Genomic DNA, 247,300 nt, shown 5'->3' with positions numbered 1-247,300 from the left:
GGCAGGGTGGTGGTGGAGAAGGGGGGCCCAAGTTTGGGTAACAGCCCAGGGCCCATGGTCTTCTTAATCCGCCACTGGGTGGACCCTCAGGATCATCTCCTCTGGTGGGCCCAAAAGGAGCAGAAATTACCTGAAATTGGATTTACATGTGGATTTTGCAGCAGATTTCACGATGGTTTTGTAAGGCCCCATTCACATGCAATGTACTGCACTTTGTTATGCGCACCGTGTGAATGTGACACCTGCTGGGAAATTGTCTAGTTGTCTTATATCACAACCTGTGTGTGGGAAGTGTCACCTCTGGATGTACACAAGACCTTTGTGTGTGTAGACCACTTAGTAGGTAGTGAGAATAAGCGAAATGGTCAACGATTCCATTGTTTGGCGTCCTTGTGAACTGTCTTCTATTGTCATGTGAAATGGCCATTGTGGGGACACGTACAATTCATTGCTTTCTGACAGAACAATTATACCCTTAAAAATATTAATAAATGACGGAATGATTATAAAACAGAAGCAAGAATATGGGGAACAAAAACAAGGGGATACTGTGAGTTGTTAGAACGTACTGCCCATCCACGTGGAAATGCTTGCAGATGCCTGGACTCTACCAGCAGGGGTTAAAGTCACTCATATGCATTACATGGCAATAGGAAGTTCTGACACCACAAAGCTAATGATCTTCAATTGAAAAAACCTTTTATAAAAATGCACACATGATAGCCCACGTCCATGTCCATGATGGCTGGGAGTGGGACTTCAGTAAAATAGCTCCAAGGCTGGCTTATTTTGGGGTACATACAGGCAGGGGCATACCATAGAGGCTCCCCATGTGGCTGGTATGTGGTCCCGGTCGCGAGGGGGCCTAGGCCCAGGTGCTACGTGACCTCTTCACCACTATGTACGCCCCTGCATAATATTTAGTGGCTGTACCAGGTGGACGACCTGTTTGGACTTTGCTATGGGACCTCAGTGTGTGGCCCTGACCATCTCTCATAGAGTGACTTTATACCAAGTCGGATACAGCTTCATGTTCTAAGGACTCTTCTTGTCCTATTACTGCATGCGGTGCTTTTTATTCCTGTGTAAGGCAGTAGACCCTGTTCTCCTGTGTCTGGGTCTACAACAGCCATTTTTAGTAGCTATGGAGTCATAATTCTGTCACTGAGTCACTGAGGCTTCACAGAAATGCATAGTCCCTGCACTTTGCCCCACCCCTTCCCCTTTCATGCTTGGTTTTACACTCAATATTGCTCTGGTCTGATCTATGTTTTTGCTGAAGAGTATAGAAATAATTCAAACAATATATCCAGGAATTTGTAGGCGCGATAGAATATAGAAGGCTATGATCAAGTGTGCTGCAGAGGAGCATCGTATCTGTTTACCCTCTGCCCCGGAGAACGACCTCAGTTCCTAGGCATGTAGTGATACCTGAAATACTGGCTGAACTGGTCTGGACATGGACAGACTAATGGATCACAAAGGATGTGGTGGTGACTGGGTGAGTCACCTACTCATTCCCTTCTGATCCAAAAAAACCCATAAATGTTTTCCACTCAGAAATGCAGGACTTACCCATGTTTCTTCCTACTCTCTTTTTTTCCTCATCCTATAAAACACTTAGGCCTGATTAACATGAGCGCTGCGCATCTCGGACGTGAAAAACTGAAGTTTTTCACGTCCGAGGTGCATCCGTGCTCAGCGCTGCGGGATGCGTGATAAGAACGGACATGTCCTATTTTCGCACGGACCCTTCACACGGTCCGTTGAAACAACGGCTGTGTGAACGACCACATTGAATTACATAGGTCCGTGGGACGGCCGCTGTTTCAACGGCCATCCCACGGACATTTAACACGTTCGTGTGAATTAGGCCTTAGGGTATGTTCACACGCAGTGGTTTCAGGCATATTTCGGGGCGTTCACGCCTCGAAAATGCCTGAAAAAACGGAAGATGAACTCCTACAAACATCTGTCCATTGAAATCAATGGGAAAAACAGCCGCTGTTTTAAGAAACGCCGCTGTTTTAAAAAACGGAGCATAAAAAGATTAAAAAGACGCTCCGTAAAAAGAAGTTTATGTCACTTCTTGAGGCGTTTTTTGGAGCTGATTTTACATTGAACACTATGAAAAATGCCTCAAAAAACGCCTCAAAAGAAGCTCCAAATTTAAGGCTATGTTCACACGGAGTTTTTTTGCAGGCGGAATTTTTGCCTCAAAACTCCGTTTGGAAATTTGAGGCAGATTTTCCTCTCCCTGCTCGCCGATTTTCGCAGCGTGTTTTGCTTTTTTTTTTCGCCCGCGGGCATAAAACGCCGTGAGATACGCTTTCTCTGCGAGGCATTTGAGGGCCGTTTTTGACGAGTTTTGCGGCGCGGTTTCCGCGTCAAAAAACTCGTAAAAAAACTCAGTGTGAACATAGCCAAGAAGCTTCATTTTCAGCTTCAAAAACGCCTGAAAATCAGAGGCTGTATTCTCTGAAAACAGCTCTGTAATTTTCAACTGTTTTTGACTCAGCGTGTGAACATACCCTAAGGGTATGTTCACACGGCCAAATTTCAGACGTATACGAGGCGTATTATGCCTCGTTTTACGTCTGAAAATATGGCTACAATACGTCGGCAAACATCTGCCCATTCATTTGAATGGGTTTGCCGACGTACTGTGCAGACGACCTGTTATTTACGCGTCGTCGTTTGACAGCTGTCAAACGACGACTCGTAAAAATACAGCCTCGTCAAAAGAAGTGCAGGACACTTCTTTCAGACGTTTTTGGAGCTGTTTTCTCATAGACTCCAATGAAAACAGCTCCAAAAACGAGTTGGTAAAAAAATGAGTTGGTAAAAATGCGAGTTGGTAAAAAACGTCTGAAAAGCAGGGTCTGTTTTCCCTTGAAAACAGCTCTGGATTTTCAGACGTTTTGGTTGACTACGTGTGAACATACCCTTAGGGTATGTTCACACGGCCAAATTTCAGACGTATACGAGGCGTATTATGCCTCGTTTTACGTCTGAAAATACGGCTCCAATACGTCGGCAAACATCTGCCCATTCATGTGAATGGGTTTGCCGACGTACTGTGCAGACGACCTGTTATTTACGCGTCGTCGTTTGACAGCTGTCAAACGACGACGCGTAAAAATACAGCCTCGTCAAAAGAAGTGCAGGACACTTCTTTGGACGTTTTTGGAGCTGTTTTCTCATAGACTCCAATGCAAATAGCTCCAAAAACGGATGTAAAAAACGCCGCGAAAACGGCGCGAAAAATGCGAGTTGGTAAAAAAACGTCTGAAAAGCAGGGTCTGTTTTCCCTTGAAAACAGCTCTGGATTTTCAGACGTTTTGGTTGACTACGTGTGCACATACCCTTAGGCCTCAGGCACACGACGTGTTTTTACTGCGGTTTTCGATGCCGTTTCTGCCTGTGAAGTTTTTACAGGTGAGACTTGTGAAATAAATGTTTCACCTGTAAAAACCGCATGGGCAAAAATCACATCACAAACAGCGTCAATTAGCAGTAAAACCGCATGCATTTTTGCTGCGATTCTTAATGCATTATTTACTGCGCGACTAAAACGCACCTCTATCACAATGTCTGAATACACCCTTAGGACTCATTCACACTTCCGTAGATCGGATCCATAAAATTTCCTTTTTTTTTTTTCATGGAAAATGGTTTTATTAACATTTCCGTTTTTTTTGTGTGCTTTTCTGCGCATTACATATTTATTATATACATTATAATTGAAAAGAGAATGATTTGTATGGTGCAAATGTATTTGATCCGTATTTTCATACGCATGTGAATGAGCCCTTAGGCTACATGCACACGACGGTTGTTTTAGTCACTGTGCTATCCGTTTTTTTATGATCCCATGCACACTACTGTGTCTTTCACAGATCCGTGTGGGGGCCGTGGGATCGGGCCACAACACTCAGAGCAGGTCTTATTCCTGTCCGTGTTTGCGGCTCGGTCTCATCCATTCAAGTCAAACCTATGGAACATACAGAACGGATGCCGGGGGGCACACTGACCGCAAAAATCGGACAACGGATCCTTTGTTTACGGGCCGCAAAATACAATTTGTCGTGCACTGCATGTGACTGATTTACAAAAAAATGCTACCACTCTGCAGAAAAATTGCGATGGACTATGCCAGGGACAGCCTCGGAGTGGGAAATATGGCACATGCAACACAGTAGTAGTTTCTAAGAATCCCCCCACCAAAAAAAAAAAAAGACCCGTTGTATCTCAGGAGCTGTACTTTAATCCCCTAACGTCACGCACCATGTTGAGGAATATAGCGCATGCATCCGAATTGGATACCGTTACTCCGCTCGGCAGTGCGCCATTTTTAGTAAATATGCTTGGAGCAAGTTTCATTCAGAAAATGCAATCAATCAGCTCCACTAATGATAATCAGCACTACAACCGTCTTATTAGATTCATTTACTTTATTTGACTTTACCCGGCAAAGGAAATCGCAAGCACTTGGCATGAGTGGGTAGTATAGTATATGCAGAGCTGGCATTTCTGTGTGCCCAGTGGAAACCGGTGATTGTACCTGAGACACAACAATGAAACCAAGACTGAAGGGGCGATACTGCTGGAACCAGAGGTGTGGACAAGTAATTTAAGGGGAGGAGGAGGCCGACACCAGATCCTCATTACCATCCCACCTCACTATCAGCTCAGAGGAGCCATATAGTCACAGCCTGACTGAGCTCGTGGGATCTGGCATATGTCCTGACTCATAACTACATGGCAGCGCCATCCAACCTCAACTGTGCCAATGGTGAGTGCAAGTACAGACCCTTATTCGCTATAGCAAAGGGTTCTGATTCATATCAGTATTATGTGTATATTGTATCCAGGGTCTCTCCATATGTTACCTCTTGACTATATTGGGGAGCTCGCTGGACACTGACCACGTTGTATTATCTGATGTTGCTGAATGAAATCCGAGGTCTTCTTGGGCTCTGTCTATGAGGGTGGTACCCCCCCATCACCTGGATATTTTCATTGTGGAATATTTTTGCTATAGGATTACATTGTAATGTTTTGTGTGACTGCACGAGTCTGTTGTGTTTTTTGTGGCCCTTTTGATGGTGTTTTTTACTGTGACCAGATATTCCATTAAAGTCTATTGTGAAATGTTAACATTCACTACATACAACTGTGTTTTAGTTCGTGGTGTGTGTTTTTTGTTTTGTTTTTTCAGATTGCCTATTGGAATTTGTATATAGCAAAAAAGTAGATCAGTTCCTAGAAATGTTATAGATCGTGGCCATAATTTTGGCTACTAGGGTTGTGCTATTTGACATCGCCTGTGTTTTGGGGTGCATTCAGTTATTGAGGTGCGGTAATTGTGTGTTTTATAGCAATTTTCTTCTTGGTTTTTCTTTTTTTCTGTAACCGCATAGATAAAGGCACCAAATTGTGGTAAAATCAATGCAGTTTTTGGATGCGCTTTTGACAGCACCTTGCCGCAATGTCTGAATACATCCTAAGGCCACATTCACATGAGCGTGACAGATTTACGTGTGTAAATCTGCCCGGTTGCGTTGCGTTATGCATCAGTGTGCTTTGCATGTGGCGTGCGTTTTTCGTGCACTTGCTTTGTGTTTTTTGTTTTTTTTTTAATGTAATTGATGCGTAAAACACGGACGAGAATCATGCTCGTGTGAATGAGTCCTAAGTGTGTTTTATACTTTGCAATTCTCCACTACAATTTAATATATGAACACTCGTCATGGCAATAATCCCTGCCCATATAAATATCATATTAGTTAAGGGGAAATTGACGACCATAAAAAAATTCCCTAACTGTCACCGATCATTATTAACCCCCCCCCCCCCCTATTTTAGTGAAATATGAAAAAATGTGTAAACGTCTGCTCAAATATGACTGGACGTTGGTCTGATGGGGGTCCTAACTTGTAATGTGGAGGCCTGGAGGGAGGTTACTGCTCTACGTGTTTGGATTGTGCGGTTATCCGCTGGGAGTGATGACGTCTCTGGATCGGGCAGTTTGGTCACAGAGAAGTTGCTGGGTGGGTTACCTTTGCTGGAAGTGTTTGGGATCTAATTGTCTCTGCCACTAGTAACCTGATCCTGGATGTATCCTGATCTACGGGCTGCAGCTGGTTTTGTTCTGGTTGAATAGATTCTGTGATTGTTTGTTTCTTTTTCCTTTGCGCTTTTTGAAACTTTTACCCCCCCCCCCCCCTCTTCCCTTACCCCGAATGGAAAATATATAAAGCTATTCCTGAGGTTTCTTATACTTGTCTATGGGTTTATACGTGTCTATGGGACTCCACTCCATACAAATGATACCCTTGGTCGGGCTAGACACTTGGACTCCAATAATGTAAGATAACAGTGCCAACCACTGGGCCACAGATGTTTTTAGAGTCCATCCATCCCAGTAGGGAACACTACACTCGGGCTGAAATGGCTGATAACAGAGTGCAATAGACCTGTGCAGGACATGGCTTTGTGTTCCTTACAGGGGACCTGAGGCTGCTGACTGGTGGTGTGTATACTCCAGAATATATAATAATATAACTGCTGTTTTTCCCTACAGGAACACTGGTCACAATAACCTGTCCTTCACGCCGGGTGATCTGTCAGATTTTAGGGGAAGTTGACTTGTCAGTCTCCATTTACCAGAACCTGACCCTAGATGCAGGTTGGTCCTCTACAGCACAGTCCAATCATGATTTCCTCATTGGATTGGCACTGGCAATGTTCTCCAGCATCCTCATTGGGAGCAGTGTAATTCTGAAAAAGAAAGGTCTTCTTCATCTGTCGGAGCAAGGACTTACGCGTGCAGGTATAGAAATCATGTAGGATGGATAAAATGAGGGGGAAAAAACCAACACCCTACTGTTTTGTGTCTTCAGCTGCTGAGCTGACTGATGTGTCCTCATGGTTACAGACTACAAACAAACCCTGTAGTCTGATCCTGGACTTGTAGTCCCTTGTATCTTGCCAACCTACCAATACTGTATTTGCCAATTTTGTCATTTGCATATTTATTTACTTTTTTGGGGGGAAAAAAGGGAGCGTGTATTTCAAGTTTACCCAGAGGCATAACTTGAGGCTCCAGGTTTTGCACTGGGGCCCAGTACTAGAACCCCCTCTTTACCATTGCTACGCCCCTGGGTCAGACTGTGTGGGTAGATCTGCCCATGAGGAGGAAGTTTTCCATTGTTAGGATTCAGGACAAAGTTTGCTCATTCCAGTAGTTAATTCTAAAATCTAAAGAATTTGTTAAACTAAAAGGTCCAGCATTCCGTGTTTCATCATTAAATTTAAGTGGTTTTCCCATCAGAGACATTTATGACATATTGACAGGATATGCCATGTATGTCAGATATGTGCTGGTCCCAGAGGTGAGACCCGCACCTATCTCTAGAACAGGCCCCCTAAACCCTGTTCTACCGCTCTGTGTTGTGGCTGAATCGTGTGATTTCCAACCATGAATTACGGAAACAGCGTAGCACGCTGAGATAGGCTGTATTCTTTAATTCATGGTCGGAAATCACACTATTCAGCCACAACACAGATGCCTCTGATGGGGAAAACCCCTTTTAATCTTTTATTTCTAAAATGTTGGGTTTTTCTCAGTCACTGTCTAAATAAACAAATATTTACACCACCGCACCATTGTCTTTATTTTCAAGGGGGGAGGGCATCTGTCAAATTCCACTGTAAAAAAACAATCCTATATTTAAATTTTTTTTTTCTCCATTTTATTCTAGGTGCTGGTGGACACGGCTACTTGAAAGACTGGTTGTGGTGGGCTGGACTTTTAACGAGTAAGCTACCCACTTGAAATGCCCTTGTAGGGAATTGTGATTTAATGCTCGAAGGTTCCCATGCTCAGGACGTTCCTCTATTGGCCAGAAAGAGAGCAGCGACAATAAGGCCTCATTTACACGAGCGTGTGCGTTTTGCGCGCGCAAAAAACGCAGCGTTTTGCGTGCGCAAAAGGCACTTGACAGCTCCGTGTGTCATCCGTGTATGATGCGCGGCTGCGTGATTTTCGCGCAGCCGCCATCATAGAGATGAGGCTAGCCGACGTCAGTCACTGTCCATGGTGCTGAAAGAGTTAACTGATCGGCAGTAACTCTTTCAGCACCCTCGACAGTGCATTCCGATCACCATATCGAGTAACCTGTTTAAAAAAAAAAGAGGTTCGTACTTACCGAGAACTTCCTGGCCGTTGCCTTGGTGACGCGCCTCTCGACATCTGGCCCCACCTCCCTGGATGACGCGGCAGTCCATGTGACCGCTGCAGCCTGTGCTTGGCTTGTGATTGGCTGCAGCTGTCACTTGGACTGAATTGTCATCCCGGGAGGTCAGACTGGAGGAAGAAGCCGGGAGTTATCGGTAAGTCAGAACTTTTTTTTTTTTTTTACACGTTCACGTATATTGAAATCGGAAGTCACTGTCCAGGGTGCTGAACCAGTTTAACTCTTTCAGCACCCTGCACAGTGACTGTCTCCTGCCGGGTTCGGCCAAAATGAGTTCGGCCGAACCCGGTAAAGTTCGGTTCGGTCATCTGTAAGACACTCCGTTCGGATGTTTGTAAACAGAAAAGCACGTGGTGCTTTTCTGTTTACATTCAGTTTGACAGCTCTTGCGCGAATCACGCAGTTCGCACGGAAGTGCTTCCGTGCGACCTTCGTGGTTTTCACGCACCCATTGACTTCAATGGGTGCGTGATGCGCGAAAAACGCAGATTTATAGAACATGTCGTGAGTTGTTTTTTTTTCAGCGCACTCACGCTGAGCAAAACTCACGAACTGTCTGCATGCCCCCATAGAGTAATATAGGTGCGTACGACACACGTGAAAAGCACGCGCGTATATTACGCTCGTGTAAATGAGGCCTAAGAGTGTCTTGCTCTGAAGAACCCGCCAGTCTGTGCATTGCAAGGATAGCCCATTGATTTAAATGGGCACCATGTAATGCTTTATTTCTCCAGCAGTGGTGCCGCTAATGAGTTCCCCTACAGCTTACAACTGGTCGCTGGGAGTCTCAGCAGGTGCACACACTGATCTGCTTCACGTCGGGGTACTCTTCTAACAATAGGGCATTGTGCAAAAAATGCCTTGGGGGAAAAAAAAATTATGCCCCCAATCCCAAATATCTGGAGCTTGTTTACTGGAGTGAATTTACCCTAATAATGAGTGGTATTCATGTTTGGGTGCATCTAAAATTTGGTACGTAAAGGGTCTTCTTCCCAGTGCATTTTCAGACATGAAACTATCGGAGACCATTTTCGATACATGCTTTTTCACCACTTAGATCTGTTAACTCCTAGTGGTTATAAGTGGTATTGCAGGGATGATGTTTATTTTAATGTAATGGTTGGAAGCTGTTCAATTTTTATTTTTAATTTTTTTTGCAGTGGGAGGTGGAGAAGCTGCCAACTTTGCTGCATATGCTTTTGCTCCAGCCACGATTGTTACACCACTTGGGGCCCTCAGTGTCCTGATAAGGTAATGTCACTTCAATGTATGACTACATACATACCCACTAAGTGTCTCAAATTAAGTATAGTCAACAACTCTGCTTCTCCTGCAATATCCTCATTGAGCCCAATCTATGGAATTTCCAGATTTTTCTAAATCCTCATACACTGTGCTGGTTGAATATTAAAGGGTAACTAAACGTTCAACAAACTTCTGACCTGACCTAGTGACAGGTCAGAAGTTTTGATTGTTGGGGGTCCAAGCACGGAGACCCCCACCAATCGCTAAAATGAAGCTGCATAAGTGCTCGTGTGAGCGCTCAGCTACTTCGTTTTCTATAGAGCCCGTACACCGATACATTGATTTCCGGAAAAAGCCAAACAGAAACTGAGCGGCTGAGCGCTCACACGAGCACTTCTGCCTCTTCATTTTAGCGATTGGTGGGGGTCTCAGTGCTCGGACCCCCACCAATCAAAACTTCTGATATGTCGGGGGTTTGAATCTTTAGTTACCCTTTTAAGATTGAGACAAAAACCGTCTTGCCCTCTTCCCAAAAAAAAAAAATCCATGAAATTTTTCTATTCTTCTGTAGTGCCGTGATGTCCTCCTATCTCTTGGGTGAAAGACTGAACCTCTTGGGGAAGTTGGGGTGTGCGCTCAGTGTGTTGGGGAGCACCGTACTGGTAATACACTCCCCAGAAGAACAAGAAGTGACTACATTAGAAGAGATGACCTCAAAACTTAAAGACCCAGGTATGAGGAGCATTCAACAGGACAAAATGGCAGGCGGTAATAGACTAATATATTCTTAGGGTAGTACTTTGGGCACACGACTGGGATCCATAGATCCCAAATATTCCACCGGACATCTCAATGAAGTCGTATACACAAAGTGGTACACTTGAAATGAATTCTTATTTTTATTTTAATGGTATATATATATCTCCTAAATAAATCCATATAGTGAACCAATACTCTGCCTAAATAACAGGACTTCTACGATGCACAAGTAACAGTGTTCAGATCCTTGGTTCCCAATCCAAGTTCTCAACCATCCTGAGGAGGATGGTGCAGAATCCAAGGGCGTTTGCCCCTATTTATGCAGGCCCTGGTTGGCACTCATGGCTTGTTTAATGTTTTGGCTCCTATAAATATCTGCTATTGTACTACAAGGCACATATATATATATATATTATTTTATTTTTCCTTCTGCTGTAGGACAAGTAATTTTGCTTTCGCCCACGAGTGTTTGACCTTTTCTCTGGATCAAAAAGTTGGGTCTGTGATTAGTTGAACATTTCCACCTAAGTAGTAGTTTGCGATTTCTGTATTAGAATGCATCTATAAGGAACTATTTTGACTAACAATCTTTGTAAATTGTCTTGTATCTGTTTGCTTCCACTATAGTAATCTTTGGCCACCTTTAACCCTTAGGTTTCATTGTCTACATCAGTGTGCTATTCATCTGCTGCTTGGTCCTGATCTTCGTTCTCTCACCTCGTTATGGCCAAGCAAACATCCTCGTCTACCTGGCAATATGTTCTCTTTTGGGTGCCTTCTCTGTGTCTACTGTGAAAGGCTTGGGCATTGCTGTGAAGGGTCTTCTCTCAGGTCTACCAGTTGTCCAACATCCTCTTCCATGGGTCCTTATCCCGGTCTTGATAATCTCAGTGGTTACGCAGGTGAACTACCTCAACAAATCCCTAGACGTGTTTAATACTTCCCTGGTCTTCCCGATCTACTACGTCTTATTCACCACTGTGGTGCTCACTACATCCCTCATCCTCTTTAAGGAATGGGTGTCTATGTCTCCATTTGATGGTGTAGGGGCAGTTTGTGGATTCCTGATCATCATCCTAGGTGTCTTCATGCTCCATGCCTTTAATAACATTGACATAAGTCTGGAAAGTATTCGGCAACAACTACGTTGTATGGCTCCTGTTCCTACCCAACAACCAACCAAAAAGGAAGACAAGATCACCTTAATAGACAACATGGAGATGGAACACACTAGTAATATTCCCAAAGTGTTTCTTATATACACCTAAAGCAGACTGTGCGCGCTGTATCTTTTTGGAATAGCTGACTCGATGTTCTTATAAAACAATTGGATTGACTCTTCAGCCAAATTGTGATACCTACTACCTCCAAGAAGATCATTCCTGTTCAGCAACCTCATAGGACTTGAGATGGGGTTTGTCCCCATAGACTACATTTCATAGAGAAGTCAAGGTCCACGTTTTCCTCCCGGATTATATTTGGACCTAGTCGTCGCAGTCTGAGTATTAGATGGTTATAGTCTGTGTTCTGTCACAATGATGTCCAAAAACCTTTATTTTTTTTTGTTTCCTTACATTTTTGGATGTCACCTTTGCCAGATAGTAGTAATATTTATATTTTGTACATGACCTCTTCTGTTTATAGACAAGGATGCATCAAATGAGGCCGGAACTCTATATTGCGTTTTTTCGTTTTGCCTGCGTTTCTAGAAGTGTTATGGATTTTGTACATGTTTTAGTAGTGTTTTTTTTTTTTTTTTGCTACATCTGTCTTTTTAAATGAAATTTTAATAAGTTATAAAGTTATTTTGCAATCAAATCTCTGGAAACTTAATGTATATAAAATAATTTAAAAAAAAAGTTCAGAGCACAGGGACAACTGTGCACTGGAAATGTGTAAGGACAAATAACCCCCAAACTGAGTGTGGACAGGACTTCTGTCTGGTCCTTTTTGTTTTCTGTCCTGGTAAGGGTGGACCAAAAAAATAAAAAAAATAAATAAATAAATATATATATATATACACACAGTGAAGGAAATAGGTATTTGATCCCTTGCTGATTTTGTAAGTTTGCCCACTGTCAAAGCCATGAACAGTCTAGAATTTTTAGGCTAGGTTAATTTTACCAGTGAGAGATTATATATATAAAAAAAAAACGAAAATCACATTGTCAAAATTATATTTATAAGTATTTGATCCCTTTGGCAAACAAGACTTAATACTTGGTGGCAAAACCCTTGTTGGCAAGCACAGCAGTCAGACGTTTTTTTGTAGTTGATGATGAGGTTTGCACACATGTTAGATGGAATTTTGGCCCACTCCTCTTTGCAGATCATATGTAAATCCTTAAGATTTCGAGGCTGTCGCTTGGCAACTCGGATCTTCAGCTCCCTCCATAAGTTTTCGATGGGATTAAGGTCTGGAGACTGGCTAGGCCACTCCATGACCTTAATGTGCTTCTTTTTGAGCCACTCCTTTGTTGCCTTGGCTGTATGTTTCGGGTCATTGTCGTGCTGGAAGACCCAGCCACGAGCCATTTTTAATGTCCTGGTGGAGGGAAGGAGGTTGTCACTCAGGATTTGATGGTACATGGCTCCATCCATTCTCCCATTGATGCGGTGAAGTAGTCCTGTGCCCTTAGCAGAGAAACACACCCAAAACATAATGTTTCCACCTCCATGCTTGACAGTGGGGATGGTGTTCTTTGGGTCATAGGCAGCATTTCTCTTCCTCCAAACACGGCGAGTTGAGTTAATGCCAAAGCGCTCAATTTTAGTCTCATCTGACCACAGCACCTTCTCCCAATCACTCTCAGAATCATCCAGATGTTCATTTTCAAACTTCAGACGGGCCTGTACATGTGCCTTCTTGAGCAGGGGGACCTTGCGGGCACTGCAGGATTTTAATCCATTACGGCGTAATGTGTTACCAATGGTTTTCTTGGTGACTGTGGTCCCAGCTGCCTTGAGATCATTAACAAGTTCTCCCCGTGTAGTTTTCGGCTGAGCTCTCACCTTCCTCAGGATCAAGGATACCCCACGAGGTGAGATTTTGCATGGAGCCCCAGATCGATGTCGATTGACAGTCATTTTGTATGTCTTCCATTTTCTTACTATTGCACCAACAGTTGTCTCCTTCTCACCCAGCGTCTTACTTATGGTTTTGTAGCCCATTCCAGCCTTGTGCAGGTCTATGATCTTGTCCCTGACATCCTTAGAAAGCTCTTTGGTCTTGCCCATGTTGTAGAGGTTAGAGTCAGACTGATTAATTGAGTCTGTGGACAGGAGTCTTTTATACAGGTGACCATGTAAGACAGCTGTCTTTAATGCAGGCACCAAGTTGATTTGGAGCGTGTAACTGGTCCGGAGGAGGCTGAACTCTTAATGGTTGGTAGGGGATCAAATACTTATTTCTCTGTGCACAATGCAAATAAATATATATCATTTTGACTATGTGATTTTTCTTTTTTTTTTTTTTATATATAATTATCTCTCACTGGTAAAATTAACCTAGCCTAAAAATTCTAGACTGTTCATGTCTTTGACAGTGGGCAAACTTACAAAATCAGCAAGGGATCAAATACTTATTTCCTTCACTGTATATAATCTATATCCCGCCAGTCCAGGACATTATTCCCCTACAGTGACCCTATGTCTGCATGTGCGGTTTGTATTAGTGAGATTGTCCCCTAGAAGCTGCGCAAATTCTGTCATGTGACATTGGATGGATAATTATTTTTTTTCCAGAATGAAAACCCTGATATGAAATTCAATGCATATCGAGGTAAAGCATGTAATATGGCCACATAGTCTTGCTGTATTAGGCTGGGTTCACACGACCTATTTTCAGACGTAAACGAGGCGTATTATGCCTCGTTTTACGTCTGAAAATAGGGCTACAATACGTCGGCAAACATCTGCCCATTCATTTGAATGGGTTTGCTGACGTACTGTGCAGACGACCTGTCATTTACGTGTCGTCGTTTGACAGCTGTCAAACGACGACGCGTAAAAATACAGCCTTGTCAGAAGTGCAGGACACTTCTTTGGACGTTTTTGGAGCTGTTTTCTCATAGACTCCAATGAAAACAGCTCCAAAAACGGACGTGAAAAACGCGAGTTGCTCAAAAAACATCTGAAAAGCAGGGTCTGTTTTCCCTTGAAAACAGCTCTGTATTTTCAGACGTTTTTGGTCACTACGTGTGCACATACCCTAACGGCTTTGTATGACTCCACACTTCTAGAGCCCTAATACAGCCATGTGCATGAGCCCAAAACGTGAAGTTGTACATTCATATTACTTTCCTGTGGCGGGCCCAGGTACCCGCTAATCAGCTGTTTGCTGGGAGATCACAAAACATGGCCAGAAACTCCAAGGGTATGTGCGCACGTTAACAACCATTACGGCTGAAATTACGGAGCTGTTTTCAGGAGAAAACGGCTCCGTGATTTCAGACGTAATTGCTCCTCCTCGCATTTTGCGAGGCGTCATTGACGGCTGTAATTTAGAGCTGTTCTTCATTGAATTCAATGAAAAACGGCTCAAATTACGGCCAAAGAAGTGTCCTGCACTTTGACGAGGCAGTCATTTTACGCGTCGTCGTTTCACAGCTGTCAAACGACGACACGTAAATGACAGTACGTCGGCAAACCCATTCAAATGAATGGGCAGATGTTTGCCGACTTACTGTAGCCGTAGTTTCAGGCGTAAATCGAGGCATAATACGCCTCGTTTACGCCTGAAAATAGGTCGTGTGAACCCAGCTATTAAAAATAATAATAATTACAACTCCCAGCATGCCATGAGAGTTGTAGTTTTGTTGCCACTGAACCAGCAAGGAAAGAAGAATCCTAGAATAAATATGGCTGGCTGTACAGGGGCCTTAAAGGACCACTGGCAGAAATGGGGACCGGTCACAGAAGCAGAATTCTAAACTAAGCCCAGCGGGGGACCGTGGAACCGCACTTAGTGTTGCCATAACCGTATGATACAACAAAATAGAAACAAAAAAGCTGAACTCCAGAAGATGGTGAAGTCACAGATTTATTCACCCATGTTTAAAAAGAACCATCTTGCAAACATAAATCTGTGACTTCACTTCATCTGCGGGATTGGTGTGTACTTGGTCAAATACCTACAGTTCTAACTTTAACCTCTCAAGGACGCAGCCTAGTTTGGCCCTTAAGGCTCAGAGCCCATTTTTCAAATCTGACCTATTTCACTTTATGTGGTAACTTCTGAATGCTTAAACCTTTCCAAGGGATTCTGAGATTGTTTTCGTGTGAGACATTGGGCTTTATGTTAGTGGTAAAATTTGGTCGTCATATTCAGTGTTTATTTGTGAAAAATAGCTAAATTTTTGAGAAAATTTGGAAAAAATAGCACTTTTCTGAATTTTAAATGCATCTGCTTGTAAGACCGATAATAATACCACACAAAATAGTTACTAGTTCACGCTTCCCATGTCTACTATAGGTTGGTGTCGTTTTTTGAACGTTTTATTTTTCTAGGATGTTACAAGGCTTAGAACATAAGCAGCGATTTCTCACATTTGAAGAAAATTTCAAAAGCCTTTTCAGTTCTGAAGTTGCTTTGATGGACCTATATATAAGAAACACCCATTAAACACCATTTTAAAAACTAGACCCCTCACAGTATTCAAAACAGCATTTAGAAAGTTTCTTAACCCTTTGTGTTTCACAGGAATTTAAAGCAAATAGAGGTGGCATTTACAAATTAAATTTTTATATGCAGAAAGTATTTGTTTTATCTGTAAAACCGGTTTTACCAGAGAAATGCAGCTCTTGCCCAGATTCTACAGTTTTTAGAAATATCCCACATGTGGTCCTAGTGCGGTAATGGACAAACACCGGCCTCAGAAGCAAAGGATCACCTAGTGGATTTTGAGGCCTCCTTTTGATTGTTATATTTTAGGCACCATGTCAGGTTTGAAGAGGTCTTGTGGGGCCAAAACAGTGGAAATCCCCCAAAAGTGACCCATTTGGCAAATTACACCCCTCAAGGAATTTATCAAGGGCTAGTGAGCATTTAGACCTCTCAGGTATTTTTTTTTTTTTTTTGGCTGCATTTTGTGGAATTATGCTGTGAAATTGAAAATCACATTTTTCTGATAATGTGCACATATTTACAAGGAATAAAGGTGAAAAAGCCCCCTGACATTTGAAATGCAATTTCTCCAGATTTACAGCAATACCCCATATGGGGCAAACTTCTGGTTGGACAAACAGCAGAGCTCAAAAGGCAGGAGCGCTATTTGGCATGTATATCTCGCTGGATTGGTTTACTAGTACTGGGGAAACCCCTTAAAAATGACCCTATTTTGGAATCTAGACCCCTTGAGGAATTCATTGTAGTTCTCATGGGATGCATGTCACTCTTTGATTAGTTTTTGTTCTATTTTTTTTTTTTTTAAATGGCCGTGGGGACTAAAAAAAAAAACAAAAAAAAACGATTGCATTTTTTATTTTTTACAGCGTTCACCGTGCGCTATAAATGACATTCCTATTCTTCTGCAGGGTTATACAATTACGGCGATACCATATGTTTATAGTGGTTTTTTTTTTTTTTATGTCTTACGGCGTTTGCACAATAAAATACTTAAAAAAAAAAAAGTGAATTTACTTTTTGTGTTGCCATATTCTAAGAGCCAGAACTTATTTTTAAATCAAGAATGCTGTGTGAGGACTTTTTTTCTGCGTAATGAACTGTAGGCTCGATCAGTACCGGTTTGGGGTACATGTGACTGAGCTCTTTTGTCCATTTTTTTTTTTTTTTTGGGAGGAGACGCGACAAACAAACTGATTCTGGTATGGTTTATCTTTTACGGCATTCACTGCGCGGGATAAATAAACGGTATACTTCTGTTAGTCAGGCCGTTACGATACCAACTACATCCAGTCTTCTTTATTTTTTTTAACAAAGGACTGATCAGGGAAAAAAGGGGGATTTTTACTTTACTACTTTAAAATGTATTTCTATAGTGTTTTTGTTTTTTTTAGTCTCACTAGGGGACTTGGAGGCCCTGATCGCTATTCTAATACACTGCAGTGCAAGGGTATGTGCACACACACTAATTACGTCCGTAATTGACGGACGTATTTCGGCCGCAAGTACCGGACCGAACACAGTGCAGGGAGCCGGGCTCCTAGCATCATACTTATGTACGATGCTAGGAGTCCCTGCCTCGCTGCAGGACAACTGTCCCGTACTGTAATCATGTTTTCAGTACGGGACAGTTGTCCTGAAGCGAGGCAGGGACTGCTAGCATCGTACATAAGTATGATGCTAGGAGCCCGGCTCCCTGCACTGTGTTCGGTCCGGTACTTGCGGCCGAAATACGTCCGTCAATTACGGACGTAATTCGTGTGTGTGCACATACCCTAATAGAGCTGTCAGCTACTCACTGACAGCAAGCATAATGAGTCCTGCTGCTGTCAGAACCGACTAGGCTGCCGTAGATGACAGCCTTCTGGTTGCCATAGCAACCATCGGCACGTGCAATCATGTCACAGGACATCAATGGCGTTAACTACTAAGAAGCTGCGATCCCTATTGAAACCAGCTTAAGGGGTTAATTGGCAGGGACCATTGCAATCAGTCCCTGGGGAAGGAGCTACAGCAACTACTGTACGAGACAGCAGTTGTCACAGCTCCTCTGTGCATGGGGTGGGGGGCTGGAATGGCGGTTCCTCCCGTGACGTACTATTATGTCACTTCCGTCATGATGAGCGCATCGTTCGTGCTTAGTACGTCAAGGAGCGGGAGGGGGTTAATGGCAGATCACACTGTATAGCCACACCATGTCAGCCAGACTCACCTGTGATGGCACCTGAGTGCAGAAAGCTTTCCTGCATTTGGGGTGTTGATATGGAAACCTGTGATGCCACAATGACATCACAGGCTTCCAACTGTTAGGCTGGGTCCACACGACCTATTGTCAGACGTAATGGAGGCGTTTTACGCCTGAAAAGACGGCTCAAACATCTGCCCATTGCTTTTAATGGGTTTGCCGATGTACTGTGCCGACGACCTGTCATTTTACGCGTCGCTGTCAAAAGACGACGCGTAAAATTACATCCTCATCAAAAGAAGTGCAGGACATTTCTTGGGACGTAATTGGAGCCGTTTTCTCATAGACTCCAATGAAAACAGCTCCAAAAACGGCCGCGAAAAACGTGAGTTGCTCAAAAAACGTCTGAAAATCAGGGTCTGTTTTCCCTTGAAAACAGCTCCGTATTTTCAGAAGTTTTTGGCTCAGCGTGTGAACATACCCTAACATGGAGAGAGGAGGATGAAGGCAAGACATGATCAGTCTTCCCAATATTTCTCTATATGCAGATCGCTGCCAATTGACAGACAAATGACCAGCAGCCATTAGATAACTATTATATATAATCTGCATACAGAGGCATTCTGAATAAGTGTTCAAAAAAAGTTCAATCTGAAAAAAATTAACAATTAAAATGCTATTCCCCCCACCCTATAGTCAGGAACATCCCCTATGACAGACCAAAATATTTTTTTTGTACACCAATACTGTTCACAGATCCCATAAACCAGTAACGGTGGGGGACAAGCTGGAATTAATATGGGGACTTTTTGTCTGGGTTGGTAAAGCAATGATGTATGTTTGGTAAAGTACACATATTTGGTATTGCTATACACAGGAGAGGGAGGGGATAATATTCCGCTATTAAGTTTTTTTTTGTTAACTTAATTATAGAATTTAAGGGAAAAAAAAAAAAAGGAAGTTAGCATTTTTGCCCATATCAAACAAAGTTCCCAGTTGCTTTGGTACAGTATACAAATATTTACCCCCTAGGCCACGTGCATATTTCCTGTGGCAAATCCGCAGCGTAATACAGTACCAGCGAAGTACAGAAATCCCAAGTATCTCATCTACACGTTGCAGAATTTTAACCCTTCATTTCATCAGTGTTGTGGATTTTAAAATTCGCAGCAAGTCAATTTATCTTGAGTTTCCGCCTCAGAATTTTATATGACAAGTTTATTTAAAAAGCACCAACATATGCAGTAAATAATCTGCACCCATTTCCGCATCAAAATGCAAAAAATAAATAAATCACACACTGCGGTTTTGCCACGGTTTAACCATGCATCAATATAAGACTCCCGAAACCTCCGATGATCGACTGAAGGGGCCGAAACGTTCGTCGCTGCAGCCTCTCTCCAGCTTACAAGAGGCGTCGTACACTTCCAAAGCAGCTGCGCCTGGAATTGCAGTACCGGTCCCATTCAAGTGAGTGGGATTGAGCTGCAATCCCAGGCACTGCCACTATGGAAGTGAACAGCGCTGTGCCTGGTAAACACTGAAGAGTCCGCGGCGTTCATCAGCTTATCATGGGGGTGTCAGGAGTCGGATCTTATATTGATAACCTATCCTAAAGGATCAATATAAAAGTCCTGGAAAACACCTTGTCTTTTGTGAGCGCTGTGTAAACAAGGCCTGAGTATTATCCAGTATTAGGGAAGAGAAGAAAAAAAAAAAAAAAGTTATTCATTTTTCTCTCCACTTGTCTATGGGCAGTGCCTGGTTTTACAACTCATTCCAATTCAAGCTAATGTGGCGGAGCTGCAATACCAGACAAGCAATGGATAAGGATTTTTTTCTAATTTAGGAGAAACCCCTATGACAAGTGCCTGTTTAGCAGTGTCTGTGAAGGGGCACAGGTCTAACTAGAGCCTTGTGAGCAGAACCGCTCTGGAAGTTTCCATTATACTCTTTTTTTCTGTTCCACTCCTGGTTTTGGTTATAGAATACTGATGCAAAATACACAAGTGTGAATGAGGCCTAATTGTTAGACATGGAATAGTATTTCCAAAACCAGAAGGAATGTCTCTCCTTCCGCGCTCCTCCGGCATCCTTTCATTTGTAGGGGGGATACCGGGGTACACAGCCCCTTGCCAAGCTGTCTGAAGTAAAAAGGAAATAAATGTAGAAGAAACTATTTTAAAACATTTTATTAACAACGGTTTAAAAATATATTAAACAAACAAAAACATTCGACTTCCTTAAATAGTTTATAAAATTAAAACAGCGGTCTAAAAAACAGATCTTTGGTCTATACTCCTTACGTGAAATAATGATTCAGGATCCGGCAGACCAAACCGTTCAGCTTTTACTAGAGAGAACATCTGGATGATCCTCCCAAAACGTGTCACTGATGACATCACAGTGTAGGATGACCGGCTGGTTCCGCACTCGACACACCTCCACTTCTCTCTCCTCTGCCTCGTTTGGCAACTTTATTACTTTCTTGCTAATTTCATTGACCTAAACATTAAATTCATGAAAGCACCGACTTAAAAGAGCATTTAGCAAAAATTATATATTCAGCCACCGTTCGTTCGAAAGTGGGTGACAACCAATATGGCCGTCATTACAACGCCAAAGGGCTGTCATCGACTTGTGCGAGGATGCTTGTCCAGCACTATATACATATTCTGCTCTATAGCCCCCCTTTAAATCACTGGTTATTGGTGAATTATGGCTCCGTTCATATCAGGGTAAGGCCACTGTTCGCTCACAGCTACGGATCCAAAAAGACCCCATTGACTTTACCGGGATCCCTCAGGATTCTGATCTCTGTGATGGCAAAAATAGTGCTGCAGAATGTGCTATTCTTGCTGTAAAATTGACAGAAACCTTGACGAACCCCCAGATGCGAGTGGGAACAAAGCCTCAGGATTAAGGCCTCATGCACATGAACGTGTTTTTGCGTCCACAATAGGGCTGGGCAATTCATCGAAAAAAAAATAAGCAAAGTCGAAATTCAGCGCAATTAAAATCGACGTCATCTTGCGAATTTTATTTGTATCAATTATTTTTTGTCCAAGTTTAAACTGTACCTGCATCTTCAGGACGCCGATACAGTTGAATCCAATGGTAGAGCAGGGGACCGTAATGTATCGGACGCGAAGCAGTGATGTCATCACGCCTGTCTGCACAGAGCTACACAGATCAGAGGGATCTCCTCCACTCGTCATCGGAACAGGGTTAGGGGAGTATATATATATTATTAATTTTATCAGGCACTATTGGGCGCAGCTATGGGGGACTTTATGGGCAGCTATGGGGGCATTATACTTTGTGGAGGGCAACTATAGGGGCATTATACGGTGCGGATGCAGTGTCAGGGGTATACCACATAGTAATATACAAGAGGCTCAGGGGATAAATATTAATTAAATGGCGTAGTATACAAATAGGGGGCGTGGCATGCAAAAGGTGTGTGGCCTAAACAATCGTTATCGAGGTTACATGTTCAATTAATCGTGACTTTGATTTAGGTGATAATAGCCCAGCAGAAGTCCACAATTCACCTGCAAATCTATGGGCTCAAGGACACGACCGTGGCTTCCACAGTCCGTGCATTGGCCGTAAACCCAGATCGCAAAAAGATAGGACAAGCCATGTTTGCACGGTCCGTGAATTGCGGGCGGCCCGCCATTGACACCCTGCAGCCATCCGTGCTGCAATCACGGGCCGTGCACACTGCTACAGTCTCGTGCATGAGGCCTAAATATAACATTTTGTCAAAAACACCTCTAAAGCCACTAACAATTTCCTCCACTTGTCAGCTCAGCCTGCCCGTCCCACTTCTATGCCAGCCATGATCTTACCTTATTCCATATAACGATGGAGCCTTTTCTGTACATGACAGGCTCATTGTTGTAGTTGATGTTGAACTCCGAAAACAATATTTCATTCTTCTCTCCAGCAAGTGTGCCCTATGGGGAGTATAAAGAGTCAGTAAGTGACGAGGCTGCGGCCCTCCAGTCAGCGCCACGTTCCCTTCATCGTTTATCAGGCACAGTGCTGTACATTTTGTAGTGGCTGTGCCTGGTACTGCAGTTCAGTCCCATCCAAGTGAATGAGAATGAGCTACAATACCACACACGACGACTACCAAATGTACAGTGCTGTGCCTGGTAAACAATTAAAAGGATGCAACGCTCGTAACAGCCCTTCATTCGAATGATCGTGGGGGGGGGGGGCGGGAGGCGGGAGCCGGACCCCCACACATTTGATATTGATGGGTTATCCAAGGGGTTCGCAACCGTCGGCACTCCAGCTGTTGTGAAACTACAACTCCCAGCATGCCCTGACAGTCAAAGGCTTTATTATTTTTCAGGCCAAAGGCTGTCAGGGCGTGCTAGGAATTGTAGTTTCACAGCAGCTGGAGTGCCGAAGGTTACTGACCCCTGGCCGATTCTAAAAATAAGCCATCAATATTAAAACTCCTGACAAGAGAGCCGATTAGAAATAGAGGGGTTAATATGGATGTTTAAAGGGAATCTTCTGCTTGGAGAGGACGGACTGAGGAAGAGTAGATATTATTATGCGGTTACTGTGAAGACTATTTTCTTCTATTGTCTCAAACTTGAATTGATTTAAAAAATATCAAAGTCCCGGAGAGCCCCTTACAAGGGATTTTCCGAGATCAATTAAAATTAACGGACTGCTGAAAATATCCAAAACCAACAAAGGAACCTATGCACACCTGATCACCCGGCTGTCGCTTCAGTGATCCCCTGCACTCTTCATTTACCTAGCTGCAGCGGTTAGGTGTCTATGTCCCACCTGACCGCTGCAGCCAATCACGTAGTGTATACGGGCACGTCAATGCTGCAGCGATGATAACAGAGCGCCGAGGACTGCTGGAACAGCAGCGGGATTATCAGGCGGGTATAGATACTTTCGTTAGTTTTGGCCATTTCCTGCAGTAGGTTAATTTTATGGGATTTCAGAAAACCCCTTTTAGTTAAATTTTAGAAGTCACATAATATCTGCAATATGTTATACCCTATGAGGGAATCGAAGACGCTTACCTTTAGCCTGTCCTGAGCTTGTGCCGGGGTCAGCCCTCCCTTCTGTACTAGAGTCCAAAACACTGTGTTGTACAAGTTGTTGATGTGACCTGCGAAAATAGAACAGGAATCAATCTCAAAAGAAATGCACTTTTATTCAGGAGACGTTGAGTTTCAATTGGTCAATTGTGTGAGTAAAGCAGCAGCCGATCTGTCAGATGTATTATAGGTTTTAATGACCAGGACACAAAAATTGTACAGAATACGTGTCCTGACAATATATATAGTGTACTGTAACATACCAGAGTCCGGTCGTAGGTCTGTATATGATTATGTTGCATTCAAAAACACTCCAATGTTTATGCCTGATTTAGAATCCTACTTGGTGTTTTTTGAGTCTGTAGGTGGCGCCGTCATCAATTATAAAGAAATTCAGTCTTTTCTATAAAAGTCATCTTTCCAGTAATACAAGCCAGAGGTATATATTATATACATAGATAACCCCACTGCCCCTCTGGCTTTCCTCGGCGCTCTACGTTTTCATAACTGCAGTGATGGCGTGTCCATATACCCTACGTGACCGACCACCACAGCCAATCACAGGCCAGGGGGTATATATTATAGTATTTCCTGAACAATCCTTCACACAGGGTTAGACTTTTCAATAAAATTATAGCTTTGCAGTAAGTAATTCAGAGTCGGTGAAGCTCGCCATAAACACAAGTTAGATGTTGTCCGATCATTATTTCTGCCACGCTACTATAAACATGCAAGCTTGGGCAAGCGTGCATGTTTATAGGGAGATGGAAAGAAGCCGCTGCCTAACCCTCTGGCAGCCGCTTATCTACATTGAGAACAAAATGATTGGGCGTGTTACAATCCAACATGCTCAATCTCTTCCCTCCCAAACATCTGCCGACAGGGGAAAGTCGGGGGCCCCCATAGACTTGTATGGAGATTGGAAGAAATTATTAAAGGGTAACAAAACTTTTGACATGTCCGAAGTTTTGAACAGTGGGGGTTCGAGCACTGAGACCCCCACCGATCGTTAAAAGGAAGCGGCAGAAGCGCTCGGGTGAATGCTGTGCCGCTTGGTCTCTGATTGGCTTTACTTGGAAAGCCGTGCGAGAGGTGTACGGACTCCGACTTTATATTGAGCCCATGCACCACTCCGGGGAAAGCCGATCAGAAACGAAGCGCCACAGCACTCACCCAAGTGCTTCTGGCGCTTTATTTTAGTAATTGGTGGGAGTCTCAGTGCTCGGACCCCCACCGATCAAAGCTTCTGACATGTCAAAAGTTTTTTAACGGTTTAGTTACCCTTTACACTGTCTTGAATTAATGTAATCTTCGGACACGTCCTCATGGCTCTATCACATCAATCATTAGGTGACACTTTACTGAACCCTTACAGTCTGCCTGTCTCCAGCTGAGGTAATCCTTGAGGTTTTGCACGCTGGGATACAGCACAACTCTTCCATCGAATCCTGGAGGATGTATGATCAGCTGATCCGGAAAGAATTCATTCCAATAGAAGACGTAACTGGAGGCAAACTGTGAGACCACGTGCGTCATAAACTTGCTTACAAACGGAAAGAGAAGAAAAAAAATACATGGATCACTATGCTGCGAGACATTACTACCGTACTTGTCATCTGATACGTCATCAACGTTTGTGGGGGTCCTGCCACTGACCCCACTAACAGCTAGAACAAGGTGGCAGCAGTGCTAGAAAAGCGCCATATGTCTTCAGCTCCCGTGGGGGTCAGACCACCATGCCAAAACTTTGATGGCATATCCCAGCCATATACCACCAATGTTTTAGTGAGATAATCCTTTAAAAGGGGTCGTCCAGTCATAAGAAATTGATGGCCTATTCTCAAGATCGGTGGGGGTCCAACTGCGGGCGCTCTATAATCAGCTGTTATGAAGGGGCCGTGGCACTCGTATTAGCGCTGCTTTCCCTTCATTCCTTATATGCAGTGTAATGAAGGGGAAGCAGCGCTCACACAAGCGCTGCCGCCCCTTCATATAGCTGATCGGCGGGGGTGCCGGGAGTTGGACCACCACCGATCAGATTTTGATGGCCTATCATGCAGATATGCCATCAATTTCTTAGGATTGGAGAGCCCCTTTAATCCTTTACCAGGGCACACAGATGTCACAGAGGAAGGGATTCTGATTGGGCCTTTGCCTATAGCGTCTTCCACAGCAGATGATAAAATCTGGAGACATTAGGATTTCACTGACCTTGCCCGCCTCTTGTACCAATTTGATTTCTTGTGGAAGATAAAACTGTATTCATCACTTTGCCCATATGCCATGCAGATTTCTTTAATTTCGTCCATCACATTCTTGGCGCAGTGGTTCATGAGCAGCAGAGCCCGGGGATCATTGGGTTTGGTGAACTTGTGCTGCTCAGAGAACCTGTTTAAAGAAAGATTGAAGTAGAGATGAGAAAACGTGAAGAATATTTAAGCGTTTAAGGGCTCATTCAGACCAGCAAGAATCTCGTCCGTGTGCTGTGCGGTGAAAAAAAAATGCACGTCATGGACCCGTTGATTTCAATGGGGCCGTTCACACATGCAGGAGTTTTCACGCACCTAGTCGCACATTGAAGTCAATGGGTGTGTGAAAACCACGGACTGCACACGGACGACATCCGCGTGATGTCCGTGTTTTACGCATCAATTGCATTGAAAAAAAAAGTGCTTGCAAGTGCGTGAAAAACACATAACACATGCAAAGCACACGGCTGCAAAGCGCAACGTACACGGACAGATTTACGCGCGTAAATTGGTCAGGCTCGTGTGATTGGAGCCTTATTATGGAAGTCCATGTGAGGGAAACATTGAGGGGTCAGCAGGGAATCCTCAATTTTACCGCGACTCACAAACAACCAAATGTCACATTGGAGCGCTTGCCTTAGACATATTCTGACAGGTCACACTTGTCAGAAGTTGCATCGGTGGGGGGGGGGGCGGTGATCTGTAACACACATGTAGTCCCATTGCATGTAGAAGACCTCGGACTACATACTTGGGAGAGCACCATATAAAATGCTACTTAAATCCTCTGTGCTCCATTGTGTAATGTCACATAGTCATATCGCTCAATGGCTGCTGCAAGCCACTGATCGCACTGAAGCACGGGAAAAGTCATAGAAAATATCTAGAATTATTTTTCTTTCAATGTTTTCTCTGAATTTATGACAGATATCGCAGAATATATTGCTACTCCTACAAAGTTGCTGACATAATAGCGTTGCGCGCCACTTGAGATCCATAAGTGGCATTAAGGGACGCAGGTCACATGGTACAAGTTGCCACATATCCTGAAACTAATAATACAGAAATGACTTCTTTCACCCATTACTGCCTGTATTATAACTCATAGGGATATGATGATGATGATAGCTGTATATTATATTACTATATAGGATAACTGCACTGATGATAATAAACCCCCCCCCCCCCCTGAATACTGATATCAGGTCACGTGACCTCACCTGTGGAAGTTCCTGCCGTCCACTCTCACCACCACCCAGCAGTTCGGTAGACAAGCGTCCTGCACCTCGAAATCTCTCACGTACTCAAACTTGCTCTTTGCCATCTCCCTCCTCAACTGACGATGACCCAGCGACCGCGAATAATTCAACAGAGTCAATCCACACTTCAGCATTACCGGAAGCGGAAGTAACGTTAGCTGCACAGCGGCGTCTCTATGGTAACGGCGCATGGCACGCTCTATGCTTTGGAACAAAGTAGTGATCACGTGACGTAGTATTCACATAATCTTACACATGTACTATAAGAAAACTGGGGACATGTCATCAAAGGAATGTGATAATTATGTATGATAGTCATTGTATCAGGGGTTTACTACAGAATACGATAGACAGACAGACAGACAGACAGACAGATAGATAGATAGATATGAGATAGATAGATAGATATGAGATAGATAGATAGATATGAGATAGATAGATAGATATGAGATAGATAGATAGATAGATAGATAGATAGATAGATAGATAGATAGATAGATAGATAGATAGATAGATAGATAGATAGATATGAGATAGATAGATATGAGATAGATAGATAGATAGATAGATAGATAGATAGATATGCAAAAACATCAAAATAGCATTTCCATAAAATAATATACATAATTGGTTTAAACACCTTGAGAGAAGAGGACAAATCACTGAACTTTTCTAAAGCCCTGAATGTAGATCTGCTGGTGACTTCCAGCTTCTGGTGATGTGACAGATAAACACTGTTCAGCCATAACAGTAAGTGCAAGTTCACGCTTAGGCCCTGTTCACACAGAGGTTTTTTTTGCAGGCGCTGCTAAAAACACTTTCTCTGCCTCCAATTTATGTCAATGGGAGTTCAGAGAGAGAAATGCCCGAAAAAAGGGCATGCCGCCTTCTCTTTTCCCCAAGTGTTTTTTTCCGCTCGCGGGAAAAAACGCCTTCGCCTCCCATTATCAATAGGAGGCGATTTTGGCAGTTTTTTGGGTTTCCGCAGCAAAGAACTCAGCGTGAACAGTACCTCATCGACCAAGAGACGTCCAGAAACAGCGCTGATGTGCGTTTTTGGTTTTGCAGGTAAAGAGCAGTTTACCATATGGCCATTAACATTCAACTAGAAAACCAGGCTGATTTGTGGTAAAACTGGACAGAATCAGGTCCCAGAGCGGAGTCGGCGCCCAAAGTACAATACAGAGAGGACCCAGTACAGCAGAGACGGTGACTGGAGCAGAGGAGTAGTGTGGGGAGGTGAGTCTGTTCTGAAGCCTGAATGTAGTGGCACTATCTACACATGGACGATTCCCTGTCCAGCGGTAGTCTCTGTCCAGGGTGCTGAAAGAGTTAAAGGGCTGCACTGATCGGCAGTAACTCTTTCAGCACCCTGGACAGTGAGTACAGCTGGACAGGGAATAGCATGTGAGGCACTCACAATATCGTGTACACAGTGTGAACGGGATTCAGTGAAACACGGAAGTGTACAGTACACGGAGTACACACGAGAAGCTCCCTGTTCCGTATGTATTATATTAGTGGGTGGAAGTATTCCTTGGGAGGGTGCATTTTACTGTAGGCTGTAAATGGGTTTCTGATAATTTAGGATTTACAAAAGGATGACATTTTAATATATTTTTTCACTGATGGTTTAAGATCACTCACAACACATCTGAGATAAACACAAAGATTGGTGGAGATAGATTCTAATATTATATCACACAGACTTAGAAGAAATAAGAGTTTAATAACAACACAGGCAATAAGATAACACTGATATAACATAGACCCTGTCAACTCGGGTATCCATGGTAACGAAATCCCGAGTGAACGAGGAGCGCCGGCTGCGTAGACTTACTTAGCCACGCCCAGTTTCTCTTTACGAGCCAATAACAACCCGGGCGCTCACCGGCTTGATCTCGAGTGGGAGTGGGCAGTCCAGTAGCTGGCGTGGCCAGCTCACGTATTTGACTCGTCCCTCAAACTATTGGGTGGCAGTGATGATAGACTTCTACAAGAGCCAATAGCAATGCTAGGTTGCGAGGGGGCGTGCTTATCTCGCATAATTGAATGATACTAAAAACGTTATGGTGAGGAGGGCATAGCAGACGGTAATGGAGGGGCGGCCGTGTGAGGAAGTGCAGTTTGTTGCCACATGGAAGCAGCGAAACAGAGATAAAAAGCAGATCAGATGTGATCAAGTCTTCACTAAAACCAGTATGTCAAAAGATTTTACAAAGCAACTGTCAAACCAGCCGAATGGGTGGGCAGCAAGCCAGGTAGATCAGAACATTGCCTATGAGGGCAGTACCTGGGGGGCTTCATGGGAAACCAATGACCCAGTGTCCTGTCCTAATGGAATAAACACAAAGACCATCTCTGCTGTTAAAGGTGTCTGGGGAGTCCAATGCCAGACAGCAGTTAATACTGACACAGAGATCTGGTCACCTACAAGCCACAATAGAGAAAAATTTGAAAACATTAAAGATGAGGATGAGATGATCCGGAGCAGAAACATTCACTTTTCTACTATGAAAACAGAAGACCAGGAACCGAACTTTACTGAAGACATCGTCCAAAAAGCCATGGACTCTTGTCACCTACAGACTGAGAAGATCCCTCAAACCCAAGACTTAGATCTCACTGTTGCTCTTCCTGAGGACTTGAAACTTCCCGAGACTTTCCACGCTCTTCCTCCTGACACACAAATTCACTTTCAACTTTTCCCATATTCTGGGGGTGCATCTGCTCAGGTGGAACCATTAGTGAAGCTTGAGACCACACATGTTCCCTTCAATCTTCTTCCTTCAGAGGCAGGTAAGACCACCCACCGGGTCACACGTGGTGCAGGTCTGAAGAAGATCTGACGAAGTTTCGACCTGTATGAAAAGACAGAAAGAGAAAAATCCCTTTGGCACTTCAGCTGTTGTGAAACTACAACTTCCAGCATGCCTTGACTACCAAAGGCTTTATTATTCCAGTCAAGGCATGCTGGGAATTGTAGTTTTTACAACAGCTGGAGTGCCGAAGGTTACCTTATGGAGATGATTTTCCAAGATTTTAGAACTATTAGCATAGGTGATACCAATCCACATGAACGTGTTTTTCGTTGTGTCAATGGCCATGAAGTGTATAATCAACGGAGCAATTAAATCTCTTTATTTAATCAATTCTTAAGCAACAATATTACCTTGTATGTTTCCCATTAGTAAGGCAGCCCAATCCTCTCACACAGCTTACCCTTTACATAGTTGTGCCAAGGATTCCACAGCCAGCACCCTTACCGATCAGCTGATTGAAGGGTTTACGTCTTCATAGTTTACCAGGCACAGTGCCGTACATTAGGTAGTGGCTGTGCTTGGTATTGCAGCACACCCCCCTTCACTTGAATGGGACTGAGTTGGAAAGATCTGCAGTACCATTTCCGAATGTAGGGAGCTGTGCCTGGTAAACGATGAAGAGGTCACGACACTCGCTGATGCTTCAATGAGCTGATCGATTGGGGTGCCGGCACCCATCTGGTACTGTTGACCTATTCTAAGGACAGGTCATCAATATCAAACACCCGAAAACCCCTTTTAAAGAGGATCTGTCCGCCCCCCTGGCATGTTTGTTTTAGTTAATGTAATCCCCATGAAATCACATTGCCGAAGCATCTTTTCTTAGAACTCTTTACTGTGCAATTCCTCTGTTATTCTGCATGTAAATGTATAACTAAATTAACAACTGGGTGTTACCATTCCCCTTATCAAAGGGGTGTGCCCCCACACAGTCTCACTCTGACATCACTGATTGGACAGTGTCAGACTGTGTAGGGACACACCCCCAACTGGTACCACCCAGTTGTCAATTTATTCATACATTTCTAGGAGGTATAACAGAGGAACGGCACAATGCAGAGTTCTAGGAAAAGATGCTCCAAATTTGTTTTTGCCTTTTTGGGGATTGCAAGGATTCTCTTTAAGCTGGCCGAACACAAAATTAATCTACAGACGGCTGAGCACTGTCCGTCTGTCCCCATACGCAACATGACTAGTCCTTTATTCCTCTATGAGATAAACTGATTCTTATTGGTGGATTATTTCCTCTCCCTATTAAAATATCCATGTACAATTAGCCAATCAGTTGCTTATGGGGGAATCAGGAGACATAGCTGACGGCTCATGCGTATGACCAACTGTTGGGCTCACGGCATGCGGCTCCTGATCTGTTGGCAGTTACAGATAATAGCGAGCGCCAATCTTACAAAGTATATTCTAATAATACTGAAACTCGCCACCAATGTCCATCTCGGGTCCGTTAACACAAGGCTAAAAACCATATCACCGGCACTTGGCTCATGGGGCAGGATCATATAATAGGACTTGACGTTACAGTCAGCGCTAGTGGCGGCTACAGACAGTCCGAATTTTAGCATTTCATTCTATAGCGGTGTGAAGAGAAGCTGAGGATTTGGAGCTCTGTATCAGACAAACCGAGCGCTGACCCTACAAAGATATATTAGGAAATTATTCACCACAGAACCTAGTCCTAAACACAAAAAGATGTTCCCATAGTTTGAAGTACACTTTAAAGGCGTTTTCCCATCAGGGACATTTATGACATATCCACAGGATATGTCATAAATGTCAGATAGATGCCGGTCTCACCTCTGGGACCCCCACCTTTCTCTAGAACGGGGCCCCCTAAACCCTGTAATACCGTTCTGTGTTGCGGCTGAAGCATGTGATTTCTAACCATGAAGCTACGCTACGCCGAGCTACGCCGTTTCCGTAAATCATGGTTGGGAATCACACGATTCAGCCACAACACAAAGTGGTAGAACAGGGTTAGGGGGCCCCGATCTACAGAAAGGTGCGGGTCCCAGAGATGAAACCTGCATCCATCTGACATTTATGACAAATCCTGTGGACACAGTCACAGTCGATAGGGGGAGAGTATGGAGCGGGCTTATGAGATGAGACTGCTCCATACTCAGCGGTTGTCGGCTGTATGATACAGGCAACACTTTACAGTAACGGCTGGGAATCGGAGATAACTCCGATCGATCCTGGCCGATTATCCACTTAGATGCCAATATCTACCATGGGATCTAAGCCGTTATAAAGAGGGGGAAACCCACTCTGTCACTCTGCCAGCCCCCCACCCGCGACGCGATCATGTGGTGCCAATAGTTGTCATGGCAGCCAGGGGCCTAATAAAGGCCCCCATGTCTGCCATTTCTGGTCCTATTAAGTCCTTAAAATTACAATGCACTGCATTTCATAGGTATTTCAGTGTACTGTACCAGTGATCAAATGATCGCTTGTTCAAGTCCCCAAGGGGGACTACAAAAAGAGTAAAAAATAGCAAAACACAATTGGTATCGCCATGTCCATAAAAGTCTGAACTATTACAATTGAACATTATTTAACCCGCAGGATGAACGCCGTATAAAAATAAAACTCATTAGAATTTCTGTTTTTGTTCCCCAAAATTTTTTATAAAAAGGGACCCAAAAATGGTACCAGAATAAAAGTGAATTTCTCAGTTTCCCAGTACATTATATGGTACATTAAATAGTGTCATTAAAAGCTACAACCCCTTATACAGCTATGTTGACGGAAAACTAAAAAAGTTATGGCTTTTGGAAGGTGGAGTGGAAAAAACAAAAATAAGAAACTGAAAATCGCCTGTGGCGGCAAGGGGTTAATGGTGGCCATACACATTAGATAACGGTCGGATGACAGTTATTCCTCCCAACTCCCCCGTGAGCATGTACGCTTGGTCCGGCAGAGCGTGCAAATTTATGTCAGTGGAGGTAATAAGGTGCTGTCGGACAACTCTGGCAGCGGCTTATTCCCCCCCCCCCCCCCCCCGACATCTGCCAGAAATATCCGAGCCGGGTATTAGATTGATGGCCAATCCCTGTCATACCCCCAAAAATCCTGTGATCTGGTTCTCCAGTCCCTATGGCCGGTATAGACCTGGTCGCATAGCTTCCGTGAACATTCACTTTATACCCATTAGCCACTTAAGAAAATTACTGGTGTTAATCTTCATGTTCTAGGTATAGGGACCAAAGCTCTACAGTGTTATGTGCCCAATCAAACAGCTACCCATATCTCAGCTTCCTGAACACCTGTCAGTGGGGGGAAGTGAAACATAGGGGTTAACTTCAGTCAAATCGGAATTCCTTAGGTTTTGCATTTAGGTGGGCTGTAAAGGGGTTCCATGTTTATTTTATGTCTGGCGACCCACTTGCCATAAGTAACCTAAGTAAGTATAGGGTCCCTTTAATTATTGGAAAATAACGTATTTGTGAGCTGAACATTTGCCATTATATTGCAGGAATACCCTATAAACCCTTTGGTTTTGACAAATATGGTCACATTAAACGGCCAATGAATGCTTTCATGGTATGGGCAAGAATTCATCGTCCAGCACTGGCGAGAGCCAACCCTAAAGCCAGTAACGCAGACATCAGCGTCCAGTTAGGTGTGGAATGGAATAAAATGACTGAAGAGGAGAAGAAACCGTATTATGACGAAGCCCAGAAACTGAAAGTGCAGCACAGGGAAACGTTCCCAGGTACCCGGTTAATGGCATTGTCCCGTAAAATAATTGTAGCTCTAGTCATTCCGTCAAAAATGCCAGACCTTTGACGGAAACCTAATAGACCAGTCTTTAAGGGAAGACGGATGGAAGGGGATATGACCGCAGGATCCGACTACCAAGGGTTTATTTGTAGTCTGTAAACATGGAGACACATAGGTCTGCATAGGAGCTGTAGACACAAAACCAAAGGAGATTTTCAATCAAGACCAATTATATTTTTTTTGAGATGCAATAAGCAATAAAAAAAAAATTGGTTGCAAGATGTACATACCCTTTACCCCATGTTTAGACGTGATCGAAATTTTCTGCCACGGTTTTCGCCGTAAAATAGTGACGAATTTCCCACACATGAGGATGTTGTTGCGGATTTCACCCTCTGCATTTGAAAGCACACCCTAAAATCCGCACATATGTTTTTGCACCATGTTTGAATGGGGTTTTGTAAAACGCCATTCAATAGTATTGAATTATACTTTATTAGGCTATGCAAGGTTATACCACCAATCTCCGATCGGCAAGGATCTGACCACTGTGAAACCCGCTGATTGCTGAAAGATGGGGCAACGGCACTAGGAAGGCATCATGCCACTTTTTTCTCCTGTCGGCTCCTCTTGGCTTTTGCAGGCGGTCGTATGGACGGCCATTGTAGTCAATAGTCAGTCAAGATTTTGTAACATATTCAATATAGTTTCCTAAAGCTGCTTATACAATCGAAATAAAGTGCATGGCACCTGTCCAATCAGTCATACGTCAGATCGTTTGTAGAAACGATCCCCCCCAAAAAACATGCCAGGCATGCATGAGCTAACTAAAGTACGTTCAGACGTGCCTGGCCAACAATGCCATACACATACCATTGCCGACAATGAAGAGCCAAAACAAATTTTACAAGGACCTTTTCGTACAACGTGATGATTGTGATTGCTCTTTCTCACCACTAGGGGCAGAATTAGTTGAAGTTGGCCACTGGCTGTTTTTTTTTAATCTAGTGTGTATAGACGCCATGACAGTTCAAAAGATGTCAAGTTAATTATATCTTATTGTTTAGTGCGGTAGGTGTGATGATAATCTAGGATAAGTCGGTCTGTGGTCACCTTCACCACTAGCTTTTTACGCACTGTAACCTTTCATTTCGTTGTATATTTTAGGTTGGGTATATCAGCCACGACCAGGGAAATTTAAGAAACCTCTGCCCAATGCCGGTGATAGCTATCCTGTGGTCCCTTATAAACCACCTACCTACACCTTCACGATGCCGCCACGCACTTATACTACAGGTAACAAATAGCCATAGAGAATTCACCTCCCAGTATGCTGAGATGCTCCACTTCAGTTTATTTTTGGAAAAATCTGATTAATAAGGCAGGCTGAGATGGATGATGGTGGCTTTCTCTTCCTTTCCGACAGCAAAGTGCCAATCCAGCACATAGATAGCTGAGTCAATTGACAAACCTTTAGACCCTAAATGAGATGGGGGTAAAAAAGAAAAAATTCTAATGGCCTTAAATGCTATAAAACTTTTGGATCTCACTGAGGGGTATGTCCCTTTAAGTTAGAATTTTAGTGAAGACTCTTTAGTATTTTCCAAACTACTGTGTTCCTTCATCCAACACAATTGTAAGAACCTGTCTACCCCTTTTTAGTACATTACTAGTATTAGGGTACGTCCACACAAAGCGGATTTGCTGCGGAAAATTTAAACAGGAAATCCACTGACAGTCGCAAAACAATCTGCGGTGGCAAATCTGCACCAAATCGTCTTAAACCCCCCCATAACCTCCCGTGGTAACGCGCTCCTGGTCCGCCACAATTCTCTGAACGCCCGGACTCCAGTAATGACGTGTCGTCACATGTGACCTCTGTAGCCTGAGATTGCAATGTCACCACTAGAGACCGGGTGTACAGAGACCAATGGGGAACGGGAGCGCAAGGGAAGATGAGAGTTTTTTTTATTTTAAACTATCAGGACTTGCGTATTTTGCTGCGGATCTGCAGGTAATCTGCCGCAAAATCCACAGTACTTGGAATTGCTTGCGGGTTTCATCTTCCCCATTGATATGTGGGCAAATTTCCGCAACATGTGGAAGAGATTTGTTCAAATTTCTTCCTCTTCGCTGCTACTGTATTCCACTGCAGATTTTATGTCAAAGTCGCTACGTAAATCTTATTTATGATTGTCGGTAATGTTTTTGTTTTTTTTTTGTCTTTGAAGGTGAAGAAGCTTCTACATTGCCAACTTCTGCCAACCACTCTGTATCTACCCCACCCAGCACTGTGATCCCTCCAGAGAGGACAACATATTTTCCGCAAATCCCTCTACAGATGATAATCCCAGAAAAAAGTCAAGCTCTACCACAGTCCAGTTCAGATTATGTCCCGTCTTCAGATCAGTCGTCATTGGGATCACTAGAGACACCTTTCACGCCTGAGCTGCATTACCCCAATGACTACAACAGGCTACCTGCCTTTGGGCCACCACCTGGTATTCTGGCATGTCCTCCTGTTTATTCGGGCTTCTTCGGATTTCCTCCACAATTCGCTTTCCGACAACCTTTGTTCCTGCCTGGACCACATTTTTTCCCATCTCGGTAAGCGGATAATCACTGAGCAGTATGATGTCTTATCTGAACAGTTACTTGAGTCATTCAATGAATGGATTCATCGAAACGTGTTGTCTCATCAAGACCTTAGGGCATGGGAAATCATAGAGGGGGGTTCCCTGCTAGGGATTCCCTCTATGAGTCAGAGTGGGGAGCCCCCAAGTAAGAACGGCTTCCCCTATGGCAGATCCTGCCCATATATATTACATGATCGGCCATTCATTTGAATGGCTGGCATTTTATACTACATTTTTCCCTGTGGTCGCTGCCACGTGGATTAGAAGAAGGTCGTAATTCACACCACGTTGGGGGAACTAGTGCTGGTCATAGGACCTTCTACAATTCCACATAGAATAGATGGCTAGTTGTCTCACTAGGGCTATGTCCGCACTTGCGTTATGCTGAGTTCACATCAACGTGGCGAATTACGTTTTTCTTTGCCGTCCTAGGAGCCGAAAAACTGAATTCAAGCTGGAATTCATCCGTCACATGACAGATACCAACAGCGCCAAAAATATCCCATTGACTTATAATGGGCTGCGTCAGGTTCCGTCATGGTGTTTGTCGTTTTGCCGTAAAATATTGCGCTGCATGCTGTGCTATTTTTTCCCATGACAGAATCTGTGACACAGCCTAACAACGCAGATGTGAACGGAGCCTAAGTTCTTTTCCTGGAGAAAGGTAGAAAAAACACAAAGCGCACAATAGTGCGTGACACTGTGATTTTACACGTGTGAACAAGGTTCTAAATACGCTCACCTGGTGGGGTTATGCTGGGAGCATAACATCCAGTGTAACAAATTCCACTTAGGTAGCCTCCACGGTAGATTGGTGGCAGGATCAGCTTGCAGCATAGGACCCGGTTTGAGAACTTGAAGTACAAAGTCTCAATAATGAATGAAGGAATAAAAGCAAAAAAGCCAAAAAAACGGGTGTCTTCTATGCGCTATTGATCAATAGGATCTTCCAAAGGACGTGTATTCCAAGTTCCTCAAGGATAACGGTATAGTCGGTGTTGAAAGGATTTATTGATACAAGAAGATATAAAAGCACAACTGTTTAACAATGAACAGTTTCGAAACCGGACCGGTTTCTTCCTCAGGTAGTATGTAAATGAAAGGGTGGGGTGTCGGTTAAATAACCAAGTGAAAGGTCAATTAAAAACAAGAACTACCGGGTCAGATACACAAATAAAAACACCAACTCAAATTACATATCAGAGTGTACATATGATTACAATCAAAGTAAAAAAATATAAAATATATGATATATATGAACTATGTACAAATGTCCAATGAAAGATGATTCATTTCTGTGTGTTATGCTTGGAATATGTCCAGCTGTTGAAAACATCCTGTATTAAACGGGATTGAACGTATACATATATACCAAAAAAATGCACATATATAATTGTATTATTTTAAAATGTATATATTATAAATAAGTTTAAAATTTAATAGGGTTAAAAGGGTATTTATAAAAAGAAGAATGATTTAAAAAGGGGAAAGCTTAAAACATAGCTTCCTTTCTGACTATTTTAGAGTCTATGTTAGTTCATTTCCTGAATATAATTGTCCTAAAGAAAACTCGGGCTACAGGTGGAGTACCATTCTAGTAATCGTTATTTCTGGACGTAATATTAAAGATAGATTCTCCTTTTGCTCATTTTATTCAGTTTGTCTATTTTGCTATACAAATTCGTAAATACCAAACTAAGATAGTTTTTGTGCAGATTCTATATTGGTACATATATATATATATATTTTTATAAATGATGTGCGAATAACTATACTATTTTCGTCAAAAGTTATAATAGTGCCAGTTTTATCATTGTACTGGTCTTGGTGTTACTCACAAATGATCAAAGTTTGGTGGTTTTGATTTTTAATGTCAAACAAATTATTTCTTTCGATACGATATTTACCACTTGTTGAGGAACTTCGTATATGTATACACATATATAATTACATATAGCGAATTTCCCATTTATTTCCATATAATGGGATTCATCTAAAGTAAATTCGTTATATTCGTTATATATTTGGAATACACGTCCTTTGGAAGATCCTATTGATCAATAGCGCATAGAAGACACCCGTTTTTTTTGGCTTTTTTGCTTTTATTCCTAAGTTCTTTTCCTGTCAGTTTTCCGTCGCTGTTTTAAGGTCAGAACTCATAGCATGCTGGTGACGATAACCAGATAGCTGACAGAAACCTGATTATAAGGTCTTGTTCACATCTGCGTCGGAGGCTCTTAGCGTCGCATATTCCGTAAAAAATGTGAAAAAAGAGCGCAGTATGCTGCGCCATTTTTTCTAGTAAAATGATAGACACCATGACGGACGCCATTAAAGTCAAATCTGTCACAGCATTGAATTCCGTTTTTTCTGTTCCCATGACCAAAAAAGAAAAACTTAATTCTTTAATCAATGGGAGAAAAATAATTCTAACAGATCCATCAAATAGATCATAAGTGATCATGACAGATCATAACGTCACGTCCATCATGTATCCTGTAAAAACCGAAAACATGCCGCCAGTGTCAACATCATCATCAGCGGAGGCAGGAAAATCTGTCGTTTTAACGGGAAGAATAGTGCCGCATAGTGTTCTATTCTTCCCATCAAATATGACGAAATCTCTAATGGAGGCTCCACGCAGATGTGAACAGAGCCTTACAGGAGATGTATAAGGGTCTATTCACATAATGTGGCTAAATCGTGTTTTTTTGCCGCGGTTTTCACGAAGTCGCACCGTGTAAATATACGGTGAAGGTTTCAGCCACACTGATGTATAATTACACAGATTACATTTTACGTTGGAGCCGCACTGGTGTCTCCTCTGAGATAAACCAGCTGAGCGGTGAGTTCTGTGTAAAGGAAGGCGGGGGCGCAGTCATATGACGATTTGGAGCAATTTCTTATTATCGTTGAAGACTTTGAAGTGATAAGCAAAAACCTCAGCCGAGAAAGAGAAGGAGGGACAGTCGGGGTGATTTCAGGTCTCTGAGACAAGACGTCTGACCGTTTTATGACAATTATGGAGAAAGTAGTTATCATCTGTCTAAGGCCTAGATGATTATATGACCTAGACCCTCCCCATTATATAAAGGGGTCCTGGCACTAATTTGTTAAGCCCTGATAATTCTAGTTAATCTAACTAGGATATATATTCCCATCTAAGACATTTATGGCATCTCCATAAATGTCTGATAGATGTCGGTCCCAGCTCTGGGACCTGTACCTATCTTGAGAACGGGGTTGTCCCGATCCCCGCCCTGCCCGGTGGTGTGGCCGCTGCATCCAGACGGAGAATCAATGGAGAGGTGGCCGCGGGCTTGTCAGTTTCTGTAACTCCCATTAAAATCAAACAAGAGATGCACACAAGCAAGGCCATCTTTTCTTTGACTTGCCAGGTGGGACGGAGGTCTGGCAACACCCGTTCTCGGGATAGGTGCCGCATCTATCATACCCGTGGATATGCCATAAATGTCTTAGATGGGAAGAACATTTTAAAGATATACATAAATACGGTTGGCCCTATCATCTCAGTGATGTATATAAGTAGATAGAAAGGATATTGTTGGGCTATATACTTAATGATTCCTTTAGGTAGAGCCCTAGGCGTATGAGGAGCATCTCAAAGAATGAAGGCTGCTCCAAATGCAATTAATGGATTAAAGGACCTGTGCAAGATGAGCAAAATGGGAATGTTTTTTTCCCCCAAAAAACATCAGCACTTTTATCCATGTGATGTGTATAGTATTGCAGATATTCAAGTGAACGAGCCGCAATACCATTCACAGCCCATGGACAAAAGTGGCGCTGTTTCTGAAGAAAAAAACAGACCCTTCTTAAATTTTTGGACAATTTTTTTTTAAATAAAGAAGCGTCCTCTAAAAGCAGATTACTATTCTACTAATTTTGTAGGTGTGTTTTTAAGACCAGGCCCGAATTTTAGGGTGTGCGACTTCTTGTGGTTGCACAGCAGACAATAAAGTGCACTGATTAGAGAGACGACTACGCACACGCGACTTCTACGGAAATCAATGGGCGCTATGATACCCTATGGCACACTTGAGATAAAAGTTGTCAGAACCCGCTGTTTTCATCGGATTAGCCCACAATCTCATGTGTACGTGGGCCTCCTGACTGTCCCCCGTCGGCATATTTTTGGGTGAGGAAGGATCAGACCTGTTGGATTTCAACGTGCCCGATCCTTTCTTTCCTTTCCCCATTGAAATAAACGGCGCGCCCGGGCATACAAGTTTATAATGGAGTCAGGACAAATAGTGGTCGGCCGATTGCTCGTATCTCAAGAGCCGATCCGGCGCAACAGGCTCGATTCCTTTATTTTGACATAAAAAAGTGAGTCATCCGAATAACCTATGAAGATTACAATAGATAATAGTCACTACGATGGTGGATACTCCAATTCTTCATACTTAACACTCTTCCGTCTTATTCTTCACAGCATTTGTCCCTTCAACACGTCTTTTGCCCGTGGAGACTTTACCGCACAGTTGCCAGATTACCAGAGGTATTACGAGAACCAGATCCACCAGCATGAGCCCATGTTTTCGGCTTTTAGCAGAGATTATCCCTGCCATGCGTACAGTGATGAGCGGCTAGGAAGTGAAGACTCTTGCAGCTGTCACAGCATGGAAGAAAACTCTTTCTATATAGAACCCGATGAGGATTTATCAAGTGTGGAACCAATGGACATCGGACATGTGACTTCAGCCGAACATTCCGCACAGAGTGAAGATGTTAATGTCACCGACATCGAAGATGAGTCTGAAACAAAACTTCTAAGACATCTGTAGACTAAAGGACGAAAAGTTTCTGGATTGCAGCAATAAACATGTAATTTACTATAGTGTGTAGATTCCAAGAATGTCCGCCTTTTATCATTGTGTTGTTTTTTGGTCCAATATTCTCTGCCGATTCATTTCTTAATATTTTTACATTGGTCGGAGCTCAGTTTTTTTTTGATACAGAGCTCCAAATCTTCTGCATAGTCATAAAGTAAAATAATTTAATTCTAAACGCCTGCGGCTGCCACTAGAGGGAGCTTATTGCATACTGTTTTATTATTGTATTCCCTCACCTTGCCGCGGTCCAGTGGCGTGTCCCGCTGCCGTAATCAGTCTTTCGGCAGGGTTGTCAGAGATGTCTGGAGGTGGATGCGCAGAGCACAAGGCGGCCCGACCTTTTACAGCGCTAGTCGCTCTATTTAAATCTCCTACTACTTGACTTCAGGGTTAGTTATTAGTGTTTGTTTCCTAACCTGGTTTTGTTAACCTGAACTTCATTGTTGTGACCGGTCTTTGTCCTTGACTACCCCCTTGGTTAACTCCTGTACCGCAAACTTGGCTCTTCTAGATTACCGTTGCCCTAACTCTGCTTCACTACCACTCAGCTAGCACTGCTACATCCCCCTTACCAAATTCCGGAATGTCTGATTTACCTGTTACATTTCAGAACTGTACCAAGTACCCATCTCTGCTACATCATCGTTACCGAAACCTAGACTGTCTGACTACCCTCCTGAATACTGGGACTGTACTACATATCCAAGTCTGCTACATCATCGTTAACGAACATTGGATTGTCTGACTACCCTCCTGACCTCTGGGGCTGTACCGCATACCCATCTTTACTACATCACCATTACCGATCCCTGAATTGTCTGACTACCCTCCTGAACTCCAGGACGGTACCACGTACTTAACACTGCTATATCACCGTTGCTTATCCGTTATTTTATAAGTTCTTCTCTTCCCTGGAAGTTGTTATTGAACTGTTACCCTTGGCTACCGTATCGCCAACCCCCCTATCATTTGTCTGGCTCCCCTTTCGCTGACGTTATCCAGGGAATAAACTATCCAGGCTAGCTCGAGGCATCAATGTCGTGGGAAAGGGGGGGAGCTGTTGGTGTATTGTGCCATCTGGTTTGTTCTTTCTCTGAGTATCGTATGAACCAGACTGTAACATATTCAATGTGTAAAAGTATTCAGTAAGCTCAGTGGCTCCCTCTAGTGGTGGCAGCAGGCAGAATTTTATAATTTAACTCGATTGGTATGCAAGGGATTTAGAGCTTTGTATTAAAATAAATGCAGCTCCATCCGCTATAAAGATATATCAAGAACTGACTGCCACGGTCATTGCTAGTAAATAAAAGGGTGTTGTGCTCTGAATTAAGTGGCAGGGAGAACCTCCAAAATATCTACCTACAGAACTTATTGAAACATTTTGGGAGTGCGAGACCATCCTAAACTTTCAGTTCCTTTTTGGGTTTGGGCTTTGAGGTAATGGGGTGTATTCACATGTTGCGGTTATATAGAGGTTTTTGCTATGATTTTACAAAAATGATGTGGCTCGGTGGTGCCCCCTGTCTGTGAAGCAGCTGATCTCGATTATTGTTCACTGGTAATGACACATGACCGCCCCTATACTTAGTGCTTGGCAGCTGTGTCTGGTTCCTATTGCGAGCAGCTGTCAGTGGTTCACCCAGGAGGACTAGAAATAGCGTCCGGCAGAAATGTTTTTGATGAAAAGAATGTTACGCTGTTCATCATGATGCCAGAGAAGAAAGTCGACTGTCATAAATCCGTGAAGGTCTCATCACAGGACTATACTTGGCGTTATTTTAATATAATTGGGTGTGTACACCCCATTACAGATAATGGAGATGATTCTCTGTATCGCTTGTTTACTACAATGAATAATTATACAAACCTACACATATAGCCCTCATTGGCAAGTCCACGAAGCCTATACAAAGGGCCTATACACTGAGCCAACACACGGAGCCTATACACCGAGTCTATACACGGGGCCTATACACCGAGCCTATACACGGGGCCTATACACCGAGCCTATACACGGGGCCTATACACTGAGCCTATACACCGAGCCTATACACCGAGTCTATACACGGGGCCTATACACTGAGCCTATACACCGAGTCTATACACGGGCCCATACACCGAGCCTATACACGGGGCCTATACACCGAGCCTATACACGGGGCCTATACACTGAGCCTATACACCGAGCCTATACACCGAGTCTATACACGGGGCCTATACACTGAGCCTATACACCGAGTCTATACACGGGCCCATACACCGAGCCTATACACGGGGCCTATACACGGGGCCTATACACGGGGCCTATACACTGAGCCTATACACCGAGCCTATACACCGAGCCTATACACGGGGCCTATACACCGAGCCTATACACGGAGTAGACACGCGGAGCCTTTAAACAGAGCATATACACGGAGCCTATACGGCGGCACATGACGTTTCTGCAGTATGGAGCTGCAGGCATGCTGTGTGCTGACCTACGGTGCTTCTATGCAGCAGCGTATTCTTCCCTGCAAGCAATGTTCACAGATGACAGATTTACGTTGCAGAAAATAGCTGTGGCGGAAATCCTCAAAAAGTCTACACCAGAAGCAGCGCCACACCTGTCCACGGGTTGTGTCTAGTATTGCAGCTCAGCTCTATAGAAGTGAAAGAATCTGTGTGCCTTCTTTCACTTCCATGTAGCTGAGCTGCAATATTAGACACAACCCGTGGACAGGTGTGGCGCTGCTTCTGGAAGAAAGCATTTATGTTTTTCCAATCCTATAAAACCTATTCAAAGTGAGCATCTGCCTCTTGACGCCACATCACCACATATAAGAGGTGGGACCTGCATCTATCAAACATTTATGATATATTCTGTGGCTATGCCATAAATGTCCAAAATGGGAATATCCCTTTAAGAAATTACATCATTATTACAGTCTTTGGACTTACTAGATATAAAAAGAAACAAAGTGGACATTCACTTTCAATCCCCATTTGCTATCACATTTTTGAACCCGCACAGCCACCGTACACACCTCATTTTAATCTTCCACTAGTATTCTGGCTCTGCAGCTGCCGTCACACGGACTTGTTTTGACTTGTTAGTATAAAACTATTTGGAAAAATGGACCCAGATAAATCCTTACATTCCTGTCATAGATGATTACATTGTATGTGGGGGTCATTAAGCCGGCAGATTGTGAACAACATATGCTGCAGACAGGTGTGTGTACCTTTAAAAAGTGAGACAGCTGTCTCATAGAACAAGCATAGCTGCACCAAATGTATAAAACCAATTAAATGCAAAACATTTTTAACAATTTCACTGCCAGTGCACATGTTGCTATTCTGCGCCAATGATGCCAGAGACATCCGGGGCTAAAGGTGTGTTGGTAGACTAAACTTGTGGTCTACCACCAGGTGGAGCTATAACATGGACCCTATTGTACAAGAAATCCCGTTGAGGCATGATCATGATAAGCTGTTCTCTATGGTGTGCCAATCGGACATGTAAATAGTTATTGGGTGTCCTGATCGACATCTGATCACTATTTCAGGTTCCCTGCTGATGGACACAACAAAATTGTTGAAAAAGTCTGCAGGTCTAGGAATATTTGGGTTTATATTGCGTTTTAGTTAAAGATAACCCAACAAAAAACGCGTTATTACCGCAACATGTGAATAGGCCCTTAGACAGAAACTCCACTATTAATTACAGTCATCCCATGTATAATCTAACATCTTTGTAATATATATTCATAAACTTTTTGTAGTTTTTACTTACCTTTACAGTTACTTTTAACAGTATATAAAAAATTAATCTCCTGTTGGTAACTGGAAACTGTCAGCAATCTGCTGCAGACAGATCTGTTAGGGCATGGCCCCACGTGGCGTATTTCTTCCGCAACTGTCCGCATCAATGCCGCACAGAATCTGCGTTGCAGATTCTGTTGCGGATCTGCCCAAAATGTGCAGTAAATTGATGCGGACTAGCCGTTGCGTATTGAGGTGAAAGTACTTTCCCTAGTGAAAGTAAAAGAATTTCATACTTACCGGCCGTTGTCTTGGTGACGCGTCCCTCTTTCGGCATCCAGCCCGACCTCCCTTGGATGACGCGGCAGTCCATGTGACCGCTGCAGCCTGTGATTGGCCTGTGATTGGCTGCAGCCGTCACTTAGACTGAAACGTCATCCCGGGAGGCCGGACTGGACGAAGAAGCAGGGAGTTCTCGGTAAGTATGAACTTCTTTTTTTTTACAGGTTGCTGTATATTGGGATCGGTAGTCACTGTCCAGGGTGCAGAAACAGTTACTGCCGATCGCTTAACTCTTTCAGCACCCTGGACAGTGACTATTTACTGACGTCGCTTAGTAATGCTCCCATAATTACGGGTGCACACACATAGTCACCCGTAATTACGGGAGCCCCATTGACTTCCTCAGTCTGGCTGTAGACCTAGAAATACACATAGGTCCAGCCAGAATGAAGAAATGTCATGTTAAAAAACCAATACGCTCCGCAGCACACATAACATCTACATTACATCTGCGGACTTCATTGCGGAATTTAGAATCTCCATTGAAGTCAATGTAGAACTTCCGCAATGAGTCCGCAACCAGTCCGCCACACGTCCGCAACATCCATTGTATGCTGCGGACACCAAATTCCGCACCGCAGCCTATGCTCCGCAGCGGAATTTTCCGCATCGTCTAAACGAACACTACTAAAAAGCAGTGGAAGGCAATGGAGAAACGGGTCCGCTGCGGATTAACGCTGCGGAGTGTCCGCTGCGGAATTCCAGAGCAATTCCGCCACGTGGGGCTTTGCCCTTAGAGTCTGTTCACACTGCAGTTCGCAGTGTACGTCAGAGCTATATGTCAGGAGGATATAGTGACTTTACCTATGCTACTGAATAGGCATATATAACCCCAGCACACACAGAGGTACACAAGAGATCCAGATGCAAACAAATTTAAGTTTTATTGCAACAAAAGTTGGTAAAGTTGAGGACACACAGGGAAGATCCGGCGGACATCCCATACCAGTGATATCTACGAACAGCGACCGTGACAAAGGCCGAGGTTCGGCCGAAACGTCTTTACCAAGTCGCTTACTACCTCAACTTTACCAACTTTTGTTGCAATAAAACTTAAATTTGTTTGCATCTGGATCTCTTGTGTACCTCTGTGTGTGCTGGGGTTCTATATTTCCAATATTGTGGGATTCTCGTCCCTACCTTACTAGCACCACGCCAATAGATTGAGGAGTGCATCCCAATATCTATTTTTGATTACTGAATAGGCATACACGGTCCTAAGTTGCCCTTTGACCACATGCACGCGATGCGTATTACGTGCAGATTTGCCACGCGGATTTCCTGCAGTATACAGTACAATACAGTACTAGCAAAGTGAATGAGATTTCAAGTAATCTCATCTACACGTTGCAGGAATTTTTTTGCATGTAAATTGACCGGCGTTGCGCACTATAGGAATTTTACTGTATTAGGAATTTCTAGGTTCTTATCAAACCCCTTCTAGAAACATTTAATTAAAGGCTATGTAAAACTTTGAAAGGCAAACCTTTTTTTTAATAAAAAGGTTTCAGTGTGTTTTGTGTAACTTTGTAAATACTTTTTATTCAAAATTATTTTTAACTTTTTTAGATACAGCTGCTTTGTATTCTCTATACGGAGCAGCTGTATCTAGCGCCTTTCACTGAATCCGTCAGTCCCGCCAACCTGACGACCTGATTACTGGTGGATCCTGCGAGTCAGTGACATGCAGGACCCGCCGACACTGAACCCGTCAGGTCCGCGGGACTGACGGATTCAGTGAGTAGCGCTAGATACAGCTGCTCTGTATAGAGAATACAGAGCAGCTGTATCTAAAAAAGTAAAAATAATTTTTAATATAAAGTATTTCAAGAGTTACACAAAACGCACTAATAAAACCTTTTTTATTAAAAACAAAAAGTTTGCCTTTCAAAGGTTTACATAGCCTTTAACTTTATCAGAAAAACAATCCCACATAAAAAAAAATTTAAAGTTTGGAAATTCAAAATATGTACAACCTTCCCCCCTTATATCAAATTTTTCAAGACTCCCTTTTTTACTGGCCCCAAAGTTCCTATTGCCTGCAAGCCATAGATGCCCCCCTGTTATACCTGGTAGCGCCTCTTCACTCTGGCTTATAGGGGATGTCCTGAGACAGGGACCCCCACCCTATGATGTCATGACATAATAGGGCCTATAGATAGGGGTTGTCTAGACTGCACATATACCCCTATTAATTGTCACAAATGCCCCCATAAAATACCTGCAACAAGTGTCTCATCTTGAAGGACTTCCCGTCTCAGATATTTATGGCACATCTGCAGGATATCTTCCCTGTTCCAAACGAGGTGGCCGGCAGCTTGCTTGACTCTTTCCATAAGGCGAAATTCAGAAGAACGTGTGCGTTTTGCGCGCGCAAAAAACGCAGTGTTTTTTTGCGCGTTGCAGTTCCGTGTGTCATCAGTGTTTGGTGCGTGGCTGCGTAATTTTCACGCATATGCCATCCTTATGACACGCGGTTTTGATGTTTAGGAAATAAAATGAAGGAGGTGGTTTTATTTTTCCTTCATTTCTTGATCTACAGTTGCGCGAATCACACGCAGCACACGGAAGTGCGTCCGTGTGCTGCGCGTGATTTTCACGCACCCATTGACTTCAATGGGTGCGTGATGCGCGAAAAACGCTCAAGTATAGGACATGTCGTGAGTTTTACGCAGCGGACACACGCTGCGGGAAAAACATGGAATGTCTGAATGTCCCCATTCACTAACATAGGTCCGTGCGACGCGCGTGATTATCACGAGCGTATCACGGACGTGAACTACGCTCGTGTAAATAAGCCTATAAATAACTCCCATAAATGTGAATGGAGGGGGCCGTGTACATAAGCTACCAACGTATACGCTAAACGTTTCCATTGTCGGATGGAGGCCAAAAGAGCTTCCTTTTGGCCTCCATTTGGCCAGTATATTGCAAAAACAAGGGATGGAATCGTGTAGTAGACTACGATTTTTTTTTAACATGGGAGCCCATGGGTGACGGATGCCATTGTATGGCATACATCACAGGCATCTGTTAAATGGATACATCATGAGCTTTTCAATATCTTTTCATGACATATACTGTACGTTAAATGGATAACATTGTAGCCTATGGGTGACGGATATCGCTGTAACCTATAAGCTATAATGGGATACGTTAAACGGATATGTCATGAAAAGGGTCATAAGACGTTCATGATGTATACGTGAAACAGATACCATAGTCTATGGGTGATGGGTGCCACTGCTAGGCATCCATTACAGCCTTCATTTAACGTAGAGGTCGCGAGTTTTCCTGGCGTTTATCTCAAGCATAGACCAAAAAAGGTCATGTGAGCATAGACTCACCTGGGGGAATCAAGCTCTGGGGGTTTCAGACAGAGCCATAGCTAGGCTTTCCGTCCACCCGGGCAGGGCCGCCATCAGGAATTTCTGGGTCCCATACAGCCAAAGAGTCTGGGCCCCCCTCCATAACCAAGGGTTGGGCAACGGCAAGTGGTGCACTCACGTTTGTATGTTAATTGATTTTCGTACTGATGTGAATAACAATGAATGAAACCATGGTTTAGGTGCCCTGGATTTTGTTAAATTCAGACAAAACATATCCCACTGTATAGCATACAGTGGGATACGTCGCCCGGGGAATGGCCCTGGGGAAACTTCTGAAGTCACTGTCCATAAATAGACAGTGAGGTTAGTAGGTTTCCCAGGGCTGAAGTACCCGGGCAGAGCTTCTACTAGAGCTCTGCCCAGGGACTCCGGTGCTGATAGATAGATAGATAGATAGATAGATAGATAGATAGATAGATAGATAGATAGATAGATAGATGGATAGATAGGAGATAGATAGATAGATAGATAGATAGATAGATAGATAGATAGATAGATAGATAGATAGATAGATAGATAGATAGAAATTAAAAAAAAAAAAAAAAGGGGGGGGGTTATTATTACTATTATTGTTCTCCCTCTCCTGACAGCCTGCCAGGAGAGGGAGAAGTTACAGCAGGTCTACGGGGGAAGGGGCCGGGAGGGGGGCCATGAGGGGGGATTCAAGAGGTGGGTCACAGGAGGGAGCAGTAAGGGGGGGGGGGGGGCCTTTTTTCAGCCATGTGGCTGGACCCCTGATGGCAGTACCACTACTACAGCCCTGATGGCTGCCCTGCACCCGGGGCAAAGGTTTAGCTTGTTACAACCATCCCTGTATCTAAATATCCCGGCCAAGGCAAAGTGGCTTATTGTCACCCCTCCAGGAACATCCAGCACCTGCCTTTGTAGCCCCCTCTCATTATGGCTCTGGTACCAGAGATGGGTCAGACATTTATGGCATACATGTCTGAGATAGGATTACCCTTTTAAGTGGCTACCACAGAGGCCCCCATAAATTGCCTGCTACAAATGCCCCATTTAAAGAAGATCTGTCACCTTTCCTGACGTCTGTTTTAGTAAATAATTGTTTTTCCAATGAAATAACATTGCTAGAGAATCTTCTCTTAGAAAGCTGCGTTGTGCAGTTCCTCTGTTATTCTTCCTAGAAATGTCTGAATACATTGACAACTGGGTGTTACCATTCCCCTAGTGTGTGTCCCTGCACAATCTCACTCTGTCAGCAATGATTGGACTTTGTCAGTCCGTGTAGTGACACCCCCCAACTGGTAACACCCAGTTGTCAATTTACTCATACATTTGCAGGAGGAATAGCAGAGGAATGGTACAATGTAGAGTTTTAATAAAAGATGCTTCAGAATTGCTATTTTATGGGGAATACAAGTATTTGCTAAAACAGACATGTCGGGAGAACTAACAATTCCTCTTTAAAGGATTGTCCTTTCTGGGCAACCCCTGTTTATATTAGGCCACATGTACTTTATAAAGAGAGGTCCCATTGGGACCCCTCCTCTATGAACCAGAGCAGATTGCCACCAGAAAGAGCAGCCCCCTCTGGCGGACTTGGCGTGACCTTAGTGCCATGTAATACTAGCAGCGGCTGCACGACCATGTGGCGCCACAATTTAGAGAAGCCGCATCCACAGTAATCAGCTGATCGCCAGGGCGAGCCTTCAGTTTTTTTTTCTTTTTTTTTTTTTTTTTTTCTTTTTAATGTTTAAGTAATTAAAACATAAAAATTGTATAGAAGACGAAAAAGAGACTTTTGCTGGGACAGACAGAAGACATCCATTATAAGTACAGTTTGAGGATCAGGATTCCCCCCATGTACTATAATAAAGGATGTAATGAATGAATATGATGGAGACCATTGAGGGTGATTCCGGGTGATACACTGATGGGGGAACCAAAACAAAAACCATGCACAGAGTGGAGGAGGGGGCTCCCTGTTATCTGGTACTTCCCCTGCATGTCCTCCTCTTGGCCTCTATACAAATCCAGTGCTGCATTAATCCTCCCAGCGCCGTCATCACAGCCGTATATATATAGAGCGGCATCCCGCACACTGCACAGTCCGGGGGACACTGATCCGGGAGGGCGCAGCGCAGGGCGGCTCCGGGCAGCGCGGGTGGTGACATGCTCTGGGGCTGCATGTGGACTCGGGTAGAAGCCGGGGGTCCCGCGGATGGAGGACGGAGCTGCCTGGCCCGGGGGGACCCGTGTGTGGATGGGGATCTGGATGGTGATGATGCTGGGAACACCTGCGCCGACCGCCGGGACAGCAGCAGCAGCAGCAGCAGCAGCAGGCGAGTGCACGGAGCTCACACTTAGAATCACTGCATATATATATATATATATATATACTGACTGCTGTGTATATATGTATAGTGGTGTGTGCCATGCACGAGTTACTATAGTATCTTATGTGTCTTGTGAGTCTTATATTACTACGTGTGTGTATATATATATGACTTACCCATTAAAATTATTTTAAATACCTAAAAGAAAGTAGACAAAATATATATTTATATGACTTCTATTGGGTATATAATTAACTCATAGATAATAGATGAGAGATACTCATGAAACTATTATCTATCTATCTATCTATCTATCTATCTATCTATCTATCTATCTATCTATCTATCTATCTATCTATCTATCTATCTATCTATCTATCTATCTATCTATCCTCTCTCTCTCTCTCCCCCTTCTCTCTCCCTTCTCTCTCTCTCTTCTCTCTCTCTCTTCTCTCTCTTCTCTCTCTCTTCTCTCTCTCTCTTCTCTCTCTCTCGCTCTTCTCTCTCTCTCTCTTCTCTCTCTCTCTTCTCTCTCTCTCTTCTCTCTCTCTTCTCTCTCTCTTCTCTCTCTCCCTTCTCTCTCTCCCTTCTCTCTCCCTTCTCTCTCTTCTCTCTCTTCTCTCTCTATCTCTCTCTCTCTCTCCTCTCTCTTCTCTCTCTCTCTCTTCTCTCTCTTCTCTCTCTCTCCCTTCTCTCTCTCCCTTCTCTCTCTCCCTTCTCTCTCTTCTCTCTCTTCTCTCTCTTCTCTCTCTCTCTCTGTTATAATTTCATTGAATCAATTTCCTATCTATTTATTTCCTTAACTTTTGAAGCTCTGCCAACAAAAATAACAATATTTGTGACATTTGTCTGTGTTGTACATTTATTCATTATTTTTCCAGGACTGATTGGCAGGACTGATTTTTCCTGGACTGATTGGCAGGACCTGTACAGCAGGTTTAGGCAGTTGTGTGTCCGACATTTTTTTTTTGCAAATAATTAGCGCAAAGACACGATACATAATTAAATGTTTATTGCTTAGCTAAACCAACTCTTTGTTTTAGAAAAATTCAGCTCCTATAAGCGCTGTCACCCAGCTTCCCCAAACCCCAGAATAGCAGATCTTCCTAGTTATACCCCCTTCTTCTATATTGCTGCACAGTAGGCAGATATGCCGTTCAGGAGTCTAGGAAAGCTGGGTGACTACTCCAGGGGACTGTAATGTTGAAATGTAGTCCCAGACACAGATTTAGGCCCCATGCACACTGCCGTAATTTTGATCCGCAATTACGGGCCGTAATTATGCATCAAAGTACGGACGGACCCATTCATTTCTGTTGCCCTTGCACACCTTCCCATATATTTACGGGAAGGTGTCCGGGCCGTAGAAACGACTGGCAAAAATTAGGACATGTCCTATTTTTTTATTTTATAGACCGTGCTGCCTTACTTTATAATGGGAGCACGGCCCGCAATTGCGGTTGACTGTCTGCGACCGGCCGTGCCTGTAATCACCGGCCGTAATCATGGGCACGGTCGTGTGCAGGGGGCCCTAACTAAGAAATGGCTGCACTCGAGCACTTCTATTTTCCTATTTTACGTTTTTTTTTGTTTCAAAAGGTGGAAAGTTCTTTAAATCCATTTATACTGGATGTCTACATATCTTATATACTTGCTGTAGACGGGCGGTGTGTACTCATACTGTGCAATGTATGTTGGACGTGTCATGTTTATATAGTGCAGTATATATAGCCTACTATATATAGACGAGTGGTGGGGAATTTATAGATCCGGGTGATGAGGGTGGGTGGATTCTTGGCACAGGCCGGACTTGTCACTTACTGGTATTCACTAATCATCTCCTATCATGAGGTGATTTTTGAAGATATTTTCAGAGGACTGTGTCGCCTCCTTTAGCGTCAGTCACATTCTGGAAAGGCAGAATAAATGTGCCGGTCATTTTGTGAGGGGAAATATCCCTGTAGAGTAGATCAACCATCACATTTTAATTAAATGTACAAAAAAAAATTGTTAAATTCCCCACGTATGGCCTGACATTTTGGACAGATCTGGTAGGAGAGGATACCGCACATGCCCATTGCCCTCTCCAATGAAGTATGGCAGTTATGGATATGGCCGAGCTGGTGACTCTATAAAGTTGGCCCTACACTTTAGATAGCTGTAGCCCAATCTGTTGCTCGGCTGACCGCTAATCCTCCCGTCCTCTCTATACACATGCATACTCGGCGTGGCCGATTGTCCATGTGTTTTCAATTGGGAGAAGGGAATAAGACACTGCAGACCACTGGCAGCGGCTTATCTCCTTACAAACACAAGGATCGGGCATGTTGAAATCCAACCGCCCGATCCTTATCTCTCTCAACATCTGTAGTCCGGGGAGAGACATCATCTGCCGTCCAAAATCGGCGGGCTTGGCAGCCATTCATCTATTATGTATATTATGTGTACGGACTTCAAAAGAGACAGCCGCAGGCATGCATGGAACTTGGATCTCAAGTTTCCTTAAAGGTGTTGGTCCCAGAGGTGAGCAGTGTACACACTCCCCATATAAATTGCGACAGCCAGGGGCGAACTAGAAGATGCTGAATCCCATAGCAAGCTTTTGATAGGGCCCTCTAGTAAATTTTGGAGCCCTCTTAAATGTTTCTACCTTCGTATAGGTTTCCAGGTCATAAATACCTACTTAAAGAGTCATTGAATTAAAAAAGATATATAGATAAGTAAATATGATAGGCCCTGGGGTACATGCCCCTTATGCCCTCCCTGTAATCCGGTGCTGTGTATGGCCACCTTAAAGGGGAATTCCATGTATCATAGAAATAGAAGAAAATATTCCCAAAATGAAGCGGCGGTGGTGTGCTGTAAAATGTCCAAACCGTATCTACTGAGGGTTCAGTCACCTGCAAAATAACTCATTAAATATCAGTTGTATTATGAGCAATGTGTCAGATATTTGGAGTAGCGGAAATCTCTGAGGAGTGTCAAAGGGTGGAAAGTACTTTACATAGAACCACAATCACATCCTGAGGGGATTAAGCAGGTGATGGAACCTGTCATGTTTCTAGGAAGATATATTACAGTACATTTCCAATGCTCGACTGCTGATCCATTCATATTTCTCCTCACCTCGGTCTTGCAGTGAGAGGGAACGGGGGCTCGGGATGGCCGTTCTAGTGATTGTGGGGATCCCAGCGGCGGGGTCCCCAGTGATCAGACACTTATCACCTATTTTGTGTATAGGTGATAAATGTCTATTGTGGAAATACCCCTTCAAAGGGACAAGACCTGAACATAAACTGAAGGCTGCCATTATTTTTTGGGATTATTTTTTTTCTACAAAGGGAATAATTTCTTATTTTATCCAGTTATGGTGAATATCGTTGCGTCCAAAGCTAGGGTAATGTTTAGCCATTGATGTGAGGTAACCAAACTCTAGTAGTCTGATAGTCTAATGGCGGCAAAATGCCTGCCACCACTATGTATATCCATCTCAACATGGCAACCCTGCCCTGGGTCAGTAATGTGTTGTCCTATCTCCCAACTTTTCCACAGGTCAAAGGGAAATTGTTCCTGTGTCACGTTAGAGGGTAAATATTTGGATATTAGTTTTCCTCAGATGTCACAAAAGGTTTGTTTGTTTAAGACATAGATTTTTTCTTCATCTGACAGGCAATTCAGTAAAATTCCTTCCCCCATATCTCCAGTTCTGCGTAAGGCCTGGTTCACATCTGCATTGGAGGCTTCTTTAGGGGACTCCGTGACAGATCCGACCGGTACCGGAAAAATAGCGTAGCAACCTGGCTACCCTAAATGGGTTTTCCGATTGGCTACATGGAAAAAATGCAATCAAATAATAAAAGATCCATTACTCACCTGATGAATTCCTCAGTGTTCCAGCGTCGCTGCTCCGGCGGTTCTCGCCGGTCTTCTTTTTCTGTTCCACTGCAATGACGTGCCCACGTGGTTATACTAGGGGACCGTTGGAGCGGCGGCGCAGGAATGGTGAGGGATTCATCAGGTGAGTAATAAATCATGTATTATATTATGGCATTTACCCCCCTTGGACAATCAGAAAACCCCTTTAAGGTAGCCAGTTCATTGTGCCACCTTTACATTATATTGCAGTGAGCGATTAGCCATCTATTGTTTTATTTCTTTTCATATTTCCTGTTACTGAATCTCATTTTTACATTTTCCGTTCCAGGAATAAGTCATCAGCCCTCTCATCTTGAGAAGATTTGGTCTCATTCTGAAGTGATAAGCCCACGCTGGTTGACGCCCAATGGTCTACAAAATAAACTCAGAAACAAAGTGAGTGGATTGTGTGCAAATGGCATTGACCTCTGTGATTCAATCCGAGAATATTGCAATGACGTGCCTATAAGGGCGGATTTACACGAACGTGATTTGCGTCCGTGCAACCCGCGTGAACTTCATGCGGGTCGCATGGACCTATGCAAGTCTATGGGGCAGTGCACACTGTCCGTGATTTTTGCGCAGCGTGAGTCCGCTGCGTAAAACTCACGACAGGTTCTATATTTCTGCGTTTTTTGCGCATCACGCACCCATTGAAGTCAATGGCACCCATTGACTTCAATGGGTGCGTGATGCGCAAAAAACGCAGAAATATAGAACCTGTCGTGAGAAAAGCACGTAGTGCTTTTCTGTTTACATTCATTTTTTTACTGCTGTTGCGCGAATAACGTGCGTCCCACGGAAGTGCTTCCGTGTGGTGCGCGTGATTTTCACGCACCGCACCACATGGAAGCACTTCCGTGGGACGCACGTTATTCGCACAACAGCAGTAAAAAAATGAATGTAAACAGAAAAGCACTACGTGCTTTTCTGTTTACAAACATCCAAGCGGAGTGTCATTAACTCCTTAACGCCGAAGGACGGATATATCCGTCCTCAGCAGCTGCTAGTTCGCGCAGGAGGACGGATATATCCGTCCTGTGATGGCGCGGGTACTGAGACTGTACCCACGCGATCAGCGGCAGGAGCACGGCTGTTATACACAGCCTGGCTCCTGCTGCAACTGCCGGAATCGAAGCGCGCGCCGATTCCGGCAGTTTAACCCATTAAATGCCGCTGTCAATAGTGACAGCGGCATTTAATGTGTTTGACAGAGGGGGGAGCTCCCTCTGTCACCCGATCGGCGCCCCCGCAAACAAATCGCGGGTCGCCGTCGGGTTTCCATGACAGCCGGGGGTCTAACAAAGACCCCCAGGTCTGCCTTCAGCATCTGCTTGTTAGGCGATGCCAGAGGCATGACCTAACAGGTTGCCTGTCAGTTTTACACTGACAGGCAATAATGCTTTGGTATACTAAGTATACCAAAGCATTATATATGCGATCGGCACATCGCATAGTGAAGACCCCTGGTGGGACTAAAAAAAAAAATGTAAATCCGTTAAATAAAGTTTGTGAAAAAAAAATAAAAAATAATTACAGTCAAAGTCAAATAAAACTACTTTTTTGGCCCAAAAAGTGGTTTTATTTAGTAAAACGGTCAAAACAAATCACACATACACATATATGGTATCCCCGCGTTCGTAACAACTTGACCAATAAAATGAACATATTAATTAAACCGCCGGATGAACGGCGTCCAAAGAAAACGCAAAAAACAACGTCAAAATTCTCTGTTTTCTCCCATTCCCCCCATAAAAAATAAAATAAAAGTTAATCTATAAGTCCTATGTACCCCAAAATAGTACTAATAAAAACGACACATTGGCCCGCAAAAATCAAGCCCACGTACGGCCACATCGACGGAAAAATAAAAACGTTACGGCTCTTGGAATGCGGCGATGCAAAAACAAGTAATTTTTTTCTAAAAGGGTTTTTATTGTGCAAACGTAGGAAAACATATAAAACCTTTACATATTTGGTATCCCCGTAATCGTGCCGACCCACAGAATAAAGTTAACATGTTATTTACGCTGCATAGTAAACGGCGTAAACTTATAACGTGAAAATCAATGCTGGAATAGCTGCTTATTTTCAATTCTCTCCTAAAATAAAGTTAATAAAAGTTAATCAATATGTTATAAGCATCTAAAAATGGTCCAATTACAAAATACATCTCGTCCCGCAAAAAACAAGCCCTTATACGGCTATATAGACGGAATAAAAAAAGAGTTACGACTCTTGGAATGCGACCGTGAAAAAACAAAAAATAATCCTTGGTCATTAACGTGCAAAATGGCCCGGTCATTAAGGGGTTAATGATGGCGGCTGCGTGAAAAGCACGCAGCCGCGCACCATATGAGCATGACACACGGAGCTGTTAAGTGCCTTTTGCGCGCGCAAAACGCACACGCTCGTGTAAATCCGCCCTTAGGCTAAGTTCACATCTCGCTTTTAGGGCTGATTCAGACGAACGTGGCGTTTTTGCGCACGCAAAACACGCGGCATTTTGCCTGCGCAAAAGCCACTTACCTGCTCCGTGAGGCAGCAGCATATGATGCGCAGCTGCGTGGTTTTCGCGCAGCCGCCATAATTATGACACGCCATTTGGATGTTTGTAAACAGAAAAGCACGTGGTGCTTTTCTGTTTACATTCATCCTTTTGACAGCTGTTGCGCGAAACAGGCAGTTCGCACGGAAGTGCTTCCGTGCGACCTGCGTGGTTTTCACGCACCCATTGACTTCAATGGGTGCGTGATGCGCGAAATACGCCGAGATATTGAACGTGTCGCGCTTTTTACGCAGTGGACAAACGCTGCGCAAAAAGCACGGAATGTCTGAACTGCCCCATAGACTTCTATTGGTCCATGCGTGCCGCGTGAAAACCACGCGACCTGCACGGACTCACGTTCTTGTGAATCCGCCCTTAATGTATGTCTGACGTGCAGGTTTTGACATGAAAAAACAGTATCAAAACGTGTACATTGATTTCTATGGTCAGGACGGATGCCCTAAGGGCATGACCACACGTGGCGGAATTTCACTTAAATTCCGCTGCGGACACTCCGCAGCGTTAATCCGCAGCGGAGCCGTTTGTCCATTGACTTACACTTTAATTTAGCAGTGTTCGTTTAGACGAGGCGTAAAATTCCGCTGCGGAGCATAGGCTGCGGAGCGGAATTTGGTGTCCGCAGCATGCTCTGTCTGTTGCGGAGCAGTGGCGGACTCATGGCGGAATTTCTCCATTGACTTCAATGGAGATTCAAAGTTCCGCAATGAAGTCCGCAGCTGTCATGCACATGTTTTGTGTGCTGCGGATACGTCTTGCTTTTTTAACTTGACATTTCTTCATTCTGGCTGGACCTATGTATTTCTAGGTCTACAGCCAGACTGAGGAAGTCAATGGGGCTCCCGTAACGACGGGAGCGTTGCTAGGAGACGTCAGTAAATAGTCACTGTCCAGGGTGCTGAAAGAGTTAAGCGATCGGCAGTAACTGTTTCTGCACCCTGGACAGTGACTACCGATCCCAATATACATGTATCTGTAAAAAAAAATGAAGTTCGTACTTACCGAGAACTCCCTGCTTCTGTCTCCAGTCCGGCCTCCCAGGATGACGTTTCAGTGTAAGTGACGGCTGCAGCCAATCACAGGCCAAGCACAGGCTGCAGCGGTCACATGGACTGGCGCGTCATCCAGGGAGGTCGGGCTGGATGCCGAAAGAGGGACGCGTCACCCACCAAGACAACGGCCGGTAAGTATGAAATTCTTTTACTTTCACTAGGGAAAGTGCTGTCCCTTCTCTCTATCCTGCACTGATAATAGGGAGAAGGGAAGCACTTTTCCCGCAGTCCGCAGCAGCTAGTCCGCATCAATTTACTGCACATTTTGTGCAGATCCGCAGCCGTAATCCGCAACCCGGATTAGGTGCGGCATTGATGCGGACAGTTGCGGAGGAAATCCGCCACGTGTGGTCATGCCCTAATGGTGTAGTTTGTGCATACGTTTTGCGTTCTTACATTCTAACCTTTTTTTTTTCCATGTCCTGAAAAGCGTAGTTTACTACGCTTTTCAGTACTTTTCCAAAATGTATACCACGCGTATACATTTTTATTTGTATTAAAGTCAATAGCGTATGCAATCTTAAACCCTACGTTTGCATACGTAAGACGTATACGTTTTTCTCACTATATATGGGAAATCTTGACTTTACAAAATTAGATTTAGCTCAAGAACAAAAAAAGTATACGTTTTTTAGGAGAATGGACGCAAACGTATAAAAACGTATACGACGTATACTACAGGAACGTAAGCGTATGTTACAAATGCATAGGTTTTTGTAACTTTAAAAACTTACACCTCGTCGTATACCACAAACGTGTGCACAAAACAAGATGTGAACTGAGCCTAACCCGGCATCTGATAATCCAGGACTTCCAATAATCTAGCACAGAACTGCATAGGGTAACTAAACTTTTAAAAAACTTTTGACAACAAGCGGCAGAAGCGCCCGGGTGAGCGCTGTGCCGCTTCATTTCTGATCGCCTTTTCTTGGAAATTGAGCGGTGTACAGGCTCAATACAAGACCAGGTCAAGAAGATTTAAAGTCATAGTGGCATATTTTATGTTAGCATTTTATTTTGTGCATCCTCAAGGTTTTCTACTGCACCTTTAATACTGGATTAAATGAATTTTACTTTATCTCCTGTCCCACAGATTCCTTTCTTTAGGTTTTAAATGGCTATACCAGGCCAGCAACCATTGTAGCCAAAGATCTAGCATAGTTTACTGATCATAACCATATTTAATTTTAAAAATAATATTCCTTACCATATAAATTCTATTTTTCATCTATCCTCCCAGTATAAAATAACTGGTTCTACTGGGATGCAACCGATGATACTGTTCATCCTAATCCTCCTGGTTCATGAACACAATGCCAGAACGACAGATCGGCTGACACACAGTTGGGGAGTGGGAGGAATATGACTACATAACAAGTCAGATTCGCAAATATTTTTTTTCCAGTATCCGACATATGCAGAAGTGATGGTGATGGCTGAAGGGAGGAAGATGACTCTAACTCTAAAGAAAAACGAGTGAGTATGAAATCAAGTCATGAATAAAAATTCTAAAAATCTTAGAATATAGAAAATATAGCAATTTTTTTTTTTGCCTGCTCTATATACATAAAGTGTGGGGGCGGAGATTTAAAGGGCTTGTTCACTTTTGGCACCTGCAAGGGTTTTCCCATCTTGGCCAATTATGACATATCCACAGGATATGCCATAAAAGTCTGATAGATGCGGGTCCCACATCTGGGAGCCGCACCTATCTCTAGAACGGGGCCCCCAAAACCCTGTTCTAGTTCACTCGGCTCCGCTGTCTCTCGGCCACTTCCTGGTTAGGTGGTTGGGAGTTACGGAAACAGCCGAGTGCTCGCCGAGCTACGCTGTTTCCGGCACGCCCGACCACCTAACCAGGAAGTGGCCGGGAGCCAGCAGAGCGGAGTAAGCTAGAACGGGGTTTAGGGGGCCCTGTTCTAGAGATAGGTGCGGTTCCCAGATGTGGGACCCGCATCTATCTGACTTTTATGGCATATCCTGTGGATATGCCATAATTGTCCAAGATGTGAAAACCCCTTTAAGGCTCTCACTGCTGGAGAATTAAGGAAATGAAGCATTTCCATCTCCAGAAAGAGCCTCTATTGATAACAGAAGGGGCTTCCTTTGGGGAACCCTCCCCCTATCAACCATGGGTGCCTTAGTAGGATGTTGGGAGGAGTTGTCCAAGGAGGACCCAGAAAGAATATACATGCACGAGGGATGATGGGGCAATTGCTCATAGGCCTCTACCATCCTGCTCCATCATTTCTATATCTTCCTCTGTAGGTTGTATCATATTTACATTGTGATGCTGGCTGTGTGGTATTTTTATATTGGATGGCACTATTATTTTATATATTATGTGGGCAACGTATGGGACTATTATGTCAGCACTGTATGGTGGTATTATTTACGAACATTATGACAAAAAATTTTGGCTAGGATTTACCAGCTCCAGTATTAATGCTCCAGTATTAATTCTCTACATGGCCCCAGTGCTATGTCTATAAATATAGGCAGAAAATTGAAATTCACTCAGATTGTACGTCTTCGATGTGCAGTAAATGAATGCAATGCTTTGCAGCTAGACATTGCAGCATCCATAAAGCATCCAATAGTGATGTCAGAAGTCATTTTTCACATCTTGTTCCTTTAAGTGTCAACGGCCGCCAATCACTGATAGAGATGTCTTTAGATCTTAAGAGCTTCCTGTCTCCTGTCATGAAAGTGAAATAACGGACTCAGTCTTTTATGCCAGAGGACGCCAGAGAAAATCTCAGATCAATTTATAGAAAGCAACAAAAGGGCAATTGCAAATAAAAATCAAAGCTGAGATGTAGAACACGGTGACTCATATTTATCTATGTAGGCCAGATATAACTTCCTGCAGTCTTCTCCTGCCTCCATCTCAAAGCATCGGGGAAGGGGGAGGGGGGATGAATTGGGGAACGTACAGATAGAAAATTCCAGATTTTTCTTTTTAAAATGGAGAAATGTTAAATTTTGACTTGTGGTCCTGCGCTATGTGACTGCGGCGGTCGGATGCTATCCGCAGCAGTGATGTATTGTCCGGAGGGGGACAACAGTGACCGTTACCAGAGAATTTGTAGAGTCGTTTAAACTAGATTTTTTGGGAGGGTCAGAAAACCCCTTTACTAATGTCCTACAGAAAGGGCGTTTTTTGTAGCGGCCCTCCATTCGGGTTAATTGAGGGAACTGCCTTTGCCTTGACGCACATACGCGCTAATAGGATTGGTCGGACAACCCCTTTAATAAATAATTATGAGGAGCATTGGTGTCCTGTGGCAAACTTGGGTTCACTATGGAAACACAAAGTTAGCTTTTTACGGTCAGCGGGTCAACTCTTTGTCTGAGCGCAGCTGTCAGGAGTCCCAGCCTCTTTGTTTTAGCAATCGTCTAGAACCGGTGGCGGTCCTGCAGTGCAATCACCACCGACTACACATTTATAGCATATCCTTTAAATAGGCCATCAATTTATGTGGTGTGAAAAGCCGAACAGATTGCTGATCTTGGTAATTGCTTTCCTATAAAACTGTGAACATAAAGTGAATCTCCAACTTCTAACACCATGTTGTTTTTAGGTCATAAATTCTATAGTGATTAATTTTGTAATATATCTTTATGGCAGTCAGAGCTCCGTTTAACTGATACAAAGCTTCAAGTTCCCTCCAAAGACATCATTTGGGCTGCATACTGGTTTATTATTGAGATGAATGTAGACACTGTATGCAAAAAGTTCCTAAGCTCCCTCTAGTGGTGGCTACGGGATGTTATCTTTTAAAACCATGTCTATGCAAGAGAATTGTTGCTCTGTATCAGAAAACCAAAACTCTGACTGCAATAATTCTATAATAAGAAATTAATGAATGTTACACCTATTTAGATAAAAAAAAAAAAAAAATGGAGTTCAAGGGTGGAAATTCATTTAAGCCGACAGCTATTGCCCCACACACGACCGTAAGTGTTTTTACTGTCCGTAAATATGGTACGGATGCACTTATGGAGATGTCCGCAATTGCGGAAGCGCCCGTACACTTTTATGGGGGACTCCGGGCCGCAATTGCGGACAGGAATAGGACGTGTTCTATATTTTGAAGATAATTTCTATGTCCTGGACACACATCCGTAAGTATACGGAAAGGTGTATGTGGCCTATAGAAATGAATGGGTCCACAATATCATCCGTAATTACCTGATCTGTAATTACGGATAAAGACTACGGTCGTGTGTATGGGGCCTCACTCCAACATCTGCTGTTGCGCGCAGCCGGGAGGCACCCATACACATTAGATTGTCGGCTGGTCCCGCTGTTTATCTTGTGTATGGCCGGCTTGTAGGGACAAGGGGAAGTGCATTCTTTAGGAGGTGCTTGGAAATGAGTAAAATAAGAGATACGCTCCATTCATGAAAATCCACAGCTCTTCCGCTCACACTCCCCATTGTTAAATGATCGCAAATCATGGTAATCTTATGCCGGCTGCAAGATGTGACCTTAAGAGCCATTTACTGCCCTTGTCTGGTGTGAATGATGAGATCATCTCAGTGACATCACATGGAGTATGTGTGCTGGACCCGTCTCACACTGATCTCATTGTGTGATAGATCTTGCAAAGGCTTTTAGCCAGAATATTCCCCTGTGACATCCATCATGCTTTTAGCTTAATGAAACCTGTAGCTGAGCCTCCCCCCCCTCCTTTCTGCGGAGGAGAGGAAGGGGACGGCGGCCTGCTTTATGACAATCTCTAATGACATTATCTTTCTCAGGCTTCCGAGACGAGAGTCTGGAAGGAAAAAAATTATGAATGAGTAAGCTAAACGGCACAAGGAAAACTGATTATTCAGAACTTACGTTGGGCGCCAACGTTAAAGACAATCTATCAACATGACATATTATATTAATATAAACTGTGCAATATGCATTAATTGATCTAGGACGGTCACTAGAAATTTCTTGCATAGTTGCTAATTGTCCATCAAATCAGGTAGACATGTGAGGCGTAAATTAAAGGAGCTCGTCCTTTTTGTACAAACCCTTTTTATATTGCAGGTCCCCTTCATACATGCTCATAGCAAGAGTCTCACATTTGGGATTCCCTGCAATCATAGGACATAGGATTTCAACGAGCACCCTCCGAGGACTATGCTGCATGCATCTCTGGACTAATAAAGGGGGCCTGGCCTGGGGGAACCACTATTGATTAACATGCCATATAAGTATTTTTTGTAGCTGATGCGGCAGGAGACAGTGGGACCAGGGTTAGACTGGGGCACAAGAGAATCCACTAATATGGCAATGGGGCCCTGCCACTATAGCACCCATTTGGTACAGCAGATGACCTAAAGCTGACTTGGATTTATAATTTTTTGGGGGTTAATTCACAGATAACCTATTGGTCAGAACTGATGATTCAAGTCCGGTGTTTGATCGTGCTAGATCACAGTGTGAATGTGTACGTGCTGTTTCATGTTTCAGATTATAAAATATCCAACAATGTTGGATTTCTTGCAATGGCATTTGTGTGACAATTGGAGACTAGATCACAATGGATTTTCATCCTCTGAATGTAAACAATGAATGATTCTGCGTACTGACAGCAAGCAGAGATCTTTAAAATAGTTATATTAAATTGCATAGCTTTTCATTATACGATTAAGCCTTTATTTGAATAAGACTGGACCAACCCTTTAATGAAATTTTCCTGAAATGTTTGCACGAACTGGAAATCTAATATTGTGAATGGGGAGGTAGCATGAACGGTTGTGCGCGGTCCCATGAGAGTCATCTGCTTTCTGTATATCTCTTGGGACAAGGCTGCCATGGCAGCAGAGAAAGCTTCTTGCTTTTGTCAATGTCATAGATGCTAAATGCAAAAGCTTTAAGGTTTTTTTTCCAGCAGGGGTGTATATTTTCCTGAGTGCCCGGGGGCACTGACTGGCTGCTCTGCCAGGGTATGTAGATACAGGACTAGTGAACTGAATCTGAAGGAACGCCTAAGGGTATGTTCACACGAGGGCGTCCGTTTCGGCTGAAATTACGGGGATGTTTCAGCCTGAAAACATCCCCGTAATTTCAGCCGTATCGGCATGTGCAGGCGCTTGAACGCCGCGTCCATTACGGCCGTAATTAGCGCTGCTATTCATTGGAGTCAATGAATAACGGCTCAAATTACGGCCAAAGAAGTGACAGGTCACTTCTTTGACGCGGGCGTCTATTTACGCGCCGTCTTTTGACAGCGGCGCGTAAATTACGCCTCGTGTGAACAGACAAACGTCTGCCCATTGCTTTCAATGGGCAGATGTTTGTCAACGCTATTGAGGCACTATTTTCAGACGTAATTCGGGGCAAAAACGCCCGAATTACGTCCGTAAATAGGCCGTGTGAACATACCCTTACTACCACTCTGTTTTCCGATAATTGTAAAAGCCCCTTTTTCGTGTACCCCGTTCGTCATCTTGCGTGCCTGCAGCGACTGGCCATGGTGATGGTGAGCTAAGGGTATGTTCACACGCTAGACTAAAGACGTCTGAAAATACAGAGCTGTTTTCAAGGGAAAATAGCTCCTGATTTTCAGACGTTTTTTAAGGCACTGGCGATTTTCGCTGCGTTTTTGGAGCTGTTTTCTATAGAGTCAATGATAAACTGCTCCAAAAACGCAGTTTTTCCCATTGAAATCAATGGGCATATGTTTGGATGCGTTCTGCTTCCGATTTTTCGGCCGTGTGAACATACCCTAACAGTAAAACGGCCCATGTTACCAACCGCTACCAATCACAACACAGCTTTCATTTTTCTTAGAGCAGGTAAAGAACTGAAAGCTGCTCTGTGATTGGTTGCTATGAAAAACATGAGTTTGTTTCCCTATTGTTGATCACTCATAAGGGTATGTTCACACGCAGTGACCAAAAACGTCTGAAATGATTTTCAGACGTTTTTATAGCAACTCGCGATTTTTGCGGCGTAATTTACGGCCGTTATTGGAGCTGTTTTTCAATGGAGTCAATGAGAAAAGGCTCCAAAAATGTCCCAAGAAGTGACATGCACTTTTTTTTCGCGGGCGTCTTTTTACGCGCCGTATTTTGTCAGCGACGCGTAAAATTACACCTCGTGGCAACAGAACACCGTAAAACCCCTTTCAATGGGCAGATGTTTGTAGGCGTAATGGAGGAGTTTTTTCAGGCGTAATTTGAGGCGTAAAACGCCCGAATTACGTCTGAAAACGGTGTGTGTGAACATACCCCTAAAAGTTAATAGATCTGTAATAAATTCCTGTCGTATAGTCATAAAGTGAGACTGCTGTACTCGTCATTATCTATTCTAGTAATAAGCTTTGACCTCTATTAATTCATTGTGTTTAGGTCGCATAACAGGATGACATCAACTTTGGTTTATTGCGGCTGTGGTCAGAGTGGCCAACCATCCCCCAACCAAGATTTATTACAGTAACTAATACTTCCTTGAATCCACATTTAACACATTCATCACCAAGGGCTTACAAGGTCAAGTCTTTCCATTAGTGCAATTGATAAAGTATCTTCATTTATCGCAATGTGCTGACTAATCGTTTGTAAAAAGAATCCACTTTAATATTTCTACAAATATGTTTTGCTATCGTCAGCAAATGTAACTCAGCATCTTCGGGACACGTTACGTTATCGTTGCTTTTTTAGCTTTATTTGACACCATTTTTCCGACTATATGTTAATGTAGAAAAATCAGTTGTCACGTGGAAACCATCAGCAAGCAGGTTAATGATAATGTGCATACCCAGGACAGCCCCACTCTGTCTAGTTGTGCAGTTATGAGACGGAAGCGCAAGATAAATTGACATGGTGCAGATTTTAAAACACACCACAGGTCAATTTACGGACAAAAAAATTCTGCACCGCGTCGATGAAATAACTTAAAATCTCATTTACTTTGCTGGTACTGTATTACGCTGCGGATTTGCATAAGACCGTGTGGCCTAAGAGCTTGGAATATGATCTATTCTTTTGTGCTAGCAGTTTTTATATGTGTAGTCATTTGAATGGGGCTGAGATGCAATACCAGATACCACCTATGGACGAAAGTGGCGCTGTTTCTAAAAGAAAGCAGCCAGGTTTTTCTAATCTTCTACATCCCCTTTAACATGTTTCGGTCCATCCTCCCCCATACTTAGGGAGACATGGGGTTGAGGTGAGGTGATTTTTTGGGGGGCATTTTATTAGACTGAAGATCTGTTTTGGTATCACTTCCTCTGTTTGCAGGCAATTAAGCGATTTAAAATAAAACCATAATCTGCATTACGTTGAAAATGGAATAAGGATTAGCCTGGATTAAGGATTAACTCTTTGTTTTCATCCCCAGGCAACTCATCCACATGAATTACAGACAGATCCATTACAGCTCCAGTGACATTCCTATTGTACATAAACCCAACATGACGGTAGGAGCCTTTTCCTTACTTTCAGCCCTCACTATATTGCTCTGGTTTTTACACCCCCCCCCCTCCGAATCCGATTGCCCCAATTTTAGTGAAATGCACTAAAGCAATTTGGAGGTGAAATTTCATATCGGAATTGTATTCTATATAGCAAAATAAAACGTGATGACATTTTATGGGACGGGTGAATACATACAATGCGAAACAAAAGCCATGTTCACACTTTGCTTTCCATTTTTTTTTTCCCCAGTATATTTTGATATAGAGGAAAATTGTCGATCTTTCTATTTTCCATTTGGTGTTCATATACATCACAACACATCCTCTTATCATCTGTCACTCCCAGATAACCCACAAATCCACTTCCTATTTGTGGGTCTGGGAGGTTCGTTTTCCTGTTTCCTATAGAAATGAAAATGGACCAAAAACAGGTTGTTATCCATTATTATCCGCGAATTCCAATGCTCCATCCAAAAAAAATTACAACTGGAGTTTCCTATTGTAGTCACTCATTAGGGGTTCATCCAGATGCTGTTTTCCAAGCAGTAACTCAAATATGTTTGGGTTTTTGCTTAGCAACGTTGGACGTGGCATGAAGGATATTCATGGGTGGTACAGCCATATTTCCATGGCGTTGTGTTGATAGGCACATGTTACACCTATTTACTGAAGGCGTTGGTAGTATGTATTGATTGACAACACCTGCACACTCTAGAGTCGGAGTGGGTGCAAGAATTTAAAAAGTTAAGTAGACATTGCATTACTTATCTGGTACAGATCCTGAGCTACAGCCTGCAATATATTCCAGAGCTGCATTCACAATTCTGCTGGTTGCTATTGGAAACAGTTAACAAGCTGAGTTTGTATAATGCAGCACAGACAGTACTACACCGCATTCCAAATTATTATGCAAATGTTATTTTTCGCTGATTTTCCTAAATAGTCGATGCAACAGACAGTCAGTATAAGGGTATGTTCACACGGCCAAATTTCAGACGTATACGAGGCGTATTATGCCTCGTTTTACGTCTGAAAATACGGCTCCAATACGTCGGCAAACATCTGCCCATTCATTTGAATGGGTTTGCCGACGTACTGTGCAGACGACCTGTTATTTACGCATCGTCGTTTGACAGCTGTCAAACGACGACGCGTAAAAATACAGCCTCGTCAAAAGAAGTGCAGGACACTTCTTTGGACGTTTTTGGAGCTGTTTTCTCATAGACTCCAATTAAAACAGCTCCAAAAACGGACGTAAAAAACGCCGCGAAAACGGCGCGAAAAACGCCGCGAAAAATGCGAGTTGGTCAAAAAACGTCTGAAAAGCAGGGTCTGTTTTCCCTTGAAAACAGCTCTGGATTTTCAGACGTTTTTTTTGACTACGTGTGAACATACCCTAATCTTCCAGCCATCAACCGTATATAACCGAGTATAATGCAAATTTTATTGAACAAATCTCCTAATGATAACAGATTTTTTTTTCGAAGTAAAATACTCAAAATGCTTCACATTATTATGCACAACAGAGATCAAAACATTTTAAAGGTTGTAAAGAGAACTAAAATGGTAATTTGTTGAATTTGCAGCATCAGGAGGTCATATTTACAGAAATCAAAAGCTCTTTCAATCAAAAAAGCTTAACAGGCCAAGTTACATGTTAACATAGGACGCCTTCTCTGATATCACCTTCACAATTCTTGCATCCATTGAATTTGTGAGTATTTGGACAGTTTCTTCTTGAATATCTTTGCAGGATGTCAGAATAGCCTACCAGAGCTTCTGTTTTGATGTGAACTGCCTCCCACCCTCATAGATATTTTGCTTGAGGATGCTCCGAAGGTTCTCATTAGGGTTGAGGTCAGGGGAACATGGGGGCCACACCATGAGTTTCTCTCCTTTTATGCCCATAGCAGACAATGACACAGAGGTATTCTTTGCAGCATGAGATGGTGCATTGTCATGCATGAAGATAATTTTGCTACGGAAGGCACGGTTCTTCTTTTTGTACCACGGAAGAAAGTGGTCAGTCATAAACTCGACATACTTTGCAGAGGTCATTTTCACACCGTCAGGGACCCTAAAGGGGCCTACCAGCTCTCTCCCCATGATTCCAGCCCAAAACATGGCTCCGCCACCTCCTTGCTGACGTCGCAGCCTTGTTGGGACATGGTGGCCATTCACCAACCATCCACTACTCCATCCATCTGGACCATCCAGGGTTGCACGGCACTCATCAGTAAACAACACGGTTTGAAAATTAGTCTTCATGTATTTCTGAGCCCACTGCAACCGTTTCTGCTTGTGAGCATTGTTTAGGGGTGGCCGAATAATAGCTTTATGCACACGTGCAAATCTCTGGAGGATCCTACACCTTGAGGTTCGCGGGACTCCAGAGGCACCAGCGGCTTCAAATACCTGTTTGCTGCTTTGCAATGGCATTTTAGCAGCTGCTTTCCTAATCCTATTAATTTGTCTGGCAGAAACCTTCCTTATTATGCCTTTATCTGAACGAAATCGTCTGTGCTCTGAATCAGCCACAAATCTTTTCACAGTACGATGATCACGCTTAAGTTTTCTTGAAATATCCAATGTTTTCATACCTTGTCCAAGGTATTGCACTATTTCACGCTTTTCGGCAGCAGAGAGATCCTTTTTCTTTCCCATATTGCTTGAAACCTGTGGCCTGCTTAATAATGTGGAACGTCCTTCTTAAGTAGTTTTCCTTTGATTGGGCACACCTGGCAAACTAATTATCACAGGTGTCTGAGATTGATTACAATGATCCAAAGAGCCCTAAGGGTATGTGCACACACACTAATTACGTCCGTAATTGACGGACGTATTTCGGCCGCAAGTACCAGACCGAACACAGTGCAGGGAGCCGGGCTCCTAGCATCATACATACTTATGCACGATGCTAGGAGTCCCTGCCTCGCTGCAGGACAACTGTCCCGTACTGAAAACATGATTACAGTACGGGACAGTTGTCCTGCAGCGAGGCAGGGACTCCTAGCATCGTACATAAGTATGATGCTAGGAGCCCGGCTCCCTGCACTGTGTTCGGTCCGGGACTTGCGGCCGAAATACGTCCGTCAATTACGGACGTAATTAGTGTGTGTGCACATACCCCAAGACACAATACCATCCATGAGTTTAATTGAAAAACTAATAATTACATATTTATGACACTTAAATCCAATGTGCATAATAATTTGGAACACGGTGTAGATATATATCTCAGAAGCCTCTGGGCCCTCTTCCAATAGTAATCCTGCATCAATACCACGACCCTTATGAAAACCAATATATAAAGTTATCCTAATATAAATGTATACTATCAAACACGGATCTCAACCTGTACAGTAATCCTCTTCAAATTGAACTACATCATGTGTATAGAAATATAGAACAGAAACTATAGGACAAGGTCCAAAGTATGAGTATAATTCACTCCTAACCCTAAGGCTATGTTCACACACTCATTTCAAGGGAAAACAGCCTCTGACTTTCAGCCGTTTTTTATGCATCAGGCGTTTTTTGATGCGGTTTTGTTACGTCCGTTTTTGGAGCTGTTTTTCTATTGAGACAATGAAAAACGGCTCCAAAAACGGCTCAAGAAGTGACATTTTACGGGGAGTTTTTTTACGCGCTGTTTTTACAAATGATCGCCGTCGGAACGAAACGCCGTTTTTCTCATTGAAATCAATGGGCAGATGTTTGGAGCCGTTCAGCCTCCGTATTTTTAGCTGTTTTTCGGGGCGTTTATGGCCCTGAAAAACGGCTGAAAATAGGCAGTGTGAACATACCCTAAGGGCCATGTGCCCTGAGGGTCACCTATAGGCACGTGAATCAAATCCAGCTGAGTGCGGCAGTTACTTTTTCCTACATTTTACAGTTCTTGGTATTTTACAAAACGCAAATATCCAGATCAAACTGTGCAGACACTTAGGCCGGATTCACACGAGCGTGTGCGTTTTGCGCGCGCAAAAAATGTGGCGTTTTGCGCTCACAAAAGGCACTTAACAGCTCCGTGTGTCATCACCATATGATGCACGGCTACGTGATTTTCGCGCAGCCGCCATCATTATGACACTCCGTTTGTATGTTTGCACGTGGTGCTTTTCTGTTTTCATTCATAGTTTTGACTGCTGTTGCGCGAATCACGCTTGTCCCACGGAAGTGCTTCCATGTGCTGCGTGTGATTTTCACGCACCCATTGACTTCAATGGGTGCGTGATGCGCGCACAACGCACAAATATAGGACATGTCGTGAGTTTCACGCAGCGGACATACGCTGCGTGAAAATCACGGACTGTCTGAACGGCCCCATAGACTAACATAGGTCCGTGCGAGGCGTGTGAAAATCACGCGCGTCGCACGGACGTATTACACGTTCGTGTAAATCCGCCCTTAACTAGCAAGAAATGTGGGTAGTTTTCAGCTCTGAAGCCTATAGATTTGTTAATGCAGCTCTAGTATATTACAAGCTGTCACTCAGTATCAGTACATAATAAGTAATGCAATGTATTTACAAAGTTTCTCAACTTTTCATGTAGATTAATTCTATGTAAACTGTAACTGGTGTATGAACATAATATTTGCTACAGAGTCAGAAAGTCTAAAAAAAATAAAATATGAATTGTGAGCATCGCTGTTTATGGCTTCACGTCCACGTGTCCTGGTAATGGCGGTGTTTACTTCCCTGCGTCTGTTCACCCTGCACGAACCACATTCTCATCCTGTGAGAGCAATTATTTCGTTTTTGGATAATTCATCACCAGCAGCCGCTCTCCTTCTGGTCTACATCAAAACATGGCGGTTTGTCATCTCGCTCGCAGGACGTCCTGTATTATGTGCGGTTTCTTCAGTCCATACTGCAAGCTTTGTATATATTTCTGCTGTTGTTATGCTATTTCCTACCTCAAATAAACTCTGGCTCCATTTCGGTTTGACCTGTAATCCCCTTCTCTGTTTCCTGACACACTTCTGCGGGTGCCCGGGGCTGAGCGATATTGCTAAGTAGGTCAGGAGTGAAAAGTCATTGCCGTTCGCTCTGGGCTCTTACAATGGGACACCATATTTATTTATAGAAAATCAAATATTCGCCGTCACATGATAGGCGCCGAGGTTGGAGAAGGACAGATGTCCAGACATTCAGCATATAATACAGATGTTCTCTATTAGATTACCAAAGTTGTTTTTCTTAAGCGAAGTGTCGCATCAGCAGGATTAGTAAAAAGCTTTACCGCATTAGCATCTGTATAATATTCCAACTCCACTCAAATACTCCCCCCCCCCCCACATATCGTTTCCAGGAAGCTTAGATAGGAGGCGCTGTTTGTGTGCTGTCTATGACATGGAAGGAGCGCTGTGAATTTATTTCATTCAAGAGCTCAGCTCCTGAGATGTCTATTTTGTAAATACTTGTATTCCCTATAAGTTCACATATCTGGAGCATCTTTTCTTAGAACTATGTGTTCCTCTGTTATTCCTCTTATAAATTTATGAATAAATTGACAACTGGGTGTTACCATTCCTCTTGTCAAAGGGTTGTGTCCTACACAGTCTGAGACAGTGAGTACTGATTGGACATTGTCAGTTTGTGTAGGGACACACCCCCAACAGGTAACACCCATTTTTTAATTTATTCATACATTTGTAGGAGGAATAATAGAGGAACGGTATAACACTAAAAAAAATATGGTCCAGAATTGTTGTTTTATAGGGAATAAAAGTATTTACTATTACTGGCATGTCAGGAGAGGGGACAGATGCTCTTTAAAGGGATATTTCGGTTTCACAAATAAATGTTATTCTTATTGTAATTTTTTACAATTATCCAATATACTTTCTGTATGAATGCCTCAAGATCTCTGCTTGCAGTCATTCAATAGAAACCTTCATTGTTTACCTTCAGTGGATAAAAGTCTGTCCTGCTCATGTGATGATCACACAGGTGCCTCGGCATCACAGAGACCCTCAAAGTAGCTCCACAGTGTGCAGACCCCATAAAACAGGCAAATATAACTAATGTGGGGGTCATATTGGTCAAAGCTCCAAATAAAACTTGTAGTGTGACACAAGGTGGGATATTGTAGTCAAAGGGGTTGTCTGGTTTAGAAAAACCCATTTCAAATGAGGGAATTCTGTGTTAATAGAGGGGGATGAGGGTTCCCGTTCAGGCCTCACATTTATCAGCCAGTGTGAAGAATGGATACAAAGAGCGTTTATTGCCCTAGAGGACACAGCATGTCTATGCACTGCACTAACAGCTCATTGATTTAGAGGCGTCGCTATTTAGGGTCAGAGATATAAGTCATACTCGGGCCCTAGTGTCTGAGGGGCCCCAAAGGCCCCTCTGCCATATAAGAAGACACCAGAATTATAAATGGCACAAAATAGCTGGAAAGCCCTTTTACAGATTTTGCATTGGGCCAAGGTTCTTCAAGTTACTTCTCTAAATTGATTTAAATGAGAACGATGTAATATGTTATTTCCCCTGCAGGGGCGCTGCAGGAGAATTGAATACTTGTAGCTTTGAGAGTACATCGGGGAAGGTGGAACTGGCAACTTTCATTAAAATGTATAGAACCCCTTTAACATGTACATTGTAATTTGTTGTCTATACCAAGGCAGGGTGTTTATACCTCATCCTATTATTTATGTTTGATCGCAGGAAGATTTTATGATGTTTGTGGATATCATGTAAATCCATGCAAAGCTTGTTATCCTGCAGAATATCCATTTACAACCCCCCGGATATCCAGGATTCTGTGCTTAACCCCGTTAGTCTTAAATTATTGAATGGAGGAAGCTTTTTGCCATTGAAAAGGTTAATTTTTCCTGGTAAAATGTTGTTAATGTGATCCCTGCCATGATTTACCGAATACTGTTTCATGACTGTTGTGTATTGATCGCTAATAGATATCCTCTAATGAATTGGCTTCCCAGGAAGAGGAATATAGACCGTGACTTGTATAAGATAAATCAGTAATAAATTCCACAACTGATCATAGTAAAAAAAAAGATAGTCAACACCAAATAATCCTAAATGGCGGCAGTGTTGTAGGATCAGACACTTTCATCTCAGTTTATCTGCAATGTGATTGTACAAAGAAGTGCGAAAGGCTTTCATTACTGACGGAGACCCTGTTGGTATTGGGAAAATTTTAGTCTTTTCATGTCTCTCCGAGTGGCGATCGGCCTCTGGGAAAATTTCAAATTAGTACAATTATGTCTTTGTCTTACGTCTTCGCCCTCAGTTGTATTATATCAGCCACATGTAGAACGCAACTTTGGCCGGAAAGGGTTAAATATTATATGGTGAGATCATCAAACCCAGTTACCCATGAAGTTGGGATTGGGGATAAGCAAAGGCGGAAACGAGGAGCGATCTATAAGAATGTTTGAGTGAAAGACACCACTGTCCATTGTATCATTTATAATGTCGGATTGTCTCCCGTATTATAGGGGTTCTCCGGGACAATATGGATATAGCAGCAATTATGGAGTTGTAGACGTCCTCTAATGTCTCAATATAGTAACTGTAATGACTTCCGGGACCGTGCTTGCGGGGGAGAATGGTGGTTAGTCTATGTATATAAATTTTCAGGGATATGTACATAGGGAACTACAGATGGGGCCAATTTATGGACAAAAATATTTGGACCTAAAGAGGACCAGTCAGTTCTCATGAAATGTCTGTTAGGGCGGGTTCACACATGGCGGAATTTCACTTAAATTCCGCTGCGGACACTCCGCAGCGTTAATCCGCAGCGGAGCCGTTTCTCCATTGACTTTCACTTTAATTTAGCAGTGTTCGTTTACACGATGCGTACAATTCCGCTGCGGAGCATAGGCTGCGGAGCGGAATTTGGTGTCCGCAGCATGCTCTGTCTGTTGCGGAGCAGTGGCGGACTGGTTGCGGACTCATGGCGGAATTTCTCCATTGACTTCAATGGAGAGTCAAAATTCCGCAATGAAGTCCGCAGATCTTATGTGTGCTGCGGAGCGTATTGTTTTTACTACCATGACATTTCTTCATTCTGGCTGGACCTATGTATTTCTAGGTCTACAGCCAGACTGAGGAAGTCAATGGGGCTCCCGTAATGACGGGAGCGTTGCTAGGAGACGTCTGTAAATAGTCACTGTCCAGGGTGCTGAAAGAGTTACGCGATCGGCAGTAACTGTTTCTGCACCCGGGACAGTGACTACCGATCTCAATATACATGTATCTGTAAAAAAAAATATAAGTTCATACTTACCGAGAACTCCCTGCGTCTGTCTCCAGTCCGGCCTCCCAGGATGACGTTTCAGTGTAAGTGACGGCTGCAGCCAATCACAGGCCAAGCACAGGCTGCAGCGGTCACATGGACTGGAGCGTCATCCAGGGAGGTCGGGCCGGATGCCGAAAGAGGGACGCGTCACCAAGACAACGGGCGGTAAGTATGAATTTCTTTGACTTTCACTAGGGAAAGTGCTGTCCCTTCTCTCTATCCTGCACTGAATAGGGAGAAGAGAAGCACTTTTCCTGCAGTCCGCAGCGGCCAGTCCGCATCAATTTTCTGCACATTTTGTGCAGATCCGCTGCAGAATCTGCAACGCAGATTCTGTGCGGCATTGATGCGGACAGTTGCGGAGGAATTCCGCCATGTGTGGTCATGCCCTTATAGTAAATAATCCCCCTAAAATAACAGTTCTGGAGCATCTTTTCTTAGAATTCTGCATGGTGTTGCTCCTCTATTATTCCTCCTGGAAACGTATGAGTAAATTGACAACTGAGTGTTTCCATTCCCCTTGTCAATTGAGTGTCCCTACACAATATAAGGCTAGATTCACCCGAGCGTGGGGAAACTCGGACGTGAAAAATTTCACGTCGGATTTGCCCTCATGCGGGTTCCGTTTTCACGGATCCCCATAGACTTGAGTCTATGAAGGGATCCGTGAAAATGGAACAAACTAGGACATGTTCTATTTTTCAATGGACCCCTCACACGGTCCGTTGAGATAACGGCCGTGTGAACGGCCCCATTGAAATACATGCGTCCGTGTGACGGGTGTTGTTTTAACTGCCGTTACACGGACGTATTCAACGCTCGTGTGAATCAGGTCTAACACTGTCAACACCGATTGGACTGTGTCAAAGTGTGTAGGAATCACCTTATTCACTAGGGGAATGGTAACACCGATGTGTCTAGCTGCTGTTCATCTCACATGTTGTCACTATGGAGGGGCAACATGAGTGACGGGGAACCCACTGGACATGTGGTGGGGAACCAGAATTGGTACACTATGTATATTGGACAGTTTCGTTTTAAATCCTGGAGAACCCCTTTAATAGGGTTGTTACAAGTAGATACTCTATGGAAAATGAGAACACGGCCTAAGACCTTGTTCACACAGTGCAAATTTGTAAAGCCAAAACCAGGAATGGAACATGTATGTAAAGGAAGGTCTTAAAGTGTCTCCTCTTCTGGATCAAATTCTGGTTCTGGCTTAAAAAAATGCATGCAAAATCTACAGTAAATCTGCACCGTGTGAACAAGGTCTAAGGGCATGACCACACATGGCGGAATTCCTCCGCAACTGTCCGCATCAATGCCGCACAGAATCTGCGTTGCAGATTCTGCAGCGGATCTGCACAAAATGTGCAGAAAATTGATGCGGACTGGCCGCTGCGGACTGCAGGAAAAGTGCTTCTCTTCTCCCTATTCAGTGCAGGATAGAGAGAAGGGACAGCACTTTCCCTAGTGAAAGTAAAAGAAATTCATACTTACCGCCCGTTGTCTTGGTGACGCGTCCCTCTTTCGGCATCCGGCCCGACCTCCCTGGATGACGCTCCAGTCCATGTGACCGCTGCAGCCTGTGCTTGGCCTGTGATTGGCTGCAGCCGTCACTTACACTGAAACGTCATCCTGGGAGGCCGGACTGGAGACAGACGCAGGGAGTTCTCGGTAAGTATGAACTTATATTTTTTTTTACAGATACATGTATATTCAGATCGGTAGTCACTGTCCCGGGTGCAGAAACAGTTACTGCCGATCGCGTAACTCTTTCAGCACCCTGGACAGTGACTATTTACAGACGTCTCCTAGCAACGCTCCCGTCATTACGGGAGCCCCATTGACTTCCTCAGTCTGGCTGTAGACCTAGAAATACATAGGTCCAGCCAGAATGAAGAAATGTCATGGTAGTAAAAACAATACGCTCCGCAGCACACATAAGATCTGCGGACTTCATTGCGGAATTTTGACTCTCCATTGAAGTCAATGGAGAAATTCCGCCATGAGTCCGCAACCAGTCCGCCACTGCTCCGCAACAGACAGAGCATGCTGCGGACACCAAATTCCGCTCCGCAGCCTATGCTCCGCAGCGGAATTGTACGCATCGTGTAAACGAACACTGCTAAATTAAAGTGAAAGTCAATGGAGAAACGGCTCCGCTGCGGATTAACGCTGCGGAGTGTCCGCAGCGGAATTTAAGTGAAATTCCGCTATGTGTGAACCCGCCCTTATAGTGTTGTTTGTATAAACTGATTTATAAGGATAATTTTTCTTGTTTTCTAGGACCACTGTTATTACCATGGAGCTGTTCGTGGACAGAAATACTCCAGTGTTGCAGTCAGCATCTGCTCAGGAATAAGGTGAAGAGAGAAAATAACTAGTCCTTCTCCGGAATTAGAATATCATCAAAAAGTTAATTTATTTCAGTAATTCAAATTCAAAAAGTAAAAATCATATATTCTATAGATACATTACACACAAAGTGATCTATTTACGGCATGTTTTTTATTTTAATGTTGATGATTATGGTAACAGTTAATGAAAACCCCAAATTTAGTCTCAGAAAATTTGAATATTCAGTAAAAATGTAAGATTGTCGCCTCCTGGTGTGACACTCTAATCAGCGAATCAACACAAGACACCTGCAAAGGTTTCCTAAGTCTTTACAAGGACGGGTCTGTTGCTCAGTGTCTAGAGTCCTGTTCTCAGATGAAAGTAAATTTTGCATTTCATTTGGAAATCTCAGTCCCGGAGTCTGGAGGAAGAGTGGATAGGCATCAATCCAAGTTGCTTGTGGTCCAGTGTGAAGTTTCCGCAGTCAGTGATGGTTTGGGGGCCGTGTCTTCTGCTGGTGTTGGTCCACTGTGTTATATCAAGTCCAGAGTCAGCGCAGCGTCTACCAGGACATTTCCCAGCACTTCATGCTTCCCTCTTCTGACAGCTTTATGGAGATGCGGATTTAATTTTCCAGCAGGACTTGGCACCTGCCCACACTGCCAAAAGTACCAACACCTGGTGTAATAACCACAGTATCACTGCGCCTGATTGGCCAGCAAACTCGCCGACCTAAACCCCATAGAGAATCTGCCGGGTATTGTCAAGAGGAAGATGAGAGACACCAGACCCAACAATGCAGACGAGCTGAAGGCCGATATCAAAGCAACCTGGGCTTCCATAACACCTCAGCAGAACCACAGACTGATCGCCCCCATGCCACGCCGCATTGATAACACCTCAGCAGTGCCACAGGCTGATCGCCTCCATGCCACACCGCATTGATAATACCTCAGCAGTGCCACAGGCTGATCACCTCCATGCCACGCTGCATTCATGCAGTAATTCATGCAGAGTCAGAGCCCTGACCAAGTATTGAGCGTATATACTGGACATACTTTTCAGTAGGCCAACATTTTGGTATTAAAAATAATTTTGGGAATTGGGCTTATTTAATATTCACATTTTCTGAGACACTAAATTTTGGGTTTTCATTAACTGTTACCATAATCATCAACATTAAAAGAAAAAAATGCTGGAAATAGATCCCTCTGTGTGTAATGAATCTATAGAATATGTGAGCTTCACTTTTTGAATTGAATTACTGAAATAAATTAACTTTTTGATGATACTCTAATTCATTGAGAAGGACTAGTATATAATAAAATGCTTCAGATTACCTTTGAGGAATAGGTGTTGTAACATTGTAAATGTACTCATATGTAATACCTGTAACATCCTGGTCTCCTTTATTTAAAAGTCAGCTTGGAGTGGTGTTAATTAAAATATTAGAGAATCACATAAATAGCAACTCCCTGTGGTCTGCAATTTCATCTGTAATGATTCTTACAAATGTAACTGCTTCACTTGCAATACCACTTTTTACCACTTGGCCAGCAGCCAAACTTTTCCATAGAGTTAAATGCAACAGCGCCACCACATGTAACCTTAGTCTAGGCAAGAACATTTAAGGCCCTCCCAGGTAGGGTGTCAAAGTATTGTATGATGTTTTCATGAATTCAGTGGATTTAGTACTGTCTATATATTGTGTATAATTCACATTTAATATGTATGTATAAGATCAGAGACTGAGGGCATAGTGGAACATTGTGCGTGCCGTGAGTAAATGTCCAGTATTGTGTCTGCAGGGGACTTATAACACTCAGCAATGGAATAAGTTATGTGTTGGAACCATTGCCAGGGGACAGTGAAAGACTTATTATCTACAGGGCTGAGTATCTTGAACTGGGAAAAGGCAAATGTGGACACTCAGACTCTGCAAAGCAACACTTCTCCAATTCCACCTCCCATGATTATCCTCATCATCACCGGGTAAGGGTTCAGTGCTGTAGGATCTTCAACTATATATATATGCAATACTTCTAGTGGAGAATACTGCTATAATAAAGGCATGCAATGTTGTGTGCCACAATGAAATCGGAGGCATAAAGAGGTAGAGTATGGACTGGTGGATTCCTATGGGTGCTGTATGGCTGGTTCGTACAGCACAGATCTGTGTATAAGGTCTAATGATCAGTGATAATCCAATTAATTTGCCTAATTTGTGTCCATATTCAATCTGCCTCTTATTCCAATCAATGGGTAAATTTTTTTGACATGTTTGTAGTTCTGTTTTGGCGGAGTGAATGATCAGCAAATTAATTCACCCATTGAATTCTATTGGATCAATTCACTCACCTCTGCTATATCCCCCAGAAAACCCAAGCATAAATCTCAATCATCCATAACTTTAAAACCACTGGTTACAATGGCGTCTGACTAGGGGTGGGATATATTAGACAGCAAGTGAACAGTCGTTTCTTGAAGTTAAAGCGGTTTTCCCATCAGGGACATTTATGGCATATCCACAAGATGTGACATAAATGTCAGATAGATGCGGGTCTATCTCTAGAAAAGTGGCCCTTAAACCCTGTTCTAGATTTCTGTGTTCCCGCTGAAACTTGTGATTTCTGACTTTATAAGAAGAAAACAGTGTAACTCGCTGAGCTGCGCTATTTCCGTAAGTCCCATAGAAGTTAATGGCAGTTACGGAAATAGCGTCGCTCGCATGCTACGCTGTTTCCGTAACTGCCATTCACTACTATGGGAGTTACGGAAACAGCGTAAAACGGGGCCGCACCTCACAACTTACAGGACTAAAAGGATCTGATGCTGACGTCTTGGTGGCAGATACCACAGGAAGCTTCAGAGGTCTTGTGGAGTCCATGCCTCGATGGGTCAGGGCTGTATTGGCGGCACGTGGGACCTACACAATATTAGACAGGTGGTTTTAATGTCATGGCTGAACGATGTAACATGAAGGATGGGGCAATTGGCTATTTTATTGTAATATTTAAGATGCATAAAATCTCGAGATATCAATATTTCCAACAAAACAGTTTCTTCCTCATGCTACAGTCTCGAGAGATCATTGTATGAAGCAGATGTCCATTATCTGGTATTCATTAGTGTTCTAGGCCTTTGGATGTCACACATTGCAAATACATACAAACAAACCACATCCCCCTCATAGACAGCCATCTGGTGTAGCAGGACAGATGTTGGGGGTTATCCATACTGTATGGGTCCAGGAGATCTCTGATCTTGTATACTTCAGAGATGTATCATCTGTCCGTCGTGTGTTATTCGTGTCCTCAACTAATTCCTCTCCGTGGGCTGGAAATGATGCGCTTGCTGAAGTATCTGATATTATTAACACGAGGAGTATTATTTATACTCTAAAAGTGAGAGTGGATAGATTTTTACATTTCCTGTGAGAATCATTTAGATTTCTTTATGTGGATTATATATGGGATAGTGTGCCCCGAGGTGAGTTCTAGTTTATAGATGGGGTATATTATTCCTTATAATACACACCTCAGCTGCTGCCGCAGAACCTCTTTTAAAAAAAATCCTATTTAAAAAGATCTGCAGCATCTGAGTTGCGTATTATGATGCAGGAAAAACGAAAGAATGGAGGATCCAGCGCAGTTAGTTAAAATAGAACATTGTTCCAATTTTATTTGGAGTATTAAAACATGATCAATCCCGAGTGTAATGCTTAGAGATAGATAGATAGATAGATAGATAGATAGATAGGTGCCTACACGTTTCAGACGCACACCACGTCCTTCCTCATGGCTTTTTTCCCTCAACAAACGGAGTTTGTGAACGGAGCTGAAACGTTGCACGGGCAATAAAAGTACCCACTTTTTTCACCCTTACTATTGGAGTTGCTGCTCATTTTTTGACTTCTGTGTATCTGGGACTTGGTCTGTCCCTCAGAGCTTGCTCCCACACGCTGCCGGTGCTGCTGGACTTGGTATATTTCTGCATATATATATATATATATATATATAGAGAGAGAGAGAGAGGAGATAGATACGCACACCATATTTGCGGTGTAAGTTGCCACTTTTTTTTCATTTCTTGCCACTTTTAAAAAGTGTCGAGGTTTAGCGTGCCAAAGTGTGAATAACAGCAGTTCGACAAATTTATTACGTTTAAAGCTAGAAAATGGAGCAAAAAGTGGAGCAATATCTACACCCACTCATAGGAGGCATACATTTTTTTTCTGGCTTAGAGGCAGCCCAATATGCACCAAATTTATTAGAAGACATGCATTTTACGCCAACGCATTTCAGATTGAGACTGGGGTATAAAACGCCATCCTAAATAATTCTCCCCCCAAGTGTACACTGCAAACACAATGTGGATAGACCCTAAGAAAACGCCCAAATATCTGTATAGAATATGAAAAGTCCTCACGTAGGAGAATAATTCAGGGACTTCTGTTCCTTTGTCAGTGGCCCTCACCTTCCCATCTCCTCATACTCATACATCAGCGATGTCGCCTGTAGTTGGATTTTCATGGCCTGTTCCTGTACATTTTGAAATTCCTATCATTACTACAGTTTGGAAGCAGTCCTCTTGTGTGTCCTGCAGGTGAAGAGAGAAGATGTGGAGGGGGACAGATGTGTGGAACTTTACCTAGTCGCCGACTACGCTGAGGTAATGCAGCTTAGTGTTTCTTCATGATTTCAGATCGTGCTGGGTGAATGTTACAAGCAGTCAGAGCATATTTTACGCGCCGTTTTTAAAACCGGACGCGTAAAAAAGCCTCGTAAAAAGAAGTGCATGTCACTTCTTGAGCCGTTTTTGGAACCGTTTTTCATTGACTCAATAGAAAAACAGCTCCAAAGACGTCCGTAAAAAACGCTTGTTGATTAAATAACAGCTGAAAATTAAGAGCTGTTTTTCCCTGAAAACAGCTCCGTATTTTCAGATGTTTTTTGTTAAGCGTGTGAACATACCCGTACAGCGTTTTTAGTGTTTTTGGTGTAATTTTGTACATGCGTTCTTTCTGGAGTTTTTTAGGTCCTACTGGCCTATAGCTTATGGGGGGAAAAAACGCCACATTCAGAGCATGCTGCGTTATAAAAAAAATTTTGTGCATTTTAAATTTGACTATAGACTAGAATAGGTGATAAATGTCCTTCGTTGGACAGCCCCTCTAACTCTATGACTGTACAAAATGAAACGGGATTTGGACCTCTGTCTAAAGAACGCTGTTCCAACCCTTATAAAGATAATGAATCAGCACAGAAATTTTTACCTCAAAAACTCAATGGTGGACATCAAAGGGGTTATCCCACTAGGAACATTTATCACCTATCCACAGGATGTATGACCACTGGGACCCCCCACGATCGCAGTGAGGTTTTTAAATGGAGTGGCGGTCATGCATGTACGCTGCCGCTCCATTCAATGACTGTTTCCGTCGGCTCCATAGACATTGAATGGAGCGGTAGCGGACATGTGGGAGCGCAACTCCATTCAAAATGCTTCTGATTGTGGGCGCGCATTGTGGAGGAACGTGTGTCGGGATGCCGTTCCAGTGATCGTTGGGGTCCCCAGAGATCATACATTTATCACCTATCCTGTGGATAGGTAATAAATGTTCTTAGGTGGGAAAATCTATTTAACCTATTTAACTTTGATTAAAAAAAATAGTAAATTTAGCAAAGACCTCGGTAGTGACTTCTGCGTACACCCCTGAATACGGGTAAAGGTCTTAGGGAATAGGACAAGTGGCAACCAGTAACCCAGTATGTTCAATTTGATGTTTTGCCAAAATGAATCATAGGCCCAGTAGCAATTATTAGTGGCATTTTTTAATCCTTCCCAGCGCTATATTTATACTGTAAAGCTCGTTGGTTGCTGGTATGGATGAGCTGAGGTGTTTCCTGCTCTTAGGCCCCGTGATTACGGGCACGGACGGCCGCGAACCGCTGTCCCCATTTGCGAGCCGTGCTCCCATTATAAAGTATGGGAGCACGGTCCGTAAAATAAAAAAATAGGACATGTCCTATTTTTCACGGAAGATTTCTACGGCACGGTAAATTTCCCGTAAATATACGGGAAGTTGTCCGTCGGCCATAGAAATGAATGGCTCCGTAATTACGGACGAATTCTATAGTCGTGTGCCTGGGGCCTTAGTAAACGCAGGATTCCTGCCAGCAACATATTGCTTACTAGATCAGTCGCTGTCATCGGTACTCTTACATGCTTGCTGGAATAGACAGCTTTGTATTTGAAGTTTTTTATATTTGATTTGCATTGATTTGTTTTTTCCACATTCAGTTCCAGAAACACGACTTTGACTTGGAGCGTACACAGAGCAAGATGCTGGAAGTTACCAATTATATAGATAAGGTACAAGTGATGATAATATAATACACACAAATATTGTATTTTTTTATTATTATTATTACTACTATTGTTATTACAACTGCTATTATCACTATAATTATTACTTAAAGGTCATATATTTTTGCTTTTTTAATCACCATTAAAATCCTTTATGCGTTTTCTACTAATGTGTTGTTACAAATATCAAGAGCCAGGTGATAACTAAGGCTTTGTTCACATTTGCGTTGGGGTCCCGTTCTGACGTTCAGTCGGAGGTTTCCGTCTCCATCACCATTTGCCTCTTTTGTGCACCAGATCAGTCGTTTTGCCGGAAGCAATAGTGTAGTCGACTACGCTATTGCTTCTGGCAAAACGACGGGTCCGGTGCACAAAAGAGGCAAATGGAAACCACGGCACCGGCTCCGTCACCATTGAAATCAATGGTGATGGAGACGGAAACCTCAGACGGAACGTCAGAACGGGAACGAAGCTGTGAACGAAGCCTAAGGGTATGTGCACACACACTAATTACGTCCGTAATTGACGGACGTATTTCGGCCGCAAGTACCGGACCGAACACAGTGCAGGGAGCCGGGCTCCTAGCATCATACTTATGTACGATGCTAGGAGTCCCTGCCTCTCTGCAGGACAACTGTCCCGTACTGTAATCATGATTACAGTACGGGACAGCAGTTCCACGGAGAGGCAGGGACTCCTAGCATCGTACATAACTATGATGCTAGGAGCCCGGCTCCCTGCACTGAGTTCAGTCCGGGACTTGCGGCCGAAATACGTCCGTCAATTACGGACGTAATTAGTGTGTGTGCACATACCCTAATAGGTTTGGCAATACAGCATTATAAGGATAACATCTAATTTTAGAGAAAAAGTCTCCTTGTGGAACAAAATGAATAAAGAAAGAAATTTAATAAAATAATTTGTTAAAAAAAATAACAAAACCTACGCACATGAAAAATAAAGAATAAACTCGATTATTTTTAATATACAGATTTTTTTAAATAAGTCATAAAACATTAAAAAAAATACATATATTATATATCTTCTTAACTGTTAGGGTATGTGCACACACACTAATTACGTCCGTAATGGACGGACGTATTTCGGCCGCAAGTCCCGGACCGAACACACTGCAGGGAGCCGGGCTCCTAGCGTCATAGTTATGTACGATGCTAGGAGCCCCTGCCTCTCCGTGGAACTACTGTCCCGTACTGAAAACATGATTACAGTACGGGACAGTTGTCCTGCAGAGAGGCAGGGACTCCTAGCATCGTACATAAGTATGATGCTAGGAGCCCGGCTCCCTGCAGTGTGTTCGGTCCGGGACTTGCAGCCGAAATACGTCCGTCAATTACGGACGTAATTAGTGTGTGTGCACATACCCTTACTGTCAGTGTAATAAATGTAAAACGTCGTTTAAGGTGTTCAGAGTGGGAAAAAAACACTTAAAAAACAACGGTGGAATAGATTACTTTTGCACATTACGCTTTAGAAAAAATAAATTAAATGCTACATTTTATGCATGGGAAAATGATACAAAAAAAAATATATACCCCAAAATGCAAAAAAAAAGGACTTTGACATCGTACACATATACAACACAGCAAAAAATAAGTTAGTGATTTCGGCATGAGTCAAAAACGAAAAAATATGCTGCAACCCCAAAGACAACATAAGCTGCGTTCTTAAAGGGGTTTTCCCATAATAATTATTTATCACCTTGTCCATTATAGGTGATAAATGTCTGACTGGTGGGGGTCAGCCTAGTTGGGCCCCACAATCCCGAAAACAAGCGTCCCTGAGTTCCCTACGTGAATGGATCGGTACTGCGCATGCTCGGCCACTGCTCTATTCACTTTCCCGCTCCATTCACATATGACACTTGGGGACGCTCGTTCTCGGGTTCGGTGGGGGTCCCAGCTGTCAGACCCCCAAAGATCAAATATTTATCACCTATCCAAACGATGATTATTGGAAAACCTCTTTAAGGGTTTATTTTATCATAGGGTAGTTGCTTCTGGAGATCCGCAGCAAAACTTTTTTGTCAAGTCAGTTCAAACCATCCTTATACTGATACTCCATCCAGTTCTACAGGGCTCTGAAGATCCGCATTGCGCTGGTTGGATTGGAGATCTGGACCACAGGAGATAAGTGCAATGTGTCAGAAAATCCATACGTTACCTTACGTGCCTTCCTGTCTTGGAGAAGAAAGATCCTATCACAGACACCACATGACAACGCACAGCTCATAACGTAAGGACATCACTACCATAGGCCTTATTACAGCACTGCTATGACATGGCAATGGTCAACAATTTAACACATTATTGGGGCATCAGATATGACCCTTGACTCTGTGCATGCGTTCTGCCACCCTGCCGCTATGTGTACTGTAAAAAAAGTCAGCTGCAGATCCGCTGTATTTCTTCCACGTCTGAACGTGGCCTTATTCTAGCGGTGTAGTAAGTGTAGTATGCCGGCTGCGTAGAATGCTCCAGTCTGATGATATTCAGCCTAAAGCAAGGAAAACGACAAACTTCCTTCCAGTTACATAATAGCTCTGGCATCAATGTTCCCTCTATGGGCTCATTCAGACGGACGCGAATAACGTCCGTGTGCTGCGCATGGAAATCACGCGCAGCACACAAACCCATTGATTTCAATGGGGCCGTTCACACATGCAGGAGTTTTCGCCGCTCATGTTAAAAAAACAAAAGCGTCATGGTCTTTCTTGCTGCAGATCCATCTCTGACCTCCCATTGAAATCAATGGGAGGCAGGGAAAGCTTTTTTCACAGAGTTTTTTTGCTGCGAAAAACGCCGCAAAAGCGTTCCTGAAGGAATTTTGAGGAAAAATTTTCTGCTTGCAGATAAAGTCTGTGTGAACAGGGCCTTACATAGCAATTTTACCCTGGGGAAAAAGAAAAGTAAGCCGGGATAAGCAAGGTGTATGCTGGGTGGCTGTGCTGCTCCATCAAAGGCAGCGAGCAAGGTACATTCAGGGCAAGTGAGGTGTCTCAAAACTGAAGGTCAGGCCCATCAGGGAGGAGGTTCATGGCAGGTGAAAGGTCACCTCCATGCCCACAAGGCACAACAGGGGTGCTGAAGGTGGTGTAATTACTGCCAGGTTTTTTTTATACTGCCCATCGCTATGTGCCTTGCTGGCTCTGTTGCTGCCTTATTGCCAACCAGGCACGGCCAACACTGGCAGCAAAACACATTGCGACGGACGGCATGGGCAGTTCAGCGAAAAAAGTCATTAAACAATTACAGCAAAGTATTAGGGTATAGCAGAGAAAGTTATGTGGTTCAAAAAAATAAATAAATAAACATACGATCCATTATCCACCATTTTAAATTACCTGGGCCCTGAGAATTAGCACTTCTGCACACACAGAACGCAGCTCAGCAGGCAAAAAGGTGGAAAGGACTGACCCTCGCTACCTTAAAGAGGCTCTGTCACCAGTTTATAACTGCCCCATCTTCTACCTAATCTAATAGGTGCTTTAATGTAGATAAGTAATGTGATTTTTGTTGTTTTTTTTTTTTTTTTAAAAACCTTTAATTTTTCACAAAGTTATGAGCATTTTAAGTGTTATGCAAATTTGTTCTTAATGCCTAAGTGGGCTTTTTTTTTTACTCTTGACCATGTAGGCATAGTAAAGAGAAGTGTATGATGCTGAGTGTATGACGCTCCAGCCTGGAGGCGATGTCTGGTCATACTCCCGTCGCTTGTGTGAAGGAACTACGGGAGTAAGTGACAGCACAGCGTGATCTCGCGAGATCACGCTGTGCTGTGGATGAAGCTGGACATGAATGAAGAGAAGTGTATGATGCTGATTGGTCAGCATCATACACTACTCTGTGCAACGCCCACTTGGTCAAGAGTATAAAAACGCCCAGTTGGACATTAAGAACAAATTTGCATAACACTTAAAATGCTCATAACTTTGTCAAAAATAAAATAAAAATTAAAAAAAAAAACAACACATTACTTTTAAAGCGCCTATTAGATTAGGTAGAAGATAGGGCAGTTATAAACGGGTGACAGCGCCTCTTTAAATAGACATAGGCTAAGCCTGCCCCTAACACTGCCCACCAATCCAAAATGAAATTATTCAATGAAATTTTTCTAAGTCTTATACCATACGTAGAGCATGCTGCATTTGAAAAAAAACATGTAAATATGCATTGAAAAACGCCACAGAAAAAACACTGTGTGTGAATCCAGCCTAAAGGAGTTATCCGATCATGTCCACCCCTATCCATATGTCCTATTGGGGAATATGAATTTAATATAAGGGGGACCCAGTGCAAGACGCCCTTCCATCAGCCGGACTGGAAAGCCGCTGTAAAGAGTGGCACCCATTTTGGTGGACTTTGCGTGACCATGTATTACATGTACCACATTGACTTCAATGGACCCAATTTGATACTACATTCCAGCAGCTGGACCTCCAACCACCAGTTTATTGCTGGAGGAGGGGGCAAACGAAAGGAATTTGCCCAACTTTTATGATGTTTTTGTACAAGAAATCGATCAAGAATGTAATTGGTTCTGTACTGTGGTTGGTTCTGTAGTCTGCCTTGTTTGTAACACTTTGCTGTCTCCTATAGAGGGCGCACTTTCCATGGTACAACCATTGGCCTGGCTCCGCTACAGGCAATGTGCTCCTCCTATCAGTCTGGAGGAGTAAATATGGTAAGCACGTTTGACAACCCTTGAACATTTTTATTATGTTGTATTATGTATGCCTGGCGTTACAAATATCAGTTTTGTGTGCATGCCTCATCTCCGTACAGTTTCCTTTCATTATATTATTTCTTGCCGTAGTTATAACCTGTTTTTGTTGTGGCAGGATCATTCAGACAATGCCATTGGAGTTGCGGCCACAATGGCCCATGAAATGGGACATAATTTTGGGATGAGCCATGATGCTGCTGGTTGTTGTACAGCAAAACCAGAAGATGGCGGCTGTATCATGGCCGCTGCTACCGGGTGAGTAAACCGTTTTCATAAGTGGGAGACTAGTATTATATATGTCAGGTACAAAACCACAGTGGCTTGACGTACCATTAACTGTAACATCACTTGACCCCCTTGTGTATCCGGTAGTCCTCTCTCTGCCTACGTCAATAGGATCTGTTCACATCGCGTTGTACATTTGCATCGCATACAATGGGGAAATCACCAGACGTGCACCAAATGTATATATTATATGGTATACTGTTGCCTTTGTTGTCTTAAGGATCCCATGTAAAAGAAACGTTTCTATGCCGGGTGCCCTACACTGAATAGCGTAGTCGACTACGCTTTTCAATGCAGTTGTAAAACATATGCCAACGCATACTTCCCGAACCTATGCTAAAAGGATACTCTTAGGGTAAATGGGACCCTATGGATGCATTCGGCCTATGCGCCAGGAGCATTCCTGTCACCTATGCTCATCATAAAACAGAAACGCAATGTGAACAGAGCCTTAATGCCTCATGCACACGACCGTTGTGCCAGTTGGGCCGTTTTTGATGGCATCCGAGTGGCACCCAATAGTCTTCACGGACCCATTCACTTTAGCGGGTGAATCGGTTCCGTGAAAAATGGTCCGAGTCCCCGATCTGAGGAAAGATAGAACATGTCCTATCTTTCCTCGGATCACTGACGGGACTCGGACGACACACAAGGTCGTGTGCATCCGTAATGGCATTGCACTGGCAACACCTACAACCCCAATATTTCTAAACAGAGGTGCATGTAAGACTTCATACCAGCTGCGTCTCTTTAATGAGAACCACGAGCGCTACGTTTAAAGCTTATCACCCAGCCCCCCAGCACTCTGCTCTGCACTGATGAGGAGCAATAACCCAGAAACAGTTGCTTACAATTGGCCTTCTCTTCCTTTTGGGTTAGACTCTGGCTTGGCCAAAATCCCTTGTCGTGTTTCAAGGCTCCTTAATGGGTCGGACATTGACTTTGCAGGTGGCACTAGAGAGATGGTTAGAGCTAGACGCGTGTGGATCAATTTTATACAAACATTGTAAAAGTAATGTGAAGCTGGATAAATGCTGCCCCCTGCAGTTAGGGAAGGGTGTTGCTTCAGTTGAAATGTTCACCAAATCTCATGGGTGGTGCTGCAGTCTGGGCATATGCCTTTAAATCAGTCTGCGCACTCGGGTAATAGATGCCGGTGGTTATGGCATAGCATTGGACCCTGTAAGAAACAGATATTGACAGCAGCAAAGTGATGAAAAGGGAGGACGCTAAATGATTCTGTCTACGTTGTTTTCAGGCACCCTTTCCCCAAGGTATTCAATGCCTGTAATAGACGTGAACTAGACCGCTTCTTACGCTCAGGCGGAGGAATGTGCCTCAGCAACACCCCAGACACCAAGACTCTGTATGGAGGAGCACGTTGTGGAAATGGCTTCTTAGAGGAGGGAGAACAGTGTGATTGTGGGGATCTTGAGGTAAGAGATGGTATCGATGGTCATTAAAGATTACGTACACTTTTGCAAACATTTTCCATTGCTCCAATGCAGCTACAATTAAAAAAAAATAGCAAATAGTCTTAAATAAATTCTAATTATGCCCTACCGTTTTTTGTATACAGCTCATATGCAGCCAAAATTGCTGCTGCTCCTTGGAAACTAAAAGGGGAGACGGAAGGGAGTAACACAGACTACAGGATTAGAGTTTGTTTGTAGTCGGTTTCTATGGAGCTAAAGCAGAAACTTTCTTACACATAGCTTTGCGTGGGAGCTGTATACACAAAACATTGAATCATATTAAAATGGTTACCAAAGTGCACACATAAACATGTATGGAACTACAAGTTCCAGCATTCCCGTCAGACCCTTTTTATGCAGTCCATCACTTGATGATGTGTTTGCGCTGATAGATGTTGCCGAATGATCATCAACCAACTAATGTCTATGACCTCCCCGTTTACAACTCTCTCACCCTCTCTCTTTGCAGCAATGCGATAACCCATGTTGCAATGCCACCACGTGCACGCTGCTGCCAGGGGCTGAGTGTGCCCATGGGACTTGCTGCCATCACTGCAGAGTAAGACATCTCTTCTATGTTATCCAAGCATTATATATAATAGGAGAAACATCTGTACATCTGACAACCAAAACTGTTATATTTATGGTCCGTAAACACTAGGACTTTATATGGAACGCGTGTAACATAATCCCTGTGTGTAAAATTTCTCATTAGCTGAAGCCACCTGGGTTCCCATGTCGGAAGACATCCAGAGCCTGTGACCTTCCAGAATTCTGTACCGGACATTCTCCTGCGTGTCCTCCTAACTCCTTCCAGCTGGACGGAACGTCTTGCCAAAATGGAGAAGCTTTTTGCTACAACGGGAGATGTCTTACACACCAGCAACAGTGTCGGCAGCTCTGGGGAAACGGTGAGTCGGGTCATGGAGATATTTCTCACTTTCAATTAAATGAAAATGTCACAAAATGTATAAAATAGATCTATACCTATATGAATAAGGGGATGTTCACACGGTTAATAAAAATCGGGTGAAAAGACGGAGCTGTTTTCAATGGAAACATGCACTTCTTTTTACGGAGCGACTTTTTACGTGCCGTTTTTTGAAAATGAGTCGTAAAAAAACGCCCTGTCGGAACAGAACGTAGTGAAATCAATGGGCAGATGTTTGTAGGCGTTCTGATTTTTCAGCCGTTTTTTGGGATGTTTACGGCCCGAAAAACGGCTGAAATAGCTTGTGTGAACATACCATATGGGGTACCTAAGGGTATGTTCACACGGGCTATTTTCAGCCATAAACGTCCCGAAAAATGGCTGAAAAATCGGAAGCAGAACATCTACAAACATTTGCCCATTAATTTCAATTGGAAATACGGCGTTCTGTTCCGATGGTGCGTCATTTTCAAAAACCGGCACGTAAAAAGACGCCCCGTAAAAAGCATGTCACTTCTTGAGCCGTTTTTGGAGCCGTTTTTCATTGACCCAATAGAAAAACAGCTCCAAAAACGGCAGTGAAAAATGCTAGTTTGATTAAAAAACAGCTGAAAATCAGGGGCTGTTTTCCCTTGAAAACAGCTCTGAATTTTCAGCCGTATTTTGTTAAGCGTGTGAACATACCCTAAAGCAAAACTGATACAGGGTCTATAGGGGCGATGCAAAGAGAGAATCCCTGTGTCATGCACCGCCTCCTCCGTCCCTACACTAGGCATAACATAGTGTGTCAGTTTTGCCAAATGGGTTCCTTTAAATGATCAGGGCTGCGGGGGTATTAGGATATTATTAAGGTGTTATTCAGCCCCTTCATACAACGTGATGTACCACGGAGACACATAATTCAAATAACAGATCTGTCAACAGCAGCTTGTTGATGGTTTCCAAGTAGCAAAAAAGTAATAACAAATTGAATATAAAGTGAAAAAATCAAAAAGCAATAATTAGGATATATTACTAAAATGATAGAAAAAATATTGTTCACTTCCAATATGTATGAATGTGTATGTCTAAAGTAGGGAAAAAAGATTGTGACCCCGTATGGGGGACAGGGTTTTATGTGTATACAATCTACCGCCATTGACACCATTTAATTGCTGTACCACCGGACCAATGCGTTTCACGCGGCGTCATCACGGGTATTTGCAAGTTACAGCGTATAAGGCCTATAGTACAATATTATGGGGTTCCCATTCAGGAACCCTCTCTATCAGCCAGTATTGAAAGCCAAAGAGGGCCTGCTCTTGATCCTTCGGACCCGGCGTGTTTATACAAGGGGATGCATAAGTAGGTATACAGTTGAAATAATCGGTAAATATAATAATAGGTTTACAGATTAAAAACCCCTTCAGGACGAAGCTATATTTTGATTTTTAATTTTCGACTCCCCGCATTCCAAGAGCTATAACTTTTTTATTTTTCCGTCAATAGAGTGGTGTGAGGGCTTATTTTTTGCGGGAGGAGTTGTAGTTTTTTTTGGTACCATTTATAGTTCCATATAATGTACTGGGAAACTGAAAAATTCTTTGCGGGCTAAAGTTGGAAAAAACTGATTCCTCAATGTTTTTTGGGTTACATTTTTACGGCTTTCACCGTGCTATAAAAACGACAATTTATCTTTATTCTGTGGCTCAATACGATTACGGTGATACCAAATTTATATAGTTTTTTTTTATATTTTACTACTTTTATTGATAATAAACTTTTTGTTAAAAAAAAATGTTTTTACGTCGTTCAGCGTGCGCATGAAATAACGCTATATTGTAATAGTTCAGACTTTTACGGACGCAGCGATACCAATTTTGTTTACTTTTTTTATTTTTTACATTAGGGGGGAAATGGGAAAAGGTTTGTTTTTTTTAACTTTTAATATGTTTTATTTTTTTTCACTACTAAAAACTTTTTTTCACTTTTTTTTACACACTTTATTAGCCCCCCTAGGGGACTTGAACCAGCTATCGTTAGATCGCTGCTACAATTTACTGCAATACGTTAGTATTGCAGTATATCGTCATTTTTACAGGCTTGTGTATGTTCACACGCAGTGGTTTCAGACGTAATTCGGGCGTTTTACACATCGAATTATGCCTGAAAAAACGCCCCTAATACGCCTACAATCATCTGCCCATTGCTTTCAATGGGAATTACGATGTTCTGTTCCCACGAGCCTTTATTTTACGCGTCGCTGTCGATATACGGCGCGTAAAATTACGGCTCGTCAAAAGAAGTGCATGCTACTTCTTGGGACGTTTTTGGAGGCGTTTTTCATTGACTCCATTGAAAAAAACCTCCAAAAACGGCCGTAAAAAATGCAGTGAAAAACGCGAGTTGTTAAAAAACGTTCGCCTGAAAACTGCTCCGTATTTTCAGACGATTCTGGTCACTGCGTGTGAACATACCCTAACACAGGCAGAGTGAAGGCAGTCCTGGGGCCTTCATTAGGCCCTTGGGCTGCAATAACAACCGTCGTCACCCCCCCCCCCCATCTCACTGCAGGGAGGGCGATGAGCTGTTTTCCACGCCTCAGATGATGCGGTCGCGATTGACCGCAGCATTTGAGGGATTAAACAGCCAGGAACAGTGCGATCGCTGCTCCCGGCTGTTAGGGCAGATACACACGAACGTTGCGTTTTTGCGCGCGCAAACAACGCTGCGTTTTGCGCGCGCAAAAAACATTTGACAGCTGCGTGTGTCATCCGTGTCTGATGCGCGGCTGCATGATTTTCGCGCAGCCGCCATCATAGAGATGAGGCTAGTCGACGCCCGTCACTGTCCAAGGTGCTGAAAGAGCTAACTCTTTCAGCACCCTCGACAGTGAATGCCGAACACAATATCGAAAAACCTGTTGAAAAAAAAGAAAAAGTTCGTACTTACCGAGAACTTCCCGGCCGTTGCCTTGGTGACGCGTCCTTGGTGACGCGTCCTTGGTGACGCGCCTCTCGACATCGGGCCCCACCTCCCTGGATGACGCGCCAGTCCATGTGACCGCTGCAGCCTGTGCTTGGCCTGTGATTGGCTGGAGCTGTCACTTGGACTGAATTGTCATCCCGGGAGGTCAGACTGGAGGAAGACGCCGGGAGTTATCGGTAAGTCAGAACTTCGTTTTTTTTTCTACAAGTTCATGTATATTGGGATCGGAAGTCACTGTCCATGGTGCTGAAACAGTTTAACTCTCAGCACCATGGACAGTGACTATCTCCTGACATCGCGTACCGATAATTTTTTTGCCGGGTTCGGCGAAAACGAGTTCGGCCGAACCCGGTGAAGTTCGGTTCGCTTGTCCGGCTTCGCTCATCGCAAAGACACTCCGTTTGGATGTTCGGAAATAGAAAAGCACGTGGTGCTTTTCTGTTTACATTCATCCTTTTGACAGCTGGTGCGCTGTTTCAGTCAGTTCGCACGGAAGTGCTTCCGTGCAACCTGCGTGGTTTTCACGCACCCATTGACTTCAATGGGTGCGTGATGCGCAAAATACGCAGAGTTATTGAACCTGTCGCGCTTTTTGCGCAGCAGACAAACGCTGCGCAAAAAGCACGGACTGTCTGTACTGCCCCATAGACTTGTATTGGTCCATGCGTGCCGCGTGAAAACCACGCGGCCCGCACGGACCGAATACACGCTCGTGTGAATCCCCCCTTAGTCCCGGGTGTCCGCTGCAAAATACAGCCGACACCCACAGCATATGGAGCGCGCTCCAAACATCACCCCCTGCCCCTGGACGTAATGGTACGTCCGGGTGCGCGTAGGGGTTAAATAGTATTTTATAGAATAATAAAACAACCTCTTATATGCTGAAATTGGCGGCCCTCACCATTTACACATTGCTGTAATCTAGTTTTTACACTTTGGCACAAAGTTCTTTATTGGCATTCATTTCTTGGCACATTTCTTGTATGAACTGAATCACGTTATTACCCGTGTGTGGTTTTCTTGAATATACCTTATCTTTGATAACTCCCCAAAAGAAAAAGTCAATCGGGGTAAAGTCTGGTGATCGTGGTGGTCATTCAACCGGCCCTCGTCTACCTATACACCTATTGGGCAATTTTTTGTCAAGAAAATTACGCACCGCTAAAGCATAGTGAGGAGGGGACTCCATTTTGCTGAAAATAGAAGTCTTCATTTTCATGCTTCAACTTCAATTGTGGTATTACATCTTCTTGGAGCATGTTAACCCTTTAGTGACCACCAATACGCCTTTTCACATGAGTCATTAAGGGGCCTTAGGCTAGGCTGACGCCTTTTCACGTGAGCCTAGTCTAAGTCCTGCACGGGTCTCCCGTGCAGGCTAGAGCCGGGGCTCTGCTGTCTGATGACAGCTGAGCTCCTGCTCCAACGCCCGCGTTCGAAGTTTACTTCGATCGCGGCCGTTTAACCCGTTAAATGCCGCCGTCAATAGCGACCGCAGCATTTAACTTTGTTTACAGAGGGAGTGAGCTCCCTCTGTCACCCATCGGCCGCCCGCAAATGCAATCGCGGGTCTCCGATGGGGTGTCATGGCAGTCGGGGGCTTGATAAAAGCCCCCAGGTCTGCCCTGGACATATGCCTGTTAGTACACGCCGGAGGCACGTCCTAACAGATTGCCTGTCAGATTTACACTGACAGGCAATAATGCTCTGGTATACGAAGTATACCAAAGCATTATAGCAGCGATCTGAAGATCGAACAGTAAAGTCCCCTAGTGGAACTAATAAAATAAATAATAAATGTGAAATAAAAATTACAGTAAAAAAATAAATAAAACCAATTTTTCCCATAAAAAGAGGTTTTATTTAGTAAAAGTGTAAAAAATAAATAAAAGTACACATATGTGGTATCGCCGCGACCGTAATGACTCCGTTAGTAAAGTTAATATGTAACTTAAACCGCAAGGTGAGCACCGTAAAAAAAAACGCAAAAAACAATGGCGAAATTGCAATTTTTTTCCATTGCCCCCCAAAAAAGTCATAATAAAAATGAATCAATAAGTGCCATGCACCCCAAAACAGAACCAATCAAAACTACGTCTCGTCCTGCAGAAAACAAGCCCAAAAAATCTCTACATTGATGGAAAAATAAAAAAGTTACGGCTCTTGGAAAGCGACGATGCAAAAACAAATAATTTTAGTTCAAAAGTGTTTTTATTGTGCAACAGTCGTAAAACATAAAAAAACCTCCACATATGTGGTATCGCCGTGATCGTACCGACCCATAGAATAAAGGTAACATGTTATTTACACCGCATAGTGAACGGCGTCAATTTAAAAACGCATAGAACAATGGCGGAATTTCAGTTTTTTTTTATAATCCCCCCAAAAAAAGTTAATAAAAGTTAATAAAAAAATTATATGTACCCAAAAATGGTGCTATTAAAAAGTGCAACTAATCCCGCAAAAAACAAGTCCTCATACAGCTATGTAGACGAAAAAATAAAAAAGTTATAGCTCTTTGAATGCGACTATAGAAAAACAAATAAAATAGCTTGGTCATTAGGGCCTAAAATAGCTGGTCACTAAGGGGTTAAGGTCCAGGTCTGAGGTAACCGTTGTAAAAGATGGGACCAATCAACCCTTTACCTGAAACCATTTTTCAATTGTTGCAATGGGGTTTTCTCTTGAGTAATAAACTCAGTTGTGCCTATTAACCCCTTCAGGACTGAGCCTGTTTTGGCCTTCAGGACGAAGCCGATTTTTCAAATCTGACATGTGTCCCTTTATGTGGTGATAACTCCGGAATGCTTTTGCCTATCAAAGTGATTCTGAGAATGTTTTCTCGTGACATATTGTACTTTATGTTACGGAAAAAATTTGGTCGATAAATTCAATATTTATTTGTAAAAAACACCAAAATTTGAAGAAAATTTGCAAAAATTAGCATTTTTCTAAATTTAAATGTATCTGCTTGTAAAACAGATAGTAATACCACACAAAATAGTTACTAGTTAACATCCCCCATATGTCTACTTTAGTTTGGCATCGTTTTTTGAACATTATTTTATTTTTCTAGGACGTTACAAGACTTAGAACTTTAGCAGCGATTTCTCATATTTTGAAGAAAATTTCAAAAGCCGATTTTTACAGGGGCCAGTTCAGTTCTGAAGTGGCTTTGAGGGTCTTATTTATTAGAAAGTCCCCATAAATCACCCCATTTTGAAAACTGCACCCCTCAAAGTATTCAAAACAGCATTCAGAAAGTGTTTTAACCCTTTAGGCGTTTCACAGGAATTAAAGCAAAGTAGAGGTGAAAGTTACAAATGTCATTTTTTTTTTACAAAATTCATTTGTAATAAAAAAAATTCTATACCACAGAAGTTTTTACCCGAGAAATGGAACTTATTATTTATTGCCCAGATTCTGCAGTTTTTAGAAATATCCCACATGTGGCCCTAGTGCGCTAATTTACTGAAATACAGGCCTCAGAAGCAAAGAAGCACCTAGTGGATTTTGGGGCCTCCTTTTTTTTAGCATATATTTTAGGTATCATGTCAGGTTTGAAGAGGTCTTGTGGGGCCAAAACAATAAAAACCCCCAAAAGTGACCTCATTTTGGAAACTACACCCCTCAAGGAATTTATCTATGGGTATAGTTAGCATTTTGAACCCACAGTTTTTTTGCAAAATGTATTTGAATTAGTATGTGAAGATGAAAATCTACTTTTTTTCTGAAAAAAACGTAGAATTTTTTTATTTTTTCAAGGAATAAAAGAGAAAAAACACCCCAACATATGTAAAGCAATTTCTCCCGATTACAGCAATACCCCATATGTGGTAATAAACTGCAGTTTGGACCCACAGCAGGACTCAGAAGGAAAGGAGCACCATTTGGATTTTGAAATTCTGATTTTGCTGGAATAGTTTTCAGTGCCGTGTCGCGTTTGAATTGCACTGGAGGGAACAAAATAGTGGAAACCCCCGGAAAGTGACCCCATTTTGGAAACTACACTCATCAAGGAATTTTTCTAGGGGTAAAGTTAGCATTTTGATGCCACAGTTGTTTTGCTGAATTCATTGGAATTATTCTGTAAAGGTAAAAATCTACTTTTTTTCTGAAAAAAGGTAGCCATTTTTAATTTTTACAAGGAATAAAGGAGAAAAAGCACCCCAACATTTGTAAAACAATTTCTCCCGATTACGGAAATATGCCATATGTGGTAATAAACGGCTGTTTGGACCCACAGCAGAGCTTAGAAGGGAAGGAGCGCTATTTGTCTTTTGGAGATCAAATTTAGCTGAAATGGTTTTTGGGTGCCATGTTGCATTTGCAAAGCCCCTGAGAGGCCAAAACAGTGGAACCCCCCAAAAGTGGAAATTACACCACTTAAAGAATCTATCTAGGGATATAGTGGGCATTTAGACCCCACAAGTCTTTTGCAGGATTTATTAGAATTAGGCCGTGAAAATGAATATCAACATTTCTTCCACTAAAATGTTGTATTTTTTCAATTTCACAAAGGATAAAGGAGAAAATGCACCCCAACATTTGTAAAGCAATTTCTCCCGAGTACGGCAATACCCCACGTGTGGTCATAAATGGTTTTTCATTAGAAAGTAATTAACCCTTTCTGGACTGATCCATTTTTTTCTTTTCCTTTTTAGTTTTTTCCTCCCCGCGTTCCAAGAGCCACAACTTTTTTATTTTTCAGTCAATAGAGCGGTATGAGGGCTTATTTATTGAGGGACGAGCGGTCGTTTTTATTGGTACCATTTTTTGGTACATAAGACTTTTTGAGCACTTTTTATTACATTTTTAGGTAGAGCCAAGGTGACCAAAAAACAGTGATTTTGCCGTTTTAAATGCTTTATTTTTCACGTGAGACGCTCCATACATCACCCCCCCCCCACACTACGACATGCTATGTTGTGGTGCGCGCAGGGGTTAATGTGCAGCGGATGGTGCAGAGTAAAAATTACAATTTTCCACTCATATGCCATTTTAGTGCACTACATGTTATGCCCAGTTTGTGCCACTGAAGACGAATACCTCATAAAATATTAAGGGGGTTCTCCTGGGTATGGCGATGCCATATCTATGGGCGTAAACTGGTGTTTGGGCACGCTGCAGGGCTCAGAAGGGAGGGAGCAGCATTTGGCTTTTGGGGCGCAGATGTAGCTTGGTAGTAGTTCTGTTTGGGGTTTTACTGGTGTCTCAATATATAATGTGGGGGCATATGTAATCTGTGCGGGGTACATCAGGGTACATGTTATCTGTGCGGAGTACATCAGGGTACATGTTATCTGTGCGGGGTACATCAGGGTATAATAAGAGGGTATAATAATGCAGTAAATAAATAATAATCCGCAGATATGTGGCCGGTGTCGCACTGATAAAAGGCGCCCGATCTTATCTGCTTTTGGAACACTGCACATTTTGCATCGCCATATTCTGGGAGCCAGAACAGTTTTATTTTTTTTTCCACCGGAGCTGGGTGAGGGTTTATTCTTTGCGGGACAATCTGTAGTTTTCATTGGTACCATTTTGGGGTACTAGAAATTTTTTTGATCACGTTTTATTCAATTTTTTGGCAAGCAAGGTGACCAAAAACCATCAATTCTGAAACTGTTTTTTATGGCGTTCACCCTGGGCTATAAATTACCATTATATTTTATACTGCGGGTCGATACGATTACAGCGATACCATACGTATATAACTTTTTGATGTTTTGCAGCGTTTGTGCAATAAAATCACTTATTTATAAAATAAATTCTTTTTTGTGTCACCGTATTCTGAGAGCGACAACTTTTTTTATTTTTCAGTCAAAAAAGCGGTGTAAGGGCTTGTTTTTTGCGGGACGGGTTGTAGTTTGTATTGGTACCATTTTGGCGTACATGCGACTTTTTGATCACTTTTTATTGTCGATTTTGGGAGGGGTGGTAACCAAAAAATTGTGATTCGGGCACTGTTTTTCGTTTATTTTTTTCGCGGTGTTCACCGTGCGGGAAAAATAATATTACAGTTTTATAGTCGGGATCGTTACGAACGCGGTGATACCAAATATGTGTACTTTTTTTATCGTGTTAATTTTTTTCCTATAATAAAAGACTTATTATAGGAAAAAAAGCATTCTTTGTTTATATCACTTCTAACTTTTATTTTTACACTTTTTCAAAACATTTTTATTATCTTTTTTTTACTTTTTTTACTTGTCCCACTAGGGGACACTTAGACTTGCAGCTCTGATCGCTGCTGGAACACATTACACTACACACGTAGTGTAATGTGTTGTAACTGTCATTGTGACGTAACTGTCACACTGACAGGAAGCAGAGGAGGAACGGCCGGAGGCTGATCCTCCGAGGCTTCCGTACATGGCAACCCGGAGGTCATTGTCTGGCCTCTGGTTGCCGTGAGAAGGATCGCCAGCCCCCGCAAATACATGTGGGGGGCTGCCGATCCGCTGTAAACCTCTTCAATGTGGGGATCGCAATCGACCACCGCATCGAAGGGGTTAATTGCCGATTTCAGCGGCGACAGGCCGCTGATCGGCAACAGGGAGAGCAGGGCTGACACCCTGCACAGTTAACCGCCGCTGCGGTGTAGCGCCGCGCGGCGGTTAACTGTCAAAGCACTGACGTTAATGAACGTCAAGGTGCGCGAAGTTACTGCACACATTGACGTTTATTAACGTCAAGGTGCGGGAAGGGGTTAACAGCATCTGAGCGTTTGAAGTTTACTTCATCGGACCAAGTTATTTTTCTAATAATGCCATCTCCTTGTGTTTCTTCATCCAAAATTACCTCACAAAATTATAATTGGACTCTTTGAAAAATCTCCCCCTGTATACCTACTTATGCACCCCCTGCATATTACATAGACTGCCCATTGATTTTAAGAAGGTGTTACTCTACCACCTTTACAGCGTCTCGGTAGGTGACATTAAGGGCAGATTCACACGAACGTTGCGTTTTTGCGCACGCAAACAACGCGGCGTTTTGCGAGCGCAAAAACCATTTGACAGCTGCGTGTGTCATGCGTGTCTGATGCGCGGCTGCGTGATTTTCGCGCAGCCGGCATCATAGAGATGAGGCTTGTCGATGCCCGTCACTGTCCAAGGTGCTGAAAGAGCTAAATCTTTCAGCACCCTCGACAGTGAATGCCGAGCACAACAGCGAAAAACATGTAAAAAAAAAGATAAAGTTCCTACTTACCGAGAACTTCCCGGCCGTTGCCTTGGTGACGCGTCCATGGTGACGCGCCTCTCTTGACATCGGGCCCCACCTCCCTGGATGACGCGGCAGTCCAAGTGACCGCTGCAGCCTGTGATTGGCTGCAGCCTGTGCTTGGCCTGTGATTGGCTGGAGCTGTCACTTGAACTGAAGTGTCATCCCGGGAGGTCGGACTGCAGGAAGGAGACAGGAGTAATCGGTAAGTTAGAACTTCGTTTTTTTTTTACAGGTTCATGTATTTTGGGATCACAAGTCACTGTCCATGGTGCTGAAACAGTTTAACTCTTTCAGCACCATGCACAGTGAATGTCTCCTGACGTCGCGGACCGGAAATTTTTTGGCCGGGTTCGGCCAAAACGAGTTTGGCCGAACCCGGTGAAGTTAGCTTCGGTTGTCGGGGTTCGCTCCTCGCAAAGACACTCCGTTTGGATGCTTGGAAACAGAAAAGCACGTGGTGCTTTTCTGTTTCCATTCATCCTTTTGACAGCTGTTGCGCAAACACGCAGTTCGCACGGAAGTGCTTCCGTTCGACATGCGTGGTTTTCACGCACCCATTGACTTCAATGGGTGCGTGATGCGTGAAATACGCAGAGTTATTGAACCTGTCGCGTATTTTGCGCAGCGAACAAACGCTGCGCAAAATACACGGACTGTGTGTATTGCCCCATAGACTTCTATAGGGCATTGCGTGCCGCGCGAAAACCACGCGCCCAAATCACGCTCGTGTGAATCCCCCCTAATACATAGAGCTGAGTTACCGTGACAATTACAGATGAATCTGGGGGATCCTGAAGCCTAATGTCGGAGAAACCCTCGCAAAAAATGGGTTGTCTAAACGGGACAACCCCTTTATACATTATATGGAACAGCTTTTTACGCAGTACTAGTTTAATAACACATATCAATATATATATAGACATTGTGTTTGTATTACAGGAGCGAGCATTGCGCCAGATGTGTGCTTTGAGAAGATTAATGCAGCTGGCGATCAGTATGGCAACTGTGGGCGAGATATGAATGGTGAATACAGGAGATGTGATGCCAAGTGAGTGGGCAGAGTGGTACTGCAAATCAAATGCAACTACATGAATAATAATAATTATACAGTATGTGATGTGCCGTAATGAACTAGTAAGGGTATGTTCACACCCTGAGTCAAAAACATCTGACAATACGGAGCGGTTTTCAAGGGAAAACAGCTCCTGATTTTCAGAAGTTTTTTAAGCCACTCGCGTTTTTCGCGGCCTTTTTTACAGACGTTTTTGGAGCTGTTTTCAATAGAGTCAATGAAAAACAGCTACAGAAACGTCCCAAGAAGTGACCTGCACTTATTTTTCGCGGCCGTTTTGAAAAACGGCCGCGTCAAAAAACGGCCCATTGGAAGAGAACACATTTTTTTCTATTGCAATCAATGGGCAGATGTTTGGAGGAGTTCTGCTTCTGATTTTTCGGCCGTTTACGTCCCGAAAAACGGCCGAAAATAAGCCGTGTGAATATACCCTTACTCAGCAAGAAGCAGCTATGTCAGACCTGAGCTTATCATGAACATGTGCACATCTGCGTCTGTAAGTGCCCGCTTAACCAAAAATTGGTCAAGAATTAGGGTATGTTCACACGACAGCGTCCGTAACGGCTGAAATTACGGGGATGTTTCCGCCTGAAAACATCCCCGTAATTTCAGCCGTAACGGCATGTGCAGGCGCTTGAACGCTGCATCCATTACGGACGTAATTGGCGCTGCTATTCATTGGAGTCAATGAATAACGGCTCCAATTACGGCCAAAGAAGTGACAGGTCACTTCTTTGACGCGGGCGTCTATTTACGCGCCGTCATTTGACAGCGGCGCGTAAATATACGCCTCGTGTGAACAAACGTCTGCCCATTGCTTTCAATGGGCAGATGTTTGTCAACGCTATTGAGGCGCTATTTTCGGACGTAATTCGGGGGAAAAAACACCCGAATTACGTCCGTAATTAGTGCGTGTGAACATACCCTTATGGCTCTGTATGGGGGCCATATATTTAGCTTGGGAGAAGTTTTCCTGCATTCCCCTAAATGGATGCAATCCAACTTTTAAGATAGGAATATGGTGCCCACACAGATCCGTAATACAATCATCTGAGTAAGGCCTAAAGAATTGCAACATGTCCTATTAGCATTGGGGGTATGTACCAGAGACCATGCAGGCCCTTGGACAGGGTTTTCTTAGGCAATAAGCTCATTTTTGTGGGACCTACCATAGAAAAAGGAGTCGTCCTGTTGATTAAACCAGGAGTTGTCCAGGATTAGAAAAACATGGCTCCTTTCTTCCAGAAACAGTGCCACTCCTGTCCACAATTTGTGTCTGGTATTGCATCTCATCCCCTTTGAAGTGAATTCGACTGAGCTGCAGTACCTGACACAACCTATGGTGCCCGGTTTTGGACAAAGGTGGACAACCACTTTAACTCCTTAATGTCCAGGACTATTTTGGCCTTATCAGGCTTTTCCCATAATCAATATTTTTTTTTTTATAAATTCTTTTATTTGTCATTTTGTGTTTTTTTTAAATTACAAATCGTACAGAATATGCATAACACAGTGCGATAAAAGGCAATGAAAAACAGTCAACGTTTCACAGGTCAGTTATCTGCCCCGCCTATGTACATGGGGTCGCCTGATAGTACCATGTCGCTAAATACAATTAATTAAGGAATCTCCAATATGCACCCTGAACCCGCAGCCGTGCATGGTATATCCTGAGTGCGCACAGGTGCATCAAAGGAGAAGAGAGATGCAGAGACAGAAAGAAGGAAAGACAAAATAGTGAGGAAAGAAAGAGAAGGAAATGGGGGGAGAAAACAAAAAAGAGGGGGGGGGGGGAGCTGACCTGACATACCGTGACTAGACGGGAATTCACGAGGCCATGATGGTTTTATATTCCTCGGTCGTTTGGAAACGAATCCATTCACGCCATGTTTTTAGGAAGGAGGCATGAGTCCCCTTCATTGATGCCGTGAGGTCCTCCATTCTCATGATCTCCTGGATCTTGCCGAACCACATGCACACCGTCGGCGGACAGGACTGTCTCCACAGTGCAGGAACACATGCCCTAGCCGCGTTTACCAGGTGTCGAACTACCGAACGTCTATACAAGGGCAGTGGGACCTCGCACAAATGAAGCAGGAAGAGGCCCGGAGATCGCGGGAGAGGACAATCCGTGAATTTTGAGGAGATGCGCCACACCTCGGACCAGAACCCAGTCAGGAGTGGGCATTCCCAGAAAATATGCATGATTGTACCCACTTGGTCCCCACATCTCCAGCATAGTGGCGAGGCCGCCGGGATCATTGCATGCAATCTGGAAGGCACCCTGTACCAACGGGACAATATCTTAAATCCTGCCTCTTGAAATCTACTGGCCATGGAGGACTTATGTGTCATGGTGAACAGGCGGTCTCGTTGTTCAGGGGTGAATGTTTCGCCCAAGTCCCTTTCCCAGCTACGCAAGTACGGAGGTGGCGGCAGATTGGGGGGCGAGATCAAGAACCCATAGACTCTGGACAAAGCATGTCGGATCGTGCCTGTGCCTGTACACAGGAGTTCAAACGCGGAGCAGTCCCGTTGCTGCACTCCAGGATGTTCTAGGGACATCAGGAAATGTCGCAACTGGGTAACCTGCCACGCCGAGAAAGAGACCGGATCCGACAGAGTTCGTATTTGATCGCTTGTTATCCACCTCCCCTCCTGCTGAAATTGTAGGGCCTGCCCCTTACCCGCCCGCAACCATACTTGAAATGGGCCACTATCCAGTCCCGGTGGAAATGCAGGGTTGCCTAAAATCGGAAATAGCGGGGAGGGGGGCGGCGAGAATTCCACCCGAGGAAACACCCGCAATGCGACTGCTAGGGTGGGACCGATTGTCGGGTGGGACCCCACAACCCTGGGAACATGTCTGCCCAACCACGGCAGGGCCTGTAGTGGGATGGATGTAAACGCCTGTTCCATGGACACCCATTCTTTCATCCCGCCGTGCCGGAACCAATCTAAGATTCGTGTCAAGTGGGAGGCGTGGTGATAGGAGACAAAGTCCGGAAGACCAATGCCCCCTCCCCCTTTACACGAAATAGCAACGATCGGGCGATACGTGCTGGTTTCCCTGCCCATATGAATTTGTGCACTAGGGAAAGTAGGGACTGAAAGAATGGGCGTGGGATATGTATCGGTAGGGCCTGTAGGAGGTACAAAATCCGTGGTAGGATGTTCATTTTAAAAATTGCGCACCTACCGAACCAGGTGAATGTGCCCGATGTCCATGTGTCTAGGTCCGCCTTTATACGTTGAAGTAGCAAAGGGAAGTTCACCGCATAAAGGCGAGATAGATCACCAGGAAGCCGAACTCCCAGGTATTTAAGCGAGTCCCTTGCCCACTTGAATGAAAAGGACTCCGACAGATCAGCGACCAGAGTCTGTGGTAACGAGATGTTAAGGGCCTCCGACTTCTGGTAGTTTATTTTGAAATTGGATAATCTCGAGTATCTACTCAGCTCCGCCACCAGGTTAGGCAAGGAAATTCTAGGAGCTGTGAGGAAAAACAGCAGATCATCCGCGTAGGCGGCAACCTTATGGGCTCTGCCGCCCAGGTCCAAGCCTGTAATGTCCGGGTTGGAGCGGATGTGGCACAGCAAGGGCTCCAGGCATAAAATAAAGATCAGAGGCGATAGAGGGCAGTCTTGGCGCGTGCCGTTAGTAATCGTGAAGGAGGATGAGAGGTGTCCATTGACCTTGACCTGAGCTGACGGGGAGGAGTAGAGACCAGAGATCCAGGACATCATATGAGTCCCTATTCCGATGTGTCGTAAAGTGGCCAACATACAGTCCCAACTAACCCTGTCAAAGGCCTTTTCCGCGTCCGTTGACAAAAAACAAGTGGGGAGTGACGTGACTGCCGCTTGGTACATTAAATTAATTGCCCGTGTGGTGTTATCTCGCGCTTCCCGTAGGGGCATGAAACCCACTTGGTCAGTATGTATGACTGTTTGAAGGAGCGGAGACAGCCGATATGCCAGAATCTTGGCAAATAGTTTCAAGTCTACATCCAGTGGGGAAATAGGACGATAACTCTGGCATAGGGATGGGTCCTTCCCTTCCTTGGGTATAACCGTGATATGTGCCCTCAGTGTATCCCTGGGAATGGAGCCCCCTTCGGTTAGCGAATTAAAGGCCCGGATAAAGTGGGGTTCGAGTTCTTCTGAGTAGGTCTTATAGTACGGCAGAGACAGGCCATCCGGTCCCGGGGCCTTCCCCGTGGGTGAGTCCCTCAGTGCCCACGACCACTCCTCCGGTGAGATAGGGGCCTCCAAGGCTGCTAGATCATCAAGTGGGATGGATTTCATCCCCGAGGATCGGAGATACTCCTCGATCCTCTCCCGTTGGCTACCGCCGTCCTGTGAGGAGGGTGCCTTTGGGAGATTGTAGAGAGAGTGGTAGTAGGCACGGAAGGTCTCTGAGATGTCATGTGGGAGTTGCAGTCGTTTATTCTGGGCACCTGTGATGTGCGGTACGTATGTACGCGAACGGGTTTTCCGGAGGGAGCGGGCTAATGTCCTACTGGGCTTATTACTGAATTCATAAAAATGCCTTCTACATTTGACTAGTGTGGCCTTCGCCTTAGCAAGGCAGAGTGATCGCACTTGCTCCCGCAATTGCCCTAATTCTGCCCCTAGTAACCGATCCTGTGTTATCTTGTGGGACTGTTCCAGTTTGTGTATGCGTGACAGTAGGTCTCTGAGATGAGCCGTCCGCTCTTTCTTGAGTTTGGCTCCCATCCGTATAAGGGAACCTCGCACCACACATTTATGCGCCTCCCATATACAGAACGGGTCCATCCCCGGTGTGTCATTTTTATCAAAGTATTCCACCAGGTCTCGGCGTACTTCAGAGACCACTGTCGTATCCTGCAGGAGGGACTCATTCAGTCGCCACTGCCAGGGGGTGGGATGGGCCAATGGGCGGGCTAGGGTGAGGGAAATAAGGGCATGGTCAGATAACGTTATGTCATCTATGGAGGATGATGTCAGGCTGGGAAGATGTGCATGGCGTAGGAAAAAGTAGTCCAACCTGGAATAGGAGTTGTGTGGTGCCGAGTAGTATGTGTAGTCTTTGACTGAGGGATGCATAACTCGCCATGCGTCCACAAGTTGATGTTCATGCAGCAATCGCCGTATAAGACTATGTGCTGCCCTGGATAGGGAGGAGTGTCCTCGTGACGTGTCTAAAACTGGGTCTAGGGTGACATTTAGATGCCCCCCATGACTAAGGTACCTTCCAGAAAGCCTTCCAGAGCCCTCAAAACTCTGTCCAGGTAGGCCACCTGACCAGAGTTAGGGAGATAGTATGAGGCCAGTGTGTACAGTGCGTTATCCAACTTACCCTTTACGAAAAGGTACCGTCCCGCTTCATCTGCGCAGGTGTCCACGTGTTCCCAGTGTAGGGAGCGGGAGACCAGGATGGAGACTCCCTTGGTCTTGGAGTCAGAAGACGCACTATGATACCCCGCGGGGTAGTTGGAGTCTGTAATCTTTGGGATGTTGTCTGCCCGGAAGTGAGTTTCTTGCAGGAAGGCCACGTGTGCTTTCCGTTTCCATAGGAGACGGAGAATGGAGGACCTTTTTTCCGGAACATTCAGACCCTGTGCATTTAGGGAGACAACAGTAATGTCAGACATGGCCACTGAAATGTCCGGAGTGGACCGAAGGGAAAGGGGAGGGAAAGGAAAGGAAGAAAAAGAGAGAAAGAAGAAAAAGAACTTGTGTGCAGAGCAAGTTCTCTAAAGTCGTAGTACAATACCTCTCCACTACTCAACGCGAGCTGTGTCGCCCGTCGGAAAACCTCAAACACGACACAGCTACACGGAACCCTAATAGGGAACAAGGAAAGACCGGAGTGAAAAGACAGCGTAACAACAGTTAAAATATCAACTAGAAAATTCAATTAACCAAATTGCTTTAGAGCCCCGGACTCACCCTATTAACGGTTAACATTCCCAGTATCCACCTTCCCCTATGTGAAAACTCAGATTGGGCAGGTAAAACAATTAAAGCCGGTAAACTTATTTAAGCCTCCCCCAACCGGTGTGTATCTGCCCGCCCCCTCTACCCACAGTGATACAACCAGCTGTAAGGCAGTTCCAGCCATGCGTTCCCGACAGTCCTTCAGGAACCCTGTGGGAAAAAGAGATAAGGAAAGTGCAAAATGTAGTCCAGGAAAACGTCCACATTAAGGCAGCTGTGCACATTCAGTCCCTCCGCGGCGATCGTCGTCCAGGAGGATGGAGGTCAACGGATCCCGACCCTCTGTCTCTGCGTGGAGATCGACGTTCCAAAGTTCGAACGTCAGGTGGCTCTGCTCCAGGTCTGATTGGCTGACGGAACCCATAGTCCGGATACGGGCCTCCTCTGGGAGCGAAAGGTGGCGGTGGTTCGGTCCAGTCTGGTAACCGCACCGGCGAGGTTTCCAAGAACCGGAATGCTTCCTCCAGATCGTCGGGAGAGCGGACAGCGAACGACATTCCCTGCTTTCGAAGGATGATGTGGAACGGGTGTCCCCACCTGTATGTTGCGCCTGCCGCCTTTGTTGCTTCCAATAATGGGCGAACAATTCTACGCATGGAAAGCGTCAATCTGGAAACATCCGGCAGGACGGTGATGTCGGCGCCATTGTATGGGACGGCCCCTTTTTCCCAGGCTCTGCGGGCAATCTCCTCTTTTTGCTTGTAGAAATGCACCCTACAGATAACATCCCTCGGTCGATTGCCGTCTCCATTCCTGGGGCCAGCTAGTCTGTGAACTCTGTCCATCTCTATGGGCATATCTCGCGGGCGTTCCAGGAGCTTGTTAAAAATGTGGGTCACAGCATCGTAAAGTCCGTCGGGGGGTACAGACTCGGACAAACCCCTCAGTTTCAAATTATTACGCCTTCCCCTATTCTGGACATCGTCTAAGTGTAGGGAGAGATCTCGGAGTTGCGTTGCTTGGGTAGCCAAGGACTGGGAGAGGACCGATATGTCCAGAGAGTCGACGGAGTGCTGGCGCTCTAAGGTGTCCACTCTCACAGCTAGGGCCCGTACTTCTTGTGTGACCTCACCGATGGCCCTGTCGTGTTTCTCTTCTAGTCGTGCGAGGCGGAGGTCTAAATCCGTTTTAGTGGGCAGTACCTTGACCATCTCCCAAAGTTCTGCCAGGGTCCGCTCCATGGAGAGCGGGGGGCCCGAGGACAGGCCTGCATAGTGGTCTCCTGTGTGCACTGGCGGGGTGGGGGAGGGAATCTCCCTGAAGATAACCGGCAGCCCCTGGCTCTGCTGACTGCCTGGCACTGGTGTGGGCCGCTGGGCCGGTGATGGTAGGGGTGTGTCACATGCTCCGCCTGTGGGCACCATGTTAAGGGCCTCATGTCTGGGAACGGGCTGGTGGAGGCTCTGTAGAAGGGGGACCATCCCTGACTGGGCCGGTGGCAGTGGCCCTGTGTGTCCTGCCCCACACTGACCTCTTTCTGCCGGCTGCATCCCTCCTCCAGATCCGTCGGTGCCGGCGCCGGGCTGTTGCTGGCCGGAGAGTGAGGGAGGCGGTGTGTTTCCGCGGCGAGGCGGGAGGCTGATTGCAGCCTTCTGGAGGTGACGAGGAGGATCGCTGCGGCGGGCCGTCCTGAGCCGACCGGAGGAACCGGCCAATGCTTGGAGTGCCCGAAGTGTCCGGGGGGTGCCGATGGTATTTCCCCCTGGTCATGCTGGTGTCAGGCGGCTGATAGGTGAGCCCTGTCGGGCGATATTCGGCGGGGTGTGTCCGGAGCTGCTGCTGCACGTGTCCTCACTCCACCATGCCTCTCCATAATCAATATTTATTAGCTTTTCACAGGATAGGTTTTACATATCTGATCTGTGTGGATCCGACCCCTGGGACCCCCACCGATAACGAGAACGGGCTTACCTTGCCGTTCTTGGGAGCCCCATATAAAGGGAGTGGTACTGCGCATGCTCGACCACCACTCCATTTATTTCTATGGGCCTGCCAAACATGGCGCTTCTTTTTTCTCTTTTAATAAACATTATTTTACTTCAGTTGATACATTTTTTAGTCCCACTATGGGACTTCACTTCACTATCTTTTGATCGCTTCAATAATGCTTTGGTATACTTAGTATAACAAAACATTATTGCTTGTCAGTGTAAAACCTAACAGGCAAACAGCCATGGAAGACCTGGGGGCATTAATTAGGACCCTGCTGCCATGGCAACCCATCGGTGACCTGCGATCGCGTTTGCTGACCGCCGATGAGTGACAAAGGGAGTCTCCTCTCTCTGTTAAACCACTTAAATGCCATGGTCGCTATTGACCATGGCATTTAAAGAGTTAAGACAAGAGGCTTGGGATCTGAGTTATCTCCGATCCCGGCTGTAGCAACAGGAGCATAGCGATCAGAAGCTGTGCCCGTGCGATCAGGAGGATTTGCAAGTACGGGATTCTGCGGCAACTACCAGCTGCAGATGACGTACATGCACATGATCCTGCGTTAAGGGGTTAAAGGGGTTGTCCCAAGATTAAATGTTATGCCAAAACCACACGATCGGTGATAACATGCTGTTCGGTTTGGGTCCGACCGCTGGGACCCCCACCAATAACAAGAATGCAAGTTCAGTTCCTGCGTATAAATAGAGCGGCAGGTCAAGCATGCACATTGCCGCTCCATTCACTGTCTATGAAACTGACGAAGATAGCCGAACCCAGCGCTCAGCTATCTCCGGCAATGTCCTAGAGAGTGAATATATGGAGCGGCAGTGCCCATGATCGGCATTCTGCCCCATTTATTCTGAGTAATCGGACCCCTGCTCTCGTGATTGGTGGGGTCCCAGCGGTCAGACCCCCCCCCCCCCCACTGATCAGCATTGTATCACCTATCCTGTGGTTAGGGGATAACATTTAATCGTGGGACAACCACTTTAAGAGTCATATTTCAAGGCTCTATAAAGGGTCGGACATTGACTTACAGGGTAGTCACCTATAGGTGGCACTAGAGAGAGTTTTCTCCCTCCTGGAGGAGAGCTATTTTGCATGATGTATTCGAGGCTTGGTACAGTTACTATATGGCTATATGGCAGTTATGGTAGTAATATGCATGTATAATCCCTTAGTCGGAGCACGTTTTATAGATCTCATTATCTTTTTTTTTCTAGGCATGCCAAGTGTGGGAAGATCCAGTGCTTAAGCTCTGCCTCTAAGCCTATAGAACATAGTGCTGTAGCAATAGACACCACCATAACCGTGCAGGGGAGACGTGTTCTCTGTAGGGGTACACATGTTTACAGAATAACTGAAGAGGAAGATATGATGGATCCAGGTCTTGTCCTTTCAGGCACTAAATGTGGAGACAACCAGGTCAGATATAGTCAGTCTACCCTTTATATTTTGTCTATCAAACTTCTTAGATACAGAAATAAAGTTAGATTATATTTAAAAAAAGTTCAGCAATTTTCTAATACACTTTGTGTTTCAATTCCTCACCATTGTCAAGATCTAGGTTTGCTGTCAGTGAATGGAAACATTCTTGTTTACATTTCGAGGCTCATAACCTCTTTAGACCTAAGGGTATGTTCACACGGCTTATTTACGGACGTAATTCGGGCGTTTTACGCCTGGAATTACGTCCGAAAATACGGCTTGAAAGCGTTGACAAACATCTGCCCATTGAAAGCAATGGGCTGACGTTTGTCTGTTCACACGAGGCGTATATTTACGTGTCGCTGTCAAAAGACGGCGCGTAAATAGACGCCCGCGCCAAAGAAGTGTCATGTCACTTCTTCAGACGTAAATGGAGCCGTTTTCCATGGACTCCATGGAAAACCAGCTCCAGTTACGTCCGTAATGGACGCGGCGTTCAAGCGCCTGCACATGCTGTTATGGCTGAAATGACGGGGCTGTTTTCTCCTGGAAACAGCCCCGTCATTTCAGCCGTTACGGACGCTGCCGTGTGAACATACCCTAACACTTCTCACAGCTGACGGTTTGCTACAGTTGTAACTAGTCTAGACAATCCTCTGTGATCTAAATACATCAGCAGTACAAATCTCTTCCCTGTTTTGATAGTTTGCTACAATGTATCAGTGCAGGTAAAATGTGTTGGCCTGCAGTCTGGGATATTAAGCAAACAGACTGGCTTCCTTATATACTAGTGAAATGAAAATATACTGTTACTAATATTCTTGTGATTGTGATGTATAATTATATAAATAAATGACTGTTCCCTTTTTTTGACAAATTCTTTAAGCAAAAGTACCAAAAATAAATATTTAACAGACCCTTTAGTGTACATTAAACCTGTGAAAACTGTAGTTGAATTGATCCATATCATGTAATTGATTGTAATTTATTTCCTGCAGATTTGCTTTGAAGGACAGTGCAAAAATATTTCATTTTTGCAAGTAGATCAGTGTGCTAAGAAATGCAATGGAAATGGGGTGAGTATCGCTGTTCTCTAAGGGCATGTGCACACACACTAATTACGTCCGTAATTGACGGACGTATTTCGGCCGCAAGTACCGGACCGAACTCAGTGCAGGGAGCCGGGCTCCTAGCATCATAGTTATGTACGATGCTAGGAGTCCCTGCCTCTCCGTGAAACTACTGTCCCGTACTGAAAACATGATTACAGTACGGGACAGTTGTCCTGCAGAGAGGCAGGGACTCCTAGCATCGTATATAAGTATGATGCTAGGAGCCCGGCTCCCTGCACTGAGTTCGGTCCGGTACTTGCGGCCAAAATACGTCCGTCAATTACGGACGTAATTAGTGTGTGTGCACATACCCTTACACATACTGAAATCTGCCAAATAAAAAAAAAGCACAAAAAAGAAGCAACATAAAAAAAAACAAATAAAGTAAACCTTTTTTAAGTTTTTCATTGTCACTTTCCAAGAGCTATAACTTTTTTTATTTTTTCGTCGACATAGCTGTATGAGGACTTGTTTTTTGCGGGACAAGTTGTATTTTTTAATAGCACCATTTTGGGGTACATAGAATTTATTGATTAACTTTTATAAACTTTTTTTTGGGGGGTAATAGAAAAAAACCCCAGCAATTTCACCACTCTCTTTTTGTGTCCTTAATTTACGCCGTTTACCGTGTGGTATAAATAACATAATAACTTTATTCAGCGGGTCGTTATGATTGCGACGATACCAAATTTATATCGTTTTCTTATGTTTTACTACTTTTACACAGTAAAAACAGTTTTTTTCAAAATTATTTGTCTTTGTGTCTCCATATTTGAAGAGCCGTAACGTTTTTATTTTTCCACCGATGCAGCTGTATGAGGGGCTTTTTTTTTTTGCGGGACGACTTGTAGTTTTTATCGGTGCCATTTTGGAGTACATGCAACTTTTTTTTTTTTTTTTCCTTTGGGGTTTTTATTTATTTAACTTTATGTAAAAAAATTCTTAGTTTCTCTAGGGGACTTTACCATTTGATCGTTTGATCGCTTTTATAATACACTGCAATACTTCTGTATTGCAATGTATTATGCCTGTCAGTGTAAAACGGACAGGAATCTGCTAGGTCATTCCTCTGGCAAAATGTCTACCGCTACAGACCCTATAGGGTTTGTCACTCAGTTTTTTTAAGTAACCTGAATCATACTGTTATGCCTCTCTGCTATATCATAGTATATGTGCCCACATAGCCAGCCGCATTGACCATTCACCCCAGGGGCGTAGCTAAAGGCTCATGGGCCCCGATGCAAAAGTTCTTATTGGATTAGATGCAGTGGCTCAGCAGACAGTATCACACATGATAGGATTAGATACAGTGGATCAGAAGGCAGTATCACACATGATAGGATTAGATACAGTGGCTCAGCAGACAGTATCACACATAATTGGATTAGATACAGTGGCTCAGAAGTCTGTATCACACATGATAGGATTAGATACAGTGGCTCAGCAGACAGTATCACACATGATAGGATTAGATACAGTGGCTCAGCAGACAGTATCACACATGATAGGATTAGATACAGTGGCTCAGCAGACAGTATCACACATGATAGGATTAGTGATAGGGCCCAGCAGACAGTATCACACATGATAGGATTAGATACACAGCTCAGCAGACAGTATCACACATGATAGGATTAGATACAGTGGCTCAGCAGACAGTATCACACATGATTGGATTAGATATAGGGCCCAGCAGACAGTATCACACATGATCGGATTAGATATAGGACTCAGCTCGCTGACATTGCGGCTCCAGCGCTGGACCCAGGAAAGGTAAGAATAATAATTTTGCTTCTTTATGTGTTACTGATTATTTTTGTGTGTTTGTGTTTTTTTACAGGTTCGGTTGTTGGACTTCGGATACGAGGACTTCAATGACGGCGTTTTTTTATTCTCAATAAAATGGTTAATGAGGGTTGTGTTTTTTTATTTCAATAAAATATTTTTTCTATGTGCTTGTATCTTTTTAAACTTTATTATCACCGCCTTAGTAATGGCTGCTGGCTGATTGACAACCTCCATTACTAAGGCGGGGCTTAATATTAGCAGGTGCAGAGGCCAACACTAACCCCCATTATTACCCCAGTACCCACCGTTACCAGGGGTACTGGGAAGAGCCGGGTACGAACCAGTACTCGACCATCTGTAGTGACGGTCAGGCACCGGGGTGGCCGCAGGCTGGTAGTATTAGGCTGGGGAAGGCCAAAAACAGTGGCACCTACCACCCTGGTAATGCTGCCTGCTGCTGCTGTGTTGTATCTGGCTGGTTATGAAAATTGGGGGGGGACCCCACATCGTTCTTTCCAATTATTTTTTATTTTTTTTAAATGACATGGGGTCCCCCCCATTTTTCATAACCAGCCAGATCCAATAAAGCAGCAGCAGCCTAGCATCACCAGGGTGGGAAGGGCCACTGTTTTTGGCCTTTCCCCTCCTGATAATAGCAGCCTGCGGCCACCCCGGTAGCCGACCATCACTACAGATGGTCAGGTACTGGATCGTACCCGGCTCTACCCAGCACCCCTGGTGGCGGTGGGTACCGGGGTAATAAATGGGGTTAGTGTTAGCCTCGGCATCGGCTAACACTAAGCCCCGCCTTAGTAATGGACGCTGTCAATCAGCCAGCGGCCATTACTAAGGCGGAAGTAATATAGTTTAAAAAAAAACACAAAGACATAGAAAAAATATTATATTGAAATTAAAAAAAACAACACAACCCTCATTAACCATTTTATTGATAATAAAAAAAAAGCCGTCATCGAAGTAGTCCTGGAATCCGACGTAGTCCAACGACCGAACCTGTAAGAAAACACGCAAAAAAACAGATTAGTAACACATGTGTTAGGCTTAGATACAGGGCCCATGTGTGATGCTGTCTGTGGGACCCTGTATCTAAGCCTACCACAAGGTAGGCTTAGATACAGGGTCCAGCAGACAGTAATCTTATACAGTATAAGATTACTGTGTGCTGGGGCCCTGTATCTAAGCCTACAGTGTGGTAGGCTTATATACAGGGCCCATCAGACAGGATCACACATGGGCCATGTATCTAAGCCTACCATGTGATTGGCTTAGATACAGGGCCCAGCAGACAGGATCACACAATCTGTGATCCTGTCTCATGGGCCCCCTAAGCCTGCTACATCGTAGGCTTAAAGGGGTTGTGCAGTCCCTAAACATTGATGGCCTATCCTCAGGATAGGCCATCAATAGCTGATGTGTCCGGGTCCGTCTCCCGGATCCCGCCAATCAGCTGTTTTGAAGGGGCCGCAGCACTCGTACGAGAGCTGCTTCCCCTTCATTTCACTACTCGCTCACACTGTGAATCGCCGACACCGATTCACAGTGTGACCGGAATGAAGTGACAGGAATGAAGCGGAGCAGCTCTCGTACGAGTGCTGCGGCCCCTTCAAAACAGCTGATTGGCGGGTCCCGGGAGTCGGACCCCGCCAGTCAGGGCTACTAATCTTACCTTCCTCTTCAGCCGCGGCGGAAGTTCTGTCATCTCGATGTTGTGCGCGGCGCATAGCGCTGTGACGTCATGCGCTGCGCACAGCGCTTGACGTCAGAACCTCCGCTGTGATCCGGAACCAGGAAGGTAAGTACAGTCTGTTACTATAATAACAGGGGCCCGCGGCCCGAGTTACTATAGTAACTTTTTAGTGATGTGGTGTGTGGGGTGCTGTGGGCCCCCCTGGCTTCGGGGCCCGGTCGCAATTGCGACCGCTGCGACCCCTATAGCTACGCCAGTGATTCACCCTATAGGAGCTGTAATGAGGCCTTATTGGTTGTAACCCAGAGCTCAGAAAAACAGATATAACAAAGGAAGACCTGAATATATTTTTAACATCTTAACAGAAGACTTCAGTTTACTGGTGATTGCTCTATGTTATAGTATATGCTTAAATGGGTTTTCCCTCGAGGGACATTTATGACATATCCATAGGATATGTCATAAATGCCAGATAGATGCGGGGGTCCCACCTCTGGGACTGCGCCTATCTCTAGAACGGGGTCCCCTAAACCCCGTTCTAGCTTTGTCTGCTATCGCTGACTCCCGGCCACTTCCTGACATTATAGTTGGGAGTTACGAAAACAGCGTAGCTGTGCTATGCTGTTTCCGTAACTACCATTCAGTACTATGGGGCTTACGAAGACAGCGTAGCTCAGCGATCTATGCTGTTTTCACCTTCATGGTCGAAAATCAGCCGACACACACAGAGGTAGAACGGGGTTTAGGGGCACCGTTGTAGAGATAGGCGCAGTCCCAGAGGTGGGACCAGCATCTATCTGACATTTATGACATATCCTGTGGATATGTCATAAATGTCCCTCGTGGGAAAGCCCCTTATTGTTTTGTGCTGCAGCTAGATATATCTATTGGTAATGGTAAATGACCTTTAAACGCAATATAAAGCATACATTTTATATGATCTACAGATCTGCAATAACAACCAGAACTGCCATTGTCTCTCTGGATGGAAGCCTCCGTATTGTAACCAGACAGGTAATGGCGGCAGCGTAGACAGTGGACCGGTGCCTGCTGAAGGTAAGTCCTCCAAGCCTCCCATTTTCTTATGAGTAGATTTTATTTGCTGGAATCCAGACAATTGCATCTGACTTTAGCTTTATTTTTGGCAGGTTCCCAGTCTCTGGTCTTCTGGATATTTATCCCTGTATCATTACTAGCTGGGATTATAGTGACATTGTCCATATACCTCCACAAACACGGGTGCTTAAAACAACTCCTTCAGTCGGACAATGTGCCTGTAGCAGGATCTCTACACAAGAGGTAGGCATACCCTACTAAATACTCTCTATATAGAAAGCCGCTATGGTTTCTAATAACGCAAACACTACTCTGTTTCTGATATATATCTTATTCACTTTTCGATTCCTGTTAAGAACTTGTTGGCCATTGCTCCTGGTCTCCTCCTGCAGTCTGTGTTAATCTTCAGACTTCAAGTTTTTCCTCTGTTTCCATATTTTGTGTTCCTGAACCTATGACACCTATGGACTCTTAAGTTGTCAGTTTGAATCACACATTAAAGGGGCTGTCCAGTTTAGAAAACCCATCTTCATATACCCTATTAGGGAATTCAGAGTTAATAGAGGAGGTCGTCTGTTCAGGATCCACATCTATTAGCCAGAGTAAAGAGCAGCTACAAAGAGCGTCTCTCACTCTGGATGACCTGTCCTATATTACACAAACAACCCATTGATGGGAATGGGCACTGTGTAATACTCAAGTTCACCTGTAGTAGCGCTGCAGGCAAATTGAACACTCACTGCCAGGTTCCCAACAGTTTACTGTATGGGGATACTTTGTGATTAGCTTATATCAAGGGTTCCTTCTAACAAGTAGAGTAAGTCCAAAGTGGAGAACCCCTTGAAATACAGAAATCATAGAGACAGAAGATTTACATGGACTGCAGCTGGGAGAGTATAAGGAAGGGCCACCTCGCTGTAACTTACCAATGGAGCATGGTTGAGTAAATATGTGGCAGCTCTACTACATATTTGTACATTTTATTTAAAATTTACTTTAAGAGTCAAAGAGGTTTTCCCATTTTCTCAAATGCTTTATTGAGATATGTCTACAAAATTCGGGTGCTCATTTTCCTGTAAGTGTCAGAAGGTGAACAGAAAAAATGCAGTGTAATTACGGGTATCGGCGCCAGGCTGAAGAGGATCAGGAACGGAGTCAAGTGCATAGGATCTAGGAGATCTTTTATTGAGAAGACTACGCGTTTCTGGACCGGTCTTTTTACTGCATATATATGTGCACACTACACGTGCAACTATTGTATACTGACCTGACGAAGGAACCAGTCCGGTCCAGAAACGCGTCGTCTTCTCAATAAAAGATCTCCTAGATCCTATGCACTTGAATCCGTTCCTGATCCTCTTCAGCCTGGCGCCGATACCCGTAATTACACTGCACTTTTTCTCTTCACCTTCTGACTCTAACCTTGTCCCAGGTACTAAGGATTTAGCACCAAGGGACTGCAGTGGGTGGCAGCCGGCTATCTACATTTCACCACCTCATAAGAGTCTCGGAGGAGCGCCGCCATCCCCTCACCTTTTTGCTGTACTAACTCTTTTTCCTGTAAGACTAATTTGCTGAAGCCAAGAGATGGAACCATGCTTAAGGGGGTTTTCCGGTTTAAGCAAATTTATGTGATTTTTTTAAATAATTAATACAATTTTCCATTATTCTTAATGTATTAATTCCTTACAGATATCAAGATCACTGCTTGTTGTCAATCATCATTGTTTACGTCCAGTGAATAAAATTCTGTCGATGGTCATGTGATTGACACACAGGTGCAGGGATTGTTAGGAGACACAACTCTCATACACACAATGTAATGGGGTCCCACTCCACCATGACCACCTTAAGCAGCAAGTTCAGAATATAAAAAGCTTGTAATTATTTTTGTCTCACTAATGCATATGGATTATGCACATGAATGCCACAAAGTGATGCCACAGTACAGGAAGGAATAATGCACTCAGTGATGTGACATTCCAGTTGTAATGCACAAAGTGATGTCACAGTAAAAGAAGAATGCACACAGTGATGTCACAGTACAGGAATAATGCACTCAGTGATGTCACATTCCAGTGGTAATGCACAAAGTGATGTCTCAGTAGTAAAAGAAGAATGCACACAGTGATGTCACAGTACATGGATAATGCACACCAAGATATCATAGCAGAGGAATAACGCACTGTGACATCACAGCACAGGAGAAAAACATAATGATGTCACATTGAGGTATAATGCGCACATGACGTCACAGTACAGGGATACTTCTATCGTCCATAGTCATCACTAACTGCACCTTACCCCTATGTAGGGATGGGCCCCCTTAGTTGTTGGGCCCCATTGCAGCTACTATGGATGCTACCCTGGTAGTTATACCCATGATGACATAAAGATATTCTAATAACGTAGACAGACAAATAAATAAGTGCAGCATGTATTTAACCATCCTAAAGTAAATTAAAAACTAAAGCTCCCAAATTAAATTCGAGCTCAAACAAATGGCACGGAACCCGTACGGCAGTGCACGGAGGACGTATGGCTTCGCTCTGTTGGGCTTTGTGTATAGGGATATTCTCCCCTAGAAGCAATGCTTCTTTGCATTTTATACTCTGTACATACGGCATCCGCAGGTGCATGTCTCATTTTTTTTCTGTCGGTTTGGTACAGCATACAATAAAACCTCCATATGCAATCGAATAAAATTGGAGGCATACGGAGCTACAGTGGAGGCCTCATGGACCTTATTACGACTTTATACAAAATGGCCTTGTGCATGAGCCCTTTAAAGAGGCACTGGCTCAGACACATGAACCAGCGGCGCCCACCACAGGGACCCTTAGCCTAAGAGCCAGACATGGAATGAAAAATAATCTTCTCTCTTGTTACTGGGTCACATGGCCAGAGACACTGCCCTATTGCCGGGCGTTACCAAGGGATCTTGAATTGTGCCCTCATTTTGGTGGGAATTATTTCTGCCAAAACTCTCAACATCAGTAGTTATAATTCCAGGAGGATCCCTATATATCCAGAAAGATATCCTATGTTATGCAGGGAATGTTTCTATGGTCCCTAAAGACCCTCCTGTCATCTGCCAAGCACTGAATGGTCAGATCTCTTCCATATGTGTGTGCCCGACTAGACTTGGGCATGGTGAAGATACCATATTATAAGTACACTACTAGTGTCAAATTTTAGTACGAAAGGGAAGGGGAGTGACTGAGGGGATACGTCATATATGTTTAATATTTTCCACATATGACGGTATAAGCTTCACAGTGTTAATATGCATTATCCCCAAGACACACCATGAACTAGCGTTTAATTTATATATTTTTTGAATATTTGTTTTCATCTTTTTACTTTTATAAGTGACAGTGGGGAGAAAACAAGACTTGATTCTACCTCAAGACCCAAACCTCAGATGGTAAGTTCATGGGCCACCTTATTATATGTATTATAGCTTGTAGTCTTGGTTTAAAGTATTTAACTCCTTTGATTGCCCATACCATCATTAAGAGCATGTTCAGACCTGGTGGATTCTGCACCGAAAAAAGCAACACATTTACAGTCCAATGCTATTAAAAAGGATCTTACTAAATCCCATTAAAACAATGCAGAAAAAATCTGGTCGGGTTTTAGGGCAAGCCCTATATGGTGTGGATTTTACCTAGATTTGGGGCAAATTCTGCTACGTCCGACCATACTTTTAGGCTGTGTTCACACACAAGTCGCTTTTTTTATGTTGTTGTTTTTTGTAGTAATCTAATACCACATTATTATAGCCAAGTGTGAACAAGCCCTAGGCATTGAAATTTCCTTCAGTATTGATGTTTTCTAACACATATTCCTAATATTGTGTAGTGCCCGAAAAGCCCAATCAACTTACAGTCCAGTAGCAGGACAGAAGAACAAAGGTCTTCATCCAGGCATCAGCCTAGTCACCATCCGGTCAACAAGCAGCTAGACGGTGGAATAATAAAACACACTCATCATATGAAAATTCCTCCACCAACTAGACCACCGCCACCTCCTCCAGCCCATCCACCCACTAAGGTAAATATGATGTGAACAATGCATAGAATTACTGAATAGGTAAAAAAGGCTAGATTGGTTGTGGGCCGACCGCTGGGACCCCCAGTAATCGCCAGAACAGGGGACCCGGTCCCCCCATCCACAATATAGCGGCTAGGAGGAGTCGGAATGGAGCGGAGGCCAGGTGTGCGTGGTGCCGCTCCATTCAAAGTCTATGGGGCTGATTGAAACAACCGAGTGGTAGGACCACCGCCGATCTAGCATTTTTTACCTAACCATTGGATACTATCACTGCCTGATTGAACGATTAAAAACTGAATTTTATTGAAGTAATTTGAAACAATAAAAAAAAAGGTCTCTCAAGCCAATACACTAAACAGGCATAAGCAATGGGCCCAGAAGGGTATAGGGTATCACTATTCCGTGTGTATTTGGATCACCAACACCCCACTCTCCCTTATTATAGGATATATATCTGGTCCCTATTGCCACTGTAGTTGTGCCCCCCGTGTTTCCGCACTCCTTTAAGACAGAAATTTGGTTCTTTTCATTTTCTTTTTTCTAAATGAATGCAGGTCCGCTACAGATCACAATACATTATAGTCGCATGACAGAAGCTACTTGATGCGACTGTGACAACGGATCACATTAAAGTAGCACTCCAGGAAATTCATTTGTTTCGCCATGTAGGCATAGCCCTAATAAAATACATGTGCAACAATACACGTAAAAGATCAAATAGAATATAAAAATGATGTCATATAACTTGCAGTGAAAGTCCTTTTAACGTCCAGCATCTCAATAGTGAAAATATATTCGAACAAAGGTCGGTTTGGATATCAATTGACCCATATATAGCCAGGTTTAGATACTCCAGTTTCCAGAATAGTGATAAGTGACACTTTGGGCCCACTGGTGGCATATCAATCAGATTGGCCGGGGATGAACCCAACACCAGGGGAACAAAGAGTAGGGCATTATGAAATCCAACATGCCCGATCCTTGTTTTCCTTAATGGCTACCCCCCCCCCCCCCCCCCCATGCACATTAGATTCTCTGCAAATTCTGACAAAATTGTCGGGATCCACGAATATTTATCTAATGAGTATGGTGAGGTTTAAAATTAGCCCTATTCAGATAAAGGCCGGAAAAAGAGTTTTCCGACTGAGTACATATATGGCATATTCACACCACCTCTGCAGGTAGAATATCTGGGGAATGATACCCATTCTCCATGCCGACGTGGTCACATCCAGGAGGAGACTTTAACTAATTATAGGTACACCCTCCTGCTCTAAACCACCTCAATTATCCCCTGCACCATCCCAAACCACCAGGAGTAATAAGCATTAACCAGGGTTACAAATGGTCCCTAAATTCCTGGACAGCCCATATAATGTGGTGCGGAGGATTTCGCCATCTTTACCACAGGCACCGATGTACTTAGAACCCCCTTTAAAAAAAAAACTAAAACGATATGAAAAGAAAGCATTCGACAACCACGAAAAAAACACTGTAAAAGGTTAATTGATAACATTTTACTTATTTATAGAAATGTATTTTCACGGGAGAGATCTATGCCTGGAAATAAAGGAAATCAGATGACATCAAAACTACATCTAAATAATCACATATACACCACACAGAAATATATTGTCTGTTTTTTCAAATTTTTTTTTTTTTTACAAAATCTGCTTAGTTGATTTCTTTGATCACCAATACAATAAATTGCATATTTTTACATACAGCCAAATTATTTTCTGTGACTGATCTGAATGTTGATCTTATTTTATAGGCATTACAGCCCCCTAGAAAAACTCCACCTCCTATACCCCCAACGAGGATAAGGTTGACTGCCAAGGAATGAAGAGGAACATCTGAAGATGATTTATGACATCATATTAAAGGGACAAGAAAGCTTGAATTTCATCATAGGGATTAAAGGGCCACAAAAATTAAAGTTGGCGGCTGTATTGTTCACACCTGGAGGTTCTCAGGACTGGACCTATGTGAGATAAAATAGTGATCATGGGGGCAGGGTTATTTTTTGGACTTTCTGCCAATCATCCCGTTGAAGAACACTACAGTCAGCCCCTCCCCATCCTGAAATGGCTGATAACAGGGAACAATACATTGTATTCAACAACATAAAAAATAGTGATAAGATGTAAGCTTAATGCTGGCCATAGATATTAGATGTATGTCGACCAAACTTGCCGATTTCGACGGGACCGGCCGACCATCTAATGTATATGGCAATATCCCGACTCGCCCCTGGCAGCACGTTGAATTTCAACATGCCCGACCCTTTTTTTTGGTAAGAGTACACATGCATGCTTGGCCGATCCAAGGATCGGGAAGTCGGGAGAAATAGCTGTCGGCCGAACGAGGGTTTGGTCGACAGCTATCTAAAATGTATGGCCAGACTAAGTGTCCCTTTAAATATGGTGATGCTACCGCTCTGTGAAATTTACTGGAAGGGAAGTAGTACAGAGTTATCTCAGGCAATGAAATCTGCTGATTTCTGTATGTACCATTTAAAGTGCATCCATAATGGTTGCCATTTTGTTAAGAAAGCGATTTGTGACTTACAGGGTGCGTCCACCTTTCATCACCATTTTACATTTCATATAGATATAATTCAGATAAAAGGTTGAGTAGAATTGTAGATACATTGTTTTGCTTATCTTGTACTAATCCTGAGTTATAATCCAATGCTGCATTAACAATTCTGCTGGTTGTCATTGGAAACAGTCAACAAGATAACCTGTGCTCCTTTAATGGTATGTGGTGCACTGTATTTTTGGAGAATTAATGTTTCCTACATCAGACGACTGTATATTACCTGGAGTTAAGACTACAGTTCTCAGATTGCAACTCACCAGAGCAAACACTGTGCTAGTAAACTGAGAGATTTCAGCTCTGAAGCCTGTGAAATTATGAATGCAGCTCTAGAGTATAATACAGGCTGTAACCCAGAATCCGTACAAGATAAGTAATGTTATGTATGTACACAGTGACTCCACCTTTTATATAGATTAATTCTGAGTATAAACTGTGGGTCTTAGTAAACTTACATCAATGATGAACTAACTTGAACACAACGTCTTCCGTCATACTGTGTAGACAAGATACGCTGGTGTAAGAGCAGATCAAAAGAGGAAAGAAGGGATTTTCATTTTTTACAAGACGGATACTGTTGTCATACATATAATACATAGAAGACAAGGTCGGTTAACCAAAGGAAGTATAGATACAGAAGACGTATATACACAGAGGAAGTATATTTGTAGATGATGGATCTGTATATACTAAGGATCTGTACATATGTGATGTTATAATTTACTGACACAGTGATCTGCGCTAAACTACAGATGTAGCAGAGATGAATTTGTAACGAGTTCTCAGATAGAAGGTTGGATAAGCCTCAGGTTAAAATCCTGCAGTGGTAAAAGTCCATTTATCCAGGACTCTGTGAGGTCCCTGTAGAGTAACATGCTTATTTTTTGTTTTTCTCAAGCAGAGGTTTCTCCAGCTGTTGAGAAACTACAACTCTCAACGTGTGCAGCCAAATTGTACTTCATGGCGGCTAAGGAAGGCATAGCTGCAGGGTGCAGACCACTACCAAAAACTCCCACTACCAACAATACTTGTAAACAGACTTTACAATTGTACCAAAACCCCCCCTCCGGAGAATAGCCTTTATCATGTCTTTGTATTAAACAGTTTATGGTTCCCTGATATTACACAATGCTGGGACATGATGGGACTTTACATCATATATATATATTTTGCATAGTTTAAGATGTTGGGGGGATTTTTTTTTGCACAGTTTTAGACCCTGGAGGTCTGGTTTCATTTGTTTTTGTTAATTTTAAGTCATTTCATGTTTCTTTGATTGTGTTATACAAATGTGACAGAGCCGGGTCTCTCAGCAGCCAGATTTTAACCAGAAACGGTGCTGTTAGTGTTGCTATTTTTAGGGTCTGTTCACACCTAAGGCCTGCAGTTTGCACTATTGTCTCCGTATGAGCCTCATGTATAAAAACTAGTGCAAAATTTAAGTTGCCCACAGCAACAAATCAGGTTCCAGCCTTAAGGCAGGATGGAAAATGAAAGCAACAATCTGATTGGTTGCTTTAAAGAAGAGCTCTCACTTTTAGGCCTCATTTACACGAACGTAATATACGCGCGTGCGACGCGCGTGCTTTGCACGCATGTCGTACGCACCTATATTAGTCAATGGGGCAGTTTAGACGATGCGTGATTTGCGCTCAGCGCGTGTGCGCAGAAAAAAACTCACGACATGTTCTATAATCGTGCGTTTTTCGCGCACTCACGCACCCATTGAAGTCAATGGGTGCGTGAAAACCACGCATGCCGCACGGAAGCACTTCCGTGCGAACTGCGTGATTCGCGCAAGAGCTGTCAAACTCCTGAATGTAAACAGAAAAGCACCACGTGCTTTTCTGTTTACAAACATCCAAACGGAGTGTCAAATTCGAGATGAGCGCACCGAACTTCACCGGGTTCGGCCAAACTCGTTTTGACCGAAACCGGTAAAAAATGTTCGGGTACGCGACGTCAGGAGACAGTCACTGTCCACGGTGCTGAAAGCGTTAAACTGGTTCAGCACCATGGACAGTGACTTCCGCTCCGAAAATCCATGAACCTGTAAAAAAAAAAAGACGTTCTGACTTACCGATAACTCCGGTCCGACCTCCCGGGATGACAGTTCAGTCAAAGAGACAGCTGCAGCCAATCACAGGCCAAGCACAGGCTGCAGCCAGTCACAGGCTGCAGCGGTCTCATGGACTGCGGCGTCATCCTGGGAGGTGGGGCCGGATGACAAGAGAGGGACGCGTCACCAAGGCAACGGCCGGGAGCCCGGACTGGGGGAAGCAGGAAGTTCTTGGTAAGTATGAAAGTCTTTTTTTATTCACAGGTTGGTGTATATTGTGTTCGGCATTCACTGTCGAGGGTGCTGAAAGAGTTACTGCCGATCAGTTAGCTCTTTCAGCACCTTGGACAGTGACGGGCATCGACTAGCCTCATCTCTATGATGGCGGCTGCGCGAAAATCACGCAGCCGCGCATCATACACGGATGACACACGGAGCTGCCAAGTGCCTTTTGCGCGCGCAAAACGCAGCGTTTTTTGCGCGCGCAAAACGCACACGCTCGTGTAAATGAGGCCTTATACGTGAGGTCCAATGGAGGAGATTTATAAATGCCTGCACCTTTCTTGATCATTCGGGGCCCTGGGGGTCTGACTTCCATCAATCAAACACTGATGGCCTATCCTTAGGATAGATGTGTATTCTCGTAAAGCCTCTTTAAATAAATGATTTTGGATGTTTTTAAGAATTTTGGGGTTATCAAAAAAGACTGGACTATCAGGTCTGACTGTCAAAGCATCGATTGTATTTTCCTAGTCAAATCCTGAAAATTTAGATGTGACTAAACCCCAATATCCCTCATAGCGATCCGGGAGGAAGCTGAGAGATGGGGAGATGTATGGCAGGATCCTCGTACTGGAGAGCTGAAGATATAGTGGTTTTGCAGGGTTAGGCCGGGTTCCCACGGGACGGATACGCTGCGTAAAAACCACGCAGCATATCCGACCTGGAACCCGTAGTATTTTCTGTCCGAAAAATCGCAAAACATTATGGTGTGATTTTTCGGACGGAAATTCTGCTGCGCACATACTTACCCTTTTCCTCCTCTGACATCCGCTCCGGCCTCCCTGGATGACATTTCAGGCCATGTGATGCCGCAGCGGTCACATGGTATCAGGGCCGGCTCCAGGTTTATGTGGGCCCTTGGGCGACACAGACTTAGTTGGCCCCTTTGCGGGGGAACTCACGGCGGCAGTAAAATGTAAGAAAACATCACTTTGTGCCCGCATATAGGCGTTAGGCCCAGTTTATGCCCCCACATATGTTAGGCCCCCAGTTTGTACCCCCATAAATTTAGTGCCGTCTGTAGATGCCGTCTGTGCCACACAGCCCCCTCCCAGGTAGTGCCACACAGCCGCCCCAGGTAGTGCCACACAGCCCCTCTCCCAGGTAGTGCCACACAGCCCCCCCCAGGTTGTGCCACACAGCCCCCCCTCCCAGGTTGTGCCACACAGCCCCCCCTCCCAGGTTGTGCCACTCAGCCCTTCCCAGGTAGTCCCACACAGCCCCCTCCTCCCATGTAGTGCCACACAGCCCCCCTCCCTGGTAGTGCCACACAGCCACCCTCCCTGATAGTGCCATACAGCCCCCTCCATGTAGGTAGCGCCTTTGGAGTTCCCTCTAGGAGTGGAATCCCCAGCCCTTCCCAGGTAGTCCCACACAGCCCCCTCCTCCCATGTAGTGCCATACAGCCCCCCTCCCTGTAGGTAGCGCCTTTGGAGTTCTCTCTAGGAGTGGAATCGCCAGCCAAAGCATTGCCAACGCTCTGGCTGGGGATTCCGCTTCAGGAGAAGCCCCTGACGTCACTGTCCATAGATGGACAGTGTTGTCAGGGGCAACCCCAGAGCCATAATCCCGGGCAGAGCATTACTAGCACTATGCCTGGGGCTCCTGCTCTGCTCCTGACATCACTGCCCATATATGGATAGTGATGTCCGGAGCAGAGCTGAAGTCCTGGGCAGAGCGCTAGTAAAGGCTATGCTCCGGCGAAGTTGCCCCTGACATCACTGTCCATATACGGCTAGTGATGTCAGGGGCAACCCCCAAGGGTAGTGAGCCCCAGCACTTACCCGGGTTCGCCGGGTGCTGACACCGGCCCTGAATGGGATACAACGTCATCCCAGGAGGCCGGACTGCACGAAGAAGGAGGGCGTTCTGGGTATGTTTGTTTGTTTTATCGGCGTTGCGATTTTGCAGTGTAAATGCTGCGAATACGCCACAAAAGCCGAAACACATGGCTTTCTGTTCCGGGTTTTGCATCCGCTTTGAATTCAATGGGGAAAACCCGCAGCAGAAAATCAATGAAAATACAGCATAAATTAACATGCTGCGGAATTAAATTCCGCAAAGCAGCTCAATTTATTAACGTTTACGCTGTGGTTTTTTTTCTGCAGCGTGGGCATGAGATTTACTAAATCTCACCCACTTTGCTGCTACTGTAAACGCTATGGAATTTCCACACACAATTCCGTTGCGGAAATTCTGCAGCGTTTACGCTACATGGGAATCCGGCCGAAGGGTATGTCCACACATACCGTTTTTTGTTGTGTTTTTACTGCAGCCAGATGTTAGGTGCCGAACGGGATTAAAAAACTAAATTTAGACATGTGAAACCGACACTTTTATCACATTGGCACAAGACTTATGATAAATTTGGCGCATCTTGCTAGACACGTTACCCTTCCTACGGCACCATCAATATTTTGCATTAAAAAAAAATTAAGCACGCCTTTAATAAATCAGGTAAATTTTTTGAGTCCTCTTAACCACACCCCTTTTTCTGGACACTTACAAAACTGTAGATAAAGGTGCAAAAATAGTCCAAAACACATCTTTTAATAAATTAGGCACATCCCTAGTTGCCCTTACACCAGAAAAAGAAATCCGCACCATCTACGAGCCAGCGTAGATTTGCTCTAAAATTTACTCTAGTTTCTGGCATAAATAATAGTAAATTTAGTGGGCCTCAGGTGGCCCCGCCCTTCCTCTAAACTCTGCCCATTTTTAGAAATGGCACAATTGGCACGATTATTTTTTTATTGCGACTTTTGTGCTGTTTGTGGCTTTTCTTTGCCAGAAAGCTGGTAGTGACTATTAATAAATTCCCCCCATGCACGCCACTTTTTTGGCGCAATTTGTGTCAAAATTCTGGCAAGTTCTTCTTAGTGAATCTCCCTTACTGATTTGGGGGCATGCCGTATCCCCCATGATTTTGTGACATTTGTATTTTTTTCAGTGGGGAAAGGCATATGCTAATGAAGCAGTTCCAGGAAGATTTGGGGTTTTTGCACGGTTGGTAGTGATGAACGTCCCTGAAAGGAGTCAAAAACATATTTTTTCCCTTAAGGGACATGGACAGAATCTTTATAGTAAAAGGACCCTGCCAAACATCCCATACCATGTACGGACCCCTGCGAGAGTGGCATGGAGAAACCGGAAATATTGGCGTTTACTGCAGTCACATCTGAGTTATCGGTAAATTGCACAATTGTATGTTTTTACCTCGTGTTTTCCTTCCTTATGTTTTTACCTCGTGTTTTCCTTCCTTATGTTCTTACCTTGTGTTTTCCTTCCTTATGTTTTTACCTCGTGTTTTCCTTCCTTATGTTCTTACCTTGTGTTTTCCTTCCTTATGTTTTTACCTCGTGTTTTCCTTCCTTATGTTCTTACCTTGTGTTTTCCTTCCTTATGTTTTTACCTCGTGTTTTCCTTCCTTATGTTTTTACCTCGTGTTTTCCTTCCTTATGTTTTTACCTCGTGTTTTCCTTCCTTATGTTTTTACCTCATGTTTTTCTTCCTTGCAAGTGATTTATTTTGCACATATTCTCTGCAATTTATTGGGCGCTTTTCACACACACGTGTAATATGTGACAAAACAGCGCTGTTGTGGCAAATTTTGTTGGAAATGTAATAAAGATATTTAATGAATTTGCAATTCTGTTCTCTCCTTTTTTAATCTATTGTCCCTCTGTCTTAATAACCACATAAAATATATATATTAGGCTCAGTTCACATCTGCATTGGGGTCCCGTTCTGACGTTCCGTTGGAGCTTTCCGTCAGAACGGGACTTCGAACAGACACGAATGGAAACCAGAGGTTTCTGTTTGAATTACCATTGATTTAAATGGTGACGGATCCGGTGCCCATGGTTTCCGTTTGTCTCTGTTGTGCACCGGATCCGTCGTTTTGCCGGAACAATAGCGTAGTCAACTACGCTATTGCTCCTGGCAAAACGATAGATAGCAGCAACCCCCCCACAGTAGATAGCACCCCCTTCCTGTAGATAGCAACCCTCCCCTCTTTAGATAGCGCCACCGTAGCTCCCTGTAGGGGCAGAATCCCCTGGGGACCAGACCCTGCACTGGCCAGGGATTCCGCTCCTGGAGAAGCCCCCGGCGTCACTATCCATATATAGACAGTGACCTCAGGGGCTACTCCTAAAGCGGAATCCCCGGCCAGAGTGCTGCCGACGCTCTGCCAGGGGATTCCACTCTTAGAGGAAGCCCCTAACGTCGGCTGTCCATACATGGACAGCGACGTCAGGGGCTCCGTCTATGAGCAGAATCCCTGGCCAGAGGGATTTCCGCTCCTACAGGGAGCTACAGTGGGACTATCTAAAGGGGGGTGCGATCTACAAGGGGGGGGGGTGCCATCTACAGGGGTGTGGTGCGATCTACAAGGGGAGGTGCCATCTACAGGGTGGTGGTGCTATCTACATGAGCACTTTGGCACTATGGAAGGTGTGGCACTATCTACAGGAGACACTATAGCACTATCTACATGGGCACTGTGGCACTATGTGGGCTCTGCAACTTTGTATGTGGGCACTCTATGTGGACACTGGCACTATTTATATGTGGGCACTGTCACTTTATTATGGGCACTGTGGCACTATGTGGGCACTGTGGCACTATGTGGGCACTGGCCCTATGTGGGCATTATCTACAGAGGGCACTATCTACATGGGCACTGTGGTGTTTTCAGTGGGTTGGGACAAAAAACCCGGGACTAATGAAATTCATCCTTTTATTTAACGGCCCTTAAAAACAGACTGACGGACGGACTGGAAATGGATGCAAATTTGGAGACACGGATGCAAAACGGCTTAAAAAAACTGACAGTTGATCAGTTTTTAATGGCCATTTTTTTCACTGTGGTGTGAATATACCCTTAGGCTGTGCCAATTGGCATACAACCATCGCAGGCCTGATGGCCTTTGTTAGGCCTCCGTCTGCCATGGCAAACCATTAGCGCCCTGCAATCATGTTGTGGGGGGTTTGAGAGGAGCCAGAGCGTCAACGCAATAAGGAAAATTAAAGTGGAACACAGAAACTCCCGATCAGTCAGGGACAGGAATATACTTGCTCTTTCAGTCAGAGACAAGTGTACGCTCCCACTATACAAAGACCAATATAACTAATAATACCGCCATTCAGTGACTATATAGTGGTCAGATACCAGTTATACACAGATGGCCTGCAGAGTATCATCATGAGAATCCAGCACTGATCAGACACAGTCACAGGCAGAGTGCGGACACACGCTGCGTGAAAAACACGGAATGTCTGAATGGCCCCATTGACTTGCATAGGTCCGTGTGACGTGCGTTATTTTCACACACGTCACATGGACGTGAAATACGCTCGTGTGAATTAGGCCTTATACGGCTACTGCTGCGCGAGACTGCATCCTTAGGGCTAGTTCACACTGTGTTTTAGGTGATGTTATTGACGCGGACACCGCTCAAAAAAAAGCTGAACAGAAACTAAACTGCTCAGCGCTCACACAAGCGCTTCTGCAGCTTCGTTTTAGTAATTGGTGGGGGTCTCAGTGCTCGGAATCCCCACCAATCAAAACTTCTAACATGTCACTATGACGTGTCATTAGTTTGTCAAACGTGTAGTTACCCTTTAAATCCTCATCAAATCCTGAATGCGTGAATATGGTCTTAAGGGGGCATCAATGTCAGGCTAACACCGTTATGGGGGCATCACTGAAAGGCACACACTTGTGGGGGGACATTTGTCGTTTTATGCTCCCCCAGACATGGCTTAGACATGAATACATAGAGGCACTTTGGATGGATCTTCGCTGGCGTACTGCTGCCATCTAGTGCCCATTTGCGGAACTGCACACACATGATAGATGAGCGCCGGCGGCAGTCTCACACAGGAAAGGCTAAGGCCGCCTTGTCACGTGGTCTCATGGCCCAGGAAGAGGACGATCTGCCGGCGTGTAGTCTGGATGTCACCTCGGAGACGTTTGACCCGCTGCTTGCCCTTTACTCTCCCTGCACTCCACTACCGTTCCCGGACGTGCGCTGCTTTAACAACTTGGCCGAATATGAGAGTTTCCTACGAGGAGGTGGTCGGCCGAGGGCTCGGGCAAGGGGGGCGCCAAAGCCGGCAAAAAAGGGACGAAAACCGGCACCGGACCCGGAGCGTGTGGAGAGGCTGAAAAAACTGATGCTGCCGGTGGAGGGCGATACAGAGCAGACACAACCTCCCCGAAGACGCAGGAAGCCACCTAAAAATGTGCTCACCCGAATGCCCTGTGAGTTTCCGAGACGACACTAGGGGGCGCTCTAGCGTGGGAAGCAGCTGTAATAGGAGCACAGGGTCCAGATTATCTGCTGGGACTTGTGGTTCTACTGATAGGCCTAGGCAAAATGTCAACTGTGCCTTGATGCATTGCGCAACTTTTTTTTTACGATACACCGCATTTAGAAGCCCATTGACCTCTATAGGGTAAGAAAGTTACACGGACTGCACTAAAGACGTATCACGGGCTGGACAATTGCGCAACTCAAACTGCATGTCACTATTCTTACAATTAAGTGTCGTTTTTTTCAGCTGGAGTCGTGCGCCATTCTTGTTTACATCCCAAGGCCGAAATCCGGAACAGATCTAATACAACTTTTAATTAACGTGTTCCACCCGCTCGATCACCCTCCTGATGTTGGCCATGAAGACGCTACTGCGTGCTGGGTGGTATAGTTATTATGGCAAACGTACGATGCCCAGAGGGTCCCATGCACCGTATGGTTGCCACAATGACTGTACCCTATGGTTGCCCCCAATGCATAAAAAAAAAAAAAAGAAGAAACAAGTCTTGATTATAAATTTCCCTCCGTTTTGTGTGTACAGCTCCTATGCAGACCTATGTGTCTCCATAGTTACAGGCTACAAACAAACCCTTTGCAGTCTTCGTTCCCTCCGTCTCTCCGCTGCTTACATACATTCGGTAGAGTCCTGTGGTGCCAGCATAGCACCCCGTCCAGCAGCTGGCAAGCAAACAGCCCCCACGCTGCCCATCAGGAGGTCTTGTGACCGTTCTATTCAATTCATATTTCCTCAGTACAGAATGAGGGGTGGCACTTGGGCGGGCTCGTCAATCAGTGTATGTGGGCGCTATTACAGGGGCACCAATATGACATTGTATATTTTTGTTTTTCAGTGCATGAGGGCGGCCCCGTAGGACGTCTATATCACTGTATACAGGAACGGCTGAAGGTCAATGTCCACATCCGCACGTTCAAGGGTCTGCGCGGCGTCTGCTCCGGATTTGTTGTTGCCTTTGACAAATGCTGGAACATGGTAACTGCCGTCATTTACGTTTTTCCGCTCAGGGCGAACACTCTGAATGGCAGCCGCAGAGGATTTGTAATTCCCCACGACTGGGCAATATTAATCCACCGTGTTCTATCTAATCCCTGAGAGGGCAGTGTATCATGAGGAACGCCAAAGATTAAGGCTGGATTCACACGAGCGTGTGCGTTTTGCTCGTGCAAAAAACGTGGCTTTTCAGCGCGCAAAAGGCACTTGACAGCTCCGTGTGTCAGCCCCGTATGATGCGCGGCTGCGCGCTTTTCGTGCAGCCGCCATCATTATGACACTCAGTTTGGATGTTTGTAGCACGTGGTGCTTTTCTGTTTTCATTCATCCTTTTCACTGCTGTTGCGCGAATCACGCGCGTCCTACGGAAGTGCTTCCGTGTGGCATGCGTGATTTTCACGCACCCATTGACTTCAATGGGTGCGTGATGCGCGAAATACGCCCAAAGGACGGACATGAGTCTGACTCACGCTGCGGAAAAATCACGCAACTGTCTGCACTGCCCCATAGACTAATATAGGTCCGTGCGACGCGCGTGAAAATCACGCGCATTGCACGGACGTATATCCCGTTCGTCTGAATAAGCCCTAATTGTCATATTCCACCCCCGCACAGGACCAGCAGTAGACATATCTTTTCTGCTGGTGTTCCTTTAACCCTTCCGCTGCCATGACAATTTCCATACTTTTAACATTCACAAATATAAGCTGAATTCTAAAATAAAAGAATTATATTATGCCCCTCACCCATATGCCATGCATGTTACATCAAAGCGAAACGTTGTGTAAAAAATGCATAAGAAATAATGTAGGTGGATAAAAGTCTGACCCAAGCAGAGCCTGAGACCCACAACACCTAAAAATAAGGATATGTTCACAAGGCCTATTTTCGGCCGTTTTTCGGGCCGTAACCGCCTGAAAAACGGCCGAAAAATCGGAAGCAGAACGCCTCCAAACATCTGCCCATTGATTTCAAAGGCAAAAACGGCGTTCTGTTCCGACGGAGCGTTTTTTTACGCGTAAAAAAACTATCATGAAAAAGAAGTGCAGGACACTTCTTGGGACGTTTTTGGAGCTGTTTTCCATAGACTATTGAAAAAAGCTCCAAAAACGTCCGTAAAAAAATCTGCGAAAATCGCGAGTGGCACAAAAAACGTCTGAAAATCAGGAGCTGTTTTCTCTTGAAAACCGCTCCATATTTTGAGACGTTTTTAGCTCTGCGTATGAACATACCCTAAAAGTTGAAGATGTGCAGCGTTCATCCATGACACTTATGTCTACATGTTTAGATCTTCACATAATCCCCATAACTGAAGACACTGAATCTCCATGTTCCAGATGCAAATAAACATCCGAGTCCAGAGTCAGCAAATGGACTGATAAGGGGGGGGGGGGGGATTACACGTGTAACTGCTCCTGTTCTCACCCCTGTAGTAGGGTAGGGGTCCCAGCAGTGGCAATGACAGAGCACATTTCCGCTCTCATTAGTAATATGAGTGATAAGACCTGATTCACATCAAGCGTACGTGCTAAACGTCTCTATAGACCTCCATTAGCCCGTCGGAGACCAAAAGAGTGTTATGTTGGGTCTTCGTCGGGCTGGTGTACGTTGGTCTACCTTTTTTTGGAGGATGGAATAACGTAATAGACTATGCTATTCCATCCTGAGGGATCACGCAAATAAAACTTATACCTCGGGCAACTTCCCCAGTGCCAGAGCCCCCAATGAGAGTATCAGGTAGTGCTCGGCCTAGAGATTCCGGCCCTGGGGAAGCCCTTGAGGTCACTGTCCATACATCGGGAGGGGTGTCAGTGGCTTTCAACGACTGAGTCCCCGTCTAGAGCATCGGTAGCGCTTTGGCTGGGGACCGGAGTAACCCCTAATGCCACCGTCCATATATGGACAGTGACATGAGAGGCCTCCCTGGGCACAGCGTTTCAAGTAGCACTCTGCCCGGGGACTTCGGGCGACATATCCCGCTCTATGCCTATACAGTGAGATACGTCGCTACTTTCAGTCAGAGGTATATTTCGGGACTCCTCCCGACGTAATACCTCTGATGGAAGGAAAATAACGCGATGTGAACCAGGTCTAAAGTAAAGAAAAGTTACTGTATCCTTGGGGTCACTGATGGTTGTACCAGGAGAGCACTGTAACGGGCTGGAATCTTCCTTCCTGCTGTCACATGTAGCTTCCCCTCTCCCACCCCTCCCCCCCAGACAAAGACTCGAAACCAGAATGCAAAGTTTTTCATGTCCATCTCAACAACTTCAAACAAATGCTGCAATGCAAATATCGCACCTACAGTTTAGACGCAGGTTTTATATGAAAGTTGTTTGGCTTTAATATGAAGCCAAGATCGAAGCTCTAGTCCGTATATGAGAGTCACGGCAAGCGTTTATAGTCCTTGGCAGTGAAAGAGTTAAGGGGGCGTTACTTCCATAATATTATATCACATAGTTACCCAATATTCCGTTCTTTAATGTATTCTTTTCAAGTTTGTTGTGTTAGAAACCAATTAAAATTCTATTTCTTGATATTTTTTTAAGGCGATGGTGGATGTGGATGAGACGTACAGGAAACCCGTCCTGGGCAAAGCGTTTTACAATGAGCCACAGCTGACTCTTACCCGGGTAATAATGAGGATTTTTTTTGATAAAAACGAAGCCGATCCTTTACTACCGCCGAGATCTTATCCTACATTGTCTTCATTTCCCTACATAGCATAATGTTTCGGTTGACAACCAATTTGTCCTCCAACTTTCCCGAGTCTCAGACGGCAGATCTTATTTCACTGTTTAACCAGGCAGATTGGCTGTTCAGGACTCAGAAATACCAAGTGACAACTCTAGTTGAAAGCGTAACGGTGGCCATATTGGTTGCCACCCAGCTTTTCCAAAAACAGATAAGTTCAGGAATCAATACTATTTAAGGGGATATAAACAGAGAATTAAAGGGCTTCTCCATATAGGACATATGAACGTCATAGAGTAGGGTCTCCTGTTGGGACTCACCTCCTTGTGCCAGAGCAGGGGTGCTACCGTTTCAGGGTCGGCAATTTATTTGAATGGGCAGCATGGAATATTACATTTCTCCTGCCGCGGCTGAACCCAATGATAAAAGCGGACTGCCGGGGGCTCCGGGAGCCAAACCTGCGGTGTTCAGCTGATCCAGGGTGGCTGCCATTTTAGAACAGGTTGTCTTCGTGAGGCAATCTTGTATATCTGAAGCTTCATATTACGTCTCTACTAGATTACTATTGGCGTCCCCCTCTGTATATTAGTTGTTTACGCCATTTATTTCATTAAACAGCTATTTGACAGGCTGAAAGTTCAGGAGTCGGGAGTGCAGTCCTCTACGGAAACACAAGGTGCGGCATCAAAGAGACTCGAGGTTCCTCCTCCACATACAAGTGCGCAGCATGGAGAGGGCAAAGGCAAGACCCCGTCCTCTAGCAGAGATCGTAGGAAAGCCACCCAGCAGCCGGGACCGGGCACCAGCGAACAGGACCAAAGCGAAAAAGGTGGAGCGAAACCTAAACAGCGGACTAGACGGCGGAAGGAGAAGATTGACTATCAGCAGGTGTTCACACGCCACATGAAGCAGGTGTTTATTAGAGGGGAGAGCGTCTTATTAGTGCATGTCCCTAAATGACGCGCTCATGTGTTTGGCTCATTCTGACGAGCGAGGGGACATGGGCCAGGGGGTCGGTGGCCATTATATGCCATTTATAGACCTCAGAAAACTGATTTGTAAAGAAGTGTTTATATGTAGCTTTAAGTTGGAAATAAAGTGGATAATGAGAGCGCAGTCCCATGACTGTATGTACGGTCCTGGTTTCTTTCGCATATGTCGTGGAATTTTTTTTTTCTATCCTAGAGGAATGACCAAGAAATATGGGGACTAAAAAGAAGTGATGTGTAGGTGTTTATTACAGTATGGAAAGTTTTTGTAGGTAAGATGTTTCTTTAGAACAGTGGTTTCCAACCTGCGGCTCTCTAACTGTTGTAAAACTACAACTCCCAACATGCACTGTGAGGTGCAGGAAGCCGCGACACTAATTCACAGCACGGCCTGAAGATTAAGGGTATGTTCACACGCAAACTCAAAAACTTCTGAAAACAGAACACCGTAAATCCCATTGCAAGCAATGGGCAGATGTGGAGGCGTAATGGAGCCGTTTTTTTCAGGCGTAATTCGAGGCGTAAACGGCCCGAATTACGTCTGAAACCACTGCGTGTGAACATACTCTTAGGGTATGTGCACACACACTAATTACGTCCGTAATTGACGGACGTATTTCGGCCGCAAGTCCCGGACCGAACACAGTGCAGGGAGCCGGGCTCCTAGCATCATACTTATGTACGATGCTAGGAGTCCCTGCTACTCCGTGGAACTGCTGTCCCGTACTGAAAACATGATTACAGTACGGGACAGTTGTCCTGCAGAGAGGCAGGGACTCCTAGCATCGTACATAACTATGATGCTAGGAGACCGGCTCCCTGCACTGTGTTCGGTCCTGGACTTGCGGCCGAAATACGTCCGTCCATTACGGACGTAATTAGTGTGTGTGCACATACCCTTACTATGCATATCCTATCAATGGGACCTGATAGTTGCCAGATTACCAAATATTCTGGATCATGAGACAGTCAGTCATTGAAAAGTATAGAAATCTCATTTGCAAGGGTAGAAAATTTACAGGAAGACCGCCCAAGATGAAAAATTACCACAAAATATATTACTATAGGTTTGTTTTTAAACCGGGCGTTTCCTAATTCATAGTCGTAATAAATTCCTCATTATATTCCAGTTCTGTGCGGGAAATTAGTGCCAGATTATCAGATTCTTGATTATGAGATGCCAGATTTTGTGCTTGAGACAAGTGCCGGATTATCAGAATCTGTTGATTTATTAGATGCCGGATTAAACAAATTTAACTCTTTAAGGCTCCGTTAAAATCTGTGCTGCATCTGTCAAATGACTGGTACAAACGGCGCCTGACGGAACTCATTGACTTTAATGGGTTTTGTGGGGTTTCGGTCATATTTGTAGGACATGATAGTGCAGAGCTATTTTGTCTGGCAAAGGAGACTCCGATACAGATGTGAACACAGTATAATGTGATTGTTATAATATAGTCCTCCAAAAGATGTGTAGATCTCTGGAGGTTCCTGTAGTTCGGTAGATTTTATTCCACCATCGCCTCTCTGGTTCTTGTGACAATCTGACATTACACCTCATTGTATATGAGCGGTCCACAGTTGGCAGCTTGAGGCAAAATGATAACTGAGCGAGGAGGATGTCAACTATAAAGTACAAGTCTGAGGTAAAAAAGTGTGGAACCATCCCATGTGACGAGACGGATGCTGTCAGGAAGGAAGAGGATGGATCTCCACAGTAATATCTGTTATAGACACACCCTGTATATATAATCTGCTATAGACATGATTTGTATATATAATCTGTGGAAATATTTGTCTTTATTAGAAAGAGAAGACAAATGAGAAAAGACTGTATTCATCTATTTGAGTAATATATATATATTTTTAACACTATGGACCCCATGTATTTAGCAAAACAGAAAAATTGTCCTGGTTTCCCATAGCAACCAATCAGAGCTTTGCTTTCATTTAAACTGCTCTTGAAGAATGAAAGTGGCCTTGTGATTGGTTGCTGGACCTGTTTTAATTAAAGGAAGCCCTACTGAGTTAGCAATGAATTCTGGGATATTTAGGCTCTGAAGCTGGCAACAGGTGCCCTGTGGTGGGTCTAGAAATGAGGCCCATGTTGTTTTTAGGGTCCAATGTTCTGTGACTATTCATTTCTTAATATATTATTAGATATAGTATGAGCTTGGGTGCAAATGCTCTACCTAGACATATAGTTAAATGATACAATTATGGCTGCCTGCAGTCACCAGTAGGGGGAGCTTAGGAAATTACTACATACTGTGTTATTGAGTTTAAAGTGTATGTCAGATACAGCAAACTCCTAAGCTCCCTCTAGTGGTGGCTGCAGGCAAGCAAAATTTTATCATTTCTCTATCAATGCTGGGGATTTGGAACTATGTATCAGGAAAACAGCTATAAAGATAGAAGAAATTAATCAGCAGTGAATTTTGGATCTATTGATATTCTAAAAACTTAAATGGTGTTCAAGCGTAGACTTTCACTTTAAGGTCAGCAATAGATGGGCATATGTGCCACCAACACCAATGGTCAGTGAGACATTTGCATGAGCCACCATGTTTCATTCGACCACATGAGCTCTTTTCATCAGAAAATAGAAGGATCATAAGATTCACACAGAGATCCCGTATTTTGCCGCTTTTCTCTTTTGCTTTCCCCCTACGTGGACGCTCATCCATTGAGCGAAGAGAGAGAGAGCACATACACAGTCACTTCTCTATTGATGGTCGGCCCCAACCTTTCCTCTTGATCATGGGGGGGCCCAGTCTATTGATCCGCGCCCATCTGACTTTTTGACATGGAGTAGCAGGATTCTTCCTATATGTATGGGATTCGCATGAGCTCTTTGGACAAGCATGTCCGTCACATCAGGTTGTATACGCTCTGGGAAAATAATTTGCAGAGTATTCATCACATATCCATTGTGAAAGAGACCCTAGGGGCAAACACAGGGTTTTTAAAAGGGGTTTTGGGTTTAATTCGTGACCCTGGATGCCCCCCATTATGCAGACTGTCTAATTTTTCACAGAAATTCTGAGACCGCAGCGCCGGATGTTCATTGCGTGCATGTGTATTTGTAACTCAGCTTCTTACTTTACCGCCGTCATTGAGTTTAAAACAGGTCTGGCAGCTCTCCTGTCTGTTTTAGTAAATACTTTACCTCCCCTAACAATTCTGGAGCACAACTGTATTCCTCTTATTCCTCCGGGAAATGTTTAAATAAATTGACAATTAGGTGTTACCATTCCCCTTGTAAGTGGGCGTGTCCCCACACACTGACCCTGTTTAATCAGTTCTGATCGTAGAAGCTGTGCAGGGAGACATCCTATTGATAAGGGGAATAGTTACACCCAGTTATCTATTTATGCATACATTTCCAGGAGGAATAAGGGTATGTTCACACGCAGTGTTTTCAGGTGTATTTCGGGGCGTTTACGCCTCAAAGAACGCCTGAAAAAACGGAAGCTGAACGCCTAAAAAGAACTGCCCATTGAAATCAATGGGAAAAACAGCATGTAGTTCATACGCGGCGTCTTTTTACGCCTGTTTCAAAAAACGGAGCGTAAAAAGACGCTCCGTAAAAAGTAGTAGCATGTCACTTCTGGAGGCGTTTTTTGGAGCTGATTTTCCATTGAACACTATGAAAAACGCCTCAAAAAACACCTCAAACAACGCCTGAAAAGAAGCCTCAAAAGAAGTTTTCAGCTCCAAAAACGCCTGAAAATCAGAGGCTGTTTTCTCTGAAATCAGCTCCGTATTTTCAGCCGTTTTTTGTTAAGCGTGTGAACATACCTTCACAGAGGAACGGCACAATGCAGACTTCTAAGAAAAGATGCTCCAGAATTGTTATTTCATAGAAAATATAAGTATTAACTAAAACAAACATGTCAAGAGCTTTACGGGTTTTCTTGTGAATGCAAAGATAATATAAATGCTTCTTTTAACCGTATAGTTGCCAGCAACTGTTCAAAAAAAAACTCCACTCATGTCAACTACAATACATGAATGTGAGCTTGTCACTGAGGGGTCAGATTACAGCGCAGGGCTGCAGAGATTGTCAGGAGAAGGAAGCTGCCTGCACACATACAGGTCTATTCCACATACACATACAGGTCTATTCCACATACACATACAGGTCTATTCCACATACAGGTCTCTTCCGGATACACATACAGATCTTTTCTGGATACACATACAGGTCTCTTCCGGATACACATACAGGTCTCTTCTAGATACACATACATACAGGTGTCTTCTGGATACATATATACATACATACAGGTCTCTTCCGGATACACATACAGGTGTCTTCTGGATACACATATACATACAGATCTCTTCTGGATACACATATACATACAGGTGTCTTCTGGATACACATATAGATACAGGTCTCTTCTAGATTCACATACATACAGGTGTCTTCTGGATACACATACAGGTCTCTTCCGGATACACATATACATATGTCAGGTCCGTATTTCACACCGAATAACCACCTCTGTAAATTGAAAGCTGAAGGCATGCCTGGAGAGAAGTACACCACACAGAAATGTTTGGTACACAGCTTCCCTCTGTCAGCCAGGAGGAAGACTGAAAACTTTTTATTCAGAACAAAGAAACACAGAAAGAGACACATGCCTCCTCCCCAGAGATGTGGGAGTGCCCAAGCCCCCCCCCCACCGGTTTCTCAGCTGTAACTTCTCAGACTCACTCTTCTTGCATTCCAGGGGGCGGTGTCTTCCATAGGTGTGTCCGACATGAACAAAGAACTTGTTATATATATCAGTATATTACACAAAGAACTGAAATGTATATACATATGTGTGAGGATAATATTTTTCAAACAATATACATGGTAATGATCCCTGACAGTCCCCCCTAAAAATATTATTACTCTATCCCTGAGTCTTGCCTAGCAACCTACCACTGACCACTCGAACCAGGCGGGTAGGGGTTTTGGATTTCTTCACCAGCTTGAGACGAGCTACTCCTGATGAGTAACCCCCCTTTGTACCTGGACTTCCAAGGTGTCGGAGTGGTCCTAACTTTCCCTATTCTCCTCTGGATACAGGATGATTGTCTTGATATAATCTACAAACCGCTGCTGGTTGTAATATATATAATTAATCCGGTCTACATTTTTATTAACAGTAATAATTGTCGCACTGTCACTTACTGTCCTAATGGGACTTTACCCCTGCAGATATGACAGGTCATGGGCAGCACAGTGACCTTCACCTCACACCTTCACATAAAACTCCTCAGATTGTAATTTGCAGCACCGTGGCATATTTACACACATTATAATTATAAACCTCAGACATTATAAACAATAGGGCTTCAACTAATAACATAATGCTATCACCAATCTCATGCTATCACCCTCAGGTTTCGGGTCCCATCAGTTCATTGCCAGTCCTGTACATCATCGTCCCCTTCTTCTCCTGTCTTCTGCTCTTCACTGACTGTCACCCTCAGGGTAACCCACACAATTGTGGAGTCAGACTACGTTGGTGTCCAGTGGGGGAGTTATTATTACCCCCTCCTAGCCACTTACTTATCAAAACACTTGATCCTGCTGACGGATTCACTCAGGACTTTGGTCTTTACTTTGATCTTTGCTGATGTCATCAGGACTTGGTTTGGTCCTTCTCATCTGTCCGACACCGTCTCCTTTAGTTTACGTCACCGGGCTGTACATAGCACCTCATGCTGTGAGCCTGGGGTGAGATCCCACGTAGGCGGATTAGTGGAGTTGTATTGTGACTATCAAACCCTCCGCATCTGTAGTCTTCCTCTGGCAAGTTACTTGTCTGGGCGGCCGCTTAGAATTGTGACACTGCCGTCAGTTCATGATAAACGCGTTGTACTGGCTCAGGCTGCGCCTGCCGCATCTCAGTGATGGAGTTCATCGTGTTAAAAGTCTTTTAGTTCATATTTACTGGCACTTGCTGGGGACCCCCAACTCTTGTCAATTGTTAAAATAAATACTAATCTGGTTCGTTCTACCTGGGAAGGCCTCTCAAGGTCGGTTCTCTTTGTGGGAGGCAGGTATGATAAGGTTGGCACCGGTCTGTCAGGACTGTTCTGTAGGCAAATCAAACAACTCTAACAGAATTTAGCAGCATCAGCTGTAAAACCTGGGGCATACCAATTAGATCTTACCAAATCGATCCTTGCAGTCTTGGGGCATATGTGAGGTCCCTGTTCGGGCGCCATATGTCAGGTCCGTATTTCACACCGAATAACCACCTCTGTAAATTGAAAGCTGAAGGCATGCCTGGAGAGAAGTACACCACACAGAAATGTTTGGTACACAGCTTCCCTCTGTCAGCCAGGAGGAAGACTGAAAACTTTTTATTCAGAACAAAGAAACACAGAAGGAGACACATGCCTCCTCCCCAGAGATGTGGGAGTGCCCAAGCCCCCCCCCCCCACCGGTTTCTCAGCTGTAACTTCTCAGACTCACTCTTCTTGCATTCCAGGGGGCGGTGTCTTCCATAGGTGTGTCCGACATGAACAAAGAACTTGTTATATATATCAGTATATTACACAAAGAACTGAAATGTATATACATATGTGTGAGGATAATATTTTTCAAACAATATACATGGTAATGATCCCTGACACATACAGGTCTCTTCTGGATACACATACATATATACATACAGGTCTCTTCTGGATACACATATACATACAGGTCTCTTCTGGATACACATATACATACAGATCTCTTCTGGATACACATACAGGTCTCTTCTGGATACACATACAGGTCTCTTCTGGATACACATATACATACAGGTCTCTTCCGGATACACATACAGGTCTCTTCTGGATACACATACAGGTCTCTTCTGGATGCACATATACATACAGGTCTCTTCTGGATACACATACATACAGGTCTCTTCCGGATACACATACAGGTCTCTTCTGGGTACACATATACATACAGGTCTCTTCTGGATACACATATACATACAGGTCTCTTCTGGATACACATATACATACAGGTCTCTTCCGGATACACATACAGGTCTCTTCCGGATACACATATACATACAGGTCTCTTCCGGATACACATACAGGTCTCTTCTGGATACACATATACATACAGGTCTCTTCTGGATACACATATACATACAGGTCTCTTCCGGATACACATACAGGTCTCTTCTGGATACACATATACATACAGGTCTCTTCTGGATACACATATACATACAGGTCTCTTCTGGATACACATATACATACAGGTCTCTTCCGGATACACATTCAGGTCTCTTCTGGATACACATATACATACAGGTCTCTTCCGGATACACATAAAGGTCTCTTCTGGATACACATACAGGTCTCTTCTGGATGCACATATACATACAGGTCTCTTCCGGATACAATTACATACAGGTCTCTTCCGGATACACATATACATACAGGTCTCTTCCGGATACACATATACATACAGGTCTCTTCTGGATACACATATACATACAGGTCTCTTCCGGATACACATACAGGTCTCTTCTGGATACACATATACATACAGGTATCTTCTGGATACACATACAGGTCTCTTCTGGATACACATATACATACAGGTCTCTTCTGGATGCACATAAACATACAGGTCTCTTCTGGATGCACATAAACATACAGGTCTCTTCTGGATACACATACATACAGGTCTCTTCTGGATACACATATACATACAGGTCTCTTCTGGATGCACATATACATACAGGTCTCTTCTGGATGCACATATACATACAAGTCTCTTCTGGAGGAGAGCTATTTTGCTTGCTGAACAGATCTTGCAGTATTTGATTATCTCACACACCGTGCAGCACTGCTCAGTTTTTTCAGAAGCAAAAATCTTTGTTATAAAGTGCTTGTTTATTAGAAGTATCTGGAGAGCAGGGTGCAGCGCTTCTGAGAGGGAGAACCTCATAGCAGGTACTGCCCACCCCTTATGGAGCTAGGCTCATGACAAACTCACAATTAGAGACGGAGCCTTGTATAATTAATAGTTAAAGAATTTTCCAATATACTTTCTGTATTAATTCCTCACGGTTTTCAAGATCTCTGCTTCTTGTTATTCAGTAGGAACATTCATTGATTACTTCCAGTGGATACAATTCTGTATAGGTTTATGTTATGGACACACAGGTGCTGGGATCGTTACATGGTCATGTGATGGAATCGTTACATGGTCATGTGATGGACACACAGGTGCTGGGATCGTTACATGGTCATGTGATGGACACAGGTGCTGGGATCGTTACATGGTCATGTGATGGACACACAGGTGCTGGGATCGTTACATGGTCATGTGATGGACACACAGCTCTGATACACATAATATAACTGTAACGAGAACGCATCACAATTTGGTGCGGTTTTCGGACGGAATGTACTGCGGGTTCCAGGTCGGATATGCTGTGTGGCTTTTACGCAGCCTAACCGTCCTGTGGGAACCTGGCCTTAGGATCCATTCTAAAAAAATGCTTGCATATACCCGACAGTCTCTTGTATGACTGGAGACGCTGTCTCATGTCTTACAAAAACGCTACGAATCGTCCTCGTTTTGGCTGCACATCGGTTCTTCTTTGTTTCGTATAATGAAGATAAGCGTCTCCCGTGTCGGATGTTTCACCTGTGCAGCCGCTCGGCTTTTTCCTGTGGTTATCAAACCTTTCCCACACATTGTGCTCAGACTAATTGGAGAGGAGCGGGGGACATTACATGGCACTACGCATATGTAAATGAACAGGCTGATACATGATTAATGGATTTAATAATGTTCTGAGTGCCCCTTACATTTTAATCACTTGCAACATCCTTTTTAATATTCAATTACTTTATTAACTAATTAGGTCACTTGCGGACAAAGGGTGATCTGTATTCCGGCTGCAGAACAGCAACGAAGAAAAGGCCGTTAATCTGGTCTTGTCTCCTAATTAAGAAAGCAGAGAAACCGAAGAAAAGGCCACGGTGAGATTTAAGGTATTGGTTTGTGTGTGGTCAGCGGCGTAAGAAAAGAATCAAACCTGGCGGAGATATATCAGCCCCGGAGCCGACATTTATTACATAAAGGAACTATCCATTGTACAGGGATTCAGTCACTAAATGTAATCCAAAAAGATCGAATGGATATGTGGATGTAGCAGAGCTGAGTGTTTCTATTTTAATAGTCATACGAATGAATGGAGCGGCTTGTCGAGCCTGCGCACTGCTGCTCCATTCACTGTCTATGGGACTATCGGATATATTAGTACAGCGCTCGGCTATCTCTGGCAGTGCCATAGAGATTGAATGGAGCAACAGGGCGCATGCTCGACCTGACGCTCCATTCATTCGGATGAGCGACCTCTTAATATATTTAGCGCATTTTCCACCGATTTACATTAGTTTAAGACACGCCAGTCTTAATATATTTCCCCCAAATGTCTTGGCACAAAGTTTAAAGAGAAATTCCTTATATACACACTGCAAGCAAAACATACACAGTGTTATACCTAGTGCAGGGCCTGAGTGGGCGGAGCATGACACAGGGCTTCAAAGAACAAAAAAAAGAGAATCCCTGTGTCACGCTCCTCCCTCTCTGGCCCTGCATTAAGCATAGCACAATGTATGTTTTTGCTGGGAGCGTGTCTGAAAAGAATCGCTCTTTTTTTTGTAGGAAGACAAAGCGTTATGGTCACAAACTACATAAAAAAGGCATTCATGCTCAATTTGTTTTAGATCTCCACCACGGATGCCGAGCTTTAGGCTGGAGCAACATAGAACATTTTTGTAGCGCAACTATTAAATTTGAACGATCCGGCAACAGCTGCAGTCTACAAGAGTGAATTGATGGCGCTGAATCGCATAGGGAGGGCGGCAGGGACTGTAGGGCGGTGATGCTATGGAGCACGGAAAGGGTTAAGAATGCCCAGGAGCAGGATTGGTGCTTTTGGAAAAAGAGGAGGGGCTAGAAAGGGTGTAAGGCTGAGTGCAAGTGCTGAGTCTCCATCTTACCTTCTGCTGCAGTGAGAGGTTAGCCCGCCCGCCCGCCTGCCTGCCCCTATGGTTTAGTGGTTTGTGATGTTATAGCTGTTTCACAGAATGGTTTCTTCGGTTTTTCTTCTTTTTCTTGCAGATGTCACAGCTGGCGGAGAAATGGCTATGAAGGCGAGTTAAGACCCCTATGTGCCCGCCGCAGGCAATTGTGGTTGGCATATCGGGTCAATTAAAAAAATGAGACATTTAAGTTAAAGCCTTCTGGCCAATGATTTTGTTTTAAATAAAGCTGTGGCCATTCCCCAATTTTACCACAAACAAGTGTCATGGAGTTATTTACTTATAAATAAGCGTATGGGTAAAAGGGCAAGGTTTCGGTCTATCCCTACAGTCTGGAGTTGCATGTATCCTCTAGACTGCAACTGTAGTTCAATAGTCTGACCAGGACTACATGTAGACTTCTTGTGGCGCTACTGATTGATTTTAAAGGGAATGTGTCGCTAGAAATTATTATTATTTTTTTTTCAGTTAAACAATTAGTATTTGAGTGATTACACATTGTTTTAATTTTTTCACAAGTCAGGAAATATTATAAATTAGATTCTAATTTATAACATTTCCATGTGCTGGCCACTACAGGGAGTGGTTCCCAAAATGGCAGCATGGTCACTGTGGTAAAGCAACGTCATTGATTTATGCTGCAAATTTGGGGTGAACACACTCTCCTCTAGTTCCCTCACACAATCCCCCCTCCCTTCTTCTGGCTAGTACCAGGAGAAGGAGGGGTTTGAATGTCTTCAAACCTCCTACACTGTGTGCCGCCATTTTCTGAGCGACTGCACAGCGTAGGAGGATTAGAACATAATACGCACATCATACACGAACATAAATTACCTGCTCCTGCCGCCGCTGGTCTCCGCTCCTCTTCCTTGTGCCTTCGCTTCGTTGAACATATGGCCGGAAGCCGCGGCCAGAAGTAGTCATCTTACTGTCCGGCAGCGGCTTCCGGTCCACATGAAAATGGCGCCGCATTTCGCTCTACGAACGAGCTTCGTCTTGGTCTGTGTGAGAGCGTCGCATGCGCCGTTCGCACACAGACGGCGCACGCTTCTGCGAATGGAACGGCTCCAGTTCGCATTCTCTATGGGGCTGTATGTGCCGTATTCCATCTCTGTATGTGTCGTTAATCGACACATAGAGATGAAAAAAAAATTGGCAGCCCCCATAGAGAAGTAAAAGTATGAATACAGTAAAAAGTGACAACACAAATAAATAAAAATGTTGTTTACATTATATTAAAAGCAATATAATAAAAAAAAAAATCATGACACCTTCCCTTTAACTATTGAGCTACAGATGCAGTCCAAATGAATACATTGAGTTGCATGCAATGTTGTGGACTGCGGCTGTAACTCAACAGTTAAAATCAGTAGCTACAAATAGTCTCAGTGTAGCCCTGGCCTTAAAATGTGAAAGTCGTGCTACAAAAATTCTCCATGTAGCCCCAGCCTTAGGCCTCACACACACGACCGTGTTTGGCCTGTGATATCGGGACCGTATGACGGGCGCATTTCCCGGACCGAACACAGTTCAGGGAGTCGGAGTTCCTGGCATCATAGGTTATGGATGATGTAAGGAGTCCCTGTCTGCTCGCGGGAATACTGTCCAGTACTTAAACCAGTAAGGGACAGTATTTCCATGGGGAGGAAGGGACTCCTAGCATCATAGATAACGGATGCTAGTAACTCCGGCTCCCTGAACGGTGTTCGGTCCGGGAAACGTGGCCAACATCACAGACCAAACACGGATGTGTACATGAGGCCCTAAAGGGGGCTGACTTTAGAAAAACAGGCATACATTTTCTAGAAATGTCGCCACTCTTGTCCATGGCCTGTGTCTGGTATTGCATCTCAAGTGAATGTCACTAAGGCTGCAATACCAGACACAGCCCACAGCCAAGAGTGGTGCTGTTTCTGGAGGAATTTTTTTTTTAAAAAAAGCAAGCGGATTGCCTTCAAGTTAGGAGGTGATATTGATTGGTGGCTTGTATTATATGTGTACAGTATGATGAATCCTGCAGTCGTTGTTATACCGAATTTCTGAGCTTGAACTTTTAAATAGTGTAAGTACAGATAATATAGGAGTGGGCTCCTTCCAGTCTGTCCCCTCTCATCGCTTCAGTCATCCTGCAGAAGTTACTGGTATAACAGGATTGCGTGTGACAGTAACACTTCACAGCTCGCCAACTCTCATCTCCTCTGGAGCTGATGAGCACAATTCTTCCTTCCATCTACTGGTTTATTAATGAACTGCAGGCTCTTAAGCAGATGCATATTCATTAGCTTGCCAGCTGTTCTGTACATCCCAGATGCCAAAGAGAGATATGCTAACGCAAACTATTTCTTTTCTCCTGACACAGAAGTAATTGTGGTCAAATTAGAAAAAAAAAATGTTAATTGCCCACCTGGCACCTCCAGCGGTAATAGGGTCTTTACCAAACAAAAGAGAAAATACTGGAGGGAACTTGTAAGACGTTCTGGAACTTATTGAAAGTCGGAACGGAAAACGTCATGGTCATTTAAAGAGGCTGTCACCAGATTATAAATGCTCTATCTCCTACATAATGTGATCGACCCTGTAATGTAGATAACAGCAGTGGTTTTTACTTTGAAAAACGATAATTTTTGCGCAATTTTAGATTTATGCTAATTAGTTTCTTAATAGACAACTGGGCGTGTTTTACTTTTTACCAATTGGGCGTTGTAAAGAGGAGTGTATGACGCTGACCAATCAGCGTCATACACTTCTCTCCATTCATGTCCATCTGTACTCACAGCACAGCGTGATCTCGCGAGATCACGCTGTGCTGTCACATACACCCACAGTAACTTTACCTAAGTGTCTTGAGAGTGAATAGACATTGCCTCCAGCCAGGACGCGATGTCTATTAACACTTCCGACACTTCGGTAATATTTCTGTCGGACTTACTCACACAGCACAGCGTGATCTCGCAAGATCACACTGTGCTGTGAGTACAGATGGACATGAATGACAGCACAGCGTGATCTCACGAGGTCACGCTGTGCTGTCACATACGCCCACAGTAACTTTACCGTAGTGTCGGGAGTGTGAATAGACATCACGTCCTGGCTGGAGGTGATGTCTATTCACTCTCAAGACACTTCGGTATAGTTACTGTGGGTGCATGTGACAGCACAGCGTGATCTTGCGAGATCACGCTGTGCTGTGAGTACAGATAGACATGAATGGAGAGAAGTGTATGATGCTGATTGGTCAGCGTCATATGCTTCTCTTTACAACGCCCACTTGGTCAAACGTTAAAAAAAACGCACAGTTGGGCATTAAGAAACTAATTAGCATAAATCTAAAATTGTTCATAACTTGCTCAAAAATGATGGATTTTCTAAATAAAAAACACGGTTATCTACATTACTTCGCCGATCAGATTATGTAGGGGATAGAGTACTTATAATCTGGTGACAGAGCCTTTCGAATAATTCTGGAAAAATAAGCGTCTGTATGATACAGGGACAGTCTGGGACCATAGATTTTTATGGGTCTTGTATTATGAAGCCATTTTTGAGCCTTAAGAGTAAGGCGGCACACGTGATTATTATGTACCTGAGTGCCGCTGTATGGCGCCTCCATGAGCAATCTGGAGTAACAATTTTTTTTGTCTTCCACCCAGGAGAGTCTAGTTATGTATTAACCTTACAATTGGCCCGTTATGGTCAAGATGATCCCACAAATCGGACAAAGGAGGCGGATCTTGTGCAAAAAGTGGGAGGTTTTGTGGGTGTTCCCAGGCAGATAGGGGAAGGGGCTTAATATGCTTGCAAATGGGGATTCAAATATTGGACGGAATGGGATTTGTGGAATAAGTCAGCGCAGAGCAGAAGATCTGACCAATCTATCCTGCAGGAAGGATCTATAAACAATGTCCCCATTCACCCACGGTCCAGATCATGTATAGAAACCATTGAATTTTACCCCTATTTACACACAGGTATGTTCACCCCTGCACTGGAGCCTCCATTAATAACCTCCGTCGCAGATTCAATCAAAACTGCCTGATAAAATAGTGCTATTTACTCCAGTAAAATGATGGACACCATGACTGAAACCCTACGAAACCCATTAGGCTATGTTCACATGGAGTTTTTTGACGCGGAAACCGTGCCAAAAACGGCCCGAAAATGCCTCCCATTGATTTCAATGGGAGGCGGAGGCGTCTTTTTATCCCGCCTCGCGGGAAAAAGAAGCGACATGCCCTATCTTCGGGCGTTTACGCCTGTGACCTTCCATTGACATCAATGTGAGGCAGAGAAAGCGTATTTTGTGGCGTTTTATGCCTGCGGCGCTCAATGGCCGCGGGCGATAAACGCTGCGAAAATCGGCGTGCAGGGAGAGGAAAATCTGCCTCAAACTTCCAAACGGAATTTTGAGGCGGAAATTCCGCCTGCAAAAAACTCCATGTAAAGATAGCCTAAAAGTCCACAGGGCACTTCCGTGCCAATGCACATGTGAACCGAGCCTAATTGTGCCATATTTCAAGGACACGAATATATGAAGTAATTTTGTCATTGCCCTATAAATGTCAGCCTGTCGTGGCTAATGCATCTACAGTGTTAAGGAAATGTATCTAATTTACAACATCATGTACCAAACCACAAGAAGACAATGAGAAACAAATCTGCATTCTCTATGCTTCTGTAGTTTTGAACAACCGCAACGCCAAAACCCGCCATAGGGTGGTGCTATTGTTCCTAATAGTAGTTCAGCTGCATGCTATATAGGCGTCCAGAATAACTACATGCAAATTATTTAAATCTCTGTATAATATTGGATATTTCTAGTGTGCGGCAGATTGTAAACCACCACTATAGCGGTTTAGTCATATACTGCGCTATATAAACATATGGACATCACCTCTCATCTTTATGGGGACTATTGTGTATCGTTGTAAAAATTAGACTAACCAATTTAGTAAACCACTCTCAACCTTAGCAGCTCTAGAGTGTATTCAGTCCCGAAGGCTGTTTACATCCACACAAGTTCTGCAACTTTCTAATATAGTCTATGGGCAAATGTGGGACCCCCTCCCCTTATTATTGATTTCAGGTGTTTCAGCCACACCCATTGCAAACAGGTGCATAAAATCCAGCACACAGCCATGTAATCTCCATAGATAAAAATTGCTATTAGTATGGGTCGCACTGAAGAGCTGTGACTTTAAACGTGGCAATGTCACAGGATGCCACAAGTAAGGCCCCATGCACACGACCGGATCCTTATATATGGACCAAATATGGATTCATTACGGACCCTTATTTGCGGATACCGTTCCGTATATATGGAAAAGTTACGAATGACTTCGGATCTGTATATACGGACAGATGAAAATATGGTCGTGTGCATGGGGTCTCGAGTTTGTGCCATTTCTGATCTGCCCCAATCACCCGTAAGCACTATTCTTGTAAAGTGGAGGCATGTAGAAGTAACAGCTCAGCGAGGAAGCGGTAGACTCCGGAAACTCACAGAGCGGGACACAAACACCTCCTATCCTCTCGTATTCCTTCACTAGAGATCAAAACTGCCTCTGGCCCTTCATGAAATGGGTTTCCACGCCACTGCACACAAGCCTAAGATCCGCATGCACAATGCCAAGTGTAGGCTGGAGTTGTGTAAAGCACATCACCACTGGACTCTGGAGCACACGGCCTACCAGAATGTATAGAGCCTACTGAATTATTTGGTGGAGGCGGAATAACGGTCTGGGGTTGTATTTTAGTGTTTGACCCCTTATTTCCAGTGAAGGAGAATGTTAATTCTACAGCAGACCAAGACATTTTGGACAATTCTTGCTTCCAACTTTGTGGGAACAGTTTGGGGTTTGGCCCTTTTTTGTTCTAGCAGGACTGTGCACAAGGTCCATAAAGACATGGTGTAAGGAGCTTGGTCTGGAGGAACTTGGCTGGCCACACAGAGTCCTAACCCCAACCGCATCCAACTCCTTTGGACTGAACTGAAATGCCAACGGTAAGCCAGACCTCCAACATCAGTGTCTGATCTCACCAATACTCGGTTGGCTGAATGGGAAAAAAATTCACAGACACTCCAAAATATTTTAGAAATCCCTCCCAGAAGAGTGGAGATGGTTAGTGGAGCCCAACTCCATATTAATGCCCGTAGTTTGGGAGCGGAACATCCAACAAACTCAAATAGATGTGATTGTCGGGATCCACATACTTTTGGCCAGATAGTGTACTTTGTGTTTCATTTCTTCACCGTTAAGATTGCGCTTTTTACACCTCTTGTACGCGACTGAGTTCGGCCCGTCAAAATCGGTCCGTGTCTCAGACGGATGTCCCGGCCTGACCGCGGTACAGGTGAACGGGACTCCTGCCGTCATAGACATTTATGATGCTAGGACTCCCTGCCTCCTCACGGAACTGCAGTTTCGAACAAAATGATACAGTACAGAACAGCAATTCTGTGAGTGGGCCGAGACTCCTAGCACCATAAATGTCTATGATGGCAGGAGTCCCGTTCACCTGTACCGCGGCCAGGCCGGGACATCCGGCCAACACACGGAACGTTTTCACGGCCTGAACTCGGTCATGTGCAAGAGGCGAAAGTCAAGTGAATAAGGAAACCAAGGGCTGAAAACCTGTCCAGACCTTTTTTTTAGTTCCAGTTGAATTGTATCCGGTCTAGACAATCCCTGTGCGCTAAGCAGCCGGAACACGAGACTGATCCAATGCATTAGGGTAGGTGACATGTATCAAACTATCAGGATCGAACATTTTCACACAAAGAATATGCTTTTGGGTTGGCCTGAATATCCACAATGAAATCCACGTGTCACCTGCAGATTTCATTGTGGGTTTTGGTGCGGACATAGCAGAGGATTTCATTCTCTACATAGACACGAATAAAATCTGCAGTGAAAATCCGCTGCATTTCCGCAACAGATAAGGCATGCTGCGGATTTGAACATTTCTGCAACAAATACGCAATGTGTAAATCCAGACTTTAGCTGACAACGGATCTGGACTGAATCATAGCAGGATTAAGCAAGTTTTCATTCTCTGGATGTAAAAAAAAAGAAGGATCCCATTCACTCACAGCAAACCGAGATATTGAAACCGGTGAGGCATTTAAACACAAACACTCAATAAGTGTAAATTTGCACAAAAACGTGCTTTTGGCAGAAAATTTTTGTAACTATTTTTTACGCCATCTCTGCCAGGTTATAAAAAAGGAAACCAGCAATGTTTTTCTAATGTCATGTAGTCCCAAGGCCTCATGCACACGACCGTTGCCATTGATCAGGCCGCAAAGTACAGATCCTGTCCATATTTGGGTCCGTAACGCCTCCAAGTTGCTTCCGCAAACTGTCCCGTATGTTCGCATTTCACGGCCATGTTTCCGTTTGTCAATAATATCCCTAGGGAGGTCACGTGATCAGACTTCCTAGGCGTTTCACACGGACCTATTCATTTATATGGCCTTATGTACACGACCATGATGTTCATAGATCTGTGTGCGGGCCGCAAAAACTCAGGCCGTGCCATTTTACTGTCCATAGTTGCGGATCATGTGACCTACTCGGGGTTGAGGAAAAATGGTGACATCAATTCCAGCCTTCCATTTTTTTTTTTTTTTGACAGATCCGTGAATACTGATGACTCAGGGATGAATTACGAAAGGTTTTATGTGGACAAATGGACTGCAAATACAGAACGGATCCGTGGTTTTGCGAATTGAAAAAAAATAATTCGGCCTGAAGAAAACCAGTTGTGTGAATGAGCCCTAAGGATGATGTATGGACATGAAGACAAATCCAAAGGGAGACTAATGCCAGTTGCACACGACCGATGTGCCACTCGGGCCCTTTTTAACAGAATCCAAGTGGCACCCAATCGGGTCCGTGAAAACGATTCTGCGATCCGTGAAAAGACATGCCCTATCGTTCCACGGATCGCTGACGGGACGCGGCTGCCACACACAGTCGTGTGCATGAGGCATAAGTTTGTTTTCTGGCTCTATTGATCTCCGTATAGAGTACAGTACCTATATACATAAAAGAACATGCAGCAGATAAGGATGCAGAAATATCCAGCAGTGTGAATAGCAGCGTATACAGGACCTTCCACACATATGGGCATGACATGTCCGTAGTGCTTCTTTCAATGAGCTTTATTTAAACAGTGTTTCCAAACATGAAATTATATATATATATATATATATAAAAATAACATGCAATTCTCTCATATTATATATATATATATTTTTTTTTAAATCAGAGAGGTAATACAGGGGGTTGTCATCTATCAGGCCATTACCATTCCCTCACGACCCCCATATACGAGGAACCTCACAGCGCGGCTCAGACGCCATGTAATAGGTGAGTGTGGGCGCTGTTGATGTAACAATACTTGAAAGCTCCTATTCTTTGAAACCAATTTAAACAGGGCGAATTGTCGAAAGATTAAAAACCACAGTCTGCTAATTACCGGCGCGTCTCATCTCTTATTCAGGCCGTGAATCACGTTCCATCACCATTAGCTGCAGCCCATGAATTTTGGTCTAATTAGTAGGGCTGGAGATGAAGCGTCGTTTGGACGTGGCACCCTGCGCCCGTCAGCACGGGGAGATGTCATTAAACAATCTTAAATTATTTATGAAAATTACTTTGCCCAAATTGTAATTATTTCCTCTCGGTGTGAATGGCGGTGCGAAACGGCGGAAGGAATGAAGCAGGCAGGTAAGAGCGCGGGTCAGAAGGTTTAATGGTGGAAAACATCTGGCCTGCTATGGAGACAGGTAAGTGATCAACGCCTTGAAAACACAAGAGTAAAACCAAGAGAGCGGATAAAGAGCCAACAGTCGGTGTGAAGATGCCGCCCCCCTCCCCCGTAGACGTCTCATGAAAAATAAAACCAAGAACCGTTTCTACAAGGAAAATAAAACGTTTTAAAAAATCAGGTTTAATTTTTTTTTTTATACATATTTATTTCAAGCCAATAAATTTGAAGGCAGCTACAGCTCACCTCATGTAATAATAATATAGATCTGTATTTATTTCAGAACTGATTCCCAACACCGTCCACTGCCTTATGTACAAGGGAAGAGAAACAGAGGAGGGAACCCCAAAAAAATTTTTTTATATAAAATCTAAAATCATGTTCAGCTTTGTAGAGGACAAGAGCGGAGAGAGGAGTGGGAATGATTCCGGAGCGCTGCCCTGCGTGTCCCAGATAGCGCCGGCCACCAAGTCCACTGCGACAATGTCAAATAAAAAAGGGGTTTTCTGAATTTTATGTAACGAAAACCTAAAACGGGTCATCTGCTTTTAACAATTACTTTTGGTTAGAAGGTCCCCCAGACATCCTAAAATAATGTTGGGACCCCAAAAAAATCAAACAGATGTAATCTGTGAGGGTACCTTGGATTTCCCTGCAGCGCCACCCCAGGAGAAATGCAGCATTACACAGTTGTCATTGATATCAATGCTCTGTTTGGATGTGCTGGGTCCTCCAGAGGGAGAGACACTCTTTATAGCCAGTTTCCACTCTGGCTAATAGAGGAGTCCTAAATAGGGGGACCCTATTCCATTAACTTAGAATTCCCTAATTAGTTTGGAAAACAGAAATACCCCGATAACCCCTTTAATCGCTGTACTTTGAAAAAGTCTGCAGCTTTCTAATATACTTTGTGTTTTAACTCCTCACAGTTTAAGATCTCTGCTTGCAGTTAGTGAATGGAGAACCCTTCATGGTCGTGTACTGATCACACAACTGCACAGATCATTAAGTGTATCAGCGCTGCGCATAGACTAGTAGTTTTCCAGCCTCTGGCTGTTAACAACGGTTCTTGCTTCTCCCGGACAACAATCAGAGATCTTGAAAAGTGAGAAATTTTAAACAGGTTTATTAAAAAATTTGCATACGTACGAAGTTTTATTTACATAAAATCAGAAAACCTTTATCAACTAAAGCTTGCCAGGGGGGGGTGGGCTGCCTTATAGCAATGTGGTAGAGTTTTGATGCCATGATGTAGGGGTGCAAGCAGGAAGACGTGAATTTTTGGATGCTGTTAAAAGGCTTCAAAACAGCCCAGCAGGGGGCAATGTTAACAGGGGCAGATTAACCATGCATTTATGGCAGGGGTGATTAAGACCGAAAAGCGGAACGGAGAAACGAATCTTACATCCCGTGCAATGTCTCTGGACATTCTGAGCCGGCATGCATGCGGTCTGTATGAGGGACTTAGGGGCAGCTACCCCCCCCCCCCCCCAATATCCCATATTCATTGATGGACGATGGATAAGAGCATCCTGGCTCCAACTGTCCACCCTACGATGTGTGAATCATATGGGGGGCAGAGCGGGTCTACACTGCAGGACGTACGTTCTTAAAAGCAGCAAAGTCACTTTGGAGAAAAATAGATCATTTCTTATATATTACATTAAAAAAAAAAGAAGAAGAAGAAACCGTTGAGGAGCCGATGCTGTTCATGAGGTTAGGAATGTGGAGGTTAAATGTGTGTGTCTATCAAATCACATCCAAGTAATTCAGAAACCCAAAAGGGAGGGGGAAAATAAAGGCGCCCTGTCGTGTACCCGGATGGCAGACATTGTGTACCCACTGAGACCCGTCTGGTACATGAAGGCAATAGTGCTCACTGCAGAGCAGGGTCTCCAGACCGTCCCATCTCCCCTCTACAAACAGCTTGCCTGGAAGTTCATTTTTATTCATTTATAAAAAGATATTTATTACATGGAGGACCAGACTCTTTCCAGTCCTCCAGGTCACCCCCCTCTCTCCTTCGTCACGTGTGTGCAGTTGAAAATCCTTCAATATCCCAGCGGTGTGTGGAGGGGGTCAGCTGGATAAAGCTTCTATTTACTGAAGTTGGCAAAGTTTGCGAAGGCATCTTGTTTAGGTGGCATTGCTCCAGAGGCTAATCCCATAGGCATTCCCATGGTGGTGGGCATGCCCATCCCACCCTGGTTCATCATTGGAGGAATTCCAGAAATGCCCATAGTGCCAGTCATCATATTAGGGATACCCATGCCTCCTGCCATGGGACCAGGCAGAATGGGGCTGGTTTGAGGTCGGTTGGGAATCATGCCTGGGGTTCCACTGATGTTCATATTAGCAAATCCTTGCGGCAACATCCCCATAGGTGGCTGGAAGTCTGTGGATCAAAAAGAGGTCAGCGTTTCATATGATGGATGATCAAGATGCTTATTCTTAGAAGCAGGATCAATATTCAGCCATTCATGTCACTAGAAATATCACTGAAGCTGGTGACAGTCAATAATTGCTGGAATCCCTGCATTGCCTTGAATGCTCATGAAGACCCTTATAATAAGGCCCCTTCCAGTGATCTAGTTATTCATCTATAGTGTCTATCAGGCCTCATGCACACTACCCCGAATACAGCGCACAAACAGGATCGCGGACGCTTCATTATGAGAGGTTCTATCTAATTCTTGGATCGAGTTTTCCTTTAAAAGCACCGAATTCAGTGCATCTAGGGAGGAACTCTGCCCGATATACAAGAGGCAATAGAGCACGCGGCGATTTTGTTTTGAAATGCGGACTATATAGTAGAATTCACAGCCTATTGAAATGGTGGAACCGTACGACCTGGAACCCAAACTCGCTCTTGTGCACGAGGGCCTTGGGGGGGTATAAGCCTTTTGCAGATTTGTAAGCAGGGGAGATCCACCCTGCACACAGATCAATTGACTGCTCCCTAAAGCAGGGGATACAGTACTTGTTCAGACGAAAGCTGCTTCTCCCAACTCCAAAACCATTTTTCAGCAATTGCCCCTTGTAAAGTACCATGTAGGAATATCATCCTCCCCCAGGCAAAAGCCATGGTATACCCTGTTCTCCAACCTGTGGCTCTCCAGCTGTTGCAAAACTACAACTCCCAGCAATCCCCTGCCATTAATAAAAATGACCACTCGAAACCTATAATGGTATAAGGAATTGCTTGCAGGGTCATTGTATGACAGCAGCTTTCATTTTCCCTGTGCAGCTATGACATTAGACGAACACTGGCCAACAGGGTATTCGTTCCGGCAAAATAGAGGTCCTGCAGAGCTTGTATCACCCCTGACCAGTGTGTCCTTGTCTTCTGAGGGCGTTTTACATGGAACAGGTTTTCACCATATTTCTTGCATGTGCCATTAATATATTTATATAAGTTAATCATGTCCCCCCTTAGTCGTCTCTTTTCAAGGCTAAATAGGTTTAATTCTTTTAATCTTTCCTCATAACTTAGATTCTCCAGGCCCCTTATTAGCTTCGTTGCTCGTCTTTGTATTTTTCATCCTTTCTATGAACTGGAGCCCAGAACTGAACGGCATATTCTAGATGAGGCCTCACTAATGCTTTGTAAAGTGGTAATATTACATCCCTGTCCCGCGAGTCCATGCCTCTTTTAATACACCACAATATCCTGCTGGCCTTTGAAGCAGCTGATTGACATTGAATGCTGTTATTTAGTTTATGATTTACAAGTACACCCAGATCCTTCTCAACAAGTGACTCCCCCAGTGTAGCTCCCCCTAGGACATATGATGCATGAAGATTGTTCTCAGATGCATAACTTTACATTTATCTACATTAAACCTCATTTGCCAAGTGGACGCCCAAACACTCAGTGTGTCCAAATCAGCTTGTAATTTACGAACATCTTCCATAGACTGAACTATACTACGGTCTATGGAAGCTTCTCTAAAGGGGGCACTTACTTTGTTGCTGCATCATGGCGTTTAAGGAAGGTTGAGATGGTTTACAGGGCTGCATGCCTGGTATGAGACTGTCCAGGGAGATGTTGACACTGGGGTCAGACCAGGTGGATGGGAGTGATTTTCCATGAACCTTGAGGTCATTTCCATGTGCAGGAAATGTGTTTTGCTTCTGAAGGGGCTGAAAAACAAAATTTAATATTGCACTAAAACATCTAGAATGTATTGCCTGGTCAGCCTGCATTCACACACAAAAACAGCCCCCTCTTGGTCAAACATTTAGTCTTGGCCTACCTGAGACCTTGATGCGGGCAGCGTGATTCCCACAGAACTAGAGCTCATCATAGACAGGTTCATGCTCTGGGACGTGCTCATGGTGGCGTGCGTAGACCCCATGAGGTCAAAGAGGTCTGTTGTATTGGATGCAGCGGGGGTGGGCTGCGGGTGTGAAGCAGCAAATAAGTCGGTACTCTGTTGTGAGACTGCAAACATATCAGTGGTCGGTACAGGTGGGGCTGTTCCTGGCTGACTGAAGGCACCCCAGTCTCCAAAATCTCCATTACCAGTTGCTGTTGAACCTGAAAAAATGAGAATAATTTTTTAAGATTTATTTAGTGCACCACATGGAGTTAAATTTCATGGGTCATCTTTACTCAGAGGGCATTTTCTCTCAAACGTTCCCGATCCTTCTGTTCTACCGAAAGATAATCAAGTGTCTGACAGCAGCTTGTGGTCCGCTCTGTGCCGATATAAACAGGCATGGGTATGGGGGCGATAGCAGTGGGACGTGCTATGGCAATGTTATGGCTACCCTAAGTGACTCTCTAATGTGAAGGGCTGTACCTGGTGTTGTTGGGAAGGCAGAAGTCTGAGCAGCGGTTGAATTAAAATCTGCAAAACCACCGAATGGATCTGAGGTAGAGCCTACATTTAAAAAAAGAATAAAAAAAAAAACAGTAAGCCAACAGACGAGGAGCTAAAACACTATATAGGTTTGACAAGATCACGACTTTGGAACAGATTGTTCTACAAAGATACACATTTAAAGTGGTTTCCTATTAAATACATTTATGACCCATCGACCAGTGACCCTATTACTGTAGAAAAAGCCTTATTATTCATACAACGGTAACATGTCGATTATCCTGGAGTAGCGGTCAGTGGAACAGACCATGTATGAAGAAATATGTATCCAAGATGACTGGCTCCATCAATGACAGGAGAAATTACAAATTTATAATAAAGGGACCTGCTGCACCTTACGTCATGTCCACCCCGAGACACCCACACATCTTGGGAAAGAAGGGGCTGCAGGTGTAGCGCTGCCTCCCCTTCAATGTCTTTCCTGCACAGCGCCACACTGGGCCACTGACTGTGCAGGGAATTGCAACACAACATTATTCACCAACACGGGGCGATGCTGCAGTTCCCTGTACAGCGGGTGTCCGGTAGCCACGTGCTCTGTCATCAAGTATTTTTATTACTCCAATGCATCTTAAAAAAAAAGAACCCACTTTGCAATCAGACTAGATTAAAAATATTTCACCGTTTTGGTTTACAGCTCCTATTCAAACTAATGTTTCCATGGTAACAGACTACACACTCCCCGTGTTGTCTAATCCCTCAGCCATGTGTTACCCTCTTCCACCTGTCCCCTCTATAGTATTTTTACAAGAGGGAGCAGAGGGAAAGAAGGAATACATGACTGCAAAATAAGACTATACAGGGTTTGTTTGTAGTCTGTATCCATGGAGACTTATAGGTCTGCATAGGAGCTGTATACACAAAACAGGTAGGGGGATTTTTTTTTCATCAAAATGATTTGAGAGGATGCTGTTTTTTATTTTAGACAAATTGAAACAATAAAAGAAATGGTTGCAAAGGTAGAAACTGCTGAACATGATGGCTTGACTGATCCGCGTGGAAATCTCCATCACTCCCGTTCCCTGCTGTGCTCCCCCCGCACCGACCAGTCATAACCATGCAGACTAGGGTAAGCATTAAAATACACGAATAGGTGGTTGGATATTCTACCACGTGCCCCCACCATCTATTGCATATGTTAAGGCGAACAAACGAGAACATGGCAGTGACTAATACGTTGATTATAGGGGTATTCCCACTTTAGAAATGTATGGCATATTCACAGCTTTGTGACCGGCACCAATCTCCAGAACGGGGATCAGGGGAGCAAGCGGGCTCAGCTATTTTTGTAACCTCCATAGGAGTCAATGGAGAGAGCCATGTACATGCACGGCCACCTCTCCATTTGTTCCGATCCTGGATGTGGGGGCTTCGCCACCCCGTTCCCAGAGATAGGTTTAGGTCCCAGAGTTGGAAACCGCGTCTACCAGACATTTATGGCATATCGCGTGGATATACAATAAACGTCTACTTTGGAAATACCCCTTAAAGAGGCTCGGTCACCAGATTCTCAAATCCCTATCTCCTATTGCATGTGATCGGCGCTGCAATGTAGATAACGGTAACGTTTTTTTTTTTTTTTTTAAACGTTCATTTTTTGCCAAGTTATGAGCTATTTTATATATATGCAAATGAGCTTTGAAATGGACAACTGGGCGTGTTTTTATTCGTATCTCCAACTGGGCGTGTATTGTGTTTTTAACTGGGCGTGTTTACTTGTTTTACTAACTGGGCGTTGTGGAGAGAAGTGTATGATGCTGACGAATCAGTGACCAATCAGCATCATCCATTCATTTACACAGCAGCATCACGTTCTTACTAGAACGATGTGCAGCCACATACACAAGTGTTCTGATAATGAATATACATGACCTCCAGCCTTGACATCGTGTATTCAGAATCCTGACAATTCTGAATCTTTTCTGTGAGATTACAGCAAGCCGCGCGTAATCTCGCGAGATTACGAGGTAAACGAGATTACGTGTGGCTTGCTGGAATCTCACAGAAAAGAGTCAGAAGTGTCAGGATTCTGAATACACATGACGTCCAGGCTGGAGGTCATGTGTATTCATTATCAGGACACTTGTGTATGTGGCTGCACATCGTTCTAGTAAGAACGTGATGCTGCTGTGTAAATGAATGGATGATGCTGATTGGTCACTGATTCGTCAGCATCATACACTTCTCTCCACAACGCCCAGTTAGTTAAACAAGTAAACACGCCCAGTTGTCCATTTCAAAGCTCATTTGCATATATATAAAATAGCTCATAACTTGGCCAAAAATGAACGTTTTTTAAAAAAAAAAACAAAAAACACGTTACTGTTATCTACATTGCAGCGCCGATCACATGCAATAGGAGATAGGGGTTTGAGAATCTGGTGACAGAGCCTCTTTAAAATTCCTTTCTTTCAAAAAGCCCTAGACATATGAGGGCTTGTTTTTTGAAGACTAGTTGTAGTTTTTAAAGGCACAATTTATTATACCATATAATGTACTGGAAATTTTTATTTTTTTAAAATTGCGTGGTGGGAAAAAATCAGCGATTCCACCACCGTTTTATGGTAATTACGGCACTCAACGTGCAATAAAAACGATATATTAATTTTAGTAGCGAGTTAAAACTATTAGTGATACAAAATTACATTTTTTTATGTTTTACTACTCTTCGGCTACATTCACACGAGCGAATCAGATTCACGCGCGTGATAAAAGCACGTGAATCTGGTCCGTTATGCATCATTGTGCTTTTCTAGGGGCATGCGTTATTCACGCACTCGCAAAGCACATTTTTATTATTTTCAATTGAATTGATGCGTAAATCACACACAGAACGCGGATGAGTTTTACGCTCGTCTGAATGAGCCCTTACAAAGAAAAAAACATTTGTCAAAATTGTTTTTCATATTTTTAAACTTGCCACATCCCGAGAGCAATAACTTATTTTTCCGGCGGATGAGCGGTGCGTGCATGTGTTTTTTACGGGGGAGCTGTACTTTATATTGGTACCATTTTGGGGTACATAAAACTTTGATCACTTTTTATTTGGTAGCCAAGGGGACCAAAAAACAGTGATTACATTTTTTTTTGTGTTTTATGGCGTTGTATTAGAACAGTTCAGACTTTTACTGCGCGGTGATACCAATTATGTTCAGAAGGTTGCACTGAGTTTTTGGCTGTAACAAATCGCTGAAACCTGCTGAGTATGGAGCGGGAGCTCAGCCTACTCCATACTTGCCCTTAGCGGCTGTGTCGTACAGTCACTTCATGTCCCCGAAGGGTTAATAGTGACCATAAAGCGTTCCTATTATGATTAACAAAAGCGATGTAGAGCTAGTAAAGGACATACGTTTTTGTTATCACTTTAACCCCTTCCCGACATGCGCCGTACATGTACGGCGCTGTCGGGAGGTGCTTCCCGCAAAGCGCCGTACATGTACGGCGCAGTGATTGTGCGGGCTCAGGAGCAGAGCCGGCACCATCACCGCGGGGTGACAGCTGTATTATACAGCTGGCACCCTCCTGTAACTGCCAGGACCGGAGCTACTCTCCGATCCGGCAGATTAACCCCTCAGATGCTGCGCTCAATACCCGACCCAGTGATGCAATCGCTGGGTTGCTGTGGCAATCGGACGCCAGAAAATGGCGTCCGAGTCTGCCTTGTACGGGAGCCCATGAGGACCCGCCTTCGGCGTGTCCTCATAGGCTTGCTGTCAGTGAATAACTGACAGCGCTAATACACTGCACTACATATGTAGTGCAGTGTATTAGAGTAGCGATCGGGGCATCAGGCCCTCATGTCCCCTAGTGGGACAAGTCAGAAAAGTAAAAAAAAGTTAATAAAAATGTGGTAAAACAATAAAAACACACACATTTCAAATAAAAATAAAGCTAAACTGACTTTTTTCCCATAGTAAGACTTTTATTATGGGAAAAACCGTAAAAATTAAAAAAACTATACATAATTGGTATCGCCGCGTCCGTAACGACCCAAACTACAAAACTATTATGTAATTTATCCCGCACGGTGAACGCCGTAAAAAAAAACCATGAAAAACAGCGCCAGAATCTTTGTTTTTAGGTCACATCTCCTTCCAAAAAATGCTATAAAAAGTGATCAAAAAGTCACATTTACTCCAAAATAGTACCAATAAAAACGGCAATCCGTCCCGCAAAAAATAATCCCTGACACCGTTTCGTGCACGCAAAAATAAAAAAGTTATGGGTCTTAGAATGGCGACACAGAAAACAAATGATTTTATAAAAAAAGTGATTTTATTGTGCAAAAGCCGCAATACATAAAAAAACTCTATAAATTTGGTATCGCCGTAATCGTATCGACCCGCAGAATAAAGCTAACATGTAATTTAGGGCGCACTGTGGATGCCGATAAAAAAAACAATAAAAAACTATTCCAGAATTGCTTGTTTTTGGTAATTTCCTTTACCAAAAAATGAAATAAAAAGTGATCAAAAAGTCGTACGTGTTCCAAAATGGTACCAATGAAATCTACAGCCCGTCTCGCAAAAAACAAGCCCGCACACCGCCCAATCAACTGAAAAACAAAAAAGTTACGGCACTAGTAATGCGGTGATGAAAAACATCTCAATGCACAGGCCGGAGGGGAACATTCCTTCAGTTTCAGGGCCCTAGTATTTAGGAACTAGGAAAGGGAAGGGACATAGCACATCCGCTGGAAGCGAGGGTGCCCGTATTATACCAGCGCAAAACTTTCCCAGTAATATTTCCCAAACTACGAAGGAGAAAAAGTCCCCAAAAGGTGCAGAGCGTTACAGAAGGGGAGAGAGAAAGAAAACCGTTTATCAGTGTGACACCGGCCTGCGCATAACGGATTGCTTCACAGCGTAACACACATCTATGGATAATTGTATTATTTACCCCATTATTATACCCTCTTATTATGCCCTGATGTTCTCCGCACAGATTACATATACCCCTGATATACTCCGCACAGATTACATATACCCCTGACGTACTCCGCACAGATTACATATACCCTGATGTACTCCGCACAGATTACATATACCCTGATATACTCCGCACAGATTACATATACCCTGATATACTCCGCACAGATTACATATACCCTGATGTACTCCGCACAGCTTACATATACCCTGATGTACTCCGCACAGCTTACATATACCCTGATGTACTCCACACAGCTTACATATACCCTGATATACTCCGCACAGCTTACATATACCCTGATGTACTCCGCACAGCTTACATATATCCTGATGTACTCCGCACAGATTACATATACCCTGATGTTCTCCGCACAGATTACATATACCCCTGATATACTCCGCACAGATTACATATGCCACCACATTATAAACTGAAATACCAGCAAAACCCCAAACAGAACTATTACCCAGCAAAATCCATGCTCAAAATGGCGGTCTTTCCCTTCTTAGCCCTACAGCGTGCCCAAACAGCAATTTATGGCCACAAGTAAGGCATTACCATACCCGGGAGAACCCGCTTAACAATTTATGGGGTAAGATTCTCTAGGGGCACAACATCTTGTGCGGTGAATGGGCAGATCAGTGGAAAAATTGCAATTTTCACTTTGCACCATCCACTGCGTATTCATTTCTGAAAAACACCTGTGATGTCTAAATTCTCACTACACCCCTTGATAAATGCATTTAGGTGTGTAGTTTCTAAAACGGGGTCACTTTTGTTTGGTACATCAGGGGTTTTGCAAATGCAACATGGCGTCCGCAAACCATTCCAGCAAAATCTACGCTCCAAAAGATAAATACCGCTCCTTTTCTTCTGAATGCTCACATATACGTAAACAGCTGATTATAACCACATATGGGGTGTTACCGTACTCGGGAGAAATTACTTTACAAATGTTGGGGTGCTTTTTCTTCTCTATTCCTTGTAAAAATGAAAAATGTTGATCTAAAACTACATCTTGTTGGAAAAAAAAAATATTTTTCATTTTCATGGCTTAATTCTAATTAATTCAGCAAAAAACCTTTGGGATCAAAATTTTCACTATACCCCTAGATGATTCCTCAGGGGGTGCAGTTTCCCAAATGGTGTCACTTTTGGGGGTTTCCACTGTACTAGTACTACAGGGGCTCAGCAAATGTGACATGGCGCCCAGACACTATCCAAAATCCAAATGGTGCTAGTTCCATTCTGAGCCCTACCGTGTGTCCAAACAGATGTTTGTGACCACATGTGGGGTATTGTTTTACTCGGGAGAAGTTGCTTTACAAATTTTATGGTGCTTTTTCTCCTTCAGTCCTTGTGGAAATGAAAAAAAAAATACCTAAACCTACATTTTATTTGAAAAAATGTAGATTTTCATTTTTACGGTCTACTTCCAATAAGTTCTGTAAAACACCTGTGGGGTCAAACTGCTCACTATACTCCTAGATAATTTCCTCATGGGGTGTAGTTTCCAAAATGGGGTCACTTGTTGGGGGTTTCCACTGTTTTGTCCCCTCAGGAGCTTTGCAAATGCGACATGGCCTCCGCAAACCATTCCTGCTAAATTTGATTTCCAAAAGCCAAATGGCGCACTTTCCCTTCTCAGCCTCGCCGTGTGTCCAAACAGCCGTTTATGACCACATGTGGGGTATTGTTTTACTCGGGAGAAATTTCTTTACAAATTTTATAGTGCTTTTTCTCCTTTAGTCCTTGTGGAAATGAAAAAAAATTAGCTAAACCTACATTTTATTTGAAAAAAATGTAGATTTTCATTTTCATGGCCTAGTTCCAAAAATTTTTGCAAAAAAACTGGCCGGTCAAAATGCTTGCTACACCCCTAGATAAATTCCTCGAGGGGTATAGTTTCCAAAATGGGGTCACTTGTTGGGGGTTTCCACTGTTTTGTCCCCCTAGGGGGCTTTGAAAATGCGACGTGGTCTCCGCAAACCATTCCTGCTAAATTTGAGCTCCAAGAGCCAAATGGCGCTCTTTCCATTCTAAGCCCTGCCGTGTGTCCAAATAACCGTTTATTACCACATGTAGGGTATTGTTTTACTCGGGAGAAATTGCTCTACAAATGTTGTGGTGCTTTTTCTACTTTAGTTCTTTTGGAAATGAAAAAAAATTAGCTAAACCTACATTTTATTTGAAAAAATTTAGATTTTCATTTTCATGGCCAAGTTCCAAAAATTTTTGCAAAAAAACTGGCCGGTCAAAATGCTTGCTACACCCCTAGATAAATTCCTCGAGGGGTGTAGTTTCCCAAATGGGGTCACTTTTGGGGGGTTTCCACTGTTTTAGTTCCACAAGACCTGTTCAAACCTGACATGGTGCCTAAAATATATTCTAATAAAAAGGAGGCCCAAAATCCACCAGGTGCTCCTTTGCTTCTGAGGCCGGTGCTTCAGTCCAGTAGCACACTAGAGCCACATGTGGGATATTTCCTAAAACTGCAGAACCTGGGCAATAAATATTGAGTTGCATTTCTTGGGTAAAACATTCTGTGGTACAAAAAAAATGGATTCAAAATGAATTTCTGGAAAAAAATAATGAACTTTGTAAATTTCACCTCTACTTTGCCTTAATTCCTGTGCAATGTCTAAAGGGTTAAGAAACTTTCTAAATGCTGTTTTGAATACTTTGAGGGGTGCAGTTTTTAAAATGGGGTCACTTATTGGGGGTTTTTAATATCTAAGGACCTCAAAGCCACTTCACAACTGAACTGGCCCCTGTAAAAATAGCATTTTGAAATTTTCTTGAAAATGTGAGAAATTGCTGCTAAAGTTCTAAGCCTTGTAACGTCCTAGAAAAATAAAATGATGTTCAAAAAATGATGCCAATCTAAAGTAGACATATGGGGGATGTTAATTAGCAACATCTTTGTGTGGTATAACTGCCTGTCTTACAAGCAGATACATTTAAATTGAGAAAAATGCAAATTTTTGCAATTTTTCGCTAAATTTTGGTGTTTTTCACAATTAAATACTGAATGTATGGGGCAAATTTTGCCAGTAACATCAAGTCCAATGTGTCACGAGAAAACAATCTCAGAATCACTTGGATAGGTGAAAGTATTCAGGAGTTATTACCATATAAAGTGAAACATGTCAGATTTGAAAAATGAGGCTCTGTCAGGAAGGTCAAAAGCGGCCAAAGAGGGAAGGGGTTAAAGATGACCCGGCAGCTCCCCGGACAGGTCTATATTAGTAAATAATTGCATTAACCCAAAAATTAATTTGAGCTTCTTTTCTTGGAACTCTGCATTGTGCCGTTCCTCTGTTATTCCTTCTAGAAATTGATGAATAAACGGTCGACGTGTTACTAGTTGGGGGGGGGGGGGGTGTCCTTACAGACGGACACTGTCCAATCAGTGTTTACGGTGTCATTGTAGGGACTACACCTGCAAACACCTAGCTGTCAATTTATTCATAAATTTACAGTAGTAATAACAGAGGAATAGCACAACGCAGAGTTGTAAGAAAAGACGCTCCAGAGTCGTTAATAGGCAATACAAGTATTTACTAAAATAGACATGTCAGGGGAGGTGACGGATCCTCTTTAAATTAGTTATTGGGTAAATAAAAAAAAATAAGAAAGTCCTGACTATCGATACAAGGCAGAACAGAAGTGAAGCGAGCAAATTCTACAAACCTTCCCCTCACATAAAGCATAAGGGGGACGGTGCTGCTCGGGTCCGTTCTTGACAGTCATGTCTACTCTGTGACCATCCTCTCTGCACAGCTGGCAAGGCAGGTGGTGCCATAACATCTGCCCAGCACTCAAAGATCCCGAAAGACCATTTTTGATACCTGGCATAACGCCCGTGCTGCCACAACTCAACAAAAAACTCGAACCATCTGGCACGACCAACAGGACAGAACATTAAAAAAAAAAAAAAAGTGTTCTGCTTGGGAAATCGCTGGGAGGCCAAATACCAAAGCACAAAAAAAGAAAAAAAACTGGGATGTACACAAATCAGCTTTATCATCTTTAGAAACACAAGAACAATGGGGAACGGATAGAAGACCGACAACAAAGGAAAATTGCATTCAACCGGACTATTATTCTCAAGGCCACACGGCTCCTTGTTGATGTCTTAAGACGGCCATACACCAGGTAGCGGCCCGACACCAATAATTTCACCCCTTTTACCATATACACGTAAGGTCGGGGAGAAGCGAATAAGCTGCTGCAAAACCCTGTATAGGAGCAAGGGGTCGAGGATGTTAAAATCCAACATGTCCAATCCCCCCTTTACCCCAACATCTGCCATCGGGGTAAAGTCAGGAGGGCATCATATACATAAGATACTACACCAATATATATTTCCCCTATTTCTACAACGGTCCACACTGAACCCAAGAAAAAGTGACGGACCAATAAAAGAAAAATGTCAGCTTTGTGTCATACGGTATATATTAAAAAGCTCTGGCATACTTTCACTACATAAGTACATACACACATGATAGTTGGCCGAATCCACCAAAATCCCCTGTGTATGGCCAGCATTACACGATGCAATCCTCCCCAACCTCTGCCCAGATCTGTATGTGTTTTACCGGATTTTGCTTCGGACTCAAATAGTAGATCCACCAGGTCATTCGAGGACTTCTTACCACTCTCACCAGAAGTAGCCTGGAACGGAAGCCAAAAGAGTAAAAAAAAAAGTAACGATCACAAAGCAGAAAATTATAGTATTAGTATGATGTCACTTCGCTACCAGTAAAGTGGAATTCCAATCAAAGACATACAAGGACAGAGAATATGCCATAAATGTTCAAAAAGGTGGGGGTCCCACATCTGGGGCTTTCACATATCAGAACAGGGGTCCCATTTTGTGAGCAGGCTGCTTCCGGCTGCCACAAATATTAGGAGCAGTCAGGTAGCGTTGGCCACATGTCTATGGGAGGTTCACATCCAGTTCTCTTTTCCCCTATTTACAGGCTCGCTGGGCTGCCTTTTATACTTCAATAGGGTTAAAGGAGACTCAGAATTTACAATCATCACCTACCCACAGGAGAAGTGATGTCTGATCGCTGCAAGCCCCACTAAGAGAACAGGGGTCCCCAACCCCCCATTCCTCCTCACAGGAGGTGAGCAATCACGCACGCTGCTGCTCCACTCAAATTCTATGGGAAGAACGCAAACAGCTGGAGCACAGCGTTCGGCTACTTCCGTCACTCCCATAGACATCGGATGGAGCGGCAGGCACTCCATTCAAACCCCTCACTGCCAGGGGTGCAGCGAGGAACAATAAGAGATTCTGGACCCCCATTCACGTGATCGGTAGGGGTCCCAGCAATCAGAAAATCATGACCTATCCTGTGGACGGGTGAGAATTGTTAATTCTGGGACAACCCTATAAAGTGGACCCCCGCTGGAACGACATTTAAAGCATATCCTGTGGTCGGAATAGAATATATTAACGCGCTTCTCAAAATAACTAAAACCACTAAGAGTGGCTGACAGATCTACTGTAAAGCGGTACTGACCTGGTTTGCAGCTGGCTGACTGGTAGATGAGGGGAGCTCTGGACTGGATTTATCTCCGGTGTAGTGTGCAGCTGCGCCAAGGTCGATTTTGGTTGGGTTCCCTGTACGCTTGTGGCGGGTGGTGGTGGTCTCAGTGGCCTGAGTGATGTGGATGTGCTTGGTGGTGACCATCTCCTCCTCATCTTTGAACTCTCCTGTTTGTTTTACCCGGTTGTTTTTTCGATCCTCTTCGCTGTCACTGGGGGAGGGGGTTGTCAAATTAATCAACTGTATGAACCCATGGGTTGTGGCTACAAGTCTACGACCAGCCTATCCACTGACTCCATTTATTAGACGCCCCATGCAGCAGTTTACCGACTTTTCATCCTTGTGTTACTAACACAACAAAACTTTATCTTTATGGACCAGGACGTGCACGGGATGAACATCTTTCCCCCTTTCCAGGGTAAAGCAAGTGAATGAACTGGACCAGGACCCTTAACCCCTTCCCACCCTGCACCATACATTAACGGTGTTGGCGGCAGGGCCTTAACGTAAAGGGCCGTAAATATACGGCATGGGTGTCAGCTGTAACATACAGCTAACACCCTGCTGCAACCGCCAGAGTCGGAGCTAGCTCAGATTCCATCCGTTTAACACATTAGATGTCACGGTCAATAGTGACCACAGCACAAAAGCGGTAAGGAATGTTCAATAATCAGTTTGTTGCCACGGTCTGGCTCCTGAAACCTGCCCCCCACAATAATAGCTGTAGGTTCGAATCCATACAGTTACCTGGCCCCCTCTATGATGCCCACATGCTGACCGGTGGGGGGGGGGGGGGGGGGGTCAAGCCTCTAGTGACCAGCATATTCGATGCCGCTTATATAATATCCTGCTGATCACTCACCTGCCTCTTTCAGGAGAATCTTCTCTTTCTTTCCTCCTGAACTTGTTGATGGTGTCGTCTATAGTGCTCCCGATCTTATCACTTATCTCCCCTAACTTATCGGTGAATGGGAATCCCGTCTTACTTTTATCCCACTCTTCGTCCCATTTAGATCTAGGTTCTGAGTCATATCGGTCACCTGTAGGATATTCAGCACAAGTTAAAGCCCCAACAACCCCCAATCACGTTAGAGAGATAACAAAGACGGGAAAAATTAATTTCATATAGGACATCGGTGATGATTTGTCCTTCTATACAGGACACAGATCTGGGGAGCTGTCGCAGCACGTAGATCAGACAAATAAAGGGCCACATGTATATAGACCAGGGCAGAAAATAAAAATGGTGCAAATGCCAAGGCAACCAATCGGATGAAAGCCTGTGTTTTCTAACCTGTGCAAGAACAATAAGCAAGCTCAATTCTAATTGGTTGCAATGAGCAATAATTCCACTTGTCTGAACTGGTTTTATGTGTGGTATAATAAATTGCAACCAGTTAAGTATAGTGTATAGTTTTAGGAGCGGTTGCTATGGGTAACAATTTCTCTATGATTAGAACCCTGTGCAAGTTTCCATAAATACCACCCAAACACCACAGCATTAAGCAATCACTTAAGAGTTGCTTTTCAGAATAGACTGGAGGTGGCTTTAAGTGAATGTGCATCTTAAACTCCATTTGTTTTATTCCCCATCTAAATAAATCACAAATTTTGTGCCGATTGATTTCTTAATATAGATTTATAGAGGTTGGAGTTTCATTTTTCTAATACAAATAATCACTAGTTAAATATTAAAATATTGTGTGCCTGCAGCCACCACTAGAGGGAGCTTAGGAGCAAACTATAGGGTTTAAACATGTAACTATAATAAAACAGCATGCAGTAAGCTCCCCCTAGTGGCGATTGCAGGTCAGACAGCATCTTGTTATTTTAGGATTAAGCATGGGATTTGGAGCTTTGTATCAGAAAAACACTATAAAAGATACTCAGAAATTAATTGGCACAGAATTCTGGACCTAAAATGTGGACATTATGAGAATTGTTCCCATTCGCTGTAAGAGAGATAAGAGTCTACAAAACGGTTGTGAATTGGTTTGTATGAAAAAAAGAAAAAAAAAAAAAAAAAAGAAAAGGGGAGAACTCAGATCCCTCCCGTCTTGCAGCTAGTAGAAGAATTCACATTGTGAGCTTAGCCTTTAGTGCAAACCATCAATCACTGTGACCGCCAGATTGCTAGGATTGCCCTAAATGTGATCTGAACATCGATCTCTAGGAGGGAGTTTTATTGGTGAAGAAAGCATAGCGAGGTACAGATGCAGTGACCCGTGCCTGTGCTACACAGACGGCGGGCAAAAACAGCAGAGTTAAATAGCAGAAGCTCGAGGGACATACTGCAAGGAGGGTCCGGGAACTGAGGTGCCCAATACCGGACAATAATTATTTTCACACATTTGAAATCAGATGACTGCGGCATTTGTGATATTTTTTTTAGGTGGGATAGACAACCATTGAGCAGGAAACTTGGATCCAGGAGGTTTAACGTCTGAGAGGAAGGACATGCGTCGAGTAATGGTTGGCCTGCCACCAAGTGCGTCGAGTAATGGCTGGCCTGCCACCAAGTGCGTCGAGTAATGGCTGGCCTGCCACCAAGTGCGTCGTGTAATGGCTGGCCTGCCACCAAGAGCGTCGTGTAATGGCTGGCCTGCCACCAAGTGCGTCGAGTAATGGCTGGCCTGCCACCAAGTGCGTCGAGTAATGGCTGGCCTGCCACCAAGTGCGTCGAGTAATGGCTGGCCTGCCACCAAGTGCGTCGAGTAATGGCTGGCCTGCCACCAAGTGCGTCGAGTAATGGCTGGCCTGCCACCAAGTGCGTCGTGTAATGGCTGGCCTGCCACCAAGAGCGTCGTGTAATGGCTGGCCTGCCACCAAGTGCGTCGTGTAATGGCTGGCCTGCCACCAAGTGCGTCGTGTAATGGCTGGCCTGCCACCAAGTGCGTCGTGTAATGGCTGGCCTGCCACCAAGTGCGTCGTGTAATGGCTGGCCTGCCACCAAGAGCGTCGTGTAATGGCTGGCCTGCCACCAAGTGCGTCGTGTAATGGCTGGCCTGCCACCAAGTGCGTCGTGTAATGGTTGGCCTGCCACCAAGTGCGTCGTGTAATGGTTGGCCTGCCACCAAGTGCGTCGTGTAATGGTTGGCCTGCCACCAAGTGCGTCGTGTAATGGTTGGCCTGCCACCAAGTGCGTCGTGTAATGGTTGACCTGCCACGAAGAGCGTCGTGTAATGGTTGGCCTGCCACGAAGAGCGTCGTGTAATGGTTGGCCTGCCACTAAGAGCGTCGTGTAATGGTTGGCCTGCCACTAAGAGCGTCGTGTAATGGTTGGCCTGCCACTAAGAGCGTCGTGTAATGGTTGGCCTGCCACTAAGAGCGTCGTGTAATGGTTGGCCTGCCACTAAGAGCGTCGTGTAATGGTTGGCCTGCCACTAAGAGCGTCGTGTAATGGTTGGCCTGCCACTAAGAGCGTCGTGTAATGGTTGGCCTGCCACTAAGAGCGTCGTGTAAAGGTTGGCCTGCCACTAAGTGCGTCGTGTAAAGGTTGGCCTGCCACTAAGTGCGTCGTGTAAAGGTTGGCCTGCCACTAAGTGCGTCGTGTAAAGGTTGGCCTGCCACTAAGTGCGTCGTGTAAAGGTTGGCCTGCCACTAAGTGCGTCGTGTAAAGGTTGGCCTGCCACTAAGTGCGTCGTGTAAAGGTTGGCCTGCCACTAAGTGCGTCGTGTAAAGGTTGGCCTGCCACTAAGTGCGTCGTGTAAAGGTTGGCCTGCCACTAAGTGCGTCGTGTAAAGGTTGGCCTGCCACTAAGTGCGTCGTGTAAAGGTTGGCCTGCCACTAAGTGCGTCGTGTAAAGGTTGGCCTGCCACTAAGTGCGTCGTGTAAAGGTTGGCCTGTCACTAAGTGCGTCGTGTAAAGGTTGGCCTGCCACTAAGTGCGTCGTGTAAAGGTTGGCCTGTCACTAAGTGCGTCGTGTAAAGGTTGGCCTGCCACTAAGTGCGTCGTGTAATGGTTGGCCTGCCACTAGCGCAGGGGGGAAAACATTTTTAATAAGTCAAGAAGCGTTCAGTAGATTTATAAATATTACATCCGGTTTTTAGAACTGGAGATATGAGTGATAATGTAGTAATCAGGGGGCATTTTTTGAGACTTCCCTGTCACTCATCCTATTGAAAACACCACAGCCAAACCTCTTCCCTGCATGAAATGGCTGATAACAGAGAACACTAGATTCCCTTGGACATTACAGCAAACTAATATGAGTAGGTCTGATATAGGTTTACATAAAACCATTGAAGCATCGCATCATTAAATGAGGCTCGTGGCTATGTACAATCTTGGGGCATTTTCCCACCCTTCCATCCAAAATGTTTCCCTCAGGCCTTTTATAGTAATCCTCCTCATTAGACAGACCCCCCCCCCCCGGAAAAACCGCCGCTGCTTCACCGCACTTGGCATCTCTACATATTTCAGTTACATTCTAAAGATTACATGGGGGAGGGGCGGGATGCCAAAAAGTGGAATGTTGTAAAATAAGTCAAGGATCTTCTACTTTCTTACTGTAGTGAGAATTGGGCCCCCATTTATTAATCGTATAGTTTAGGGTTTTCTTTGGTCATTAACCCCTTGAGTACTAGGCCAATTTTGGCCTTTAGCATGAGAAGTTTATTTTTTGCTCTTTACAATCTAGGTGTCATTTTTTTCTATTTTTCAGGTGACCATCGCTGTATGAAGCCCTATTTTTTTGCAGGGTGAGTTCTACTTGTATTTCGGAGCATACACATTAGCAGTTAACTTATAGGAATTTTTAATTGGTGGGAAAAAAAACGCAGAAGTGTAAAAAATAAAGTTTGTATTTTTTTTATTTACGCCGTACAGCAATCATCCAAAAATGATGTTCTAAATTGATCGTACTGGTTGTTATGGATGTGGGGATGTCAAATACATGGTTGTTTTTTTTTGTTGCTATTTTTAATATTACATTTTTATTTATTTTTTAGCACACATGGGGATTATTTTTTGTCATATTTCAATGTACTGGCATACATGTATACACAAATACATTAGCCGGACACAAATACATTAGCCGGTGTACTAACAGCATGTATGCCCTAACAATAGGCATTATAACTAGACGGCCCATCAGCGGACCATGGGCTGTCTGTCCATATATAGAATGAGAACCAATTGCATGAAAGGGATTCCGTGTGACCCAATCAAAAGCCTCTAGATCTGTGATCAGGATTGATTGCAGCATAGAGTTAAATGGCGAATTAGCGATCAGCATGACGAGCACCCTAGTTATGATGCGGATATTGTCAGCATTCTGGTCATGTGTTGTGAAGTAATTTACTGACATTTTAGTAAAAACCTATATCCAGATTTAAAACCAACGATAGACGTCGATGACGGTGGATAGACCTAAAAGGTAAACGTGGCGCTGTTTCCTTGCAGTATGCCCACACAATGCCAAGCTATAATCACTGTGATTCCCATTTGTGCAGCACAGACACGGTACTCACTGTTTCTGAACCCCCCGCCGCCTTCTGAGGACACTCCAACATATTTGTCCTTGTTCTTCTTGGCTTTCTTTCTCTCCTCTCGGAGGCGGTCGTCGTCCTGGACAAACTCCACCATTTCTTTCACCTTCTGTCGGATGTTGACACCTTGGTCTTTGCCACCTTCATCTAGAAAATAATAAAATAAAAAATAAGAAAAACAAAGAGGACTCTCTCTTCTGTATTTTCTGTGGTACTAACAGCATTACAGTTAAACTTCAGACATATTTTAACCCCTTAACGCACCATGACGTAACTGTACGTCATGGTGAGTAGTAAGTTCGCGCACCTTGACGTACAGTTACGGCAGTGTTTTGACAGTTAACCGCCGCGCGGCGCTACACCGCAGCGGCGGTTAACTGTGCAGGGTGTCAGCCCTGCTCTCCCCGTTGCCGATCAGCGGCCTGTCGCCGCTGATATCGGCAGTTAACCCCTTAATTGCGGCGCTCGATTTTGAACGCCACAATTAAGGTCTTTAGCGCCGATCGGCAGCCCCCATGTGAAATCACGGGGGCTGGCGATGGTACCCATGGCAACCAGACGCCAGACAATGGCTTCCGGGTTGCCATGTACAGAAGCCTATGAGGACCACCCCGAGGGTGGTCGTCGTAGGCTTCCTGTCAGTGTGACTGTCACGTCACAATGACAGTTGAAATGCATTACACTACGTGTGTAGTGTAATGTATTCCAGCAGCGATCAGAGCTGCAAGTCTAAGTGTCCCCTAGTGGGACAAGTGAAAAAAGAATAAAAATGTTTTAAAAAAAGTGTAAAAATAAAAGTTATAAGTGATATAAACAAGAACTGCTTTTTTTCCTATAATAAGTCTTTCATTATAGGAAAAAAAATGAACACGTAAAAAAAAAAGTACACATATTTGGTATCACCGCGTTCGTAACGACCCCAACTATAAAACTATAATATTTTTCCCGCACAGTGAACCACACAAAAAAAACAAAACGAAAAACAATGCCAGAATCACTATTTTTTGGTCACCACCCCTCACAAAATATGTAATAAAAAGTGATCAAAAAGTCGCATGTACGCCAAAATAGTACCCATACAAACTACAACCCGTCCCGCAAAAAACAAGCCATTACACAGCTTTTTTGACTGAAAAATAAAAAAGTTACGGCTCTCAGAATACGGTGACACAGAAAATACATTTATTTTCTAAATAAGTTATTTTATTGCTCAAACGCTGCAAAACAGAAAAAACCCTATATACATATGGTATCGCCGTAATCGTACCGACCCGCAGAATAAAGAATAATGGTCATTTATAGCCCAGGGTAAACGCCGTCAAAAATAAATAAAAATCATTGTCAGAATTGATGGTTTTTGGTCACCTGGCTTGCCGAAAAATTGAATAAAAAGTGATCAACAAAATCGCATGTACCCTAAAATGGTACCAATGAAAATTACAGATTGTCCCGCAACAAATAAGCCCTCACACGGCTCCGGTGGTGAAAAAATAAAAAAAGTTCCGGCTCCCAGATTATGGCGATGCAAAATGTACAGAGTGTTCCAAAAGTGGATAAGATCGGGCACCATTTATCAGTGCGACACTGGCCACATATCTGCGGGTTATTATTTATTTACAACCATTATTATACCCTCTTATTATGCCCCTGATGTACTTTGCCCAGCCTACATATGCCCCCACATTATAAACTGAAATACCAGCAAAACGCCAGAGCTACTACCAAGCAAAATATGCGCTCCAAAAGCCAAATGGCGTCCCTCCCTTCTGAGCCCTACAGCGTGCCCAAACAGCCGTTTATGTCCACCGATATGGCATCGTACCAAAAAATGGTACCAATAAAAACGACAGCTCGTCCCGCAAAAAATAAGCCGCCACACCGCTCTATTGACAGAAAAATAAAAAAGTAGTGGCTCTTGGAAAGCGGGGAGGAAAAACTAAAAAGCAAAACATGAATCAGTTCGTAAAGGGTTAATTACTTTCTAATGAAAAAACATTTGACCACATGTGGGGTATTGCCGTACTCGGGAGAAATTGCTTTACAAACGTTGGGGTGCATTTTCTCGTTTATCCTTTGTGAAATTGAAAAAATTCAACATTTTAGTGGAAATAATGTTGATATTAATTTTCACGGCCTAATTCTTATAAATTCTGCAAAAGACGTGTGGGGCCTAAATGCTCACTATACCCCTAGATAGATTCCTTAAGTGGTGTAGTTTCCCAAATGGGGTTACTTTTGGGGGGCTTCCACTGTTTCGGTCTCTCAGGGGCTTTGCAAATTCGACATGACACCCAAAAACATTCCAGCTAAATATGAGCTCCAAAAGCCAAATAGCGCTCCTTCCCTTCTAAGCCCCGGTGTGGGTCCAAACAGTAGTTTATTACCACATATGGGGTATTTACGTAAATCAGGAGAAATTGTTTTACAAATGTTGGGGCGCTTTTTCTCCTTTATTCCTTGTAAAAATTAAAAATGGCTACCTTTTTTCAGAAAAAAAGTAGATTTTCATCTTCACATACGAATTCAAATAAATTTAGCAAAAAAACTGTGGGTTCAAAATGCTAACTATACCCATAGATAAATTCCTTGAGGGGTATAGTTTCCAAAATGGGGTCACTATTGGGGGGTTTCCACGGTTTTCTTCCCTCCAGTGCATTGCAAACGCGACACGGCACTGAAAACTATTCCAGCAAAATCAGAAATCCAAATGGTGCTCCTTCTCTTCTGAGGCCTGCTGTGGGTCCAAACAGCAATTTATTACCACATATGGGGTATTGCTATAATCGGAAGACATTGCTTTACATATGTTGGGGTGTTTTTTCTACTTTATTCCTTGTAAAAATTTAACATTTCCTAATTTTTTCACAAAAAAAGTAGATTTTCACCTTCACATACTAATTCAAATAAATTTAACAAAAAAACTGTGGGTTCAAAATGCTAACTATACCCACAGATAAATTCCTTGAGGGGTATAGTTTCCAAAATGGGGTCACTTTTGGGGTGTTTCCACTGTTTTGGCAGCACAAGGCCTCCTCACACCTGACATGGTACCTAAAATATATTCTAATAAAATAGAGGCCCAAAATCCACTAGGTGCTCCTTTGCTTCTGAGGCCTGTGTTTCAGTCCATGACCGCTCTAGGGCCACATGTGGGATATTTCTAAAAACTGCAAATCTGGGCAATAAATATTGAGTTGCATTTCTTGGGTAAAACCTTCTGTGGTACAGAAAAAATTTATTACAAATGAATTTTTGAAGAAAAAAAATGAAATTTGTAAATTTCACCTCTACTTTGCTTTAATTCCTGTGAAACGCCTAAAGGGCTAAAATACTTTGTGAATGCTGTTTTGAATACTTTGAGGGGTGCAGTTTTCAAAATGGGGTGATTTATGGTGACTTTCTAATATATAAGGCCCTCAAAGCCATTTCAGAACTGAACTGGTCCCTGAAAAAATAGCCTTTTGAAATTTTCTTGAAAATATGAGAAATTGCTGCTAAAGTTCTAAGCCTTGTAACGTCCTAGAAAAATAAAAGAATGTTCAAAAAACGACGCAAACATAAAGTAGACATATGGGAAATATAAACTAGTATGTATTTTGTGTGGTATTACTATCTGTTTTACAAGTAAATACATTAAAATTTAGAAAAATGCTAATTTTTGCTAATTTTCTCTAAATCTTGGCGTTTCTTACAAATAAATATTGAATTTAATGACAAAATTTTTTCAGTATCATAAAGTACAACATGTCACGAGAAAACAATCCCAGAATCGCTTGGATAGGTAAAAGCATTCTGGAGTTATTACCACATAAAGTGACACATGTCAGATTTGCAAAAATGGGGCTGGTCCTGAAGGCCAAAAAAGGCTTAGACACTAAGGGGTTAATGTATACTATGTAGAATTACGATCACCTAAAGCTTAAATCACCAAATCCATATCCTTCCTGACTAGTGGCTGTCATGTATATGTGGGAATATTGATATATTTGGTGATTTGAATCCCCATGATAACCCAGCACCTGACAGGGATGAGAAGACGACAGGTCATCAGAATATCAGTAGTGCAGCCTCAGGCTTTGGGCCTAGAATTTCAAGTCATCATATCTCAGCATCACATTTCTTAATATGCACCAGAGTTCTTCCCATGTGTGTTTTCAAGGATAGCAGTCATTTTATTGGATTGGTGAACCTGGCTTGGCTTTGGACCTGGGCAGTGCTGACGCATCTAAGATGGATTAGTTCTTGTGTATTCTAAATGTGATTTGTCAGTAAAATTTGTGCACCCCTCAGGCTACATTACTGAAGCACAGCATTTCAAAGGGCATTTGCAGTCCACCACCATTGTCTATCATATGTTTGACTACAAGCTTACATTCGTGGTTGCGTCGTGTATTATGTATGAGCTGCACTGCAGTATATAGACGTCAGCAGGACTATATACGTATATGCACTTCTGTGACAGAATGTAACGGACATAGATTTAATGTGGTAAGCGAGCAGGATACAAGACCTGGCACATCTTTATTATACACCTATATCTATAGGCAGATCAGGTTGTACTAGTGCTTCTATACATAGGGAGGGGGAGGCCATGAACGATGTGGTAATGTGAATACATCATGTAACTGCTACAAAAGCAGTCCCTTACTCTGGGGCATCTGGCACTTCCATGCATTACGTGAACAGTCCATGTAATGCTTCATTTTCCCTGTGGTGGCGCTGCACATTACAGCTGACTCCTGTGGGTCCCAGCAGAGGGACACAGTGATCGGGAAACCCTTCTTACAAAAGGATTGTCCAAAAGTGACAACCCCTGTAAGGTGCCGGATTACCAAATATTCTGATCTATTGGACAGACATAGAAACGTGTATAAAAATCTATCTTAAAATGGTTCTCCGCTTTGGACAATCCCTACTTGTTAGAAGAGTCTTTTAACAAGCTGATTACACAATGTCCTCCCCTACTAGGAACCCCAGCGATCAGCTGTTCATGAAATGGGAAAGCTGGCAGTAAATATTAAATTTCCCTGCAGCGCCACCACAGGGGAAATCAAGCATTACACTGAGCCTATTCACATCATCAACAGGTTGTCTGTGTACTGCGGGACAGGACAGGTCCTCCAGAGCGAGACACTCTTTATAACCGCTCTCCACTCTAGCCAAGAGAGAAGGATCCTGACCAAAACAAAATCTCCCAAATAGTCTCTACGCAGTTCAGTGCTGAAAACAGGTGCCGTATTATCAAACATTCTAGATTATCGAATGAAAGAAATTCCACTGTTAGGCCCTGTTTTTTGGCACATTTGATGTGGAAACCGCATCAAAAACCGCGCCAAAAACGCCTCCCATTGATTTCAATGGGAGGCGGAGGAGTTTTTTCCCGAGAGGAGAAAAAAAAATGCTAATGAGAAAATTAAAAATAAAAAAAAAAGCGCCGTGCCATCTTGAGGAGTTTTCCGCATCAAAAACTCCATTGAAAGCAACGGGAGATGGAAAAATATCGCTGTGAACGGCCATGGAGTTTTGACGTGTTTTTTGTAAAAAAAAAAAAAAAAAAAAAAAAAAAAAAAAAAAAAAAAGACGCTACGATTCTTTTCTTTGCCTGTTGAAGATGTTAAAAAAAAAAAAAAGCATAAAAGTGCCAAAAACACAAGGGAAAAAAAAAATCACGTGTGGTGCAAAAAAATGAAATACGGAGCTTTCCATGCAGAATTTCCTGCCCGCAAAAAACTGTAAACTAGGCCTTCAACAAATCCCTTTCAACGTTCCTAAATGTAACTATTCTGACTCTCCAAAAAAGTTACTCACTGTTAGAAAAAAATGTAATAAAAAAAAAAAAGACATATTTAATATTTCCTGTCTTGCCGTGCCACCTCCTCATTACTACAACTTCACTCCGGTCCCCATTAAAGACGAAGCACAGGCACGCACAAAGAGCCAATTTCAAGCAAATTAACACGTTTTACTGGGCAGACAACACACTACGCGCTTCAGCTTCGCTTAATTGCAGATAACCCGGCTGTGAAATAGGCAGCCGCCTCTTCCGTCACTACAATCCCCCCCCCCCACCCCTTTATGTTTTAATTTTAATGCATTCAAAACACACCCCGGTTTTCCTTTGCACAGTAAATATTACTTGGCGCAGGCTAGAGGGATAGCGAGCGAGAATAAAACCCAGCTTCAAACAGGCGCGCTCGTGTGTTGGAGGGCCGACCTTTTTCCCGGTGTATAATTAAAGCGCTCCCTTTTTCTTTCTGCCGCCACAGGGGACCGGCCGCTGGTGCATATTTTAATATAAACCCAGGCCGCTCGTGTTGTGCTGCTTGTGTTGTTATTAGGTTTCTCCTCTCGGCAAAAGTTCTTCTCCTCGCTAATTAATACTCTAGGGCCCCGTGTCTTGGAATGTGTTCTTCACACAGCCCGCAGCCGCTCGGGCCCAATTAGGCCTCTGCAGCCTGTGAAGACGTTCGGGTGAGTGACAAGTCCGACAACTGCTTTAATTTGCTCCCTCCCAAGGATTTTTTTTCTTCTTCTTCTTGCTAATACTCACCTACAAAGTGGTAATTTTCTAAGGATCGTAAGTCATAAATGTGCTCCCTGGCGCTTGTGACGACCCGCTCCGATCCGTTCCGTATGAGGTACGCCAGCAGCAGCAAGGACTGGAAGGAGGGAACAGAAATGTGGAAATTAGTCATTTCTTACTGTTGAAGGGAAGCCGGCACCGCGGCGATGTAGCCGTGATCTGTAACCCTTTGTCTGCCAGGAATAGAATAAGGTTACACAAGAGATGACAAATACCAGCCTATACTGGGTGACCGCGGAGACTATACACAACATATGTAATATAGATATAGGACGACGCCAAATGAATATCCTACGTCTCAAGAGAAATTACTCATTTTACAATTTTCACCCAACGATCAGGGTCACGGATTGGTTTGTCTTAATGTTTAGTTCATTCAATTCATGTCCACATATTGTACGGAGGTGATGGTGATAGCTGCGCGATCCATCGGTGTGTGCAGGTGTAGCAGAATGGAATCTGTAATGCAACTGAGACACTTCGTTGATTTAGGAGAACATTGCAGATTTCATACAAACGGCCAGTTGACAAACTCTGTATCACAACATTGGCAAACAAGCTCTGCTACATCTGTTTTCACATTTATAAATGACCATTGAAACAGAGACATCTGCAGGCCTTGAGGGTGTACTACAATTAATAAACATTTACTGGTGTGTATGCTGCTCCTATTAACCTGAATACAAATCGGCCCTCTACTGGTGGAAACAGGCAGCAGAAATCTTTACAATTATTGTGTGCTGTAGCAATGTAAAGGAGAAATGCCGTCTTACCAAGCAAATTTGGAAGAACGCTCCAAGTAATTTGTGCAAAAAAACAAAACAAAAGTCCATTGGATTGGCATGCACACTTTAAGGAGTGACACATTTAAGTTTTTTGAGACCAATGTAGCAGAATCAGGTGTCCTTGTTCTGTCCGTCCCATAGACATTGACTGGAGCCGCAGGGCGCATGCGTGACCGCCGCTCCATTCAAACACTCTTCACTGCAATAGTGCAGTGAGTAGAGACAAGGAGATCAGGACCCCCGTTCTAGTGATTGGTAGGGATCGCAGCGATCATACATTTATCCCCTATCCCGTGGAAAGGGGATAAATGCTTTTTGTGGGATAACTCCAAGTCCATCTTAAATCAAATCGTTCTGAACTGGAATGCAGACTATAGTTCTCTGTTATCAGCTATTCCAGGCTGGAGAACGTCTGCCACGTGATCACTGCTATGTCACATAACTCCAATTCTGAGAACTTCCATAAACATTCTCCTACATATATGTAACTAATGTAACAGCTATAATCTACACATAATATATATATATATATATATATATATATATATATCTATATTAACAAGCATAGGACATGAGCAGTATGACGGAGTGTTTCATACTGTATATATGCTGACAGGTTCCTGTGAGGGAGGGGTTAAATGGTCATAGGGGGCCGAGACCAGGATGCATCACTGGAGGCCTGGATGTGACCTCCGGCTCGTTAATTTGCTGACTTCATATGCCTTATCTACAGACGCAATTGACGGGGGGGGGGAGAAGAGAATCAAAACTGGTGCAAAGGAGAAGTGGAGTAGTTGCCCATGGCAACCAATCAGGTTGCTGCTTTTATTTTTCAGAGACCCTTTGGAAAATAAGAGGTGGCATCTGATTGGTTGCCATGAGCAACTACTCCACTGTCCCTTTGCACCAGTTTTGATATATCTCCCCCACTGTGGGGCAGATTCAGGAAGAGCGTCTAAAAGAAAAAGTGCATTTATTGCCCATAGCAACCAATCACCGGGCAGCTTTCATTTGTATAGTGCTCTAGAAAAATGACAGCTGTGCTACAATTGGTTGCTATGGGCAACAAAGGACAGTTCTCCTGTTAGACACTTTTCATGAATCCCCCCACTGAAAGCTGCAGCAGGGCACTATGGGCCGCATTTATCAAAACGGTCAAAAAGGCAAATGGTCTTTGTTGTCCATAGCAACTAGAGCTCAGCTTTAATTTCTTAAACTGCTCTGGAAAAATGAAAGCTCAGCTGTAGTTGCTATGGACAACCAGGACCTGCACACGTTGCGTAATATGCTGCGGAAAATCTGAACCAAAACCCCAGGTAAACAGGTAAAATCCACACTAAGGCTGGGTTCACACGACCACATTAACGTCTGTAAAGGACGGAACGTATTTCGGCCGCAAGTCCCGGACCGAACACAGTGCAGGGAGCCGGGCTCCTAGCATCATAGTTATGTACGACGCTGGGAGTCCCTGCCTCGCTGCCGGACAACTGTCCCGTACTGAAAACATGATTACAGTATGGGACCCGCAGCGAGGCAGGGACTCCTAGCGTCGTACATAACTATGATGCTAGGAGCTCGGCTCCCTACAGTGTGTTCGGTCCAGGACTTGTGGCCGAAATACGACAGATCAGCGTGAAGGTCACGTGGGCGGCGCTGGACCCGAAAACGACACGATGCGGGGATCGGTAAGTATTTCTGCCCACAGCACCCCTCTAACACCAATGTACAAATGGAGGGGGCAATAAAAGCGGAGAACTTCTTTAACATGCTGCGGATTCTAAAACACTCACCGCAGGTCAATTTACGTGCGGAAAAATCCTGCAACGTGTAGATGAGATTACTTGGAATCTCATTTACTTTGCTGGTACTGTATTATGCAGTGAATTTACCGCAGGAAAATCTGCATGTAATACGCATCATGTGCACGTGGCCTTAGACAGTTTGAATAAATTAGGTCTCATTTCCCCAGAGATCCACAAAACATATCACTGACTAAAGCTTCTGTCTACTTCTCTGACTGGAGAATTAGTTTGGCGAATTTGAATGAACTATTGAAGTGCGTCCGCCACCGACACGCACTGAAGGGAGACCTTGGACATTGAAATGGAGAACAGAAACGGACACGTTACATTTGTAATCAAATTTAGCATCTACCGACTATTCATGAAGAAGAAGTGAATTGTATCTGGAGCTGCAGAATATAAAGGGTCATTACACTGGAACATGGAAAACCAGACAATATACCCCTGTAATAAGATGGGAGCACCTCAAACTAGTGGGTGCCAGAAGCTCCAACTTTTGATCGTCCAAAACCACCAGAGGTTGGGGGAGGGGGGTTCAGTATCTGGCATCCAGCCGAAAAGGACATGGGGGGGGGGGGGGGGAGAGCATCCAATCAGATGGAGTCCGTCAAAAGCTCTTGGCCAATCAGCATCACTGGAAGGGTTATAAGTAATGCGAATTGGCTAAGGGCAGCCGACGAGGCTCATCTCACAATACGCCTTTTCAGCCGGATGTCAAGCATTAAAACATAGAAGACCGACGGCAGAAAAAGACCCCATGTTCAGCCCGATATGGGCCGTGAAATGAGAGCCGATCCACGAGACCGCATGTTAAATCGGCCGCTCGTTTGGTCCTTTGACAAGGAACTAGGATCGGTAATGTCCACACGCATTTACGTCATGTTGGGAGCACATCTCCCGGTTTACACAAGGCCATGCGCTGAAGATCAGTGACCATTTTTTTGGCCGCATAACAAAAAGATCAGGCTGATTATGGCGCGGATTACACAGGCCAATCATAGCGAACGAGCGTTCATATGAACTCTCGTTTGCTCGATCATTGGCTCGTGTAAAAGGGCCTTAAGACGTTGCAGATCCAATTCACACTCCTCACTATGGTTCAGATAAAGTTTGGTGGAGGGGTTAGTCCAGAAACAGCGCCACGTTTGTCTATAGACACTGTCTGGTATTGCAGTTCATCCCTATTCACTTACCGTTTCTGGAAAAAAGTAGAACCTATTTTCTAATCCTGGACAACCCTCAGCTTTTGACAGACATGATTATATAATGGACCAGGAGGACTTTATCACCATATAGGCTCATCACTCGGAGACAGCGCTTTGGTGGTTAAGACTCTTAACAAAAACACGCTCTTACTTTTTAGATTTTATTTCGCTTGTCCAAAAACAGAGCCGTGATTGCACATTACGTGGGATTCGCCGTAGTTAAGCATATGGGGCAAAGACACAAAAGCTATTAAATGTGAATTATGGGGCAGGTCATGCTTCCAATTGACTCTTCTACCAAATGGAAGTGCACATGACTGGAGACAAGCGTGGGGGATCAGAGTCGGAGCATGTGCTCAATTGTGCTTAATAATCAACATACAGATGGGATGAAAAATGGCTCGAAACTCACAGATGGCAAAAAGTATTTAAGTCGTCTCCCGGCGCAGGAGAGGTCGGCAATGAGACGTCCACACAGAGGTCACCACAAGGAATGTCACCGACATGGAAAGTCATTTTTTATTTTGTTTCCCATATGTAAGTCATTTGACAAGCTTCTCTCCCATAACCGGTCTCCTGCCATTATAAACAGAGCTGCGTTATAACAAGACAGATACCTGGGAGTTATGGAGCCGGCTGTAGAAACCATACAAAATTTCACCCGCTTGGTTTATATCATTTGTGCTGCTAGAAATACAGATCAGCGGAGGGATGGGTATGGGATCCAGTCCATCAAATCTAGGAAGCAACTGCGCAATTTAAAAAGGGAAATTCCACCTTTAACCCATTCCCGACTGCCCACTGTCTTAACGGCGGGCGGTGCAGGTCCCAAGTTTACAGCGACCTCTTTTGACGTTGCTGTAGGGGCGCTCCAGTGAGCGCTCAATCCTCTAAGCAGAAGTGTTTACTAAAAGCTCCTGAACTTCGAGAATACAGCTGGGATCGGAGGAAACTTCGATCCCAGCTGTTTAACCCTTTCATCAGTGCAGCAGGATCAAAAGGGAACTCCCCTCTTTGATTGCGTAAACCCTGTGATGTGATCGGCGACTGGTGAACTTCTGCAGTCAATCCTGGGAACCTAGACAGGACCCCTGAGCTGTCGTTTCAGTATACCTGCCATGAAGGCACACTGTGTGTTGCCCTAACAGCAGCCTGTGTCAGTGAGTACAGGAGTGCGCTAATACATTACAACTAGAAAATAAAAGTGGTTAATAAGTTCTCTTCATCGGAGAAAAAAAAAAAAAAAAAATTATATAAAAGTCATAAAATATAACGTATTGCCCATACGTTTAAAAAAAAAAAACTACGCATTTTAGGTATCTACACGACTGCAATAACCTGAAGAATTAATTTAACAGGTTAATTATTGTGAAACGGTATAAAAAAAAACAAAAAACAATACAGAAAATCGCTTTTTTCTATATTCGTCCTCAAAAACTAAATTGCACAGTAATTTATTTGTACCCCCAAACAAAAAAAATAAGATTTCTCCCGCATAAGACTCGGCTTCATATAGTCACTTAAATTTAAAAAAAAGTTATGGCTGCAGAAACGCAGAGGCAAAAATGACGCAAAAAATGTAGCTGGCCATTAAGAGGTTAAAGCTCTAAACCTATAATTAGTGGGTGATAAAAGTGCAGCCTATAAGACGAACTGCAATATCATTCCCACATGTATGTAAAAGTAGTCATCATTGGGACAAATTGAAAAACACTACCTCTCAGCCTAAAATGGCTGATAACAGGGACTAATAGATTGTACGATACTGCAGATCAAATGGAAAGAAAAAACTGCCCATAGACCGTAGATCGTGACCGGTTTGATGGTGAATCTTACAAATTTCAATGAGACCCACTGCCAAGGAGTTGACTATTCACCCCTTTAAGAATACGGAGGCTAAAATATAGATCTGTAATACAACCCCATTGTCTTTTAGAATGGGGGAAGGGTCTATAAGGTTTCATAAGAAGATACTTGCTATTATATACAGAGTCTCGAAACAATCTAATGTCTATAGGGTCTAGCAGACCCGTGGCCGAGAGCGGTCATCAGGGACTATGTAGCATGATCATTTTGTGCATCCGATTCCTTTGGGTGTCCCAGAATTAAACAATGACGAAGGTGTCAGACGACCCCTTATCTCCCCCTTCACAGGGCTAGCTGGATGTTATTGGGCGTGCAGAGTTTTCCGAATGTGTAGAATGGAGCCCGCGACAATGACCACAGTCGCAGCGAATTCCATCGTGTCGCCTTTTATAAGAAACTATTAAAAAATTCCAACACAATATTACGACCGGTATACTATCCGTAAAAAAAAAAACCCTCTTCTTTTTCTTATATTAACATCTGCAACGTCACACATGACTTCTCCTAATCTAGGAGCCCGATCCGAGCAGTAGCTAAATTACAGCAGCTATGGAGCTATAATTCTGTCACAGAGTCACCTAGGAGTCATAGAAATGCATAGTCCCTGCTCTCTACTCCCCTCTCTTACAGAACCTCCCGGTTTTACATAATCCTTGTCACGGCCAGACAGCAGGTCTTTGACATAGTGAACTTTCCCTATGAAATGAGTAAATTCGATGTGACTGCGAATAAATAAGACAAATATCCGTCCTATAAAGGATCCTTGAGCTTGTGGTGGGTGCACGACAGGAGAACTGATGTACAGCGACTCAGGCAAGCAGTACAAGCAAAGTTACCAGAATTCAAAGTCAGTCCCTGTCAGTTCCCTTCTCCCAGATTCTGATTATTGAAATAGAGATTTAGTTGCAGGAGACAAAAAAAATAAAAATCCGTTAGTAATAAAAGGAGAAAGCCAGGACGAGCCCGGCAGCTAATCCTCAGAGGAGAGGCTGGATGTAGAACTAGTGTGTGTGAAGGCATTAAATATTAACGGCTACAGCTCTCCGGGGAGAACGCACTGTGCACCCCGCAGGCTGCCACCCCCAACCTCCTGCTTCCCGTCACCCCGAGAACCGCATCATCTGCAGGGAACATACAGACTGCAGAGCATGTGTGGGTATAATATATACCAACGCGCACATAGAGCAGAGATATTGAGTATGTACACAGTGGGGGGGGGGGGGGGGGGGGTAACATATTCTACATTATGTCAACTGCTCCCACAATGCAAAGCAGCTCTCCATCCGAGGCATGAATTATGCTGCCAGGGTTGTATACTGTAACTATATAAAGTGAGCGGTGAGGCCATCTACAAAATCAATACAGGCTTGTGGGATTAGAGAGCAATCACCGACACGGAAGATTAAAGGAGCGCGAAGCAGAAAATACAAGGTGTGTATAGATTTACAACACACATGAGCTCGGCAATACTGATGAGATTTCAGGTAAACTTTTGATCGGGGTGGAAACCATTTTTTTTCCCTTAATCGCCTGTATTTAAAGATTTAAGGAGGCTCATGGGGATTTCTGTGACTTTGATATTGACGGCCTGTCCTTAGTATAGGACATCAATATCAGATATGAGGCAGACTCCCAGCACCCCATTTATCAGCTGATAGAAGGGGCCGCGACGCTCTACTGAGCGCTGCGGGCTCTTTATTGCTTACCAGTCACAGTTCCATACATTTGTGGTTGTGCCTGTTATTGAAGCACTTTGCAGCTTTGCAGTACCAGGCACAGCCACTACCAAATGTATGGAGCTGTGACAGGTAAGCAAAAAAGACTGCAGCGCTCAGTGGAGCGCCGTGGCTTCTTCCATCAGTTGATAAATGGGGGTGATGGTCCCCCACCCATCTGATATTTTCTTCCTATATGAGGATTGGAGATCAGCGAATGATTCGGCACAGATTGAATTTGGTGCGATTTTCCTAACATATTCAGATCCACCGAAATCCGAAACTTTTGGGATAGGCGGTGCACAGATCGTCAAAATTGCAGCCACCGCCACCAAGAAAGAGAGAACTCACCACCTTCCCTGGTCTCCTATAGAGAGGCGTCCCTGATGATGTCGTTTTGTCCCCTGTGACAGCTGCAGCCAATCAGAGGCTGTAGTGGTCGCCTGAAACAAAACTACATCTCAGGAGGCCCGGCGGGTGCGGCGACCTAGTTTTTTCCCATGTGACCACTACAGCCAGCCAATCACAGGCGTGGTTTCAGAAGACCAGTGTCGGTGATTATTATTATTTTTTTTTTATAGTGCCACGACTGGCCTGTGTGACCCTCTGATGTGTTCTAGGACTGTGTCCAACTTGGATACAGTCCTAGACGACGAGAGAGTTAGACAAGGGAATCAGATCACTTGTGAACCGTGGCGACTTTATTCGGACTGAACTGAATTTCAGGGATGATTCAATAGAATTAGCCCAAAAGCGAATTTTGGAAAATTCACTCATCTTTATTAAGGATAGATCATCAATATCAAAGTCCCAGAGAACACCTTTAAATGGGCTCGAAGTAATGTCAGAGCTGCTGGACAGGGAAGCTCTCGCTCTGGAGGAATTGACATGACTGTATTACAGGGTTGCCCACTGAATTCAATGGGTACTGTGTAATCCTGTATTTAGCCTGCACTACTATATGGTATATACAGGATATCCTACTATTTCACCGTCAAAATGGAGTGACAGAAGCTTGACACAAGTCTAATTGGTATTGTGAATAGCCAACATAACTCAAGGAGAGGGTAGCGGTGGCACTACATTTTCCAGCTCTCCTGATCTGCACTTGCACCCGCTAGTTAGGCAAGAATATGGCATCTGCAAGAATATACTAATAGGGCAACGTGCTTCGTACACAATTACATAAAGTGCATCCCTAAGGAAGGGGAAGTAGACTGGGAGCAACTATATTCTGAGTACTGCGCTGTGGAATATATAAAAAGATCAGATCTAAAACAAGAAATAAATGCATTAACCTAAAAGGTGCTGGTAAGTTTCCTTGCAATTATCCTGGACCCCGGAAAAGACAATAAATCCAATGTATAATGATAAATAAAAGGGGTTGCTTTAACAAGACAACCCCTTCTTAAAGGAAGTGCCACAGGCAATACGCCGATATAGCTGAAAATTTAGGACAGGCGGCAGTAGGAGAAATGTATTAGTAGTATTACATGGCGTCCATTCAAACTAATACGCGTCCGCCAGAGCAGGAGTTACTCTGATTTAATGGCTCTCTGCTGAGACTAGTAGAACGAGGGTCCCGAGCGGCAGATCCCTCAATGGCAGGGTTTACTCTTGGCACTAGGTTTTACAATGGGCACACTCCATGGTTGTTACTGGGTTACTGGTGACTATTAGGAAATAAGAAACCTTTATATCCACCAAGAACCATATATTATATTCCAAGCTGAGAAGTTTCCTATATTATCCAAGGAGAGTCAACCTCTAATTTTTTTTAATTATCCCATAGAAAACTAAAGAAGAGACCTGATTGGTCATTCATTTTTCCTTTGCCCTATTTTTCATAAATTTCACCAACTGTGCCTCAATATAAGAAGAACAGACTGTGGGCATAACTTTCCCTCCTTACCTTGTAAACTCTGCGCCAGTTCTTCTTATTGTCCTTCAGCATTCTCGTCCACAACATGTTCATTAGATCTGGAAACTGCTCGTACATGAACGTGGCTCTGAAACATACAAGGTTCATATAAACAGAAGTCAGTTCATCCTTTTAGCTGCACTTCCTTTCATATACTCTAGATGGCAGGAGAGAGCTAAAATAGGTGAAAACGACAGCGCTTCTTTGATATCTGCTTGTATGTGGCTTCACATTTCTGATCCGCTGATATCCCACCCTGCACAGCGAGTTATGAATGAGCAGTTATAGATCAATCTCCTGCAGGACTCCCTAACACGTGGCTACAGCGCACAGATATTATTATTTGCTATGCCAACACATCCTCTTGCTTCCTGGTAGAGTTTATCAGCGCACACATAAAACGGCAACTGCTGAGAAATTGCATAATGTGCACAATGGGTGTCAAACAAAACAAATATACCTCCTAGCCAGAGCCCAGGGGGTTAAGGTGTGAGAACTACTCTTGGTACTATTGTCTGGTGGCCACAGGGTTGTCGATAGAAGTAAATGGGGGAGAGAGCTCTTCTAGGCCAGAAATGCTTGAATCTGATGCTTTACGTAAACGCTTTGTAAAAGTACGCAGAATATCCGACCTAGAACTCGCATGGAATTCCGGCAAAAGACCGAACCAAAATGTGGTGGAGATTTTTGTCCGGAATCAGCGTGTGGAAAGAGTAGGGGGGGGGGGGGTAGCATTTACCCTCACTGGCATAGCAAAGCATTCCTCTGGTTTCCGTGCAGCCCGGCCTCCTGTGATGTTGCAGCCCATGTGAACGATACAGCCTGTGATTGGCTGCAGCAGTCACAAGGTATGTAACGTCATCCCAGGAGGCCGGGCTACACGCAGACAACCAGCGGGAATAACTAAACTTTATTACATTTAAACTTGTAAAAAAAGTTTTTGTTTCCAGATCAGCGATTCTTGCAGCAAAATCGCAAGTTTTCCACAGCAAAAAAAAAATATCGCAACATTTGCTTTTTGTTGCAATTTTTACCTTTTCATTGAACTGCAACAAAAGTGCAGCAAAAAATGACATGTTACGGATTCAAAACCTGCACCGCAGGTCAATTTCTGCACGTTTTCTCAGCTAATTTTTCCTTTCCCACTCCTGTGTCTGGCTAAAAAAACGGAGCCAAAAACTGCATCGAACGGTGTATGTGATCCTGGCCTAAAATGTTTCTCTGTTAATACTACATAAATGCTACAAACATATTAATTTAGTTATTTTAGCAGAAAATCCACAAAGAAAACCATTTCGGAGATCTGAATAGTGGAAAACATCAAAACACTGGTAAGATTAGAGTCAAATTGACACTTGCGTAGCCAGATTGAATCCTGCTAATAGGCCCATTAAAGGGGTTGTCTAGGCACGGACAACTGATGACCTAGGTCATCAGTAGATGATCGGTGGGGGTCCAACACCCAGACCCCTTACCAATCAGCTGCTCCGCTGCGTCCAGGTGCCGGACGTTATGCAGGGTATGCAGAGCTTGAAGCATTTGGCTCTGTACACTGTATAGCGGCCGTTCCGCAGAGCTGTAGTACGGCAGCTCGTCCACTATTCTGGACCGGGGCCACCTGCTTCCGGCACGGACTTCCAGTGCCCGGAAGCAGCTGATTGATGCGGGGTCCGGGTGTCTGAACCCCACGATCTACGGATGTCCTATCCTGTGGATATGTCATCAGTTGTCCGTGCCCGTACAACCCCTTTAAAGGCTCTGTTCACACTGAAGCTAGATTTTCGCTACTTTTAGAGAACAAAAATCTAGTACTTTACAGTGCTTTATAGCCGTAAGAAAATAAAAGAAAAAATGTATACATTGCGTAATGAGCAGTAAAAAGGTTTTCCAATATTCTTTGTCAATTCCTCAGTTTTCAGGATCTCTGCTTGCAGTCATTTAATAGAAACCTTCACTGTTAAATTTCTGTCCTGGTCATGTGATGGACACACCGGTGCACGGCTCGTTACAGTCTGTGTTTTTAGAGCGGTGTGTGCCCATCACATGACCATGGACAGAATTACATCCACTGGAAGTAAACAACGAAGGTTCCTACTGAAAAACAACAAGCAGAGATCTTGAAAAATGTAAAGTATATTGGAAAGTTGTATAACCATTTGCCGAAACTGGACAACCCTTTAATTCAAGTATAAGTAAGATCATCTTTGCACTATTGTAACCTGCATAACGCTGATGAAAACATAAAATCTATCTGGATTACAAGTAATATGTACCTATGACATAATAACAGACTACATGAATAGTGCGGAGTGTGAATACACAGCGGTGTGGACAGTCCATGGCTGGAAGGCATCAGTATTATTCCAACCTGTCAAACTAAACACAGCTCCGCAACAAAACAAGAAATGCATTTCTATTCTATGCACAGACCACAGGGTGAAGAAAGTTTCCTGCTTCTGCCCTCCATCTCCAGAAGAAGTTGTAACTGGCAAAGAATTGTCTCTTCTCCCGGGAAATCAGCCATTACTTACTTGGCTATCTCTCCCATGAGCTGCCCGGAAGGTCCCCAGGGGTCATCGTTGGTCGCCTCTCGAACCTTAGACTCGATCTCTGAATAATTCATCACCACATTGGTGCTGCAAAAAAAATAAAAACACAGGTGATTAGCATTAGGCCCGAGCCGCACACAGAGACTTAATGATGACACCGCTGGGCACCTTAATGAGCTGCCTCTACAGTGCGGGGCCCGGCCACGCTCAGTATTACGGATACCCTGAGGACGCCTTACAATGCATTTAACTTATCGGAGAGGCGGCTTTTTTCCCCTCCTATTCCATTAGGATCTTGAATACAAATAACAGGGATCACATCACCCTTGGAAATAAACCTGTATAAATAGCTCGTGGTCAAAATGAAACGATCATACTGAGAACGTTGAGGACTTGGGTAGCAGGATGCCCGCGGGGGGACAGTACTCCACTCTTACCAGCAAGGACTGCAATATAGTGATGAACATACAACCTGTGGTGAAAGTCGCTTCACCTTTATTACAGGACAGTGATAACCGTGCTAAGAAATATATCCTCTCACGTAACCTACCAGGGCAGCGCCACGAGCGACGAGACCACAGAAAAAAAGAAGGCATGCCCACAGCAATATATCAAAAAGGCATCCAAAATTGTATTAAAATGACACAAATAATACATACAAAAAACAGACAATCGAGAAGAGAGAGAAGGTATAAAACAACCAGTACAGTAGTACGGACAGCAAAACCAAGACGGACACCAACACTCATGAGGGGGATAGAATAGAATGTCTTCTTATCGGACTACACAGAATATGGAAAAATATCAATTCTACGAAATACCTGTGAAAAGGAAAAAAAAGATAAGAATCCAGTAATAAACCGTGAGATATGGTCCATATGATGCGCACGAAAGGTATAAAAAGTGTAAAAGGCTGTAGACCCCGATGTAGGATGATGAATCCCTCTACAGGTCGGTAACGTTAGGCATATAAAGTGTCAAGAGTATTGTTGTAGCTCATAGCACTATAAGGCCCTGTTCACACCTACGCTGTTACATTCCGTTGTTCTGCTCCGTCAGAGGAGAAGAACAAGGGAATACCGGCAGCAACGGTTCCTTTGCACGACAGACACCACCAGTGGCCGATAGAACCCATTGGCTTTAATGGCTTCCGTCAACTTTCTGTGGGAGTGTCTCCGGTAATCTGGGCCGGATCTGCGGTGGAGGCCCCTAAAGAAACCCCCGACGAAGACGTGAACGAGGCCTGAATGAGATAATAAACATGGACTAAAAACGAACAAGCACATACAGTACAGTAGCAATAACGTGGTCACTCGCCCATCGACATGGCGACAAAGTGGAGGGCAAAAAAAAGTGACCACCACCTTGATGCGTGTTTCGCTACCCACTAGCTTCGACAAGAAGCCCTTTTCTAAATAAAGACCCACCGGCGATCAGCTATAGATCGGCACGAATCTGGCAGCTAAAGCCCCAATGATCAGCTGCGGACGACCACCAATGTCTCCTGCAACGACCATTGCAAAAAAAGGGTGGTATATGGAGCCACTGTTTGAAGATGCCCTCCACTAAAGCCGATAGCAGGGGGTCACAAGCAGGGGACCCCCCACACTATGTGGCCCATACGTATCACTATTTAGATGTACTGTTACTACAGGAGAACCACGGTGCGCTGTTCAGCTGCCCATATTAGTGTTTTTCATTTTAAGATCCTGCATATGGAGTTAAGAAAACCAAACTGTATGTGGCTTTAATCCAAAGCAATTAAATCCAAAACACATCTTGGAAGGAGGGGACCCCAGGCTCTCTCTTCCTTTCCCATGTAAAGCGCAGACCTCATTCTGTGCCATACCCAGGGTCCCGGTGACCTCAGTGCAGGGAAGGAATTTACGTCCAGATGTGGAGGACTTGTTGGGAGGAGGCCGAGGACCTTGTTAGCATAAAAGCTTGTGTGATTGATATGGATGTGATATTGGAGGATACACGGCTAAGTAGAAGGGAGGTGCAACCCATCTGGGTTAGTTAGGGCCTCTTGGTAGGAAATCATGTGGAGATTTTTGGGGGGTTAGGAAGGAGCGGGCTGCGATGGCAGTTCCTTGGCACCCCTTCAGCTTCATGTCTCAAGGAATTAAGTTTGTGTGACAGGAAATAAATCAACTGGCGGACTGAAATATAAAGGGGGAGCGAACAAGCGGGCTCGTGAGCATATGGATTCTGACCCTGTTCTGGGAGAATAGTAAACCCTCCGCACTGTGGGAGACCCACAAAACTGACGAGGCTTTTCTCCATGTCTGCACATTCAGCAGATGAACCTGGAGAGGAGAATGCCTTGCGGGGAACCTCTGACTGCAAGGAAGATAAATTATTAGCAATACACCAAGCTTCATTACACTGGGCCATATCCGCTCCATATATTACTATATAACCCGAGCATGTCGGGAGCATTACAGCTTACCCCAGCCAGAACAGAGACCTCCGCAGTCACAGCCCAGTACAACCATTTTACATGATGCTACACAGAAACACAAAGCCAATCTGCCATGGGTTTCCGCATTACCAGTCCCTGTATCCTGGCAGATATAAAGCCACTGGAAGAGAGGTCCTAAAAGGGGTGTCCTGTTTAGAAAACCCATATATTTTATTAGGGAAATCTGAGGGGGTCCTTTGTCCAGGATTCTCATCTCTTGGCCAGAGTTAAGAGCAGTTACAAAGAGCGTATCTCGCTCTGGAGGACCTGTCCTGTATTACACACACAACCCATTGATTTGAATGGCACGCTGTGTAATGCTTCATTTCCCCTGTGGTGGCGCTGCAGGGAAACTGGTCACTACCAGATTTCAGCTGATCGATGGGGGTCCCTGCAAGGGGACACTTTGTGATCATCTTATTGTAAAAGGGACCCTTCTAACAAGTAGGGATTGCCCAAAGTAGACATCCCCTTAAAGGGGTTTTCCAGCAAACATGTTTTTTGCAGATTTAAAATGTAAAGGGAGACTAACTAACATGTAGACGGCTGCTCCGGTGGTCAGATGTGCCGCTCCACGTTATCAGCACTAGTCACGTGATTACATCAGCTCCACCTCTTCATTGGTAGTCTGTGGTTCTGACCACCCTGAACGGTGCTAAACACCCCACCAATGGTCTGTGCGTCAGGCCGTACCAAATACACCGGCTCGCGAGCGTCAAGATGTAGAGAGGGAGGTGTTCAGGTTGCACGGGATGTAATTGACCCGCCCTCTGAAAGAAGAACAGAGTGCCATGATCATGTGACTGGCACTGACAACTGTGGACCGGGGCGGAATGGCGCATCGGAACGCCGGAGAAGCCATCTATATGTAAATCTCTCTTTACATTTAAATTAGCAGAAACCGGTTATTAGCTAGAAAACCCCTGTAAGTGATTTACCTACTTCCGCACAGACATGAGGGTACAGGGTCTATGGTGCTGGAACATGGGTTCAGAAGGGGATACATCTACATGAGGCCGATGTACACACAGTACAGACATAACCAGTGTGCGTTACTATATGATCGAGGCAAAAGGTGTTCATATACAGCAGGGCTACCCGAAGAAGGGACCCCTTATTAGAAGGGTGAGAATATCTCCTAAAAGGGTTCTATGCCTTTAATAGAACGTGTGTACTGCCATCTTCAATCTGATTAATCACCAGTTCAAATAAATTAAAAAAAAATAAAAAAAAAGTGGGGTTACCTTACTTTCTACCTTACTAACAATCCAGTCACCTCCAGAGATACTTTTCAGAATTCTGCTGGTTGCCCATGGAAACAGTCGACAGTTTGTATGTTCACTGCAGTCAGATATGTGACCCGATAGTTTAGTAATAGGACTGGTTCAGTGTCATCTTAGCTCCCACAATGCACTGCAGGGAGCCAAAAGAATGATCAACTTCGCTTTAGATGGGAACAGGGAGTAAATCAGAGTTTGTATTATGGCTCCAATACCCGGACTTCCAATTGTACTTCTGAGGACCACAAGTAGGGTATTTACAAAGTTGCTTAACTTTCAATATAGATCTAAACTGAGATGTTCTTTTAAGCGGTGTTCTCTTTTAGATTCGCCCAAAGAAATGTCAGAGACCGATATCCGACAGTTATATTACACCCTCACCCCTTCCTTGTACTCCTGTGTGTCAGTCTTCACTGTGATTTTAGTATTCTAGTCATGAACCAGTCAAATTAGGATGAACTGGCAGGTGTGTCTCTAAATTCTGGGGGGCTGCAGTGCCCAGAATTGGAGGACACAGTTCATGGTCATCAGTAAGTAATTCTGCATCTGCAATCAATGACACCCCCATTAACAGATTTTCGAGAATTCATTCTTGCACTTCCATTTCCGTGGTAATTCTGATATGATGATAGCAGATCCGTCATGCTTTGCTTTTGTAATATGTGGCTGGCGATCCTGCCAGGCGGACGGTAGTTTTGTGGTGTGTGCAGAGACTAGATATTCCTGGAAGGAGCCGGCTGAGGAGAGGATGTAATAACCCAGGTTTCCAGGAACCATTTACATTGCATCACTTTTTAAATGTCCTTAACAGCCTCTCACAAGCCTCATCATTCATTTATACTGGTCCGGGCAGAGCTCTGGTATTGATGTAGCGTCGCCTTATCAACATTAGACTGTCCATTTACACACAGCAGCGCCAAGGCCTCCGAGCTGCCACCTACTCAATGCCAGTCTGCTCAAGTAAAGAAGAGGTTCCACTAATATTGACAGGCTCAAGTAAAAAAAACACTCCACGTGTCCCACTCCTATCAAGTAGCCAAAACTTTATACAGCAGTCACCTAGTCAAATCTGTTTCTGGTAAAGCTGGGTGACAACCAATGGGGTTGCCATTGCAGCTTACACAGGGGTGGTCACCCAGCTTTCCCATACTCCTGAATGTCCTATTTGCATAATTCTACAGCAATACATCTCTCACTGCTACCACGCCTGCCTACCCCAGTGAATTTGCGGAACATGACTATAGGAAACCAGGCTAACAACCCTAGTCTCTGCAGTAATGGTGATTATATTGGTTGTCACCTGGCCCTCCCAGAAAACGATCAAAAATAAAAATAAAAAGTCGGAATAGAATTTTAAACATTTGAGAAATTATATTTGAACTCCTATAAGGCCATATTTGCTGGAGATTTTCGCTCTTAAAAAAGCACAAAATGGACCAAATGTGGATTTCCAATGGAAATATCTAGATATATCGGACAGATCCTAGATGAGTTTTGTGGCAATCATTCTGCTGAAGACTCATTTTTACCTTGAATCAGATTGTGGATTTCTATTACTGAGTAATCCATATTTTGCACAACGTTTAAAGCTACGGTGAACGATCAGGAGGATCAGCTTTTTTGGCTCTCTTGGGACAGCCGAGCTGAGCGGTTCTATGGCCTGTACACAAGGAAGACCGTCTGTCCCAGCCGAGTGGAAATAAAAGAAAAGCTGATCCGGGCTGAAGAGGTGCAGTGCTGAACTGAGCGTTACTGCCCGTCATTATGGGGCTCGTGGGAGCACTCCGACCCCCACAGCGCAAAAATTGATACACAATGATAGAAAGTTCCCAGTGTTTATTTAAAGGGGTGACTGAGCTCTTTACAATTGATAGCCTATCCTTAGGCTTGGTCATTCATATAAGATCACTGGATGACCGACTCTTGGCAACCCCACCGACCGGCTGTTTGAAGGGGCTGCATGGTTTACACTACTACATACAGCACAGCTCCGTACTTTTAGAAGCAACTGTGCCTGGTATTACAGCTCAGTCCCATTTACTTGAATGGAACGAAGGTAAAGGGTATTGTAGTACCAGGCACAGCCACTACTAAAAGTACAAAACTGTGGCTGGTAAACAGTGGAGGGAACTTGCCGGTCCCCTGAAGGGGTTCTCCAGCTTAGAAAAAAAAAACAATTTTCACATACCAGATTAAAAAAATACTGAGGTCATAGAGCCACGTTCGGGACCCTCATCTCTTGTCCACAGTGGGGAGCAGTAACGTGTGAGATCGATATAAGTATCGATATCACCCGTTTAACCCCTCAGATGTGGTGGTGAATAGCGAGCAGCGCATCTGAGTGGTTTTGGAGAGAGGGAGGGAGCTCCCTCTCTCATCCCACCGACACCCGGCGATAAGATCGCCGAGTGTCTGTCTCCGATGGCAGCCGGGGGCCTAATAAAGGCCCCCAGGTCTGCCTGTAGTGAATGCCTGCTAGATCATGCCGGAGGCATGTCCTAGCAGATGCCTGTCCGTATTAAACGGACAGGCAGTAATACACTGCAATACAAAAGTATTGCCGTGTATTATAATAGCGATCGGATGATCGCATATTAAAGTCCCCTAGTGGGACTAGTAAGAAAGTTAAAAAAAAGTTTAAGTCAATAAAAAAAAAAAAAATGAAAAACCCAGCTTTTCCCCTTACACAATGCTTTACTATTAAAAAACGAAAAGAAAGTTACGCATATTTGGTATCGCCGCGTCCGTAACGACACAGACTATAAATCTATTACATTATTTAACCCGCAAGGTGAACTCCATAAAAAATGTAATAAAATAAAACTATGGAAACATTTTCTGTGAATCTCAACTTTAAAAAAAATGTGATAAAAAGTGATCAAAAAGTCGCATCTACTCCAAAATGGTACCGATAAAAACTACAAGTCTTCCCGCAAAAAAAAGCCCTCATTGGCGGAACAATACAAAAGTTACGGCTCCTCAAATATGGAGACAAAAACAAATAATTTTGAAAAATGTGTAAGTAGTAAAACATACAAAATCTATACAAATTTGGTATCGTTGCAATCGTAGCAACCCGCTGGATAAAGTTATAGTGTTATTTATACCACACGGTAAACGGTGTGGATTTATGACGCGAAAAAGAGTGGCAAAACTTCTGTTTTTTTTCTATTCCCCCCCCCCACAAAAAAAAGTTAATCAATAAATTCTATGTACCCCAATATGGTGCTATTAAAAAATACAACTTGTCCTGCAAAAAACAAGACCTTATACAGCTCTGTCGAAGCAAAAAACAAAAAAGTTATAGCTCATTGAATGAGACGATGGAAAAACATAAAAAAATACCTTGGTCATTAAGGTTTAAAATAGGCTGATCATTAAGGGGTTAAGGGTAGGAACACACACACATTCTGGGTGGATACGCTGCGTCAAGCTGCACAATGTATCCGCCCTGAACACCGCAGGGAATGCCGTCCGAAAAACTGCACCACATTGTGGTGCGTTTTTTCGGGTGGAATTTCTGCTGCACCTCTCCTCAGCGCAGTCCCGCCACCTAGGACAACGTTGCAGGCCATGTGACCTGGAGAAGAAGCGGTGAACTCTGGGTAAGTATAACTTTTTTTATTATTACTTGCGATCTTTGCGACGGAATCGCAAGTAACACACCACTTCATTGACTTCAACAGGGAAAGCCCGCAAGACAAGAGCAGCGATTCCGCCGCATTAATTGACCTGCTGGGACAAAAAAAAAAAAAAAAATGCACCGCAGGTCAATTAATGTGCGTTTTCTTAGGCAGCTTTTGTCCACTGTGTGGGGATGAGATTTGTTGAAATCTCACCCACTCTACCGATACTGTAATACGCTGCAAATTTTTCGCAATGAAATCCGTTGTGGAAAATCCGCAGTGTTTACACCCAGTGTGTTCCTACCTTAAAGCAGATTATCGGCGCGAGTGTTGTCGCACCCCACCAATCTAATACTAATGGACTATCCTAAGGATAGCCCATCAATTTTAAAGAACCAATAAACCTGCTTAAACTGTATGAGAATTAAGAAACTCACATTTTGTGGCCTCTCCAACTTCACACGGCGATAAAAAAAATGTAACTCCGCTTTATTATACATAAAAACAGTACAAACCTAAAAACTGCCGTAATACCATAAGCATACACAAGAGGGCATACTACTCCGCACGCGACAATTTTTTTGAAGCATTCCCACAGCTATTGAAGCCAAGCGTGTCTTTACCGTCAGTTCATATGATCCGACGCGGCTCAAAATAAACAGACACGCACACACGTTATCCACTGTCTGGGCGTTTCTAACATTTCTGCTTCTGAGAAAGCTAGTGACAACCCATTCTAAATCTCCCACAGAGGAGGTCACTCAGCCCTCTCAGCCGGCTGGCAACCCTGCATAAAGGCCTCAGGCACACTTCCGTCAGCCGCTAACGACTGTTCCGTGAATCACGGACCGCACACGGATGGATGGCTTCCGTGTGCAGCCCGTTGTTTCACGGACCAAATCAATGCAAAGGCCGAGACTGTTCCGTCAAAAACGGGCAGGAGTCGGACCTGCACTACCTTTGACGGAATGGCCGCACGGTTCCGTTAAAACAACGGAGGCGTGCATGGCTCCATTGAAATGAATGTGTCAGGGTGTTATCAGTTAAAAAAACGGATGGCACCCGGACGAAACAAACCGAAGTGGGCACGAGGCCGGTATCACTCTACAACTAGGACAGCTTCCCATTCGGAAGTCTGAGAAAGCTGGGTTACCGTTTAATAATCTCTCTCAGAAATTATTTTCAGCTGATTCTTGGTTATATGTTTCTAACTCCTCCCCATTTTTTTAAAATCTCTGCTTGCAGTCAATGAACAAAAACAGGGTCTCTCCTGTCCTACAATGTAGCAGTATAGGGAAGCCTGGAGTCTAGAAGATGGTCTAGCCTGGATACAACTGTAACAACCCCTCAGCTGTGACACGTGTTAGGTCTGCACAGCTTCCAGCCTCTGGAAGTAAACAAGTATGTTCTTATTAACTGACAGCAAGCAGAGATAAAGTGAGATTTTACATAAAACCAAAAACTTTCCCCTCCACAGATCCCTATAAGGAGTGTTTTTTGCCGCCACCACATGAGTCAGGGCAGTCTGGACAGACCAGTCTGACTGGCAGGTTGGGGTAATCTGAACATGGGAACCCGCAAGCACTAACCCCCGGCGGCCATCATTGACAAGACTTCTCTTCTAATCATAATCGTTTGCTTTTCCTGCAGACTTCCTCGTCCCGATCACACGGCTATTTCTTCAGCTGCAATAGGGAAACATTTGCGTGTATAACCCGCACAGCACGTGAAAAGTAGTGTCTCGTCTGCCAGATCTATAATTACTCTTCTAATTGCATAATAATTGTGGATCATTACCGCGGAGCCTGTGGTGTCAAACAGCCGCATACTTCAGCCAATATAAAGAAGCGATCAGAGCGGCCGCGTATACATCAAGCACTTCCTGTGACCCATAACTTGGTTATTTGGCTCAGTGCAATCCAAATAAACGGTGCCCGCTGCATCTGTAATTAGCAGAGCAAACATTTACCAACGCGGCTCCAAGCGCTGAAGAACCGACACGCTCGGCTTTAATCTTTTCCATTGCGACGTCAGATTTTTACATGAAAAGGCCTCTAAAGTAATGAGTAGTGACAAAGGGCCGAACTCCCTCAGGTGGGTTTAGACAAAGCGATTGTCTTTAAGCGATTCCGGATATCGTTCCGTCTATTATTCGGTTTCCACTTATCGAAGGGAACAATGAACTCCCTACAAGCATAGAAAATCCCCGAAATGCTTCTGCCCAAATAATCTAATATTCTTATAGGCTTTTTTTCTAGGAATTCAAAAAGGCCAGAAAAAAAACCCATGTACAAAATGATACTAAATAGAAAAACACCAAAAAAATACAAAAATCTGTCTGTGCCTTAGGCCTCCTGCACACGGGACAGGAATTACGGTGGAATTTCTGCAGCGTTTACGCAAGGTTGGGAATCCGCACCGCAGGTTAACTTGCGCACATTTTTTGTTGACTTTTTTTCCGCAGCATTTCTGTCCTGTTTGCAGGAGCCATTTTAGTGATCAGAGCTCCGTTTTTTTGTTTTTTTTTTACACAGAGCTTGAAATCCCCTTCGTAGATATAAATCTAATTAGAAAATATGCAGGTTGCCTGCAGCCACCACTAGAGGGAGCTTAGCTATCATTGAGCTCAATGTATAAACAGTATGTGTAAGCTCCCTCTAGTGGTGGCTGTAGGTAGTCAGCATTTTAGGTTTTAAATGTATGTCTACGCAGGGGATTTGGAGCTCTGTATCAGACCACCATAAAGATATAGCAGAAAAACTAATAGACTCAGAACTTTGAACCTATTTAGATTTAAAAAACCAAACACAGTATTCGAGGATGGACATTCACTTTCAAGCCTCATGTAGATGATAGTCGTATGCGCTCAGCCTGTACGGAGGCACATTGAGTCCCTGCTGTAGGCACCCCGCATGCTACAATAACGTGCCTCCGTATGGCGCTGTATTATGAAGAAATTCTACCCTGGAAGCAATACACTGTTGGAATTGCATTTATATCAGAAGGTAAAGAGCAGTTTCTTCTAGAATAATATTATACAATATATTACTGTAAAGGCTAAGCCACTAGGACAGGGCTCAGCAACCTTCGGCGCTTCAGGAGTTGTAAAACTGCAACTCCCATCATGCCCTGACAGCCAAAGGCCTTATTATTCCAGCCAGAAACTGCTAGGGCATGCTGGGAATTGTAGTTTCACAACAGCTGGAGTGCTGGAATTTGCTCACCGCTGTACTAGGGTAAAGCCATTTTTCTGGGTGACAACCAATATGGCTGCCATTAGATCTTGTTCTGCAGCTTTCATAATAACCTGAAGCCGACCTTGCTCCCGCATTGATCCACATGTGGGCCCATTTTTCATTCAAAAGATCCTGGTCAACCACTAATGTGACTAAAATCAAAGCTCCCATAGGGAACACGCTAATGACCACCCAACTTTCCTACAGTCTGAATGTCAAACATGCGAGTTTCTCTACTCTATGTATAACAAAGCAGAATCGGGGAAAGCTGGATTAACACTAGGGGAGCTGTAACGGCAGCAAGAGCGGTGGTTATGCAGCTTTCTCAAGACTCCTGAATGGTAAAACTGCCTGACACTGGAGTGACGTGCCTCTACCCATCATGCATTTCAAACGAGACACCAGTCAAAGGCCTTGGAAAGCTGGGTGACAACCCCTATGGGAGCTGCAATCATCAGGCTTCCCTAGGTATAGCTATAGATATTAGATTCGCTGCTCTCTGCCTGTGTTCATTATTTCTTAGGAGGAATGAGAGGATCTGAAATCAGAACGTAGCAATGAACTATATGTAAGTAGGTCATTGTTCACAGCGGGCACACCCGAGGGAGGGGCTGTGTCATTCGACCGGGCATTCTCACCTGACCGAATGCAAACGTGCCCCACGCCCAGGCCCGGATCCTCCTACGTAAACTTTTGAACTAATTCAGAGTGTGTAAAGGTCGTTTCACTTGTAGGAAGAGCTGGTTGTTTCTTCTCGAAGAACAGGAAAGGTGATAACAAGCGCGCGTACACACAATAAAAACCTCTCCCTCAGATTTCGATGCGTCAGAACAATGCCCATTACCTGTTTTACCCCCATTGTGAACAGCGCCTTCTGTTACTCCAGGCAGAACCCTATACAGTTTATTTCTGCATATAACGTGACAAAACTTTGAAAATACTTTGTATTACATACGTTGTACGGATTGAGTTATATAAAGTTTTCTTCTCTGTTCACAACCAAAGCTAAATTCAGAGTTCAGCAGATATTAGCTGCAGAATACGACCTAGCTATTGTTCACATCTCCTCAGAGAACGCTGGCAGGGAGGCAACGGCCTATGGTAGCCTTGTGGCAGACACATTATGCGGATCAATATACATAAATGGGCTGTGAGATCGGATTACACGGTGTAGCAGAGGCCTAAGCGCTGCAAACAAAATTAATATATCACAATTCCATATGTGGTGGCAGCAGATTGTTACATAATGTCTATGAAAGAAACGTATTCAATCATTGCGTCAACCCCAAAGGTCTGACTGGCATGTTCTTGTTCTGTCCGTACTTAAGTGTAGGTTCACTTTAAAGATAACTGAATCAATAGCAAACACATTTGTAATATACTTTTATTAACTTTGAAGCAATTTTCTTGTCGTCTCCAGTAGCACCATCTCCTGGTGATAACAGAAATTAAATAGAGCTTTTTGACTGTAGTCTGGACCGCCCCTTACATATGTTCGATGGCAATTAGTGGGCGGTCCAGACTACACAGTCATTCGTTTTTTTTCTAAAACCTGACCCGGAGATGGAGCTGCGGGACACAAGCAAATGAAAAGTAGATTGCAAATCTTATTTACTGACGAACAGCCGTTATTAAAGTTTACCTACACTTTTAAAGAAGACCTTCTGCTTCTCACTAGGGGGACCAGCCCAAGTTTCAGTAGTGAATCTCATCAAGTGTGGCCATTTCTCACTTTATTGAGAAATACATTTATTTCTACTCAAAACTGAAGGTTTCGTTTCAGGAGGAGGGGACATCAAAACAACCACATCTGACCAATGCAGCAGGTGCTGCTAAATAAACCTGTGCAAACACGATCATTCATCTAGATCAGATTTCACGGTATATTCCAGTAAGTCAACAAATACTGAGAACAACATAACCTGGAAAGGGTCCAGCAGAACAAAGTGGCGCAGATTTAACCTCTTACTGTCCAGAAAACACGTCACAGCCTGGCATATAGCGCTCTCTTGTCTTCCAGGACTCAAAAGCTCAACCTCCGACTACAGGTAAAAGCTAGATATCTGGGACCCTATGGACCTTAAATGCGAACAACGCCTTACAACATTTTTTGTAATGTCTGTTCCTAACTTGTAGAGGACTTCTAGCCATACAGGGACTTCTAGCCATACAGAACAGCTGATCCGGGGACTCCAGGACGTTTTATAAAGCCATACAAAAATATAATCCAATTGGGAGCCGCTCATCACTGTGGCTCACACAAGGGAGATCCCAAATGGGGGACCCCAATCTGTGCGTCCCCAAATTGTACGATTTTCAGATGCAGTTGGTGAATATCTGGCTGCTACGGCCTTGCACTGGAAACCTGACACGAATATATAGTCACCGCACCTGACATATGTCTCTGTCCTCACTCAGGAAGCGTTGCGTCACCCCTGTATACTGGATATTAATCATCTCTGTTTCGGAGCATAAACCTGGCTTTTACTGGGTGAGAAGATTTCACGGTTTTAGAAGATGTGATGTAAAGAACCGGTTATTCGGCTGTATACCTCGCTGTAATCCCGTCCACCGTTTCTATATTGCTGAAAGGAATTTGGTATTCTTTAGGGCATGACCACACGTGGCGGATTTCCTCCGCAACTGTCCGCATCAATGCCGCACAGAATCTGCGTTGCAGATTCTGCTGCGGATCTGCACAAAATGTGCAGTACATTGATGCGGACTAGCTGCTGCGGACTGCGGGAAAAGTGCTTCCCTTCTCTGTATCAGTGCAGGATAGAGAGAAGGGCCAGCACTTTCCCTAGTGATAGTAAACGATTTTCATACTTACCGGCCGTTGTCTTGGTGACGCGTCCCTCTTTCGGCATCCAGCCCGACCTCCCTGGATGACGCGCCAGTCCATGTGACCGCTGCAGCCTGTGCTTGGCCTGTGATTGGCTGCAGCCGTCACTTAGACTGAAACGTCATCCTGGGAGGCCGGACTGGAGACAGACGCAGGGAGTTCTCGGTAAGTATGAACTTATATGTTTTTTTACAGATACATGTATATTGAGATCGGTAGTCACTGTCCAGGGTGCAGAAACAGTTACTGCCGATCGCTTAACTCTTTCAGCACCCTGGACAGTGACTATTTACAGACGTCTCCTAGCAACGCTCCCGTCATTACGGGAGCCCCATTGACTTCTTCAGTCTGGCTGTAGACCTAGAAATACATAGGTCCAGCCAGAATGAAGAAATGTCATGGTAGTAAAACCAATACGCTCCGCAGCACACATAATATCTGCGGACTTCATTGCGGAATTTTGACTCTCCATTGAAGTCAATGGAGAAATTCCGCCATGAGTCCGCCACTGCTCCGCAACAGACAGAGCATGCTGCGGACACCAAATTCCGCTCCGCAGCCTATGCTCCGCAGCGGAATTTTACGCCTCGTCTAAACGAACACTGCTAAATTAAAGTGTAAGTCAATGGACAAACGGCACCGCTGCGGATTAACGATGCGGAGTGTCCGCAGCGGAATTTAAGTGAAATTCCGCCACGTGTGAACCCGCCCTTACTCGTCTTACACTTCCACGTACAAGTGCAGCACTTTTAAACAGAAATAATACTGTTCATACGGTGCCAATCCAGACTGGTTGTCACGGATACACTGCCTAGCAACGATTGTCTTTTATATGGGGTTGTCAAGCAGCAGGTCACTAGTAACCAGTCTGTCACATGTTACTCCAAGGCCGAATAGACACGGAGCTAAAGACAGAGAAGGGGCACGGCAGTATAAATGCACCGGAGTGTGTAACTCACCCACTTTACAGTATACAGCAAAAAACACATTTAAACTGCGATATGAGATCCCGTCCTTGTTCTGTGGTCACACGCGGCAGATTTTGTGGCAGATATTTCATCTGAATGGGATAGTTTCTGCAGCAGGTGCATGGATTTCTTCAAGTTCAGTTGAATTATTTTTAGTCGCAGAAATTTCTACAACAAAATCTGACGCGTGTGACCGCACCTTGAGAGACCATACATAGGAGATTATGTAAAGTAGACGGTCATACAAGTGCAGGCCTTTGTCTAGCCAGCGTATTTCTAATAGCGACATATTAGGCCCTGTTCATATCACGTTTGTAATGTACATTTAGGGTGTACGCCAGGAAAGATTCCGGCCTACAAACCAAACGCGTCCATAGGGTAACGTTAGCCCAGTGGGGGCCAAGAGTCCTTCTGGCTTCAGTCAGTCAGACGGACGTCAGTATACCGCAAAGTAGTATAGAATAATAGACTACACTATTCCATACGAAGACCAGCTTAAAAAAAAAAATAATTAAAAAAACATGCTGCGCTGTATAGGATTTTAATATTTTATTTTATATCAGAGCCTATGGGTGACGGGTGCTACTGTATGGGGGCGGGCGATGTGATGAATTTTAAAATTGTTCCTATCGGATGCAGTCATAGGTCTCATAGTGAACTGCAGCCGCTTACGTAGTTAGATAGATACACACACATTCACTATTGGGGTAACTGGGAAAAGGGCCTTTTTTTGCCTATGGGAAATGTGGTACTATTATAAATTAATTTGCCCACCAGTTATCTGGGACAAATTCCTTGTGGCAATATGGGTGCTACTGTATGGCACCCGTCACATAGGCGTATACGTTGTACGGATGCTACTGTTAGGCATACGTCACGGCCTCCGTTAAAAGCATATGTCGAGAGCTTCCACTGTTGTATATGCTAGACGTATGGCAAAAAAAAAAAAAAAAAACGTGCTGTGAACTGGGCCTTATACATCCATTTACTTCTAAAACCATTGAACTTTCATAAGGTTATACATTGGCCACTAGGGGCACCGTTCCATCAGATAAGATGTAATCGAGCCTTTTGCTGTCACTTATGTAGATGTTGGGAGTAATTCAGTGGACGTCTGACATACAGTGGAGAGTAGTCCAACCTTCATGTCCATAGCCGCAGGTAACTGTAAACTTACTGCATCTGCACAGCACATGGATACTCCGAGTGTGAAAAGGGCATCAGACATCAGGCAAAAACAGACCACACCCAAGCATGGCTTTACTGGGCAGCATAAGAGACCATACTGGTGTATACACCATGACTGACGTCGTCTTACAGTGCCAGACCTGTCAGTGATGTAAGAATAAGTCCTAATCGGATTGAATAATGACGGATTTAATTATGTCTTCTTAAGTAGCAGAGGGGTCTATGGGCTCCCTCATGTAAAAGGGACCAGGTGCAACTGCTACCTCTGCACCCTTTTAGGGGCTTTTCCCATGAGACATTTGACATATCCACAGGATACGTCAAATGCCAGATAGGTGCGGGTACCAAAAGGTGGGACCCGCATCGATCTCCAGAATAGGGCCCCCTAAACCTCATTTCAGCCACTCTGTTTTGCGGCTGAATGAGGTGAATTCGGACCATGAAAAAGGTTATATTGTCGTGAGTTACGAAAACAGCGTAGCTCGCTGAGCTACGCCATTTCCGTAAGTCCCACAGAACTGAATGGTAGTTACGGAAACAGTGTAGCTCAACCCAGCTTTTCGTAACTCCCGACCATATAACCAGGAAGTGGCCGGGAGTCAGCGAGATCAGACAAAGCTAGAACGGGGCTTAGGGGACCCCGTTCTACAGATAGGTGCAGGTCCCAGAGGTGGGACCCGCATCTATCTGACATTTAGGACATATCCTGTGGATATGTCATAAATGTCTCACATGGGAAAACCCCTTTAAAGCTACATCCCTGTTTATTACCCCTGTAGAAGGAGTCTCCTCAGCTCTACTGCCATGCTACTTCCCTGACAAGCTGGTAAGAAAGCTATTTCTACTGGCTGCTCTGAAATGAACAGAAGATCACCATGCAGACAACTGGCTGTGGGGAGAGTGACTGAGCATGTGTGACCACCACTCAGCTCAGTAGGCGGATGTGCATATTGCTATACACTTTGAACACCAGGTGGCGCAATACTATATAAGTAAATGTCATGACTTCACTTTTTTTTTTTTTTTAGCAGCATGTTAGGTGGCAAAAATTTTCTAATTTTTTTTATGGTCTAAACAATGAATATAATATTTAATGGTGGGACAACCCCTTCAAAGGAATCCTACAGAGGCATGACAAAAATGCAGAAGGGAGGTTGAGAGAACTGGAGATCAACTGAGGTGGACTTAAAAATGGTTCTCTCAGCAGGAACACAGATTGGCATAGATCACTGGAAATTAATAAATTTACAACTGGGTCATAACATCCCCCATGTCAATTGGGTGTATCACTCAAAATCACACTGTCAGTACTGTTCGGATAGTATCGGAGTACGTCAGGCCTTAATTAACTATAAGGTTTGCAATTCATAGATCTTTTAAAGGTCCTTTCACATGGATAGATATTCCGCCTGGTAATTGAGCACCGATTGATTACACAGCAGGTGGACCTGCGCTCCTTAGCTCCATTTAAATGGGGCAATGATCACAAGCAAGGGCAGAATGATAGTTAATAGGATTGTTCGTCCCCATACATTTGCTTCTTGTTGGCAGCACATATTCCGGTTTACACGAGAAAATACGCTATCGACAAGTGACCATTTTTGTCGCCATTGTAAAAACCGGCTGATCGCTGCCCTGTTTACACAGAGGAATGATCGGGATCAGGAATGAGCGCTTGTTTGTCTGATCATTGGCAGCGTAAAAGGGCCATAAGCGATTCTTGCCTATGGCCAATTCCAACACAACCTACAGTAAACTATAGATCTACCTTAGATATATCCATACGCAGTTATGACCGTTCTGCATCTGTATATTACATATATTGGTATATACATATCAACACTTCCTCAAACCAAGAGAGGGAGCCCCATTTCTTACATATATGTCCCTTTGCGCCCCACATTTACAAAAGGAACTCAGGCTGTACTCTGCACATTTCTACAAATACAAGGCCATAGAAGGACGACCAATGCAGCTTACCACGGTGGGAAATTGGAGTAAGAGCGACTTGTAATAAACATTTTAATGGTTTTAATCTCCGACCGTTAAGATAACTTTATGATCGCTGGCAGTGGATCAGTGTACGATTAAAGAGCGCTGTCGTATGACCATACAATACATGTCAGGTCAATGTGACCCAAATCCAGAAACAACATGCTCCATGTAGCATCTTATTCTATCAATTTTCAGCAATTTGGCACCAATTGTTAATAGTTAACAGGACCAGCAGCAAAAAGTACAACCCGGGAAGGCGTAAGCGGTTTCCTCTGCCGCAGATAAGGAACATTTCTCTAATATGATCAGTAGTCACAACCTCTGGTTACTAAAGTGCAATGCTGCTCATACCAGCAGAGTAAGCCTTTAATCAGACTATGTGATCAGCCTCTTAACTCCGGAGTTCACGCTGCCACTAGAATATGTAAGCTGGCATGCCACCCCTATAATAAGCCGGTCATGTGATGTGGATGCGTGTCACAGCGACAGGTCTTATCAGGGGGAAGCCAATTCCGGTGCAGGCGGGGGAAAGCTAAATACAAAAAACATGTCGAATGAATCCTTATTATTCATTTACATGACCCAGTACAACTGGAAGCATCAATAGCTTGGTTAGCAGGAAGAAAATGAGAGATTCTCCCCTGCTATTACTAAAGAAAAGCTACAAATGGCACCAAAATTGTGTCTGTTTTTGAAACGCGATCGTGTGAACATACCCCTATAGGACACGAGCAACCATAGAATAGAAATCCAGGATATCCTGTTCAGGCTGAGTGGTTCTTGTGTACCCAATAATTAAATATTTTCCCCTTAAGCAATTGTCTCTAACCTGTGGCTTTCCAGCTGTTGTGAAACTACAACCCCCGAGCATGCCCTAACAGCGTGCAGTGAATGCTGGGAGTTGTAGTTTTGCTACAGCTGGAGTGCCACAGGTTGGAGACCACTGCCTTAAAGGGGTTGTCCACTACCGGACAACTGAAGACCTAGGTCATCAGTACATGATCTGTGGGGGTCCGACACCCAGGCCACCGCATCGTTAAGCTGCTCCGGCTGCCTCTGGGCACCGGACCTCCATGCCGGAAACAGTTGGCTCCGGTCATGGAATAGCAGCCGAGCTGCAGTACTGTATTCAAGTGAATAGGAGCAGAGCTGCAATTCTGCAGCACGGCCGCTATGCTATGTGCGGTGCTTCTGGCTCAATACACTGCATATTGTACCATAACATGAGGTGCCCGCAGGCCGCCAGAGCAGCTGATCCGTGGAGGGTCAGAGCGTCGTAACCGCACCGATAATATACCGATTACCTATCCAGTGGATAGGTCTTCAGTTGTCTGGTAGTGGACAACCCCTTTAAGCAATTGTCTCTAACCAGTGGCTCTCTAGATGTTGCAAAACTACAACCCCAAGCATGCTGAGGGCCACACATTGGGGACCAATGTTCATTTGGTCACAATCTTCAATAGACAAATTAAAATTTGTCATTCCAGACCCATTCCAGTGATCAATGACACCCAAGTCCAATTTCTTCACTAGAGTAGGCGATTTCTGGCTGAGCGAAACAGCTAATCATATTAACCCATGCTGTTACACATCGGATGTTCCCACTGAATTAGGGCCCATGCTCACGTCTGTAGTTTTCATCCGTAATTACAGATGAAATTGCGGACCCATTTATTTCTATAGACCATGGACACCTTTCTGTATATTTACATGTGTGTCCGTGCTGTAGAAATGATACGCAAAATATAGAACATGTCCTATTCCGGTCCCCAATTACGGAAGTGACTCACCAATAGAAGTCCATGGGCGCTTCCGTAACTGTGGATGGCTACAGATGTGTATCCATAGCAGTCGGATCCGTATTTGCAGACAGTAAAAACCCTTACGGTCGTGTGCATGAGGCCTAACACGTGAGTCATACCAAGACAAGTGCCCTACATATGCGTCTTACTAGGCCACAAGAATGGGTGTACAAAATTTAAGGAATTTCATCTTTGTGTGGGGTGTCCATACTTCATATTAAACAAGACAGGGACATCAACCTGAAATAACCGTTGAATATCAAAAATGCACTGCAGACACAAAGAAGTCGTACAGGATTATAAAAAGAGTTGGAATAACTTCCCAGAAACAGCAGCACTCTTGAATGGAGATTAGATCTAATACCAGACACAGCCCATGGATGTAAACAGTGCAATTTCTAGGGATGGAGAGAGAAACGAAAAGAAAAAGGACCTAATTTCCTAATCCCGAGAACCCCTTCAGATGACCACTAGGGGCAGAACGAATACACTGTTATGCCTAGTACAGGGCCTGAGCATGACAAGGATTTAAAAAAAAAATAAAAATACCAAAAAGAATCCCTGTGTAACGCACCGCCCCCCTCAGGTCCTGCAATAGACTTAATACAGTGGCGCAGATATACTAATTATTTCTAAGACCTAGACAGTATAAGGCTGGGTTCACACAACCTATTTTCATATTATGCCTCGTTTTACGTCTGAAAATACGGCTCCAATACGTCGGCAAACATCTGCCCATTCATTTGAATGGGTTTGCCGACGTACTGTGCCGACGACCTGTCATTTACGCGTCGTCGTTTGACAGCTGTGAAACGACGATGCGTAAATTGACTGCCTCGGCAAAGAAGTGCGGGGCACTTCTATACATTATATGCGGGGCACTTCTATACATTATATGCGGGGCACTTCTATACATTATATGCGGGGCACTTCTATACATTATATGCGGGGCACTTCTATACATTATATGCGGGGCACTTCTATACATTATATGCGGGGCACTTCTATACATTATATGCGGGGCACTTCTATACATTATATGCGGGGCACTTCTATACATTATATGCGGGGCACTTCTATACATTATATGCGGGGCACTTCTATACATTATATGCGGGACACTTCTATACATTATATGCGGGACACTTCTATACATTATATGCGGGACACTTCTATACATTATATGCAGGACACATATACATTATATGCAGGACACATATACATTATATGCAGGACACATATACATTATATGCAGGACACATATACATTATATGCAGGACACATATACATTATATGCAGGACACTTCTTTGCAACATAATTTGAGCCGTTCTTCACTGAAGTCAATGAAGAGCAGCTCAAAATTTACGAGCATCAAAGACGCCTCGTATAATACGAGGAGGAGCTTTTACGTCTTAAACGAGGCAGCTGTTTTCTCCTGAAAACAGTCTGTCTTTTCAGACGTTAAAGCCTCTCATCGTGTGCACATACACTACACTTACACCAGGCAGACAGATGCATGAAATTTGTTACAGCGGTAATATAATTTTGGTCCATCTTGCAAAATAGGTTAGACAAGAGTTTAGCAAAACCTGCCATCCGGGAGACCTACAGCGTGAAGAACAGATTTGTTTCTCCACGGCAGCGAAAAATATTTGTATAAATAAAGTGACACCTGCGATTGTTCAGAATGGCGGAGATTTTCGCAAGGACCACACAGGAGGGCACGGGACCATTCATATAAAAGTGTTCTTGTTTCCCGTCATCAATACATTTCCATAGAGCAAAGACTGCCTAATACCGGGATTTGTCTGAGCCACAAGTCTGGTAAAGTGAAAGCACGCGTCCGATTCACCTCATACGATCAGACCGACACAGCGGGGTTATCGCCTACATAGGGTATAATTTACACGAGACGCTTCCTTGGTTTTCTGTAATTGCAGCAAACGCGCACCAAAACCAGGAAAGAGGTCCCCTCTTAAGATCAATTCACACGTGGCGGATTTACATAACGGATTTCACCCTTTGCAATTCATAAGGTGAAATCCGCAGCAAAACTTTGTATCCTTATAGCAGTCAGACCTTCATTTTTCTGATACAGAGCTCCAAATTACCTGCACTGACAGATTTATAAGATACCATACTAGCTCCCTGCAGCCACCACTAGAGGGAGCTCAGGAGCTTACTGCAATATTATGGAGTTCAATGTATATACAGTAAGCTCCTGAGCTCCCTCTAGTGGTGACTGCAGGTAGCCAGTATGTTATCTAAATAAATCTATGCCTATGCAGGGGATTTGGAGCCCTGTATCAGAAAATAAAAGGAGCTCTGACTACTAAAAAGATATATTAAGAAATCAGAACAGAATTGTGAACCTATTTAGAATAAAAATTGTACCCATCATGGCCGTTGCACAGGAAAACGGGACAGAAAATTGTCTATATCTAACAGTTTCAAAAAAGTAAAGATTCACACCTAGAAACCGGCAGATATCAACCTACTTCTGCCTTTCCTTGTGACTTCTTTCTACAGACCATAAAAGAACGTGTCTGGTGTTAAAATGTCACTTTATAAATATGACTAAGCAATCGTAGCTGCAAACTGTCACTTATATAATGATCTCCGACTGATAGAGACAATACGAGGTAATCATTTACAGCAACGACAAATTAACCATTAAGCCTTTCAACACTGACGCAGATACCGAAAAGGAAAAACGCAGCAATAGACCTAGTTCACACTGGAATTTGGAGGCAGATTTTGAACTGCCAGCATTATTTTAACAATTTTTTCCCCCTCTGTGTTTTTTGCCCGTGGCCGTTGAATTTAATGTAAAGCCCGCAAGCAAAATACGCTTAGAAACTGTTTTTTGTTCTGCCTCCCATTGATTTCAATGGGAGGTCAGAAGCGGAAGCCGCTGGAAGACCGTACATGCCGCTTTATTTTCTGCAAGTGGCCAAAAGCCACCCGGGGAGAAAAATGTCTGTCTCCTATTGAAATCAATGGGGTAAGGGGCGATTTGGGACGTTTTTTGGGCACGGTTTCTGAAGTGGTTTCTGCATCAAAAATCAGGGGAAGCCAATTCCGGTGCAGGATTAGCGCAGTGTATCAGTTTTTTCAGGAGTATTCCTTTAAAAAGCTTGGAGTGCACTTTGTGCCAATCTTTGGGAGATATGAGAAAGCAGAGATTATGGGGGGGATAGTTTAGCACTTCCTATTACTTATCCTATTGAAAAACACTACAATCCACCTCTCCCCAGCTAGACGTGGCTGCTAACAGGGTACAATAGCTCACATTCAATTGCACGTGAAAGAGTAGATTGCCGTTTGGGTTTAGCGTCACTTCTAAACCGTTGGCAATGACAAGTACCAGAGGCTTCGGGCATTTCCTGGGCTGCAATGTATAGGGAGGACTCATTACATGTTATGTTCTGGGAATCTCTGGCGCTGTATACAGGTTTTATGATGTATGGCTGTTTAGAATTTTTTCACACTGAGCTAAACATCTTTTCCATTTTTTAGTCCAACGCTCACAGTTTACTTTAGCACTAAATGGCGTCACAACATCTGCCGCTCATAGTTACAGACCTTCGCATTTTTGAAATGGCAAGGTTAGTACTTAAAGGGGACTGCTCTGCTCTCCTGACACATCTGCTTCAGTAAATAATTGTACTCAAAGTAACAATCCTTTGAAAATCTTTTCTTAGAACCAGGCGTTGAGCCGTTCCCCTGTTATTCCTCCTGGAAATGCATAAATCAATTTACAACTGGGCAATACCATTCTCCTTGTCAATAGGTTGTGCCTCTACAGAAGGGAACTTCTCCTGGTGACAGGATCCCTTTAAATGAAGAAAAAGCCATATAAAACATCGCGTTATTCAAGACTGCAAACAGATCATGAACAGCAAGCACAGGGAAATGGCGCTTGCGGAGTGGATTATAAAGCAAATTTGTGCTGTAAAACGTGAGACGGTCGGAACGATGCAGAAACTGCTTCGCAGGGTGGTAAGAGCTGCTGTAATTTCTGAGGCTCATTAAAGAATTCTTAATATATGTGGAGACTTGTAAAAAAAAAAAAAAAAAAGAACCAACTGAGGCAAGCAGTTCTAAAGTAAACGTATTCCCGCTAGATGATGGCGCGGGCTCAGTATGAAATGTATCACAAATACACATCCCGATAAGCACTGGGAACACACAGCGATCTGCTTATTCACCTGGAGGCTATATCTATCCATCCATCTATCTATGCTGGCTGCGATCTCCCCATCAACAATAATGTACAGCACACAATAGAGAGGCGCTGCAAAGCTCATGGGTCCACTTTGGAATTAAAGGGGTTTTCAGGAATTGGCTATTGCGGTTTGTAGTGCTGTAAAAAAAATATTTTCTGAAATAATGTTAAAAATTTTTTTACATTTATTTATTTAGCGCAAACGTATTACACACATCGTTTTATGAAATTCCTTAAATAATTTACCTATCCGGAGAGCCATACCCCCAACCTCCATGCACCAAAGAATAGGGGAGGCAGGGTGAACAGCGAAGGCTGTCAACATTGAAGCAATATTGGACATAGTGGCCCGGTTTTATCACCTTGGACACCCTCTTCTTGACCTGTTGACATTGCCACATGGCACCCCTTACAGTTTCTCAACTCCGCCCTTGAAGTAGCTCCTCCCATCTCCGCTCCCGTCTTGTAGTGTGCTGGTCTGCATACTGTGTATAGTATCAGGAAAGCACATACGATCAGACGGGAACTGGAAGGCGCTACTTGCCATTAGCATTTATACAGAGTGTGGCCAGTAAACCTCTTGTTGGGAGCCATAATATTGACCAGCTGCAGTTCAGAGCCCCATACACTGAAGCACGGCGAGCGACAAATTCCTCAGATGTAATCCCTACCCAAACCAGGACCATTACTACCCTGTCCACCTCTAAAACTGGCCTTGGTCATATGCTCAACATAGTACAGCGAGCCTCAGGTATCAAGACTAATAGAAAAACGTGTCTTGTTGCCCGTAGGAACAAGTCAGGGCACAACTCCTGTCTTAAAGGGGTTTCCTCTTTCTGGACAATCGCTACTTGAATGGTTCCTTTACAATAAGCTCATCAGTGTCCCCCTGCTGGGTCCTCCAGCGATCTGTAATATGTAAGAAGAAGTGGCAATAAGTGTTCTTTGTAACTGCTCTAACTCTAGGCAAGAGATAATTATCCTGAACAGAGGACCACCCTCTATTAACTTACAATTCTCTGATATAGGGTGTATGAAATGGGTTTTCTAAACTGGACCAGCCCTTTAAGCTGCGGTATTTATGGAATCTGCACTGTGATTGGTCGCTCAGGGCAGTAAGGTCCTATTCTTCTATAAATTTAGATAAACGAGGCTCCGCGACTACAATATTCTCGGCTGGGCATTAAGACATAATGATGCAACTAATGCCCTGTAATTGTGCCCACCAGAGTGTCCCTCCATGGTCCGGCACTGCTCTCTACCCACATACATCAACATGGCTGCCTCCACTACACGCATAAGCTTTTGTATCTCCATTAAGCAGTTTTCCATTGCTGTATCCAAGTTTTGGAACCTGCCCGCAGCACAATGCACAATTCACGATGTTAAAAAGGCTTAAAGGCTCAAGAGGAAATACGATAATTATCTGGGCTAAGCTAAGAAAAATGGCGACTTTAACACAGACTTCTCTCTAATAGAAACATGTATGAAAATATATGACCTCTGGTGAATGTACACATTATACAATGCACACGATCGACTATTGCTAAATAAAAGTCGACATGAATAGAAAAAAAAAAAAAAAAGCCCCAAATCTAATAGGGTGAGGCGACGTGTAGCTGTCTATGACTGGTTTTACTGTAAATTGGCACAGCTGCGTAATGCGCATTTTTGACCGTGTGTTTAAACGCAAAAACGCACATTGTAAAACCGCCAATCCGCTGTGAAACCGTAGAACAGCCTTTGCGTGCGGCCTCACCTTTAGGGCCCGCTATAGCCAGTAATGGCAGTTGAGCTAAATTATCCATTAGGAGTACCAAGTACTCCGAAATCCCCTTCTTGTCTCTAAGGATCAGCATGCTTCTATATCCCTCCCCCATGCTTTAAACTGCAGCTCTGCTTGTTCATATTGACTGCAGTATAAAAGCACAAGCTCACCTGGTCAGTGATTGAATAGCGCATTTATTTTACAGCAAATACTGCATAACTATAAACTGCAAAAAGCTATAAATCACCGGCAAGAATAAGATGATTACCAGGAAAAGCTCAAAATCATTATCAGAAATAAAACGAGATTGTTCCGGTACATAAGCCGTGTTATTCAATGCGCTGCTGGGGTCCCTTTAAACGTGTAATGCAGAAAAGCTTTGGCTCGTGTGATCGGCATCCTTGTGATGAGAATTTTGGATGTCAATGTCCCACTTAAAGCCAAATAACCAATGATGTGTTTCCTGCAATGTCAAGTGTAAGTCTTAGCCATGAGATTATGAGCGCAGCAGTCTGCAGAGGAGATGATCTGCGGGACGGATCATCACAATGACAATGTGTCACGAGATACTGTGTAATAAGATACAGTCAGTGATTCATTAATTCTCTATGATGTCTGCTGTCCAGTATGTATTGTGTTCTTATACCGCACGCGTCACCAGCCAAGGGGCAAAAATAGCCAGGCATGGAAGATTAACATGCGATAATCTGCAGCATATTCTACCAGAACACACACTATCCGGCCAAAAGTATGTGGACAACTGACCATCACACCTATATGAGCTTTCTGGACATCCCATTCTAAAACCATGGGAGGTAACAGAGTAGGGCCCCCTTTTGTGGGAATTCGTGCCCATTCATCCAGAACATAATTTGTGAGGTCAGACACTAATGTTGGAAAAAACAGCTAAAAACAGACCGGACAGGCAGGAAACGGTCCACAGTGGTGCTGAATGTTGTGTAATAAATTTGGCACATCTTGCTAGACATTTTTCTCTTCCTTACGCCACCTCACACCACCTTCCTTTACACCAATATTTTGCTCATTTTTGGTGCATTTTAAGCCACGTCCCTTTTTGCTTAGCTGCTCCCCTATTTTAGACACTTCAAAACTGTCCAATGGCACAACGTGTCTAAAACACAAATCTGCGGCAGGGCATGTACGCCTGTTTATTTGGTGAAATTTATGTCAGAATTCTGGTGCATTTAGCGAAGTAAAACCCAGATAAGTTGCAACCTGCGATAAGGATCATGGGAGTCTCGGCAGTCCAACCACTACCATTCAGTATGTGATGGCAGATCTTAGTAATATGAAATTACGTACAATGGGGGGGGGGGGGGGGGGGGGCTGTAGAGAGGACCTGTCACCTCTCCTGACATGACTGTTTTAGTACATACATGTATTTCATATGAAACAATTCTGGAACATATTTTTTTTACAACTCTACATTGTGCAGTTCCTCGGTTATTCCTCCTAGTCATTAATGAATAAATGGACAACTTGTTGTTACCATTCTCCTTGTCAAAGAGGCGTGTCCTTAATCTCACTCAGTCAGCCCTGTTTGGACATTGTCAGACTCTGTAGGGACACACCCCCAACTGGAAACACCCAGGTGTCAATTTATGCATGTATTTCTAAGAGGAATAACAGAGGAACAGCACAATGCAGAGTTCTAAGAATAGCTGTTCCAGAAATGTTATTTAACAGGGAATACAAGTATTTACAAAAAAAAAACAAAAAAAAAAAAAAACAGGATCCGGAGGTGACAAGTCCTCTAAGTAAGAGCATAAATACAACAATATTAAAGGAAACCCATAAGAAGGATCATGCTACCCCAATAGGCAGCATGAAATAGCGACAGGTGACTGGATTACAGTGAACTAGATTTTACTCAAGCGACAAATCCTGCGGCTTCTCCACGCTCGGCTCAGATTGATTGAAAGATCTCTCCCTATTGATTTATCGGGAGAGACCTGTCAATCGGGTGGCAGGTAAAATTTGGAAGGGAGCCGCCTAGTGGACATCTCTCCCTGAGCTGGGCCCTTTTTAAAACGATGACACTTCTGACACCTCTGGCAGTGGTAAAGCATTGGGCATGTTGGAAGCAAACTTCGTCGGGACGACCTCATACACATCAGATAGTCGTCCGGTCCCACCAAAATCAACGGGTACAGCTTACTGTCATCGGGTCTGTATGGGCACCTTTACCTATAGATGGCACTACAAACCCATGCCATAAGAATATAGTCTACAACACATTTGCAGGGCAGAAAACGAAGGCCCTCTTCACATAGCGTTTTGGGCTTTCATCGGAGGTATACGTCGTCAAGAGGACTTCTGATGCACATCTCCGATGGAAGGCCGCAACATATCCTACTGTAAGGCATAAAGTGGGAAACGACACCCAGGGACTATGGCCCTGGCAAAGCTTGTGAAGTCACTGTCCATATACCATGAACCTCTTTTGGCCTCTGTCGGGCTAAAGGAGATTATCGCTACGTCAAGAGCTTTCCCAACGTACATGATGCACGTAGTTTAGAAACGTGACGAGGGCCTAAAACCGGTAGAAGCCAAAGGAAAAAAGGATCAAAAATCGTGATCAAAACATAATTATGTACAGAGCACAGGAAAGAGGAGACATCACAATGCAAAACAAGATTCATGCTGTGCAGACAACCCGAAGTCATCAGATATGTTCTACTTTTATGCTGACAAGGTCATTTGCTCCTCCAGCAAAATAAAAAAACACAACAACGTGCGGCCGTGAACCGTGGTCACAGTACAAAGGAGGACGAGACCACGGCTGCAGCTCTGAACCAGTCCTGTTTATTTCCTTTTACTTCAGAGAGCAGCACATGCCAAACCAAGTTTCACCACTTTCTCATAAGTGATGCAACAGGTAGTAAGTGTCAGGGAGAGGGAAGACGTTGCACAATTCACGGTGGCGGCTTCACCCAAGGAGTCCCAGGACGCTGCACATGTCAGTGGGAGAGTAAAGTGTTAGGCCTGAATGGCGAATACGTAAACCTTAGACTGGGGGCATGTCACAACTTTAAGGGGTATTCCCATCTTAGGCTGGGGTTACATTGCGTGTTTTTGTAGCGTAATTGTGGCGTTTTCAAAACGCAACCAAAAGAAACGCATCTGAAGTAAGCTTCAGCTGTATTCTGGTTTTCAATGTAAGGCCTAGTTCACACAAGTTTTATAGGCAGAAAAAATCTGCCCCAAAATGACTTCCAAGATTGTTGAAGCAGATTTTGAAATGCAAGCGTTTTTTGACGCTTATTTGACACTTTTTGACCGCTTCAAGCAAACGGAGTGTTTTTTTCTGCCTCCCATTTATTACAGAAGGAGTTTTAGAGGCGGAAACCGCTCAAAGATAGGGCATGACACTTTCTTTCTGCAAGTGTCTACCTTTTTTGTTGCCAATTCCGACTCGGTTTCTACGTCAAGATCAGAATCAAAAACCTCTGCGTGAACTAGGCCTAATAGTCATAGTCTTACTGCTGCAACAGTTTGTAAAAACGCGGCTATATAACCAGATGCGTGTTTTGTGGCAATGTTTTAAAATGCGACAAAAATGCACAATGTGAACCCAGCCAAAGATATTTCTGCTTAACCTTTGGGGCCCATGCTCGTCGGCGGATCCTCTGGTACCCTGGGGGGCTAGTCTGACCCTGTAGCCCCCTGTATAACTGCGCACAATGTTCCTCTGGTTTAAGGAATCACTCATGCCTTATTTACACGAATGCCTCTCACACGGCAGCATAAAAATCAATGTATTTCTATGGGGCTATTCACACAGTTGTTTTTTTAAAGGACTGTCAGCGGCCGGAGTAAAAATAGGACATGCCCTATTTTTGTCCGTTTTCACAGATCCCTCAATAGACAAGTGTTTGAGGGATCTGTGAAAGCAGGTTCTGCAAAGATACAAATCAGCTATGAAAAACTGCAGGTTTTAACATCCGATTTGACACACGTTCATGTGAATAAGGCCGTAGTCTCTCAATGTAATAGCAACATAAGCAGCGGTGGTTCACAGTCGGAACGATCCGTAGATATTTACCGCATGAAAGAAAGAAAAAGAAACATGCCCCTCATAGTATAATTATATTATTATAACTGACGGAGCGACTAGGCCGATAGTGAAACATTGATCTACTTTTGTTGTAACCTTTAGCGATTATCACTGTTTAACCCCTTAATCACCAAGCTATTTTTTACGTTTTTGAATCGTCGCCTTCCAAGAGCTATAACGTTTTTATTTTTGCGTCGACATAGCTGTGTAAGGTCTTGTTTTTTGCGGGACAAGTTGTAATTTTTAATAGCACCATTTTGGGGTATATATTATTTATTGATTAACTTTTATTAACTTTTTTTTCGCCGATTCGGTTGTATGAGGGCTTTTTTTTTTGCGGGAAGACTTGTAGTTTTTATTGGTACCATTTTGGAGTAGATGCGACTTTTTGATCACTTTTTAATCACATTTTTTTAAAGTCAGAATTCACAGAAAACAGCAATTTTTCCGTCGCTTTTTATTTAATTTTTTACGACGTTCACCGTGCGGGTTAAATAATGTAATAGATTTATAGTCGGGGTCTTTACGGACGCGGCGATACCAAATATGTGTAACTTTTTAACTTTATTTTGTTTTTTTAATAGTAAAGCAGTTTGTAAGGGGAAAAGCTGGGTTTTTCATTTTTTTTTAAATTAACTTTATTAAACTTTTTTTCTAGTCCCATTAGGGGACTATAATATGCGATTCTGCGATCGCTATTATAATACACTGCAATACTTTTGTATTGCAGTGTATTACTGCCTGTCCGTTTAACACGGACAGACATCTGCTAGGACATGCCTGCGGCATGATCTAGCAGGCATTCATTACAGGCAGACCTGGGGGCCTTTATTAGGCCCCCGGCTGCCATTAGAGACACAGACACTCGGCGATCGTATCGCCAGGAGTCGGTGGGAGAGGGAGCTCCCTCCGTCTCTCCAAAACCACTCAGATGCGGTGCTCGCTATTGAGCACCGCATCTGAGGGGTTAAACGTGTGAGATCGATACTAATATCGATCTCACCCGGCAGAGCAGGGACGCCCCCAGCCCTCAGCTGCCTCTGGCAGCTGAGAGCAGGGAGATTTGACAGCTCCCTGCTCTGTTTACTTATTCCGATGCCGCGACGTAAAAAGTCTATGGCATCGGAATAAGGCCCGTTAGTGACCGACGTAAAAAGTCTATGGGCCGGTCACTAACGGGTTAAGTGACTAAAAAAAAAAAACTTTAACTAAGTTCACCTGTTGCGTAAATACTGTAGATTTTCCACAATGGAATTAGTTGCGGAAAATCCGCAGCATAATACAGTAGCAGCAAAGTGGATGAGATAAAACAAATCTCCTCCACACGCCGCGTAAAAAGTGAGTGGAAAAACCGCTCAGAAATTGACATGCGGTGCGGAATTGTATTGCCTAAACGCTGCTTATTTCTTGCAGGCTTTCCCCATTGAATTCAATGAGGAGGTAAATGCCGCAACAAATACTGAAACTCCGGGAAAAAATAAAAATATCACTTACCCAGAAGTCTGTTTCTTCCTCCCGGCCGACCTCCTGGGATGACGTTTCATCCCATGTGACCACTGCAGCCAATCACAGGCTGTAGCGGCGGTCACATGGGATAAAAGGTCACCCCAAGAGGCCGGTCTGAATGATGTCAGAGGTTCGTCCTCATAGGATAACAGGTCATCCCAAGTGACCGTCGCTGCAGCGGTCTCCTTGGATGAAACGTCATCCCAGGCTAAACGCTGCAGTTTTACGCAGCGGAAATTCCGGGCGAGAAACTGCACCACAGTTTGGTGTAGTTTTTCGCCTGGAATTCCCTGCGGCGCACAGGGCGGATACGCTGCGTGCTTTTAAGTTACAAGTTCTTCTTGGCCTCCAAACCCACAGACGGATGATTGTGGGACAGGGCAAACCTTGGCGTAGGTAATGCTGGGTTTGAGACGTCTGCTTAACACTTCTAAATGCATTTTGCTTGATTTTTTATTAATTTCCCTTAGGATATAGTACACGACGAGGTGCGGGTTTCTGCCGGTTTCTTTTCCCAACCCTGCAAGATTAAAAAAAATATGACTGTTTGCTTCCAGAAACAGCGCCACATCGGTCCATGAGTCATGTTTGGTATTGTAGCGGAGCTCCATTGAAGTGAATGGGACTGAGCTGCAGTACCACACACAACCTGTGGCCAAGGGTGGCGCTTTTTGGAAGAAAGCAGACATTGTTCGAATCCTGGACCACAAGCATTCCAGGCAACAATGACTGGATCTAAATCTAAATGGTGTCCAAGGGTTCTGGACCAGCGTCCACTTTTACATACAAGCTGTTGTGCATCATCTGTCACCTGTAAAGTTTATTTGGGGAGAAACTTTATTTTTTTTACTTTTAACCCAAAATAGTCGGAAAGCGTACGTCAAAACATTGAAAATAGTCCGTCAAGTTGCCAGGATGTCACCAAACCTCGGAAACTAAATGACTTCCATGTTCTGCCCTTTAGTAGGAATCAGAGAAAGTAGCATTACAGGTAGAAACACGTCCTTAAGAACAAAAGAATCTGAAACGTCTTTTCTTATAATAAGAGGCTGAAACTTTCGGCATGTCTGGTGTGATCAGTAGCGCTTTTGTATGATGCCATTTACAGGACGAGATCACAAGTTGCGTAAATACTGGGTTTTTTCTGCAACGTATTTAGTTGTGGAAAATCTGCAGAATAATACAGTAGCAGCAGAGTGGATGAGATGTGAAGAAATCTCATCTATACGCTGCGTAAATGACGGGTAAAAAACGCTCAGAAATTGACCTGAATGCGTTTTTTAATTTGCGAATGCGATTTATGCGGCAAAAAAGCTGCGATTCCGCCGCAAAATTGGCAAGTCAGGAAAAAAACAAAACAAAAAAAAAAAACAATCTTATACTTATCCAGAATTCTGTGCTTCTTCGTCCACGGCGGCCTCCTGGGAGGAGGTTTCATCCCATGTGACAGCTGCAGCCAATCACAGGCCATGGGAAGCATAGCCGTTTTTATTTTTTCATTGCAGGATTTCCACAGTGGACATTTCGGCGAAAAACTGCACCACAATTTCAGCCGGAATTCCCTGCGGGCAACAGGGCGGATATGCGGTGTACCTTTACGCAGAGTAATCCACCCTGTGTGAATATATCCTCGCACTTCTATAGTGGTGATAATCTGTTAAACAAGTAAAATCCCAGGTGTCATGTTATCAGGATTAAGAGGAATTTAGCGACTCCCAAGATTTATCAACCTTATTGATGGATTACTAGGATTGTTGCCGTCTAGTCACCATTTTATGGGCAGCATAAACGAGCAGATCAGCCGATGAGCGAGCGTTTGTTACTCCTAGCTGTCCACACTGACGGAGATAAAAAACTGACGGCAGACAAATCTGAACTTCCATTATGTGGTCCGCAGCTGATCTTAAAGTGAAACTCCACCATGTAACCAGACTCTGAACACCTTTGCGCCCCATATGCCCCGGGTACTAAGTGCCAGGGAGGTGCTAGCAAGTCACTCTGCCATGGCCAGGGTATTTAGGTACAGGGATAGGGCAGTAATCTGAATCTTTCAAATCTTCAAAGGAACGTAGGAATAACCCCAGACACGTGCTGTAGATAAACACGCCTTGCATTATCCTCTTGTGGTCAGTAAATGCATATATATGCCCCTGGGACTGGGAAAAACAAGCCACTTTAGAATATGGGAGCCAGTTAGACCACTTCAGGGACCACCACAGAGGTATCTATGGTGACCGGATGATCAGATGCTTGTATACTTTTTACTAATCTTAAAGGGTCTTTCTGGGAATTGACATGAAACCGGGTTGGGCCGGCAATAGAAAAAGAAAAGGTTTTAAAGTAGTTATTTGATAGATTTTTCTCCGTTTCCCTCGCCGTCAGTCTCGTGTCCTGACGCTTCTCGTTTGCGATGGCACGTAATGATGTGTCCTTGATTACACCCAATAGGCATTTAAAAAAAAAAAAAAAAATATTCTTTTCTATTTTAGGCCAAACAGACTATGTCAATACTCGTAAAACACTTTAAGGGCTTTTATGACATGAAATAGACAAGTCATAAAAGTCAGATTGGTGGGGATCCAGTAGCCAAGGCTTCTTTTACACATGCCGAGGGTCTGAGAGGCGAGCGCTATTTTCAGCAGCCTTATAGAAATGAATGGATCGGTGGTTGAGCATGCTCACTTCCGCTCCATTCCCAAAATGCCCCCAGGAAAGGCAATGTTAGCCCATTCTCGTGATCAGTGGGGGTCCCAGCAGTCGGACCCCCACCCATCAGATAATTATGGGAAAACCCCTTTAATGTTCAGAAGAAACGCATTTATATGTAACAATAATCGCATGTATTTTTGATCGCTTGTAAGACCGATTGTCTTTCCTCATTTGAGCCAACATCGCCTGTCCCATCAACTAATGACAAAGCAGCTGCCTGTCTCACCAGGTGACGTACCGCCGACAAACGATAATTTTTCAGCCATCATAATAAATCTGATCGGTGACAAACGAGCAATTATTTTGATAATCGTGCAATCGTCACTCCTGTTTACACCGGCCAATGATTGCGAAAGTTTACTCATATTACAATATTTCACCAGTGGTGGTGGCAACATTGGAACTTTCCAGAAATTGTGCCACTTATGCCCATGAGCCGTGCCTGGTATTGCAGCCCAGCGTCATACAAGTAAATACGAGACACAGCCCATAGACAAGAGTGGCGCAGTTTCTCTTAAGAAAAATACGGACCATTCTTTATAATCCTGTACAACCCCGTTAACTTGCCCTGCAGCCACGAGCATTATATCTTACATGGTATATCACAACCGGGAAAACCCATATCAATAAGCAGGTCGACCTATTTGTATTTAACAATGAGAAGTCCATAGCACCACCGAGACCGACTCCATAAGAACCTGGAATTTCCCCTCCATACAAACAGGTTGTACAATAAAAGCCCACCGACGGCAGATTACAACAAGAGAGAGAAACCTTCCCTTCTCTCGCCACTCATCACATAATAGGGTCAGCATTGGGATGTAAAGTGACCCAGAAAGCTTCACTTTACATAAGGAAATTAAACTCTATGTCTTAGGACCGCAATAAAAATTTGCCGTATATCTTTTATATACACATTTAGAAATCAAGTAAAGGTCCTTTTACACCGATCAATGATGGGGAAAAAAAAAAAAACGTTCATACGAACGCTCATTCACGATCATTGCCCTAGCAAAACGCTGATCAGTTTGTTTATGCAGCATTAACCGTTATCGTTACAGTAAAACGTGCTGCAGACACGATAGAAACGTACGGGGACAAGCAATCGTAGTAACCATCCCTCGTCCCTATATAGAACCAATCATTGCTCCTTGTAAAAGGAGCAAACAAGCGCCGTTCAACAAGCCACCTCGTTGTCACGGCAAATATCGGGTCGTGTACTAGGACCTTTACTCATTTAGTGAATTTAAAACTTTTACAGATCTAATACTTCTCACAGCGGAGGGTTTGCTACAATTATATCCAGTCTAGGGAAGCGAAGGCTTCCTTCACACTAGCGTTAGTATACGTTCACCGCTCTGCCGTCAGAGGATCGAAAGGTTAAAGAGAAAGGAACGGTTACGTTAGAATTACCATTGATTTCAATGGTAATTATTTTGTTTCAGTTGCTTTCCGTTTGTCTCCGTTCGCTAGGTTTCCATTTTTTGGAACGGAAACAAAGGTTCTGCAGACGGCGCTTTTGCTTAAAAAAATAAGACAAAACGGAAACCTAGCGAAGAGAGAAACGGAAAGCAACTGAAACAAAATAATCACCATTGAAATCAATTCTTACGGCACCGTTGCTTTCCGTTTAACCTTTCGATCCGCTCTTCCTCCGACGTAAGGGAGGTAAACCTATACGAACGCTAGTAACAAGTTGTGGGCTGAAACTTTTTATCTACACCGATACATTGTAGCAAACTATCAGGACTGCAGATTTTTCTCACCCCGTCCTGCCTGTTGAGGCAGATACTGGTTGCCGCAACCATGCAGAGATTCAGTGGAGAGGTGACCGGGATTACGGAAACATCCACGCTCGCTGTGCTACGCTCTTTCCGTAACGTCCACAGGAATCAATAGAAAGAGCCGCGCCACCTCTCCATTTAACTAATGATTGAGCGAAGGCTGGCAAATATGTCAGGTTCCGGCCTTAGATTCCTTCACAGATGGTGCAGCACTCTGACCGACATTTTTTTAAAAAAAATTTAACTGCCGTTTGTATTTCATTGGGGCTGTTCACACGGCCGTTGTTTCAATGTCCTAATTTCGTTCGTTATCAAGGATCCCTCATTAGACTAAACAGGTCCCGCACGGGTTTGACTCGGACGTGGAAAACTGCCGAGATTGAACCCGTTTACGGAAACACATGCAGCTCCAGACTACAGCGCTGTACTCTATATGCTGCCTCCGTACTGCACCGTATCAAATACTCTCCCCTTGAACCAACCCTGCTAGGGGAGAACATCTCTGTAACACGACGTCCGATCGCACCATTTTTGGCTCTGTCAGATTCATACGGAATCAATCAGAAAAATAAACCGCTTGCCTCCATATCAAATCGGTAGAATACGAAGCCCACGGGGCGACTTATTATGGCTCCGTACAATTTGAAGCTTGTATGGAAGCTCTAACACGATTATGTGAATGGAGCCTAAGACGGTTTACATGGCATATTTTTAAGCATATTTTAGCGTAAAACACTCATAACGCTTCGAAATACGCCTACAAACCGCTTCCTATTGAAATCAATGGGACAAACACTGCAGTTCATATGAGGCGTATTTCTACGCGGCTGAATTAAAAAACCGCCTTGTAAAAATACGCTTTGTGTTTCTTCATAAAACGTTTCACAAGCTGATTTTGCTCATTTCCTGCCAACACTTAAAAAAACACTTGGAAAATAGGTTTCAAATTACGGTCGCAAAAATAAAAAAAACACTTTGAAAATCAGCTCCATAAAACGCCAGGATTTCTGAGGCCTTTTTCTCTCTCATACTTTTCAGCCTGAGCTTACACTGTGTGAACACAGCCTAAAAAGTAAAGAGCAGATGGCACCTATTGATATAATCCACCAGCACAATGACAGCCTGGAGTGGAGGCCGAGCACTGGTGCAAGGAATGCTGGGTATTTTTTTTTTTAATGCATTAATGAAGAGGTCTAGGGGGGGGGGGGGCTTTGCGCAACTCCGGACAGATCGTCTCCCTACCGGAGAACTTCATTCATGGCAGAGGATTATAAACTCATTTAGTGTATTTATTTAAAAAGTACTTCAGTTTTACAAAAGGGATCAAATTCCAAGGTGGTGAAGCCTGTTTGCAGGTGTTCGGCCCCATGCACACCTGAAGTTTACGGGCTTGTAGTATAGCCAGACACAAGACTTCCGTAGTTAAACACTATGGCGCCCTTTGCAGCCAATCACAATACTGCTTTCTTTATCCAATACCGTAAGGGTATGTTCATACGGCAGCTTCCGTAAAGGCTGAAATTATGGGGCTGTTTTCAGGAGAAAACAGCTCCGTAATTTCAGCCGTAATGGCACGTTGAGGCGCTTTTTCGCTGCGTCCATTACGGATGTAATTGGAGCTGCTTTTCCATCGAGTCAATGGAAAACGGCCCCAATTACGTCTCAAGAAGTGACATGCACTTCTTTGACGCGGGCGTCAAAAGGCGGCGCGTAAAAAAAATGACCGTGTGCACAGAACATCGTAAGACCCATTCTAATGAATGGGCAGATGTTTGCCAACGCTATCGAGCCGCATTTTTGGACGTAAATCGAGGTGTAAACCGCACGAATTACGTCCGTAAATAAGCCGTGTGAACATACCCTTATACAAACATAATAGAGCACCCGTAGAAGTCTATAGCACCCTACTGTATCTCTCCTGGCCTCCCATTTCATACAAAGGCTTTTTTCTGACTGAATTCGTATGAGACCTCATGCACACGACCGTAGATTTTATCCGTAATTACGAATAATCTGCGGACCCATTAATTTCTATAGGCCACAGACCCCTTTCCATATATTTACCGATGTGTCCAGGCCTTAGAAATGATCCCCAAAATATAGAACATGTCCTTTTCTTGTCCGCAATTGCGGCACGGACTCGGCACATTGAAGTCTATGGGGACATGCAATATTGCAGACGTCTACGAATGTGCATCCGTGGCCGTCCAGAATTGCAGGAGCGTTGCTATGAGACGGCAGGGGATTCCCAAGAAAATGACGCCTGAGCAATCATGTGACCTTTTCAAGGGCTGGGAGATGTTGGTGACATCAGTTGTAGCCTCCATTTTTTTTTTTACTGATCCATAAATACGGATGCACTGCAGACTATTTGCGGACAGCGTGCCAGATATGCGGATGACTACGGATACATATTTGCAGACAGCAAAAAATACTATGGTCGTGTGTATGAGGATTTAGGCCTCATGCACACGACAGTAGCCATGTGCACGGCCGTGATTTTCAGGTCGGCCAGCCGCGGAGTGTCACCCGCAAATCGCGGGCCGTGCCGCGTCAAATATTTTCCATGAGCCTGGACCGCAGAACACGGCCGTAATAAGAAATGCCCGTTCTTTCTGCAGTCCGGGCTCCTGGGCCATTCACGGACCGTGGCACCACTAAATCTCTTGATGGACTCAAGCCTATGAGGGATCCGTGAAAACGTGTCCCGCACGGGTGTCACTCAGACATGAAAAACTGAAGTTTTTCACATCTGAGTTTGCATTCGGTCGTCTGAATTTGGCCTTAGAGAAATAAAATCTGATTGCTATCGGCTACACTTTAATTTTCGATTTTGCACTGGTTTTTATACATTTCCCCTTCTTTATATATTGTATATAGTCCATAACACACTGTGGAGTAACTAGTTACTGAAGTCTGTCAATATATAATACAATGAAGTACAGTACGTCTGATTAAATAGGGCTGAGCTGCAATACCAGACATAGCCCATGGACAAGTGTGGCGCAGTTTCCCAAAGAAAGCAATCGTTTGTTCTGATCTCATGCAAACTCTTTAGTTCCTATATGGGAAAGAAGAAGATTTGTACAGGAGTGATGAGACTTAAAGGGATGGTCTCATCGAAGACATTTATGGCATATCCCCTGGATATGCCATAAAGGTCTACTAGAAGCGGGTCCCAGCATCTATTTGGAGAATACCCACGTCCCACCTGGTGAGCTGGCCACCAGTCACCGCATCCAGCCAGAGAACCAATGTAGAGGTGGCACGTGCACAGCCCTGTTTCCTATAGAAACAGCCAAATCCACTTGCTTTGCCACCCCTCCAGTCATTTTTCACCTGGGTGAAGCGGCCGTCTCACCAGGAGGGACAGGAGTCGGACGACCCACCTTCTCAAGATAGCTGAAGTCCCCAGAGTTAGGACCCACATCTAACAGATATTTATGGTATATATCACACACAGCGCCACTCTTGTCCATGTGTGTTATTGCAGCTCCATTCGAGTAAGTACCAGACACAGCTCATGGATAAGAGTGGCGGTGTTTCAGGGAGGAAACAGCCATGTTTTTTTTCTATTTTACACAACCGCTTTAACCTGCTGGGCTGGGGATGGGCAACAGCTTCTGTTGTCCTGACAGGACAGGGGGACACAGAAGGGGAGATCTATATAAAAATACCGCAAAGGAATAGTGGAGCAGTTGCCCCTAACAACCAATCAGGTTGCTGCTTTCATTTTCTAAAGAGCACCTGAAAAATAAGAGCTGGAATCTGATTGGTTTATATGGGTATCTGCTCCACTTTTGCTAGTTTTTTTAGTAAGGAATAGAATACATATTACAATAGTAAAAACAGTTGCGGTCAGGGCCCGGGTGACAAAGAAGAGCATTACACGGAGACTACGACCATTGAGTGACATCTGACAGGCCCAGCTTGGAGCCGGTGCTCTATACACAGAGCTGCCAGCCCTGCCCAGCAACATCATCTGTCCTTATAACTTACGCTTTATCCACCAACTCCCGGACTTTCCACATGTTGAGCATCTTCGCTCCCGATCTCTTCCTCCGGTCCCGAGGACTTGCTCTCCCCTCTTTCTTTCTCAGGCTCACTCACCGGAGACCTGCCGATGTCACTCCGCGCAACCGCTTCAGTGCCCTACACGCAACGACCGAACGCGTCACTTCGCGCCTGCGTACTAGCAAGCTCCAGCCAAAATCCAACCACAGTACGCAAGCGCAGTTGTACTATTCGTCGACCGCCAACCAGATAACGCATGCGCTTTCGAGCTAAAGAGCATGAGGGCTAAGGTCTTGGGCCTGCGCAGTCACCACGCTTTGAATACGCATGCGCGCTGTGGTTCAATTCAACCTGAGTTTTCCGATTCTCCACGCAGGCAAGTGAGCTCCACCTGGGAAGTGACGTAGCAGACAGGTAACTAGTGAGGCGCGTCATGGTAACAGAATAATAACTACATGCGTCACTCAAAATGGGAGTTTCCAGTGCCTTAAACGAGAATTGACAGCGTGTGATGGCCGAGATGCTGAATCATTACACTGTCTGACTTTACGTTATGGAATGTGACTGCTTGACATGATGGATCATGGCAACCAATCAGATTCCACTTGTCATTTTTCAGAGGCCTTTTGTAAAATGAAAGCAGCAACCTGATTGGTTGCCATGGGTAACTTCTACTTTTCCTTTTTATGATTAATAGGGGAAGGAGAGGAGAGGAAAAGTGTGTGGTCTCATTTTATTAAGATAATACATAACTTTTATTTGTTTCATTTAAAATAAAATAAATTATAATAAAAATCCAATTGATGCAACTGGGTATGTGTGAGTGACCCCTAAGCCCACACTACCCTATGGGCAAAGAAAAAAATGTAGCATGTAATGTGTTAGGCCCCATGCACACAACCATATTTTTTCCATCCTGTAAATATGGGTCCGTTGTCACACGGTTTTAACCCGTATTTACGGACCCATGCCCGTAAATACAGGTCCGTTGTTATCCGTATTCCACCCGTATTTACAGACCCGTAAAAAAAGGGGACTGGAAATGATGTCACATGTTTGCTCAGACGCCATTTCCCCCGCGTCTTTTTATTAAAAAATTTCAAATCCCCTGACGTCACCTAGCAACGCTCCCGTAATTCCGGGTGCACACCCGTAGCCACCCGTAATTACGGGAGCCCCATAGACTTCTATGAGCCTGCCCGTGCCGTAATTACGGCCTGAAATAGGACATGTTCTATATTTTTCAACGGCCCGGGCACCTTCCCGTACGCAAACGGGAAGTTACCCGTGGCCAATAGAAGTCTATGGGCCCGTAATTACTGGCGTTTTTACATTCGTGTGCATGGGGCCTTACAGAGTAGAAGCAGGTTGGAAAATAGTGACTGCAAATGAAAGACCGCTGTCTACAATAGAACCAGCGTGTAGAGGCTGAGACTAGAAGCGGCCTGCATGGCAGCGCTGCCAGAGTAAAATCCGGACAGTGCAGTCTCCGGCAGCGGCGCTCCACGAGGATAGCAGTGGAGCGGCAGTGAAAAACGCGAGTTGCTAAAAAAAAGTCTGAAAATCAGGAACTGTTTTCCCTTGAATACAGCTCCGTATTTTCAGACTTTCTTTGATAAGCGTGTGAACATAGCCTAACACATTACATGCTACATTTTTTTCTTTGCCCATAGGGGAGTGTGCGCTTAGGGGTCACTCACACATACCCAGTTGCACCACTTGGATTTTTATTATAATTTGTTTATTTTAAATGAAACCAATAAAAGTTATATATTATCTTAATAACATGAGACCACAAACTTCTCCTCACCTCCCCTTCCCCTATTAATCATACTTACCTAGGTGGTGTACACCAATGTGGTCTATCTTTCACATAATTTCCTGTGTGATCCAATATACTTTTCCTTTTTACCATTTTTTAAAAAATATATCTACCTCATTGTCTCTATATTATTATATATATTATATTATTATATATATTATATTATTATTATAATCCTCTCTTACTTATTTAATGTGGTAAATATTTCCTTTGCTAAAATATGCCCTTATAATGTTTGAGGGCCCTGGGCCATTGCCTAGCAACAGCATGTATGGCATCAAGGTGACCACTATCTCTTGTAACGTGATATCAGCTTGTGGTAGGCACAGATTGTACTGTCTCGCTGCCTCTTCTTGTAAGGGTATGTTCACACGAGGTCATTACGTCCGTAATTGACGGACGTATTTCGGCCGCAAGTCCCGGACCGCACACAGTGCAGGGAGCCGGGCTCCTAGCATCATAGTTATGTACGACGCTAGGAGTCCCTGCCTCGCTACCGGACAACTGTCCCGTACTGAAAACATGATTACAGTACGGGACAGTTGTCTGGCAGCGAGGCAGGGACTCCTAGCGTCGTATATAACTATGATGCTAGGAGCCCGACTCCCTGCACTGTGTGCGGTCCGGGACTTGCGGCCGAAATACGTCCGTCAATTACGGACGTAATGACCTCGTGTGAACATACCCTTAATGATGTAGCATCAGATCGTGCTACCCCCATGTCTCTCCCTATAAAAGATGTAGGCACAGGTTGTATTTTGTCCACCTGTAAATGATGTAGATACAGATAATAGTGTCTTCCTGTCTTTTACTATAAAAGATTTAGGCACTCTGCATTGTGTCGTTCCTCAGTTATTCCTCCTGGAATTCTATAAATAAATTGACAACTGGGCCTTACCATTCCCCTTGTCAATAGGGTGTGTGCCTACAAGGTATGACACTTTCAGTACTAATTAGGCAGTGTTTGTAGTGTACAGAGACATGGCCATCGGCAAAGGGGAATCGTTACGCCGAGTTATTAATTTATTCATACATTTACATGAGGAATAACAGAGGGATAGCACAACACAGAGTTCTCTGAGAAGGTGCCCTGCATTGTTATTTCATGGGTATTTACTGAACAGACATGTCAGGAGAGGTGAAAGGTCCTGTTTTAAGTTATTAAAGGGATATTCCCAAAATCAACATTTATCACCTATTCACAATATAGGTGATAAGCGTCTGATGACAGGAAAAATCACTGATGGGAACCTCCCCATCAGTAGAGCCCCCCCCCCCCCCCATTCCTCCTCACTGCACTCCCCGCTGTGAGGAGGACTTTAAAGAAAGTGGCGGTCGAGCATACGCGCTGCCGCTTCATTTAAAGAATATGGGACTGATGGAGACATCCAGGTACAGTGCTCCGGCTGTTTCCGTCAGTCCCCCAGACATTAAATGATCAACGTCCACTCCATTCAATGTCCCCCTCACTAAGGGGAGTGCAGTGGGAAAGAATGGGGGGCTTGGGACCACCGTTCTAGTGGTTGGTGGCAGTCCAGCGGTGGAGTATCCAGCGATCAGACTCCTCCGGATAGGTGTCAATGATAAATGTTGGTTCTGGGAATACCCTTTTATGTTTAGAAACTCCCTGTTATATTTGTCAGTATTAGGCCCTGTAAAATTACATTTTTGGCCTACGTGTTGCGTGTTTGTCGGGAAAGCTCACAATGTACTTGCTAAACGTGTCCATAGGGCTCCATTGTCAGGCGGAGGCCAAAAGAGTGTCATTTTGGCCTCCGTCTGTCTGGTATACCACAAAAAAAAGGTATGGAATAGTGTAGTACACGCTATTCCGTTCTGGCGGATCCCGCAAAAAAACGTATACTGCACGGTATATGTTTTTATAACATGGGAGCCTAGGGGTGACCTATGCACTGTATGGCACACGTCAGAGGCGTCTGTTTAACGTATACGTCATGGGTTTTCTAATAGCCTTTCATGACGTATACGTTAAAGGGAACTAAACGTTCAACAAATTTCTGACATGTCATAAGTTTTGATTGGTGGGGGTCCGAGCACTAAGACCCCCACCAATCACTAAAACAAAGCGTCAGAAGCACTCGTGTGAGCGATCAGCCGCTTAGTTTCTGTTCGGCTTCTTCCGGAAATCAATGTAGCAGAGTACGGGCTCTATAGAAAGTCTATGAGCCCGTACTCCGACACATCGGCTTTCCGGAAAAAGCCGAACAGAAGTGAAGCGGCTCAGCGCTCACATGAGCGCTTCTGCCGCTTTGTTTTAGCGATTGGTGGGGGTGTCAGTGCTCGGACCCCCACCAATCAAAACTTATGACATGTCAGAAGTTTGTTGAACGTTTAGGGTATGTGCACACACACTAATTACGTCCGTAATTGACGGACGTATTTCGGCCGCAAGTCCCGGACCGAACACAGTGCAGGGAGCCGGGCTCCTAGCATCATACTTATTTACGATGCTAGGAGTCCCTGCCTCGCTGCAGGACAACTGTCCCGTACTGTAATCATGTTTACAGTACGGGACAGTTGTCCTGCAGAGAGGCAGGGACTCCTAGCATCGTACATAAGTATGATGCTAGGAGCCCGGCTCCCTGCACTGTGTTCGGTCCGGTACTTGCGGCCGAAATACGTCCGTCAATTACGGACGTAATTAGTGTGTGTGCACATACCCTTAGTTACCCTTTAAATGGATGAAATTAGGGTATGTTCACACGCTTAACCAAAAATGTTTGAAAATATGGAGCTGTTTTCAAGGGAAAACAGCTCCTGAATTTCGGAATTTTTTTTAGCAACTCGCGTTTTTCGCTGCGTTTATGAAAAACGGCTCCAAAAACGTCCCAAGAAGTGACCTGCACTTGTTTTTCGCGTCCATTTTTTTATGCAGCCGTTTTTCAAAACGGCCCGTCGGAATAGAACGCCATTTTTCCCATTGAAATCAATGGGCAGATGTTTGGAGGCGTTCTGCTTCCGGTTTTTCTGACGTTTTTCGGCCGTTTACGGCCCGAAAAACAGTTGAAAATAAGTTGTGTGAACATACTCTTAGGCTGACGGATCCCGTCACCCATAGATTATTATGGAATCTGTTTAATGTATACGTCAATGAACTCTCATGACCCCGGCTCACGGCGTATTGGTTTATCGGCTACACATAAAGTCTATGTTGATGGATGTCGCCGTTGGGCATCCGTCACAGGCTACATTTAACATATATGTCAGGAAATTTTCCCGGCGTAAACGTAGGTAGAAAAGTGACGTGGATGGAGCCTAACAGCTGATGAGGTCCATGAATGATACAATTTATTGGCGGCTGATCCAGGCGATATGTTTCTCGCCATAAAAGTGAATTCACAATGAACGCACAATTCTTACTTTGTCCTTGTTGAAGCCGATCCTGGCACGAAGTGTACGCACTGCTTGTATTACAGTCTCATTCTGATTGGCCGCTATTATACTCCAGCCAATCGATATGCGTCGCACATACAAGAACTGCTTTTACTTTTCAGAAAAAGCACACACCGTGCCGTATGGGTCGGGGACGCACTTAAAGGAACACTAAACCTAGAAATGTATAAGAATAAGTGGCCCACAGTGTTTGTCAGTCTGCAGGATTTCTTGCAAGTTTGTAAAGTTTGGAGAATCCTGCAGAGAACAAAAGTGTTAATTTCCTACTGATCCAGACCACTTTTGACTGACCGACGTCTGGGGGGAGGGGTTTACTTACATGGGAAATCCGCAGATTTTTTGTGACTGTCGTGTCGCGGGTCACATCGCAGCCACTATGACTTTCAGTACCTGAGATGGTGGCAGAGCGACTCCGTGTTTTTTGGCTAAAGCTACATTCACACATGCGCGTCCGATTTGCGTGCGCAAAAAAACGGAGCGTATTTCCTGCATTTCACGTCCGTGTGCCATCAGTGTCCGTTGCGTATGGCATCAGTTGGCTTTGCGTGTGTCAACCATTTTTCACGTCCGTGCAAGCACTTCTTTTTTTTTTTCTCTGCATTTCTTTGGTAACTGATGCGTGAAACACGGACCGCACGCGAATGTCGTTAGTGTGCTGTCCGTGTTTTTTACGCACCCATAGACTTTAATTGGCGACAACGTCCGCAAAAACGCACCAATATAGGACATGTGGTGAGTTTCACGCAATGGACGCTCGCCATGTGCAAACTCACGCATGTCTGAATATCCCCATTGAAATTAATGCGTCCGTCTGCTGCCCGTTATTTCAATGGACAGCACACGGACGGGTATTACGCTTGTCTGATTGAGCCCTGGAGCAGGATTTTGCAAGGATTTCAAGGGAGGTGATAGGATGGTCACGAGATAGGCCGGGCATCACTACTTGCTGGCAGTCTACATACACCCAGGTGTGACTGATACATCAGGTAGTCACAGGTAGCAGGACAGCATTCCACTTAGGCCTCATTTACACGAGCGTATTATACGCGCGTGCGACGCGCGTGCTTTTCACGCACCTATAATAGTCTATGGGGCTGTTTAGACGATGCGTGAATTTTGCGCTGCGTGAGTGCGTTGCGTAAAACTCACGACATGTTCTATATTCTTGCGTTTTTCACGCAACACGCACCCATTGACTTCAATGGGTGCGTGAAAACAACGCATGCCACACGGACGGTCCTGCGTTGCATGCGCGAAAAACACGCAAGAGCTGTTATGTCCATTCTAATTAGTCTATAAAGCTACACAAAGCTACTCCAAACCAGGAAGTGCCTGCCTTTCAAGTGCGAGGGGGCAAGTCTAGCCAGTGCCAGGAGAGTTGTGTGCGGATAGTTTTGAGCGTTTCACAGCCATACTACAGCCATGCCGCGCGGGATGGATGTGGAGCGCCTCATCCTTTTTGTCCAGGAGCATCCCGCGATATGGGATACCAGATGTGAGGAGCATCATAACAGGACGGTGAAGGAGGACGCATGGGAGTTGGTGGCCAAAAACCTCTTTGGGCAAGAGTGGGAGACTGGCCGAACCCGGGACCGCACTCGGTTGGGTGAGTACCTGGCATTTTCTGTCAATGCCTGTCATGCCTATCGAAAACCTGGGCCCTGTATGTGTATTGCGCTCATTAGCACGAGAAACTTTGGTGGAGCAGGTGCTTTCCCACGTCCCACCGCATTGCCATTGCAGGGCCCTTCATTTTGAAGTGAGAGGTGATAGTTCTGATGGCGTGTTATGTTTTTGTTACATCCAACAGTCCAAGATATCAAGACACGGTGGCGGAGCTGCCGTGATCAATTCAGGCGAGAGATGGGTGACAAGGGACGCAGCGGAGATGGGGCATCTCGCAAACGGCCCTACATATATACTAAGCAGCTGATGTTCCTGAAGGACATCATAGATATGCGCACGTAAGCGTTTATGCCGTTGCATGAGTGTAATGTGTGTTTGCCAAGGTCCTGTCTGCCAACGTGTTGTTGTGGGCAATGTTAGATATTGTAGTCATACTTTTTTTGCTCCTTGTAGAACCACCGACAATTTGGAGGACACAGCAGAGGAGACTGACGTGGGGGAGTCTGTGGCCGAACCCCCTGCTCCCAATATCCTGCCACCCAGCCCCGAGCCGACACCCCAGGAGCCCGCACCAGGCCAGTCAGAACGGCCGGTTGCCTCTCCAGCCCAGGAGCGGCCCGTGCGAGCCCGCAGTCGGCGTGTTCGTGCCCCACAGCCCTCCACAGCTGCCCAGGTGGATACGCGGGTACTGGACTATCTCAGGCGAGCCGCAGAGGAGGATGGGAATGATGCCTTCGGCCGCAGCATTGTCCCCCTCCTACGCCTGGTGCCGATGGACCTTATGGGCCGTCTGCAGGCGTCGATCGTCACATTAATCGACGCTTGCAGACCGCCACACAATCCCCATATGTGTTTCACGGCAATAGAGCAGTGGCGAAATAATTACATGCCGCCACCCACGGCCCAGGTGCCTGGGCAATTCCACCGTTCCCCAGATGGTACGGCCGTATCCCTACATGCGCCCTATGGCTCAGCAGCTGCCAGGGCACACATTCCACCCACCACATCAGCACCACTATGCTGGCGAGGGACAACCTACCCAGCTCCAGGTCCAGCATAGTGGTGCTGATATGCAGGAATATGCCTCCCCAGGACAAAGATACCAACACCTGTGAGTGTGTTGGTGGGAATATCTTTGGACGGCAATGTTGTGTGTGGTGCAAGGCTGCCCACGTTTGTTGTGTGCGCACGCTGTTGTTTTTTTGTTCGTTACACCATGTTCTTCGTGTGTATGTTCAGGTGCAAAACGTTTTAGTTGGCTCCAAAGCCATCAAGAAAAATAATCATGGTTAATGGTTTGCTTTCATGTTATTATTCATTTAGACCACACAACACAAGGTTTGCCACAATGTTCCTTTGCCTACACTCTCACACACCTCTGGCCTTTTGGACCAATGCATGGCCATGTGATATAAGGTTTTAGTTCATCTGTCGGGGTTTGACATAGCTTGAAAGCGATTGCAAAGTTTAGGTCCTGCCATGGGCCCCGAGGCAAACGAACTACACTTGCACTTGGACGGTCCTAAAGTTTAGTCGGCACAACAGGATATATGGGGAAAGTAACTCAGCAACTGTATAAAGTCCTGCTGAACCCCTGAGAGATGTAAGCTCGCAACGCGCGTCAAGGGTCCTCTGGTTTTGCGCGTCCCTAACCCAACCCCAAACCCACAAATACACACAATAGTTACATGGTCACATGACACGTGGGTAGTGAAGCCGCCAAAGAACATACACCCCTTCAAAGGTCTTCTGGCCCCCACGGTGCTGGTCCAGATGGGCACGCAAAATATGCTGCCAACGTATCACGCACGCGAAGGCCAGAAGAGACAGAACGCCCTTGAGGATTCACCGGGACATTGTCAGTGGTGCCTGCATGTGTCAGGATATATTCTGCATCAAAGTTAGCATCATTAATGCGGCAGAAGTTATGCAGAACTACACCCGCTTGTATAACACGTGTGACATTCGGCATGGACAATTGCATGGTTGAGAGAAATACACGCCACCTGTTTGACATAATGCCAAAGGCACATTCCACACAGCGCCGAGCTCGTCCCAGGCGGAGATTGAACATGCGCCGACGGTCATCCAAGCCCCTTCTTGCAAAGGGACGCATGACTTGCCTAGTGAGTGCAAAGCCCTCATCCGCAACGATAACATACGGGATAGGGGGGCCACTGGAGCCCGGGAGGATGGAAGGTTCCGGCACCGCCAGTCGCCTATTGAGGAGTCGTTTTCCCATTCTTGAAGAACGGAATATGCGTGCATCAGCGGAGCTTCCATACGAGCCAATGTCAACAATAGTGAAACTATAATTGGTGTCCGCCAAGGCTAACAAGACCATAGAAAAAAACTGCTTGTAGTTAAAGTATTGGGAGCCACTGCATGGGGGCTTTCTCACACTAATGTGTTTGCCGTCTACGGCACCAATGCAATTCGGAAATTCGGTCGCTCTAAGAAATCCCTCCGAAATACTTAGCCACTGTTCTGTCGTGGGCTGCGGCATGACCGTGCTCTTTAACCTCTGCCACAACACGACACAGGTGGATGTGATAATGAACGAAATGGTGGTGACTCCCAAAAGAAATTCAAAATGCAACGAATGATAGCTATTGCCTGTGGCCAGAAATCTAAGAAAAAACGAGAAAGAAATACAAAGGCAGAACATGTGTTAGTGGAGGGCTGGATAAGCAGACAGCGGCATGGTCTAAGTGCAATCCGTTTCACACATACCTCAAGGTCACAAGCAGCCGTTCTTCGGCCGAAATGCAGCGTCTCATGTTGGTATTCTGGTAGGTGAGACCCGAGCGAGTTTGCGCAAGAAGAAGGTCAAACGCGGCCACAGACATGCGGCAGAAGGCACTAAATTTTTCGGGATGCCGCCTTAACTCCTCATACAGGGTATGGAAATGGCCTTTTATAGTACGTTGCGCCACAAGTGGATGAACCCAAATGCGAGTTCTTACAGACGTCCGGTGCTGCAGCATGTGTCGCCGCTCGCCAAACCGACGTGAGATCATCCAGAGAAGAAGCACACGTGCCAGCGATGGCGAAGCCATAATAGTTGGATGTCAAGGCAATTGCAACGTAAAGGGAAAAACACACGCTTGTTTCTGCAGAGGCGGAAAGAAGGTTCAAAACTGGGTTCTACCAGCAAGCAGGGGTTGGGCCAGCTGGCCTATTTGTAGGCAGGCGTCCCAATAATCCCCTCTGCGTTTTTTATGCGCGATGCAAACGCTAGTCCTGCGCGCGTAAAAAACGCAACAAGCCTGCGTATACGCAGACCATACGCAATACAAACGCGCGAAAAACGCAGCGTTTTTTGCGCGCGCAAAACGCACACGCTCGTGTAAATGAGGCCTTACTCCGATTGACTGGTAACCTGCGGCTCCATCATCAACACCTGGGCCCTAGGACTGAACACTTATACCTGAAGGCAAATACTTATACCTGTATTCACAACACAGGCAAGAACTTGTATACTGGAAACCAGCAGAGAAAGTGTATTCACATGTATAAATGACCCTGGACATAGCCATGACAACCAACATAAAACCTCTGTTGTTGATAACATCTGGAAAGTGATTTTTTTTTTAGTAGGGTCTGCAAATGAGATAAAAAAATCAATAGTTACCTATCCTTGCCATCGGTGACAGCGCTGGATCGGTGATATTTTATGATTTTTGAAAAACACCATTAAGGACACGGTGTAGTATGGGCCTTCACAACTGTACTTTCATAGAGACATTTTAGAAGTTTTGATTGGTGGGGGGGGGGGGGTCCGGGTGCTCAGATCCTCACACTCGCTGAAATGAACGTGTAGAAGCTCTGTGCACCTTTAGCTGTGATCGGCGCTCCTCGTCAGCCTGAAGACGGGCTCATAGACGTTCTAAGTGAGCCCGTCTTCAGGCTGATGAGGAGCGCCGATCATTGCCAAACGTGCAGAGTGCTCAGCTCAGCCCATCTTCACCTTCATTTCAGTGACGGTGGGGGTCTCAGCACCCGGACCCCCACCGATCCAAACTTCTGATAAGTCTCTATGACACATCAGAAGTTTTCCGAATGTACAGGTAGGCGTCATGACACGTTGCGTAATTTTATGTTTAAAATCCGCCTTAAAACCACAGATTTTCACAGGTAAAATCCACACGTAATATTGCGTATTTGAATGCGTTTTTAGGTGCAGATTTTTACATTTTGAGGTGCGGATTTTATTCTGCGGATCTTGGTGCTTTTTTTCTAAACTTGTCAGATACAATTCTGAAATGCAAGATAAATTGACATGCTGCGGATTAAAAAATTTAGGTGTAGATGAGATTACTTAAAATGTCACTTTCTGTGCTGGTTTAAGGCCTGATTTACACGAGCGTGTGCGTTTTGCGCGCGCAAAAAACGCTGCGTTTTGCGCGCGCAAAAGGCATTTGACAGCTCCGTGTGTTATCCGTGTATGATGCGCGGCTGCGTGATTTTCGCGCAGCCGCCATCATAGAGATGAGGCTAGTCGACGCCCGTCACTGTCCAAGGTGCTGAAAGAGCTAACTGATCGGCAGTAACTCTTTCAGCACCCTCGACAGTGAGTTCCGATCACAATATACACCAACCTGTGAATCAAAAAAAGACGTTCATACTTACCATGAACTTCCTGCTTCCTCCAGTCCGGTCTCCCGGCCGTTGCCTTGGTGACGCGTCCCTCTCTTGTCATCCGGCCCCACCTCCCGGGATGACAATTCAGTCCAAGTGACAGCTGCAGCCAATCACAGGCCAAGCACAGGCTGCAGGCTGTGCTTGGCCTGTGATTGGCTGCAGCTGTCACTTGGACTGAATTGTCATCCCGGGAGGTCGGACTGGAGGAAGAAGCCGGGAGTTATCGGTAAGTCAGAACCTCTTGTTTTTTTTACACGTATATGTATATTGTGATCGGAAGTCACTGTCCATGGTGCTGAACCAGTTTAACTCTTTCAGCACCGTGGACAGTGACTTCTCCTGCCGTCGCGTATCCTAACATTTTTTGCCGGGTTCGGTCAAAACGAGTTCGGCCGAACCCGGTGAAGTTCGGTGCGCTCATCTCTAATTTGACACTCCGTTTGGATGTTTGTAAACAGAAAAGCACGTGGTGCTTTTCTGTTTACATTCATCCTTTTGACAGCTCTTGCGCGAATCACGCAGTTCGCACGGAAGTGCTTCCGTGCGGCATGCGTGGTTTTCACGCACCCATTGACTTCAATGGGTGCGTGATGCGCGAAAAATGCACGATTATAGAACATGTCGTGAGTTTTACGCAATGCACTCGCGCTGCGCAAAATTCACGCATCGTCTACACTGCCCCATAGACTAATATAGGTATATTACGCTCGTGTAAATGAGGCCTTACGCTGCGGATTTCCCACAGGAAAAGCTGTGCTGCAAATCCGCACGTAATACGCATCGTGTGCATGTGGTCGAAGAAAGCAGAAATGTTGTTGTTTTTTTCCATCTCTACATTTCGAAAGTCAGAACTTCTTTATTTTTTGGCCAAGTAGCGTATAAGGCATTATTTGTTGCAGGATGACTTCTATTTTCAAACGCATCATTTTGGGGTACGTATAATTTTGTCTGGTAATGGAAAAATAAACCACAATTTCATCCTTGTTTTTTGAGCTTTTCTATATAAATGAC

The 247,300-nt window shown here is 44.2% G+C and overlaps 7 protein-coding genes and 1 long non-coding RNA gene across 9 annotated transcripts; 6 read left to right on the top strand and 2 right to left on the bottom strand.

The window, feature by feature from the left end:
- The first annotated feature begins 4,761 nt into the window (after positions 1–4,761).
- Positions 4,762–11,716, top strand: NIPAL4 (NIPA like domain containing 4). The gene is made up of 6 exons (XM_075859877.1): positions 4,762–4,795; positions 6,587–6,835; positions 7,767–7,823; positions 9,422–9,512; positions 10,078–10,238; positions 10,920–11,716. The coding sequence occupies exons 1-6, from the start codon at positions 4,762–4,764 to the stop codon at positions 11,531–11,533; spliced, it is 1,206 nt and encodes a 401-aa protein (XP_075715992.1). The 3' UTR covers positions 11,534–11,716.
- Positions 11,717–20,250: 8,534 nt separating this feature from the next.
- THG1L (tRNA-histidine guanylyltransferase 1 like) lies at positions 20,251–26,844 on the bottom strand. Its single transcript, XM_075856098.1, has 6 exons — positions 26,624–26,844; positions 25,366–25,542; positions 24,528–24,697; positions 23,137–23,225; positions 21,928–22,035; positions 20,251–20,578 (listed from the first exon to the last, which is right to left on the bottom strand). The coding sequence occupies exons 1-6, from the start codon at positions 26,794–26,796 to the stop codon at positions 20,417–20,419; spliced, it is 879 nt and encodes a 292-aa protein (XP_075712213.1). The 5' UTR covers positions 26,797–26,844; the 3' UTR covers positions 20,251–20,416.
- A 1,729-nt stretch (positions 26,845–28,573) lies between these two features.
- SOX30 (SRY-box transcription factor 30) lies at positions 28,574–40,715 on the top strand. Of its 2 annotated transcripts, XM_075856096.1 has the most exons (5): positions 28,574–29,461; positions 32,975–33,214; positions 34,390–34,518; positions 35,454–35,829; positions 40,315–40,715. In XM_075856096.1, the coding sequence occupies exons 1-5, from the start codon at positions 28,759–28,761 to the stop codon at positions 40,664–40,666; spliced, it is 1,800 nt and encodes a 599-aa protein (XP_075712211.1). In that variant the 5' UTR covers positions 28,574–28,758; the 3' UTR covers positions 40,667–40,715. The 2 variants fall into 2 exon arrangements, with proteins under 2 accessions (XP_075712211.1, XP_075712212.1); XM_075856097.1 differs by lacking the exon at positions 32,975–33,214.
- A 9,468-nt stretch (positions 40,716–50,183) lies between these two features.
- Positions 50,184–125,599, top strand: ADAM19 (ADAM metallopeptidase domain 19). The gene is made up of 22 exons (XM_075856095.1): positions 50,184–50,468; positions 54,688–54,797; positions 59,425–59,495; positions 66,370–66,448; positions 77,011–77,087; positions 78,870–79,053; positions 81,667–81,732; positions 83,365–83,436; positions 85,517–85,683; positions 88,047–88,131; positions 88,289–88,428; positions 89,717–89,894; positions 90,403–90,492; positions 90,649–90,844; positions 102,001–102,109; positions 111,273–111,474; positions 112,476–112,553; positions 117,030–117,138; positions 117,231–117,381; positions 120,511–120,565; positions 121,003–121,194; positions 122,969–125,599. Exons 1-22 carry the CDS (start codon positions 50,372–50,374, stop codon positions 123,038–123,040), a joined length of 2,580 nt encoding a protein of 859 aa, XP_075712210.1. The 5' UTR covers positions 50,184–50,371; the 3' UTR covers positions 123,041–125,599.
- Positions 125,600–131,982: 6,383 nt separating this feature from the next.
- Positions 131,983–137,289, top strand: LSM11 (LSM11, U7 small nuclear RNA associated). The gene is made up of 4 exons (XM_075856094.1): positions 131,983–132,404; positions 133,308–133,447; positions 136,015–136,098; positions 136,778–137,289. The coding sequence occupies exons 1-4, from the start codon at positions 131,990–131,992 to the stop codon at positions 137,117–137,119; spliced, it is 981 nt and encodes a 326-aa protein (XP_075712209.1). The 5' UTR covers positions 131,983–131,989; the 3' UTR covers positions 137,120–137,289.
- An 8,702-nt stretch (positions 137,290–145,991) lies between these two features.
- On the top strand, positions 145,992–147,471 carry LOC142750897 (uncharacterized). The gene is made up of 2 exons (XR_012882627.1): positions 145,992–146,169; positions 147,305–147,471. It is a non-coding gene; the product is annotated as an uncharacterized LOC142750897 (long non-coding RNA).
- A 7,900-nt stretch (positions 147,472–155,371) lies between these two features.
- Positions 155,372–235,077, bottom strand: CLINT1 (clathrin interactor 1). Its single transcript, XM_075856092.1, has 12 exons — positions 234,769–235,077; positions 195,274–195,378; positions 192,734–192,830; positions 183,416–183,524; positions 176,848–177,012; positions 172,239–172,416; positions 171,350–171,587; positions 170,417–170,492; positions 160,803–160,883; positions 160,254–160,537; positions 159,963–160,140; positions 155,372–158,392 (listed from the first exon to the last, which is right to left on the bottom strand). Exons 1-12 carry the CDS (start codon positions 234,807–234,809, stop codon positions 158,094–158,096), a joined length of 1,851 nt encoding a protein of 616 aa, XP_075712207.1. The 5' UTR covers positions 234,810–235,077; the 3' UTR covers positions 155,372–158,093.
- Positions 235,078–241,323: 6,246 nt separating this feature from the next.
- On the top strand, positions 241,324–242,943 carry LOC142748813 (uncharacterized). The gene is made up of 3 exons (XM_075856093.1): positions 241,324–241,625; positions 241,830–241,983; positions 242,099–242,943. The coding sequence occupies exons 1-3, from the start codon at positions 241,442–241,444 to the stop codon at positions 242,703–242,705; spliced, it is 945 nt and encodes a 314-aa protein (XP_075712208.1). The 5' UTR covers positions 241,324–241,441; the 3' UTR covers positions 242,706–242,943.
- Positions 242,944–247,300: the final 4,357 nt, after the last annotated feature.

This window comes from Rhinoderma darwinii, chromosome 3 (genome assembly GCF_050947455.1).
Source record: "Rhinoderma darwinii isolate aRhiDar2 chromosome 3, aRhiDar2.hap1, whole genome shotgun sequence".
NCBI classification, from domain to species: domain Eukaryota; kingdom Metazoa; phylum Chordata; class Amphibia; order Anura; family Rhinodermatidae; genus Rhinoderma; species Rhinoderma darwinii.
This window is presented reverse-complemented; position numbering and strand designations above follow the sequence as displayed.

Bases quoted from the DNA above. Each gene is read 5' to 3' on its own strand.
- NIPAL4 (XM_075859877.1), top strand. From the start codon at position 4,762: ATGGCAGCGCCATCCAACCTCAACTGTGCCAATG. The intron at 6,836-7,766 runs GTATAGAAATCA...ATTTTATTCTAG, and splicing joins GCAAGGACTTACGCGTGCAG to GTGCTGGTGGACACGGCTAC. The intron at 10,239-10,919 runs GTATGAGGAGCA...TTTAACCCTTAG, and splicing joins CTCAAAACTTAAAGACCCAG to GTTTCATTGTCTACATCAGT.
- THG1L (XM_075856098.1), bottom strand. From the start codon at position 26,796: ATGCTGAAGTGTGGATTGACTCTGTTGAATTATTCGCGGTCGCTGGGT. The intron at 23,226-24,527 runs GTAAGGGTTCAG...CTATTTTCGCAG, and splicing joins CAGCTGGAGACAGGCAGACT to GTCACATCAACAACTTGTAC. The intron at 22,036-23,136 runs GTAAGCGTCTTC...TACTCCCCATAG, and splicing joins AAGCTCAGGACAGGCTAAAG to GGCACACTTGCTGGAGAGAA.
- SOX30 (XM_075856096.1), top strand. From the start codon at position 28,759: ATGGAGGGGCGGCCGTGTGAGGAAGTGCAGTTTGTTGCCACATGGAAG. The intron at 34,519-35,453 runs GTAACAAATAGC...TTGTCTTTGAAG, and splicing joins GCCACGCACTTATACTACAG to GTGAAGAAGCTTCTACATTG. The intron at 35,830-40,314 runs GTAAGCGGATAA...TATTCTTCACAG, and splicing joins CCACATTTTTTCCCATCTCG to CATTTGTCCCTTCAACACGT.
- ADAM19 (XM_075856095.1), top strand. From the start codon at position 50,372: ATGGAGGACGGAGCTGCCTGGCCCGGGGGGACCCGTGTGTGGATGGGG. The intron at 59,496-66,369 runs GTGAGTATGAAA...TTTCATCCCCAG, and splicing joins CTAACTCTAAAGAAAAACGA to GCAACTCATCCACATGAATT. The intron at 117,382-120,510 runs GTAGGCATACCC...TACTTTTATAAG, and splicing joins GCAGGATCTCTACACAAGAG to TGACAGTGGGGAGAAAACAA.
- LSM11 (XM_075856094.1), top strand. From the start codon at position 131,990: ATGATAGATGAGCGCCGGCGGCAGTCTCACACAGGAAAGGCTAAGGCC. The intron at 132,405-133,307 runs GTGAGTTTCCGA...TTTGTTTTTCAG, and splicing joins TGTGCTCACCCGAATGCCCT to TGCATGAGGGCGGCCCCGTA. The intron at 136,099-136,777 runs GTAATAATGAGG...TTCATTAAACAG, and splicing joins CACAGCTGACTCTTACCCGG to CTATTTGACAGGCTGAAAGT.
- CLINT1 (XM_075856092.1), bottom strand. From the start codon at position 234,809: ATGCTCAACATGTGGAAAGTCCGGGAGTTGGTGGATAAAGC. The intron at 195,379-234,768 runs GTAAGTTATAAG...TTTTTTTTGCAG, and splicing joins CGGGAGTTGGTGGATAAAGC to CACCAATGTGGTGATGAATT. The intron at 183,525-192,733 runs GTAAGGAGGGAA...CCCTCCTTCCAG, and splicing joins ACTGGCGCAGAGTTTACAAG to TCCTTGCTGCTGCTGGCGTA.
- LOC142748813 (XM_075856093.1), top strand. From the start codon at position 241,442: ATGCCGCGCGGGATGGATGTGGAGCGCCTCATCCTTTTTGTCCAGGAG. The intron at 241,626-241,829 runs GTGAGTACCTGG...TACATCCAACAG, and splicing joins CCGGGACCGCACTCGGTTGG to TCCAAGATATCAAGACACGG. The intron at 241,984-242,098 runs GTAAGCGTTTAT...TGCTCCTTGTAG, and splicing joins GACATCATAGATATGCGCAC to AACCACCGACAATTTGGAGG.